Raw genomic sequence first — 271,430 nt, forward strand, 5'->3', positions numbered from 1 at the left:
TAAAGCAAAAGGTCAGGCGTACCATAAGCAGGCCTGCACTTCCAAACCTGGTAAGCCGAAGCCCAAAAGAGCCTGGGCTGCCCGTCAGCCAGCATCCAAGACCGATAAGCCTGCCGCATGACGGGGCAGGCCTCCCCCTGGGGGATCCCAGGGTGGGGGGCCGGCTTCTAGGGTATACCCAGGAATGGTTGAAGACCACTTCAGATGCCTGGGTACGGGAAGTCGTCACTCGAGGTTACGCCATAGCCTTCAAAAACCGACCTCCTCATCGATTTTTCCAGACAGACGTCCCGTCGGACCAGACAAAGGCAAACACTCTGCATTCAGTGGTACAGACCCTCCTGGATACAGGAGTCGTAGTACAAGTGCCTCTTGTTCAGAGGGGCCGGGGGTACTATTCTCTGCTGTTTCTAGTCCCAAAACCGAATGGGTCCTCCCGGCCCATTCTCAACCTCAAGGCACTGAACAAGTTTGTGAAGGTTTCCAAGTTCCGTATGTAAACCCTTCGCTCTATAATTCTGGCCTTGGAACCTGGGGACTACATGGTCTCCCTGGACATACAGGGTGCTTACCTGCATATTCCTATAGCAGTGTCACATCAACAATACCTGAGGTTCGCTATTGGCAACCTCCATTACCAATTTTGTGCGTTACCTTTTGGTTTAACAACGGCTCCGCGAGTCTTCACCAAAGTTATGGCGGTAATGACGGTCGTACTCCGCCATCAAGGGGTCAGGATATTGCCGTATCTGGACGACTTGTTAATACTGGCAAATTCCCCAGATCTTCTCCTGCGTCATCTGGATATGACGGTCCGGTTTCTACAAGCCCACGGGTGGCTCCTCAACTGGAAGAAATCCTCCATGGTCCCTGCTCAGAGCATAGTGCATCTGGGAGCGCTGTTGGACACTCACAACCAGAGGTTGTTCTTGTCTCAAGAGAAAGTCCTGAAACTTCAGGACAGGATTTGTTGCTTCCTTTCTCGTCCGCAAGTGTCGATACATTCGGCAATGCAGGTGCTGGGCCTCATGGTATCAGCATTCGACATGGTGGAGTATGCTCAATTCCATTCTCACCCCCTCCAGAAGCTGATTCTAGCCAAGTGGGACGGCCTGCCTCACCTGATCAGGTCGCAAATTATCTCTTTTACTCCGGAGGTCCGTCTGTCGCTGCTCTGGTGGCTCGAGGACCGACCATTGTGCAGAGGCCGTCCCTTCTGGATATCCAACTGGGTCCTGTTGGCGACAGATGCCAGTCTAAGAGGTTGGGGCGCGGTGCTGGAGCAGCACTCCTTGCAGGGTCGGTGGACCAAGGAGGAATCTCTCCTCTCGATCAACATTCTGGAATTGCGGGCGGTCTTCAATGCGTTGAACCTAGCCCAGCATTTGATTCAGAACCGTCCTGTTCAAGTACAGTCGGACAACGCCACCACAGTGGCTTACATAAATCATCAAGGCGGCACTCGAAGCCGTTTGGCAATGAAGGAAGCCTTACGGATTCTACGTTGGGCAGATCGCCATCTACCGGCAATATCGGCAATATTCATTCCGGGAGTCCTGAATTGGGAAGCGGACTTTCTCAGTCGTCAGGACGTGCATGCCGGCGAGTGGGGCCTCCATCCAGAAGTGTTTCAACTCCTCGTGGAAAGGTGGGGTCTTCCAGATGTGGATCTGATGGCGTCTCGACACAATCACAAGGTTCCGGTCTTCGGAGCAAGGACAAGGGATCCTCAAGCAGCATTCGTGGATGCACTGGCAGTGCCGTGGAGGTTTCAGCTGCCGTACGTGTTCCCTCCGGTGTTACTCCTGCCCAGGGTAATTCGGAAGTTCAAGCAAGAAAAAGGAAATCTGCTTCTCATAGCTCCGGCGTGGCCCAGACGGCACTGGTTCTCAGACCTGCAAGGCCTATCGTCAGAGCGTCCACTTCTACTTCCACAACGCCCAGACCTCCTCGTTCAGGGCCCCTGTGTCTACCAGGACCTAGCCCGGCTGTCTTTGACGGCGTGGCTCTTGAAGCTTCCGTCTTCAGAGCTAAGGGTTTTTCTGAAGAGGTCATTAAAACTATGTTGCGGGCCCGGAAACCGGCCTCTGCTCGGATTTACTATCGGGTCTGGCATTCCTACTTTGTTTGGTGCGCATCTAACCATTATGACGCTTCCAAGTTTAGTACAGCCAAAATTTTGGCTTTTCTACAGCAGGGCGTAGATTTAGGCCTGCGTCTGGCCTCCCTCAAGGTTCATATTTCTGCCTTGTCTGTGTGGTTTCAGAGAAAAATTGCGACTTTACCTGATGTTCATACTTTCACTCAGGGTGTGTTGCGTATCCAACCTCCCTATGTCCCGCCTGTGGCTCCTTGGGACTTGTCGGTGGTTTTGGAGGCGTTACAAGAGTCTCCATTTGAACCTCTTGGTTCAGCTGACCTTTAGTGGCTTTCCCTTAAGGTGGTGTTTCTGTTGGTTATTGCCTCTGCTAGAAGAGTGTCGGATTTGGGTGCCTTGGCTTGTAGTTCCCCATATCTGATTTTTCACCGACCCCGGGCGGTTCTTAGGACTCGTCCCGGAAATTTGCCTAAGGTGGTTTCTTCGTTCCACCTTAATCAGGAGATTGTGGTTCCAGCTTTTGTCTCTCCTGATTTGTCTCTCAAAGAGCGGTCTTTGGATGTGGTACGGGCTCTCCGTATCTATGTGAAGAGACTGCTTCTATTCGAAAGTCTGATTCTCTCTTTGTTTTGTTTGGATTTCACAAACGTGGCTGGCCTGCTCACAAGCAGACCCTGGCCAGGTGGATCAGAATGGTGATTGCGCATGCTTATGTGAAGGCTGGTCTGTCAGCTCCTGTTCACATTACGGCCCATTCTACTCGGTCTGTTGGACCTTGTTGGGCAGCCCAACGTGGTGCGACCCTTGATCAATTGTGCAAGGCGGCTACGTGGTCCTCCGGGAACACGTTCATAAGGTTCTATGCCTTCGATACTGCCGCTTACCAGGATGCTTCCTTTGGACGCCAGGTTCTTGTGCCCGCTACAGTGCGTCCCCTCCCATAAGGAACTGCTTTAGGACATCCCCATTGTCCAGACTTGTGGAGCCCAGTGTACTCCGCAGCAGAAAATTAGTTTTATGGTAAGAACTTACCCTTGTTAAAACTCTTTCTGCGAGGTACACTGGGCTCCACAAGGCGCCCACCCTGATGCACTTAGCTTCTTTGAGTTGATATATGACATTAGCCGCTGACACTTCTCTTGTCGTGAGAGTGTGGTATATGTGGCTACTAACCGTTGTCGTCTCTTTTCCTGCTACTGCATTGGGCTGGTTAACTAAACTGAGCTCCTGTGCTGGGAGGCGGGGTGATATAGGAGGCGGCGCTATGCATCTTGGGATGAACAAGGGTAAGTTCTTACCATAAAACTCATTTTCTTAAGACATAAAAAGGATAAAAAATGGAAATAGTAATTAGGTAAAAAATCGCTTAATTTCAAATGGAGGGTCATACAGGAAATTCCAACGCGTTTCATCAGTCTGACTTCATCAAGGGGAAGTGCCCATGGCAACCTATCAGCTGCTCTGTATACTTTTATAGTATGCAAATTATAAATGTTACGTCAATGCTGATTGGTTGCCATGGGCAACTTCTCCACTGGCTCACTTCTCCACTTTTATCACTGCTTAGTAAATCTCCTATACCACACACACACACACACACACACACACACACATTCCCACTAGGGTTAAATTTTGTTGGGAGCCCATGAACCTTCCAGTATATTTTTGGATTGTGGGAGGAAACCCACGCAAGTACGGGGAGAATATACAAACTCCACACAGTTAGGGCCATGTTGGAAATTTAACCCATGACCACAGTACTGTGAGGCAATAATGCTAACCACTACACCGTCCGTACTGCATTATTATGTGGTGGTCAAAATAATGGGACTCGACCGCGAGCGCGGGTGTGTGTGTGTGTGTGTGTGTGTGTGTGTGTGTGTATGTATATATATATATATATATATATATATATACATACATACACATATATATGAGTAAGATGGGTTTTGTACCTCACAAAAATGCAGAGGAAAGTGTGTAATATTATAATATTAGACCCCTGTATATAGTCCAGCAACGCTGCACAAATATTGAGATAAGTGTACAGTAAAGTGAAAAGCTTTATACTCAATTAATTCTACAGCTTTTAGTCAGTCGCTTCCAAGAGCTGATAAGAGCTGCATATTAATGAGATTATAAATGTGTTGAAAATTAAAACATTTCCCATCTCTAGCAAATAATCCCTTTATGAAGTCCTGTCAATTATGTCTATTTCTGTGTTGATCCATACTTAATTAAATACAATTCTTCTACCGTTGGAATACCGGCTCTGTATTCTCATGGTATGCTTCAATGTTTTTTTTTTGGAGAAGAGGCCTGGATTTAGGTTGTGACAATTATCTGTCCTGGGAGACACGTCTGCAGCATCACCATGGGGGTAATTCCAAGTTGATCGCAGCAGGAAATTTTTTAGCAGTTGGGCAAAACCATGTGCACTGCAGGGGAGGCAGATATAACATGTGCAGAGAGAGTTAGATTTGGGTGGGTTATTTTATTTCTGTGCAGGGTAATATTGGCTGCTTTATTTTTACACTGCAAATTAGATTGCAGATTGAACACACCACACCCAAATCTAACTCTCTCTGCACTTGTTATATCTGCCTCCCCTGCAGTGCACATGGTTTTGCCCAACTACTAAAAAAATTCCTGCTGCGATCAACTTGGAATTACCCCCCATGAACAATATTATTAATTTAATACCAGTAATTCATATAGCGCACACATAATCCGCAGCGCTGCACAGAAAATATTTGGTCATACACATCAGTCCTTGCCCCAGTGGAGCTTACAGTCTATGGGGTCTATTTACTAAGCATTGGATGAAGATAAAGTGGCTGGAGATACAGTACCAGCCAATCAGCTCCTAACTGTCATTTTTCAAACCCAGCCTGTGAAATGTCAGGAGCGGATTGGCTGGTACTTTATTTCCGTTGACTTTATCTCCATCCAAGGTTTAGTAAATAGACCCCTATATTCCCTATCACATGTACATGTACACGTACACACTCTAGTGTTTTGATAATACTGACTAGGCCAGAGTTGTACACAAGTCATCCACAGTTGCACTCCCACTATGTGCATGGAAGAAAATGTGGATATTCGGCCACTTACATCTGTGTGACTGCACCTACCCGCATACTTGCCTACCTGACCCTCTCCATGAGGGAGAAAATGCTCTGTTCCTGGACTTTCCTGGTAATGTATGATTGCCATCACCTGTGGTGAGCTAGGTAATTGATAAGAAAGGTGTTTCACCACAGGTGATGGCAATCATACATTACCAGGAGAGTCCGGGAACAGAGCATTTTCTCCCTCATGGAGAGGGTCAGGTAGGCAAGTATGACCTACCCTATACATCTGCATTGTGGAAATAGCCATTGTTATTAGCCACGTGCTCTTCCACATGCAATGTATCAGGTGCAAGAGCTCAACTCAGAATAGCCCATAATTCCAGCTATTACACCTCAGGGTGTGCCGATTTAAATTAACTTGCTTTAAATCACATGATTATTTTTTTTATTATGGGCAAAACCATGGGGGTCATTCCGAGTTGATTGCTCGCTAGCTACTTTTTGCAGTGCTGCGATCAGATAGTCGCCGCCTATAGAGGAGTGTATTTTTGCTTTGCAAGTGTGTGAACGCTTTTGCAGCCGAGCGGTACAAAAAAGTTTTGTGCAGTTTCTGAGTAGCCCATGTCGAAGTCAAAAATATTACATAGAGAGAACATCCAAACTCCAAACACATGAGTCGCTATGCTTGCGAATACGCACAGCGTGCACAGCAATATATGGTAACATACGCATTTACACAGACATGCCACAAAGATATATTCAACACATATTTCATACAGCACATAAATGAAACATATCAAGCACTAGACATTATAAGGTTTTAAATTATATAATGGAGTATAACGTCATGTATGTGTATTGTTGGAGCGGAGCAAGATGGACATGTCGTGGTTGGTGTCAAAGTAATCAGATTAATGAGTGGATTGATTTGATACTGGTGGTTAGATTGTAGCACATTGCAATGAGTAGTTATGATCAAATGTAGGAATATAAAGCCACAATTCTAGTGAACAAAAGAACATTCCAAAAGACAGCATGTGTGGCCAGGAAACCAGAGGCCAGCCCCTATGATGTCATCTTCAAGGCTTGCATATGAACTGACCAATGACTCATTATGAATGAGAAAGTTCCCTCCCTTGGACCAATAGCGGAATACGTGTTTTTCCCCAAGATACACAGTGTATAGCTGATCCCAGAGACAAGAAGTTTCTGTTTTGCTGATACTCTGCTGCTGTGAGCATTGAGGGAGAGCTAAAGATGGAGGAGATGGAGCGTAGTGAGCATGAGACAGGGAGATGATAATTGTATGCTGGCCGTGACTGTATGAATTCTTTTGTAACAATTGCTTCCTATGAAAATGTACTTTGTAACCATATATATATACTGTACATGTGATATATTGTATACATATCCGTTTAATAACAAATATATACATCAATGAGCTTTGGAACTCATACAATGTGTGCGTGTACTTGTTTTCTCTTAAGGGATGTAGTGTTTGCGACGTACAGCGCACTTTTATCGTATATGGTAATAAGATGCACCTGGCGTCCGCAACTTATATTAGCGCTGGCATTTTGGATATTTATTAGAAATAAATCTGACTCTTACACCCAGGACTTACTCAGCCGCTGCGATCACTTCAGCCTGTTCGTGTCCGGAATTGAGGTCAGACACCCGCCCTGCAAACACTTGGACACACCTGCAGTTTTCCAAACACTCCCAGAAAATGGTCAGTTGTCACCCACAAATGCCCTCTTCCTGTCAATCTCCTTGCGATCGGCTGTGCAAATGGATTCTTCGTTAAATTCATCGTTCAGCAACGTTCTGCTTTGTACCCGTACGATGCACCTGCGCATTGCGGTGCATACGCATGCACAAATGGATTCTTCGTTAAATTCATCGTTCAGCAACGTTCTGCTTTGTACCCGTACGATGCACCTGCGCATTGCGGTGCATACGCATGCACAGTTTTGCCGACTTTTGACCTGATTGCACCGCAGAAAAAAAAACCTAGCGTGCGATCAGGTCGGAATGACCCCCCATGTGCAGTTCAGGTGGAGCAGACATAACATGCAGAGAGAGTTAGATTTGGGTGGAGTGTGTTCAAACTGAAATCTAAATTATATCTGCCACACCTGCAGTGCACATGGTTTTGCCCATTAGAGAAAGAGTTTGCTGCTGCGATCAGGCCTGAATTAGGCCCTTAAATCGGAGGTTATATTTCCAATGCTCTACATGTGTGGAAAGAATTAGAGGATAATTTGAAGGAATTAGCAGCATTGCAAACGCTAGGCCGCCGCCCTCTGGGAGTGTATCTTAGCTTAGCAGAATAGCAAACGAAAGATTAGCAGAACTGCTACTAAATAATTTGATACAAATGACTCAAACCTATAAAATCCACGTGACTTAATCAATGTAGGCCTGTTTATCTTCCTGATTAACTGCGAAGATGTATAAAATATTTCATCTGATGACAATGGCCATATAAAATACGTTTATAAAATATGTGTAAATTAGCCATTTTCTCTGACGTCCTAAGTGGATGCTGGGGACTCCGTAAGGACCATGGGGAATAGCGGCTCCGCAGGAGACAGGGCACAAAAGTAAAAGCTTTAGGATCAGGTGGTGTGCACTGGCTCCTCCCCCTATGACCCTCCTCCAAGCCTCAGTTAGGTTTTTGTGCCCGGCCGAGAAGGGTGCAATCTAGGTGGCTCTCCTAAAGAGCTGCTTAGAGTAAAAGTTTTGTTAGGTTTTTTATTTTCAGTGAGTCCTGCTGGCAACAGGCTCACTGCAACGAGGGACTTAGGGGAGAAGAAGTGAACTCACCTGCGTGCAGGATGGATTGGCTTCTTAGGCTACTGGACACTAGCTCCAGAGGGACGATCACAGGTACAGCCTGGATGGGTCACCGGAGCCGCGCCGCCGACCCCCTTGCAGATGCTGAAGAGAGAAGAGGTCCAGAAATCGGCGGCTGAAGACTTCCCAGTCTTCTTAAGGTAGCGCACAGCACGGCAGCTGTGCGCCATTGCTCTCAGCACACTTCACACCAACGGTCACTGAGGGTGCAGGGCGCTGGGGGGGGCGCCCTGGGCAGCAATGAAAGTACCTATGCTGGCTAAAAATACATCACATATAGCCTCTGGGGCTATAGGGATGTATTTAACCCATGCCAGGTTGTCAGAAAAACGGGAGAAGAAGCCCGCCGAAAAGGGGGCGGGGCCTAATCTCCTCAGCACACAGCGCCATTTTCCTACACAGCTCCGCTGCTAGGAAGGCTCCCAGGCTCTCCCCTGCACTGCACTACAGAAACAGGGTTAAAACAGAGAGGGGGGGCATTTTGTGTGGCGATATTATAATATATTAAGATGCTATAAGGGAAAACACTTATATAAGGTTGTCCCTGTATAATTATAGCGTTTTGGTGTGTGCTGGCAAACTCTCCCTCTGTCTCCCCAAAGGGCTAGTGGGGTCCTGTCCTCTATCAGAGCATTCCCTGTGTGTGTGCTGTGTGTCGGTACGTGTGTGTCGACATGTATGAGGACGATGTTGGTGAGGAGGCGGAGCAATTGCCTGTAATGGTGATATCACTCTCTAGGGAGTCGACACCGAAATGGATGGCTTATTTAGGGAATTACGTGATAATGTCAACACGCTGCAAGGTCGGTTGACGACATGAGACGGCCGGCAAACCAATTAGTACCTGTCCAGGCGTCTCAAACACCGTCAGGGGCTTTAAAACGCCCATTACCTCAGTCGGTCGACACACACAGACACGGACACTGACTCCAGTGTCGACGGTGAAGAAACAAACGTATTTTCCATTAGGGCCACACGTTACATGTTAAGGGCAATGAAGGAGGTGTTACATATTTCTGATACTACAAGTACCACAAAAAAGGGTATTATGTGGGGTGTGAAAAAACTACCTGTAGTTTTTCCTGAATCAGATAAATTAAATGAAGTGCGTGATGATGCGTGGGTTTCCCCCGATAGAAAATTATTGGCGTTATACCCTTTCCCGCCAGTAGTTAGGGCGCGTTGGGAAACACCCCCTAGGGTGGATAAGGTGCTCACACGCTTATCAAAACAAGTGGCGTTACCGTCTCCAGATACGGCCGCCCTCAAGAGCCAGCTGATAGGAGGCTGGAAAATATCCTAAAAAGTATATACACACATACTGGTGTTATACTGCGACCAGCGATCGCCTCAGCCTGGATGTGCAGCGCTGGGGTGGCTTGGTCGGATTCCCTGACTGAAAATATTGATACCCTTGACAGGGACAGTATTTTATTGACTATAGAGCATTTAAAAGATGCATCTATATATGCGAGATGCACAGAGGGATATTTGCACTCTGGCATCAAGAGTAAGTGCGATGTCCATGTCTGCCAGAAGATGTTTATGGACACGACAGTGGTCAGGTGATGCAGATTCCAAACGGCACATGGAAGTATTGCCGTATAAAGGGGAGGAGTTATTTGGGGTCGGTCCATCGGACCTGGTGGCCACGGCAACAGCTGGAAAATCCACCTTTTTTACCCCAAGGCACATCTCAGCAGAAAAAGACACCGTCTTTTCAGCCTCAGTCCTTTCGTCCTCATAAGGGCAAGCGGGCAAAAGGCCAGTCATATCTGCCCAGGGGTAGAGGAAAGGGAAGAAGACTGCAGCAGGCAGCTCCTTCCCAGGAACAGAAGCCCTCCACCGCTTCTGCCAAGTCCTCAGCATGACGCTGGGGCCGTACAAGCGGACTCAGGTGCGGTGGGGGGTCGTCTCAAGAGTTTCAGCGCGCAGTGGGCTCACTCGCAAGTGGACCCCTGGATCCTACAAGTAGTATCCCAGGGGTACAGATTGGAATTCGAGACGTCTCCCCCTCGCAGGTTCCTGAAGTCTGCTTTACCAACGTCTCCCTCCGACAGGGAGGCAGTATTGGAAACAATTCACAAGCTGTATTCCCAGCAGGTGATAATCAAAGTACCCCTCCTACAACAAGGAAAGGGGTATTATTCCACACTATTTGTGGTACTGAAGCCAGACGGCTCGGTGAGACCTATTCTAAATCTGAAATCTTTGAACACTTACATACAAAGGTTCAAATCAAGATGGAGTCACTCAGAGCAGTGATAGCGAACCAGGAAGAAGGGGACTATATGGTGTCCCTGGACATCAAGGATGCTTACCTCCATGTCCCAATTTGCCCTTCTCACCAAGGGTACCTCAGGTTCGTGGTACAGAACTGTCACTATCAGTTTCAGACGCTGCCGTTTGGATTGTCCACGGCACCCCGGGTCTTTACCAAGGTAATGGCCAAAATGATGATTCTTCTTCAAAGAAAAGGCGTCTTAATTATCCCTTACTTGGACGATCTCCTGATAAGGGCAAGGTCCAGAGAACAGTTGGAGGTCGGAGTAGCACTATCTCAAGTAGTTCTATGACAGCACGGGTGGATTCTAAATATTCCAAAATCGCAGCTGATTCCGACGACACGTCTGCTGTTCCTAGGGATGATTCTGGACACAGTCCAGAAAAAGGTGTTTCTCCCGGAGGAGAAAGCCAGGGAGTTATCCGAGCTAGTTAGGAACCTCCTAGAACCAGGCCAAGTGTCAGTGCATCAATGCACAAGAGTCCTGGGAAAAATGGTGGCTTCTTACGAAGCGATTCCATTCGGCAGATTTCACGCAAGAATTTTTCAGTGGGATCTGCTGGACGAATGGTCCGGATCGCATCTTCAGATGCATCAGCGGATAATCCTGTCTCCAAGGACAAGGGTGTCTATTCTGTGGTGGCTGCAGAGTGCTCATCTACTAGAGGGCAGCAGATTCGGCATTCAGGACTGGGTCCTGGTGACCACGGATGCCAGCCTGAGAGGCTGGGGAGCAGTCACACAGGGAAGAAATTTCCAAGGAGTGTGGTCAAGTCTGGAGACTTCTCTCCACATAAATATACTGGAGCTAAGGGCAATTTACAATGCTCTGAGCCTAGGAAGACCTCTGCTTCAAAGTCAACCGGTGCTGATCCAGTCGGACAACATCACGGCAGTCGCCCACGTAAACAGACAGGGCGGCACAAGAAGCAGGAGGGCAATGGCAGCAAGGATTCTTCGCTGGGCGAAAAATCATGTGATAACACTGTCAGCGGTGTTCATTCCGGGAGTGGACAACTGGGAAGCAGACTTCCTCAGCAGGCACGACCTCCACCCGGGAGAGTGGGGACTTCATCTGGAAGTCTTCCACATGATTGTGAACCGTTGGGAAAGACCAAAGGTGGACATGATGGCGTCCCGTCTGAACAAAAAACTGGACAGGTATTGCGCCAGGTCAAGAGACCCTCAGGCAATAGCAGGGACGCTCTGGTAACACCGTGGGTGTACCAGTCGGTGTATGTGTTCCCTCCTCTGCCTCTCATACCCAAGGTACTGAGAATTATAAGACGGAGAGGAGTAAGAACTATACTCGTGGCTCCGGATTGGCCAAGAAGGACTTGGTACCCGGAACTTCAAGAGATACTAAGAAGGGACTTGCTTCAGCAAGGATCATGTCTGTTCCAAGTCTTACCGCGGCTGCGTTTGACGGCATGGCGGTTGAACGCCGGATCCTAAGGGAAAAAGGCATTCCGGAAGAGGTCATCCCTACCCTGGTCAGAGCCAGGAAGGAGGTGACCGCACAACATTATCACCACATTTGGTGAAAATATGTTGCATGGTGTGAGGCCAGGAAGGCCCCCACGGAGGAATTTCAACTCGGTCGATTCCTGCATTTCCTGCAAACAGGAGTGTCTATGGGCCTCAAATTGGGGTCCATTAAGGTTCAAATTTCGGCCCTGTCGATTTTCTTCCAGAAAGAATTGGCTTCAGTTCCTGAAGTCCAGAAGTTTGTCAAGGGAGTACTGCATATACAACCCCCTTTTGTGCCTCCTGTGGCACTGTGGGATCTCAACGTAGTTCTGGGATTCCTCAAATCACATTGGTTTAAACCGCTCAAATCTGTGGATTTGAAATATCTCACATGGAAAGTGACCATGCTGTTGGCCCTGGCCTCGGCCAGGCGAGTGTCAGAATTGGCGGCTTTGTCTCACAAAAGCCCATATCTGATTGTCCATTCGGACAGGGCAGAGCTGCGGACTCGTCCCCAGTTTCTCCCTAAGGTGGTGTCAGCGTTTCACCTGAACCAGCTTATTGTGGTACCTGCGGCTACTAGGGACTTGGAGGACTCCAAGTTGCTAGATGTTGTCAGGGCCCTGAAAATATATGTTTCCAGGACGGCTGGAGTCAGGAAAACTGACTTGCTGTTATCCTGTATGCACCCAACAAACTGGGTGCTCTTGCTTCTAAGCAGACGATTGCTAGTTGGATGTGTAGTACAATTCAGCTTGCACATTCTGTGGCAGGCCTGCCACAGCCAAAATATGTAAATGCCCATTCCACAAGGAAGGTGGGTTCATCTTGGGCGGCTGCCCGAGGGGTCTCGGCTTTACAACTTTGCCGAGCTGCTACTTGGTCAGGGGCAAACACGTTTGCAAAATTCTACAAATTTGATACCCTGGCTGAGGAGGACCTGGAGTTCTCTCATTCGGTGCTGCAGAGTCATCCGCACTCTCCCGCCCGTTTGGGAGCTTTGGTATAATCCCCATGGTCTTTACGGAGTCCCCAGCATCCACTTAGGACGTCAGAGAAAATAAGAATTTACTTACCGATAATTCTATTTCTCGTAGTCCGTAGTGGATGCTGGGCGCCCATCCCAAGTGCGGATTGTCTGCAATACTTGTACATAGTTATTGTTACAAAAATCGGGTTATTATTGTTGTGAGCCATCTTTTCAGAGGCTCCGCTGTTATCATGCTGTTAACTGGGTTCAGATCACAGGTTGTACAGTGTGATTGGTGTGGCTGGTATGAGTCTTACCCGGGATTCAAAATCCTTCCTAATTGTGTACGCTCGTCCGGGCACAGTATCCTAACTAAGGCTTGGAGGAGGGTCATAGGGGGAGGAGCCAGTGCACACCACCTGATCCTAAAGCTTTTACTTTTGTGCCCTGTCTCCTGCGGAGCCGCTATTCCCCATGGTCCTTACGGAGTCCCCAGCATCCACTACGGACTACGAGAAATAGAATTATCGGTAAGTAAATTCTTATTTTTGCATCCACTTTAACAACTTCCATATATGCTCAATGTTTACACACACGGTAAATCAATATCTATGTATCGATTTCCAAACATCACACTAAATATTATGATCTTCTAGCAGCATAATATATGAAAATGTTTGCGGTTGTGTGAAATTCAATTTTCATGTATTGTGTCCTATATGTCATGGAATGACCCAGTTGTGTAACATTTTCCATAATAAAGAAAGGGATCATTTTTGGTGCAATAGGCTATGATTAGACTATTCCCCTTGTAGAAAATATCCTAAGATAGGTGCTTAGGACATTAATAAGGTGCTCTGCAACGGGAGGTCTGTTCAGCTATTGCTGTATTCTCCAGCTACATATCACTCCTGTAAATGCTGATTTACTTACAGGACTAAAAGCAATACTTTAATACACTCAATACACTTTAAAATCGAGCCGCTGCGGCCGCTGTATTCAAACCTTAACCTACGTACTTTTTACTCAGTTAGCGTACAAAGGCCCGTACCTTGCACGCACTTTGCGTACACACGCTGCGACGGACATACAAAGTACACGCAGTGCATACACACACACCGACACGCTGAGAGCACAATGCAGCTTCACGTGTGGCTGAAATATATTTAAAACCTTAGCAGGAAAAGAGACACGACACCAATTGTATTTAAGATGTTGGGATCTGACCCACCAACATATAATTGCTGAAAGGGGGTTACAACAGATATACAATTACAATAAGAGAAAAGAGGCTACAATACAATGGTACATACATTTTGTTTCACCAGCGCCACACGGTCCGGTGCTTAGTCAATCTGCAAGATGACCTTCAGAGAGAGATTGAGTGACCGGCTAGGCAGCTTAGTTTTTATACAGCTGGTAAAAACACAATACAATGGAAACTGTAACCTCTTCATCCATAGTTCAAAGGGCTGGTCATTTACAGTACAGGAGGGGTCATAGGTTGGTTTGAATAGGTGGGCGATGTCTGTTCCAGGTGTGCTTGCAGTTGGTCTCCACTGGGTTCCTGCCGAATATCAGAGTACAGTAAACACAGTATAATATTAATATCCTGTTCCTGCGCATAACTATGCGCAGGAGCGTGCTATCTTCTGCAAACTGCTACCGGAATGTTGCCCTTAAAATACCCTACAGTTGGATACCAAACACCACCTCATAACCTAATGCTGTCCCCTCATATCCTGTAAAGGTGAATCCCTTTGTTGTTGTACCTTTTAAACAAGTATAACTTGCTGGTGTGGTGCGTGTGGACTATGTGTACATTGTGCACTATGTGGATTAAATATGAGATATGTCTTTGTGGCTTTTCCATGCGGGTACCAATGCTACCATAATTACCCATACCACGCGCTAATACGCAGGACCGAGTGAGCGGTCATGCGCAACTTGCGACTATGTGCACGCACGGCAGAACAAGTACGCGCACAGAGGCCATCTGTGTGGAGTTTGTACGTGATGTGTGTACTGTAATATTTTCCGACTTCGACACTTCGCACACATTACTGAACTTCTGGCATAATTCAGACCTGGTCGCAGCAGCAAAATCTTTCTCTAATGGGCAAAACCACTTATAACATGTGCAGAGAGAGTTAGATTTGAGTGGGTTATATTGCTTCTGTGCAGGGTAAATACTGGCTGCTTTATTTTTACACTGCAATTTAGATTTCAGTTTGAACACACCCCACCCAAATCTAACTTTCTCTGCACATGTTATATCTGCCCCACCTGCAGTGCACATGGTTTTGCCCATTAGAGAAAAATGTTGCTGCTGCGATCAGGTCTGAATTAGGCCCTAAGAAAGGAAATTTTGTGCACTAACAAACTCATAATTAGCAATACTCTAGAAACATTTAACTGTACTGAGACAATTTATACTGCAGTATAAAAATATTAAAGTTTTTTCGATCATTAGCAAATACTAGATATTCTTCTATATAGTGTAATTAAGAATAGTGTTATGTATATATTACGTGGTTTTGGACAAATTGGTGAAAATGCAATTTAAAGAAATGGTTAAGATAATTTGTTTATGCTGAATTCCGACATAATAATCTGTGCATTGTATGAAGTTACCTTTTCCTTTGCGGAAAGCATAGCCTGATGGGGACGTTGCAATTTTTGTTAAACTGTGGTTGAGCTACATTTGAATTATATTAAATCCAAGAACAGTCACGTAGAGATGTATTCAACATGCAACGGTGACCTGCAAACAGGTGACCCAGGTAATTAGTACATGGGATCCCGACATCTTCCTAATTAGCTACAACCCAACAAGTATAAGAAAACTAATAGGGGGACTCACTTGCCTCTCTGCAGGACTTGATGGAAACTTAATTGTAACCCACCATATTACTAGCATAACGAACTTGTATCATCATTAGATGCATAGCAAGCTTGGGATTTACCACACACATCTTCAGGAAAATGTGACTAATTTATAATACTGATTGAGGAGGGTAATGGGTCAATAGGAGCCAACTTGGGTATGTCTGGTGTTGGCAGAATTTGTGAAACTCACTTGGAATTCTACCATATAACAGAACTGCCTGGTGCAAACCTATATCTATATATTTTTCTTCTGAATGTGTATACCCAAATGTTTTTCTCCACATATTGTATGTGGATAAATGTAAAACATAATTCTACTGCGTATATTTTTACAGAACAAGTACTGCGGGATAATAAAAGGTATATCGGATACCATAGAACAGTAAATGTGTTGTGATGATGAGAGATGTGCAAATAGGTACCTAACCAAATATGGTTATAGGTACTACAACAACACATAAGAATATTGGTGTAGCACCGTTAGAGGGGTGTGGTATGGCTGACCGGCCGTGAGGAGACCGCCGGTCAGCATACTGATGCCGGGATCCCGGTGGGGAGGGGCGAGTGCAGCAAGGCCCTTGCGGACTCGCTGCGCTCGCAACACTACGGGCTCGGTGGCGACCTGCGGTCGCCGTCGGTTCTATTCCCACTATTATGGGTGTCATGGAAATAGTACCTGATGGTCGGCATGTTGACAGTCGGGATAGTGAGGGGGCGGGATGTTGGTGGAGGTCATGTGACCGTCAGTCTCCCGACCGCCGGTCACATGAATACCACCCGTGAGAGGCACATAAACATATGTGACATACTAATCCAGTTAATTTTCTTTATTAATATGTATACAATGTATTGTGTGAATATAGAGGCGACATGTCTTATATATTTTTGAATGCATACAAATAAAGATTAAATTTTTTTAAATAAAATAATCATTACATAAAGAGTCTTCTCTGCTGCTTGAGTGTACTATTAGATGTCACAGCCTTACCATCACTAGAGAGGCTTAGTCCCAATATTGGAAATGCCCTGATCCTCATTCCCTGTCTCCAGAGAAGCTATGATGATGTGTCCCTAAGAAAAGTTTCAGACGTTGCCCAAGAAAAAGCATGGCCATCAGTATGTTCAATAGTGTTGGCAAAGTGGTACCAAATATGTTCTAAGTGTTGCTGAAATGATTGGTTAAATAATCTACAGACAGTGGTTAAAGTGGGTTGGAACGGGGCGGAACTGCGTTTCGTCACCTCTAACTGAAGGCGGAACCAGCTCCGTCTCCGTCCGGCCACTAGCATCTGGTCCCGGCTTCAGTGCAATTTAAAGCTAGCAGCAGCCGCCCGCCTATCCTGGATCATGGGCGGACCAGCTGCCAATTAAAAGAAAGCAATGCTTTTTTTTAATAACTAAATGAGCCAATCACGGCTCGCGCACCTCCAGCCAATCAGCAGCTGCCAAGCAGCAGCTTCTCATTGGCTGGTGGTCTGCCAGCCGTGATTGGCACGCAATCGGCGCCAGATTCAAAGAGCAGCCTCTTCTTTTGATCAGAAGCCAGTCCACAGGAATGGCTGGCAGCTGCTGACAACTTCAAACTGCAATGCAGCTGAGACCCAGCCGATGCTCCCTGCTCCTCCTCCATCCCACTCCCAGAGAGACAGAGGTGTGTCTCATGGAAATGCCAGGAAGCAGGAGGTGATAAGGGGGTGAGATGGCAGAGTGAGGCACAGGAGGTAAGATGGGGGAGTGGAGCACAAGAGATTATATGGGGGACTGAGGCAGAGGAGGTGATATGGGGGAGGGAAGTAGAGGATGTCATATGGGGGGGTCAAGCACAGGGGGTGAGATGGTGGAGTGAGGCACAGGAGATGATATGGGGGACTGATGCAGAGGAGGTGATATGGGGGAGTGAGGCAGAGATGGTGGAGTGAGGCACAGGGGGTGAGATGGGGGAGTGAGACACAGTGAGTGAGATGGGGAAGTTAGGTACAGGCGGTGAGATAGGGGAATGACAGGAGCAGGGGGATGAAGTAGGAGAGTGAGGCACAGGAGTGAGAGGTGCAGGGGTTAAGATAGAAGCAGAGGCTGAAGTGGTAGCAGGGAGTGAGAGGAGCAGAGGGTGAGATGGGGGAGTGAGGCACAGCGAGTGAGATGGGGAAGTTAGGTACAGGAGGTGAGATGAGGGAGTGAGGCACAGGAGATGATATGGGGGACTGATGCAGAGGAGGTGATATGGGGGAGTGAGGCAGAGATGGTGGAGTGAGGCACAGGGGGTGAGATGGTGGAGTAAGGCACAGGAGGTGAGATGGGGAGTGAGGCACAGGAGGTGAGATAGGGGAATGAGAGGAGCCGGGGGATGAAGTGGGGGATTGAGGCACAGGAGTGAGAGGTGCAGGGGTTAAGATAGAAGCAGAGACTGAAGGGATAGCAGGGAGGGAGAGGTGTAGGGGGTAAGTATATAGGGAGTGAGAGGGTTTCCCAGGATCAAGATATGTAATGGTTAGCATTACTGCCTCACAGCACTGAGGTCATGGGTTCGATTCCCACCATGGCTCTAACTGTGCAGAGTTTGTATATTCTCCCCGTACTTGCGTGGGTTTCCTCTGGGTACTCCGGTTTCCTCCCACAATCCAAAAATATACTGGTGGGTTAATTGGCTCCCAACAAAAAAATTAACCCTAGCATGTCTGTGTGTATATGTAGTAGGTAATATAGATTGTAAGCTCCACTGGGGCAGGGACTGATGTGAATGGGCAAATATCCTCTGTACAGCGCTGTGGAATATGTGTGCGCTATATAAATAACTGGTAATAAATAATATGGACACATGAGGAGAGTGACAGACAAAGGAAACAGAATGGACACATGGAAGACATAAGAGAGGTGAGCAAAGGTTGTTTAACATATCCTGCTACATTGCGCACCACATCTAAAATTGTGTGTGTGTGTGGGTGGGGGGGGGGGGGGCATTGTGTGTGTAAGTGGCACTGCTACTGTGGGCATTGTGTGTGTAAAGGGCACTAATATGTGGGGCAATATGAATACGGTTATGCTACTGTGAGGTGTTATTTTGAATGGGGGGTACTATTGTGTGGACACACCCCTTCCTAGTGAGGCCACTCACCCTTTGACGGTAAGTTCCCCCACCTCTCCAGGACCACTTTAAGCCCTGTCTACAGAAGTCCAGGTAATCCATGCTCCCCCTCTTCTCAGCCACTTGGCACAGAATAAAGGCCATGAATGGGCAAACTAGTAGGTGCTAAATGATTTCTCTGAACAATTAAGGTAGGGATGAGCTCCTTCCACCAGGTTCTGATTTCCTGGAAATCTTGAATTTGGATCCAAAACTCACGAAATCTGACCATTCCGGGAAAATGGCATCTGTGCTTTGCTTCCAGACCTGTACTTGCTGTGAAGGACCAAGCTGATTCCATTCATCTGGTTTTTATGCTGATTTTTATTTTCTTATTAGTGTTTCTGCTTAATATTCCTGACTCGGAATGCACAAATAATGTTATTTTGTGTACAATTATTTCTGCTACTTACTTACTCAGTTTATGCCTCATTCAGCTATTGTGTTACTGAAACATACAATTAAGCTTTTCAGATCAAATTGCAAATATGTAAACACAGCTGTTGTTTATCTCATCACATACTTTTCTTTTCTGCATTTCTCAGTATGAGTGTAGTCGGAAAGGATGTTTTTTTTTTCTTGTCTCATCATTGACAGATTTAGTCAATGCATTTAATGTACAGTATATAAATATAAAATAATTCTGGTTTTAAACACCCCATTTCCGGCAACGCTGGCCTCCCCCGTCTCTCCCCCTCAAACGCCTCTGCCTGATTTCTACAATGCAATTGCTGGACCCGTTCTGTACATGCGCAGGATGAGTCCTGCACATGCGCAGTTTCCAGACCATCGAGAAAATGCGGGTTGGATCGCATAAGGGATCCAACCTGAATAAGACCCATTGGCCAAACTTAAGTGAGTGAGCTACTCAGTCTTTTTTATAGGGATTATGGAGTTAATAGACTCTGGGGTCCATTAAAAAAAAATAATAATAATTAATTGATATTTATCAATATACATTGCATCGGTTCGATGCCCTATATAGCTGTTATAAGTAGCGATTCATGTATACTCACCCTTCCGGCAAAGCGATGCGGTGTCCCGGGCTCCAGCGACGCTCTCTTCTCCGGCGGTCCCCCTCTGCAGTGCTTGGAGTCAGCTGGCGGGTCCTTCTGCGCATGCTCCGCCGGCTGACCTCTCAGAAGGCCGCAAAGGCTGATGGGAGGTCAGTTGGGCAGAGCCAGTGCCGGGTGCGGACAGAGAGCAGGGAAGCAGGAGAAGGGATGCCGCTGGAGAGGTCAGTAGAAAAGGAGAAGTCAGGAACTTCTCTTTCTCTACTGGGGGCATATGTGTATTGGCACTATTGTGGGCATATGTGTATCTGGCCCCTATTTTCATTGGCTACACCCAATGTGGCATGTGGCCACACCCATTTTTTGACACGCACCTTAGGCATGCATACACAGTACCACTAAGAATTTTTTTTTACTTGCACCACTGGCAAAGAGTGGCATCAGAACAGTGATTGGCCCAAAAGTAGATATACAGTAATGATCTTTCATTATTCTTTCTTTTTCTGTTGCAGAATTGAAGTGATGGCAGAGAATCTAAGTGAAGAACAAAGAAAGTGGATATTAAAGCAGTATCGGAAGGCTGAAAATGCAGAGAAAGTGTGCATTGCGTGGCAAGAGGCATTTGACACTGTTCCACCAACTTGTCTGACAATTTATCGTATCAGAGATAAATTTTGATACAACGGGTTTAGGGCCTAATTCAGCATGGAACGCATCTACAATGCAATCACATGCCGAAGCCCTTCTGGAGTGCGCACACAGTGACATGCGACGGCATCTCACATATGCAAACGCCTCTGCCTGATAGGCAGAGGCATTCTCAGGGTGGGAGGGAGTGTCGATGCAACATTTTTGGTGTGGCGCTGCGGCATTGGGGGGACGCGGTCCAGACAACGCAGGAGCATCCAGACTGTTTGTGGTGCGGGCCGCGGTGGCTGTGTGATGTAACATGCAGCTGCTGCGAGCCTAAACATGGCAGGTAGACATCTGCCTTCACAGCTAGGCTGCACAGGCAGGGGGTTACCATTAACATGCAAGTGCTTCACTGCTGAGCAAAGCGTTCGCATGTTAGCAGGGGGAGGGGAGGGCCTGGCATGTGGGGTGGACTTGCCCTGTTCCGGGCATCCCCCTGCATGCTAGTGTTAAGGATTGTACCAAAATCTGGATGTCCTCAAACATCTACGACAGAAAAGAATGAGATGAGAATTACCCTGACATTCATAGACAGTCCAAAAAGTCCACAAGACGTGTGTGTCAGAAGCTATATATACTGAGAACATCCTTACAACTGTTAATGTGTAAATTGAGGTTGAAACCTTTTGGAGGATGATTCAGACCATCAATTGCAATTCTGTGAGATAATGCATAACCAAAATTCTCACTAACCTAGAGTGACCATATTATCCCTTTTGCCTTGGACGCTCATGGATTACACAGATTCTGTGGCTGATTAAAACCAGCTGAAATGTAGACTTGAAGTCAGCCAGCCACAGAACCTGTGTAATCCATGAACATCCCAGGTAAAAGGGATAATCTGGTCAGTCTAACTAACCAGACCTACTTGATAAGATCATCTGGTCAGATGAAGCCTGTTTTAAGTTGTCAGGCTACTGTACATGAACAGGCATAATTGTGTGTACTGGGCAGATGCAAATCCTCTTCTGACTATCACAACTCAACTGAACCAGCCAGGTGTCACTGTGTGGGGTGGATGGTCCGGCAATGGTGCCCTGGGGTCGTTTTTTTACCAATACAACTGTGAATGTTAACAATTTCCTAAATAAACTGTGCAACATGGTGGCGCCCCAACTCACGACCAGGGCAAACTTCAACTGTTTTTTCAGCAATACGGGGCTCCTCCTCATTTTGGCTGTATGGGAATACCTTGACGACACCTTCCCACAGCGTTGGATCAGGTGACATAGCAGCATTTAATGGCCACCACGTTCACCCGACTTCAAACCAATATTTTTTTTTCCCAATATACAATACTGAATAAGAGCAATGTAATAAAAAATACAAAATGGTAATTAGGACTGCTAAATTAGAAAATGGAAAACAAAATGCAAAGGACAGCAAAACTAACCAGAAAAAGTTATTTAGTTATATCAACAGTAAAAGGTTCAAAAAAGACAATATAGGACCCTTAAAAAGTGATTTGGGCATTTTGATTATTGACGACATGGAAAAAGCAGAGAAATTGAATACATTTTTTTATGTTGGTTTTTACTAGGGAGGAACAAATGGTGGGAACCTTATATAATGCCATAATTGAGAATGCTTCATTACTTGATACTCTTTTAAGTGAAGAAGTAGTCAGTGAGAGATTAAGCAAAATTAAGACTAATAAATCTCCTGGCCCGGGTGGGCTTCACCCAAGGGTTTTAATGCTCAGAAATAGTAAGGCCTTTATACTTAATCTTCAGTGCTTCAATTACAGCTACATTGGTACTGAGGGACTGGAGTATAGCAGATATTGTACCAACATTTAAAAAGGGCAACAAAACCCATCCTGGTAACTATAGACCGGTAAGTCTGACATCTATAGTAGGGAAAATATTGTCATGATCCTGACTATTGTTCTCATACTTGGTGACTTAACTCTGCCATCTGTCCTGGATCCTGCATCTTTTCTGCTCACTGGGATAAACAGCTTGCCAGTACCATGAGTTTCCTGAGTGCTGAGTTCTCTGCCTGGAAGGTGAGCCTTAACGAGCTCCACCTGTGATGATTATCCTTTTGTGTGAATACTGAATTCAGCAAGTCTTTCTATGCTGTGCCTACACAGCAATCATTGTTGTCATACTATATGCCTCTCTGACTCCAGTGGTCACCAGATACATTGTCCACTGTGCTCTGCTCTGCTCTCTGATCACCTGACCTGGAGCTATCCAATCCTGTGCCAGCCTGAGACTCACTGAATCACCTGACTCTGTTCACCAATCACCAAGGACCAGGAAGTATAAGTAAAGAGACTTGTGTTACAGAAGCTGCCAGTTCCTTGTGTCACACAGCTCTGTGTGAGCTTAGTAGCTGAGCTCCCTAAGAGGTAACACTTTTACCTTGGTTCCTGTAAAACTCTGCTCTTTTGCTACCCAGTCTGGATTACAGTTGCGTTACCAGTTTTATCCATTATCAGTCTTGTCTTAAAGACGCAGCTGCAGTATTCTTCAGTCTCGTCATAAAGTCACAACCGCAGTGTTCTTTAGTCTCGTCTTAAAGACACAGCCGCAGTATTCTTCAGTCTCATCTTAAAGACACAGCCGCAGTATTCTTCAGTCTCGTCTTAAAGACACAGCCGCAGTATTCTTCAAGACGCCGCAATATTCTTCAGCCTCGTCTTAAAGTCACAGCTACAATCTTCAGTTCTTTTTCAGCCTTGTCTTAAAGTCACAGCCACAGTCATTGTTCTACATACAGTTGCGATTCCAGTTATACCGGTACCCAGCCCGGTTCACAGTACGGTTCTCGGTCTCACCGGTAACCAACCAGTTCTCAGTCTCACCGGTAACCAGTCTGGTTCAACGTCTTCAGCTCTCCTCTCAGTTCTGCATGACGCCAGAGAACCTATTTCTTAGTAACCTTGAGTACACAAACACCTACTCCTGTGACAGTATATCATTCTCACCAATACATTTACCATCCTGCTATCAACCACAAGTCCCTGGTGATCCAGTGGTCAGGAAACAGCTCCCTTTGCCGAGGCCTGGGTTCGATCCCTGGTCATGGGTTGCTCCTTGCTACTTAATTTCACTGATTCCCACAGACCAGCCAAATATACATATGGTCCTCCAGTTACACGCACGGACTTCATATACACGCCGGGTTCACAAAAACCACAGTCATGACAAATATTAGAAACTATATTAAGGGATAGCATTCAGGAGTACTTAGGGTCCTGCAAGATTATTTATTAGTAAAAACCAGCATGGGTTTGTGAGGGATAGGTCATGTCAAACAAACTTAGTCCGCTTCTATGATGAAGTAAGTATGAACTTAGACCAGGGAAATGCAGTGGATGTGGTATTTTTAGACTTTGCTAAAGCCTTTGACACTGTCTCTCACATGAGGTTGATACATAAACTAAGACAGCTTGGTCTTGGTCGCAAAATTTGTACCTGGGTCAAAAATTGGTTGGAAAATAGGGAACAGAGAGATGTGGTCAATGGTAAGTATTCTAACTGGGCAAAAGTATTAAGTGGTGTACCTCAAGGATATGTATTAGGGCGACTTCAATTTAACATACTTATTAATGACCTGGGAGATGGTCTTGAGAGCAAAGTGTCCATTTTCGCAGGTGACACTAAACTGTGTAGAATAATTAAATCAGATAGAGATGTTGACTGTATTCACAACAACTTAATCAAACTGGAAACTTGGGCAGCAAAGTGGAGTATGAGGTTTAATATAGAAAAATTTAAATTCATACATTTTGGGACTAAGAACAAACATGCAGTTTACAAATGGGGAAATGTTAGGGGAATCTGTAATGGAGAAAGATTTGGGTGTGCTCATTGACAATAGACTCGGTAGCAGTGCCCATTGTAAATGTGCAGTAGCAAAGGCTAATAAGAGTTTGGCTTGCATTAAACTTGGGGTTGCGTCAAAGAAGGAAAGTATAATCCTCCCATATTATACTGTAAATCTTTAGTACAGCCACATTTAGAATACTGTGTACAGTTCTGGGCACCTCACTATAAAAAAGACATACTGGAAATTGAAAAAGTTTAGAGAAGAGCAACTAAATTAATTAAGGGCATAGAGTCGTTGGACTATAATGAAAGGCTAACTAGGTTAGATATGTTTACATGACAAAAGAGGCTAAGAGGAGATATGATTAATATGTACAAATACTTTAAGGGGCAATATAGGGAATTATCAATTTGTTTTTTAAGAGATTTGTACAAAAAACTCATGGCCACCACCTAGGGTTAGAGGAGAGGGCTTTCAATACCTTGCCTAGGAAGGTGTTCTTCACTGTGAGGGCACTAAAGATTTGGAACTTTCTTTCCGGAGAAGGTTGCAATAGCTGAGTCATTAGAGAAGTTCAAGACTGGTTTAGATATACGTTTTTAGCAGAAATAGAAATCCAGTGATACAACCTTTAATAATAAAACCATACAGGTTGAATTTGATGGACATGTTGTCTTTTTTCAACCTCAACATCTATGTTTCTATATTTACTAAAGGGCCACCCTGTATTTTTGTCCCCTTTATCTTAGCCACTGTAGGCCACTGTAGGGCTAATCATGGTGTAGGATCAGTAAGTTATAAAATATTGCCCAGATTTATCAAGCCTTGGAGAGTGATAAATAGCACGGTGATAAAGTGCCAACCAATCAGCTCCTAACTGTCATTTTTCAAACACAGCCTGTAAGATGGCAGTTAGGAGTTGATTAGCAGGTACTTTATCACCGTGCTAGTTCTCACTCTACGTGGCTTGATTAATGGGCCCCTAAGTATTTAGCTTCTCCTCGTTACCATTCAGTCACTTACTTGGCTATGTCCAGGTGTAGACTTACAGTCCGTTTCTGCCTTGGCCACTATTGTTTGGTTAATGTGGCATCGCCACAATTTTCCTTCCACTTCAATCATGTACAGTACATCAAGTACTTGACCCTTCTGCCTCTCCAGCCACAAATATTAAGTATCCCCTGAATGTATGACGGAGGAACCACAGCAGAGATCTACGATGCCTGCTGCAATCCCTCTATTCCTGCCAGCAGCCGTATTCCCCATATGTTTCTATGGGGAATGCGATGATGCCCATTTTACCAATAAGCATTCTCGATATTGGCCCTGCAGCTACCACCATCTTTAGCAGCCCATTGTAGCCTGTCCTGCCAGCAATAGCTGGCAGGACAGAGGGTTCCCCAGAAACCCTGCCCGGAAGTGACCACTGTGCATTGTGGTCTGGCTGACCGTGCATGGCCAGACTCCCCAGCAGCTCACTGAGCATATCACAGATCGCATTCAATGTGCGATCATTGATAAATGGGCTCCTAAATGCTTTTATAAAATGTCCACTATGGACCCTACTTAGGTTGGATTGCAGATTCTGCTAAAATGCATAGTCCTTTCTGTCTCATGCTGGAGGCTCAGCATAGGGCAAGGCCACCCGGCATGCTGACCGTCCCGCCCAGTAGCTGCAACCACAATTTAATTGTGGTTGCAGCAACTGTGGACGACGACCCCTGCCTTCACAGCCTGGCTTTTTCCTTCGGAGCGGCTGCATGTGCTCCTAAAACGGCACTGCCCCACCCCCACTCGTAGCGACCGTCCCCGTCAGTCAGACAGAGGCGTTCGCAGCCAATCGGACTGTGCGCACTGGTGCCTACTCGTGCTAGTAGACTCCTCAGTATACTGTATGTTTCTGCACATATTACACTGAGTAAAACTGCTACTTTCTTGTCTCCCTGTACAGAACACTGGTCTACTATCCTTGTAGTCTGCATGCACCTGCTTTGATGCTGATAGTCCAGAGAAACAATGTAAGAGAATGGTTCTGTACAGACGTACTTTCTGACAAGTGTTGGCATGATACCTGTATTAATGTTGCATGCTGCTGGGAAACAGTGAAATACATTACTGAATGCATTCCAGACACTCTGTAAAATACGAGGAACAAGTACAAGATGTGACATGATTTAAATACTGTACTTTTTATACACCCACATGCATGAGCCCTTATGTTAAATGTTTTCTTCACTGGGTTCTGCCAGGCGTGGAATATCTAGTAAGTGCCCTAATCAGTGGTGCTGAGGGGGAGCGGGGTGCGGGTACAAATTACCCGGGCTGCTGGAGGGGGCCCGTGCAGTATACCTGTGCCACTGTACTGTTGCCAGCGTTCTGCGGTGCCATCTTCCTGGTGAACTCTTTGGGAAGATGGTGCCGCACTTAGAAAGCGAAGACTCTGGCATAGTGCAGTCTTTACTCTCTAGTGGCCATCATCATCTTCCCAAATATCACTGGGAAGATGGCGCCGGGCAGGGAGGAGGGACCCGCTTCCTGTTCAAGTAAGATAGGAAGCGGGTGCCCTCCCCCACGTCCGCCCCTGTGTTAAAATTGCAAACCCCTTCCCCAATGGAGCGCGCATATAATTTAATACTAACGGGCATCACCACGCCCCTTTTTAAAGCCAGGCGCCCATCCGTCCCCCTCCCATTTACTGGGCTCTCTACAGCCATGGCCCTAATATGTACTATGCTATGCAAGCCTAAATCAGATTCATTAACATACAATTTAAAAAAAAAATATTGGAGGATCATTCATACGTGTTTCATGCCATGAAGTGTTTCGAGAACAATTAAATATTGTTTCCTTAGTGGAGATTGGCAGAACCTCTATGAAACTGTCTCTTTTTAGAGAGATGCCTCCAACCAATCCATATGAAAAATGAAAAGGAGATTTCTTTTACACATTTCAAGGGTTGGCCTGGCCTGGCAATCTGTATCCATAAGTGCAGAATAGATTTACGGGTGGCCGATGAAATTGCTAACAATAAGTTTCTGACATATAAGAACAAAAAATGCTGGACTGCGCTTCTCATCCAAGTATGGACATTTATTGCACAATACAATATATATTAAAAAGCTAAGACACCGGACGGTATCACAAACCATTAAAACATAACACACAATACTAGTTAGTTCACAACGGACCTAAAAATTTCATATGCATATGTATTCAGTAAAACACCCCTTAATTTCAGCATTAATAACAAACACCCTTGGTGTATATTGCATGCATATTAGTATAAAGATTCAGCCGTATATATATATATATATATATATATATAGACATGCAGGGGTTAATAAGCTTATTAGTCTCTGGTTAAGGCTTATGATACGCTCCTCTGACTCTATGTATTGTACAACTGTCAGCTTATTTTAAAAAAACAGTGCAGGCATCCCTGCAATGTACAGCAAGTTCAATACAGTAGGAGCCCCTGTTGTTAGTGTGTTACATAGGCACAATGGTACTGGAACGCACTTCTCATTCCCCCTTAGCACTGGGGTCCACGTGCAAAACAGCCTTCTCTTCCCCGATTCTTAGATGTTGGCAGCAGGGAAAATTGGCCGGCCGGCTGGCTCGTAGCACACGTGACAGAGGGTAAACTCTTATATCGACCTCCACAGACGTGTTTCCCCGCATATAATAGTTGTCAGCGGCTTCCTCAGTGTGTAAAGTTCCTGACATCTCTGGGGACCCTGATATCTGTAGGCAAAGAAACATGAAGAGCCCACTCCACTTGGGGTGAGTGGTGCATAATTAACAAGATAGTCACATATTTTTTTAATTAAAAGCTGATCATAAGAACTGACATATAACAATTGCTTTACCTTAATGTAATTAATGTAATAAAATAAATAAAAGACAAAATAAGATATCTGTTTTGAGCATATAATGCCATCATTGAAAGAGGTTAAAAAACAGGATAATCAGATATTTCAGTATTTCTGCTACATGATTACATTGTAATATACTTTTCCAATACAGGTTGAGTCTCCCATAAACAAAATACTTGGGACCAGAAGAATTTTGGATTTCGGATATTTCCGTTTTGCAATATTTGCATACCATAAGGCGATATCTTAGGGATGGGATCCTAGTATAAACACAGAATCTATTTATGTCTCATATGCACCTTATACACACAGCCTGAAAGTAATTTTATACAATATTTGTAATTTTTTTTTTCATTCAGACCCGATCGCACGCTGCCTTTTTTCGCGGCCGTGCGATCGGGTCTCAACAGCACATGCATAAGGGCTGCAATGCGCAGGCACGCTGGCCACCGGCGTTGGCAATGGGCAGCAATGAAAAGAACAAAGAACGCGTTTGCAGTGGCGAACATAAGAAGATAGAAGATTGGCAGGAAGAGGCCATCCGGGGGTGTCAACTCACCGTTTTCTGGGAGTGTCCAGGAAAACGCAGGCATGCCCAGCCAATTCCAGGGAGGGTTCTTGACGTCAGCTACAGCAAGGATCATCGCAACGGCTTAGTAAGTCTTGAGCTGTGCAGAGACTGCACAAACTTTTTGCTTGTGCAGTTCTCTGCACAAGCGAACGCACCCCCAAAGCCATTACCCCCTCCCCCTGTAGGCGGCGATTACCTGGTCGCAGCAGTGCAAAAAATAGCCTGCATGTGACCAGGTCTGAATTAGGCCCAATGAACCATCAGAAAGCAAAGATGTCACTATCTCAGTCATGCTCATAACAGTCTGTATGCTGGGACAGGAGCGAGTTAATTCATAAAGATAGTAAATCATGATTAAATTGAGATTAAGCATACAGAATATACTGTAAGCAACCCAATAAAAAGTAATATTAAGCATATGGCTGTGACACTAGACTTTAATGCATACAGATGGTGCCTCGCTCAACTAGCCTTCTCTGCTGCACCTAGGTGCACCAAGGTTTATTAGCATAAGCCTTTTATTTATTATTCTCAGCTGCAATACAATACAGAGAGGGGATTAAGGGGGTCATTCCGACCCGATCGCACGCTGCAGTTTTTCACAGCGGTGCGATCGGGTCTGATCTGGGCATGTGCCGCGACCACAATGCGCAGGTGCGTTGCTGCCCAGCAACGGGAAACGCTGGTCAGCGTGGGTCCTTACATAGAAAGTGAAACCGATCGCAGCGGTGATCGCAAGGTGATTGACAGCAAGAAGACGTTTCTGGGTGGCAAATTACCATTTTCTGGGAGTGCCGTGGAAAACGCAGGCGTGTCCAGGCGTTTGCAGGGCGGGTGTCTGACGTCAATTCCGGGACCTGACAGGCTGAAGTGATCGCAGTGGTTGAGTAAGTTCAGAGCTACTCAGAAACTGCACAAAAACTTTTTGCACAGCTCCCCTGCACAAGCGATCGCACACTTGCTATGCTAAAAGGAGTTAGTAATATGCCAGTAATCCAGCCACTTCCCCCAGTTCTCTTTCACCTCACCCCTTTGTTTCTGCAGCTTTAGCCCTGCAGTGTCTCTCCAGCTACAGCCAGCTTATTTCTGTCTTTAGACCCAGTGTCGCTCCAGCCAGCTTCCTTCCGTATCTCCAGCTTCCTTCTCTAGCGCTAGCCAAAATACACTGTGCAAAAAAATTCCCCCGGTGTCTCTCCAGCTCCAACCAGCACCCCTTCTGTCTCACCAGCCTCCAGTCACCCCCTAACTTGCAAAGCATGCTCCAGACACACCCCTCCTGTAATCATATGACCCAGACACCTCCACCCCCAACTCAAAATAAATCCAGATTTCCCTTAAAGTCATAATATGCTACAGACACCCCCAAAGCCACAACGGGCTGGATGATAGGAGGGGCAACAGGCGGTCATCCTGGGGCCCTCATACACTGCTTTTTCAACTGGAGCAGCCCCCCTCTGGCACTCAGCTGTTCATTAGCAGCGCCCACAGAGGAAATCCTCCACCTTCAGTCAGTCTCGTGGGATGGTGAAGTGAAATCTCGTGAGACACTGACCCAGAGCTGCCTGCGTATGCTGCAAAGTTCCGGCACGCTGTCCCTGCCGAGGCTGCTTTGTGATAATGTGTGTGTGTGTGTGTGTGTGTGTTTTATAACAGTTGTACACACGGGGGGTAGTGCTCTGAGGTGTTTGGCAGCAAATTTTAGTAGTACTTTGTTGCCCCTGGGCCCCCATAAACCGTAATCCAGGCCTGCTCCAGACAATCCCAGCTAGTAATATATGTAAATATAGTAATAGACACCCACCCACCCTAACTTACATAAGATGCTTCAAAAACTACCCCCTGTCAGAACATGACCCAGGCAAAGCCCTCACCTGTCTTAGCATGCTACACACACAGACCCGCCATAACATGCTCCAGAAAATGCAGTTGATGCAGCTGTAACTGCCATGACATGCTACAGACACTTCCCCCTGTCGCTATGTCTGCCCCAGTAGTTGAGTAGTTCACTTACCTAAATGCTTCTTAAGTCCATCTGCCTTCTCTCTCCTCTCAGCTAGGGCTCCTCTGTGAACTAGGCATCATTGCTACGTCCCTCTGCTGCCAGTGCTAGGAGCTGGGTATAGCTGCTGCAGGGAAGATGTAGCGTCAAGAAGCCTCTGCAAACAGTTAGATGTCAGGTGCTGTTTCTTCACCCCACCCATGGCTATTTGGCACAGGCGGATGTACCCCTTGTGCAGAAGTTTGTTGGTGGGGCTCTCATGTGGGCACCCTTTGTAACGCCACTGCCTGAGAGTGCTGCAACCAGACCAGTATAATAGATCAGTCCCAGCTGGTAAGCAGTGTGAGCTGCCTGCTTGGTGAGCCCCTTTTCTGTCCGAGTCCGGGACTGTAGTCCCAACAGCCCCCCTGGTGGTGACCCTGCTCCCCCTACCCCCTGACAATGACACTGGCTGTATTCCTTCATGCCTAGTGTCATAATCAGTCACGTTATCTGATCCCATAATATGGTATTGCTCAAATTGTATGTTTTATCAATGCATATTCTGTAGCAAAAATGCTATTTTTAAATTGTGTTGATTGCAATTCTGTAATTAGCAATACAGGTATTTGAACTAAACCTAAAGACATTTGGTTTGATCTTTGTACCTCCCAGGTTGTAAAAACATGTGTGTGTACCATACACATTAGGGGGCCATATGTGAGCTTAAGAAAGTTTACCTATTGCTTTGTCCACAGACTTTAAGACTAAATAGGGGACAAAGTGTATTAAGACGGGCATACTCTCCTAAACCTGTTTTATGAGGTTAAGGTATCTGAGAGACATTGGTAAGGTGAATTTCCTTCCAGACAATGCCATAAAACTTCCCAGAGTATTGACAAGTTACGGGTTCCTAGCCTCCCAGCATGTCATTAAGGAACCCTGTTTGTTTGAAAGGGAAACTCTGTGTTGTAAGAACAAAAGAACTAAGGAGCTAGCTCTGTTTATCTAAAACAAGGTTGTGTGAAACAAATAATTTTGGTACTGAGTTAATCCCAAAGGTGTGGACCCGGGAGCAGCCTACTGGAAAGATAAAATGCCTGTTGGAATTTTGAAAGATGTTCATTTCTTGGAGAGCAGCCATGGGCTGGGGACGCACCATGGGGGTCATTCCTAGTTGATCGATTGCTGCCGATTTTCGCAGCCCAGCAATCAGGTAAAAAAACAGCAAAACTGCACATGCGTATGCCCCGCAATGCGCAGGCACATCGTACGGGTACAAAGCGGTTCATTGCTGAGCGATGCATTTAACGAAGAATCCATTCGCACAGCCGATCACATGGAGATTGACAGGAAGAAGGCGTTTGGGTGGCAACTGACCGTTTTCTGGGGGTGTTTGGAAAAACGCAGGTATGTCCGGGCGTTTGCAGGGCGGGTGTCTGGCGTCAATTCCAGGAACAAAAAGACTGAAATAATCGCAAGGGCTGAGTAAGTCCAGACCTACTCAGAAACTGCACAAAATGTTTTTGCTGAGCTCGGCTGTTACGAAAATAAACTCCCCTATGGGTGGCGACTATGCGTTTGCATGGCTGTTAAAAGTAGCTAGCGAGCGATCAACTCGGAATGAGGGCCCATACCTCATATTCTTGTGCAATCCCCCACAACAAAAGTTCCTAAATCCTCCATTGTAAGTGTCCTGAATTTCTGAAAGTTATTCCTTTTATTTTATTTCTGAAAGTAACTGCATTATAATCTGTATACCAATATATGTAATATCTTTTGGATTAAATACATTTAATCTAGCATATTCTCCGTGATTCTTTCTGAATCTGCCAGCCTGTGAGGCCCATGCTACATACCTATATTTAATTATGAAATAGTGATATTTGTGCGTATAATGTAAGAACTCCATTATAATCCTTTGTGGTGGCAGAGAAATTGTGTATTTAGCGATGTGTGACCGAGGTGCTCACCGTCACAACCAGCTGTTCTAGACTGCTGTATCTGAGGGGAAGGCTGGATTCGTGACACCTAGGCAGTCATTTGGTTTAGGAATTTTTGCTGTCTGCTCACATTTATTTGTGGTCATTGTTATTTGTACATTAGGGTGTTAGGCATACTTCAGAACAAAGCATAAAAAATAGCAAAAAAGTAGCAATGTTGCTACTGGAAACATGAGATGCAAGGAGCTTAAAAGCACTTATTTCGTTGTTTGCATGTAGGTTGCTTTTGCTTGTAGCCAGGGATGCTGAGATGGGCATGGGGACTGTTAATCATTACCTGGGCCCAGGTCAGTTGGAGGGACCTGGCGGGGGGGGGGGGGGGGCAGCTGCTGAGAGGGACAAAAGTTCTCCGTTCCAGCTTGCAGCGAGGCTTTGCAGTGGTGTGCATAGTATTTGTACAGGGTTTATTTTTGTTTTTAGAAATGGAGTGGCCGCGCCTCCTGGACTTGGCTGCACCTTCCCCCCCACCACCCTTCCCCCTTAGTAACACCCAGGCCCCACAGATGTCTCAAGAGCCCTGCATGTACCACATACAGTACATACTGGGCAGTTTTGCTTTATACTGAAAACTAGAACTGAGCTAAGGCGCACCCATTCCAAACTCTAAATTTGTTTGTTCATCTTAAATTGTAGTGTAACATGGTGTTTCTAAGGTGCTAATATGGGCCCAAATGTATTAAGCCTTAACAAGAGATAAAACGGAGACGATGAAGGGGCAGCTGGACAGTATTAAGCCTGGAGAAGTGATAAAGCAGTGATAAGTGCAAGGTTATAATGCACCAGCCAATCAGCTCCAATATTTAAATTGATGGTTGGACGCTGATTGGCTCGTGCTTTATCACCTTCCAGTTATCACTGGTTTATCACTGCTTTATTACTTCTCCAGGCTTAATACATCTGCCCCAAAGAGTGATAAATGACCAGCCAACCAGCTCCTAACTGTCATTTTCAAACACAGCCTGTGACATGACAGTTAGAAAGCTGATTGGCTGGTCATTTATCACTCTTTCTGTCTCATTTTGGGGTCTATTTATAAAGCAGTGAAAAAAGTGGAGAAAAGGACCAGTGGAGAAGTTGCCCATGGCAACCAATCAGCCTTGAAGGAAGCTTTTATCAAGTACTTTCTATAAAATGTAAGGGAGATGCTGATTGGTTGCCATGGGCAACTTCTCCACTAATCTGTTTCTCCACGCTTTTCACTGACACTCTAATCTCTTAAGGCTTAATACATTTGGGCCATGGTCCTCTTCTCTGTGCTCCTAGCTCTACATAAGATGGTAAATGAGCAAGCAGTGGCATACTGTAAAGGGGCGTACACATGGAGCAATAATCTAAGCAATCTGACTAGTACCTCCACAGCGATAGCGATGCGCATCGCTATCGCTGGTGCTAGATTGGCCCAATCTAGCAGGTCGCTCATTTCACCCGCTGGGTGAAATGAGCGCCCCACCCCCCCGTCTCCCCCCGCACGCTCATCACACATCGAGCTGTGCTGAGAGGTGGGAGAGATGTGTGCTGAGCGGTTCGCTCAGCACACATCTCTCCCACATCTGCCCGTGAATACGAGCCTTAACTGCTGGAACCAATGGAAATGTGTTGAGACGGAGGGAGAGTCCCTGTACAGAGAACTGGGGCTCGCAGCCTAAAGCATCAGAGGTTGGGAATCTTCATACCAGTCCTGTCTCCTGGGGATCTGGGTTGAAATTCCTCTACTAGAATGTGGCTACATAGTTAAAATTTCCCATTTATGGCATTAGGGTTGTTGTTACTACCTGTATATTACGCTTCTAGTCATGATGTCACTGATCACTAATCTTTGATTAATGGATTTATAGATTATTAGTTGCTATGGCTTCAAATTGCACCAGTGATTCTTGACACATTACCTTCTTTATCATCTGTTCTTAAAGTAATACCCCTTTCACATCGCACAAATAACCCGGTACCGACACGGCATATTGCCGTGTCGAACCGGGTCAGCGTGCGATGTGAAAGCACACTGGCCGATTTAGCGGGTCGCCTGACCCGGTAAATCAACCCGGTAAAAAAGAAGGGTTTTACCCGGGTTGATTACCGGGTCAGGTGCGGTGTGAATGGGAGCCGTGTCGATGCGACACGGCTCCCATTCACAAGATAGGGAGAGGCGGCGCTGGAGATGAGCTCATCTCCCGACGCCGCCTCCACCCCCGCCCCTGCTGCTGCTGCGCGCTCCGTTGTTATGGCAACCGACCCGGTATATTGCCGGGTCGGAAAGCCAGCAGCGGAGTGCAAATGCCGGATCCCACCCGGTAAGTACACGTTTGTCTTACCGGGTAGGATCCGGCATTTGCAGTCTGAATGCAGCATAACAATGCTGAGATATTTCTAAATAACCTCATAGCAAATGGAAGCTGCCCCATATAACACAATAGGGGGGAAATGTAATAGGGCTTGAGAATCAAAAAGTGAGAGATTTTGGTAAAATTCTCCTGTTTTTTTAAAGCGGCAATCGTTTACATGGTAAAATCAACCTGGTTTTGCCATGTAAACGATTGTCACTTTAAAAGAAAACAGGAGAATTTTACCAAAATCTCTCACTGTCTGATTCTCACACCTTATTACATTTCCCCCCTAGGTGTCTGACTTATAAAACAAAACAAAAAGACAGAAGAAAAGTTTTTGTTTCAAATTATTTATCTTTAGCTCATTTGTAGTTTAGCTATTTCATGTCAGCGCATATCATTAGGAAGTACATGTTTGTTTTTACAGAGGAGAAATATGATGAATGGTTAGGGGCACACGGCAGAGAAACTACACTGTAAACATTATTTAATGCATACAATTTGTTTATTCGTTGCATATGCAAATTGTTCAAAACATAATATAATTGCATCACCTAGGTTAAAAAATAATTCATGTATACAAGTAGAACGGGATGGTTAATATATGGTGATAGAACATTTTCTGTAGTAGGTTGCTATTGATCTATTCTAGACCCCTACTTTACTGGTGTAAAAAATCAAATATGTGGATGGAATGACCCCATGACCCCATACCCACCTGGCTTGAGGAACAGGAGCACAGGTGCTCATTTTGGACACTACTAATTTACTTTAATTCACTGTAAGAGTTAATTAAGGATCTTCCATTGACTTCCACTACCCCTTGCCCATAAGCCACTGTAAATTACCAATGCACCAATTTTGTAAGGCCAGTAAGTAACCCACCTTAATCTAGCTTTGTGCACAATGAGATAAGCCAGAATGAAGACTAAAAATACCATAAAAGGTAGAAATGTGTTAAAAACTCAATAAAAAACACTAACATTACCTTTTTATGTAACGTTAACTGAAAACATACGCATTTGTTACAATCTCCACGGATGTGTCAAATAATCATCATGTTCAACTTCTTACTAGATTTTAAATAAATTCTATGGAAGTGAGGGACGGTATATAGTCAACATATCGACATTCAAAATGTTGAAATTAAGAATGTCAGCAACTTTCAGAGGGGGGCAATTCAATATATGCAAAAGATTATTTCGGGCACAATCACCAGTAGCGCTCACTGGGCCTGATTCAGGTTGGATTGCCAATCGCGATCGAACCGCAAAAACTGCTAAAAGGCGCATGCGCCTGCATTTGCCCGCAGAAAATGCGAATGCCTCAACCTGTCAATCAGGCAGAGGCGTTCGCGGGGGGTGGCTACTCTCCGTTTCCTAGACGGAGACGGAGCGCAGCGGGGATGTGGCTACAAAACGGGCGTGACGAGGGTGTGATTGGGGCGACTGCGTGACATCTCAAAAAGATAGCGGCGGGTCTCCTGCGGGCGCAGCCAAGCTGTGCTGGCAGGAGGCAACCTTAATTTTAGCGATCAAACAGAAATTGCTTGATCAAGGGGGGGGGGGGAGCGTCGGACAGCATGCTGGGTGGCCTTGCCCTGCGATGGGCGGCCCCAGCATGTGTTCACAAGGATTGCAACTTCTGTTACTTAGCAAAATGTGCAATCAACCCTGAATCAGGCCCACTATGTGGAATAAATAATATCACCATGGATGGTTGGAACCTGTGTCCGGGTTACGGTCGTTAGGTCGCCATAACGTAGGTCGACCACTGAAAGTCGACAATGTCATTAGGTCGACATGCATTAGGTCGACATGATCGCTAGGTCGACATGTACTAGGTGAACAGGTCAAAAGGTCGGCATGAGTTTTTCACAATTTTTTTTCAGTTTTTTGGATTTTTTCATACTTAACGATCCACATGGACTACGATTGGAACGGTAATCTGTGCTGAGTGGTAGCGGAGCGAAGCACTTTGCCCGAAGCATGGCGAGCGAAGCGAGCCATGCGAGGGGACACGGTGCACTAATATGGGTTCCTCGTCACTTTACAGAGAAAACAACACCAAAAACAGTCAAAAACCTCATGTCGACCTTTTGACCTGTTGACCTAGTACATCTCTACCTAAAGCCCAATGGCAATGTCGACCTTCAGTGGTCGACCTAATGAGTGTTGACCTAAGTTGGGTCGACCCAACGACCCATAACCCTCTGTCCATCTCCAAGAAGACTTTCTCTTGCACGTGCAATATAACTTTGTATTAAAAGGTTCTTCAATTTACTAGTAGAACGTTCCATGTGGCAATATCCTCAAGTTATAATGTTATAATGACATAATGCTGACACTGCTAAATTTATATAATTCCGACATGGTTATAATGACATAATGCCGACACTGTTATGACAGGCACAATGTCTACAGCTCATGTCAGTGTTAGAGTTAGGCTGTCATTAGTGTTGGGATAGGGTTAGGGTTTTTTAAATGCACAAAAAACTCTATATCGACATTCCGACTGTCAGAACCCACAATGTCAATATTCTGAATGTCAACATTTTGCCCCACACCTGCAATAACTACTTCAGTTTTACAAAAATAAAACGATACATGCAAAGTTGAGATCTGACATTATAGGAAGATTATTTCTGACTATGGAATTTACACAGACATTCATATCTGAATTATAGTTTTCTCTTTTAAAATGTATATATGTTAGTAAGACGCCGCTGCATCCATAGACTTCACTTCTCTAGAGTGCTGTACACATGTATAGTCTACACAGTGTCGGACTGGGGCATAAAGGGCTCACCGGGGGAATGCAGTGATGGGGGCTCATGATTAGGGGTGTGGCCATCCTCCATAGGGGGTGTGGCCAGCTGCCACAGAGTCTTGGCTAACCACTAGAGAGCGCATCGACTGGGTCCCCTGATAATATATATAGTAAATACTGCTAGTGCATGATAATGTACCAGAGTAATAACGGCAATGCAATGTATATAATACACCATAGTACTGTGCAGTATAAGGTAACATATGTACAGTATAATGTATAATTCAAGTGCACAGAACCTGATCCCTAGAGGAAGAGGTGGTCCCCCATGCAGTGGGACCCAATGGGGTTTCCCCTGTCTACAAATTATTGCTGTAGATTTGGCTCAAACTTTTTTTAAAAAAATATTTCACACATATACATATATGTTGCTGCTGTTCCTATTCACCTTTGCATTATACGGGCCGATGTGTCATAATAAAATTTTTATGATGAAAAATCACAACATAAATAATTATTTTTGACTGAATATATCAAAATAATAGACGTCAGTCTATACTGCTTTAGATCTGAATGGTTATCTGTTGGTCTGCCTCGGTGTTCTGATTGGCTACAGGCTGGTTTAGTCCTGGGAATGTTCTGATTCAGTGACTGGAGTTGCAGACACATAAACATTAATATATAGGTTCTTGCACTTCAACTATACATAATAATAATAATAATAATAATAATAACAGAGTGGCTCTGCAAAAACCAGACTATGAGGATTTGGAAGGTACGGTACAGTTGTATTGGCTGATGGCTGCAGAATCTTTAGGAAAATAAAGCGTTCTGTATATGGAGCAGCGACATACAAGAGATGGGTTGAGTATATGCACTTCTAATCAAACCTGTGATTTACATAACAAAAAGCAAAATGAATACAATAAAAAATATCCTATTAATTATTTGTTCAAGAATTTCTCCCTTGCAAATCCCTCCACGCACACATGCACATTTCAGTGTCAAGATGGATTTGTCATGTGTATTCTTTATTCATAATATGAGTTGCGTTTAACACTTGCGCTGCCAGAGGGAGCTGGTCCACATTGCAAAAGCAATGTTTTGCAATACCCTATCCAGCAGCAGAAGAGTTAAGGTGGATGTCCTTTCCTGGGGTCTCCCATCTTCAGCTCAGCCCATCCATAGATATGCAGTCACACAGAGTTCTACGCTCCACCTTAAGAAGAAGTGTCTCCGTCTTAAAAAGAAAGAGAGCAGAAGATGTTATTACACATTAAAAGATTTAAAAAAAATTATTGCTGCCTATTAGAGTGTGATGTCACAGAAAAGGGTGTGTCTTATAACACAATTTAAATCAAACTGGTATGGCTAGATTAGTGAAGACCTGCTGGGACAGGGGGCGTGGTCATGCACAAACAGGGGCATGTATGCATCACAGAAGGGGCAAGGCTGCTCCCTGGGGGGGTGTCTCGCACGCAATGGGTGGACATACCTCCCCAATCACCTGCCATTCAGGATAATTAAGTCCCGATCAAGACAGTGGAACAGAGCCCTTAAATAATGACTGTCCTGCTGGAATCTGGTTGGTTGGTTGGTTGGTTGGTAAGAGACTGGCAGCTTCTTTCGACATGCCTACAAGTGCTTACAATTCAACTGACAGTTCAGAGTTGGTTATAAGAACTTGTCACTAATTTTGTCAGATAAGCTGAGTTGGAGGCACCATACCAACATTCTGATAGCTATGTTGTTTTGGGGAATTTGTTTAAATAGAAAATCAGAGAACATGGACAGTACGGGGTAGATTCAATTACCCTCGGTGTTTACTGCATGGGTGAAGCTCCATGTTTGACAGCTGGAGCTAATAGATTTTTCTGCATTTTTCCCACAGGTAACGTGAAGTAACCCATAGATTCCACGATAGGTGCCAGAATCTATTGGGGTCAATGTACATTATTCACTGTGAATACTTCCATGCAGCTCTTGAGTGTGCGAAGAGAAATCTGTGTTTAAATTCACCCTCTGGAGATGCAGCTTCTAATTGAATTGATCATGGCAGAGCAATTACTTGTATCTGCCCCTGAGTGATATTGCACTTTCTAATTGTTAAATATTAACAACCAGACTTTTCCAAAGACAAAAATTTCAGGGACAAGTCTCAAGGGCCCCGTACACTAGGACGATAATGCCCGATTTCATCCAATATCAGGCATTCGGCCCAATATATCGGATGAAATCGGGCATTTTGGAGGGGTTTCCGATCTGATGCGCGTTCCCGTGAGCATCGGATCGGATCCTCCAGATTCAATGTGCTGCACATTCAATCACGTCCGACCCCGCAGGCATGGCTGGGATCAACCAGGATCGCCCAAGATATATCGTATGCAAAAGGACAGCATACGATGTATCTTGGGCGATCTTGCCCCCCGGGAGGCTGCCGGGTTGATCGCCTGCGACATGTCAGACGGACATGTCGCAGAAGTGTATGGGGCCCTTCAGAAGTGTCTGTGTGGATTAGGGACAGCTGGTGGCTATGAAGCATGACCCATATAATCACTCTAAAAATACCTATATTTTAGCTATGTGACTGGCAATTCTGAGAGTGGAATTTTCATTGAAATTATGGACCATATTATCCCTTTTACCTAGGACACTCATGGATTACACAGGTTCTGTGGCTGGCTGACTTCAAGCCTACATTTCAGCTGGTTTTAATCAGCCCCAGAACCTGTGTAATCCATGAGTGTCTCAGGTAAAAATGGATAATATGGTCACTCTATTTTAATGCAAAACCAGTGATTTTTAAAGCTATTCCTTATTCCTAAATTCTCTAAAACACAAGTACAAACACACACACGCACACACACACACACACACACACACAAACACACTCACTCACGCACACACAGTCACGCACATACATACAAATTCCCCCAAGTTTTGTTTGTGGTTGAAAAATGAACTCATAACTGCAATGTTACCCACTGTGTTACTGTGCACCTCATAAATTATCTTGCATAAATTATCTTGTATAACATATGCATATATTAAAGTTATACACATTTTATAGCCACCCTGCAACATACAGGAACACAAAACCAGTTTTGATGGAAGTGTCATCTGCAGTGTCGCCTAGACGGGGGTATAGGGAGTACACATGTACGTGACCCAGGCTGTCTAGGAAGACCAGCACTGATGATCACACTGAACATTTACTCCTTCACTCATAAATTGGTGATCAGTTGTACCATCAATTTGCCTCCAATCCTGAAGCTTATTTACGTAGGTTGTGGTGGAATTGTAGGTCTCCAAAAAAATGGCTAAAAACGGTCAGGATAGGGGAATCAGGATTTTTAAACACGTTTAATATTCCCAATTCCCCAACCCAGCCGTAGGGGGATCGGAACATTGCAGCTATTTATTGCTGATGTATGGTGGCCATAAGCCAGTTATAGAGAAGCACTGTAATGTGTATGGTAATTCACTTAGCACTGGTACACTCCTGACTTTATATAGCATCTTTCCCTCAGGAAAATGAACAAGCCTGTAGTTCTACTTACTGCATATGCCGTAGGTCGATACTTCACTGATAGAGCCATATTCCTGCATATTTGGTGATCCTGTCAGTCTCCAGTCTGAGGGGTAAATTTACTAAGATGGGAGTTCTATATGAGATGGGCTGTTGCCCATAGCAACCAATCATATTCCAGGTATTATCTTCTAGAAGGTGCTAAATACATGAGAAGGAGAATCTGACTGGTTGCTATGGGTGACATGTACTGTAATGTACCCCTATGTGTGTCAGTGTGTATGTCTGTATCAGAGAGGGTTAAGGGGGCCCTGCATGCTTCATTTTCACTTCATGGGACCCACAATTTCTGATCACTTGCCTATAATGAAGTCATTGCTTCTACAGTAGGTATTTTCTGATAACAACAGAATTTAGATGCATGTATTGGTAATACAGCCATCAGTGGTTACAAGTGACATAACAGAAGTTATTGGCTTTATTACAAAATACAATTTCTGTTTCATTACAAAACAATCATGTATAACACATACCCGTGAGTCCAGGTTGTACGCTGTCTTTTTGAGGTCTTGTAGTGCTCTCTGCATAAATTCAAAGGCATGGCAGTCCACACACGGGCGACCTGGGAACGTAAAGTGAATTTACATTTTCATACAGGTGATTAGCGCAAATTCCACAATTTCAGTATAACATGAGCATAATAAGAGCTTTAATTCCAGTGGTAATTATCAGCAATTTTTCTTCCAGTCCATAGAATTTTTCTTATTTATTTTATTTGGGGGTGTGGGGGGTGGGGGGGTTGGCAGTCTGAATGATAGGGGTCTGTTGATCCCTAAATAAATGAGAACACAGTTATAATGTCCTGTACTAAGACAGAGATGCAAAACATGAGACGATCAATACAATATGAATTTATTTTTGGTTATTTTACACTGGCAAAGTAGGCAGACGGCGTTAGTGCCAGAATTCTGCAAACCTGCACATTCACACTGTATTCTGGGCATGCGCGGAGAGATTTCATTCAGGATATGCTGTGCTAACTGGGGTCATTCTTCTCACGTGGCCGGACAATGATAAAATATAAAACCATATAGACAGAGAAACGTGTTGGTAACAATAGTAACCTAATTTACATTTGTTTGCATATTCTAAGCACTTTTAGAATAAGTATAGAATGTGGTTGCTATAGGTTAAAGAACCATTTTCCTGTACACCAGTTTTTTTGCAAATGTTCCCCACATACCAGTTACTTATATCTTTCTTTTTGGAGCCCTACATTTTCTTCATGCCTTTCCCAATACTGATTTCTGTTCCACAACCATTTTGTTATGACCTAAATTAATTTATGTCTGTATATATATATTGAGCAAATAAGCCAACTGTATGTGTGTGTGTGTGTGTGTGTGTGTGTGCGTGCGTGCGTGCGTGCGTGTGTGTGTGTGTGTGTGTGTGTGTGTGTGTGTGTGTGTGTGTGTGTGTCACTATCAGTGGCAGAAGGGGACGTTGTGTTCGTGTATTGTCCTAATCTGAAATTAAAAATATGAATGGAGATCCACTGTGCAGGGTCGGGCTGGCCCACAAGGGCACAAGGGAAACCCCCGGTGGGCCCCACTGCCTGTGAGCCATCCCCGCCTCTAGGGATCAGGATCCCGATTGTGTACTTGAATTACACATTATACATGTTACATTATAATGCACAGGACTATGTTATATTTTGTACACTGCATTGCTGTTATTATTTTAGTACATTTTCATGCATGCACTAGTTGTATTTATTATACAGTATATACTGTATATTTATAAAGGGGCCCAGACCATGCACACTAAAATGGTTAACCAAGCCTCTGTGGTACTGGCCAAACCCCCAAGTATGGGCCCCTATCACTCCATTCCCCTGGCGGGCCCTTCATGCCTTATTCCAACTGCTGATATGTCCCAGGCTTACACAAACATGTCCTCAGATGTCCCCAACAGGGCATGTCAGGTGCATCTCCTTACAAGAGATTAGGTGGCACCATTGGTAGAGAAGAAAAAAAACACAAATCGGTAACCGATTGTGATGACCCGGCGCTGTACTAATTTAGTTATTTGTACACTAATTGTTTCTGCAGCTGAGTATAAACAACTTGCCAAGTTGTAACAATTAAAAACTGGTAAAAAGGGAGAGATAAACTCTGCGCTTGAAACAATGTATCTAAAGGAAATGTGAAGTCTGACACAGAAGATTGACTCAGTACACTTGGAATATAATAAAAAGCAACTTTATATACTGTCTGTTGAAGCAGAGAATGTGACAATTTGTAAAGATAAATATATAAAAATAAAAAGATGATTGGACAGTTTACTCACATGTACTGTCTAGATATAAACATACAGCATACAATAGATTTGTTAAAATAACATTTTCAAATGGTGATAATAAAAAATCGAAAATCACAGACACTGGCGTCCCAGTGTATTGATTGAGATTAAAGATTCCCGCAGTAATAATTAATAGTTCCACAGTCTCAGAAAAAATATAACTTTAAAGGGAATGCTGCAAACTGTATTTAGAGCTCCCGTGCTGGTTCCTGTATTAGTGTGCAAACAGGGTCCTTTTAAATGAATTAAATACACGTGGAGATGATTGTAATATTTCCCAAACAGGTGTTAGTTGGCTTAAATGAGAAGCAGCATTCATATAGTTAGAGCCGCCGTGATTGAAACTTCTGGGAACGGGTGTTAGGCCCCACAGCAAGGGTCACATGGAACTCACCCGACCAGTGTCTCTGAAGCCGTGCAGCAGTGAGGAATCCAACGTGCGGCAGTGAGCTGCGACCAGGGTTGTCGCGGATGAGCTGAGCTGCGGGCTGCGGGCCGACCAGTGTCTCTGAAGCCGTGCGGCACTGAAGAATCCAACGTGCGGCAGTGAGCTGCGACCAGGGCTGTCGCATATGAGCTGAGCTGCGGGCTGCGGGCTGCGGGCTGTGTCCTCACAGCAGGTATCACCAAATGAAATGATGTGACAGAAAGTTTCGTCTCCTAGCAACGGAGACTTCCTCAAGATCTGTCTTGAGGAAGTCTCCGTTGCTAGGAGACGAAACGCGTTGACGCCCACTTTCTGTCACATCATTTCATTTGGTGATACCTGCTGTGAGGACACAGCCCGCAGCCCGCAGCTCAGCTCATATGCGACAGCCCTGGTCGCAGCTCACTGCCGCACGTTGGATTCTTCAGTGCCGCACGGCTTCAGAGACACTGGTCGGCCCGCAGCCCGCAGCTCAGCTCATCCGCGACAACCCTGGTCGCAGCTCACTGCCGCACGTTGGATTCCTCACTGCTGCACGGCTTCAGAGACACTGGTCGGGTGAGTTCCATGTGACCCTTGCTGTGGGGCCTAACACCCGTTCCCAGAAGTTTCAATCACGGCGGCTCTAACTATATGAATGCTGCTTCTCATTTAAGCCAACTAACACCTGTTTGGGAAATATTACAATCATCTCCACGTGTATTTAATTCATTTAAAAGGACCCTGTTTGCACACTAATACAGGAACCAGCACGGGAGCTCTAAATACAGTTTGCAGCATTCCCTTTAAAGTGATATTTTTTCTGAGACTGTGGAACTATTAATTATTACTGCGGGAATCTTTAATCTCAATCAATACACTGGGACGCCAGTGTCTGTGATTTTCGATTTTTTATTATCACCATTTGAAAATGTTATTTTAACAAATCTATTGTATGCTGTATGTTTATATCTAGACAGTACATGTGAGTAAACTGTCCAATCATCTTTTTATTTTTATATATTTATCTTTACAAATTGTCACATTCTCTGCTTCAACAGACAGTATATAAAGTTGCTTTTTATTATATTCCAAGTGTACTGAGTCAATCTTCTGTGTCAGACTTCACATTTCCTTTAGATACATTGTTTCAAGCGCAGAGTTTATCTCTCCCTTGGCACCATTGGTAGCCCAAGTTGTTCCCCTGGCCCAGATTTATCAAGCCTTGGAAAGTGATAAATTGCACAGTGATATAGTATCAACCAATCAGCTCCTGTCATTTTTCAAGCACAGCCTGTGACATAGCAGTTAGGAGCTGATTGGTTGGTACTTTATCACCTTGCAATTTTTCACTTTCAAAGGCTTGATAAATATGGCCCCTGTGAGGATGCCCAGAAAGCATCCACTGCTGGGTAGGAAAGGATTTGTTCCCTATACCAGTGTTATCCAAACATTCATTTTTATTCACGCCACCCCTAGACCAGTGCCACCCGCTCTGGCTTTGCTTATCACACAGACCATAAAGTGATAAAATATGATGGCTTACTCTCTGGTGGGATTGTAGTGCCAGTCAGTTCCTCTGCTAGGACAAGCTTCATGAATGGCAGGCCCATGGTTATCATCAGGAGAAGCAGTGAGTAGATGCAGGTCGTTGTGCTTCTGTAAAACATTGTACAATGTCTTTCTATATTTTCCCTACAAAAAAACAGAATGGTTTGTCTTGTTAAACACTGAGAGCAAGAGAACAGACACAGCTGCACTATTATGGGTGCGATTAATAGCACAGTGGCTTCTCAGGTGTATGGCCAGAATATCTATTTAAATTGAGAAGGATTTAGATGTAGATGTTTCAGGATTGAACATTGGTGGTCATTCCGAGTTGATCGCTCGCTGCTGATTTTCACAGTGCAGCGATCAAGTGAAAAATCGGCAAAAATGCGCATGCGCATGGTACGCAGCGCGCATGCGCTAAGTACTTTCACACAAAACTTTGTAGATTTACACAAGCTCGAGCAACGTTTTTTCATCGCTCGAGTGATCGGAGTGTGATTGACAGGAAGTGGGTGTTTCTGGGCGGAAACTGGGCGTTTTCAGGGAGTGTGCTAAAAAACACAGGTGTGCCAGGTAAAAACGCAGGAGTGGCTGGAGAAACGGGGGAGTGGCTGGCCGAACGCAGGGCGTGTATGTGACGTCAAACCAGGAACTAAACGGACTGAGGTGATCGCAGTCTAGGAGTAGGACTGGAGCTACTCAGAAACTGCAAGGAATTATTTAGTAGCAGTTCTGCTAATATTTCGTTCGCACTTCTACTAAGCTAAGATACACTCCCAGAGGGCGGCGGCTTAGCGTGTGCAATGCTGCTAAAAGCAGCTAGCGAGCGAACAACTCGGAATGAGGGCCATTGTGTTAGCATCACCACAAAGAGACCAGGGGCAAAATTCGATTTTGGTGATTCAAGGGATTTGCCATTTGATTTCCATTCCATTTGGATTGAACAGATTTACTAAAGACCAAATCAAATGTCAAATCAATTCTATTGCCAAATTCAACTTACATCCCAACAGAAATAGAATTTCTGAAAAACATCAATGTTTTCCCATACCCACCATAGAATCCCCTTATTTATTAAAGTTCGAATTCGAACTCTAAATTGAACTCCAAATCCAACCTCAAATCCCCAAATGTTTAGAATTATGTTAAACATTCAATTTTGGCTTTTAAACACCATTCTAATGGTAGGAAATTGATAGTGATTACTTTTTAAGTACCCAAAAGCATGTAGGGCAGTGTGGAAGTAGTAATAATGGATGTCCAAGGTTATGGTATGTTGTGCACCTACCTGCACAATGCAATTCACCACTTGACTGAGATGGTATCTGGACTCCAGGTCGACACCACTTAGGTCGACACCAATTTGTCAACACACCTTAAGTTGACTCGGACAAAAGGTCTACATGAACAAGGTCAACATGGAAAAAGGTCGACATGAGTTTTTCACATTTTTAAATTTTTTTTTACTTCTTCATACTTTACGATTCACGTGGACTATGATTGGGAATAGTAACCTGTGCCGAGCGCAGCGGTAGCGGACTGAGGCACCTTGACCGAAGCATGGTGAGTGAAGCAAGCCATGCGAAGGGACGCAGTGCACTAATTGGGGTTCCCAGTCACATTACGAAGAAAACGACAAAAAAAACCTCATGTGGACCTTTTTCCATGTTGAACCTTGTCCATGTCGACATTTTGCCCGTGTCGACCTATTTATGGTGTCAACCTAAGGTGTGTTGACCAATTGGTGTCGACCTAAGTGGTGTCAACCTAATTGGTGTCTACCTTAAGTCCCAGACCCGACTGAGATAATGCTGGAGGATCAATCAGAGCACCATCAGCAGCTCATGAGTTGAATAATGTACATATTTATACTTATAGACATAATACGTATTACATCAATGTGCAATAGATAGCACCAGAGCACAATATTAGGCAATTTGGCTGGATGATATGTTGCATTTTAATATCATGAGTTTTGTAACTGGCTATCCTGGTTCGTCCCATGATCCCTACATCCTCAGCAATTCATCCCTGTCTGCAAAAATTCTTGTGGGACAAATGCCAGAGGGATGGTTGTTGTGTAAGATACTAGTATGTGATAATAAAGCAGCTAATAGTAATTGTTACTATATTGTTAGAATTTGTTCCCCTTCTACCATTTTTTTTTATTTAGGCTATGGCTGTTGCTCCTGGCTTCTGACTCCACTGTCAAATCAACAAACTCCTGATGAGCATAAGTATAAATATCCACATATAGCCACCCAACCCATGACAGAATGCACCTTTGGTTTATTTTAAAAAAAAATATTTGGAAGGCATATTATTATATAATTTGGCAAAAGTATTCGATATTGTGCTCTGCTGCTGTCTATTGCATAATTGCGCGTTAAACAAACCCCAGATTATGCAATAAACAGGGAGCAGGCAGAGGTTGTTTTTTTTTACCAACAACTATGTGTGAACAGAAAGTGAAAGGCAGCCATGAAGGCAGATTAGAGCTACGTTTATTGGCAACTATCTCAGCTGTAAGTACTATTTTGCATTCAATTTTGCTGGGGATTTTAATGGGCATTTGAGGTTAGATTTGGGAAGGGATTTCATAAATTCAACTCAAAATCCCTTTTAAACATGAATCCACATCAAATTCATAAATTAGGGATTTTTTAAGGATTTCAGAAAATCAAAAAGAATCAATTTCAATAGATTTTGAAGATTCATAAAAATTATTCCAAAAACGAATATTAGTAAATATACCCCCAGGTCAATATATTTTCTAAGTAACTTTTCGGGAGAAAATTGGAACTTAATATTTTCTCTACAACATTTCTGGCGAATAATTGGGACAGCACAAATGCATGCAAATGGGCGTTTGTTCAACTCCACAGCAGCCCCTCTGTTTGCAATGGGTCCTTATGGATAATATGTAACTATGATTTCTACAGTGCAAAATATGTATCTGGACTAAAAAAATAATAAGATTTTAAACCTATTGGTAATTCTTTTTCTCGTAGTCCGTAGAGGATGCTGGGACTCCGTAAGGACCATGGGGATAGACGGGCTCCGCAGGAGACATGGGCACTTTAAGAAAGACTTTGACTCTGGGTGTGCACTGGCTCCTCCCTCTATGCCCCTCCTCCAGACCTCAGTTAGAGAAACTGTGCCCAGAGGAGACGGACAGTACAAGGAAAGGATTTTTGTAATCCAAGGGCAAGATTCATACCAGCCACACCAATCACACAGTATAACTTGTGATACACTATCTAGTTAACAGTATGAAGAACAACATATCATCGTCCCAAAACCGATGAAACTATAACATAACCCTTATGTAAGCAAAAACTATATACAAGTCTTGCAGAAGTAGTCCGCACTTGGGACGGGTGCCCAGCATCCTCTACGGACTACGAGAAAAAGATTTACCGGTAGGTTTAAAATCTTATTTTCTCTAACATCCTAGAGGATGCTGGGACTCCGTAAGGACCAAAGCTCCCAAACGGGCGGGAGAGTGCGGATGACTCTGCAGCACCGATTGAGCAAACAGGAGGTCCTCCTCAGCCAGGGTGTCAAACTTATAGAACTTTGCAAAGGTGTTTGACCCCGACCAAGTAGCAGCTCGGCACATCTGTAGTGCCGAGACCCCTCGGGCAGCCGCCCAAGACGAGCCCACCTTCCTAGTGGAATGGGCCTTAACCGATTTCGGTAACGGCAATCCTGCCGTAGACGCGCCTGCTGAATCGTGTTACAGATCCAGCGAGCAATAGTCTGCTTTGAAGCAGGGCCGCCAACCTTGTTGGCTGTATACAGGACAAACAGTGCTTCTGTTTTTCTGATCCTAGCCGTTCTGGCCACGTAAATTTTCAAAGCCCTGACCACATCAAGGGACTCGGAATCCTCCAAGTCACGTGTAGCCACAGGCATGACAATAGGTTGGTTCATATGAAAGGATGAGACCACCTTAGGTAGGAATTGAGGACGGGTTCGCAACTCCGCTCTATCCATATGGAAAACCAGATAGGGGCTTTTATGTGATAAAGCCGCCAATTCCGAAACTCCCCTAGCCGAAGCCAAGGCTAACAATATGACCACCTTCCAAGTGAGATATTTCAACTCCACTGTTTTAAGTGGTTCAAACCAATGTGACTTAAGGAAACTTAACACCACGTTAAGGTCCCAAGGCGCCACCGGAGGTACAAAAGGAGGCTGAATATGCAGTACTCCCTTCACAAAAGTCTGTACTTCAGGTAAAGAGGCCAATTCCTTTTAAAAGAAAATGGATAAGGCCGAAATCTGAACTTTAATGGAGCCTAATTTTACACCCAAATTCACTCCAGTTTGTAGGAAGTGAAGAAAACGGCCTAGATGGAATTCTTCCGTAGGAGCATTCCTGGCCTCACACCAAGAAACATATTTTCACCATATTCGGTGATAATGTTTAGACGTCCTTCCTGGCCTTTATTAGCGTAGGAATGACCTCATCTGGAATACCTTTTTCCGCTAGGATCCGGCATTCAACCGCCATGCCGTCAAATGCAGCCGCTGTAAGTCTTGGAACAGACAGGAACCTTGTTGTAACAGGTCCTGCCTTAGAGGAAGAGGTCACAGATCTTCTGTGAGCATTTCTTGCAGATCCGGATACCAGGTCCTTCGTGGCCAATCTGGAACAATGAGAATTGTTCTCACTCCACTTTTTCTTATTATCCTCAACACCTTGGGTATGAGAGGAAGAGGAGGAAACACATATACCGACTGGAACACCCACGGTGTCACTAGGGCGTCCACAGCTACCGCCTGAGGGTCTCTTGACCTGGCGCAATACCTTTGTAGCTTTTTGTTGAGACGGGATGCCATCATGTCTATTTGGGGTAGTCCCCACCGACTTGCAATCTGCACGAAGACTTCCTGATGAAGTCCCCACTCTCCCGGATGCAGATCGTGTCTGCTGAGGAAGTCTGCTTCCCAGTTGTCCACTCCCGGAATGAACACTGCTGACAGAGCGCTTACATGATTCTCCGCCCAGCGAAGAATTCTGGTGGCTTCCGCCATTGCCACTCTGCTCCTTGTACCGCCTTGGCGGTTTACATGAGCTACTGCGGTGATGTTGTCTGACTGGATCAGAACTGGTCGATTGCGAAGTAAGATCTCCGCTTGACGTAGGGCGTTGTATATGGCCCTTAGTTCCAGGATGTTGATGTGAAGACAAGTCTCTTGACTTGACCAAAGTCCTTGGAAATTTCTTCCCTGTGTGACTGCTCCCCAACCTCGGAGGCTCGCGTCCGTGGTCACCAGGATCCAGTCCTGAATGCCGAACCTGCGGCCCTCTAGAAGGTGAGCACTGTTTAGCCACCACAGGAGAGATATTCTGGCCCTGGGGGGCAGGGTGATCCGCTGATGCAATTTGCGGATGCGACCCGGACCATTTGTCCAATAGGTCCCATTGGAAGGTCCTTGCATGGAATCTGCCGTATGGAAAGGCTTCGTATGTTGCCACCATCTTTCCCAGAACTTGAGTGCAATGATGTACTGACACTTGTTTTGGTTTCAACAGGTTCATGACTAGAGTCATGAGTTCCTGCGCTTTTTCCGTCGGAAGAAAACCCCTTTTCTGGTCTGTGTCCAGAATCATGCCCAAGAAGGGCAGACGAGTTGTAGGATTCAGCTGCGACTTTGGAATATTGAGAATCCAGCCGTGTCGCTGTAACACATTCAGTGAAAGTGATACGCTGTTCAGCAACTTCTCCCGTGATCTCGCTTTTATGAGGAGATCGTCCAAGTATGGGATAATTGTGACCCCCTGCTTGCGCTGGAAAACCATCATTTCCGCCATTACCTTGGTGAAAATTCTCGGGGCCGTGGAAAGCCCAAACGGCAATGTCTGAAATTGGTAATGACAATCCTGTACCGCAAATTTCAGGTACGCCTGATGAGGAGGATACATGGGGACATGCAGGTATGCATCCTTTGTGTCCAGAGATACCAAAAAATCTCCCCCATCTAGGCTGGCGATGACCGCCCTGAGCGATTCCATTTTGAACTTGAACCGTTTTAAGTAAAGGTTCAGGGATTTTAAATTTAAAATGGGTCTGACCGAACCGTCCAGGTTCAGAACCACAAACAGAGTTGAGTAGTACCCCTACCCTCTTTGAAGCAGGGAAACCTCTACCACCACTTGTTGAAGACACAATTTGTGAATCGCATGTAACACTATCTCCCTTTCGGTAGGGCCGATTTGAAAAACCGGCGAGGAGGCACTTCTTCGAATTTCAGCTTGTAACCCTGGGAAACTATTTCTATTGCCCATGGATCCACCTGTGAGTGGACCCAGACGTGGCTGAACAGTCGAAGACGTGCCCCCACAGGAGCGGACTCCCTCAGGGGAGCCCCAGCGTCATGCGGTGGATTTTGCAGAGGCCGGGGAGGACTTCTGTTCCTGGGAACTAGCTGTGTTATGCAGCTTTTTCCCTCTGCCCTTACCTCTGGCAAGAAAGGATGATCCACGTGCTCTCTTGCTTTTATTGGAACGAAAGGACTGCATTTGATAATAAGGCGCTTTCTTAGATTGTGAGGGAATATATGGCAAAAAATTTGATTTACCTGCCGTAGCCGTGGAGACGAGGTCCAAGAGTCCCTCTCCAAACAATTCCTCACCCTTGTAAGGCAACAACTCCATATGTCTCTTGGAGTCGTCATCACCTGTCCACTGTCGGGTCCATAAGACACGCCTAGCAGAAATAGACATAGCGTTTATCCTGGAACCCAGTAAACTAATGTCTCTTTGAGCATCCCTCATATACAAGACCGCATCTTTTATATGCCCTAGGGTCAATAAAATGGTATCCTTATCAAGAGTATATATATATGTATGAAGAACAATAGATGCAAAGGCGCACAAAGGGAGCTGCAGCGCGCAGTAGCTGAGAACCACGTGTGGGTGGGTGAGGAGGCACTGCTTACTACAAATATCTGGTAAGTGACAGTCGAGGGGGGATTTAGAGCATTTGTTATTTTCTAATATAGCAATTTTTTAGGCCCCTGCCCTCACCCTCCCTTTAACTCCCCCCTCAATGCCCCTACCCTCACCCTCCCTGTAGCTCCCCCCTCCGGTGCCCTCACCATCTCTCTAACTCCCCCTCAGCATCAATGCCATCACCCTCCCTGTAACTCCCCACTCAATGCCCCTACCCTCACCCTCCCTGTAACTCCACCCTCAATGCCCCTACCCTCACCCTCTCTGTAACTCCCCCCCCCTCAACGTCCATGCCCTCACCCTCCCTGTAACTCCCCCCTCAGTGTCCCTCACCCTCCCTGTAACTCTTCCTTCAGCATCCAAGCCCTCACTCTCCCTGTAAATCTCCCCTCAGCGCCCTTACTCTCACCCTCTCTGTAACTCCCCCTACAGTGCCGCTCCCGTCACCCTCCATGTAGCTCCCCCCTCAGTGTGCCCTCACCCTCCCTGTAACTCCCCCCTCAGCATCCATACCCTCATCCTCCCTGTAACTCCCCTCTAAGTGCCCTTGCCTTCACCCTCCCTATATCTCTCCCATCAGCATCCCTGTCCTCGCCCTCCCTGTAACTCCACCCTCAGTGTCCATGCCCTCACCCTCCCTCTAAATCCCCCGTCAGCGTCCCTGCCCTCACCCACCGCTATGTAGCTCCCCCCTCAGTGTACCCTCACCCTCCCTGCAGTGGCGGAACTAGCGAGCAGTGGGCCCAGGTGCGACAAAATGCTTTGGGCCCCCCATCCCATCCAAGTCCACCCCCTCACCCCTGGAGAGGATCTGGTGAGGGGGACCTGCTCAGGGCCAGAGAAATGGATACCTAGCAACAGTGCCGTAACTAGACATTTTAGCACTGTGTGCAAGAAACGGCATCGGAGCCCCACCCCTGTATGCAAAACAGGGGCAGTGCGCGGCGTAGGCGCGCGCAAAAATACATAGTGGCGTGGCTTCGTGGGGAAGGGGTGTGGCCACAAAATAATACCAATTCATAAAACGATGCACAGTAGTCTCCATTATTCAAATTACGCCACACAGTAGAACCACTACACCAGGTAGAGACGCTTTTACACCTTACGGCGGACAGATTCCTCTTTTTACACATTACAGCAGACAGCGTCCCCTTTTTACACATTACGGCAGACAGCGTCCCCCTTTTTACACATAACGGCAGACAGCGTGCCCTTTTTACACATAGCGGCAGACAGCATGCACTTTTTACACATAACGGCAGACAGCGTGCCCTTGTTACACATTACGGCAGACAGCGTGCCCTTGTTACACATTACGGCAGACAGCATTCCCCTTTTTACACATTGCGGCAGGCAGATTCCCCCTTTTTACACATTGCGGCAAGCAGATTCTCCCTTTTTACACATTGCAGCAGACAGCATCCCCCTTTTTACACATTGCGGCAGGCAGATTCCCCCTTTTTACACATTGCGGCAAGCAGATTCCCCCTTTTTACACATTGCGGCAAGCAGATTCCCCCTTTTTACACATTGCGGCAATCAGATTCCCCCTTTTTACACATTGCGGCAAGCAGATTCCCCCTTTTTACACATTGCGGCAGGCAGATTCCCCCTTTTTACACATTGCGGCAAGCAGATTCCCCATTTTTACACATTGCGGCAGGCAGATTCCCCCTTTTTACACATTGCGGTAGGCAGATTCCCCCTTTTTACACATTGCGGCAAGCAGATTCCCCCTTTTTACACATTGTGGCAGGCAGATTCCCCCTTTTTACACATTGTGGCAGACAGTCCCCCTTTTTGTAAAAAGAAAGAAGGATAAGAAAAGAAAGAAAGAAAGAAAGAAAGAAAGAAAGAAAGAAAGAAAGAAAGAAAGAAAGAAAGAAAGAAAGAAGAATTATTCTTACCCTCTCCGCTGGCTCACGATTCCCGGGCAGGAGAGAAGGAGGAGGAGGGAGGTGGAGGAGGGAGCTGCAGCAGCGCTGTGTTATTGGTGGAGGCGCTGCTGCTGCTGGCCCTCTGCTTCACTATAGGCTGTTCTCGGAAGACAGCCTATAGTGAAGCAGAGGGCCAGCAGCAGCAGCGCCTCAACCAGTAGTAAAGCGCTGCTGCGGCTCCCTCCTCTACCTCCCTCCTCCTCCTTCTCCCCCGTACCGCTGCTCCTCTCATCTCCTCTCAGGGCAGCTGTGTGCTGCGGGCAGCGGTTGCCCGCAGCACACAGCGGCATGTAATGAGTCAGTTTGACTCATTACATGCTTTGGGCCCCTGGACAGAGGCGGGCCCCAGTGCAACGCACTGGTTGCACCGGCGGTAGTTCCGCCTCTGCCTCACTGTAACTCCCCCCTCAGCGTCCATGCCCTCACCCTCCCTCTGAATCCCTCATCAGTGTCCATGCCCTCACCCTCCCTCTGAATCCCCCATCAGTGTCCATGCCCTCACCCTCCCTCTAAATCCCCCGTCAGCGTCCCTGCCCTCACCCACCCGCTATGTAGCTCCCCCCTCAGTGTACCCTCACCCTCCCTGTAACTCCCCCCTCAGCATCCATGCCCTCACCCTCCCTCTAAATCCCCCGTCAGCATCCCTGCTCTCACTCTCCCTGTAACTCCACCCTTGGTGCCCCTGCCCTCCAGTGGCAAACGCAGGATTTCTAGAGGGGGGTTTCCAAATGCAATCCACAATCTCCCACTCTGCAGAACATTGGAGCAAGTGTGGGAGCCTGAGGGAGCGGTAGAAGAAACTATTACCAACCCTGGAACATATACTGTATGTGCACTTTAGTCTTTTTAAACATTAGATAGTGTATAGAATACAGTATTAATAATTACCACTAAAGATGGTCTATAGTATAGACTCATGGTAAAGTGCCTCTCTCTTCTTCCTGACAGCTGCTCTCTGGCCCAGTGCACTGATATGAGCACTCAGCTCCACACACACAGCAAACTTGGTAGAAGAAGCTGCTACCACTGGGCATGTGCAGCAGCGCTACTCCATCCCTTAAACTGCATTTATGTGACAGCAGCTGTAGTAATTGTATTATATGCTATTGTTGTTATCATTTGAGCCACTGGCCAATAAGAGGTGGTTTCCGGGCAACCAGAAACCCCCCCCCCCCCCCCCCCTCCCCTGTGTTTGCCTATGCTGCCCTCACCCTCCCTGTGACTCTCAAAGTAGTGGGAGTAAGAACAGAAAAGAGGGGATAGAAAATAGTTGGGGAAAGGGATTGCCAAATAGGGGGAAACAGTGAGAAGAAATTGCCTCAGACAGTGCTGGGAATAATAGCGTAAAAAATAAATAAATAAACCCAGGCGATGCTGGACGTAAGTATATAAGGGGCACTATCATATTGAGTAATATGAATCATGAGGACTACGTGCAGTGTAATGTGAATAAGAATGTGCTACAGTGTGGCATAATTTGAATTGGAGATACTAGTGTGAGGTGATATTGCGTGTCCACACCCCTTCCTTCTGAGACCACACCCCTCTTGTGGTGCATGCTGTTCCTTTATGAGTTAAGGGAGGGAGGGTGCAATTTAATAGTTTGCAGGAGGGCGCTGAACACCCTTGCCCCGGCCCTGCTGAGAACATAACAATATTTAAATGAAATGTAGTTAAGTGAACATCACTATATCGCCGCCGGAATCCCTAGCGCTGGACTGCCCGACAGTCGGCATGCTTACTAACGGGCTACTCCCACTCGTGGGTGTCCATGACACCCATAGGACGGGAATAGAACCTGTGACGAGCCACTGAGCCCACTGCGTGGAGAGCTCAGTGAGCCACCAAGGGATTTATAGTGCTCGCCACCCCTGCCGGCATTCTGGAGATCGGGATCCCAGATTCTGTACCATGACCTTCGGGATCCCAAACGCTGGTCTCCTAAAACCAACTCATTTATATCCCAGCCTGTGAAGGTCAGTTCAGCCCCAACTTTATTTGCATTAGAAATGTATCGGGCATTGAAGAGATATAAGGGGAATGTGCATGTGAGATCCGGAGAAATTGCTCCAATGTCTATTAATTCATGTCAGGCATGATTGATGTTTTACTGTACTGCAACTGGTCTTCTAGAGATGGCTTTACAGTCCACTGCTGCATGTTATTAAACAGACTGAACTAAAATCAATTATTCTGTACAGACATAAGTATTAACTTACAATAAACCTATATCTTAATATTTTAGAAATATTGATTTTTATATTGCCCCACGGATTAATAGGTTAAACATTGGCAGCGCGCGTTAATGATTAGCGCCAATCCTCTGTGTCCTTCCACTATAAAAGACAGTTTGCGCAGCTAGCACCCACATTCCAGGGTAATTCTATCAGCATGCACGTGGACTGTATATAAGTGCCAGCCACTGTGATCCTATAGCACAGATGTGAATTGTGGGTTTCTATTCCTCAGTAGCTGATCAGTAAATTCTTCCTTCTTTGACCTAAATACACGCAGTTCTCTCCGATTACTTAATAAGTGTAAGCTCTATGGGGGTCATTCCGAGTTGTTCGCTCGTTATTTTTTTTCGCTACGGAGCGATTAGTCGCAAACTGCGCATGCGCAATGTACGCAGTGCGACTGCGCCAAGTAAATTAGCATAAAAGTTTGGTATTTTACTCACGGCGTAACAAAGTTTTTTCATCGTTCTGCTGATCGTAGTGTGATTGACAGGTGGGTGTTTCTGAGCGGAAACTGAACGTTTTCTGGGAGTGTGCGGAAAAACGCAGGCGTGTCAGGGAAAAACGCGGGAGTGTCTGGAGAAATGGGGGAGTGGCTGGCCGAACGCTGGGCGTGTGTGTGACGTCAAACCAGGAACGAAACTGACTGAACTGATCGCTATTTGTGAGTAGGTCTCGAGCTACTCAGAAACTGCTAAGAAATTTCTATTCGCAATTCTGCTAATCTTTCGTTCGCAATTCTGCTAAGCTAAGATACACTCCCAGAGGGCGGCGGCTTAGCGTGTGCAATGCTGCTAAAAGCAGCTAGCGAGCGAACAACTCGGAATCACCCCCTATGCCTTAAACTGGTTCCCATTATGCTCCTGTTTTATTACATGGGATTTCTTCCACTGGTGACCGAATGGTGGATTCTGAAATCGATTGCGGCTGAGTTCTGAGGGGAATATGTATCAGTTATCTGCTTATTTGCCGCTATGTATCAAAAACCACATGTAGGGACTCCAAAAGGTGCCCGTCTCTGCTAATGTTAGAAGTGATCGCAGTAGTGGTCCCTTCACTTGTGTTTTGTGCCTCCGCATCGCTACTGCACATACTGTATGCGGTCTGCTGTACATGCATGTGTGGCTGCCACTGCTGGGGAGGGTTCCAGAGTAACCCTCTCCAGGCAATTTCTGCAGAATGTAGCCCATAGGCCCAGATGGCGTTAGCTGAAGGGGCTTGGTAAAGCTGACACCCATAGAAACCTGTTGTAACCGGAGGGACCACAGCAGATATGGAGATTTCTGCTGATACTTAATATTTGCAAATATTGAATTATAAATCGGCCCCAATGTCCTGGTTACTAACTACATTGCACAAATGAGTTAACTACTTAATGATTACTGGAGTCAAACGTCGGGCCACACTATATGAGCCCCAGAAGGACTCTATGGTTTGGTTGGGCACTGTGGAGGCCAGGTTGGTTGTAGCTCAGACTCAGATATACTACACTAGGGCGCACTGTCTGATCTGACCTTGGGTGACCAACTTTTAAATGTCATCAATTGAGAAGAGTAGTGACCCAGGGTGCAGTAATGAGAGGTTCTTCTGGGGGAGTCAAGCGTCAGTAGAAGAATAAGGCGTTAGAGGGCCCCCGCACAGGAAACAAGAGACTCTGAAAGGTTTCCCCGTCTGTGAAACCCTTCACACATGCGCAGTAGTGAAAAATTGCTCAGTTCAGTCATAATCTGCATTGCGTATAGCTCTGAATCAGGCCCTAAGTAATAACAGACAGATAAAGAGGTAACGTACACTCTGTAGGAAGTGGGAAGATGAATGGGACCAGTGTTTGGAGGGTATGCTGGTCTCTGTAGTGCCATTTGGAGATCCCGGGGGTATCTTCAGGTGAGTTAGCTCTCATTTCGGATACATTTGCTCAGATGCCATTATCATGTGGCATTATGTTATATTACCCGGAAGGGTTGTTATTATTATTATTATTAGTAGTAGTACCTGGGGCGGGTCTGGGGTGCGGTTCCCCCTGGATTGGTGGGGCTGGGCTGCTTTGGGGTAGCACACTGCAAGATCTTATTTAGCACCCTCTTAACACATTTATTAATCCTTCTGGTCTTTCAACTACACTTTCACTAGTATATTAATTTTTGTATATAGATTTTGTTTTTCTTTATTAACACTTACTAACACTTTACCTTCTCGCATTGTGCTGCCCTGGGGTTAGCTGGCCTTTGCCGGTTTGTGGGGTTCTATACCCCGGGCCCAGACCTAGAGTTAGGAACCACCAGCATCAGAGGAGCCTTGTCGGGGCCTGGTGGCTTATCATACGTTTGCAAACTGTATGTAACTAAGAACTCTGGATTTCTATTATATGTATGTATGTATGTATATATATATATATATATATATATATATAGTCTTTCATGTCTTGGTACAGGTACAGCTCGTGTGCTGGGGGACACCAGGGGTTTATCCCTAATGTATTTCTCACTTTGTAGGAAATTAAGTGCATGAGAATAGGTGACAGATGGGCCTGACTTTGTACAGTAGCTGCATTTTTGGATACGGCTGCTCGTATATCTGAAAATACAATAATGCCTCAGGAGGCATCTTGTGTAAATAGATGCCTCTCGCCGGCTTCTATGATTCGCTGCTGCGTCCAAAGGTCCAAACCCTCAGGTTACTCAGGTTAGTCAGTGTTTTTACGCTGCTGGGGCCAGTGTAGCTGCGTCCAAGAGGCTGTGGCTACTCCTTTCCCACCACCAAACGGCCTTAGGGGGCACTGCATGCAACAACGCAGGGCCTGATCTACACATGCGCAATGATTGCCCTGCGTGTGCACTGTGCTACGTACATCGGAGATGTACACAAACCATCAGGCCCAGATATTGCATATTGGTCAAGCCAGATTGCTGTGAGAATAAGTGCTTACTGGGGCTTTGTTACCAGGGGGTCTATTTACTAAGCCATAGGGTTTTATTAATGAAGCAGTAAAAAGTGTGGAGAAGTGAGCCAGTGGAGAAGTTGCCCATGGTAACGAATCAGCATTGAAGTAACATTTATAATTTGCATACTAACTATACAATTGTACGGAGCAGCTGATTGGTTGCCATGGGCAACTTATCCATAGGCTCGCTTCTCCATTATTTTCACTGCAAAACTTTCCTAACCTGGACTACTTTCAGGGAAAAGTGAGTGAACACTGGAGATAGGGGAATGTCTTATTTTTGTACAGGGAGAAGGCACTCCACAGATTGGGAGCCGCCCAACAAAAGTCCTGTACCCGAGAATGAGAGAAGGTAATGAGTGGGAATGAGAAACGTGTACCTTAGGCCATACCTAGGGGTCTATTCATGAAGCAGTGAAAAGAGTGGAGAAACAGACCAGTGGAGAAGTTGCCCATGGCAACCAATCAGCATCTTCCTTACATTTTATAGAATGTACTTGATAAAGACTTTCTGCAAAGCTGATTGGTTGCCATGGGCAACTTCACTGGTCCTTTGTTCTACTCTTTTCACTGTTTCATGAATAGACTACTAAGGGCTCCAGTTGGAAGCTGTTTTGTGGCCAGTGAAGAGATGTACTGTATGTGAGTGCAGTTTGGTTAACATAGGCGTGCGCAGCACAATTTATTAGGGTGTGCACTGACAGAGGGGCGTGTCTAGCACCGTCTATTGGGCATGGCCAGGGCTGCCATCAGACATTATGGTGCCCGGGACTGTTAAAATAGGTAGGCCCCCTTCCCCGTGGAGTGCATGGGCAGTCATGTGAATAATATGGACGGAGCAACAACAGGGGTGGGGATTTAATTTGTGCGGCTTTAGTTGAAGTTTTAACAAAAAAATTGTCAAAAATATACAGCTGGTCTCTAACGAAATTGTCTCAAAATATTGATTGTAAGCTACACAGTGATACAAGCGTAGCTGCTCATGTTATTACTATTGTATGTTATATATTTAACATACCCTTCTGCACCCACCTCACACTGAAAGACCTCTAGGTGGGTACATACCCTACTACATCCACCTCACACTGACCTCTGGGTAGGCACATACCCTCCTGCACCCACCTCACACTGACCTCCGCCTCCGGGTGAGTACATATCCTACTGCACCCATCTCACACTGACTGACCTCCAGGTGGGTACATACCCTACTGCACCCACGTCACAATTATTGGCCTTCAGATGGGTACATACCATCCTGCACATACCTTACACTGACTGAACTACAAGCGGGTACATGCCCTCCTGCATCCACCTCACACTGACTTACCTCTGGGTAGGTAATATAATCACCAGCATTTAGATACACAGTATAAAGCAGTCCCGACATGACGTCAACCTAGGTATGGTTTCGCTGCACATAACACACCTCTGAGGTAAATAAGGCTGGACACTCAACATGGTGGCATGGAAAGGATGCTTCAGTTCCGGTAAAAACTTTTTCGTCACCTGCAGGTTGTAATAGCAACACCATCACCGCATCCTGGGCAGCCTCAGGAGCCTGATTACTGAGACCAGGGGAGAGCTGGAGCCTGAGAACAGGGTACAGAGAGTGATCCTGATACCGGGGGGGAGCAGCAGCCTGAGATGGACAGCGCAGATAGATAAACAGTGCAGGCAGCATTTAAGATCTTGTGCCCACAACGGAGCTCGCAGGCCGGCAGCCAATCAGGAGCAGCTGCTGTGCTGCTCCTGATTGGCTGCCGGTCAGGGAGTCTTGATTGGCTTGCATCCGGTGCTGTGTTTCTAGCTTCCTGCTGATGCTCCGAGTCCAGGCTGAAACTGGCGGGTGCCAAACATTGGGGGGTTCCTGTGCGCACCAGGCACCTCCCATGCGCACGCCTATGTTGTTTACTGGCTTTGTATGATAGTAGAAAATACAGTATGTTATACAGGTAGCCAATGTAGGGACAACTAATACCCCTTTCAGACTCATATAGCCGGGTCGCACCCGGGAATGTGTACACAGGTATCTTCCCAGGTGCGACCCAGCTTGAGACCCCTTTCAGACTTGCGGCCCGACCCGGCATACTGCTGGGTTGGTGACGTCACCACTGACGCTACCGGAAGCTGCGCTTGGAGATGATCATCTCCAAGCACCGCCTCCTCCTATGCAGAGAACGCAAGGGCGTAGCTACCATAGGTGCAGGGACTGCAGCTGCTATGGGGACCACCTTCCCTGTCACAGTTACATGTGTTATATACATTTTTTCGCCATTGGGTGGTACGTAGGGGTTCTTTCAGACTTTTTCCTTGGGGCCTGCAATATATCTAGGTATGCCCCTGGACTGCTCATTGTAGTGTGGTATAAAATGAACTGTAGGACATTTTAATGTTATATAATATGAACTGGGGCACTGTAATGAGGCACAATATGAACAGGGAGCACTATATATCATAATGTGTATTGGGGGTACTGTGCGGCATAATGTGTACTGGCAGCTCTGAAATTTGACATAGGGTGAACTTAAGCACTCCTGCGATTCATAAAAGAAACTAGGGCACTGCTATGGGGCATAACATTAAATAAGTCTCTACTATGGTTCAGAAAATGAACTAGACACTATTATAGGGCATAAAATGAACAACTGCTGCAGAGAAATGTCTCTCTAGAAGCATTAGGATGGGGGCCCCTTCAAAATGTAGCTATGGGGCCCACAAAGTTCTGGCTACGCCCCTGAGAGAACGTGTGCCGAGTCGCCTTGACCCGGCTTACCCGTTCACACTGCACGCATCCGAGGTCGATTCCAGCTTCCACCCAGGTCACGACCAGGGATGAAATACTGGGACGCTGGACCCGGGATATTCTTTCAGGACCCTTTCACACTGAGCAAATTCCCGGATTGATGCGCGTTCATGTGCAATAACCCGGGAAATATTTGTCAGTGTGAAAGGGGTATGCTAAAAGTAGAGACGTGAGCCAGTGCAGAAGTTGCCCATGGCAACCAATAAGCTGCTCTGTATACTTTTATAGTATGCAAATTATAAATGTTACGTCAATGCTGATTGGTTGCCATGGGCAACTTCTCCACTGGCTCACTTCTCCACTTGTATCACTGCTTAGTACATGTCCCCCTGACAGAGCTGACAGATCTTCTGGAAAAGTCCACCACTAATGTAGCACTAGGACAGGGATGATTAATATAAATATGCAAATAAAGAGGTTGATAATGCTCCTTATAAAGGCTGTGGCCTCATCCAGCTCCACTTTCTGCAATGATAGCAGCTGAAGCAATGAAATAGCATCATCATATCTGCAAACCCAAACTGTTTAACTGACAGTGCACATATGTATAATACGTAGTGTAAGGTAGAACAGTGGGAAAAATGTATATTTAAATGTCATGGCATTTACAATTTATATTTAAAGAAAAAAAATGGGACACTCGGAGTCAAAAGCCGCAATACCGCATAAATAAGCTTTAATAATCATATATAACTACCCACATGGAAATATATCTAAATGTAAGCGCAACGGAATTTGCTGCGCTATATAAGAAACTGTTAATAAATAAACAATAAATAAATATACCTAATATATATTGCATTTTTGTCAATTTAATTAGAAACAACTCTATGGCTTAATGACGGAACATTTCGCTGCTCTGCTAGCCAAACACAGACTCCTCACTCAGCAGGCACATAGCATCTAGCAAACCTCCTCATTGCTTGTGTGGAATGTTACCCACATGTGGTATGACTGAGAAAAGCACAGCGCGCCAAGTCTCCCGTACCCATTGCAGTAAATTCCTGGAGTTGGCTTTTCTGTTGCATCAATCCTGTTTCCAGCCAGACAATGCAGAAATTCACCCATTAACCCGCTCACGTCCGACAGGGCCTGAAATCCTGCCCCCCTCCTGCAACCTCAATCAAACTGACAATGTAAATATTTCCAATGTAGGCTCAAAATAACGCATGCACAATTCAGATCGCGTAACATCGTTAATTCTGTAACCTGCAAAGCCCAGTGCTGCTAATTCCAGCATCCGAGGATCCGCTCTACCCTGTAATGGCAGCTCAGATTTCATGATTGAAACTGACACTTTAATCACCCACGGGTGCATCAAGCACTTTCCAACATATATTTCTTTCAGACGCATGTTGCATTAAAATCTAATAACGTAGGCAGGTAAAGCACCATGTTATGTGACATATAAGTAGATGTGCTTCATGCAATAATTGTCAGCATGCAGAGTACCTTGTTCCCTGATTCTCTTTTGTCTTCTGGGTATGAGAAATGGCTGCTGCGATCTGCTAGCAGAAGAGCATTTGTGAGCAAGTGATTTTTTTTTGTGCAGCGAATTAGGTGATGCTTGTTGCTATGGCGATCAGTCATAGCAACAGAGCCGTCTCTGCAATGGTACTGTGAGCAGCCAGCTGACATGTGGAAGAAGGGCAAGGGGTGGTGGGTGTTTTATACTCCAGCCTAAAATATGTTACTATGGAAATTATTAAAAATAGGTGAAGTGCGTTTGATCTACCCATGTACTGTATAATGACTGTATGCAGCACAGTGTTCTGCAGCATACAAGGATTGCTAAATTTGGAAATGGGCTTTGCAGCAGAATTCAATTTAAAAAAAAATAGAACCTGCCCTCTGCTACCTTTACTACAGACGGAGTTGTTTATTTTCATTGCCCAGGGAAACGGCGACCACGGTTCTCTCTGAGCCGAACAATCCGGAAACTATGCCGTTAAAATTTCAATTTGCTGAGAAAAGAAAATATTGCGAATACACTCTGGATTGCTGAATTAAGTGGGACATTGCCACAAAACTGCTTTCTGGATACAACAGGGGTGGTCATTCCAAGTTGTTCGCTCACTAGCTGCTTTTAGCAGCATTGCAAACGCTAGGCCGCCGCCCTCTATGAGTGTATCTTAGCTTAGCAGAATAGCGAACGAACATGCCCTGCGTTCGGCCAGCCACTCCCCCGTTTCTCCAGCCACTCCCCGGTTTCTCCAGCCACTCCCGCGTTTTTCCCTGACACGCCTGCGTTTTTTAGCACACTCCCGGAAAACGTACAGTTACCACCCAGAAACGCCCCTTTCCTGTCAATCACTCACTGATTAGCAGTGTGACTGAAAAGCGCTGCGCGAACAACAACAAAACTGCTAAGTTTTAGTTAAATAACTAAGCGCATGCGCGTTGCGTACCATGCGCATGCGCATTAAGCAACAAATCGCAGCACAGCGAAAATCGGCAACGAGCGAACAACTCGGAAGGACCCCCAGTATTCAGGGCAGAGGATACATCCCAGGGCAAAGCAAATAAAACAACCCTGTCCGATGATAGAAATACAAGGCTGTAAAGCACAGACAGTATGGTGAAAAGAATAAATGATGCTTTTAGTAAGAGCTGCAGGGGGCATACACCAGCCAATTAACTGAGGGCATATAAAGATGGACGACCCCATTAGCATTAGGAGTCCAGTGGAGTACACTGCAATTTGCACTGCCCAGTTCAAATGCTAATACTGTATGATCATTTTATGTTTTAAAGACTTGTATGAATTTATGTGAGGATGGCATTTGCTTTACATGATAAAACAGGGTTCCGGTATGAATGGTCGACAATGTTAAGGTCGACACTCATTAGGTCGACCACTATTGGTCGTCATTGACATGGCCGACATGGACAAATGGTCAACACATGAAAATGGTCGACACATGAAAAGGTCTACATGGATTTATGAACTATTTTTGGGGTCATATTTTCCGTAACATGACCATGCAGGCTTCGCTCGCCATGCAGGTTACCGTTTCCAATCGCAGTCCACGTGGCTGGTAAAGTATGAAAAAGTAAAAAAATCTAATTTTTTTTTAAAAAAATTCATGTCGACCTTTTCATGTGTTGACCATTTTCATGTGCCGACCATTTTCATGTGTTGACCATTTGTCCATGTTGACCATGTCAATGTCGACCAATAGTGGTTGACCTAATGAGTATTGACCTTAGCATTGTCGACCATCTGAATGGATACCATAAAACAGGCCCCCAAACATATTGAGCCTGATTTAGTTCTGCACAGTGCAGTCATGTACCAATCTGTATATGTTTGTACTCAGCATCCTTGTTATGCTATCAGGGCTAGTCATCAGCTGAATGTCAGCTGCTTACATATCCCAGCAGCACAGCGAGGAGGCCGCTGAGTCACGTTACAGCTGTACAACATTGAGGTTTCCAAGACAAGCTTGTCCGTCCCTTAAGGTTCTGATTTTGGAATCTTATTGTAAGTGAAAGTGAATATATCAGTTTGGTTATTTAGGGGCCCATGTGTCATGAAATAGTTGCGGCTTATATTAATATTTAGTATCACCCCCTTGTATGAAGGAGGGACTGCTGGAAATATTTCTGGTATCTGCTACAGTACCGCTCCATTACCGACAGCAGCTGCAGCCCCCATAGGTTTCTATGGGGGATGACATGCTGCCATATTTACCAAGCTTGGGACTGCGATGCATTCCAGAGACTGGCCCCCACAGCTAACGCCATCTGAAGATGGAGTTAGCCCATTGTGGCCTATTGGCTGCAGATCTCATATGTAACTGGCAGTGGGTTCCTCCGGAACCGTCTCCGCCATGCATACACGCAGGGCCGTAACTAGGTGTGTGCCAATGGTGCCTTGCCCACAGCGCACATGCACTGAAGGCGCACCATCGGCAGCACCCCCCCCACCCGCACGGCCACAGCCACTGTCAGTATAGTATACTCACAACTACAGAGTCCAGCACTGCCGCTTGTCTCTCACCGCCCACTGGAGCTGCCGCCTCTGAAGGACACTGAGCTCTGCAGTGCATTCCCCCCAGCACTGCCACCTGTCTTCCGCTGCCCGCTGGAGCCGCCGCCGCCTCTGAAGGACACTGAGCTCTGCAGTGCATTCCCCCCAGCACTGCCACCTGTCTTCCGCCGCCCGCTGGAGCTGCCGCCGCCGCCTCTGGAAGGACTCTAAGCTCTGCAGTGCATTACCCCCAGCACTGCCGCCGCCGCTGGAGCCGACACCTCTGAAGGACTAAGAGCGCATCACTGCCGCGATGTGAGGTACCAGAGCCCCGCCGGCGCCTGTCTCCCGCCGCCTCTGCAGGGGACGCGGGAGCGCTGCAGCCAGCTCCCGGGTCTCTGTCTTGAAACACAGCAGATGGTTGCCAGATCGCAGGTCACAGGTGAGTATCTCTCTCTCTCTCGCTCTTGCTCTCTCTCTCGCCCTTGCTCTCTCTCACTCTCTCTCTCCCATAGAAAGGGGACATCCTGCCATAATGTGTACAAAAAAAAAAGAAAAAAGAAGGGAACTGCCTGCCATAATGTGTAAATGGGGGGACTGCCTGCATAATGTTATACAAAAAAATGGGGACTGGCTTCCTGTCATAAAGTGTAAATGGGGGTACTGCCTGCATAATGTTTTACAAAACAAAATGGGGACTGCCTGCCATAATGTGTAAATAGGGGGACTGCCTACCATAATGTATTTTTTTTTTTTTTATGGGGACTGCCTGCCATAATGTGTAACATAGGTGACTCTGCCTGCCTAATGTGTAAAAAAGGGACTTTGCTTGCCATAATGTGTAAATAGGGGGACTGCCTGCCATAATATTTTACAAAAAAAATGGGGACTGCATGCCTTAATGTGTAAATAGGATGATTACCTACCATAATGTTAAAAAAAAATGGGGACTCTGCCTGCCTAATGTGTAAAATAGGGGACTCTGCCTGCCTAATGTGTAAAAAAAAGGGACTCTGCCTGCCATAATGTGTAAAAGTGAGCTCTGTCTGCCGTAATGTATAAAATGGAGCTATGCCTGCCGTAATTTGTAAAAGGGAGCTCTGTGGCCATGCCCTTTCCATATGAAACCACGCCCCTATATTTTTGGGACGCGCCTGCGGCGCGCACTAGCCTTTATTTGTATATGGTGGGAGGGGGGGGCGCCGATGCTGTTTCTTGCACACAGCGCTAAAATGTCTGGTTACGGCACTGCATACACGGTCAGCGGTCTCCATTGAATGAGTGAAATATTCTCTGCAAAGCACTGCGCAATATGTGTACGCTTATAAGTGTTAATAAATATACTACTTAGTGTCCAGCACTGTACGGCAGAGACATGTGGTGGTCCATCTTAACGTGTGATCAGTATATATATAAGATTTACCTTTTATTCCTATACTGCGTAGTCCTGCTATCCCGCATAACATCACAGGGTTGGGAAAAGTGGATCTCTCTGGCCACATCTATATAAATTCTGTCACATAAAGCGGGTCTGCTCCGCCACTGTTATGCTGTTACAAGTGGGTGACCTGTGTAATATGTAAATACAGGCAGTAAATCATATAACTTAGTCCCATATGGCACTACATCCAATATACAAATGTGACTATACAGGTTTTGCTGGGGATAATTCCTTATCAAGAAAGAAAGGCAGAGACTATAGACAGTGATAGGAGATCAATGCGGAATATGAGGAGGGCCGTAACGACTTTCACTGGGAATATGGTAATAAGGGGAGTCTAATCTAAGGCCCATGGATTCTTCTTCAACCTAAATAACGGAATCACAATGCAATGGCAATAGATGAACATTACGTCATATTTAACAGAATGTGATAGTACTTCATTCAACAGGATGTAGTTATGTGACTGGCGGACTGGAGACCACCAGTCCCAATACCGACCACTACATTCCGCCCGCTCAAAATCCCGGCTAACAGGAACTATTCCCACTCATGGGTGTCCACGACACCCAAGACCGCAAGGGGCTTCGTTGCGCTCGCCCCCACCTCCTTCCCGCCCTGAGCAGCATATTTAGCCTCAATAACTACCTGGCAAGAGCGGACTAAGTGCCAGGGCACTGTCCGGACCCCCGCCAGTATAAATATTTTTTTATAAGTATTTTTTTTTTTTAAAGGAGCGGGTCTGAAGCGTGCCATTACGAGGGCGGAGCTTAGCCCTCACAGCACACAGCCCGGCGCCATTATCTCTACACAAGGCTGCAGAGACGCTGGTCCTTCCTCACACTGCTGTACAAGTAACAGGGTGCAAAATGGGGGGGGGGGGGGGGGGCACAGCTATTTTGCTGCATTATATGTAACTTATAAAAGCGCTGCAGGTCTGGGACATTTTCTGTGGTGTTTTCAGACTGGGATTGGGCGCTGGGGTGTGGGCTGGCATTAACTCCCTCTGTGTCTCTCTGACAGGCTTTTCTGTGGGTCTGTCCCCTATAGGCAAAGTGTGTCTGCGTATGTTGGGTGCACGTGTGTCGGCATGTCTGAGGCGGAGTGCTCGTCCCAGGAGAAGACTATGTTAGGGACACAAACGGCTGCGGGAGTGACCCTGTCTGCACCGCCGACACCTGATTGGGTAAATGTGTTGAGTGCTTTGAATGCTAATGTGGCTCTGATTAATAAGAGATTGGATAAATCTGAGTCTCAGAACCAGGCATGGAAGAAATCCATAGAGGATGTGTTGTTTCAAGTCCAGACCCCCTCGGGGTCACAAAAAACGTTAATTTGCCCAGCTGGCTGACACGGATACCGACACGGACACTGACTCAAGTGTCGACTATAGTGATGCCAGATTAGATCCAAAACTGGCAAAGAGCATTCAGTACATGATTGTGACAATAAAAGACGTATTACATATCACTGAGGACCCTACTGTTCCTGATACTAGGGTCTGTATGTATAAAGTAAAGAAACCTGAGGTAACGTTTCCTCCCTCTCATGAACTGAACATGCTTTGTGAAAAGGTTTGGGAAAATCCTGACAAAAGGTTTCAGATTCCCAAAAGGATTCCAGTGGCGTATCTGTTTCCCTCTGGGGATAGGGAAAAATGGGAGTCACCCCCCATAGTGGACAAAGCTCTATCTCGGCTGTCCAAAAAGGTGGCTCTTCCGTCCCCTGACACGGCAGCCCTAAAAAATCCTGCGGATCGTAGGCAGGAAAATACATTGAAATCCATTTATGTCACCACGGGTACGCTACTCAGACAAGCCATTGCATCTGCATGGGTGAGTAGCACTATCGAAAAATGGGCAGATAACTTGTCATCTGAAATAGATACCCTGGATAGGGATAGCGTTCTTTTGACACTAGGTTATATCAGGGATGCTGCAGTCTACCTAAAGGAAGCTGCAAGGGATATTGGCCTCTTGGAATCAAGGGCCAATGCCATGGCAGTTTCAGCTAGGAGAGCATTGTGGATTCATCAATGGAATGCTGATGCTGACTCTAAGAAAGCTATGGAGTCTCTACCGTATAAAGGTGGTGTATTGTTTGGTGATGGCCTCGCTGATTTGGTATCTACGGCTACCGCGGGTAAGTCATCATTTTTACCTTATGTGCCTGCACCACAAAAGAAACACCACTATCAGATGCAGTCCTTTCGGCCCAATAAATACAGAAAAGGCAGAGGATCTTCCTTACTTGCTAACAAAGGAAAGGGAAAAGGTAACAGATCACCGGCCGTGGCCGGCTCCCAGGAACAGAAGTCCTCTCCGGCTTCTGCCAAATCCACCGCATGACGCTGGGGCTCCTCTGCGGGAGTCCGCACCGGTGGGGGCACGTCTGAAACTCTTCAGTCAGTTCTGGGATCGGTCGGCTCTGGACCCATGGGTTTTAGAAATAGTGTCCCAGGGGTACAAACTGGAGTTTCAAGACGTTCCACCTCACGATTTTTCAAATCGGCCTTACCAGCTTCTCTTCCGGACAGGGAGGTGGTATGCGCCGCAATACAAAAATTGTGTCACAATCAAGTCATTGTCAGGGTTCCCCCGTCGCAACAGGGAGAAGGCTTTTACTCGAGCCTGTTCGTGGTCCCGAAACCAGACAACTCAGTCAGACCAATCCTGAACCTCAAATCCCTAAATTTCTACCTAAGGAAATTCAAATTCAAGATGGAATCTCTCCGGGCAGTGATTTCCAGTCTGGAGGAGGGGGATTTTATGGGGTTGGTAGACATAAAGGATGCCTACTTACATGTTCCCATTTATCCTCCACATCAGGCTTACCTGAGGTTTGCAGTTCAGAATTGTCATTACCAATTTCAGATGTTGCCGTTTGGTCTGTCCACGGCTCCGAGGATTTTCACCAAAGTAATGGCCGAAATGATGGTTCTCCTGCGCAAGCAAGAGGTCACAATTATCCCGTACTTGGACGATCTCCTGATAAAGGCAAGGTCCAAGGACCAATTACTGCAGAACATTACGCTCTCCCTGACAATTCTTCAGCAACATGGTTGGCTCCTAAACTTGCCAAAATCACAGTTGGTTCCAATGAGACGGCTGTCGTTTTTGGGAATGATTCTGGATACAGAATTACAGAGAGGTTTTCTTCCAGTAGAAAAGGCGCTGGAAATTCAGAACTTGGTCAAACAAATTCTGAAACCAGCAAAAGTATCGATCCATCAATGCACTCAGTTGCTGGGGAAGATGGTGGCGGCCTACGAGGCCATTCAGTTTGGCAGATTTCATGCCAGAGTGTTTCAGTGGGACCTGTTGGACAAATGGTCCGGGTCCCATCTGCACATGCACCGAAGAATAATCCTGTCTTCCAGGACCAGAATTTCACTCCTGTGGTGGCTGCACAGCTCTCACCTCCTAGAGGGATGCAGGTTAGGGATCTAGGACTGGATCTTAGTGACCATGGATGCGAGTCTCCGAGGCTGGGGAGCAGTCACTCAGGGGGAAAGCTTCCAGGGAAGATGGTCAAGCCAGGAAATATGTCTACACATAAACGTTCTGGAGCTAAGGGCCATTTACAATGGCCTTCTGCAAGCGGAACATCTTCTTCGCAATCGGCCTGTCTTGATTCAGTCGGACAACATAACAGCAGTAGCGTACATAAACCACCAGGGCGGAACAAAAAGCAAAGCGGCAATGGCAGAGGCCACAAAGGTGCTCCGTTGGGTGGAAAGGCATACAAGCGCTCTGTCAGCGATCTTCATTCCAGGAGTGGACAACTGGGAAGCAGACTTCCTCAGCAGACACGATCTCCATCCAGGAGAGTGGGGTCTTCATCAAGAGGTCTTTGCAGAAGTGACAAGTCTTTGGGGAATTCCTCAAATAGAAATGATGGCGTCTCGCCTCAACAAGAAACTTCAGAGATATTGTTCCAGGTCGAGAGACCCTCAAGCAATAGCAGTGGATGCCCTAGTGACACCGTGGGTGTTTCAGTCAGTGTACGTGTTTCCTCCGCTTCCACTCATTCCAAAAGTGATAAAGATCATAAGAAGAACAAAGGTTCAAGTGATCCTCATTGTTCCAGACTGGCCAAGAAGGGCTTGGTATCCGGATCTTCCGGAATTACTCATAGGAGATCCTTGGCCTCTTCCTCTGAAGGAGGATCTGTTACAGCAGGGGCCGTGCGTGTTCCAAGACTTACCGCGACTTTGTTTGACGGCTTGGAGGTTGAACGCCGGATCTTAGCCCGAACGGGTATTCCCGAGGAGGTCATCCCCACTCTTGTTCAGGCCAGGAAAGGAGTAACGTCTAAACATTACCACCGTATTTGGAGAAAATGTGTCTTGGTGTGAATCTAAGAAGGTTCCTACGGAAGAATTTCAGTTAGGATGTTTTCAGTTATGAGGGGGCGTGACACACTGCTGTCTGATCTGCCCTGATTGGATGGACTGGTTTCTGCTGACCAGCCCCTCTGCATCCGCCCATACATAACTACTTTGGTGGGGCTCGGCTGCGCGGTCCCTATATCCTCATGCTCCCCCATTCTGTGTCCTCCCCTGCTCCCCCGCTCCGTGTCCTCCCCTGCTCCTCCGGCTCACCCGCTCTATGTCCGCCCCTGCTGCCTCCGCTCCCCCGCTCCGTGTCCTCCCCGGCTCACCCGCTCTGTGTCCTCCCCTGCTGCCTCCGCTCCCGCATTCTGTGTCCTCCCCTGCTGCCTCCGCTCTGTGTCCTCCCCTGCTCCGTGATCCTCCGGCTCACCCGCTCCGTGTCCGCCCCTGCTGCCCATTCTGTGTCCTTCTTCGTGCTGCAGAAGTGGAGCGCCGATCATCATCATCAGCGCTCCTTCCCTTGTGAACTGATGCTATGGAAGGGGATGTCAGTCCTAGCTGACAGAGGAGCCAGAATAGGACAGGCTTGCAGAGGGGAAGGTATTGTGACTGTCTCTGTGGATGGGAGTGAACTTCTTTTACTGTAAGTTCAAGCCCTAAGGGAGTTGGGAGGGGGGAGGGGGGGATGGGATGGGGCAGGAGCTGAGGAAGGAAGGGGGCATTGAATATTTCTCATCACTTTTGATTGAGTGATGTCACTCTCATGTCAGTGCTGAATTCAGGGTTGTGTCCTGGTCCTGTCTCCGCTCTCTCTTGTCACCCATGTGCTGGCCCTGTCTCCCCTCTCACTTGTCCCTGTCACACTTGTCCTGTCCCCTCTATCCTGGCCCTGCCACCCCTGTCTTGTCCCCTCTATCCTGGCCCTGCCTCCCCTGTCTTGTCCCCTCTATCCTGGCCCTGCCACCCCTGTCTTGTCCCCTCTATCCTGGCCCTGCCACCCCTGTCTTGTCCCCTCTATCCTGGCCCTGTCACCCCTGTCTTGTCCCCTCTATCTTGGCCCTGCCACCCCTGTCCAGTCCCCTCTATCCTGGCCCTGCCACCCCTGTCCAGTCCCCTCTATCCTGGCCCTGCCATCCCTGTCCTGACCCGGTCACCTCTGTCCTGGTACTGTTAACCCTCTCTCCTATCCCTTTGTTCTGGCCCTGTCCCCTCTGTTCTGGTCCCCCTGTCATGGTTCTGCCTCTGTCACATCTATCTTGTCCCTGTCATGTCTGTCCTGGCCCTGTCACCACTCTATCCTGTCCCCTCTGTCCTGACCCTTTCACGATGTCCTGGTCCTGTCCCTGTCACCTCTATCTTGGATCTCTATCTTGGTCCCGTCCTTTCTGTTCTTCCCCACTCTACTGTCCCTGTCATTTCTGATTTGGCCCTGTCACTTCTGTGCGGGCCCTGTCACCCCTTTCTCCTGCCCCACCCACACCGACCAGTGCCTCCCCAGCCATTGACCTCACCGCACGTCACTGCTGTAGGCCACCTGTAAAGAACAATTTTAACAATGAACCCCGCACCGACCACCACCAGGGGTGCGGGGCATAGTACTGGGCTATCAGCCCAGTGCTGGTTACTGCTCGGGAGGGGGACCCCATGTTTATTTTTTGGGGTCCCCACTTCCGAGGAATTCCATCCCTGGGCTGACTAGCTTGGGGGGGGGGGTAGATTTATGCTATGGCAGGGGGACCCCATACCGAGTATCTCCCCTGCTATGGCATTATCCCCCCTGGCTGGTTCTGCCTGGTGCTGGTTTTACGAATAAAGGGGGGGGCTACGCTTTCCCCCCCCCCCTCTATGGGGGGGGGGATGTTAGCTGATTGTGCCTCCCCAGCCACTGACCTCACCGCACGCCACTGATATATATATATCTCTATCTATCTATCTATCTAGCAAACCCAGATGGTACGGCACTCCTAGTGGCTAATAACACACATGAAGGCGGCAGCTATAGGCAATATTTCAGTGCCTTTATTGTGGCATTTTCATCAGGTCCACAATAAAGGCACTGAAACGTTGCCTATAGCTGCCGCCTTCATGTGTGTTATTAGCCACTAGTAGTGCCGTACCATCTGAGTTTGTTGTAAATCGACTGTACAGGCACCCAGTGCTATTGCTGCTCAGTATTGGGAGAGCCGGACTAACAGGGATGTGTGTGTGTGTGTGTGTGTGTGTGTGTGTGTGTGTGTGTATGTATATATATATATATATATATATATATATCTGCAGAAAATGGCATGTCTAGGAGCTTTTAATAATGAATCCACATAATGGCATGTTGCCTGGTTGGTGTGTGTATATATATTATATATACACACATATACATACACACACAAACACACTATACTTGCAAACACACATATAGCATACATACACACAACATGCATACTCTATACACACAGCATACATATAAACACACACACATACACAGCATACATACAGTAGACACACACACACACACACACACACACACACACACACAGTAGCATACACACACATACACAAAGACACACAGGGCAATATTTACTAATATTCGTGTTTGAGTCGGTTTGTGTAGTGTATAAACTCGTTTTGTATCGGGTGCATTTTCATGCAACTTTTTGAATCCATATACGCAAAGTTACGAAGCAGTCGACTTTATGGTTTTCGTGTTTTCTGATGTCGATGCCAGTCGGGTTTTTTTTGGCGCATTTACGGCCGTCATTGTCGTTTGCATACGTGCTTTTGTTGTATTTGCTGTTTTTTTCCTAAGTTAAACGCGGCAGGGGTTTTTTTTTCCCCGCGGCCGCATTTTCACTTTCAGTTTCGATTTTTATCCCCGTTCGTGATTGGTTGTGTTTCAGATGGTAGGAGTGTCTGTGCGCAACCATATAAATACGCCCCAAACCGTCCGCACCTCGTGGGTTTAGTTAGTGGTGAGGAGGAGGGAGGTTGTGTTGTGGAGGTAGGTGAATTTGTGGTTTTAAGAGGAGTGGTGGTAGTGATTTCTGAGTGTGGTATTGTGTTTGAAAGTCGTCTTGTCATTCTTGTTGTCTTGTATTTTGTGGTTTTGTCTCATTTTTAGTCCAAGTTATTTTTCTTTATAGTCCCTTGTCAGTGTGTGTGTGTGTGTGTGTGAGTTGTGTAGTGGTAGTGGAGGAGTGTGTTGTTTGTCTTTTTTTTTCCTGTGTTAACTGTTTAGACACACAATTATGTGTGACTCAGAGGTGGAGGGTGTGAGTGAGGGGGAGGAGGTTGGTCAGGTGGAATAGGTGAGTGTTAGTGAGGTGGAGGAGGTGGAGGAGGTTGCTGCAGCAGCCTCAAGTGATAGTGACAGTCAGAGTGCTCCGCAGCCACGCACCACTACTAAGACTGGGCGGAATGTTAAGTTTAGTTTTGCAGAAAATGTGGCATTGGTGCATGAACTGATGAAGTATCAGAGGCAGATATTTGGCCCTGAGTCTGCCAAGGTGCCAACACGGAGGAAGACGGTGTTGTGGGCGAAAGTAGTTGCTGCTGTCAATAGTGAGGGGGTGGTCAAGCGGACGGAGGACACGTGCCGCAAATGGTACTATGACATAAAGCGACGTGTCAAGTCCAAAATGGCCAAGGAGGCCAAGTCGGCTCGGAAAACCGGTGGTGGACAGCCCTATATTGCAAGTTATCTGGAGTATGAGGAGCCCATGCGGAGTGTAATACCTCCAGAAGTTGTCTCTGCAACTCATGTCCGGGATTCAGATAGGCCCAGGAAGAATGGTGAGTATGTGTATTTGCATTTACATTTTTTTTTTTTTGTGTCATGTGACGTTGCATATTACTCCCATCTTCAAGTGTGTGTCAGCAAATACATTGTTTTGGTTAATGTTTTATATAAAAGCCAATGTAACATCTTACTTTATTGTATGTCATGTGTTTTTCAGACAGATATTTTGCATGTGTAGTTTGGACTTGGTGTGTCTCTGAATTGTCCTGCAATAATGTTTTCCTTTTGGGCGTTTAAAAAAAAATAAGTTGTGACTATGTTTTATATTTAAGTGATCCATGTGGAATTTTTTTTAAAAAGTGGTTGTCATGTTAGAGGCTGGAGTACTGGAAAGTGGTTTGGAAACCACTTACATGTTTAATGTCATCTTTAGATAATGTTAATTATTTAATTTTAAAAACAATATTTTTTTTTATTTTTTTTTTGCTTGTATTTGTACCGTGACACCACACTGCAGTGTAATTTTTTTATAAATTGCTGCATTTTGTTTTTGCTCATATAGTGGTAATGTGTCTTTGGAGTGCCACATCACAGAGCAAATTATATATTGCATCTGTAATATTTTTCCTTCCAATACAAAATGAAGTTGTGTGTTGTTTTTTAAACCTTTTCTTCAACTTGTGGCCTATGTCAGTGTCCTGTACATGTTTTCCTGTGTTGATGTTGACATAGTGCATATGTGTTTTGGTCATTGTTTTTTTTTTTTTTTTTTATTTCTGGTCCTTAAGTTTGTTTTAATTAAAAACCACGCATTTCTAAAAGAATAAATGTTTATAAGCATAATGGGTGGATGTATACACAATAGCATGATTTTTTTATATAATTCATTTTATACAGTGTCTGAAAAAAACAGTACTACTCGTCGGCCAGTAACTCCTATCACATCTGATGATGATGACGCTGCGGAAGCAGGTAAAGTGTCCATTGTAGTATAGGGTATGCTTGTAAAGGAATGGCCATAACAAAATTGCACTTTCATTAAAAGGTCCATCAAAAGAAGCATGGAGCAGCAGAAGTGGCACTTCTGTAAGACATCACCACAAAAAACCTGTGGCCAAAAAGAAAGCAAGGTCGTATGTCCCGGCACAAACACAGCAGGCTACCCCGCCACGAAGATTATCGTCCGTATGTTCTGTACCCCCACTCCAAATTTTGGACACACCTCCAAGACGTCATCCACACTCCCCTCATCTTGATTGTGAGTATCAAACTGAAAAAAATGTGTAAAATGTCAGAACATAATCAAAATCAGTCATAACCGCATTAAGTCAAAACACATCCAAAACTAAAATACTTGCCACAGTAAGTAAAAGCTGAAATGGAATCCAAGCTAAATGGTCTTGTCCACATCCAGTAAAGATATGTATGTCCACTTGAGCCATACAGTATGACATTGGGTGTAAGATGCTGCAACAAAAAATCATGTTGGTTTGTTTGCAAAAAGTAAGGTTGTTTTTCCAAAATTCACATGTGTGCTTGAGGTAACATTGCAAAATACATATAAAAACATTACTATGTTTGTTTGAACAAAGCTATAAGGTAACACATTATGTATTCCAATGTGTTTTTATGGTGGAGTATGTGTGAGCTACAATAAAACTAAAGTGTTTGCTTTCACAATTAAGTAACCAGACACATTTGCCTCAAACAGGCATATGTATGTATTTAAGCTATGAGTGATGATGTTGCTAGCCAGAATAGTTGAAAGCAACAGTGAATGACATGTGTTCCATGTGTAGTGATTTTTTATCATTTCACAAACATATGGATAGCTAACGGAGATTTGTTTAACATTTCAGCTTCGAGTCCTGGGAACAGCATCCCTCCGCAACAACACCAACACAGTGACATGGAGGAGACAAACATCTTAGAAATGCAGCCATTAATGCAAGGAATGAGCCCCCCAGCACCTGTGAGTACACCACCACAGCAAAGCACACCACCCCCACCACAACACAGCCCAACAACACCAGGAACACAAGGCCCTGATCAGGTGTTTTGGACTATTTGGGCTAGACAGCAGGCCACTAATGAAGATTGCCTGCATAAGCAGAAACAAATGTTTGCAAGCCTACCATCTCACCTCAGAAGAATATCAAGAAATCTGAGTAGACAAAATGAACAAACAACCAGAATAGGGAATACCATGGAACTCATGCGTACAGACATTACACAGGTCATGGGCAATTTACAGCGCATAATGGAAGAACAGGACAGACAACAGCAAAGTTATATGAGCATTTTTCAAAACAATCAAAAGATTAATGAAAGTTTATTCCGAATAGTAGACAATCAAAATGCTGCTACACGTGAACTCAATGCCACCCTCACTAACCTGAATGAAACACTCAGATGCATGCACCAACAGCAAACAAGCAGCAGTTCTGGTACGACTACTCCAAATATCACGCCAGTCTCATCACCACCAAGACGGTCCACCAGAGCACGACAACATGACAGTGCTAAAGGCAAAGGGCAGGACAAGCAGCCACCCAAAAAAACGTGAAAAAAAACAAGTTAGACATTTGTGATAAGTAACTCAAAATAGTTAGCAAGTGTTTTTGTTGCTTAAAAAATATAACACTTAGCTCCTTGCCCCTTTTTTCAACATCATTAATTATAAGTGGGCCAAAAAAAAAAAATTTTAGTACGCACATTTATTCATTAACATTTTTTTTGGTATTGGAGGAGGGAAATGTTGATGGAGCCACACATACATGTTAGCAGGAAGTAAACTGACCACTTGATTTTTTTCTAATCATTACTCTTTCTAGATTCCAATCATTCTCTTTGCCTGCAGATACAATGGTTGCCAGCCAGGCAGAATGTCTTTAGCAGGAAGTAAAATGACCACTTGATTTTTTTCTAATCATTACTCTTTCTAGATTCCAATCATTCTCTTTGCCTGCAGACAATCCAAATTACAATGTTAGTGATACATATCTTAGCTATCTTATCTATACAACATTACAAGAAGAACACAATTGAGTTGCGTAAAAAGCTTGTAATATGTTGCCTTTGTTTTGTTTGAAAAATATTGTCCAAATGAATGTCAGTATTGTTGGGACATGTTTGTGTGTGTAAAAAATTATTAAGCATGTTTTTACACATGATGCTGAAACAAACAAATATGTACTTTTACAACAAAAAACAAAAACAGTGTATATTAATGTATATGTGTGGCAAACTGTGTATTAACTTACACATCATCAAGTTTACAGCATCAAACATTAGGAAATAAATTATTCCTGATTACAGTAAGTTTGTGAGTCTTAAATATGATGGTGCATCACACATAGGGACACATGTATTCCTCAAGGCTAACATATTATATGTTGAGGAGTGTTTTTTGGGAACACAGGTTCTCAAACTCGGCCCTCAGGAACCCACACAGTGCATGTTTTGCAGGTCTCCTCACAGAATCACAAGTGACATAATTAGCTCCACCTGTGAACCTTTTAACATATGTCTGTGAGTAATTCATACACCTGTGCTTCTACTGGGTTACGAGAAAAACATGCACTGTGTGTGGTCCTGAGGGCCGAGTTTGTGAACCTGTGCATTAGGACGTAACACACAATGATAAAGTGAAATATTAAATGGATGATGTGGGCTTGTAAGAAATTAGCACTGCAAGTTTACGATCACTTATCCAGACTTAATGCATGCCACTCATAATCTGTTGTTTTGAGATTAAAAATACACACAATACACATGCGACATTTGTTTTTCATATAGCGAGGGTATGTTTGTATGTGTCAAGGAGACAGACACATTCTGAGTAATGGATTTTGGTAAAAAAGGCAAAACATCTATTTATGAATACACAACAAATGAAATAAGCAAACCAAGCTTACCTTAGAAATAGCGATTGATGATCTGTTGCCTAACCTGCCTCCCTACATCAGTACTCCAAGTATCACCAGATGTCTCTAATTCCTCTGCTTGCTGGCTGCTTTCTTCCTCCTCCTCCTCCTTCTCAACATGTGGCAGATGTTGTTGCAAACACATGTTATGAAGAAAGCAGCAGCAGAACACAATTTGAGTCACCTTGGAGGGACTATACAACAAAAGGCCACCAGACTTATCCAGACACCGAAACCTAGATTTCAGCACACCAAAACATCTTTCTATCACATTCCGCGTGGACTTATGTGCATGATTGTAATTGTGTTCAGCAGGGGTATCAGGTCGGGACAATGGAGTTAGAAGCCAAGAGAAACAGCCAAATCCTCCATCACCTAAAAGACAGATATAGTAACGTGATTCATGTTAAGATACAGCAACACATAAGTAACACACTGTGGGGCAGATGTATTAACCTGTAGAAGGCATAAGGAAGTGAAAAACCAGTGATATGTGCAAGGTAATAAAGGCAGCAGACAATCTGTTCCTAAATGTTAATTTACATATTGGAGCAGATTGGCTAGTGCCTTTATCACCTTGCACAGATCACTGGTTTCTCAATTCCTTATGCCTTTTACAGGTTAATACATCTGCACCTGTATTTGGACAAAGTATACGCAGGCCTACACATATCAAATTACATACCCAGCAGCCATCCATCTGGCATTTGTCCGTCCTCAAACTTATCAAAGAGGGATGACTGACTGAGGATGAAGGAGTCATGGCAGCCCCCAGGGTAACCAGCAACAACACTCATTATTTTGAGATTTGCATCACAAACCACCTGCACATTTGTGGAGTGTTCGAAATGGCGGTTTGTATATATGTGCTGCCTGCCCCTAGGTGGTCTCAGCTGAATGTGTGTGCAATCTATGGCTCCAAGCACATTGGGCATGCCAGCCAGCTCATAGAAATCTACCCTGACGGCATGCCACTGAGACTCCTGGGTAGGGAAGCAGATTGAGGCCTCGATGTGGGGCTGCAAAACAGCCAACACCTGTGTGAACATTTTAAAGAACAATAAACATGAGATTTTAGGACAGAATTGGCCACCGAGAAATTAAAACAAACACAAAACAGAAGAGGTCGTTAGGTATACATCACCTGTGTTAAGATTCTTGAAAATGAGGGCTGTGAGATTCCTATGACATCCCCAAACACAGCCTGAAAGCTGCCAGTAGCCATAAAGTGCAACACATCCAGGAGTTTGTGCAGGCCTGTGACAGGGCGAGAGCGTGCTGTCTCAGGGTCTAGGCCCAGTTTGACAAGGTCATACAGACGGAAAATGTTGTTACGATTTAGACGGAACATCTGTATGACCTTATCATCGGACAATGCGTTCAAGTTTAAACGCCCCCTAAAAAAACGAGGCCTGTGCAGCCTCCGCGGAACCTGTACAACCTGCTGACCATGTTCAGTTTCTTGGCCCTGGGTACTTACAGGCTAATGTCTGAGTCTGAGGAATCCCACAGCACACAAAAGATCACTGGCCCACAGTCCTGCTGCCATTTCTGAGTGTAGGTGTATTGAAATGGGTCTAACATCCTTTTATAGGCATCCTAATTCAGGTGTGAGTGAATTTTTATTTGCAACACATGTAAACACGACTGAAAAAAGCAGGTCTCATTTTTTGCCGCTTTTTTTAACGAATCGCAAAAAAATACGACCGCATTTGAGCACTCAGAGACTAACACCCAAATACGAATGAACAGTGAATTCCCGTATTCTATGAAATAACAGCCGCGTTTGACCGATGGTCTATTCATTCGTATTTCGGAACGTTGTCATTCAAACCATTACAAATAGACCAGACACTGCCGAGATTGGTGCTTAGTGAATTCCTGGATTGGGACTTAGAAAAAAAAACACAAATCGGCCAAACTCGGATTTTTAGTAAATACTGGCCACAGTATCTATATAGCCAACACACTCATACTATATACACACACACACACACACACACACACACACACACACACACACACACACACCTCTTCACATTAAGAAAAACAGCCATTATGCATCAGCCTGGAGCCACCATAACTTTCTAGAAACGCTGACGCACCTCCTCCCCCCTCGGATCACCGGCCAGCATCATTAAAGCCCCCTCTTCCCCCTCTCCGCGGCGCCCCCACCCCCTCCCCGTCACATACCTGTAGAGCGTAGATCAGTCTCTCATTAGACGATCACTCTGCACCCAGGCAGCCCGGCCCGAGAATGCCTGAGAGCCGGGGCTGTGCGCTGCAGCTCCCCTTCAGGCAGGCAGCCAGCCGGGCCCAGCACGCGTACAAGGAGCCAGCTCAGACCCGTTATTCCTGCGCTCCCGGAAACCCCCCCCCCCCTGCATGCGCGAGTGCCTGCAGAGGCAGCGGCGCGGGCGGGAGACAGGCGCCGGCGGAGGCCTGACAGCGCGTCTTGCGGGGGGGGGGGGGGGTGGAGAGGCGCTCAGGGACCAAGAGAGACGGCGCTGGACTCTTATAGCGAATGCTGCTGCCGGGCGGCCGGGCGGGGGGTGGGGGGGTGGAGGTGCTGCCTGCCGATAGTGCGCCTTCAGTGCATGTGCGCTGTGGGCAAGGCACCATTGGCACACACCTAGTTACGGCACTGTGTGGCCAAACAGAAGCAAATCTTGTCCCTCACCACACAACTGACCCTAATGATGACATATAAATGCGATCTACTTAATGTAATATTTCTTTCTAAATTTCTCAATAAGAAATTTTTGGCCTAGGGGTGCTGTGAAATTTTTTTGGATATTCTAGGGCGCTGTGATTCTAAAAAGTTTGAAAACCACTGCCTTAGGGAGTCAAATGGTCAGAAACAGGCATATATTTTATCTTGTCTTTTCCAGTTTTGTCTTTCAAAAAATGTATCAAGGTGAGATTTAAAGATTCCAGTGGGTCTAATGCATCTAAATGTTATTTGATATTAAGATAATAAGTATGTAACAACAACTCCATGGGGGGTAATTCTGAGCTGATCGCAGCAGCAAGTTTGTTAGCAGTTGGGCAAAACCATGTGCACTGCAGGGGGGGACAGATATTACATGTGCAGAGAGAGTTAGATTTGGGTGGGGTGTATTCAAACTGAAATCTAAATTGCAGTGTAAAAATAAAGCAGCCAATATTTACCCTGCACAGAAATAGAATAACTCACCCAAATATAACTCTCTCTGCACATGTTATATCTGCCCCCCCCCCTGCCCTGCAATGCACATGGTTTTCCCCAATTGCTAACAAACTTGCTGCTGCGATCAACTCAGAATTACCCCCCCCCCCCCCCCGTATCTAGAATGGAAGAATGTGCAATTTGGGTAATAGCAATGTCACGTATTGGTTTGGAAGTAATGGTTATAAGGCTTCTATTACTGTGGCAGGAGTAGGTAAAAACAATTATCCTGGTTACTTGTCATTGTCCTCTGGTGGTTGTCTCCCTAAGGGCTACAAGTCCTAGTTTCTCCTTGCGTTATATTCTCTCAGGCCTAAGAACGGAGACCTAGATTAGCACAGAAAACTGGCTGAAGAATAAGGGCCTATTTCAAAGTGCACAATTGGAGTGATTACATCTCTCAAGAATTCTCCGGCTTCATAGCTCCCCAACCTGCCTTATGTGTGAGCAGCTCCAAACAATTGCTGTAGGCCACCTATAGTGTTCATTATTACATTAAAAAACACATCTTAGAAATATATGCACAGCATCACTTTACTGCATTGGGGGTCACAGCGGGGGCACAGCGATCATCTGACCGGCTGCCCTTACCGAATCAGCGATCGCCAATCACCAAAGTACAGGTAAGTATTACAATACTTTGTTTTTTTTACACAGTGATCAGCCTTTGTGTTCATCAAACACATATGGCTGACCACAGGGGCCAGATTCGAGAACAGCCTTCACTGCCAGCAGTTATTATCTCTGGGCTCACTGCGATATTTTTTTATAATTTCATTATAGTAAATTCGGGCAGATCACATTTCCCATGTATGGGAAATGTGATCTGGATGATAAAGTAAAAAACATTGAATTTAAGGGCTTGGAGGAGAATTCTCCTCCAGTTGCCCTTTAGTTAATTCAGTTGATACAAAATTAATGTGAAAAGGGTGTGAAAACCCCATTTTTCACATTACTTTTGTATAAATAATTTTGATAAATATGCCTGTTAACAACTTAACTGATGATTTTTTTCCCCAAAAACCGCTCAGAAATTGTCAGGATTTTGTATGAGTGAATTAGGTGAAGAACATGAATTTAACCCTATCCAAAATGATTTTAGATAAAAAGAAGAAAAATAAAAGTTTATTAGAATTAAAAAAAAAAGTTTCTCAAACATCGGAACATCGGTCACAAAGATCGGTAGCATCGGAACATCGGTAACATTGCGATGTTAAGTGGTTTACACTTTCCCAGCGGCTGCTATTGTCTGCAGCCGCTGGAGGGGGGTCCTGCCGTGCTGACCAATCAGCAGTGATCGGCAGCATGGCAAACACTGGGGGAGACTCTGTGGTATCAAGTAAATGTGATGCATCACAAAGGACAGCTCTTCCAATAAGAGTTGTCCTTTGTGATATAAGGACTTCTGGGTTTATGACCCGGGAGTACTTCTATGCATGCATGGGTCACAGGGGACACTGGGAGGGAACTATTTGGAAAAAGCCCGTAGACTTCTATTAGGCCAGTGGTCAGGGAACAGGGGTAAATGACCCCAAATGGGGTAAAAATGAAATTCCTGGTGGTAATGGATGGTCGTGCTGCCGAGACACAGCCCCGTCCAGCATCGGCTGGCTCGCGATGTGACGTGCTGATGTCACACCGCGCTCCCTCCTGCCCGCCCTGCGCTCCTGGCCACCCTGTGCTGTGTTCCTGGCCGCGGTGTGACATGCTGACATCACACCGTGCTCCCTCCCGCCCGCCCGTCCTGCGCTGTACTGTCCTCCTGCCCGCAGCCCGCCAACCCACACACAGAACGTGAAGTGTTCTGTGGCTGACCGCTGACGGAATTCCGCAGGATCAGACAGTGGCCCACATAACAGTGGGAAATTCCCACTGACATTACTGAGGTGAGGATGTGACCATCTGTCTCCTAAAAGTCGTGTCCCCCTTCCCCCCTCATCCATCTTTCTTACATTCATTCTGGTGTTTTGGGGAGAAAGTGTTCATTAACCCATTCACTGCCTAAAAATAATAGGCAAAATAATAAAAAAAATAATGTCTATCTATCTATCTATCGATCTATATATATATATATATATATATACACACACACACACACACACACACAGTATCACAGAAATGCCATGTAAACAGTGCTAACTAGTATATATGCACAATAATATATGATTTCCTTCCTTTCAAATCCAGGGGATAACGTTGGCGTATCTAAATATATTTTGGGGTAAAAGGTAAAAAAGTTCCCTGAACAAACTCTGTAAAGTTTCACTTTCCAAATCTTTGTGCATATGGGAAATGCGGTCAAACCTCTTTTTCATAGTTTTGACTACATTCTCCCATTAGTACATCCTGCCCAATGAAGCACTATGGGGCATATTTACTAACTATCGGGTTGCATTGGGAGAGGAATCAGCATAAGAAAAAAATAAGTAATAATGTATAGGTCATTGGTACGGCCTCATGTGGAATACTGGGTCCAGCTCTGAAGACCATATCTCCAGAAGGATATTAATATATTAGAGACTGTACAAAGAAGGGCAACTAAAATGATGCATGGCCTACATCACAAAGGGGGTCATTCCGACCCATTCGCACACAGCGGTTTGTCGCTGCGGTGCGAACGGATGTGGAATGCATGGCGGCCGCACTGTGCACGTGCGTCATTGCCCGGCGACAGGGGTCACCAGGTTATGTCGCGAACAACGAAGAAAGCGGTCGCAGAGGCGACTGCAAGAAGATTGACAGAAAAAAGGCGTTACTGGGCGTCACCAGACCGTTGGCTGCCGTTTTCGGGGAGTGGTGAAGAAAACGCAGGCGTGTCCAGGAGAACGGAGGGCGGATTTCTGACGTCAAAGCCGGCTCCAGCATTGCTGAGACCATCGCACAGGGTAAGTATGTCCAGGGCTAGTCTTGTTCTGCATGAATTTTTTTTAGCTTAGCAGGGCTGCACAAGCGATCGCAGCCCTGCTAAGCTAAAATACACTCCCCCATGGGCGTGGACTAGTTGAACGCAGCAGCAGCAGCAAAAAGTTGCTGGCTGCGATCAACTCGAATTGACCACCAAAATATACCAAGGGTTTTAATAAGGCAAGGAGGGAAACATTCTTCAAAGGAACACGAGGACGTGCACTTAAGCTGGAGGGAGGTAGGTTCAGGGGAAACTTGAGGAAAAGTGACTTCACAAAAAGTGTAGTGGACAAGTGGAATATCCTCCCATCATAGGTGGTAGAGGTAGTAGACAATAGACAGTAGAACAATTTAAACATGCATGGGATAATAAGGATATCCTTACAAAGAAAAAAAAAGGATCAAATAGGGTTTGAGGTAACAATATGGTTAAAAATGGGCAGACTAGATGGACCAAGTGGTTCTTATCTGCCCCAAAATCCTATGTTTCTAACAACTGAAAACGGTTGTTTTCAGGAGATATCCCAAAAATAATAACTGATAAAGAGGCTGTGCAAAGCCCACTAAGGCGCGCCTTACAAATGCTCTATGCAGGTGAGGTCTATAAAGGGCATATGTTTCAATTATTAATTGTGGTAACCCCCCCCCAAAAAAAAAATAATAAATAAATAAATTGTGTGGGTTAATAAAAGTATCTCCCAAATGTATGTACCAGGGAGATCATACATTTTTTGAAGTCTCCCATTTCTGAATACAAAAGCTAGGACCCAATAATACAACAATATGCCCCTTATATGTATTCATTATCACTGGGTCAATGGCCCTCATTCCGAGTTGATCGCAGAGATGCATCGCAAACGGCCCGAAAACAAGTAAACGCGCATGCGCAAAAGCGTAAATACGCATGCGCGAGCAGAACGATACGACACTTGTGCAGAAATACAACAAAGAAAACTGCACGTAACACAGAAACGAAAACGGGGAGTGGCGAAGGCGTGACAGAGGCGCGACTTCGCATTCTGACGACATGGGCGTGAAAGTGGGCGTCTAGTGTGGGAGTATGCAACTAGCAGTAGGCGTGTTTTTCGCAAAAATGCTTTTTCGCAATGAAACTTAACATAGCAAAGCCTCGCTATCTTGCTGCAGCAGCCGAGTAGGTCTGCAGTTACTCTGCATTTGCGAACTAGTGTTACAAGTGTGTATGCACTAATTACCAGTTAATTGGAGAGCACATTCATCTGTTGTCCAATTACTTGCTAAACACTGCTCTGCTGAAGTACTTCAAACAGCAATTCTAAGCACCTATAAATCTGTCACGCTGCCAAATATGGCTTTTATTTTTGTTCAAGTTTTGTTTTTTTTAAATTATGTTAAGTGCATTCTTTAATGTTTTAAATACTACAAAATGCAAACAACTGAAATTAACCAAACTTATAAACTACATCAGCAACATCTAAACTACATAAAATGTTACCTTTGTATATCCCAAATATCAGGACCAACATAATGCAGCATACACTTAACATAAAACTTTTATATTTGTTTTGAATATCTGTCAAGGTTTAAATTTCTGTCCTGTTGCCCATAGTAATACCAAACCTGAGTTGTGTCTTTTTTTGTAATATGGCAATTAAAGTGTGTTGCAAGTCAAACCTGTTGCATTTTTCAAGATGCATTTTTGTTTTGTTTTTTAAAATTTTTTTCCTTGTTCCCCAAGTGTCTATCTGCTTTGCTAAACTTTCAAGGACTAAGATTAACATAATGCATTAACTTAAATAAAGGACACTTTTTTTTTTTAACAATAATTTATTACTACTGTAATATATTTTGAGATCAAAACAACATGGCTACAGGTGAGTATCACAGGCAAAGATGGACCAAGCAGCAAGCAGATGGCATTGACACAAATGACATAGCAGAACTCAGTACTAGGGAAACTCCAGCTTCTGACAAAATAATATTTTTTAAATAAAAAAATAATATGGTGTAAACACCCTGCCAGACAAATATATTTTGGGAACTGAGAAAGATTCATGAGCCACCACACACACACACACACACACACACACACACACACACACACACACACACACACACACACACACACAATACACAGCACACTAGGATGAGGAAGATGGCTCTGGTGTACTTGGAAAAAAGCTCACAGGCTACAAATATCTCAAAAAACAAATAATACATTTCACTAAGAGGGAGTTAGCCATTCTGGCCACACAAGCCTACACAAAAAATACATAGAGACAACATGTAAAACATGGGTGCTGCCCATCTGGAGAGACATCACTTTCTTCTTTTTTTCCTCGCCTGATGCTGTTCTTCTTGGCTTGGTCTGCAGAGCGATCTTCGTGGGCCCTGCCCAGTGGGATCTTCTTCCTGGGCAGGGGCAGGGGAGGGAGCCGATGTGGCTGGCTCTCTGCCACTGTGGGCAAGGGAGACAGCGATGGCCTGGAGCCCTTGCAAGATGTTATTTGCAAGGCTTTGGAATGAGGAGGCAAGTTGATCTTGTCCCTGCCTGATCTCTGCCAGACCTTGGCAGAGTTGAGCCACACCTTGCTCCACACTGGTTCTGTGCTCAGTGAGCCGGTCAGCTATCTGGCTTACCTCCCGGATCATCCTGTCCTGAAATGCATTTAGGCTCTCACCATACCTAGCAATTTCAAGCAGGATCTCCGGGATAGCAGAGGGTTGGGTGGGGGGGCCAGTTGGAACCTGGATAGGTGAGATTTGGGGTCCCACACTACCCGAGCCACTAGGTCCCTCCACCTCAGCCTCAGCCACATAACCCTCCTGTGACTCGACCTGATCACCCCCCTGTGCTGTGTTATGTGCAAAGCAAATAGAAGAATGTGTGGGAAAAAGAGTAGAAAAAAATAATATGAGTCTTTTGTATTTTATAAAAATTCCAAAATAAAATATGTGTGTAAACTTACCTGGCAAGTCATGTGCCGTCAGGATTTCAGGCAGGTCCGTGTCCATATGAGACACTCCTTGCCCCTCCTCATAACTCACAGAGTCCATCGCTATCGCCTCCAACTCTGTATACTTCACAGCGACAGCTGGTCCTCCACCTGTAGCCCTTGAGGCATTCCACTCCGCAGCCCTCTTGCCCTTCAGGCGGGATTTGAAGTCGGCCCAACTACATATGTTTTGAAAAATAGGGGCAAGGTAGAGTATAAATATTTTTGGTAATAATATATAGGACACATGTTCTGCTTTTGTTTGCTATACACAACATCACATGTAACTACCTTTTGATGAATACTTAGCACAGATAATGAACTGCCAAGATGCACTTACCGTCGTCTAACTTCCTGTGATGTTCGGACGATAGAGCCGACTTCATTCACAGAATGAGTGATGTCCCTCCAGATGCGTTCTTTCGTAGCAGCACCCATGTTTTTCGGTCCTCTATGTATTTTTGACATGGCCTGCGTGACCAAAACACGCAACTCCCTCTTAGTGAATGCTGGCTGCCTTTTTTTACGTCTTGAAGTAGCCTGTGAGCTTTGGTCCTGTTGCTCCTCACCATCTTCCTCGTCACTAGCAGCTTCTGTATATTGTTGTTGTGTGGCTAATGCTGAATCTCCCTCAGTTTGCCCAGTATGTGTGTCTGGAAGGGTAACCCCACTTAACTGTTGGGTATCAGAAGCTGGAATGTCTCTAGTACTGAGTCCTGCTTCTTCAGAATCCGCAGAGGCGGATTCCAGCATTCGCCGCTGCAATGCGATATGTCTTTGTGCCAATTCTGCCTGCTGCAGCTGCAAGCGGTCCATCTCTGCTGCTAAAAACTCACGAGTAGTCATGTTGGTAATTACATTTTTGTACGCACAGGTGTTTAAGTTTTTATAGCTGCGTGCGGCGTGTAAATTCACACAGGTGTAAATTATGCTAATAGTGTGCCTGATTGTACTGCTTATTTAAGAGGCTGGTTTGCAAGCTGTGTGAGTGGGTGTATGAGGAAAGTAGCTGCTGTGTTTTTTCAGAGAAGGTGCTCGTCTTTTGTTGTACTTTGCAGAGTGAGTATTTTTGCAGTGTCAAGCATACAGATGTCCGTTTATTAGCTTATAACATGTAGAGCGTAGTGCGCTTTTTTGGCGAAGTTTATTTTGTGAGTATTCCTACATTAGTCAATTTTAAAGGCAAGTATGTATGGTGGTGCAATGGAGGTGGGTTTCTGTATTTGGGAGGATATCTGTTTGTTATGTAAATGTTTTAGTATGCCATATGTTTTTTATTTCTTACCTGTCCTTTACAGTGTGTATGTTATATTTTGTAGCAAGTTTTTTTGTGCTCTTAGCCTCCTTGTGTGTCTCTTGTAGGTGACTGTTTGGATTTTGTATCCTTATATTGTTTGGGGCCAATTAGCCTTTTTCCTTGGTTGAATTTTCTGAAGGAAGTTTTTTTGCATTTATTGTGCAGGTAAGTACCCTATCCCTGTGTGTGTTTGTATTTTGTGTAATTGTCTATATGATCTCTTAGCCTCCTTGTGTGTCTCTTGTAGGTGACTGTTTGGATTTTGTATCCTTATTTTGTTTGGGGCTAATTAGCCTTTTTCCTTGGTTGAATTTTCTGAAGGAAGTTTTTTTGCATTTATTGTGCAGGTAAGTACCCTATCCCTGCGTGTCCTGGAGTATGTGTGTGTAAAAAGTGTGTATCTTATGTTTTTTTTCACATTAATGTATGTAGTAGATTTTTAATTTTGTTTTACCAAGTTATTTTTTTGATCAAAGTAGGGCTGTTCTTTGCTTTAATACCTACTAAAGGGCCACCTTTTTCAATTTTTTGGGTCTCTAATTCGAAAACTCATTTACATTATTCTTACTTAGTTGTTACAATATATTTTGTTGCTGTTATTATTATATGGGTATGTTTGTAATCTTTTAATATTTTGGAATTGTGATGTTAACGTATGTTGGAAATACTTAGCTAATTTTATTTTTTTATTTTTTTTCCAAATTTGAAATTATGACCCGTCATTTATTAATGAAGAAATGTCGTATGCTCCTGGAGTAAGTTAACACCCATACACTTTTACTTTGATTATGGCTGACAATGTGTGTTTTGAATTTACTCATTTTTAATAATATTCTTACCTTCATTTTAAGTTGGTGATGTCCAATTATGTGGCTGCTGAAGCCCTCCCACCCCAACCCACGGAACCACTCCCACCCCAACCGCTGCAAGCCCTCCAACCGCAACCGGCTCCTCATCAACCAAGGCAACGGAGGCGTGCTAGGCCACCAATTTTCCGTACCCGTGTCCTCCTTTATGGGATGCCGGATGATGTGGTTTTGCGAAGATACAGGCTGCCACCTCATCTAATCCTAGACACTCTCTCCATAATAGAGAGTGATCTTGAACATTCCATTCGGTATCCTACAGCAATACCAGCATTGACACAATTCCTTGCTGTGTTACATTTTGTTGCCACTGGGTCATACCAGCATGTTGTGGGAGATCTGGTTGGCATGTCGCAGGGCCAATTCAGTAAGGTCCTGCGGCGTGTCTGCCAGGCTTTCATCAAGCGTGTGAAGCAATTTATTGCTATGCCTTTGGATGTTGGGGCCCTAGATGTGGTGAAGCGGCAATTTGAGGAAGGTGGTAGTCGCTTCCCATATGTTATTGGGGTTGTGGATGGCACACATGTAGCAATTGTACCACCAAGACATAATGAAGAAATTTATAGAAACAGGAAACTGTTTCATTCTCTGAATGTAATGGTTGTTTGTGGGCCATCTCTCCAGATCCTGTCCCTGAATGCGAAGTTCCCGGGGAACTCCCATGATGGCTATGTAATTAGACAATCAGGGATATGGCAGAGATTAAGATCGAGGCACGGACAAGACATGTGGTTATTGGGTGAGTTGTTTTTGCATTTTTCTAACAATAATATATGATAAATAGAAGATTATAATTCAAATATTTTCTTATCATCAAACAGGAGACCGTGGATATCCTTGCACCCCCTGGCTCATGACTCCTTACGGTAAGCCCAGGCCAGGACCACAGACGGCATTTAACTCCGCGCTTACTGCCACTAGACAGCTGGTGAAGCGCACGATTGGTGTCCTTAAAGGACGCTTTCGTGTGCTCCACCGCACTGGTGGCGACATCATGTATTCGCCGGAGATGGTAAGTAAAATAGTGGTCCTGTGCGCTATACTACATAACATCGCTGTAAGGAGTCGCGTGGAGCTTCCTCAAACAGAGGAATTGCCTGATGAGGAGCCAGGGGTTGGGCGGAGATACGGTGGGGGGAGTGTTTCCCGGAGGGGCAGTGAAGTAAGGGCACGCATTGTGCAAGAATATTTCAGGTATAGTTTTTTTTTTTTTACATTTTTACGTTTGAAAAAACACTGTCTGTTTGTGTGAAGTTTGGACTGATGTCATTAAGGTAGCTATTGAAAGGTCATTGTGTAATTTTTTTGGTGTGTGTGAATATATTATTATTTGTTTATGTAAATATTATAACATGTTAACCTTACAATGTTTGTTTAAGTTTTTTTTTTTGGTAAGTTGTTAGCAAAATTTAATCTATTTTTTTTAATTAAATCCTGTTTTCATGAAATTACCAAACAACATATGATACTAAATGTTGAACACTTTGTGACTGTGCAGCTGATTGTTCATACAAATTGTGGTGAGTACACAGATTTTTGATTATTTATTATTAAAAGTGTGTGTGTGTGTGTGTGTGTGTGTGTGTGTGTGTGTGTGTGTGTGTGTGTGTGTGTGTGTGTGTGTGGAATTGTGCGAATAGGTGAGTTTATTGTCATACACTTCCGCGAATGCGTATGTCCGCTCTAGCGAACACCCCTCTACTCTTCACAGCACTGCAGCCAGCAATAAAGTTTCTTCAATGCACACATCAATAAAGTTTATTTAGATGACAGCATAGATTTTTGACCAATCACATGCCAACACACACTATAAATATATGCCCAAATATGGAAAACGCCATTGCCATGATGCGTGCAGCACCCTTCACCCGGCGGGAACTCCGCGTGCTAGTGGCGGTGATGGACCGCCGCGTAAGCTACGTAGGGCGTTTTGTCCCAAATAGGGTAAAGCGCGAGGCCTACGCGGAGGTCCACCGCCTGTTAAGGAGCCGCATCCGCAGCCGGAGGTCTATCATACAGCTGGAGAGGCGCTGGAGCGACCTGCGGAGGCGCACGCCAGATTTGTTGGCAGAGCTCCGCCAACAGATCCGGACCCTACGTGGCCGCAGTAAGTTACATTTTGGTACATGACGGATTTTACACATAACCTTTGCATACTTTCACTAAGTGACAATGTGAAAATTAGCACACTCACAATAAGCAGGAGTGTGTGTGTGTGTGTGTGTGTGTGTGTGTGTGTGTGTGTGTGTGTGTGTGTGTGTGTGTGTGTGTGTGTGTAGGGCAAGCAGTGCTGCATACCTCCCAACATGACCCTCTCCAGGAGGGACAGAATACTCTGCTTCTGGACTTGTCACTTTTTTAATAAAAAAAAGGGGTTTCTGCACAGGTGATGGCAAACATACATTAAGAGGGAAGTGACGTAGCACAACATTCTGTCCCTCCTAGAGAGGGTCATGTTGGGAGGTATGGTACTGACTGTATGTTGTTGTGCATAATTACTACACAGGCTCACAACTGAACACAATAACCTGCTCAGTGGTTTATGTAAAAAAATGTTGGTGGTTTTGAGAACTGGTGATGTTGGCTATAACAAACATTCTGAATCTAAATATTATCGGATAGAAGGTGCTGAATAAAGTTACATTATGTTCAGATTGTTTGCTAAGGACAACATCACCATTATAAACATTTTACACACTTAGTAATGTTACCCCTGTCTCTTTAACATGGGACAGAACTGAGTATTCTGAATATGCTGATGCTCTAAATGGATAAGATTACACACTAAAAATTACATATGTCATTCTAGGGCGAGCACAACGGCAAGGTGCTGCTGCTGCTGCAGGGAGGCCACAACAGGCTCAACAGCACAGAACATCCCCTTCTGGCTCACCATCCACCTCTCCTGTCCAATCACCCTCTCCTGCCTAATCCCACTCTCCAGCCACCTCACCCTCTCCTGCCCAATCCCACTCTCCTGCCCAATCCCACTCTCCAGCCACCTCACCCTCTCCTGCCCAATCCCACTCTCCTGCCCAATCACACTCTCCAGCCACCTCACCCTCTCCTGCCCAATCCCACTCTCCAGCCACCTCACCCTCTCCTGCCCAATCCCACTCTCCTGCCCAATCCCACTCTCCAGCCACCTCACCCTCTCCTGCCCAATCCCACTCTCCTGCCCAATCACACTCCCCAGCCACCTCACCCTCTCCACCCAACTCAGCCTCATTTTCACACTCACCCTCTCCAGCTCAAGCCCACTCTCTTTCCCAATCCCCCTCTCCAGCCCACAATCCCTCTCCAGCCCAAGGCAACTCTCTTTGCAAATTCCCCTCTCTGCCACCCTCCCCCTCTGTGTCCCCAAAAATATCATCACCACCCTCACCCTATAATTCAAAAACACCCTCTGAAATTACCTCCTCCTTCCATCCTCTCACCCAATTGGACCCTCCTTCCCCCATCCTGCCTCCTTCCCCCATCCAGCACCCATCCCCCATCCAGCCAACCTCCCCCATCCAGCCTCCATCCCCCAGCCAGCAACCATCCCTTTTTTAAAACATGTTTTACCTGATATTTGATGTAAGGCAGGCTTACAGGGAGTGTGGGCATGCTAGGATATGTTGTCCTTCTGAAGATGTTGATATGCAGTATGATGATGCAGGTGAAAACAGCACAAAAAAAAGTCTGCTTCACTACAGATGTGAAAGAAGACCAGTATGGGGTTACATGTACTAATTTGGGGGTGTGATTCAAGCTTGGATGTTTACCATAGCAAACAAACAATAACAACTTCTCTGTAATTTAACACCTTCTAGAAGATAAGTTTAATGTGATTGGTTGCTATGGGCAACATCACATCTTAAATATAACTCCCATCTTAGGAAATGTACATCATGGTGTGTTAAACTTTTACACATTGACAATTTAACACAAAAAACATTGCTGAGTATGCTTGTGTGTTGGTATGCTACTGTTTTGAAATTTTTACATCCATGATGTATATCATTTTATATTAAAGTGTGCTTTGTGGAATTGTGATGTAATAGGTAATGTGATTTTATTTTAAATATAATTTTTACTCTGCATTTCAGATGTTGCCATTGGAGATCCCTCAAGCCTGGCAGCCATCATTTCAAGAATGCAGGAGAATTTGGAGGCCATGTTGGCCGAAGTTAAAAATTTAAAAGAAATTGTTCAAAAAAAAATAAAAATTATTAGTTAAAAAACTGTTTAAAAAAAATTATTTAAAAAAACAAAAACAAAAAAACCTTTTTTTTTTCAAAATAAAAACAAAATTTGAACCGTTATGCGCTTGTGATGTTTTGATTGTCCAAAAATTATAGCATATTACAAATCAGAAATTGGTTAACTAACAAAAAAAAAAAAGAGAAAAAGTCTTATTTAATACATACAAATTAGGTTAGTTAGTAGCTTATTTATTTAAAAAACATGTAAGCACATACATTCACACACTAAACATCCACACCAAATTTAACTATTTACATTTTGGGCAGGCACGGCTTACACATCTCTTGCACTTCTTTAAAAATAAACATGGTAATGTCCAATTAGGCATACAAAGTGTTCTTGAGGTATTCTTTGCAGACTTAATTGGTCATGCACACAATCAATTACACTAATTTGAATTTTAATTGAGGGACGCTTGCTGAGTTTGAATTGCAAGGTGTCATCTAAATTAGTAGATAAATACCATTGCTGTGCGTTTGTTTGCACAAACCTTAGCATATTTAAGATGAATGCGTAAATCTACGATTACATCGTATTTTTGCAAAGTTGTGTGTGCGTATGCGTTGGTTTGGCAATAATGCGATGTATTTTGGCACACGCCTACCATGTGTAGTACTGCGTGCGAAATTGCAAAATTGCGATGTGGGCGGATGTTCGCAATTTTACAACATTATCGCAATTGTGCGATTAAGTTGTGCGAGCGAAAAATATTGCGAACAACTCGGAATGACCCCCAATGTTACAATGAATAGTTGCAATTGTAAATGTGTGTGTTGCTATATTGTATTCTGTATGTTGCAAAGTCCTATAGCTCTGATAACATTTCGCTGTTACCTATGTCATGATGTGGGCTTGCACTTATTATGGGCATAATTCAGAGATGTACAGAGACTCCATGGCTTATGTACATCTCCACAACCTGATTGACAAGCTGCGACCGTTTGAAGGCAGGGACGAGGAGTGGCGAGTCCAGTGTCTGCGTCTTCTGATGCAGATTTACTGGGCTCGCAAGTGGCAAGAGATGCCCATTCAAGCACGCTTAGACTTACTCAGAAGACCGATGCTGCAAACCGATGGTTGCAATGTTGATCCAATATCATGCATCTTCAGTGGCAGGCATGGGATCTGAGATGCTAGCAGGAGGCATCTTTTTCCTTCAGGCGTCTCCCGCAGTATTAGCATATTTTTGCACAGCAGCTACTGTGCTACTGAGTCCATCTCTGAATCAGGCTCTCACCTCATGATCTGGAGGAGTATGTTTGAGACAGAGTGGATCAGACCATTGTCTAGGTCAGTGATGGGGAACCTTTGGCAGCTTGCGAGCTGTTGTTGAACTACACATCCCAGCATGCACTGCTACAGTCTTAGCATGGCCAAATAGCAAAACTGTAGCAGGGCATGCTGGGATGTGTAGTCCAACAACAGCTGGAGTGTCAAAGGTTCCCCATCACTGGGGTAGATGATGGGTGTACACTAATGTAATTGGGAATATTGGAAGACATGAAGGAAGAAGAAAGCAGGGTAAAGCTATGGCAGCACCTGTAAGTGTTCATAGCACACATCTGTTCCAGCTGGAGTTCCCTGGCTGATTTAGACAGTATGGGCAAATAATAAGCAGCCTGTTCATAAGGCGTAATATATGGAAGCTGAAAGGAGTAAAATGTATGCAAATATATTTCCATGGTGTACCTGCCATTAATAGATATTATGAATGTCACAGTATGCTCAGCGCATTTACAAGTGAGATGGAAAAGGTGAATGTTGCGCATGATCACTCATTCAGATAGCTGTAAAGCAATCACTTCAAGGGATTATATTTACTGACAGTCATGAGCTTGGCTCTTTCTCATAGACTTTGTAATAAGCTAACCGTGTGCACTGCATTGTGCTTTGCAAATGCACAGTAATATTCATAGGTTAAAAGCATGCATTGAATTATAGTAATGCCTTCCTAGCATTCCTAATGTCAAGTATGTGATTTAGGCAGTATACTGTCTAGTGTCTCCTGACTAGTATAAAATGATAATTTGCAAGGAAATAGTGCTGGAAAGTACATTTCTAGTTGCTAATTTAACGTGCTTATTCAGCATCATAAATTATTATGTATAGTGTTATAAAGGACTGGGTTTACCGAGTAGGATAGAATCTGCCGGGACCCCCTGCAGGACAGAGGAGGTATAAGCACCCTCTACAGTGTATCTGTAATGCAGAGAATATATTTAGCACCCACCCTCTGTGGTGTATCTGTAATGCAGAGGATATATTTAGCACCCTCTGCGGTGTATCTGTAAAGCAGAGGATATATTTAGCACCCTCTGCGGTGTATCTGTAATGCAGAATATATATTAGCACCCTCAGGGGCGGATCCAGAAGAAAATGATAGGGGGGGCACCATGGAAGGGGCAAGCACATTTGCGTGCAGCTTCGGTGCATGTGAGGTGGCGCTTCTTATACAATGCCCACAGTTGTAGCGCTCATTATGCAATGTCCACTGTACTGGTAGTGCCCCTTATATAGACCCCATAGTAGTGGTGCCCCTTTTGCAATGCCCGTATTGCCCCCAGTAGTAATGTTGCCTGTAGTAATGCCCCCAGTCATTATGCCCCCAGTGGTAATTCCCCTGCAGTTATGACCCCAGTAGTTTACCCCCCCTTTAGTTTAGCCTCCCAGTGGTAATGCCCCCAGTAGTTTAGCCACCAGTAGTAATTCCCCCCTGTAGTTTGCCCCATTGTAGTTTAGCCCCTGTAGTTATGCCCCCTTGTAGCTTAGCCTTCAGTAGTAATGCCCCCAGTAGTTTGGCCCCTGTAGTTATCCCCCAGTAGTTTGGCCCCTGTAGTTAAGCCCCCAGTAGTTTGGCCCCCCTGTAGTTTAGCCCCCAAGTAGTAATGCCCCTGTAGTTAAGCCGCCAGTAGTAATGCCCCTGTAGTTACGCCGCCAGTAGTTACCACCTTTGTAGTTGGCCCCCAGTAATAGTCCCCCAGTAGTTTGCCCCCAGTAGATGCCACCCAGTAATAATGTCCCCCAGCAGTTTGCCCGCAGTAGATGCCCCCCAGAAATAATGTCCCTCAGCAGTTTGCCCCCAGTAGATGCCCCCCAGTAATAATGTCTTCCAGTAGTTTGCCCCCAGTAGTAATGCCCCCTAGGAGTTTGCCCCCAATAGATGACCCCCCAGTAGTAATGCCCCCAGTAGATGCCCCCCAGTAATAATGCCCCCAGTAGATGGCCCCCAGTAAAAATGTCCCCCAGTAGCTGCCCCCAATAGATGACCCCCCAGTAGTAATGCCCCCAGTAGATGCCCCCAGTAATAATGCCCCCAGTAGCTGCCCCCAATAGATGACCCCCCAGTAATAATACCCCCTACGAGTTTGCCCCAATAGATGACCCCCCAGTAGATGGCCCCCAGTAAAAATGTCCTCCAGTAGCTGCCCCCAATAGATGATTCCTCAGTAGTGATGCCCCCAGTAGATGCCCCCCAGTTATAATGCCCCCAGTAGTTTGCCCCCCCAGTAGTAATGCCCCTTGTTGATGCCCCCCCAGTAGTAATGTCCCCCGTAGTTTGCCCCCAGTAGATGCCCCTGCTGCATTAAGGAAGAAAAAAACATACTTACTGAGCCCCGTTCCCGCTTCCAGGCCGCTGCAATCCTCCTCCCTGGGCGTCCGCTCCTCAGTCAGCACTATGAGAAAGACGTCATGACTGACGTCTCTCCCATAGCGCACGCCGCACAGTGAAAGCGCCGGAAGCCGGAGCTCAGTACTGAGCTCCTGCCTCCGGCTGCCGCTGTGCAGGGAGACGGGCGCGCGCTGGCAACACAATCTCAGCGGGCGCCCGTCATCGCCCTGTGCGGCGCCGGGGTGGGGGGGGACAGAAGGCCACAAATGACAGGGGGGGGCACGGGCCCGAGTGCACCCCCCCCCCTGGATCCGCCACTGGGCACCCTCTGCGGTGTATCTGTAATCAGGGGTGTATCTTCCTATTGGCCAGGATGGCACTTGCCAGGGGCTCAGGGGGGGGGGCGCCGCCTGGCAGTGCCACCCGCGCCAGGGGGTAGAATGACATAGTAGTTCTCACTGAGTACATCCCTTAGCAGTACTCATCCACTGCCGGACTCTCAGAAGCGTATTGCACTCTGACACTCTCTGTGACTACGGTCACAATGATGGTGAATATAGCCGGGGAGCGGGGCACTTCCAGGTATGGGGAGGGGCGAGGCACCTCCTCTTCCTCATCCGCTCCCCTTCTCATTGGTCCAACGCGGTCTGTCACCAAACAGCAGCCACTACAATCAGCACCAGTCAGCAGTGCAGCATGAGCATACCTGTACATTTTCTGCGGTACCGTAGCTGCTCTGCATGGTCTATCCTGGCAGTCTGGATCACAGCTTACAAAGAGCTCTGTATGGAGAGGTATCTAGACCAGTGACTGCCTGTCCAGCTGTGTTGAGACTACAAGTCCCAGCACACCTTGTCTACTGGATTTGCTGGGACATGTAGTGCCATCACACCTAGAGAGGGGTTTTTAACTTTATGTATGTATGTGTGCATATATCCCCTCGGTGTCCCTGTCCGCATCCTCCTTGTAATTCCCCCTCAGTGTCTCTGCCCGCACCATCCCTGTAACTGCTCCCTCAGTGACCCTGGCTATACACTCCTGTAATTCCCTCTCAGTGTCCCTGCCCGCACCCTTCCCATAATTCCCTCTCAGTGTCCCTGCCCGCATCCTCCCGGTATTTCCCTCTCAGTGTCCCTACCCGCACCCTAACCGTAATTCCCCCTCAGTATCCCTGCCTGCACACTCCTCGTAATTCCCTCAGTCTCCCAGCCTGCACCCTCCCCATAATTCCATCTCAGTGGCCCTGCCCGCACCCTCCCCGTAATTCCCTCAGTCTCCCTGCCTGCACCCTCCCCATAATTCCATCTCAGTGTCCCTGCCAGCACCCTCCTCGTAATTCCTCCTCAGTGTCCCTGCCTGCACCCTCCCGGTAATTCCATCTCAGTGTCCCTGCCCGCACCCTCATCGTAATTCCTCTTCAGTGTCCCTGTCTGCACCATCCCTGTAATTATCCGTCAGTGTTCCTGACCTCAGCCTCCCTTTGACTCCCCCCTCAGTGTCCCTGCCCGCACACCCCTTTCATTCCATTTCAGTGTCTCTGTCCGCACCCTCCCCGTAATTCCATCTCAGTGTCCCTGCCCGCACCTTCCTCATAATTCCTCCTCAGTGTCCCTGTTTGCACCCTCCCTGCAACATACCTCCCAACTGTCCCGATTTTCGCGGGACAGTCCTGTTTTTTGGGGACTGTCCCGCTGTTCCACCCGCGGGCCGCAGTGTCCCGCGGTGGGGGGGGGCAGTTGTGAGGCTCTGTTTCTCGCTGCCCTGCTTAGCAGAGCAGTGGGGAATAGACACTGCGCATGCGCACAGCGTCTATTCAGGGGAGACAGGAGGAGAGGGGGCATGCCCAGCGCTCTGTGAGCTGCTGGCATGCCCCCTCTCCTGTCTCCCCTGTAATTCCCCCTTTGTGTCCCTGACCTCAGCCTCCCTGTGACTCCCCCTCTTAGTGTCCCTGCCCACACACTCCTGTAATTCCACCTCTGTGTCCCTGCCCGTACCATCCCCGTAATTCCCCCTCAGTGTCCCTGCTTGCACACTCCTGTAATTTCCCCTCAGTATTCCTGCCCATACCCTCCCTGTAATTGCCCCTAAGTGTTCATAATCTCAGCCTCCCTGTAAGCTCTCCACCTCATTGCCCCTACCCGCACCCTCCCTGTAATTCCCCCTCAGTGTCCCTGCCCACACCCTCCCTGTAATTGCCCCTAAGTGTCCCTGATCTCAGCCTCCCTGTAAGCTCTCCACCTCATTGTCCCTACCTGCACCCTCCCTGTAATTCCCGCTCAGTGTCCCTGACCTCAGCCTATCTGTAACTCCCCCCTCTGTGCCCCTGGGTGGGGGAGGTGGGGGTCGCCAGTTCACTACTTTGCCAGGGGCGCTCAGACCCCTAGATACACCCCTGTCTGTAATGCAGGGGATATGTTAGCACCCTCTGCGGTGTATCTGTAATGTAGGGGATATGTTAGCACCCTCTGCGGTGTATCTGTAATGCAGAAGAAATATTAGCACCCTCTGTGGTGTATCTGTAATGCAGAAGATATATTAGCACCCTCTGTGGTGTATCTGTAATGCAGGGGATATGTTAGCACCCTCTGCGGTGTATCTGTAATGCAGAAGATATATTAGCACCCTCTGCGGTGTATCTGTAATGCAGAAGATATATTAGCACCCTCTGTTGTGTATCTGTAATGCAGGGGATATGTTAGCACCCTCTGTGGTGTATCTGTAATGCAGGGGATATGTTAGCACCCTCTGCGGTGTATCTGTATTGCAGAAGATATATCAGCACCCTCTGTGGTGTATCTGTAATGCAGGGGATATGTTAGCACCCTCTGCGGTGTATCTGTAATGCAGAAGATATATTAGCACCCTCTGCGGTGTATCTGTAATGCAGGGAATATGTTAGCACCCACTGTGGTGTATCTGTAATGCAGAGCAGGGGCGGAACTCTGGGAGGCAGTGGAGTCGGCTACCGCCGGGCTCCTGACCTCAAGGGGGCACATCTCCTCCACTGTCTCCAGCTGCCTGACCTTGAAGATCGTTCGCTGTGAGGAGCTTTCATGTCAGTGACACGGAAGCCGCCTCCTCGTATATACAGAGAGCTGGCTGTGGCTACAGCTAGGGGGAGCTCCAGAAATCAGCTCCTGCCAGGCCCTTCCAGATGAGCTGGCCGAGTGAAGCTCTCTGTTTCTCCGTTGAGCTGATAGCAGCAGGTAGGCACTGACAGCACTTGCCTCAAGCTGCACTGTGAGGGTATGTGTAGTTGGAAGGGGGAGGGGTGCGGGGGTCTTTAATAAATGTTGGCAGCACTGTGTTTTATGTGTGCATGTTTAAGTGAGGTGTGTGGGTGTGTAAGTGAAGGAAACATGTGTTTGTTTTTGTTTGTGTGTGTGTGTTTTGCTAAGTGAAAGAGGCGTGTGTGCGTGTAAGGGAGACTCTGTGTGTGTGTGTGTGTGTGTGTGTGTGTGTGTGTGTGTGTGTGTGTGTAAGAGGCATGTGTGTGTGTGTGTGTGTGTGTGAGTGTGTGTGTGTGTAAGTGAAAGGTATGTTTGTGTGTTTAAGTGAAGGAGGCGTGTGTGAGTTTAAGTGAAGGAAGCATGTGTAAGTGAGAGGCGTGTGTGTGAGAGGCGAGTGTGTAAGTGAGGAGTGTGTGTGTTTAAGCGAAGGAGGCATGTGTGTGTTTAAGCTAAGGAGGCGTGTGTAAGTAAGAGGCATGAGTGTAAGTGAGAGGCGTGAGTGTGTTTAAGTGGAAGTGGCGTTTGTGTGTGTGTTTAAGTGAAAGAGGCGCTTGTGTGTTTTTAAGTAAAAGAGGCATTTGTGTGTGTTTAAGTGAAAGAGGAGTTTGTATGTTTTTAAGTGAAAAAAGCGTTTGTGTGTTTTTTACATATATATATCGGCACTCCACTGCGCCAAAGCATCTACATTGTGACACGCTGGTGGGTGAGGGAGTACTGTAGCATACCTCCCAACTTTTCCTTCACTGACAGAGGGGCACACGCGCTCCCGAAAAGGGGGCATGGCCTAAGAAAAGGGGCCGTGGCTTTGCGGGAGGACCCGCGATCGCGAGCCACGCCCCCGTTTTCGTCACTGAGGGGGCATGCCCAGCGCTCTGTGAGCCGCTGGCATGCCCCCTCTCCCTCTGACTCAAGTGAATAGACGCTGTGCGTCACATCATGACAGCCTGTGCACGCACACTGTGACCGGTGCGTGTGTGCAGATCCTCTGGATGCCGCCAATGCATATAAACGTGCGACTGCGTCCGGGTTTGAATAAGACCCATAGAGGGCATTACTGGCTTGTATAAGGATGGCATGATTAGGCTCTGCCGTACAGAGATGATTTATATAGTCAAAGAAGAACTAACAACTGTGATATTCAGTATGGTACAGAAATCAGGCAACCGATCTCCAGGACCAGTGGTTGTCTGACAGTTATACTCAATAGACCTGTGACTCTTCTATCAGCAAATGTGCCATTTATAACTAATTGATCATACCGTGGCCTACGGGTTCTGCTGCTAATATTTCTTACAGCAGATCTTTCCAATTTACTACTGGCTCAGCTTGCAGGACAGGCATCCAGAGATTTGTATCCTGCATATCTAAACCTGTTGCAAAAAAATTATCTCACCATTTTCTAAACCTGTTTCTAAACCATGTGAAGCCTATTAGATTAAATAAGATTTTAAATACCTACCGGTAAATCCTTCTCTCTTACGTCCTAGAGGATGCTGGGGACTCCGTAAGGACCATGGGGAATAATAGACGGGCTCCGCAGGAGACATGGGCACTAAAAAAGAACTTTAGGTATGGGTGTGCACTGGCTCCTCCCTCTATGCCCCTCCTCCAGACCTCAGTTTAATACTGTGCCCAGAGGAGACTGGGTGCATTACAGGGAGCTCTCCTGAGTTTTCCTGAAAAGAAAGTATTTGTTAGGAAAGGGGAGAGAAGCAGACCTACTTTAATGCTAGGCTCTGTTTCTTAGGCTACTGGACACCATTAGCTCCAGAGGGAACGGAACGCAGGTCTCACCCTCGCCGTTCGTCCCAGAGCCGTGCCGCCGTCCTCCTGACAGAGCCGAAAGATAGAAGCCGGCTGAATATGAGAAGAAAGAAGACTTCAAAGGCGGCAGAAGACTTCGGATCTTCACTGAGGTAACGCTGCGCGCCATTGCTCCCACACAACACACACAGCAGGCACTGTAAGGGTGCAGGGCGCAGGGGGGGGGGGGGGGGGTGCCCTGGGCATCAATTTAGACCTCCGATCTGGCTAAAATGAGTACATACAGGCTCTACACTGTATATAAGAGATCCCCCGCCAGTTTTTGAATGATTTCAGCGGGACCGAAGCCTGCCGCTGAGGGGGCAGAGCTTGTTCCTCAGCACTCACCAGCGCCATTTTCTCCACAGCACACCGCTGAGAGGAAGCTCCCCGGACTCTCCCCTGCTGAACACGGTGAAAGAGGGTTGGAAAGAGGGGGGCACATAATTTGGCGCAGATATATATAATAGCGCTATCTGGGTAAAACAATATTGTTTTTTTACCCTGGGTCAAACTGGCGCTGGGTGTGTGCTGGCATACTCTCTCTCTGTCTCTCCAAAGGGCCTTGTGGGGGAACTGTCTTCAGATAAGAGGATTCCCTGAGTGTGTGGTGTGTCGGTACGCGTGTGTCGGCATGTCTGAGGTAGAAGGCTCTCCTAGGGAGGAGGTGGAGCAAATGACTGTGGTGTCTCCGTCGGCAACACCGACACCTGACTGGTTGGATATGTGGAATGTTTTAAGTGCCAATGTAAATTTATTGCACAAAAGGTTGGACAAAGCTGAGTCCAGGGAGTGTACAGGGAGTCAAGCCCTGCCTGCCCCTATGTCGCAGGGACCTTCGGGGTCTCAAAAGCGCCCACTATCCCAAATAGTAGACACTAATACCGACACGGATTCTGACTCCAGTGTCGACTACGATGATGCAAAGTTACAGCCAAAATTGGCTAAAAGTATTCAATATATAATTATTGCAATAAAGGATGTACTGCATATCACAGATGACCCCTCTGTCCCTGACACGAGGGTACACATGTTTAAGGAAAAGAAACCTGAGAAAGAAACCTTTCCCCCATCTCATGAGCTGAACGAGTTATTTGAAAAGGCTTGGGAATCTCCAGACAAGAAACTGCAGATTCCCAAAAGTATTCTTATGGCGTATCCTTTCCCGACTAAGGACTGGATACGGTGGGAATCCTCCCCAAGGGTGGACAAAGCGTTGACACGCTTATCCAACTTTTTTGCCTTATATTTCCTCACAGCCTAGGAAAGCGCCACATTATCAGATGCAGTCCTTCTGGTCACATAGAAACAAGAGAGTACGGGGATCGTCCTTTCTTGCCAGAGGTAAGGGCAGGGGGACAAAGCTGCCAACAACAGCTAGTTCCCAGGAGCAGAAGTCCTCCCCGGCCTCTACAAAATCCTCCGCATGACGCTGGGGCTCCGCTGAGGGAGTCCACCCCAGTGGGGGCACGTATTCGACTTTTCAGCCACATCTGGGTTCACTCACAGGTGGATCCCTGGGCAATAGAAATTGTTTCCCAGGGTTACAAGCTGGAATTCGAAGAAGTGCCTCCTCGCCGCTTTTTCAAATCGGCCCTACCAGCTTCTCCCCCAGAGAGGGAGATAGTTTTAAATGCAATTCAAAAATTGTGTCTTCAACAAGTGGTGGTCAAAGTTCCCCTGCTTCAACAAGGGAAGGGGTATTACTCAACCCTGTTTGTAGTCCCGAAACCGGACGGTTCGGTCAGACCCATTTTAAATTTAAAATCCTTAAACCTGTACTTGAAAAGGTTCAAGTTCAAGATGGAATCGCTCAGAGCGGTTATCGCCAGCCTAGAAGGGGGGGATTTTATGGTATCCCTGGACATAAAGGATGCATACCTTCATGTTCCCATATATCCACCTCATCAGGCATACCTGAGATTTGCGGTATAGGATTGTCATTACCAATTTCAGACGTTGCCGTTTGGTGAAAATCCTCGGGCCGTGGAAAGCCCAAAGTAATGGCGGAAATGATGGTGCTCCTGCGCAAGCAGGGTGTCACAATTATCCCGTACTTGGACGATCTCCTCATAAAAGCGAGATCACGAGAGCAGTTGTTGAACAGCGTATCACTTTCACTGAAGGTGTTACAACAACACGGCTGGATTCTCAATATCCCGAAGTCATAGTTGGTGCCAAAGACTCGTTTGACCTTCTTAGGCATGATTCTGGATACGGACCAGAAAAGGGTTTATCTTCCGATAGAAAAGGCCCAGGAACTCATGACTCTGGTCAGGGACCTATTGAAGCCAAAAAGGGTGTCAGTGCATCACTGCACTCGAGTCCTGGGGAAGATGGTGGCGTCTTACGAGGCCATTCCCTTCGGCAGGTTCCATGAGAGGACTTTCCAATGGGACCTACTGGACAAGTGGTCCGGGTCACATCTACAGATTCATCAGATGATCACCCTGTCTCCCAGGGCCAGGGTATCTCTCCTGTGGTGGCTGCAGAGTGCTCACCTTCTAGAGGGTCGCAGGTTCGGCATTCAGGACTGGATTCTGGTAACCACGGACGCAAGCCTCCGAGGTTGGGGAGCAGTCACACAGGGAAGAATCTTCCAAGGTCTCTGGTCAAGCCAGGAGGCTTGTCTTCACATCAACGTCCTGGAGCTGAGGGCCATATACAACGCCCTTCGTCAAGCAGAGATTTTCCTTCGCGACCTACCAGTTCTGATTCAGTCAGACAACATCACCGCAGTGGCTCATGTAAACCGCCAAGGCGGCACAAAGAGCAGAGTGGCAATGGCGGAAGCCACCAGGATTCTTCGCTGGGCGGAAAATCATGTAAGCGCACTGACAGCAGTGTTCATTCCAGGTGTGGACAACTGGGAAGCAGACTTCCTCAGCAGACACGATCTACATCCAGGAGAGTGGGGACTTCATCAGGAAGTCTTCGCACAGATTGCAAGTCAGTGGGGACTTCCCCAGACAGACATGATGGCGTCCCGCCTCAACAAGAAACTACAGAGGTATTGCGCCAGGTCAAGAGACCCTCAGGCGATTGCATTGGACACCCTGGTGACACCGTGGGTGTTCCAGAGGGTCTATGTGTTTCCTCCTCCTCCTCTCATCCCCAAGGTGTTGAGAATAATAAGAAAAAGAGGAGTACAGACAATTCTCATTGTTCCAGATTGGCCGCGAAGGGCCTGGTATCCGGATCTGCAGGAAATGCTCACAGAAGATCCGTGGCCTCTTCCTCTAAGACAGGACCTGTTACAACAGGGGCCCTGTCTGTTCCAAGACTTACTGCGGCTGCGTTTGACGGCATGGCTATTGAACGCCGGATCCTAGCGGAAAAAGGCATTCCGGATGAGGTCATTCCTACTCTGATAAAGGCTAGGAAGGACATGACAGCTAAACATTATCACCGTGTATGGAGGAAGTATGTTTATTGGTGTGAGGCCAGGAATGCTCCTACAGAAGAATTCCATCTGGGCCGTTTCCTCCACTTCCTACAAACTGGAGTGAATTTGGGCCTAAAATTAGGCTCCATTAAGGTTCAGATTTCGGCCCTATCCATTTTCTTTCAGAAGGAATTGGCTTCTCTCCCAGAAGTACAGACTTTTGTGAAGAGAGTGCTGCATATTCAGCCTCCTTTTGTACCTCCAGTGGCACCTTGGGACCTTAACGTGGTGTTGCGGTTCCTTAAGTCTCACTGGTTTGAACCACTTAAAACGGTGGAATTAAAATATCTCACTTGGAAAGTGGTCATGTTGTTAGCCTTGGCTTCGGCTAGGCGAGTGTCGGAGTTGGCGGCTTTGTCTCACAAAAGCCCCTATCTGGGTTTCCATGTGGATAGAGCGGAATTGCAGACCCATCCTCAATTCTTGCCCAAGGTGGTTTCATCTTTTCATATAAACCAACCTATTGTGGTGCCTGTGGCTACGCGAGACTTGGAGGATTCCGAGTCCCTTGATGTGGTCAGGGCTTTGAAAATTTACGTGGTCAGGGCTTTGAAAATTTACGTGGCCAGAACGGCTCGGGTCAGAAAAACAGAGGCAGTATTTGTCCTGTATGCAGCCAACAAGGTTGGTGCTCCTGCTTCAAAACAGACTATTGCTCGCTGGATCTGTAACACGATTCAGCAGGCACATTCTACGGCTGGATTGCCATTACCAAAATCGGTAAAGGCCCATTCCACTAGGAAGGTGGGCTCTTCTTGGGCGGCTGCCCGAGGGGTCTCGGCATTACAGCTGTGCCGAGCTGCTACTTGGTCGGGTTCAAACACCTTTGCAAAGTTTTACAAGTTTGATACCCTGGCTGAGGAGGACCTCCTGTTTGCTCAGTCGGTGCTGCAGAGTCATCTGCACTCTCCCACCCGTTTGGGAGCTTTGGTATAATCCCCATGGTCCTTACGGAGTCCCCAGCATCCTCTAGGATGTAAGAGAAAATAAGATTTTAAACCTACCGGTAAATCTTTTTCTCCTAGTCCATAGAGGATGCTGGGCGCCCCTCCCGGTGCGGACTACATCTGCAAGACTTGTATATAGTTTTTGCTTACATAAGGGTTATGTTACAGTTAAGATCAGTCTCGGACTGATGCTGTGTTGTTTCATACTGTTAACTGGTTCGTATTTCCCAAGTTATACGGTGTGGATGGTGTGGGCTGGTGTGAATCTTGCCCTTAGATTAACAAAAATCCTTTCCTCGTACTGTCCGTCTCCTCTGGGCACAGTTTCTCTAACTGAGGTCTGGAGGAGGGGCATAGAGGGAGGAGCCAGTGCACACCCATACCTAAAGTTCTTTTTTAGTGCCCATGTCTCCTGCGGAGCCCGTCTATTCCCCATGGTCCTTACGGAGTCCCAAGCATCCTCTACGGACTAGGAGAAAAAGATTTACCGGTATGTTTAAAATCTTATTTTCTCGTAGTCCATAATGGATATTGGGTACAGAATTAGTCGTGCAAATGCATAGTCGCCGCCTATTTTAGTAGTCGCCGTGTATTTTCGCTTTGCAAGTGTGTGTGTGTACTCCTTTGCAGCCGAGCACAGCAAAAACAGTGTGTGCAGTTTCAGAGTAGCTCTGGACTTACTCAGCCCTTGCGATCACTTCAGTCTTTTTGGTGCTAGAATTGACGTCAGACACCCGCCCTGCAAACACCTGGACATGCCTGCATTTTTCCAAACACTACCAGAAAATGGTCAGTTGACACCCGTAAACGCCCTCTTTCTGTCAATCACCTTGCATTCGGCTGTGCGAATGGAATCTTCACTAAATCCATTACCCAGCATCGATCCTCTTTGTACCCCTATGACGTGCCTGTGTATTGCGGTGCATACGCATGCGCAGTTTTGCAGTTTTTTTTACCTGATCACTGCACTGCGAAAATTGGCAGCGAGTGATCAAGTCAGAATGACCCCCTAAATTTCTTCAACTGGGGGTGCTGGCTCCTCCCCTCTATGCCTTCTCCTACAGGTCAGTTATGGGTAAAATAGTGCCCGAAGGAGAAATTACATACTTGAGAGAAGGAACATAACAACAATAATGGTGGTCAGAATGTGATAGCCGAGCAGCGGCCGGTCCATCAGTCATATTAAAAAGCATTGCACACCAGGCCGTTTCATCACATAAGCAAGCAGTTTATTCACAGTTCAGACAGGGTTATCACGACAGTAACATTTAACTTCTTTTTCTTCTCTCCAGCACAATATTCATATGGGTTACATCAGGTTACATCTCCTTTCATTTGCTTCACTGGCAATAACAGCATTTACAGTGATGTGGCAGCTTTACAGTACAGTACATTCCAGCGCAGTCTCTGGGAATCAGTAGTGCAGCTTCCGCAAACTGAAATTCATTTCAGTGTGCTCTCCCCCATTCGCTAGGGGCTCTATCTAAACGGGATCTCTCATGGACACGTTACTGGGGGCCTTCCGCCAAACGTGATTTCCTATCACTCACCCAGCTCGTCCTCTCCCACAGACTCACACCTCCCGTCCTGCTTCTTGGGTACCCCTGAAGGTGAGGATCCCCTTTATTTCTTCCACTGATTGTTCATGCTGTAACTTCTCTCACACTGCAAATCTGGATATCTCTTGCTCTTCCTAGCAGTACCTACATGCTGTTCCATAATGCCAGGGACTGTGGAGTTAAAGATGCTTGTTCCACAGTCCCCAGACTGCGTTTCTCCTGGACACTAGCCTGTGCCCTCCATCTCAGTCCTCAGCTCACACTGAACTGTCCTGTGCTTTGTTCCTTTTGCTAAAATCCCCCTACACTTCCTGTCCTAACCCCCTAGATGTGGCAGGGTCTGCCAGAACTGGTTTTGGGGCCATAAAACTCCCCCACTCACTGATAAGAATTAAATGGCTTTTGGAACTTTCCAATATCTCTTGTCTACTAACATTCCAGTATGCCACAAGAATTATACACCAGCACACCAAAACATAACCAAGCCAGCAACATCTGGCAATAGTAGCAGCAACAACTGAACAGGTAACACAGAACAGAGAATCTGCAGAAAGTAACCGCACAGAGGCGGGCGCCCAATATCCCTTATGGACTATGAGAAAAGGATTTACCGGTAGGTACCGTATATACTCGAGTATATGTCGACCCGAATATAAGCCGAGGCTCCTAATTTTACCACAAAAACCTGGGAAAACTTATTGACTCGAGTATAAGCCTAGGGTGGGAAATGCAGCTCTAGCCGTACACAGCCCTCAGTGCCAGATATGCCCCCACAGTGCCAGATATGCCCTCATACTGCCAGATATGCCCCCACAGTGCCAGATATGCCCCCACAGTGCCTGATGTACCAGATATGCCCTCATGCTGCCAAATATGCCCCACAGTGCCAGATGTGCAAGATATGCCCTCATGCTGCTGCCAGATATGCCTCTCATGCTGCTGCCAGATATGCCCCTCATGCTGCTGCCAGATATGCCCCTCATGCTGCTGCCAGATATGCCCCCTCCACAAGTGCCAAATATGCTCCCCCAGGGCTGTTACTTACTCCTCCGTCGATCCCGCACTGTCTTCTGAAGGAGGGACACGGAGCGCACAGCGCGCGGCTCTCCTGTGTCCCTCCTGCATCTCCGGCGGCCGCGACGGATCTATTAAAGGAAGTGCCGGTTCGTGATCAGAGGTCACGAACGGGTACTTCCTTTAATAGACCCGCCGCTGCCGCCGGAGATGCAGGAGGGACACAGGAGAGCCGCTCGCTGTGCCCTCCGTGTCCCTCCTTCACACTGCTCTCCCTGTCACTGCACTGACTCGAGTATAAGCCGAGGTGGCTTTTTCAGCACAAAAAAAGGTGCTGAAAAAGTCGGCTTATACTCGAGTATATACGGTATTTAAAATAATATTTTCTATAGCATCCATAAGGGATATTGGGGAGAGAATTAGTATGATGGGGATGTCCCAAAGCTTACAGAACAGGCGGGAACGTGCAGAGACTGCTGCAGCACCGCCTGCCCAAACTGGGTATCCTCTTTGGCCAGGGTATCAAATTTGTAGAATTTCACAAAAGTGTTCTACCCTGACCAGGTAGCAGCTCAGCATAGTTGCAAGGCTGAGACTCCACGGGCAGCCGCCCAGGAAGACCCTACTGATCTAGTAGAGCAGGCCTTCAGAGACTTAGGAACAGGTAAGGCTGCCGACACATAGGCCTGTTGAATGGTAAGCCTAATCCAACGAGTAATGGACAGCCCTTCTTCTGCGCATCATAGAGCACGAACAAGGAATCCGTCTTCCTGACTCGAGCTGTGCGTTTGACATAGATCTTCAAAGCACGCACCAAATCCAAAGACTCTGGAGGAGCCGAAGTGTCAGAACAAGACGGAACCACAATACTGTAGGTTGATTCAGATGGAAAGCGCAGACAACCTTCGGCAGGAACTGCTGTCTAGTCCGGAGCTCCACTCTGTCCTCGTAAAAGACCAAGTAGGGACTTTTACACGATAAGACCGCCAATTCTGAGACACGTCTAGCAGAAGCCAGTGCCAACAACATCACTGTCTTCCATGTGAGGTACTTGTCTTCTACTGTCATCAGAGGCTCGAACCATGAGGACTGTAGAAACTGCAACACTACATCCAAAGCCCAGGGTGCTGTAGGCGGCACAAAGGGAGGTCGTATGTGGAGCACCCCTTGTAAGAAGGTCTGAACTTCTGTCAACACAGGCAATTTCTTCTGAAAGAAAATTGAAAGAGACGAAATCTGGACCTTAACGGAACCCAGCCTTTATCCACTCCAGCCCGCGTGAAACATAGGAAACATCCCAAGTGAAACTCCGCAGGCGGATACGTGCGTTTCTCGCACCAAGAGACGTATCTCCTCCAGATATGATGATAATGTTTTGACATCACGGGTTTTCTGGCTTGCACCATAGTGGCAATGACCTTTTTGGAAATGCCGTCAAACGAAGTCGCCATAAGTCCGGGTAGACGAACGGTCCTTGCTGAAGAAGATCCTTTCGTAGCGGCAGATGCCAAGGGTCTTCTATGGACATGTCCAGAAGAGTTGTGTACCACATCCTTCGGGGGCCAATCCGGCGCAATCAGGATTGCTTGGACTCTGTGATGTTTGATTCAGTTGGAGCACCCTTGGGATCAATGGCATCGGAGAACATAGGTAGACCAGCCGGTAAGGCCAAAAGTGACATCAGTGCATCCACTGCACTCGCCTGAGGATCCCTGGTTCGCGAGCAGTAGCAGCGAAGCTTCTTGTTGAGGTGAGACGCCATCATGTAGATCTGTGTGTATGCCCACCAGTCGACAATCTGTTGAAACACCTGAGGATGTAATCCTCACTCCCCCGGGTGGAGGTCGTGGCGACTCAGGAAGTCTGCTTCCCAGTTGTCCACTCCCGGAATGAAAATTGCTTTCCTCCCAGAGAAATATTTTTGACACTTCTTGCATGCAGGCCTTGGTTTTTCAACAAAAAAAGGGAGGGACAGAAAAAGGGAAACATATTCAAGGGGTGCACACTGGAACCTATGTGTATATGTATTTATTAAAATTTAACTTTTATTGATATATATTAATACATTTTCATATCATGGGTGAAATAATTAAAATATAGTGTGATAGAAAAGACAGAATGTGTGAATAAAAACTTTAAGATCTCCGGCTCTGATCCTAATTTTTGTGACCCTTTTTTTTTGTTTTTTTGCTACCTACTTCTGCTATATTACATATGTACTCTAGCTCGTGCTCTATCTGTTACAATTGTATCACTTTGATGGTCTGTCTCCTAATTTTGCAATATGTTACAAATGTATCACCACATAATATTTGCTTTACAGGATAGCTTATGAAATGTGTTTAGTAAATGAATATATAATCTAATAATATTTAAAAGCCACTCCTATTTTGCAGTGTATGCGGATCCTGTGTTTGTTAACGTGTCAGCGGCTATTAGATGTTCATACTATTCTCATGAACATCTAGTACATAAGGTGCCTGGAGAGACTGTCTCCGTATTCTGCCAGCTATTAGGGTGTCTCCCCACCACTGGCAGCGGAGACTCGGAGACTGCTTTCTTCTCTATCACCGCGGCCAGTGAGAATGTTGCGGCTGACACGTGTCGGAGGTGCCGGTCAGCGTCTCCGTGTAGCAGCTTGTATGCGCTCTCCGCCTCTATGAGCCGGAGACGCTGGCCCTGTAACTTCACACCTCCTTTTGTTTTATATCAATAAAAGTTACATTTTAATAAATACATATACACATAGGTTCCAGTGTGCACCCCTTGAATATGTTTCCCTTTTTCTGTCCCTCCCTTTTTTTGTTGACTATGGTAGGTCTTTGACCTGAAACATTGGGGTTGCACCTAATAAGAATGGAATACACTGTGACAATACATTTAATGTAAAAAGTAAATACAAAAAATATTCCATTCGACAAGAACCTAGAAATACAAAATAATAACTATACTATTAGCTCTTTGGATACTGGTGTGGGATTAAAATTGTGTTTTTTCGTGTAGGCCTTAGTTTTTGTCCCTCCTTGTCAATTGATGTACGCCACTGCCGTGGCGTTGTCCGACTGAACCTGGATCACCTGAGTAAAGCGGGGGCCTGAAGCAGAGCATTCTATATCGCTCGAAGTTCTAGAATGTTGATCGGGAGTAGGGCCTCTTGGGCAGACCACCTGTCCTGGAACTGTGCCCCCTGGGTGACAGCTCCCCATCCTCGTAGACTCGCGTCCGTCGTGAGGAGGGTCCAATCCTGATTGGACATCCACCTTCCATCAGATTGGAAGACTGCAACCACCACAGGAGCAAAATCCTGGCCTGGGGTGACAGCTGAATCAGTCGGTGCATCTGTAGATGTGAACTGGACCACTTGTTCAGGATGTCCAATTGGAAAGGTCTGGCATGGAACCTGTCGAATTGTATCGTCTCATACGAGGCCACCATTTTTCCCAACAACTTTATGCAAAGGTGTATGGAAACTCGAGCAGGACGGAGAACCATGCAAACCATCTCTTGGGAGTGATCTCACCTTGTCCTCTAGGAGAAACACTCTTTGAGTTATGGTATACAGTATCATACCCAGAAACAGGAGCCGTTGAGACGATTACAGATGAGACTTCTGAAGATTGAGGATCCACCAGTGGTGAGACAGAAGTTGGATAGTGCGATCTATATGAAGCAATAGAAGCTCCCTGGAACTTGATTTTATCAGGAGATCATCCAGGTAAGGTACAATGTTGACACCCTGGACTCTGAGCTGGACCATCATTTCCACCATCACCTTTGTGAACACCCTCGGAGCTGTAGACAGGCCAAAGGGCAACACCTGAAACTGGTAGTGATTGTTCAGTAGGGCGAACCGTAGATAGGCCTGATGAGGAGGTCAAATAGGGATATGCAGGTAGGCGTCCTTGATATCCAGGGACACAAGGAATTCTTTTTGTTCTAGGCCTGCGATCACCGTTCTCAAAGATTCCATCTTGAATTTGAAAACCTTCAGGTAAGGATTCAAGGACTTCAGATTCAAAATGGGTCTCACAGACCAATCTGGTTTTGGCACTACAAACAGACTGGAGTAGTATTTGTCCTTGTTGTATCAGGGGTACTGGAACAATGACCTGGGACTGGACCAACTTGTTGGTCCTGGGACTGGACCAACCAAGTAGTAGCGTAACACGCATATTTTCCAAAGCTGGCAAACCTGATTTGAAAAATTGTTGGGGAGGAACACCGTCGAACTCCAGCTTGTAACCCTGAGAGATAAGGTCCCTTACCCAGGCATCTTGGCAGGAACCGTCCCAGATGTGGCTGAAGTGACATAATCGAGCTCCCACCACGAGGTCCCCTAGGGGTGGGTGGGCACCATCATGCTGAAGTCTTAGCGGAAGCTGAACTGGTGCTCTGATCCTGAGAGCCGGCAATGGCTGGTTTCTTAGGCTTACCTCTGGAGCCTCTAGCTGCATTAGAGGCACCCCAGGCCCTAGATCGAAATCTGTAGGAACAAAAGGACTGAGTAGACAGTCCTGGGTAGGTACGTCTAGCAGGTGGAGCCCCTGAAGGGAGAAACAAGGATTTTCCTGCAGTAGCTTTGGAGATCCATGCGTCCAATATCCCTCTGAAGAGCCATTCGCCTGTGAAGGGAAGAGATTCCACATTACGTTTGGTGTCAGCGTCTGCAATCCACTGACGCAACCATATGGCTCTGCAAGCAGACACAGCCATAGCAGTTGTTCTAGCCTGTATATTGCCAATCTCTTTAAGGGAGTCACATAGGACTCTTGCCATGTCCTGAATGTGTTTTAGGAAAGTTACAGTAGTAACCTAGGTCATATCCCCTGAAAGGCCCTCATGAATTTGAGTAGAACATGTATGAATGGCATGTGTCATCCAGCAACCAGCAATGACCGGCCTTTAAGCTACACCTGCAGCAGTGTAGATAGATTGTAGAGTGGACTCTATTTTCCTATCCCCCGGATCTTTCACCGTAAAAAAGCCCTGTTAAGTCCGTATAACTTACAGGGAAATGCTATACCATACAATACGCTGGTTCGGGCCGCTGCGGCCGCTGAATGCAGATAATACCCCTACGACATGAATGCACGTTGCGTATACATGCCGACACGCTATGCGCACTATACAGGGTCACGTGTGGCGTGCTACATGACTATACCCAAACAAGAATGGTATGTGACACCAGTTGTATATATTATGTTGTGGTCAAACGCAGCAACAAATATTTACTAAAAGGGGATATAAACAGAAATACAACAATATCACAGAGAAGAAGCTACAACCAATAGTACATACGTTTGTTCGCCTGCACCTCCCCGATCCGGTCCTCAGTCAATCTAGCAAGATGACCTTCAGAGAATAGACTGAGACTGGCCAGGAGGCCTTGCTTTTACACAATGGTCCAAAACACAATACAAAGTAAACTGTAAGCTATTCTTCCACAGGTCAAGGGGCAGGTCATTTACAGTACATGAGGGGTCATAGGTTGGTTTGAATAGGTGGGCGATGCCTGGTCCAGGTGTACTTGCAGATGTCCTTCACTGGGTTCCCGCCGAATATCACGAGTACAGTAATTACAGTAAGTTATGAATATTATATTCCTGCGCATATCTATGTGCAGGAGCATGCTATAATCTGCAAACTGTGATCGGAATGTAGCCCTTGAAATACTGTACATCTGGATACCAAACACCATGTCCTAACCTAGTTCTGTCCCCTCACATCCTGTAAAGCTGGATATCTCTGTTGTTCAATTTCCTAAGTAAATGTAACTTGCTGGTGTGGTATGTGTAGACTATGTGTAAATTATGCACTATGTGGATAAAATATAGAATATGTCTTTGTGCCTTTTCCGTGTGAATGCTTATGCTACCGTATTTACTCATACCACGCGCTATGATGCAGGGCTTCACGAGCCAATGTACGCAGCGTGCGGGCATGCGCAAGCACAGCAGAACACGTGCATGCACGGAGGCCACTCTGTGTGGTGTTTGTACGTGTTGGATGTGGGTATAATATGTTCGACTTCGACAGTCCACCCTTTGGCAGTAAACAATAACTGCCACAAATTTCTAATAACACTGAAAATATTTCATATACAATATGTACAACATTCAAGCAGGCACCTTTGAACAGGAGGAAGAGTTGTAGGTGGGAAATACATGGCCTAGTGGAATAGGAAAAAGCGTGTATGTATGAGTAAATGTATCATCGTGCCGTATAAGTTCTAAGAAAGCTTCAAGGTTCTGCGAAGTATACATTTAATCCTTCTCATCCCGTATTAAGGGTCTGTACATGGGCAAACAAACATTACCGAGCTCTTTCTAGGCTAGGGCGATTAGCCCTCACCTTGTTCGACTTCTTATAATAATAAATGGGGAGCACATTTATCTGATGATACATGTGGGGAGATGTATGTGTATGCATTATGTGTGGATAACGTTTATCGACTATGTGTGTTATTAACTGAAGTTTGCAGAGATGAGGATAAGACATATAAAGGTACATTCACATAAATTAGGGTACACTGATGTCATTCCAGTTGTAGATCTCTGGGTAGATGGGAAAACAAAGAGATGGTGAAAGAAACAGACCATGAAATTAATTTACATTCCTTATCACAACACTGTTTCTATGGTTGGGTCGTATATCAAATCTGCCGCATTTACAACGCACCCGCTCCTTAGACTCATCAAATTTGTGTTATGTTTTCTTCACCGCGTCAAAATCCGAACACATCTAAATATCAGACCGATAATTATGGCAACACCCAGGATACAGAGGAGAAACTTTCCTACACTTGCAATCACATTTTGTGCCCACTCTCCTAACCCAGAGAACCATTTGAGTGGGTTCAACCATGAGGCCCACCCGGTCAGTTCATTACCCACAGCCGCTAAAGTGATTGTGTTTCCTTCTGAACTCCCACTTCAACTGCAAGATCTTGTCCATCTTTTTATCGATGATCTCCGTTGGGTCTTCGGTACTGTTCGTAATATACGTGCAGCACTTCACACCATATTGAGTCGCCAAAAAACACAATACCCACCTGTCACGTCCGTGACATAATTTAAGACAATCCTGTGCTGGACCAGTTCCTTCTTGTAGGCCTGTAGTTCCTTACCCGTATACCTGAAGGTGTCATCATATATCTCAGTGATATTATCTATCAAGTTCGCTAGCGCGTGGCTGTACCTATAATTTATGATTCCTCTGGCAGTATGGGTGATATCTAATGCAAGAAGAATCTGAATCCCGGTAGATTCATGGATCAAATTAGAGGCTGCAGGCTCTCCCCTATCTATGAGGTGTCTCTTGAAAATGTGTTCATAGTGGGTATGAGTATAAGGAGGCAAAGCGCTGCGGTGAATATCTTTCATTTTGTCATGTGCGATGGTCATGACCTCTAGTAGTACTCTGCCTATGTAACACAACCCTTCAGAGCTCGGAGTAAGCCACTTGTACGCCTTCCTTCCACATATGAAATAGACGTCATCTGGAAGAACATAGGGGACAAAATGCATCAAGATCATGTCACAAATTACTTTCATGAAGAAACCGGTCCCCAGCTCTTCCATCTGTTTGATACAAGTATCTGGCTGGATGATGTGCGCACAATATCCCTGTGACACCTTTCCAGCCCACATGGTTTTGATCCCACGTGTATACCTGTATCGGAAGTACCTCCCACTTGTGGTTATCCTAAGTACAAGCTCAGAGTTGATGGGTTTTTTATCAGCTCTGTGTGAAAAGGTCATTGTCTGATTGTTCCATGTCACTTCCCAATTTCCTGGTTTCCGGAAATTGGACACGTTAAAACTAGTGATGAGCGGGTTCAGATCCTCGGGATCCGAACCCACCCGAACTTCACCCATTTTACACGGGTCCGAGGCAGACTCGGATCCTCCCACCTTGCTCGGTTAACCCGAGCGCGCCCGACCGTCATCATCCTGCGGTCGGATTCTCGCGAGATCCGTTTTCTATATAAGGAGCCGCGCGTCGCCGCCATTTTTCACTCGTGCATTGGAGATGATCGTGAGAGGACGTGGCTGGCATCCTCTCAGTTTCTTTGTTCAGTGGGCTGCAAATATCTGTGCTCAGTGTGCTGCAAATATCTGTGCTCAGTGTGCTGCAAATATCTGTGCTAAGTGTGCTGCAAGTGCAAATATCTACGTTCTCTGCCTGAAAAACGCTCCATATCTGTGCTCAGTGTGCTGCAAATATCTGTGCTCAGTGTGCTAATTGCTTTATTGTGGGGACTGGGGACCAGCAGTATTATATAGTAGGAGGACAGTGCAGAGTTTTGCTAACCAGTGACCACCAGTATATATAATATATAGCAGTACTGTACAGTAGGCCACTGCTCTACCTACCTCTGTGTCGTCAAGTATACTATCCATCCATACCTGTGGTGCATTTCAGTTTTGCACAGTTTGCTGACCACCAGTATATATAATATAAAGCAGTACGGTACAGTAGGCCACTGCTCTACCTACCTCTGTGTCGTCAAGTATACTATCCATCCATACCTGTGGTGCATTTCAGTTTTGCACAGTTTGCTGACCACCAGTATATATAATATATAGCAGTACGGTACAGTAGGCCACTGCTCTACCTACCTCTGTGTCGTCAAGTATACTATCCATCCATACCTGTGGTGCATTTCAGTTTTGCACAGTTTGCTGACCACCAGTATATATAATATATAGCAGTACGGTACAGTAGGCCACTGCTCTACCTACCTCTGTGTCGTCAAGTATACTATCCATCCATACCTACATAAGGGTGGGTGGGAGGGCCCAAGGACAATTCCATCTTGCACCTCTTTTTTCTTTCATGTTTCTTTGCAGCATGTGCTGTTTGGGGACTATTTTTTTGAAGTGCCATCCTGTCTGACACTGCAGTGCCACTCCTAGATGGGCCAGGTGTTTGTGTCGGCCACTTGGGTCGCTTAGCTTAGTCACACAGCTACCTCATTACGCTTCTTTTTTTCTTTGCATCATGTGCTGTTTGGGGACTATTTTTTTAATCTGCCATCCTGTCTGACACTGCAGTGCCACTCCTAGATGGGCCAGGTGTTTGTGTCGGCCACTTGGGTCGCTTAGCTTAGTCACACAGCTACCTCATTGCGCCTCTTTTTTTCTTTGCATCATGTGCTGTTTGGGGACTATTTTTTTAATCTGCCATCCTGTCTGACACTGCAGTGCCACTCCTAGATGGGCCAGGTGTTTGTGTCGGCCACTTGGGTCGCTTAGCTAAGTCACACAGCTACCTCATTGCGCCTCTTTTTTTCTTTGCATCATGTGCTGTTTGGGGACTATGTTTTTTAATCTGCCATCCTGTCTGACACTGCAGTGCCACTCCTAGATGGGCCAGGTGTTTGTGTCGGCCACTTGGGTCGCTTAGCTTAGTCACACAGCTACCTCATTGCGCCTCTTTTTTTCTTTGCATCATGTGCTGTTTGGGGACTATTTTTTTAATCTGCCATCCTGTCTGACACTGCAGTGCCACTCCTAGATGGGCCAGGTGTTTGTGTCGGCCACTTGGGTCGCTTAGCTAAGTCACACAGCTACCTCATTGCGCCTCTTTTTTTTCTTTGCGTCATGTGCTGTTTGGGGACTATGTTTTTTAATCTGCCATCCTGTCTGACACTGCAGTGCCACTCCTAGATGGGCCAGGTGTTTGTGTCGGCCTCTTGGGTCGCTTAGCTTAGTCACACAGCTACCTCATGGCGCCTCTTTTTTTCTTTGCATCCTGTGCTGTTTGGGGACTATTTTTTTGAAGTACCATCCTGTCTGACACTGCAGTGCCACTCCTAGATGGGCCAGGTGTTTGTGTCGGCCACTTGGGTCGCTTAGCTTAGTCATCCAGCGACCTCGGTGCAAATTTTAGGACTAAAAATAATATTGTGAGGTGTGAGGTGTACAGAATAGACTGGAAATGAGTGTAAATTATGGTTATTGAGGTTAATAATACTATAGTATAAAAATGACCCCCAAATTCTATGATTTAAGCTGTTTTTGAGGGTTTTTTGTAAAAAAAACACCCGAATCCAAAACACACCCGAATCCGACAAAAAATTTTCAGGGAGGTTTTGCCAAAACGCGTCTGAATCCAAAACATGGCCGCGGAACCGAATCCAAAACCAAAGCACAAAACCCAAAAAATTTCCGGTGCACATCACTAGTTAAAACACAGTAGTGACCTATCTACGTGGTACTGGTGGAGCTTCAAGCTAGGGGGCCTAAATATATTGAATTTTCTGTCCACCGGTCTACCCCCATGTAATTCGAGTACCTCATTCACTGTTAAGGGGTATGGCAATAATCCCGATTTACTCTGTCCTTGAGGTACTTTTGAGCACACCCAGCATTCCTTTTGGTTTAAGACCGTACCCACTAATGAGTGGTAATCATTCAAAGGATGTCCGTCAATATTGATATTATTGTTTGACTGACATCTCTGGATGCACCCATCTTCGACTATTTAATCGCAGTACTTACATATGCAGTATTAATCAGACAATAACCCTTCACATTGCCTCCGAGCTCCGTGACTACCAGATCTCTTACTGATACCAGCTTTGACCAAATTGATGGACTGATCCTGGGGTCCTACGAATTCATCCTCTCCATCAGAACCCTTTCCAGATCCTTGCTCGACTTCTCGGGAGCAAGGATCTGGAATGGGTTCTGATGGAAAATAGAATCACGAGAAAAAGACGGAACACAGTCTCTTGATGTGGATCCATTTCGGTAAGGAAAAAAAAGAAGGGAGGAGAAAAAAATGAAGAGGGGGGGGTGTTTGGATAGAAAAAAAATAAATAAGACAACCAACCGTACTTGATTTTGCTGTCCACCACGCTCAGGTGCCGTTCAACAGTCCTGCCTCTCAGCTTTCCCGGAACAGATTATCGAGTGATATGAGGTTCTCTTCACCTTTTTCTTTCTCACGAGTTTTCTCCGGGTCAGCTACCTTCTTGCAGTGGGACGAGTGGACCCAAGTTTCTCTCTCGGCAACCTTCAGTGCTGTCGTGCTGGTCAACAAAACTTGATACGGTCCTTCCCACCTGTCTATGAGGCAACCTGAGCGTAGAAAATTTAGAATCATCACATAGTCCCCAGGTTCAATGTCAAGACAATTACTGTTTGGTAGGTGAGGAATGGGCAGTTTCAGATTCCTTTGCTGGTTTCTCAGTTGATGGCTTATCCTAACCAAATATTGCAGTCATTTCATTACTGCACTTCAGATCATCCTGGGGGTCTATCATTACATGGGGCTGTCATCCAAAAAGAATTTCAAAGGGTGATAGGTTAAGTGGTGACCTGGGAGTGGTTCTGATGCTGTACAACACTAGTGGCAGTGCTTCTGGCCACAAAAGTCCAGTTTCAGCCATAACTTTGCTCAGCTTGTCCTTAATAGTGCTATTCATTCTCTCCACCTTCGCACTGGCCTGTGGCAGGCAGGGAGTATGTAGCTTACTATTAATACCCATAAGGTTGCACATGACCTGAAAGACTTCACCTGTAAAATGGGTACCCCTATCACTTTCAATTTAGGGATACCATATCTACACACAAATTCTTGTACAATTTTCTTAGCAGTGAATACAGCAGTATATGTGGTGGCGGGGAATGCCTCTACCCAGTTCGAAAAGACATTAGTACATACCAAAACATACTTTAAATTCTTACAGGGTGGTAGCTGTATGAAGTCAATTTGTATTACCTGGAAAGGTCCATCTGTAGGAGGGATATGGAATGGCTCTGTCGGTATTGTCTTACCAATATTCTTCCTCAAGCAAGCAAGACATGTCATTGCTTTCTTGCTCGCCTGAGAAGAGAACCCCGGTGCACTCCAGTAGGCTCTTACCAATTTGCACATACCTTCCTTGCCCAGATGAGTCAGACCATGTGCCACTTCAGCTAGGCTTTGGAGATATGCCCTGGGGCCACTGGCTTACCTTGTCCATCTCTCCAGAGTCCTAAGGACTCCTGACCATATCCCTTCACCTTCCAGACTGCCTTCTCCTGTAGGGAACACAAATTTTGCATTTCAATTAATTGTTGCATGTTTACCATGTTGAATGTCATCAGTTGTGTGGTGTTAATTTGTGTGGCAGTGCTTGCTGCTGATTTTGCAGCTTCGTCCGCTCGGCTGTTACCAAGTGAGATTGGGTCTTTGTTGTAAGTGTGTGCTTTACACTTGATAACAGCCACTCTGTCAGGTTTCTGTAGGGCTGTCAGAAGCCTCTTAATGTGTGACGCATGTGCTACAGGTGTGCCAGCTGCCGTCATGATATTTCTGAGGTGCCACAGGGCCCCGAAATCATGCACCACTCCAAAGGCGTATCTAGAGTCCATGTATATATTAGCTGACTTACCCTTTGCCAACACACATGCTCTGGTCAGTGCTACCAGCTCAGCAACTTGCGCTGAGTGAGGTGGACCAAGGGGTTCAGCTTCTATGATACCTTCATCATCTACAACCGCGTATCCGGTGCACAGGTCTCCTGAGTCCGTTTGTCTGTGGCAACTACCGTCAGTGTAGAAGGTAGTCTATGCCTTCCAGTGGATTGTCACTGATGTGTGGTCTCACAGTGAAAGTCTGGTTCAAGTATTCCATACAATCATGCGTATTAGTGTCTGCACTAAATCCTCCTTCACCATCATTCTCATCCTCCACCCTTTGTGCATGACAAGGCACACTCGGCAAGTAAATTGCAGGATTTAGTGTGCTGCACCACTTTATGGTGATGTTTACAGGGGCCATAAGTGATAGTTCCCACTTTGTAAACCGAGCAGATGAGACATGTCTGGTTTGGGTTGAGTTTAGCAAGGCTGATACTGCATGAGGTGTATGGATTGTCAGGTCGTGTCCTAACACTACGTCTTCATTTTTACTTACCAACAAAGCTATGGCTGCAACACTTTGTAGGCAAGTGGGGAGAGACCGTGCTACAGTGTCCAATTGTGCACTGTAGTAGGCTACTGGTCTACTGGCATCACCATGTTTCTGGGTTAGGACTCCTGCCGTGCATCCAGCACTTTCGGTACCATACAACTCAAAAGGTTTCTCGTAATCTGGCATCCCCAATGCTGGTACTTGTGACAAACGCTCTTTTAGTCTCTCAAACGCCAGTTTGGACTCTTCTGTATGAGAGACCTATTTTGGTTTGTTTGAAGAGACCATTTCTCTCAGTGGTATTGCCAGAATAGAGAACCCCGGAATCCAGTTTCGACAATACCCGGACATTCCTAGAAAAGTGCGAATTTGTTGCTGGGTTTGCGGCAGAGTCATGTCACGGATGGCCTGTATTCTGTCTGTAATCAGGTGTCTGAGTACTTGCGTCAAGCAGTGTCCCAAGTATTTAACCTTAGTCCGGCACAACTGCAACTTATCCTTAGAAACCTTGTGTCCTGTCTGGGAGAGATGAAACAGAAGCTGTTTAGTGTCTGCCAGGGACAACTCGAATGAGTCAGAGCATAACAACAAGTCATCAACATATTGTATCAGCACAGACCCATTCTCAGGTTAAAAGGATTGCAAACAGTCATATAGGGCCTGGGAGAAAATACTTGGGCTGTCAATGAAACCTTAGGGGAGACAGGTCCAGGTGTACTGTATTCCCCTGTAGGTGAAAGCGAAAAGGTACTGACTGTCGGGGTGAAGAGGGACAGAAAAGAAAGCAGAACAGAGGTCAATCACAGTGAAGTACTTAGAGGTAGAGGGAATTTGCATGAGGATGACAGCTGAATTGGGCACTACGGGGAATTGGCTCTCGACTATTTTGTTTATCCCCCTTAGATCCTGCACTAGCCTGTAACCCCTCCCCCCACTCTTTTTCACAGGGAAGATGGGACTGTTGGCTGTGCTTGACGTCCTGACAAGGATGTCATGCTGTAGCAACCGTTCTATGATAGGGTATACTTCTAATTCCACCTCTGGTTTCAGAGGGTACTGGGGGATTTTTGGAGCTATCCTGCCATATTTTATTTGCACTACTACTGGGGCTACATTCGCCATCAATCCAGTGTCCTGTCCATCTTTGGTCCATAGGGAACCTGGTATTTGTGAGATCATTTCCTCTACCTGTGATGGACATGTGTCTAGAACGGTAGAGTGTAACATTAGATATCTAAAAACACACCCTCAGGGGTACAATATATGACACACCGCATCTTACACAACAAATCTCTGCCAAGTAGATTAGTCGGAGCCTATGCAGCTACCAGGAAAGAATGTTTGGTATGCAGGGCCCTATCGTAATCTTTGCAGGTCTACTCAAAGGGTATTGCTGCACTTTTCCCGTTACTCCCATTAGCGAAATCGTTTTGCCCATGGTCATTATACCTGCTGTGGAGTTTAGTACCAATCTGGCTACCCCTGTATCTACAAGAATAGGTTGTATGATACCAGCTACCTTGACCATGACCTCAGGTTCATCTTTGAGGCTACTGGTCAACCTCACTGGCTGTAGGATACAGGTGTGACCCCTTTCCTATTGTCTGTATGTTTGGTTTTCCTGGAGGGTGTTGGCAGCTACCATATGTAAGCGACTTAGCTGGGATGAATTGGAGGCCTGCCCATCCTTCCTTGAGGGAAATCTATGTGTTTCCCCTCTATGAGGCTCAAAATCCCTTCTATATGTCCCTTGGTCCCGTCTGTGTTGGGTAGTTCTGGGTACATGGCTCGTATCTAGAGGCTTGTGGTCTGTTCTGTCTACATTCCCTGGAGAAATGTTCCTTTCTCCCACAAGTGTAACATCTACTTACGTTCCTTCTTGGTTCTTAAAACACCTGTGGGGTGGGTTGTGTAGGTTGGACTTCCAGAGCCTGTATTCTTACCATCATCAACCTATCCCCCAGCTGTTCCCGGTGTTTCATGATATTTTTGCCGTGTTCGATGGCAGATTCTCTTAGTGCGCCTATGGTAACCCCTCTCCAGTTAGGCAAATAAGTCTGTACTCTGACCTTCAATGCCTCTTTGAGTCCATCCACTAACACAGAGACAGCAACCTCCCTGTGGTGGGCATCATTCCTTATGTCTTCTATCCCAGTATATTTAGCCCTATCTTGTAAGGCTCTATGGAAATATTCGGATGCCAGTTCACTTTCCTTTTGTTTGATAGTGAAAATTTTACTCCATTTTTCAATTGTGGGGAAATACAATCCTAGTTGTATGGTAATCTGCCTTACGTTCTCCTGATTGTATTCATCAGTTAGAAGACCGTCTGCCTCTATCTTACAATCTGTGATGAATTTCTGGGGGTCAATATTTGAGGGTAGGCACCAGGGCCGGTGCTAGGGTGTTCAGCGCCCTCCCACACTTTATAAAGGGCCAGCGTGTGCTGGAAAAAGGGGTGTGTTCTCACAAGGAATGGGCATGGCCACACAAAGTACCCCCATTTCAATTAACGCCACACAGTAGCACAATCGTATTCACATTACACAGCAAGTAGTAGTGCCGCTTATACACATAATGCCCATAGATAGTAGTAGCGCCCTGTATACATAATGGCCATAGTAGCAGCCAGGAGCAGATTGGGAACAAAAAGCGGCCCTGGAAAAATTTGTACTAGTGGCCCCACATGGGCAGCACCAGAGGTGTAAGGTCTAGCCATGGGCCATGGCAGCAGCACCCTCCCCCCAAGACTTTCCAGATAGTGGGCATGTCCAGCATCAAGGAGGAAGTTAAAAAGAAATTGAATTAAATTTTATGAGCACATTATATGATACACCTTCAGAATTTAGGAAACTATATCATTCTGTAGAAAGATATATTTTCTTGCTTATTACACCAACCGTATCCCAATCACTATTCACTCAATCTTATATGTCAGCCAAGCAGGCAGAGAGAGCATGCACTAGATCATCTGCAATCACAGGCTAAGTGGCAAAGTAATTTTCATATATGCAAATTATTTTGCATCTTATTCCTTATGTCTATAAAAAGGACCACATGTCCTCAAACAAAGCAGGCCCCGCGGGTGCGTCGGCCCACCGGAAATCTTCCCTGTAAACCCTATGGCCAATCCGCCTCTGGTAGCAGCGCCCTTCATACATAATGCCCATAGTAGTAGCGCCACTTATACGTAACACCGATAGTATTAGCGCCCCTTATTTGTAATGCCTATTGTATTAGTGCTTCTTATGCATAATGTCCATAGTAGTAGCGCCGTTTAAACATAATGCCCACAATAGTAGCACCGCTTATATGTAATGCACATCTTTTACATAATGTTCATATTAGTGCCGCTTTTACATAATGCCCATAGTAGCAGTGCTGCTTTTACGTAATGTCCATAGCAGTAGCGCCACTTATACGTAATGCACATAGTAGCAGTGGCGCTTTTATGTAATGCACATAGTAGTAGTACCGCTTATATGTAATGCCCATAGTGGTAGTGATGCTTATATGTAATGCCCATAGTGGTAGTGCTGCTTATACGTAATGCCCATAGCAGTAGTGCCGCTTATACGTAATGCGCATAGTAGTAGTGACGCTTATATGTAATGCTCATAGTAGTGACGCTTATATGTAATGCCCATAGTGATAGTGACGCTTATATGTAATGCCCATAGTAGTAGTGACGCTTATATGTAATGCCCATAGTGGTAGTGATGCTTATATGTAATGCCCATAGTGGTAGTGACGCATATATGTAATGCCCATAGTGGTAGTGACACTTATATGTAATGCCCATAGAAATGGCACTTATACAAACAACCCCCCCACACACACACACACGTATATACACACACACACATATATACACACACACCCATATATATACACACACACACACTCTCTCTCTCTCTCTTTCCCTTCGCTTACCTAACAGTCTGGCTGGCCACAGCAGCAGCAGCCTGGTCCCGCGTAGCTACACCCCCCATTCCCGTGTAGCCACGCCCCCTTTTTGGTCCGGACCAACCCCGCTGTCACAGGTGAGGGGGAGAGGAGGCTCCAAGCTGCCAGTGCTGCTGCCTGTCATATAGTGTGACAGGCAAAGCAGCTGGCAGCAGCAGCAGGGGGGGACAGGCAAAGCAGGAGCTGGGATGCAGAGCAGAGACAGCGCCTCTCCTGGACTGGCGCCTACCTGCTCTGCATCCCTTTGCTGAGCGGGTAGCGTGGGGCCGGGTAGGCACGCTCTTAACACTGTCCACCAATCTTTGTTTGTAGGTTCATGGGCATTACCCAGATCCTTGATAAATTTCTGGCATCCAGCTAAATCTTACCTGGGATCAGGGAATTCTGAAATGATTGACCGCAGTTCTGACCTGGACCACGGGCAATACATTGCAATATTCCTGATGGGGGTTACTCCCTGGTTATCAGTTCTTCCATTGGGAACTGCTATTACCCGGACTGGATTTAACCCAACCACATCACTTTTGTTTGCCTCCGTGCGTGAAGCGACTGTCTCTGCATAATGAACAGTCCCATACTTACCAGTGGATATGATCTCACCTGTCCCTCCAGTGGAAGACACCGCAACTGCCTTTACTGGTTGGGCCGTGCCCACCTGAGTCTCCTGCATGGTGGCTGATTGGGAGAGAGCTGAGATCAGGCTGGGCTCGTCATACTCCTCCGAACTACAACCTTTGAGGAACTTAAAACAGGATACAATCGGCATGGGTTAGGGTTAATACAATTTGCAAGTGTTTCCCTGCCATTCCCTGGTATGCTATTGGTTGTAGCAGCCTTCTCTCCATCAACATATGTTTCTTGGATTTTATCAGACATATCCTATTTCTAATGTTTTGCAATACCTCTGGTTCAAAACTACCAACCCTAGGAAATGATGCCCTGTCCTCAACAGTCATACGTATCCATGCGTCACAAAAAGCCTCCTTGTAGGGACCATACTTCCTACTCATAATATACCGAGCGCACCCTCTTGGTCTTTGCTCCTCAGCCTGAACCCTAGCTCCAGAATACCCCTCGCGTGCCCATTTGGCTCCCATTGTGGGCTTTTTCACCACACACCAAAATGGCCCATACGAGGCGAGGGTGAAAAGTCCTTAACGAGCGCTTTTCACCCGCTCCTGCCTCCGCTGGCCAGTACCACGGCTCTCTTCTGTAGTGACCCCCATGTACCCAGACTAGGCCCCTAGCAGACCCCTCAGCACTGGAATTATTGAAGCATTAACAGAATCAATACAACACCTGTTCAGTGGAGGTTAAAAGTCAGTTGGAATATTTTCCTGAGAGTCAGCGAAAAATTCCTTTACTTTACACAAATCACATCTGCGTATGCTTACACAGCGCGTATGATAACGCAATTGCGCAAAATCACGCAAATAGTTTCATGTTGCACCGCATATCACACTCACAGTTGCGCGGTCCAATCGCACGGCTTATTGGTACTTGTTATCTATACACCCTGCAATCACGGGAGTCGAATTCACCACCTGCGCTCCACAGCCGCAGCGTGACTACAACCCTTTGGTCAGCCTTTAATCAATACAATACACAATCTATCACGTTCCTCTGCACATTTTTCCTGTAATAATAAACACACACTACGTGCCTCAATACCAATAAAAACGTAAGGTAGCCAACCTTCACGCCACCGAGCCTCTGCTAACTCAGTGCCTTCACCGACGAGATCCCACTTTGTCCTGGTTCAATCCATTCACACTTGCTTTCAACACCCCCACACTTTTAGGTTTTCTGTACAGAAAAAAAATTGTTCCAGAGGTACTACACTTATAATAAGAATTTTCAGTAATCTGTCTAAAATCGGATAATTACTTGTTAATGTGCGACTATAATCCTTTATCCCACCTTTAAAATGAAAACCTAACTTCTATTATGCAGCTTACCTCCGCTGCGTATGTGCGCACTCATGTTTCTCTAGTGCCAAGTGCGTACCCGTGCGTCGCTATATACACACATCCAAGTACTCTTGTCTATGGCACGTGTATATATGTTCCCTTTGGGCACCGGAAGTCCCCTGCTGGAGAGTTTCCGCTTGCGTGCTACCCAAACTTTTAGGCAGAAACGGAGCTTCACTAACAAAATGCAAATATTTTGCGATTAGTACACAACACACTTGTTCCTTACACTCGCTGGAAGTCGCCCACAAAGGTAATCCTCCTATGAGTGCTTACCTAAACCTTTAGGCCAGAACTGCATTTTGTGTTTTTACAAATCCCCACTAAACAAATACCATAAATATATAACAAATTACTTATCCGATTTTATGCAGATCTAAAAATGACTATTACAACCTATGGCAACAATTTGAGAGTATATGCAAAGTATCTGTATGCTTGTGTGTGTTTTCTTGCCAAAATTACACGCACAGAAAATAAAGGCTTTTTCCCTTTTGTCCCTCGGTTCGCACCAGCACCTCTAAGACTACACAGGACAGATGTGGTCTAGCAACATCAGATAGTTTTAAACACAATAAAAAATGACTTAAGACGCGTCTCCACCCTTTGTTGGTAGACCAAAGTCTGTTAGGCCCTGCAAGCCGTGAGTATGTGGTGAAGCGGACGAGCCTGCAACTGTTAAGTCCGTATAACTTACAGGGAAATGCTATACCATACAATATACTGGTTCAGGACGCTGCGGCCGCTGAATGCAGATAATACCCCTACGACGTGAATGCACATTGCGTATACACGCCGACACACTATGCGCACTATACAGCGACACGTGTGGCATGATACACGACTATACCCAAACAAGAATGGAATGCGACACCAGTTGTATATGTTATGTTGTGGTCCAACACAGCAACAAATATCTACTAAAAGGGGATATATGTCTCACTGAAGAAGCACATGCGAAACAGCTGTCTGGGGCATCAGGCGGACGTCTAGCTGTTTTGACAGACGGACGCCGCACTTTCAGTGCAGTACCAGGATCACATACTTCCACACCAGTTATTGACAGGTATCTCGGTTCCATCTCGAGTAACTTATTGCGGGACCACATGACGAGTGATCTAGTCCTGCAATGCCATTTGGTATCAGGATTATTACCATCATTAGGGTCCTAATTTTGTCACTTGGCTATCTTTTTTCAAGCACTACGGGGCGCATGGGAGTGTAACGCTCACACTGCATCAATGTTTTTACAATGCAGTGCAGCAGCATACTCAGTAATTACATAGTGCTACTATTTACCCTCCTTTAACTAAAATCCCCCTTCCCCCCCCTCCCCACCCCCTCTTTTCTCTTATAATTTCTTGCTCTCTCATTATTAAATACGACACGTAGGATTCAGTGGCGCACACAGGGGGGGTTTCCGAGTACCTGGAAACCCCCCCTGATGACACCAAAAAATGTTTTGAGACGGAGACACAGCTGTCTCCGTCTCAACAAAAGCAAAAGCAGCGATCGCGATCGCGGACAGAGCTGCAGCAAGAGCAGAGAGCTATGCAGCTCTCTGCTTAGAGAATGTCCCGGGTGCCGGGCGAGCTGCTGGCTGCGCATGCTCAGCCACAGCAGCTCCCTCCGTCCTCACTCTGCCTCACGCTGCCATGGCCGCCCCTCTGTATGTAAGTTTGAAATCATTGTTTAAGTGTGTTTTTGTATGATATGAATGCATGCATGTATGTATGTATGTATGTGTGTATGTGGGTTTGTGTGTGTGCTTGTATGTACAGTATGTATGTATGTATGTATGTGTGTGTGTTTACATGTGTGAGTGTATGTATGTGTGTTTACATGTGTGAGTTTGTGAATATATATATATATATATATATATATATATATATAAAAATGTGAGATATATAAAAAAACGGTAATCCTCCTTGGGTCCTGTGATAGGACCTCTATTGAAGAAAAATAGGCGGCACTCCAGGGACTTAAATAAAGTCAAACTGTATTCAAAAAATAAATTTCATGGTGCAAAAAACAACGTTTCAAGGCTCTACGGCCTTTTCATCTGGTTATGCATTATAGGTGAAATCAATAAACAAAATACCTCTGTTTTTTTTCACCTCACCTATAATGCATAACCTGATGGAAAGGCTGTAGAGCCTTGAAACGTTGTTTTTTGATCCATGAAATTATTATTTTTTAATACAGTTTGACTTTATTTAAGTCCTCGGAGTGCCACCTATTTTTCTTCAATAGAGGTCCTATCACAGGACTCAAGGAGGATTACCAGATATATTAATTTCAGGAGGCCACCCTGGCATCTTTGCTTTTTATCATCCAGAGTGCCAGACGACCACACAAATATATATATATATATGGTACACAATTGGGGGGAGGGGGTTTAGCGACCAATGGTGTCTAGGGCTATCTGGCAGTGACTGCATACCAAGTTAAGGAATCTTTTATTATTTATTCATTTTAACTGGTATTATATTGTATGTGTGTATCCGTTTTATCCCATTTTTTAGAAAAAGATTTGTTGTTTTAAATTTATACGTGAATAAATTGTATTTTATATTTTTAATTATTCACCTAAAGTGTGAGTTCTTTTAGACACCATTGGTCGCTAAACCCCCTCCCCCCAATTGTGTACCAAATTTACGATACAGGGAACCGCCATCCCTGTTTGGGGGTAAGCAGACGCCCTTTTAAATTCTTAGGGAGTGTCAGATCTATTTGTTTGGTATAAATCACATTCAGGATAAGTAAACGTTGGTGAACACACGTGGCGCAATAATTTCTTTCTATATATATATATATATATATATATATATATCTGCAAATGATGAATGGCACGTCAGAATCAGATAAAATGTACGGAAGCAGGATGGCACTCATAGAGACTAGTAAACCATAGAAAATCAGCACAGAACACTGTAGCTGTATGTCAACGTTTCAGAGTTAGACTCTTTTAAAGGAGTCTAACTCTGAAACGTTGACAAACAGCTTCAGCGTCCTGTGCTGATTTTCTATGGTTTACCAGTCTCAACGAGTGCCGTCCTGCCTCCGTACGTACATATATATGTATGTATGTATGTTTGTGTGTGTGTATATATCTATATATTTGTTGCATGCTCATTTGCTGTATAATGCATGCCACACAGTGAACAGCAGCTGCTTCACTGCACTGTTAACAGGAGTGCCTTTTTCTCTTCCCTGCAATCCTCTGCTATTTCTCTTACCAGTTTCGATATGTAACAAATTTATTGATACAATTTGGTTTTGAGATCTCTCCCTGTCAAACTATACTATGTTACAAATGAATGGAGACAATTTGGCTTGTGATTATAAGAAAAATACTAAGCATCCTATTTTGTATACACACTTTAAGAATTACAACTGATGTGCAATAGTGAGCTTCTTGTAATTGATAGACTCACTAGAAAGCTATTATGCTATTAATGAATGTTTTTCTATATTGCACTGGATATACAGTATTTGCACTGAGATAACATTGACATAAATTCCGTTTGTACTAAATACTCATGATATATAAATGAGATGATAAGATTACGTGTGGTATAGGGAGTTTTTCAAGTGGTGTGGTTGTTACAACTACATGAGCAATTGAGACCTTACCAACCCCTATATATATTTTTTGTCACTTATCCAACTACCCAATAGCCCATACAGATCTGTGTATGCGGACTGGGGGATGGCGGCTGCTATCTAGGGTGTTTATCATATTCATATTCTCTGTGGTGCGGACTGCTAGCCAGCCCGTTCAAAACTTGTTTACACCTAGTCAGCTTTATTATATGTTATATCATCCTCAAATCCGTGTACAACACAGGTTGTGGTTTTGGACACATTTTGGTTGCAACATACATAATTATTGACATCTCTGAATCTGGACCAACTTGTTGCTGCTATTCAATTTTCCACATTTATGTGGTGCCATTTAAACACGCTATATGGAATTGCGGGTATGGTTTAGGAACTAATTCTATCTATTATATAATCTATCTCGTATGCCGATATTATTAGGCATAGGAGATATTCAACCTACTGCACTCGCCTTTCACACGTTATCATAATACTTTTCACACGGAAATACGGATGTGAATTGGTTTTGAAAATATATGTTCATGTTTGTGTTTTGTTTGTTTTGTGGCATCATATTTTAAAGATGAATTAAAGGTTATATTTTAAATTATACTGTTCAATGAGTGCCCCCCCAAAAACGAGAGTTCTTTTTTTCTTTTGCTCTTAAAAGGGGATATACACAGAAATACAACAATATCACAGAGAAGAAGCTACAACCAATAGTACATAAGTTTGTTCGCCTGCGCCTCCCGGATCCGGTCCTTAGTCAATCTTAGCAAGATGACCTTCAGAGAATAGACTGAGACCGGCCAGGAGGCTTGGCTTTTATACAATGGTCCAAAACACAATACAAAGGAAACTGTAAGCTCTTCTTCCATAGGTCAAGGGGCAGGTCATTTACTGTACATGAGGGGTCATAGGTTGGTTTGACTAGGTGGGCGATGCCTGGTCCAGGTGTACTTGCAGATGTTCTTCACTGGGTTCCTGCCGAATATCACGAGTACAGTAATTACAGTAAGTTATGAATATTGTATTCCTATGCATATCTATGCGCAGGAGCATGCTATAATCTGCAAACTGCGATCGGAATGTAGCCCTTGAAATACTGTACATCTGGATACCAAACACCATGTCCTAACCTAGTTCTGTCCCCTCACATCCTGTAAAGCTGGTTATCTCTGTTGTTCTATTACCTAAGTAAATGTAATTTGCTGGTGTGGTGTGTGTAGACTATGTGTAAATTATGCACTATGTGGATAAAATATAGAATGTCTTTGTGGCTACCGTATTTACTCATACCACGCGCTAATATGCAGGGCTTCACGAGCCAATGCACGCAGCGTGCGGGCATGCGCACGCACGGCAGAACACGTGCACGCACGGAGGCCACTCTGTGTGGTGTTTGCACGTGTTGGATGTGGGTATAATATTTTCGATGTCGACAGCCCGGAGCAGGGAGCACCACCTTTTTAGAAAGGCGAGAGATGGAGACATCCACTGCTGGAGATTCTTCCCAGAATGTCCTGCCTTCAGGGGCAAAAGGGAAGGTATTTATAAACCTCTTGGACACCTGATATTTTTTATCTGGATTTTTCCAGGCTAATTTAAATAAATCATCTAATTCTTTAGAATCAGGAAATGTGACATTCAGTTTGTCTTGTGGGAGGAAAAATGACTATGAGTAGTAGCATCCTCCAGGGGGAGCTTTAACACATCCCGTATAGCTAATATAAGGGGTTCAATACCCTGTATAGTCGTGGAGTCCCCGCATATGGGGTCCACATCATCCTGTATATCATTAGTATCTGATAGGAGTGCAGGTAAATAATGCTTTTTGTGCACCTGCAGTGGACAGGGGGGATGTTTTGCAGCTAGATTTGCCACTGCTTGTTGCAGTTTCTGAGTTTTATTGGCATTTGCAGTGAGTTGAGATGACATACCAGACATCATAGTTTTGATAGCCCCCAGCCAGGAGGGCTCTGGACTGTCCCCCACATTGTTATCAGCATTTTGTGATGACTGACTACACTGATCACATGATATTGAGCCAGATGAGCTAGGGGAAAATCTAGAATTACACATACTGCATAACTTCTGTTTTACCATTGTGAAGAAAAACAGGTACAATACACATAAAACAAAGCCTGAAATACAATACAAGCCTGCCCTATTGCATGTGAGAGGAGACACAGGAGAGAGGACACCAGTGCACCCAGCGCTGCACAGCCCCAGTGAGGCTGTCAGCGTTTCAGATAAACATATAAACAGTGAGTCTGTCTAATGAAAAATCCCTGAGGGATGATATTTGTGCACAATATAGTGGCTCTCCCCCTCTACACTCTGTACCAGTGATCCAGCGTGGGACTGTTATGGAGGAGCTGTGTGAGGCTGCTGCTGCTTATGCAGAGGAAGGTGCCAAATGGTGCTGAACCCGCTCTGATGTAGCTCCGCCCCCCGCTATGGCGCCGGAGCTACTGTGTAATCTTTATATTGGTCAGGCCCCTAAGTGTTTGTAGCCTCACATAAATGTTTGGTACAATTGTATTAAGCCAGTCTCACACAGGAGTCAAAGCAAGTCCCCCCCAGGAGGGACCCGTATGCCTCACCCGCGCTTCTGCTGCAGAGTGAACCAGGGGACCCCCCTAGCGGGGTCCCCGGTGTGTACTCACCACCAATGGTCATCTTCAGGCAGCGTTAGGGGTGTGCAGCATGCTGCAACATCCAAGGCGCCATGCCCCGCTGAACAAAGAGCCCCTAAGGACGGTGGTCCTGCAGCGGGGAAGCGGCTCTGCACCTCAAGAGGACGGTGACCAACCCCCCCCCCCCCCCCCCTAACTCACACGGTGCAGGTATGCTGTTGCCCAATCAGCATACTGAAAGAAATAAAAGTTTAAAAGAAATTGAAGAAAAACTCTGGAGCTTGCAGAGTGTGCATCCTCTCCTGAGGGCACTTTTTCTAAACGGACCTGTAGGAGGAGGCATAGAGGTGAGGAGCCAGCACACCCAGTTGAAGACATTTAAAGTGCACTCGCTCCTTTGTACCCATCTATACCCCATCGTACTAATTCTGTCCCAAATATCCCTTACGGATGCTAGAGAAATATAGATAATAGCTGGAGTGTACCTGTTACCAGTGTCATATCGATCTCATCCCGACGGTAAAGACATTTACTTGCCTTTTATTGTTAGAGGTGTAAATGCTGTAAAACGTCATGTGGAATCATGTACTAACATATCACAGGTATTTATTGGGACTATTGTCTTGCAAGAACCTCCTGGTTGTTGTTGCTTTTTAAAAAATAGGTGTAAGTAAGTACATAGGGCCAGATTCTGATTTGGAAGTAAAGCAAAATAAAAGCAAGTGACTATGCACCTAGGAATAAACCATGCTGCAATGTGGGAGGCAGTTGTAACGTATGCAGAGAGATTTATATTTGGATGGGGTGTGTCCTAGATGAAAACTAAATTGCAGTGTAAAAATAAAAATGTCTATCTGTGGGCTACATGCAAAAGCAGCCAGTATTTTCCCTGCACAGAAAAATATTATAATGATACAATTTATCATCAACACCAAAAACACAAAGAGGGGTATCCAATTACCCGCGATAGTGCTGCAGGCACGAAAAATGGGTGTTCTTCACTTTTTTTCTCACCCTATCCAATTAGGGCCCTCATTCCGAGTTGATCGGTCGCAAGGCGAATTTAGCAGAGTTACACACGCTTAGTCTACGCCTACTGGGAGTGTATCTTAGCATCTTAAAAGTGCGAACGAAGTTTACGCAATATTGCGAACAAAAAAAACGTAGCAGTTTTAGAGTAGCTCCAGACTTACTCTGCCTGTGCGATCAGTTCAGTGCTTGTCGTTCCTGGTTTGACGTCACAAACACTCCCAGCGTTCGCCCAGACACTCCCCCGTTTCTCCGGCCACTCCTGCGTTTTTTCCGGAAACGGTAGCGTTTTCAGCCACACGCCCTTAAAACGCCGTGTTTCCGCCCAGTAACACCCATTTCCTGTCAATCACACTACGTTCGCCGGTGCGAACAAAAACCCGTGAGTAAAAATCCTTTCTTCATAGCAGAATTACTTAGCGCAGTCGCAGTGCGAACATTGCACATGCGCTCTAAGCTGATTTTCACTGCGATGCGAAAAAAAAGAACGAGCGAACGACTCGGAATGAGGGCCTAGGTCCTGCATAAAACACCCATTTTTCCTGCGAAAATACATAGGTCCCGCAAAAAGCTGCAGACCTATGTATTTTCGTGGCAATTCTCACGGGTCTAAGGGGCACTTATCGCACATTATGCATAATCCCCTATAAGTGTCGGCGTTGGGGATAAGCTTCAGTTTATCGGGGCTAATTGGATAGCCTCTGGCGAACCAATTAGTCACGGTAAATTACCGCAGCTGATTGGATACCACCCAAAAAATTTGACAATTACATTTCTTTGTACAAGGCACATTAGTACAGTAAACAGAAATCGAATCACAGTGGTACAAACATGTTTAGGAAAAAAATTAAAACATTATTTAAAAAAACACAAACTAAGTTAGTACATTCTCACCATTTACTGAATGCACAGCAGATGGAAAGAAACTATCATACAATCGCCCGGTACATGCCGTCATTGCCCTAAACCTCCTTTGAGACAGTAATTAAAAAAAAAAAAACCTATATGAAAGATGACTGGAGTCGGATAAAATGTTCCTCCTTTTTTTTTAAGCTCATACAGGCCCTACACACTGGCCGATATTACTGAAAGATATGAACATCATAATGAACATGATACCATTCATATCTTTCAGTGTGGAGGAACCAACGATGAACGATATGCGGCCCCGCGCTCGTTCATCGTTGGTGCCTCATCGCTTGTGCATGCAGGCCAATATGGACTGCTATGGAGCCAGGTGACAGGGGGAGTGAAGAAACTTTACTCCCCCCGTCACCTCCACCCTGCTCGGCGACGGGTCATGCAGTTTGTAGGGCCCTTTAGTTTATAGATCTCATGAATTGTTGACAGCTGCACACCAATGATTATACTGGCCGTCTGGACCGGGTGGTCTTCAGTATGCCGGCTGTTGGGATCCCGGCGCACAGTATACCGGCGCCGGGATCCCGACAGCCGGCATGCCGACACTTATTCTCCCTCCTGGGGGTCCACGACCCCCTGGAGGGAGAATAAAATAGCGTGGTGAGCGCAGCGCAGCGTGGCGAGCGCAGCGAGCCCGCAAGGGGCTCATTTGCGCTCGCCACACTGTCGGTATGCCGGTGGTCGGGCTCCCGGCGCCGGTATGCTGGTCGCCGGGAGCCCGACTGCCGGCATACCATACTACACCCGTCTGGACCAGGTGCTCTAACACACCCTACTGACTAGCAGTGCAGTTTCTATACCAGACAATGATGTCATAGGATAAGACACTCTCAACTGAGCTTCTGTAAAAATGAACAAGAGTGGCTCTGCTCACACCTGCAGCCCTCAGATGCCGCATAAAGAAGAAGAGGTATTGATGGACTTTTCTGGTTATTGCTATTGTCTTTACAGGCCATGTCAGATTTGAAGAGACCAGAATACCTAAAAATTTAAAAACAATGTACAATCTCAACATCTAGGCTGTTTATAGGCACTGACAGTTTTGGATACTTACATCCAGTGCCGGCGCTAGCCGCTCAGCAAAGGGATGCAGTGCAGGGAGGCGCCAAACTGAAGAGGCGCTCAGCCTCTCCCTGCTCTGCATCCCTGCTGCTGCCAGCTGCCGCTGCACCTGTCACACTAGATGACAGGTAGCGGCGCTGGCAGCGTGCAGAGCGGCTCCCTCCCCCTCCTCCCCAGTGAGTGTATACAGTGTGCTGCCTCAGCCCTCACACAGCGCCGCTAACATTCCCGATCTGCTTAGAAAGTTGGGGGCGTGGCCTAATCGCGGGAGCCGTGACCACGCACCTTTAGGGTTTTTATTTTTATGTCTTTGCAGCACAGAGCAGGGTGGGTGCAGTGCCTGATCCCTGAGCCCCTCAGCCAGGGTCAATTCGAGGGGGGAGTGTGATCACACCATACTTGCCTACCCTCCCGGAATGGCCGGGAGGCTCCCGAAAATCGGGTGACCCTCCCGGCCCCCCGGAAAGGTGGGCAAGCCTCCCGCTTTCCCCCTCGGCTGCCCGCAGCAGAGAACAAGTGGGCGGCCCGAGGGGGTCCGATGACGCGATTCACGCTGAATCGCGTCATTGTAGCTCCGCCCCCGCTATGCAGCACCTTGTTTCTCGGCACAGCACAGCGGGGGGTGGAGTCACGATGACGCAACCCTGATGAAACGCCCCCCGGACCGCCCATCCTGCTGCCGGCCACGCCTCCGTACCGCACATCCTGCTGCCGGCCACGCCCCCATACACCTACAACGCTGCCTCCTCTCGGAGGAGGAGGCAGCAAAGTAGGTAAGTATGGATCACACTCCCCCCACCCACCCATACAGGAACAAACAGTGGATCAGCAATAGCAGTAGCAGCAGCCTCTGCCCCACTGCAGCACAGCACACTGCAGCATGTGCTGTGCTGCCAAGATGAGAGCTGTTGCTGCTGCTGCCCAGTAAGGTGGGAGTGTAGCGGAGCAGGGCCCCCTCCGGGCCCCTCCATCAGTCACAGGCCCAATTAATTAGTACCCGCTCCCTCCCCCTCGTCACTGACATCATAAAGAGCCACTGGAGTAACAGAGCCTGCGAGAAACCGGAGGAGAAGGGAGAGGAAGAGCAGCGCCCGAGCCGGGACCTCCTGCAGGTAACGGGGCCGCACTGTGGAGGGAATGAAGGCTGTACCTGGCATAGGGGGTCATACAGAGATGAACGCAGATCGCTGTATACGCAGCCAGATCTGCGTTCATCTCTGCACATGCTCAGGGCTGCCCAGCACAAAGCAAGGCTGCCCAGGATGTGTAGCGCCGCCTCCCGATGCATCCGCAATTACATTGCGGACGCATCTGATGTAAGCTTGACCCCTGGATGCGCTGTCAGCAGCCTTTTTTTTCCCAGACACTACTGTGCGGTGTAATGTGACTGACGGACACTACTGTGCGGTGTAATGTGACTGACGGACACTACTGTGCGGTGTAATGTGACTGACGGACACTACTGTGCAGTGTAATGTGACTGACGGACACTACTGTGCGGTGTAATGTGACTGACGGACACTACTGTGCGGTGTAATGTGACTGACGGACACTACTGTGCAGTGTAATGTGACTGACGGACACCACAGTGCAGTGTAATGTGACTGACTGACACTACTGTGTGGTGTAATGTGACTGACGGACACTACTGTGCGGTGTAATGTGACTGACTGACACTACTGTGCGGTGTAATGTGACTGACGGACACTACTGTGCGGTGTAATGTGACTAACGGACAAATGTGACTGACGGACACTACTGTGCAGTGTAATGTGACTGACGGACACTACTGTGCAGTGTAATGTGACTGACGGACCCTACTGTGCAGTGTAATGTGACTAACGGACAAATGTGACTGACGGACACTACTGTGATGTGTAATGTGACTAACGGACAAATGTTACTGACGGACACTACTGTGCAGTGTAATGTGACTAACGGACAAATGTGACTGACGGACACTACTGTGCAGTGCAATGTGACTAGTGAACACTACTGTGCAGTGTAATGTGTCTAAAGGACATACTATGTGATGTAATGTGACTAGCGAACACTACTGTGCGGTGTAATGTGACTAGCGAACACTACCGTGCAGTGTAATGTGACTAATGGACACTACTATGAGGTGTAATGTGACTAGCGAACACTACTGTGCAGTGTAATGTGTCTAAAGGACATACTATGTGATGTAATGTGACTAGCGAACACTACTGTGCGGTGTAATGTGACTAGCGAACACTACTGTGCAGTGTAATGTGACTAATGGACACTACTATGAGGTGTAATGTGACTAACGGACACTACTGTGTGGTATAATGTGACTGACGGAAACTACTGTGCAGTGTAATGTGAATTGGTACTATTCTGTGGCCCCTATATTTTTGGCCCTTTCCCCTGCTGGGGGAAGTGGCATGTGTAAAAGGGTGCTCTGCCTGGCGCAAAATGTAAAAGGGTGCTCTACCTGGAATAATGTGTGACTGGCTCTACCTGGTGCAATATGTAAAAGAGGGCTGTATCTGGCATAATGTATATAAGGGGCACTACCTGGCGTAATGTATATAAGTGGTACTACTGTGCAGTGTAATGTGAATTGGTACTTTTCTGTGGCCCCTATATTTTTGGTGCTTCCCCCTGCTGGGGGAAGTGGCATGTGTAAAAGGGTGCTCTACCTGGTGCAAAGTGTAAAAGGGTGCTCTACCTGGAATAATGTGTGACTGGCTCTACCTGGTGCAATATGTAAAAGAGGGCTGTATCTGGCATAATGTATATAAGGGGCACTACCTGGCGTAATGTATATAAGTGGTACTACTGTGCAGTGTAATGTGAATTGGTACTTTTCTGTGGCCCCTATATTTTTGGTGCTTCCCCCTGCTGGGGGAAGTGGCATGTGTAAAAGGGTGCTCTACCTGGCGCAAAGTGTAAAAGGGTGCTCTACCTGGAATAATGTGTGACTGGCTCTACCTGGTGCAATATGTAAAAGAGGGCTGTATCTGGCATAATGTATATAAGGGGCACTACCTGGCATAATGTATATAAGTGGTACTACTGTGTGGTGTAATTTTGAATAATGTTGACTACTGTGCGTAATAATTATTTTACGCCCCTATATTTTATGTAATTTTTTTATGACCCTATATTTATGGATCTTGAGGGGGGGGCACCAAAATGTCTAGTTACAGCTCTGAGGATGAGATCGGTCACATTTGTATTTGTAGAAAGGCGCAAAATTGATAGTTTGCAGGAGGGCGCCGAACACCCTAGCACCGGCCCTGCTTACATCCCTCTAAAATCAACCACCAGTTCTTTAGTGTTTCCTACATTCAGTAATATGTGATTTGCTTCACTGCAAGCCATCAATTTCGTCATTTCAGTTCTGTAGTTTGTTTCATTGTCATCACTGATTAGCACAACGACTGCAATTTCAGCAAATTTTATGTTTTTAACCGAGCCAGAAGTTGACACGCAGTCGTGGGTAAAGGGCGAATACAACAAGGAGCTAAGAACACAGCCCTGCCACAGCCGCAGCCACAGGCAAGTGTGCCTTCAGTGTGGCCGCAGCCACAGGCAAGTGTGCCTTCAGCCTCCACCACCTGTGTTACAGAACCAACAGTACTTAAGAAGGGCGCAACCAGTAGCGCCATATTGTGCCAGTAAGACCCATAGAAAGACAGCTAAAACCAGGACTGAATTTTATTGCAAGTTCAGGAAAAAGTGTTCAAGGGCTGAGTTTAAATACAAGGATAAGAGACATTTTGCTGTTAAAGGACAGAATTTGTGCAACGCAGACAGATAGTTATTGCTGGAAGGACTGAGATAATTATGCAAGAGTTAATCAAGCACTGCAACTGAAAGAGACTGAGTTTGTTCCACACAAAAGCCCCCTCATTGTGACATACTTGTTGTTGTCTGGAGACATTGCGGTTCCTTCACTATATACATCCTCTTTGCAATAAAGAACTGAGTAGTACTGACATTTTCCCATCCCAGGATCCCCTCAATAACTGTGTACCCATTCCACCTTGACATGCTGTGGCGCAGCAGACTTAAATAAGAGCTCCAATGATAATTGCCAGTGAAAATATCCGTTACCTTGGCAAGGGAAAGGTAGAAAGTCAGCATTTAGGATTACTGAATGCATTGTCATTATTATTCTTATCATCACATTGTAGAGTGGAATGCTATATAATTTCATGATTCCAATAATTTTATGTTAATTTTGTGATTGTGAAAATTGTTTCTCATCCTGATTCCAATTATTCCTCATCTGTAATTCTAATTGACTGTCTTTTGCATAGTAGATGATCTTTGTGGTATGAACTGTACAGAATTGTATATTCCAGTTATTACTGTATGCCAAAGTCTTATTTTTTGTGATTTACAACCAAAGTAATGTCCTTTACCTAATCAATTATCCCAAATCCAGAGTTCATTGCAGAACAATAAAAAAATTTCCTGTTGGAATTGAAGACTATCTCCTGATTCGTATCAATCTCTCTTACCTCTCTGAGCATGTTACTATGAGACAAGGTACAGGAAACAACACTTCAGGGGAAAGGTCTGTCACATAGCCACCCAACACCTGTTATATCTCTCTCAACCACTTACACAGACCCTGCTAACCCCGGGGGTGTTACATCTGCACATATTTATTATTATTTACTTATTTTTTAACTCTTATTTATATAGTGCCCGTGTATTCCATTGCGCTTTACAATTGGGAACAAATAGTAATAAAACAAGACTGGGTAATAACAGCAGACAGATTAAGAGGACCCTGCTCGAAAGCTTACAGTCTATAGGGAAAAAAGAATAGATATACAAAGATAAGTGCCACATATTACATATTGTTCCATCCAGAATGCACAGGTTCTAGTTGAGCTGTATGATCCACTCACACAGCAATCTTGGGTTCAAGGGAATGTGTGAGTGTTGAAAGAGAGCACATGTAAGTTTTGTGTGAACTATGTAGAGGGGAGGTTATTAGGTAGAATTGCTTATGGAGGTTATATGGATGGTTCAGGAATCTGACAAGCTGCATAAAGAGGTGAGTTTTCAAGGAACACAAGCAGGTTTGGAGGCTAAGGGAAATTCCTGTAGTGTGGGGGATGAGCATGAGTAGGAGAACAGAAATAAGTTTTATTAAAGACCCAACCATCTAGAAGTGTAATTTTGTTAATATTTATATAAAAGGGTGCTGCCACATACACAATAAATATGTGTTTCTTGAAACAAATAAAATAAAGGAAACATATTTCACTATCGTGGTGCACTTTCACAAGTCTAGAATAAGATTACCATAGTTCTAGTTGAAGGACAAGGGCATAATAGTGTAATAGATCCTCCATAATGCCTGTTTCAGAGGCGCACACAATTTTGAGGTTGGATGCAGTGAAGCAATTTTTTACCACTGTGGATGTGCCAAAGCTGCACTATGCACACACAGAGGATTTAGGGACTAATTTAGATTGGACCGCTGCAGTGATCGCAGTCTGAATCCCTATGTGGAGTGTGCTCACGCAGTGGGCACCCCGGGAGCCCAGTGAGATGCTAACAGCATCCTTGGGCTGCGATCGCCACTGCCTGATTGACAGACAGAGGCGGTCGTGGAGCATGTCAATTAGAATGCCATTGGCGGGGCACAGTCCAGACAACACAGGCATGTCTGGACCGTTGGGGGGTGGGGGCAGGACGCGGTGGCTACATGATGTCACACGCAGCCACTGTGACCTGGGACACGGTGAGTAGCGGCCTGCCAGCGCGCAGGAGCTGAGCTGGCAGGGATCTGCCCGCCAGGTGCAAAAGCTTCGCCACTGTGCAATGCTTCTGTACATGTGCTGGGCGTCCCCCCGCATGTCAGAGTAAGTGATCGTAGATGTTCTAAATTTTATCTTCGATCAGATCTGAATTCCCCCCCTAGTAACAAAGTGAGTGACAGGTAGTCAGCATTTTGGGGGAGGTGACGGTGGTGATTATAAAAACACAGGTGTATCTGGACTGTTTTCTGGAATGCCCTAATCAGCCACTGTGCATTAGTTTGCAGCAATGGAGGCCCCAGCTCCTTAGGTGAGACGCTCATTCTGAGACAGTATAACATTGCTCAAAGGTCTGATGGTGCGTCCCACTTATGCGAGTAGCGGCAGAGGGTGTCTCTATGCAGAGGACAACGGCTGATTCATTAGCATATTTCTGCAAGTCCCCTGTGAACAAATTGCAGCTGTGCATGCAACTGCGTGCACTTCTGGGTCAAGCCCATAGTGCCAAGAAATAGGTCTGATGTACATATAAGATCAGAAATATGCTATGAGATTGTTATATAGTCCAAGAATCAAATGTCCTAGGTATAGGTCTGATAGTAACAGGGCAGCCATCGGGGGGTGGGGAAGGGGGGGGGGAAGGCAACCAGGACTGCAGCGCCAGGCCCAGGCAGAGATGGGTCCCGCCCCATCTCCAACACAGTATAGATGGATAAATCCTTCTATTACTGTGGTATGGGGTCCAGGGCCAGGCAGAACATTAATGATTAAAGTTTTATTTTGAACTTTTTTTTAGATCTGGTGAACGTGACATCATGACGTCACGCGCCACACAGCGGAGCCAGCCGCACCACAAACAGGTCAGCCACCGGCAGAAGACACCGGAGAAGGCAAGTGTGGGGACCGGATGGAGACACATGGGTAAATTTACCGGTATCCAGTCTCTAGGTCGACCAGACTTTGGTCGACAGTCATTAGGTCGACTACTATTGGTCGACATGCTTTAGGTCGACAGGGTTTCTAGGCCGACATGTTCTAGGTTGACATGACAAAAGTCGACATGAGTTTTTCACAACTTGTTTCATTTTTTTAACTTTTCATGCTTTACGATCCACGTGGACTACAATTGGGAACAGTAACCTGTGCAGAGCGCAGCAGTACTGGAGCGAGGCACCTTGCCCGAAGCATGGCAAACGAAGCGAGCCATGCGAGAGGACGCGGTGCACTAACTGGGGTTTCCGGTCACTGAACTCCCTGCACCTACAATACCCCGCCCAGTCACAATGCTGATCACCCCATCACAAAATACAAGGTAAGCTTCAAATAATAACTCTCCAGCTTGGAATTCTCTAACTTTCTATGCAAGGGCAGATTGCTCAATAAATAGAGTGTCCGACTGCAATGCCATTGGTCAGCGGGTTTGAATCCCAGGCACATCAGCATTCTGCAATGTAATAAAAAACCGTGCCACTGAACCACAAAGAGCTATCAAGTCAAGTCAATCATGAATGCTGTATAGGTATTGTCACAACTGAGGGCCTGAGCTGACGGGAGGCAGCATCAGTTGTAGGGGCTGAGATGTACCGGAACCTGGGAGGTTGTATCAGACCCCTGGACATGTAAGTAACATGAATAATAACTGCCCGAAGGCGTGACCACGACAACTTGGATAAAAGTCAATGATGTTTATTATGACAACTCCGCAACACAGCAGCAGTAAAAGAAAACGTAAAAGTCAGCAAAGAATAAATACAGTTCCTGGGTACTACAGGATGGCAGGAGCCACAGGGCACTGGTAGTGTGAGATAGTTCTTATGATCTTCTAGATGGAAAGTCCTTACCAGGCCCGACTGTAGCAATGGAGATAACCCAGGATTGTGCCAGCTGGTGTTCCAGGAAAAGCTGGGTTGCTGAAGATAAAACAGCTGCTGTGGATACTGGCTGGAACCAGACTGTTGTTAGCACGGAGTGGATACTGGCTGGAACCAGTTAAATAATAAATGAACTTGGGAGCGATGAAATATGAACTGAAATGTAGAACTTGAGAGCGGAGAAATAATAATACCGGTGGAGAGTGGTAAAGTGTAGAAAGGACACCGGCCCTTTAAGGGAAGCTGTACTCTGCTGGAAGCTGAGCTGGGAGCAGGTAATGTTGTAGCTGGAAACAGATGAATCCACAATGGATTGGAGAGTCAGGCTACACCGCAGGTGGAATGCTGGTGCGGGTCTCTATGGTGGAAGTCTTGAGACAGGAGCTGGAACCTGGAAGACAATCACAGGAGAGAGACAAACAGGAACTAGGTTTGACAACCAAAGCACTGACGCCTTCCTTGCTCAGGCACAGTGTATTTATACCTGCAGCAAGGAAGGGATTGGCTAGGCAATTATGCAGATTAACAATACTGACAACAGATTGGAGGAAATGATCAGCTGACAGAATCCAAGATGGCTGCGCCCATGCAGACACTTGGAGGGAAGTTTGGTTTGTAATCCATGTGGTAATGAAAACAGTAATGGCGGCGCCGGCCACTGGAGACAGGAGACGCCAGGCTGACAAGTGCACATCCAACCACGCGGACACAGCGGAGGCCGCGGCTGACGTAATCGCCACTCTGACACTCTGCATGCAGAAGCTCAGGGACGGCGGCGGAGGCCGCGGGAGACGCCATGCCAGATGTAATATGGCGCTTACTGTGACAGCGTCCCAGAGTGACAGGAGAGGATACAGGAATGTACACATCAGGATAACAGATGGAATCCGGTCCTGGAGCGCTGAGCCAGCCTTAGGAGGCATCTGATGGGTAAGAAATGGCGTCCAGATACCCGGATCGTGACAGCACCCCCCCCCTTTAGGAGTGGCCCCAGGACACTTCTTTGGCTTTTGAGGAAACTTGGAATGGAATCTCCGGACCAAGGCAGGAGCATGGACATCAGAAGCATTGGTCCATGAACGTTCCTCAGGACCATAACCTTTCCAGTCAATAAGATATTGTAGTTGACCGTAACGGTGACGTGAGTCCAGGATCTTGGCCACTTCATACTCAACGCCTCGTTGAGTTTGGACTTTCGGAGTTGGAGGAAGTGAGGAATGAAACCGATTCAAGATCAGCGGTTTCAACAGGGAAACATGGAATGTCCTGGGTATTTTTAAGAAGGGAGGCAACTGGAGTCTGTAAGCAACAGGATTGATGACTTGTTCAATCTTGAAAGGACCGATATAGCGAGGTGCAAACTTCATACTGGGAACTCTTAACCTCAAATTCTTTGTGGATAACCATACCCGATCACCCACCTTGAGAGCAGGAACTGCTCGACGCTTCTTATCCGCAAACTTCTTGTACCTGAACGATGCCTTGAGCAGAGCTGATCGTACGCTCTTCCAGATATTGGAAAACTGATGCAAGGTGATATCCACTGCGGGAACAGAAGTTGCTGGAAGCGGTTGGAACTCAGGGACTTTAGGGTGGAATCCAAAGTTAGTGAAGAATGGTGTTGAAGCAGATGAAGAATGATACTGGTTGTTATGACAGAACTCGGCCCAGGGAAGTAATTGAACCCAGTCATCTTGAGAGGAGGACACATAGATGCGGAGGAAGGCCTCCAAGTCCTGATTCACCCTCTCGGTTTGACCATTGGTCTGAGGATGGTAAGCCGTGGAAAACTTTAGCTTGACTTGGAGGACTTGACATAAACTTCGCCAGAATTTGGCTGTGAATTGAACTCCTCGATCTGAGATAATTTCTTCAGGAAGACCGTGGAGTCGGAAGATCTCTTGTATGAATACTTGAGCCAACTTGGAAGCTGACGGAAGACCGGTGAGAGGAATGAAGTGTGCCATCTTGGTGAACCGGTCAACTACCACCCAGATGGTATTGAACTTGTTGCACATGGGTAAGTCTGTAATGAAATCCATCGACAAGTGGGTCCATGGTCGACGGGGAACGGATAGTGGAACCAGTTGCCCCGCAGGCGACTGGCGGGATACTTTATGTTGGGCACACTTTGGGCAAGATGCAATAAACTCCAAGACGTCCTTTTTCAGAGTTGGCCACCAATAGGACCTAGAGATAAACTCCAGGGTTTTTTGGATACCTGTATGTCCGGCAAAACGGGAAGCATGGGCCCAATGCATGAGCTTCTTCCTTAGCATCGGCTTCACAAAACTTTTCCCTGATGGGGGCGTAGAGTCCATCCCTACCGTGGAGAATGCCAACGGATTTATAATAGGATGCTTGTCTGAAGACTCTGACTCATTTTCTTGCTCCCATGAGCGGGAAAGGGCATCGGCCTTGCGATTCTGAGAGCCCGGACAGAACTGGAGTTTAAAGTCGAACCTGGAAAAGAAAAGTGCCCATCTGGCCTGACGAGGGTTGAGACATTGTGCGCCCTTCAGGTATAAAAGGTTCTTGTGGTCTGTAAGTATGGTGATTGAATGAGAAGCTCCCTCCAACAGATACCTCCACTCTTCTAGAGCGAGCTTGATGGCTAGCAACTCCTGGTCGCCAATGGCATAGTTGCGCTCAGCTGGGGAGAACTTCCGGGAGAAGAAACTGCAAGGGTGTAAATGGCCATCTTTAGCCCTCTGAGATAACACCGCTCCTACTCCAACGGAGGAGGCATCCACCTCTAAGATGAAAGGAGAGTCAATGTCAGGCTGTTTCAGAACAGGCGCAGAGATGAACCTTTGTTTTAAAAGATGAAATGCTTGCATGGCTTCTTCAGACCACTTGGACGGGTTAGCACCCTTCTTAGTGAAAGCAATAATAGGCGCCACAATGGTGGAAAAGTCTCGTATAAACTTTCGGTAATAGTTGGCGAACCCTAAGAACCTCTGGACCCCTTTGAGGGTTAAGGGTATCGGCCAATTTTGGATTGCTTGTAGTTTCTCAGGATCCATCTCTAGTCCGGAACCGGACACAATGTACCCTAGAAACGGAATGGACTTGACTTCAAAGACGCATTTTTCTAATTTGCAATAGAGATGATTGACACGGAGACGGGACAGAACCTCTTTAACCCAAAAACGATGTTCCTCTAAATCGTTGGCAAAAATGAGGATATCGTCTAGATAGACCACGACATGACGGTATAGAATGTCTCTGAAGATCTCATTGACAAAATGCTGGAAGACAGCTGGAGCATTGCTCAATCCGAAGGGCATGACGAGGTACTCATAATGTCCGTCACGGGTGTTAAAGGCGGTCTTCCACTCGTCACCCTCACGGATCCGGATGAGATTGTATGCACCTCGCAAGTCCAGCTTTGTAAAGATGGTAGCTCCGCTAACTCTGTCAAAGAGCTCAGTAATCAGGGGTAAAGGATAACGGTTCTTGATGGTAATGTCGTTCAAACCTCTGTAGTCGATGCACGGCCGCAGACCACCATCTTTCTTTTTTACAAAAAAGAAGCCTGCGCCGGCTGGAGAAGAAGAAGGTCGAATGAACCCCTTTGCTAGGTTCTCTTTAATATATTCCTCCATAGAATGCGTCTCAGGCAGAGACAACGGATAAGTTCGGCCTCGAGGTGGAACCTTCCCTGGAACGAGATCAATCGGACAGTCCCATTCTCTATGAGGAGGAAGGATATCAGCAGAAGCTTTACTGAACACATCCGTGAAATCTTGATATGGAGGAGGTGGAACATCAGACGACCTGGGGGAGGAAGAACAGACAGGCAATACTTTAAACAAACATGTCTCAGCACAGGAGGAACCCCATGCCAGGATTTGCGTAGTCGTCCAATCAATTGTAGGATTGTGAAGACGGAGCCATGGAAGGCCCAGGACCACAGGATGTGTGGCTCTTGGAATCACTAAAAAAGAAATAAGTTCGGAATGAAGAACTCCCACTCTCAGACGAACTGGTAGAGTCCTTAAAGAAATAACTGCATCAAAAATTTTGCTGCCATCCACGGCAGTTAAAGAAATGGACGAAGGAAGTCTCTCGGTGGGTAGGGACCACCGTTTAACATAGGCTTCGGTAATAAAGTTCCCAGCTGCTCCGGAATCAAGGAGGGCAATGACGTTCCGGTAACGTTGAGCAACTTGAAGCGAGACTGGGAGATTACAATCTTGAGGAGATGGAGAGGAGATCATTACTCCTAGCCGGCCCTCTTCTTGGCGAGCTAGGATTTGGAGTTTCCCGGACGTTTGGGACAGGCATTAATGGTGTGAGACGGAGCTGCACAATAGAGACAGAGAAACTCGGAGAGACGTCTTCGGCGCTCAGCAGGAGTTAAACGGGAACGGCCAAGTTGCATGGGCTCATCTTTAGATGGTGACAGTTGACGAGGAGGAGGAGCAGAAGATTTTGGAGCAGATGATCTTCCACGCTCAGTTGCTCTCTCTCTGAAACGTAAATCAACTTTCGTGCAGAGTGAGATTAGCTCATCTAACTTAGAGGGTAAGTCTCTGGTAGCTAACTCATCTTTAATACGCTCAGATAAGCCATGCCAGAATGCAGCATACAGGGCCTCGTCGTTCCATGCCAGTTCGGATGCCAGGATCTGGAACTGTATCAGATATTGTCCTACAGTACGTGACCCCTGGCGTAAACGGAGAATCTCGGATGAAGCTGAGGTTACCCGGCCTGGCTCGTCGAAGATGCGCCTGAATGTTGACACGAAGGCAGTGTAGGAAGATAGCAGGGTGTCGGACCTCTCCCATAACGGTGATGCCCAATCAAGGGCTGAGCCACTGAGAAGAGAAATAATGTAGGCAATTTTTGTACGGTCACTGGGAAAATTGCCAGGTTGTAGCTCAAACTGAATCTCACACTGGTTGAGAAATCCCCTGCAGAATCTTGGAGATCCGTCAAATTTTGCTGGCGTTGGAAGATGAAGACGTGGAGCAGAAATGGGTAAGGTGGGTGGGGTTATAGCTGGAGTCACTGTGGTTGACGCACCAGACGCGCCTGATCCACGGAGAGTTGTCTGAATCCCATCCAGCCGAGTAGAGAGATCCTGGAGACAGCGGATGATGTGGCCCTGTGCAGCCTCCTGATGTTCTAGTCGGGCTGCCAGTTCTTGCATCGGCCTGGCCGCTTGATCCTGGTCTCCGGCTGGATTCATTAGGTCAGTGCTTACTGTCACAACTGAGGGCCTGAGCTGACGGGAGGCAGCCTCAGTTGTAGGGGCTGAGATGTACCGGAACCTGGGAGGTTGTATCAGACCCCTGGACATGTAAGTAACATGAATAATAACTGCCCGAAGGCGTGACCACGACAACTTGGATAAAAGTCAGTGATGTTTATTATGACAACTCCGCAACACAGCAGCAGTAAAAGAAAACGTAAAAGTCAGCAAAGAATAAATACAGTTCCTGGGTACTACAGGATGGCAGGAGCCACAGGGCACTGGTAGTGTGAGATAGTTCTTATGATCTTCTAGATGGAAAGTCCTTACCAGGCCCGACTGTAGCAATGGAGATAACCCAGGATTGTGCCAGCTGGTGTTCCAGGAAAAGCTGGGTTGCTGAAGATAAAACAGCTGCTGTGGATACTGGCTGGAACCAGACTGTTGTTAGCACGGAGTGGATACTGGCTGGAACCAGTTAAATAATAAATGAACTTGGGAGCGATGAAATATGAACTGAAATGTAGAACTTGAGAGCGGAGAAATAATAATACCGGTGGAGAGTGGTAAAGTGTAGAAAGGACACCGGCCCTTTAAGGGAAGCTGTACTCTGCTGGAAGCTGAGCTGGGAGCAGGTAATGTTGTAGCTGGAAACAGATGAATCCACAATGGATTGGAGAGTCAGGCTACACCGCAGGTGGAATGCTGGTGCGGGTCTCTATGGTGGAAGTCTTGAGACAGGAGCTGGAACCTGGAAGACAATCACAGGAGAGAGACAAACAGGAACTAGGTTTGACAACCAAAGCACTGACGCCTTCCTTGCTCAGGCACAGTGTATTTATACCTGCAGCAAGGAAGGGATTGGCTAGGCAATTATGCAGATTAACAATACTGACAACAGATTGGAGGAAATGATCAGCTGACAGAATCCAAGATGGCTGCGCCCATGCAGACACTTGGAGGGAAGTTTGGTTTGTAATCCATGTGGTAATGAAAACAGTAATGGCGGCGCCGGCCACTGGAGACAGGAGACGCCAGGCTGACAAGTGCACATCCAACCACGCGGACACAGCGGAGGCCGCGGCTGACGTAATCGCCACTCTGACACTCTGCATGCAGAAGCTCAGGGACGGCGGCGGAGGCCGCGGGAGACGCCATGCCAGATGTAATATGGCGCTTACTGTGACAGCGTCCCAGAGTGACAGGAGAGGATACAGGAATGTACACATCAGGATAACAGATGGAATCCGGTCCTGGAGCGCTGAGCCAGCCTTAGGAGGCATCTGATGGGTAAGAAATGGCGTCCAGATACCCGGATCGTGACAGGTATTAGCGACAGAAGGGGTGGTCAGGAGATTCAAAAAGGGGGGAAGCTGCAAGTGAAAGTAATTAAATTGACAAATGCCACCAACAGTGCCCCCTACCTTGCAGCGCTATGTGCTGTGCACACTCCGCAGACACCTAGTTACGGCCCTGTGTTGCTCATAGCAACCAATCAGATTCTACTTAGCATTTATCTAGCTGCTTCTAGTAGATAATAGATAGAATCTGATTGGCTGCTATAGGCAACATCACCAGTCTTAAAAACTCCCACCTTAGTATATTTACCCTATAGAAGGATACTCTGGCTTGAGCCACAGAACAGGGCTTGGCTGGAGACACAGAAGGTGAGCTGACTGGTGAGACAGAAAGGGAGCTGGCTGGAGAACCAAGTATAGATGTAATCCTGGGATATGGGGATGTTCATGATCTCAAACTGCTTTGTAATATCAAAAAAAGAAAACAAAATACACATATAGTAGTAAAATAGTATTCAGATGAGCACAATACTTAGCTAATACATGGATTCATACAGTAGGTCCAGTTTTCCACCCTTACACCTCCTGGTGTCCTTGTCTTTACCTGGTGGTATCCATGGTAATCTCACAAATGACTATCTCTAGCATTCAATCCATTTTTCATTGGCCAACAGTGTCCGGTAGTTGAGTGTTTATTAATCATTTTGCAAAACATTAACACAAATGTCCAATGTTTTATGAGACTTGTTAATGTCTATACAACATCCAGGGGTTAAACATACAATGTTATTAGTGTAAAGTGTGATATGAGCGCGTGTAACATGTCTCTTTATTTTACTATACTAAATCAAGAGTGGAGGCTTGATGGATGGGTCATTTAGGAGAAAAATGGAAGGTCAGCAAATCTTAGCCTTCTAAGTAACTGGGTATTGATCTTCCCCACGGCAGAAGATTATATTAAACAATAGCTTAGTAGTTAAATGCCTTATTCGCTGGAATAATTTATGAGAGAAAACAACAATAGAAGGAGCCATTTAATAATTGTCTTTGTCATGTAACAGATTACACATAAATGCCTCCTCACTAGAGCTGCTTTCGTCATTCAATATTCCATTACATTCTCCCTTTACTATATACTATATACTGAACATTAAATTATAATACTGTCTCTTACAGGGGCATAAGTTCATCCCAGTCGTTCGGAGGCAAGTTGGAGTACGGTGACCCACCTTAAGAAAAAGTGTAAACAAATATGCTGTATATATATATACATATATATATATATATATATATATATCATCTATCTATATATATATATACATATATATTTATATATATATACTAGGGGATTCATCGCGCCCTACAGGCGCTCTTCACACCGTTGTAAGGGGCTACACCCCCTTAACCCTTGCACGCCCTTGTGGCGTGCAATATTTGTATTATATGGAGTATTACCTCCAATCATAATTGTGTTAGTGGTTAAATATTGCACGGACAAAGGGCCTGCGGTGGTTAAGGGGTCGTAGCCCCTTGAACAGCGCATGCAGGGCCTGATGAATCACCTAGTAGGTGCTGTGGTTGGGGGAGTGGCGGGAGCGGGGGAGACACGGATGGGGCAAGGGGTGCGGGGCTGCAGCGGGTGGGGGAGGGGTGGTTGCGGGGATGGCGTGGGTGGGGGAGGGGTGGGTGCCGCAGGTGGGGATCCGGAGCCACCGCGGGTGCGGGGTTCCACGGATGGGGGAGGAGCGGGTGTGGTGGTACGGCGGGTGGGGGAGGGGCGGGTGCAGGGGTGCTGCAGATGGGGTCTGGAGCCACCACGGGTGGTGGAGGGGGGGGTGTGGGGGTGCCGCGGATGGGACCCGGAGGTACTGCAAGTGGGGGAGGGTAATGCTTCTCCTCATGGTAGCAGCTAAGCTGCTGTCCTCCCCTTGGCAGTGGCTCTCCCGGAGACTCGCACAGTAGCCAAGCAGCCAGTCACTATTGTTAGTATCGCTGTCCCAACGCGTTGCATTATGTCAAAGTCGAAAAATATTGCAGTACACACATCACGTACAAACTACACACAGATGGCCTCCCTGCGTGCACTTGTTCTGTCGTGCGTGCGCATATCCGCAATTTGCGTATGGACGCTCCCGCGGTCCTGCGCATTAGCGCGTGGTATGAGTATTTACGGTAGAGTTTGTGAACGCACGGAAGGCTATCAAAACACATTACATATTTAATCCAAATAGTGCACAATGGGGGTAATTCCAAGTTGATCGCAGCAGGAATTTTTTTAGCAGTTGGGCAAAACCATGTGCACTGCAGGGGGGCAGATATAACATTTGCAGAGAGAGTTAGATTTGGGTGGGTTATTTTGTTTCTGTGCAGGATAAGTACTGGCTGCTTTACTTTTACACTGCAATTTAGATTGCAGATTTAACTCACCACACCCAAATCTATCTCTCTCTGCACATGTTATATCTGCCTCCCCTGCAGTGCACATTGTTTTGCCCAACTGCTAAAAAAATTCCTGCTGCGATCAACTCACAATTACCCCCAATGTACACATAGTCCCCCTGCACCACATCAGAAAGTAACAACAGTTTAAATGGTAACAGAACAAAGGGATTCACCTTTACAGAATAGGAGGGGACAGAACAAGGTCATAAGGTGGTGTTTGGTATCCAGCTGAAGGGTATTTTAAGGGTAACATTCTGGTGTTGGTTTGAGAAAGATCGCATGTTCCTGCGGATAGTTAAGTGCAAGAGCAGAATATAAATATAAACTGTATTTACTGTACATTATGTATGCGGCGGGAATCCAGAGGAGACCACCCACAAGAGCAGTTGGGAAAGACATCGCCTACCTATTCAAACCGACCTATGACCTCTCCTGTACTGTAAATGTGCATTCCTGTGTCCAATGGACAAAGAGATTACAGTATCTATTGTATTGCTTTTTGGAAGAATTGTATAAAGAGAGCTGCTGCAGGCCTGGTCTGACACAAGACTCACAAAGTTATCTATCAGATGACCGAGGACCGGGCCGGGAAGCGCAAGCGAATCTACTCACGTAGGTACCATTGAATGTAGCCATTTACTCTGTTATATTATATTGTATTGTATTGTTTGTATTGTAACCCCCCTTTTAGCAATAATCCACTGTGGTGTCGGAACCCAGCGGTAAAATCACAATTGGTGTCGTGTCTTCATTGCCCTGCTAAGGTTTAAAGCGTATTTTCATTGCATTGCATAACTGTTCAGGGTTTGTGGTGTATCTCTGGGTGTGTACGCACTGTGAGTACTTTGTACCGTCAGCGCGGTGTTTGTACGCGAAGTCCATACGCAGTACGGGACTTTGTACGCTAATAGCGTACAAAGTGCGCAGAGTGTGTGTTAAGTACAGCGGCCGCAGCGGCTCCATGGAAAAGTGTATTTAAGGTGTGTTTAAGGTATAGCTTTCTTTCCTAAGGATATTTCAGCATTTTCAATTGGGGGCTCTCCGGTTTTCCACATACTTACTACCTAACAGGTCACAGCAGACTCAATCTATCAGCAAAAGGGTGGACAGAAAGTATCCTACGTATCCTTTTCTTGGTCGATGGATGCTGAAAACCCTGCTTGATTGCTGATTAGATGGCGTCTGCTCTGTATGGTTTGTAGAGATGCTGGTAGAACCCGTAAGGTAAACAGGAAAAAATAAGAATTTACTTACCGATAATTCTATTTCTCATAGTCCGTAGTGGATGCTGGGACTTCCGTAAGGACCATGGGGAATAGCGGCTCCGCAGGAGACTGGGCACAAAAAGTAAAAGCTTTAGACTAGCTGGTGTGCACTGGCTCCTCCCCCTATGACCCTCCTCCAAGCCTCAGTTAAGATACTGTGCCCGGACGAGCGTACATAATAAGGAAGGATCTTGAATCCCGGGTAAGACTCATACCAGCCACACCAATCACACCGTACAACTCGTGATCTGAACCCAGTTAACAGTATGATAACCGTAGGAGCCTCTGAAAAGATGGCTCACAACAATAAACAACCCGATTTTTTTGTAACAATAACTATATACAAGTATTGCAGACAATCCGCACTTGGGATGGGCGCCCAGCATCCACTACGGACTATGAGAAATAGAATTATCGGTAAGTAAATTCTTATTTTCTCTGACGTCCTAGTGGATGCTGGGACTTCCGAAAGGACCATGGGGATTATACCAAAGCTCCCAAACGGGCGGGAGAGTGCGGATGACTCTGCAGCACCGAATGAGAGAACTCCAGGTCCTCCTCAGCCAGGGTATCAAATTTGTAGAATTTAGCAAACGTGTTTGCCCCTGACCAAGTAGCTGCTCGGCAAAGTTGTAAAGCCGAGACCCCTCGGGCAGCCGCCCAAGATGAGCCCACCTTCCTTGTGGAATGGGCTTTTACAGATTTTGGCTGTGGCAGGCCTGCCACAGAATGTGCAAGTTGAATTGTACTACAAATCCAACGAGCAATCGTCTGCTTAGAAGCAGGAGCACCCAGCTTGTTGGGTGCATACAGTATAAACAGCGAGTCAGATTTTCTGACTCCAGCCGTCCTGGAAACATATATTTTCAGGGCCCTGACTACGTCCAGCAACTTGGAGTCCTCCAAGTCCCTAGTAGCCACAGGTACCACAATAGGTTGATTCATGTGAAACGCTGAAACCACCTTAGGGAGAAATTGAGGACGAGTCCTCAATTCCGCCCTATCCGAATGAAATATCAGGTAAGGGCTTTTATAGGATAAAGCCGCCAATTCTGATACGCGCCTGGCTGAAGCCAGGGCCAACAGCATTACCACTTTCCATGTGAGATATTTCAAATCCACTGTGGCAAGTGGTTCAAACCAATGTGATTTTAGGAACCCTAAAACTACATTGAGATCCCAAGGTGCCACTGGAGGCACAAAAGGAGGCTGTATATGCAGTACCCCTTTGACAACCGTCTGAACTTCAGGCACTGAAGCCAGTTCTTTCTGGAAGAAGATCGACAGGGCCGAAATTCGAACCTTAATGGATCCTAATTTTAGGCCCATAGACAATCCTGCTTGCAGGAAATGTAGGAAACGACCCAGTTGAAATTCCTCCGTAGGGGCCTTCTTGGCCTCACACCACGCAACATATTTTCGCCAAATGCGATGATAATGTTTTGCAGTTACATCCTTCCTAGCCTTGATCAGGGTAGGGATGACTTCATCTGGAATGCCTTTTTCCTTCAGGATCCGGCATTCAACCGCCATGCCGTCAAACGCAGCCGCGGTAAGTCTTGGAACAGACAAGGTCCCTGCTGGAGCAGGTCCTTCCTTAGAGGTAGAGGCCACGGGTCCTCCGTGAGCATCTCTTGCAGCTCCGGGTACCAAGTTCTTCTTGGCCAATCCGGAGCCACGAGTATCGTTCTTACTCCTCTCCTTCTTATGATTCTCAGTACTTTTGGTATGAGAGGAAGAGGAGGGAACACATATACCGACTGGAACACCCACGGAGTTACCAGAGCGTCCACCGCTATTGCCTGAGGGTCCCTTGACCTGGCGCAATATCTGTCCAGTTTCTTGTTGAGACGGGACGCCATCATGTCCACCTTTGGTTTTTCCCAACGGTTTACAATCACTTGGAAGACTTCTGGATGAAGTCCCCACTCCCCCGGGTGGAGGTCGTGTCTGCTGAGGAAGTCTGCTTCCCAGTTGTCCACTCCCGGAATGAACACTGCTGACAGTGCTATCACATGATTTTCCGCCCAGCGGAGAATCATTGCAGCTTCTGCCATTGCCCTCCTGCTTCTTGTGCCGCCCTGTCTGTTTACGTGGGCGACAGCCGTGATGTTGTCCGACTGGATCAATACCGGTTGACCCTGAAGCAGAGGCCTTGCTTGACTTAGGGCATTGTAAATGGCCCTTAGCTCTAGGATATTTATGTTAAGAGACGTTTCCATGCTTGACCACAAGCCCTGGAAATTTCTTCCCTGTGTGACTGCTCCCCAGCCTCTCAGGCTGGCATCCGTGGTTACCAGCATCCAATCCTGAATGCCGAATCTGCGGCCCTCTAGAAGATGAGCCTTCTGTAACCACCACAGGAGAGATACCCTTGTCCTTGGAGATAGGGTTATCCGCTGATGCATCTGAAGATGCGATCCGGACCATTTGTCCAGCAGATCCCACTGAAAAGTTCTTGCATGGAATCTTCCGAATGGAATCGCTTCGTAAGAAGCCACCATTTTTCCCAGGACTCTCGTGCATTGATGCACTGACACTTGTCCTGGTTTTAGGAGGTTCCTGACTAGCTTGGATAACTCCCTGGCCTTCTCCTCCGGGAGAAACACCTTTTTCTGGACTGTGTCCAGAATCATCCCTAGGAACAGTAGACGTGTTGTTGGAATCAGCTGTGATTTTGGGATATTTAGAATCCACCCGTGCTGACGTAGCACTACCTGAGATAGTGCTACTCCGACCTCTAACTGTTCCCTGGACCTTGCCCTTATCAGGAGATCGTCCAAGTAAGGGATAATTAATATGCCTTTTCTTCGAAGAAGAATCATCATTTCGGCCATTACCTTGGTAAAGACCCGTGGTGCCGTGGACAATCCAAACGGCAGCGTCTGAAACTGATAATGACAGTTTTGTATCACAAACCTGAGGTACCCTTGGTGAGAAGGGTAGATTGGGACATGGAGATAAGCATCCTTGATGTCTAGAGATACCATATAGTCCCCTTCTTCCAGGTTCGCTATCACTGCTCTGAGTGACTCCATCTTGAATTTGAACCTTTTTATGTAAGTGTTCAAAGATTTTAGATTTAAAATTGGTCTCACCGAGCCGTCCGGCTTCGGTACCACAAACAGCGTGGAATAATACCCCTTTCCCTGTTGTAGGAGGGGTACCTTGATTATCACCTGCTGGGAATACAGCTTGTGAATAGCTTCCAATACTGCCTCCCTGTCGGAGGGAGACGTTGGTAGAGCAGACTTCAGGAACCGGCGAGGGGGAGACGTCTCGAATTCCAATTTGTACCCCTGTGATACTACCTGCAGGATCCAGGGGTCCACTTGCGAGTGAGCCCACTGCGCGCTGAAATTCTTGAGACGGCCCCCCACCGTGCCCGAGTCTGCTTGCAGAGCCCCAGCGTCATGCTGAGGACTTGGCAGAAGCGGGGGAGGGCTTCTGCTCCTGGGAAGAGGCTGCATGGTGCAGTCTTTTTCCCCTTCCTCTGCCCCGGGGCAGGAACGAGCGGCCTTTTTCCCTCTTTCCCTTATAGGGACGAAAGGACTGGGTTTGAAAAGACGGTGTCTTTTTCTGCTGAGAGGTGACCTGGGGTAAAAAGGTGGATTTTCCAGCCGTTGCTGTGGCCACCAGGTCCGATAGACCGACCCCAAATAACTCCTCCCCTTTATACGGCAATACTTCCATATGTCGTTTGGAATCCGCATCACCTGACCACTGTCGCGTCCATAACGTTCTTCTGGCAGAAATGGACATCGCACTTACTCTAGATGCCAGGGTGCAAATATCCCTCTGTGCATCTCGCATATATAGTAATGTATCCTTTAAATGCTCTATAGTTAATAATATACTGTCCCTATCCAGGGTATCAATATTTTCAGTCAGGGAATCCGACCAAGCCACTCCAGCGCTGCACATCCAGGCTGAGGCGATCGCTGGTCGCAGTATAACACCGGTATGTGTGTATATACCTTTTAAGATATTTTCCAGCCTTCTATCAGCTGGTTCCTTGAGAGCGGCCGTATCAGGAGACGGTAACGTCACTTGTTTTGATAAGCGTGTGAGCGCCTTATCTACCCTAGGGGGTGTTTCCCAACGTGCCCTAACCTCTGGCGGGAAAGGGTATAGTGCCAATAATTTATTAGAAATCAGCAGTTTTTATCGGGGGAAACCCACGCTTTATCACACACCTCATTTAATTCATCTGACTCAGGAAAAACCACTGGTAGTTTTTTCACACCCCACATAATACCCTTTTTTGTGGTACTTGTAGTGTCAGAAATGTTCAATGGCTCCTTCATTGCCGTGATCATGTAACGTGTGGCCCTACTGGACATTACGTTTGTCTCGTCACCGTCGACACTGGATTCAGTATCCGTGTCAGGGTCTGTGTCGACCATCTGAGGTAACGGGCGTTTTAGCGCCCCTGACGGTGTCTGAGACGCCTGAACAGGCACTAATTGATTTGTCGGCTGTCTCATGTCGTCAACAGTTTTTTGCAAAGTGCTGACATTGTCACGTAATTCTTTCATTACTACCATCCAGTCAGGTGTCGACTCCCTAGGGGGTGACATCACTAACACAGGCAATTGCTCTGCTTCCACATCATTTTCCTCCTCATACATGTCGACACAATCGTACCGACACCCAGCACACACACAGGGAATGCTCTGATAGAGGACAGGACCCCACTAGCCCTTTGGGGAGACAGAGGGAGAGTTTGCCAGCACACACCAGAGCGCTATATATATACAGGGATAACCTTATATAAGTGTTACTCCCTGTTATAGCTGCTGTATTTATATATTAGCTGCCAATAGTGCCCCCTTCTCTGTTTTACCCTGTTTCTGTAGTGCAGGACTGCAGGGGAGAGTCAGGGAGCCGTCCTTCCAGCGGAGCTGTGAAAGAAAATGGCGCTTGTGTGCTGAGGAGAAAGGCTCCGCCCCCTTCACGGCGGCCTTTTCTCCCGCTTTTTTCAGGAAACTGGCAGGGGATAAATGCATCCATATAGCCCAGGAGCTATATGTGATGCATTTTTTTTAGCCATATAAGGTTTTTATATCGTTTTTATTGCGTCTCAGGGCGCTCCCCCCCAGCGCCCTGCACCCTCAGTGACCGGAGTGTGAAGTGTGCTGAGAGCAATGGCGCACAGCTGCAGTGCTGTGCGCTACCTTATTTGAAGACAGGAACGTCTTCTGCCGCCGCTTTCTCCGGACCTCTTCGCTCTTCTGGCTCTGTAAGGGGGCCGGCGGCGCGGCTCCGGGACCCATCCAGGCTGAACCTGTGATCGTCCCTCTGGAGCTAATGTCCAGTAGCCAAGAAGCCCAATCCACTCTGCAGTCAGGTGAGTTCGCTTCTTCTCCCCTTAGTCCCACGATGCAGTGAGCCTGTTGCCAGCAGGACTCACTGAAAATAAAAAACCTATTTAAACTTTTACTTCTAAGCAGCTCAGGAGAGCCACCTAGCTTGCACCCTTCTCGTTCGGGCACAAAAATCTAACTGAGGCTTGGAGGAGGGTCATAGGGGGAGGAGCCAGTGCACACCAGCTAGTCTAAAGCTTTTACTTTTTGTGCCCAGTCTCCTGCGGAGCCGCTATTCCCCATGGTCCTTACGGAAGTCCCAGCATCCACTAGGACGTCAGAGAAAAGCTATTTAAAATCTGTGAATTTCTTTTTGGCGCCAAAACCGTACACAGCACCCATACTCTTTGCATACTCTCTCACATTGTTGCCATAACATTCAGATTGCTAGATTCATTTAGACTTGTGTGAAACCAGAGATATTTGTTACTATATAGTAAAAAAAAAAAAAATATTTAAGGAAGTAAGCGTAAAGCACAAACACAGTCTGGCCTAGTTGTAAAGGTTTATACAGAAAGAAACTGTGTTGTGTTTAGTAAGCAATAGTAGTTTTATTGCTCACATTTATAGAAGTTGTGTGATCTGTTTTATTGCATACGCACATTGGTATACGTGGTACGGAACGTGAGGACAGCGTACAAAAACGTGCACGTAGCGCAAGGCCGCACACATGGCATAGAGGTACGCACGGTTGCGTAATTACGCAAGCTTGCGTAGGGTTGTGTGCGCATAATAAAACCACACGATAGGTACGTTTAGTTTAAAGGTGGGACAGTAGCCACACTACAATAGCACCAAACCACCCGGTTTCTAAAGAAATTTAGTATAAAAACAAAATTTTGTATAAATAATTTTTTTAAATTGCCTCTGGGGGTAAAGCTGCCAACTTGAATGAATCCTAATTTTTTGTACAGAAAAATAAAGTGTATTTGAGTGAGCGAATGCAGGAGTGAGTGGATACTGAACCCAGGAACTGAAGTGGTCTAGGTGGTCTAAGCTAGGTGGTCTAGGTGGACACACTGGGTTAGTAGAGGCCCGGTGGCGTAGGTTTCGCAACCCTGCGTTATTAACTAGGTGGTCTTAGTGGACTGAGTGGTATCCCAACAACTCTTAGTGGTCTGAAGTGGTCTAGGCTAGGTGGTCTACAGCAATCGTAGGGCATATAGATAACTAGTATCTATAGGCTGTGCTATTGCATCACATGTCCGTTTGTTCTGCACAGCGCAACGTGATATTATTGTGTCATATGCGCTGTGGAAGAGCATACGCAGACGTGATTGTATAGACAAAGGGGTTTTTCTTTGATAACTTCGGGAAATCTCCCTGGTGGGCTTCACTGGAAAGGGTGAAAGATAGTTATCTAATTTCTCTGTTTTTCACCCTACAAACAATTCCAGTTGAAAGATACCGAAAAGGAAATTTTCACTGCCTCTCTCAGGAAAATAGTCCAAACAGAACTTCCACCGAAAGAAATTACGGTGTAAGGTCTGATAGGAGCCCTAAGTTGGGTACATTGCGATCCGCTACCAACAGTGTATCGTTGTACTGGCCAGCATGGGCGAGAGCGAGTGGAAGGCGCTCGGGTATTTATATTGAGTATTTTGGTGTTTGTGGGAATTTTTTTAAAATTATTAGAAGAGACCCACAAATATGGGAGCCAGTTGCTCAAATAAGAGACGTTTAGACAGGGTTCAGGCAGAATTGTGGCCAAAAGGCTCAGCAAGGTTTATCATGTGTGAAAAATATGGTTCACACACAGAAGTTTTATGCAATGAGTGGGTATGTATGACTAACAATGATAGGGTACCATTCCCTAGAGTGGGCAGCTTTGAACCAGAGGTATTACAGAACTTAAGGTTAAGGATATGTCTGATAAAATCCAAGAAACAAAGGATTAAACATACAGACTGTTTAAATTTATGGCAACAGGAGGGGGATATGCAAAGGGAATTAGCTTGCGCAGAAGGTTCCAAACCTAGCAGGAAAACAATGGCGACCGCACCACCACCACCATATATTGTTGGGGAGAAAATGGCTACAGGCAATGATACATTGGTACAGAATAGGAGTGTAATTGCAAAATGTACTAACGCTAACCCTTGCCAGTTGTACCCTGTTTTAAATTTTCCCCAGGACTGCGAGCAAGAAGATGAGCCCAGCACGATATCGGCACTCTCTCTAGCAGCCACCATACAAGACACTGAGGAGGGCACGGCCCAACCAACAAGAGCAGTAGTCAGGCCCCCTAGTGGAGGGATAAGTGAGGTCGTGTCCACAGGTAAGTACGGTACCATACATTATGCAGAGACAATAGCACCTCACATTGCAGAGTCAAATCAAAATGATGTAATTGAATTAAATCCTGTCAGGGTGATCGCAGTCCCCAATGGGAAGACTGACGCTCAGGGAGTAACTCCCGTCAGGAACATTGCCATGCATTGTCCCTGGTCCCACCAGAATTAAGGTCAATTATGTCAGAATTTCCCGATCCCAGAAAAGATCTAGTCGCATGCCAGAGGTTCATTAAAGAGTTAGGTAACGCCACCGAACCCACAAACAAAGTTTGGCGAACAGTGCTACGGGTATGTTTACCCTCCAATATTGACCCCGCGAAATTTATAACTGATTGCAACTTAGACGCAGAAGTACCTCTCACTGATGAGTACACTCAGGAGAATGTACGACAAATCAATCTGCAATTAGGAATATATTTCCCTACTGTTGTCAAATGGAATAAAATCTTTTCCATAAGACAAAAGGAAGGTGAAACGGCATCCGAATATTTCCATCGAGCACTGCAGGAAATGGCTAGATACACTGGGACGAGGACATTAGAGACAATGTACATCATGGGGAGGTAGCTGTTTCAGTATTAATGGACGGGTTGAAGGAGGCACTCAGAACAAGGGTACAGACCTCTCTACCAAACTGGAGCGGTATCTCGGTGGCTGCATTGAGAGAGTCCGCTATCGAGCATGATAGGAACATCATTAAACACAGGGAGTCACAGGGGGAAAAACTGATGACGGTAAGTATACAGGCCCTTACGGCAAAACCCCATCAGCCGAAAACCCGGACCCCTGCTGTTTGGGACAGACCTAGAACATGTTACATTTGTAGGAAGGAAGGGCATTTTGCCAAAGACTGTAAGAGTAGTAGAGCGCATAGCCAAGATAGACCCCTAGACAGAGAATACGAACCACACTACTACTCACATAATTGGGATCAGAGACCACATAGGAGAAGTTACGAGCCACATGCAGGGGAAACAAGGAGGTACCCACCAAGGAGAGATGGGCAGACCTCCGGAAATTCTCAGCTACCTCCCCCACATATCGTAGCTGCCAATGTGCTGCGGGAGGGTCTCACCACACAATAGGGGTTGGGCCACACCTGTAGTCTGCAGCCAGTGAAGTTGATTGCTAGCCTTGGTAGTGAACCTGATGTCACGGTTGATGTAGCTGGTGTACCATTACCTTTTCTTGTAGATACAGGGGCGGCCAGGTCAGTGCTAAATTCGACTGTAGGTATAAAAACCACAGGTAAAACAATTTCGGCAATGGGAGTAACAGGAACGGTGCAACACTACCCTTTGAGTAGACCGGCAGAGATTACGATAGGGCCCCTGCAGACCAAACACTCTTTTTTGCTGGCTGCATCGGCTCCGACTAATCTGCTCGGCAGAGATTTATTGTGTAAAATGCGGTGTGTCATAAACTGTACTCCTGAGGGTGTCTTCTTGGATATACCCGAGAATCACGTTCAAGAAGTGCAATATGTATTAGACACCCCTCAAAGGCTAATGTCGCACTCTGCTGTTATAGACAAGTGTCCATCAAAGGTAGAGGAAATGATCTCGCAAATACCGGGTTCCCTTTGGACCAAAGATGGACAAGACACTGGATTGATGGCGAATGTAGCTCCAGTAGTAGTGCAAGTAAAAGATGGTAGGATAGCTCCAAAAATCCCTCAGTATCCTCTGAAGCCAGAGGTAGAATTAGGAGTGTACCCCGTCATAGAGCGGTTGCTACAACAGGGCATCCTAGTCAGGACGTCCAGCACTGCCAATAGTCCCATCATCCTTGTGAAAAAGAGTGGGGGGAGGGGTTACCGGCTAGTGCAGGATCTAAGGGGGATAAACAAGATAGTTGAGAGCCAATTCCCTGTAGTGCCCAATCCAGCTGTCATCCTCATGCAAATTCCCCCTACTGCGAAATTTTTCACTGTAATTGACCTCTGTTTTGCTTTCTTTTCTGTTCCTCTGCACCCTGACAGCCAATACCTCTTTGCCTTTGCATACAGAGGAGTACAGTACACCTGGACTCGTCTCCCCAAAGGCTTCATTGACAGCCTGAGTATTTTCTCCCAGGCCTTGCATGACTGTTTACAATCCTTTCAACCTGAGAGTGGATCAGTGCTAATACAGTATGTTGATGACTTATTGTTGTGTTCTGATTCACTCGAATCGTCCTTGAAAGACACGAAACAGCTTCTGTTTCATCTTTCCCAAACGGGACACAAGGTTTCAAAGGATAAGTTGCAGTTGTGTCAGACCAGGGTAAAATATTTGGGACATTGTGTTAGGATTCTGTTCAGTATGTATCTGGTGTCAGCTGATCCATATGTGTTCTGTTCCTTTGGCTCTGTGTAAATGCAGCTCAGCAGGTGCACAGGGTTTGTAATTAGAGTTAACACTCCCAGCCTGGCCTTGTTCATTGGTTAGTGTGGCTGTTAAAGGCTAGCTAGCTGAATTCTCAGACGCCGGTGATATTATACTACTTTCCTGCCTGAACTACCTGCATTGCCTGGTGTCTTCGTCCTAGCTCCTGTTCATGCCGAGAAGCCTGATTTTCCAGTTCATGTTATCCTGCCACAACCATTCTTGCCAGCTCATGTTCATGCCAGAACTATTTAGTTAAGTATCATGGACTTTCACTGTGCTCTGTGGATTCTCTAGTATTCACTACTTGTGTTACATGTTACTATGGACTTCCTCTATGCCTGCATGCTGTTATGCTTTATTATACAAATCCTGCAATCAGTTCCGTGGATTATATTACTCTGATTCCTTATTCAACTGTCTCATTACTCTGCTGCAATTCTCAGTCTGCAAACCCATTTACTCTTAGCTCATATTGTACCCTGGATTGTTACTGTGATTCCTCTGCCATACCTCATTATACCACTGCTATAATAAATACTTAGTATTCCTGCACTTCTGTGGACATTCATTTCCTGCAACAGTGATTGTTATACATTCTAGTCCTGTAATCAAGTCCTGGCTCTTAGCTGTTATATTACTCACCTGCTGTCCATAATCAGTGTAAAGTGTGCTGCTGCACATTTTAGTATTAAAGGGAGAGTCCATAGTCTGCTAATCTTTAATTCTGCTACAACGTGCTCAAGTTATTACTGTATTCCCCAGTCAAGTCTGGTTAACCATTTCTATGTCACACTGCATCTGCCTGCACCTCCAGTAGTAATTCTCTCCTTGTAACTCACCTGCCAAACATTAGAGGCAGGTGAATCGTAACATTATCACCGGCCATAAAACACACTACTGGAGTAGTATGCTCAGAATGGACCCAGTCGTTTCAAGTCCAGTCCAGATCTCAGCCGGTCAGACTCATGTTGCAGATCCAGTTCCGGGTCTTCTTAGCAAGCTGCAGAACTTTGAGAGTACACAGACACTGCTGTTACAAGCCTTTTTAGGAATATCTTCTCGTATGGATCTGCTGCAGCAGCAGAGTATTCCAACCTCTCAAAGTGTCCTGGAGGCAGTTAATCCTTGCCATAATCAGCCTGGTGAGGACAATATTGTTGGTACATTTTCTTGCAACTGTTCCAGGTCCTCTCTGTCCCATGGTGGAGTGAATCCTGAGCGACTGAGTAATTTGTTCGTGAAAATTGAGCAGTTACAAACGTTTTTTACTGGTATAACTCAATTGATACCAGAAATTTTTGGGAGTTTTCTGGACCTTTTCAAAGCTTACTCTCAGGTTTCTGAGACCAATGTGACTACAGACTCTTGCTTCCCCACTACTGAAATTCCCTCGTCAGGTTGGGGTGAAGGGAGATTTCGGAGTTACCTGCGACCCAGGCTTTCTGAAGCTGAACGCCAGCGGCGTATGGAGAATGGTCTCTGTCTCTATTGTGGGAGTGCTGAACACCTGATTAAAGACTGTTCATTATGCAGGTTCAGAAATAGTGATAAACTTCAGCCTTCCAGGGTTCAAGCTGATAAATCACTCAATGTTCTTGCAGACCCTATTTCTCCCAAAAGGGTTGCCCAAAAGAAAAATCTTATTTACAATTGGAGTCCTGTGACGAGGGGCTCAGAACTTAAATTTGGGAACCAGCAGGAGACTATTAAGTCTCTTATCAGCAGTGAGGTGTTCACCGCCTGTGCCCCAGGAGGGGTCTCGAGTGGCTGTGCCCCAGGAGGGGTCTCGAGTGGCTGTGCCCCAGGAGGGGTCTCGAGTGGCTGTGCCCCAGGAGGGGTCTCGAGTGGCTGTGCCCCAGGAGGGGACTCGTGTGCCAAAGCCCCAGGAGGGGACTCGTGTGCCAAAGCCCCAGGAGGGGACTCGTGTGCCAAAGCCCCAGGAGGGGACTCGTGTGCCAAAGCCCCAGGAGGGGTTCTTACTGCCCTTGCCTCACGGCATGAGGACCCGTCTGCCCTTGCCTCACGGCATGAGGACCCGTCTGCCCTTGCCTCACGGCATGAGGACCCGTCTGCCCTTGCCTCACGGCATGAGGACCCGTCTGCCCTTGCCTCACGGCATGAGGACCCGTCTGCCCTTGCCTCACGGCATGAGGAGCCGTCTGCCCTTGCCTCACGGCATGAGGACCCGTCTGCCCTTGCCTCACGGCATGAGGACGCTGTTTTCCCTTCCATCGGGCAAGCGAGGACTGCCGTGTCAACGGTCAGTCCAAATGTTGTCTTGTCTTTCAGGGTCACTCAGTCATCCAAGTCCGCCTTGCCAGAGGTCCGAGAGGTGTCCGCCTTGCCAGAGGTCCGAGAGGTGTCCGCCTTGCCAGAGGTCCGAGAGGTGTCCGCCTTGCCAGAGGTCCGAGAGGTGCCCGCCTTGCCAGAGGTCATGCCAAGGCCTGTCCAGCCCCAGGAGGGGGTTCTGCCTGTCCAGCCCCAGGAGGGGGTTCTGCCTGTCCAGATTCCAGAAAGGGTAGTTGATGGCCTCTCACCAAAAGGGTCATCAAACCCTGAAGTCCCAGGATGGGTTCCAGTTTTTGTGTCCAGCTCTGAAGCCCTAGAAAGGGCATCTGATTCTAGTTCTAGTGTTAAACATTGTGCCTCAGAGTTGATTTCCAGTGTGAACACAGCTTTCTCAGACTGTATCCAAAATGCCTCCAAACACTATCATGTCGCATCTGTTAGCTTTTGTTCCAAGAAAGATCTCCATTGTAATACTCCAGGGAATATTGTCTTTGCAGGAGATCTTGCCCAATTCCGTGCCCTGGCTCATCAGTATCTCGTATACATCGAATCAGACTCGTCAATCAGCATCACTCCTGCCAATGCAGTTAATTATTTCCTCAGATCCTTCAGAGGGGAAGCTTTGGACTGGGCCAAATCCTTCATCAAGTCCAAAAATCCATTGCTCACTGATCTTCCTGCCTTCATTAAAGCGGTACAACAAAGATTCACCCCAAAATCAGACTGTTCAAAGTTGTCCATAGATTCAAATTCTGTCGTATCTATTTCCAGTCAAAGTCTACCTGTTCCGGTCAGTAAAGTTAAGTTAACTGCTTCTGCTAATGAATCTCCATGTCTTGCTGATCCTAAAGAGAAATTTCCTGCCCTACCGGTTCCCGGGAAGAACCTTAAGTTTCGTAAGTCTCAAGTAGAGGCTTCATCTCCTGTTGGTCCTGAGAAAGTTCTTCCTTCTGTCAAGCCTAAAATGAAAGTCCAGTCTGTTGGTCCTGCTAAAGACTCTCATTCTGTTGATCCTGACCAAGACCCAGACCCTATTATCTTTAATGGGAAGTTGGAGCAATTTCGAGATCTGTTACTTCACGTTCGGGAATTGGGTCCATGCCTTTCCTCTGATGCTGAGGTAATTCTATTCTTGGGCATGGCCTTCAAGGGGGAGGCTCTGAAATGGCTTAAACCACTCATCTCTTCCAATGATCCTGTTCTTCAAGACTTGAAAGCCTTCAGTAATGCTGTTACTAAAAGATTTAGTGGTCCTGAAATAGATTTTTCTGAATGTTCTGGGAGTCCTGCCTTGTCCACGAAAGAACCTTCTATTACTGAAGTCGGATCACCTTTGAGGAACCAGCGCACAAATGACTTTTCATCTCACAAAAACTGCAGGCTTCCTAAATCTTCTCCAAAACAACAAACCAAGTACATAACTTCTGGCTATATGTCATTCTCCTCCCCGTACAATTGGTCTTCTGAAAATTCCTGTCATTTGAACTCATCATCTGCTCAGTCTGTCAAGTTTTTATCTCCTGCTAAGAAAGCTGTGGTTTTGCCTTGTGACGTTGACTCCAATTCGGATTATGACTCAGTAGCTGAAGAAGCTTTGTTACTGGAGTCACCTGTAAGCTATGACAATGTCTTCATGCTTCCAGTGGTAAAACCAAAACGGTCCCGTAAGAAGAAGCATCGTCGGAGATCTTGAATTTATGATTTATCTCTAAGACTTTTTGTTTCCCTTAGTCCTGTTCGGGTGTCCGGAGTCCACCCTGAAGGATTCTGTTCAGTATGTATCTGGTGTCAGCTGATCCATATGTGTTCTGTTCCTTTGGCTCTGTGTACATGCAGCTCAGCAGGTGCACAGGGTTTGTAATTAGAGTTAACACTCCCAGCCTGGCCTTGTTCATTGGTTAGTGTGGCTGTTAAAGGCCAGCTAGCTGAGTTCTCAGACGCCGGTGATATTATACTACTTTCCTGCCTGAACTACCTGCATTGCCTGGTGTCTTCGTCCTAGCTCCTGTTCATGCCGAGAAGCCTGATTTTTCCAGTTCATGTTATCCTGCCACAACCATTCTTGCCAGCTCATGTTCATGCCAGAACTATTTAGTTAAGTATCATGGACTTTCACTGTGCTCTGTGGATTCTCTAGTATTCACTACTTGTGTTACATGTTACTATGGACTTCCTCTATGCCTGCATGCTGTTATGCTTTATTATACAAATCCTGCAATCAGTTCCGTGGATTATATTACTCTGATTCCTTATTCAACTGTCTCATTACTCTGCTGCAATTCTCAGTCTGCAAACCCATTTACTCTTAGCTCATATTGTATCCTGGATTATTACTGTGATTCCTCTGCCATACCTCATTATACCACTGCTATAATAAATACTTAGTATTCCTGCACTTCTGTGGACATTCATTTCCTGCAACAGTGATTGTTATACATTCTAGTCCTGTAATCAAGTCCTGGCTCTTAGCTGTTCTATTACTCACCTGCTGTCCATAATCAGTGTAAAGTGTGCTGCTGCACATTTCAGTATTAAAGGGAGAGTCCATAGTCTGCTAATCTTTAATTCTGCTACAACGTGCTCAAGTTATTACTGTATTCCCCAGTCAAGTCTGGTTAACCATTTCTATGTCACACTGCATCTGCCTGCACCTCCAGTAGTAATTCTCTCCTTGTAACTCACCTGCCAAACATTAGAGGCAGGTGAATCGTAACACATTGCTTGACGCAAGGACTTAGACACCTCACCGCTGATAGAATACAGGCGATTCGCGATATGACTCTACCACAAACGCAGCAACAGATCCGCACTTTCCTTGGAATGTGTGGGTACTGTCGAAACTGGATTCCAGGGTTCTCTATACAGGCTTTACCTTTGCAAGAAATGGTCTCTTCAAACAAACCAGAACGGGTCTCGCACACAGATGAGTCCGAACTGGCATTTGAGAGACTCAAACAGTGCCTATCACAGGCACCTGCATTAGGTATGCCAGATTATGGGAAGCCCTTTGAATTATACGGTACAGAAAGTGCAGGGTGCGCGGCAGGAGTTTTAACCCAGAGACATGGTGATGCCAGCAGGCCGGTAGCTTACTACAGTGCACAGTTGGACACTGTAGCGTGGTCTCTCCCCACATGCTTGCGAAGTGTTGCAGCGATAGCTTTGCTAGTAAGTAAAAGCGAGGACGTAGTGTTAGGACACAACCTGACCATCCATACACCTCATGCAGTATCAGCCTTACTGAACTCCGCCCAAACCAGACATGTCTCATCTGCTCGGTTTACAAAGTGGGAATTATCACTGATGGCCCCTGTAAACATCACCATTTACCATTAAGAGATGCAGCTCACTAAATCCTGCAACTTACTTGCCAAGTGTGCCTGGACAGGCACAAAGGTTGGAGGATGAGAATGATGGTGAAGGAGGATTTGGTGCAGACACTGATACGCATGATTGTATGGAATACCTGAATCAGACTTTCACAGCGAGACCTGACATCAGTGACAACCCACTGGAAGGGGTAGACTTTACCTTTTACACTGACGGTAGTTGCCACAGACAGACGGACTCGGGAGACCTGTGCACTGGATACGCAGTTGTAGATGACGGAGGTATCATAGAAGCTGAACCCCTGGGCCCACTGCACTCAGCACAAGTTGCTGAGTTGGTCACCCTAACCAGAGCATGTGAATTGGCCAAGGATAAGTCAGCTAATATATACACAGATTCTAGGTATGCCTTTGGAGTGGTGCATGATTTCGGGGCCCTATGGCGCCTCAGAAATTTCATGACAGCAGCTGGCACACCTATAGCGCATGCGTCCCACATAAAAAGACTTCTAACAGCGATACAGGAACCAGACAGAGTGGCTGTTATCAAGTGCAAAGCACATACTTACAACCAAGACCCAATTTCACTTGGTAACAGCCGGGCAGACGAAGCTGCTAAATCAGCAGCCAGCACCCCCATACAAACGAACATCACATCACTGATGGCATTTAACACGATCAATACACAACAATTAATTGAAATTAATTGAAATGCAAGATTTGTGTTCTCTACAGGAAAAGGCAATCTGGAGGTCGAAGGGATATGGCCAGGAATCCTCTGGACTGTGGACAGGTGGACAAGGTAAGCCAGTAGCCCCCAGAGCATATCTTCCAAGCTTAGCTGAGGCGGCACACGGTCTGACTCATCTGGGTAAAGAGGGTATGTGTAAACTGGCGGGAGCCTACTGGTGTGCGCCAGGATTCTCTTCTCATGCAGGTAAGAGAGCAATGACATGTTTTACTTGCTTGAGGAAGAATATTGGAAAGTCAATACCAACAGAGCCATCCCATATCCCTCCGACAGACGGCCCTTTTCAGGTAATACAAATCGATTTCATACAGTTACCACCCTGCAGGAATTTAAAATATGTGTTAGTTTGTATTGACATATTTCCAAATTGGGTAGAAGCGTTCCCTGCTGCCACAAATACTGCTACGTTCACTGCAAAGAAAATTGTGAAGGAATTTGTGTGTAGATATGGTATCCCTAGAATAATTGAAAGTGATAGGGGTACCCATTTTACAGGTGAAGTCTTTCAGGTCATGTGCAAACTGATGGGAATTAATAGCAAGCTGCATACTCCGTACCGTCCACAGGGAAAGTTGAGAGGCAGGACTGTTGAAGGGCATCTGAGCACAGAGAGTAACAAGAGATAGAACGGTTGTCGTATCACTTTCTTTTTTTCACCTCCCCCTACATTTTTTCCTTTCTTTTCTCCTTCTTATTTTCCTCCTTTCCCCTAACGAAATGGATCGATCACAAGAGACTGCGTTTCGGGTTCTGTTAGTAATTCTGGTTTTGATAAGGACAGTATGTTTTGGTGAGGGTCCCAGAGAGGTCGAGCAGGGATCTGGAATGGGTTCTGATGGCAAGTACGAATTTGTAGGATCTCAGTATCAGCACATCATTTTGGTAAAAGCTGGCATCAGTAAGCGCTCTGGTAGTCAAGGAGCTCGGAGGCACTGTGAGGGGTTATTGTCTGATGAATATTGCATTTGTAGGAATTGTGAGAATATAGTTGAGGATGGGTGCATCCAGAGATGTCAGTCCAACCTTAATATTGACATGGACCTTCATCCGTTGAGTGATTACCACTCACTAGTGGGTAAGGTCTTAAACCAGACAGAATGCTGGGTGTGCTCACAGGTACCTCAAGGTCAGAGCAAGTCAGGATTAGTACCGTACCCTTTAGCAATAGATGAGGTACTCGAATTACGGGGTGGGAGACCGGTGGACAAGAAATTCAATATTTCTAGGCCCCCTAGTTTGAAGCTCCACCAGTATCATGTAGACAGATCCTTATTATGTTTCAATATTTCCAATTACCGAAAACCGGGAAATTGGGAAGGGACGTGGAATAACCAATGACCTTTTCACACAGAGCTGATAGGATACCCATAGACTCTGAACTTGTACGCCAAATAGCCAACAGTGGGAGGTATTTCAGGTATGGGTATACTCGTGGAAGCAAGACCATGTGGGTTGGAAAAGTATTGCCAGGGTACTGTGCTCATATCATCCAGCCCGATACTTGTACTGAGCAGATGGGAGAACTAGGGATTAGTTTCTTCACTTGGAAAGTTTGTAATATGGTGATGTTATATTTTGTCCCCTATGTTCTCCCAGATGATGCCTATTTCATATGTGGGAAGAAGGCGTACAAGTGGCTTGCCCCGAGCTCAGAGGGATTGTGTTATCTTGGGAGAGTACTGCCAGAGGTCATGACCATAACCCATGATAAGATGAAAGACATTCACCGCAGTGCTCAGGCTCCTTATACTCATACTCACTATGAACACATCGTCAAGAGACACCTCATAGATAGGACGGAGCACGCAGCCTCTGATTTGATCCACGAATCCACCGGGATTCAATTCCTTCTCGCATTAGACATCACCCATACTGCCAGAGGAATTATAAATTATAGGTATATCCATGCGCTAGCGAACTTGATAGATAATATCACTGAGATGTATGACGACACCTTCAGGTATACGGGAAGGGAGTTACAAGCTTACAAGAAGGAACTGATTCAGCACAGGATGGTCCTAAATTATATCACAACCGTGACGGGTGGGTACTGTGTTACTCTAGCAACTCAATATAGGGTGAAGTGCTGTACGTATATTACGAACAGTACTGACGACCCAACGGAGATTATCGATCAAAAGATGGACGATATCTTGCAGTTGAAGTGGGAGTTCAGGAGGAAACACAACCTTACCTTGGCGACTGTGAGTAATGAACTGACCGGCTGGGTCTCATGGTTGAACCCACGAAATTGGTTCTCAGGTTTAGGAGAGTGGGCTCAAAATGTTATTATGAGTGTAGGGAAGTTTCTCCTTTGTATCCTGGGAGTCGTCATAATTATTGGTTTGATATTTAGGTGTGTTCGAAGTCTGGCGCGGCGCAAGCACGGCACAAAGTTGATGAGTCTAAGGAGCAAGGGCGCTGTTATAGCAGCAGATTTAATTTATGACCCATCCATAGAGACCGTGTTATGATAAGGATTGCAAATGAATTTCATGGCCTGTTTCTTTCACCCGTTTTTCTTTTGTTTCTCCCTCTGCCCAGATACATCCATCCGGAAAAGACATCAGCCCTACCCAAAATGTTTATGTGAATGTATTTTAGATATGTGTCTTATCTTCATCTCTGCAACCTCCAGTTAATGGAACACATAGTCAACAGGTGATATCCACATACTAGCACTCACATATGTTCCCCCTCCATGTATCATCAAATAAATGTGCACCATTTGTTGGAACAAGACGAAAAGAGCTCGGTAGTGTTTGTTTGCCCATTTACAGACCCTTAGTACGGGATGAGAAGGATTTAATGTATACTTCGCAATACCTCGAAGCTTATTTAGAACATATACGGCACGATGATACATGCACCTCAGACATGGATTCATACATACATGCTTTTTACTATCCCACTAGGTCATACATTTCCCACCTACAACTCTCTCCGATCATCAAAGCTTCTGTAGATATTGTATAGATATTTTTCTGTTTAGTGATTAGATAGTGGCAGTTATTGGTGACTGCCAAAGGGTGGACTGTCAAAGTCGAAAAATATTGCAGTACACACATCACGTACAAACTACACACAGATGGCCTCCCTGCGTGCACTTGTTCTGTCGTGCGTGCACATATCCGCAATTTGCGTATGGTCGCTCCCGCGGCCCTGCGCATTAGCGCGTGGTATGAGTATTTACGGTAGAGTTTGTGAACGCACGGAAGGCTATCAAAACACATTACATATTTAATCCAAATAGTGCACAATGTACACATAGTATCCCGGCACCACATCAGAAAGTAACAACAGTTTAAATGGTAACAGAACAAAGGGATTCACCTTTACATCATAGGAGGGGACAGAACAAGGTCATAAGGTGGTGTTTGGTATCCAGCTGAAGGGTATTTTAAGGGTAACATTCCGGTGTTGGTTTGAGAAAGATCGCATGTTCCTGCGGATAGTTATGTGTAGGAGCAGAATATAGATATAAACTGTATTTACTGTACATTATGTATGCGGCGGGAATCCAGAGGAGACCACCCACAAGAGCAGTTGGGAAAGACATCGCCTACCTATTCAAACCGACCTATGACCTCTCCTGTACTGTAAATGTGCATTCCTGTGTCCAATGGACAAAGAGATTACAGTATCTTTTGTATTGCTTTTTGGAAGAATTGTATAAAGAGAGCTGCTGCAGGCCTGGTCTGACACAAGACTCACAAAGTTATCTATCAGATGACCGAGGACCGGGCCGGGAAGCGCAAGCGAATCTACTCACGTAGGTACCATTGAATGTAGCCATTTACTCTGTTATATTATATTGTATTGTTTGTATTGTAACCCCCCTTTTAGCAATAATCCACTGTGGTGTCGGAACTCAGCGGTAAAATCACAATTGGTGTCGTGTCTTCATTGCCCTGCTAAGGTTTAAAGCGTATTTTCATTGCATTGCATAACTGTTCAGGGTTTGTGGTGTATCTCTGGGTGTGTACGCGATGTGAGTACTTTGTACCGTCAGCGCGGCGTTTGTACGCCAAGTCCGTACGCAGTACGGGACTTTGTACGCTAATAGCGTACAAAGTGCGCAGAGTGTGTGTTAAGTACAGCGGCCGCAGCGGCTCCATGGTAAAGTGTATTTAATGTGTGTTTAAGGTATGGCTTTCTTTCCTAAGGATATTTCAGCATTATCAATTACATGGAAGAAGATGGACTCAATAAACTACAGTTCTCCTCGACACTCCCAGAAAACGGTGAGTTGACACCCCCGGACGGCCTTTTCCTGTCATTCTTCCTGCGTTCGCCGCTGCAAACGCTTTCTTCATTGTTTTCATCGCTGCCTTGCGCCGGCCGACACCAGCCAGCGAAGCGCCTGCGCATTGCTGCCCCCACGCTTGCGCTCTTCAGACCCGATCGCACTGCTGCAAAAAAATGCAGCATGCAATTGGGTCTAAATGACCCCCCATGTTTCCCTCCTGAACTTTGTTAAAACCCTTGATATAATTGAAAATTTCTATCATGTCCCCCCTTTCCCTTCTCTCCTCCATACTATACATCAGGGGTCTTCAACCCGTGGCCCGCGGGCCACAGGTGGCCCGCTGCTATGGTTTCCATGGCCCGCCGACGCGCCCGCCCGCAGCGCACATATGAACACAAAAAAAAAAAAAATGTTTTTTTCCCTTTCCCGGAGTCATGTGACTCCCCCGCACTGTCACTGGTTGCCTGTGAAGAAGGGGAGTAGCTCCTCTTAGGCTGGTCAGTGGTCTGGTCACCCTTACTGTGTCTCCCTCCCTGTGTCTCCCTCCGCCTGCAGTGTTGAATAGGTGGGTGAGAGCGGCGGGGACCCGGCTGGGGGGGGTGCGGCAAGTTACCATTGAGAGCAGGGGGCAGTGCGGGAACCCGGCGGGCGGGAGCGGAGGGGGTGCGGCAGCATGTATGCAGCCTGAGCATGGCTGTGTGCGGCGGGGACCCGGCGCGGGGGGGGGGGGGGGGGGGCTGCGGCAGGAGAATAAAAGTGTATAAGTGTTGAGGGCAGGGGGCAGTGCAGGAACCCGGCGTGCGGGAGCGGCGGGGACGGGGGTGCGGCAGCCTGAGCATGGCAGTGAATAAATTAGTATTGAGGGCAGGGGGCGTGGCGGGGGACCCAGCAGGGGGTGTATTAAGTATTAAGAGCAGAGATGGCAGGGAGCATGCTTTGACAATGCTGCTGTCTGTCTGTGATGGGGAGGAGGGAGGGTATGATAGCACCTATGTCTTGACATAGGCGCTATCATACCCTCCCTCCCCCCATCACAGACAGACAGCAGCAATATTGTGAAAGCATGCCCACATTATACCCACCAGTCCAGTGATACTGCCGTATGAGTCCAGTTCAGTGCTTACAGACCAACATCTTGAGAATACTCTGCGCATAGCGACTTCTAACATTGATGCCAACATCGACAAGCTGGCCAAGCAAAAACAATGCCAAGTTTCCCACTGATATGAACTTATTATAATAACAAAGGTAAAGTAGACCATGTTTCATTCATTCAATTACAATAATTATCTTTTGAAGTCTTTTTTATGGTCTTATGAGTCTAGAAAAGGTCTCATTACAATCATAAATTAAAATTTAGATTCTAAATACCGCAGTATAGCTTAGTGGCCCTCGGCTTCGTTTCATTTTTTTATGTGGCCCACACTGTCTTAAAGGTTGAAGACCCCTGCTATACATGTTAAGATCTTTTAGCTTTTCCGGTGATGTAGGCCATGTACCATTTTAGCTGCCCTTTGTACACTCTTTAAGCTATTTATATCCTTCTGGACATATGGTCTCCAGAACTGGACACAGTACAGATGCCCCTTCAGGGCTTGGAGCCTGGAGGCAGGCGTCTCCATTGCCTCATGGAGTTACACCCCTGCTCTCTTGCCGCATTATGTTTGAGATGAATAATTTAATACTTTATCAAATACATGCTCATGGTTATCAGCTACGGAGGCAGGAATACAGCTGAGGACAGGCACAGACTGGGGCTGTATAACAAACCTGGCCACGAGTCATGGGGCCCTGGCCTCACAGCATGCCCCTCTCTCTATGCTGGACAGCCAAGTAGAGTGCTAGGAGGCTGAGCAGCTCAGCCAGCCCCGGTCTCTCTGAATGGCCGGACCGGCCCATCATCCCTTCTGGCATTTGCCAAAAGTGCAGGGTGGCCAGCCTGGCCCTGGCTGAGCTACAAACACAAGACAATATCAGTTACGCCTATGAAAGACAAGACATGAAGGAGTGAGCAGATTTCATCAGGCATTGGATATGGGGGGTCATTCCGAGTTGATCGCTAGCTGCCGTTGTTCGCAACGCAGCAATCAGGCTAAAAATCGGCATTTCTGCGCATGCGTATTCACCGCAATGCACAGGCGCATCGTACGGGTACAATTAGCAGCGTGGGTTTACACAGAGTCTAACGAAGATTCCAGTCATACGGCTGAACGCAGGAAGATTGACATGAAGTGGGCGTTTCTGGGTGTCAACTGACCGTTTTCAGGGAATGCTTAGAAAAACGCAGGCATGGCTGGAAAAACGCAGGCATGGCTGGAAAAACGCAGGCGTGGCTGGGCGAACGCTGGGCAGGTGTGTGATGTCAAAAGCCGTCGAAGAGTAACTACAGGGCTGGTCTTGTTTTGCACACAAAAAATTTGCAGGTGCTCTGCTGCACAAGCATTCGCACTTCTGCAAATACACTCCCCAGTGGGCGGCGACAATGCATTTGCACGGCTGCTAAAAACTGCTAGCGAGCAAACAACTCGGAATGACCCCCATGATTCAAACAGCAACAGGAAACCAGATACAATGCTGATGTTTTTGCAGTAGAGCAATTGTGTGCTACTGCGCATGACAAATTATTCTGTTAACCTTTACGGAACGTGTGTTACCATGAGTGTATGCACAAATGCACTATTGCACACGGGATAGCTGGTAACGGAGCATGAGAGGCACAGCAATGGGCATTCCTGGATGGTGGCCATGGGGAGTGCAAAAAAAATCTGCCACATGGGCGGTCTGTATTCTCACTCAGGCACATAGCTGCTGTGTGACCATGTTGTCATGATGATGGGACTATATTATGTGAAGGCCTGGAGCTGGAGCTCCATCCACCCCCATTGCTAATCTGGCCCTGGTCCAGAGTGTTTAGATGTTCCCAGATGTTATTTGTCTGCTGAACAGGTTCAAACTTACCAACATTGTCCTCACCTTGTCATCCTCCCCAAAAGCATCACCTCTTGCTTATTGGAGTACCGTTGTCTTATCACCAATCTCCCTTACCAGTGAAGGGTTAACCCCCATAAAGCAAGACCATCCTGCTACACCTGCAAACACAATCTATTTTACCCAGTGACAAGATAACCTGAATTGGGAGATGCTCACTTGCAAACTAACGTCTAAGAGCACTGCTCCAGTCCCCTTCTCTCCATACATGACCACACTACACTGTACACAGGCCTTAGGCCTACCCCTTTGTAAAGTGAAGCAAGCCGTTGCAGCCAATCTCCTTGGCTTCCACCATGGATTGTCAGATTGGTCCATCACATGGTCATGATGGTGAAAGAGGTAGGGACTGAGATACTCTGGTGGCCTTGACCATCTATCACACTTTGAGGATTGGCTGGCTGCTGTCCCCATTTCTATTTTGACCACAAAGAGCGATGTAAAGCCAATCTCCTCTTCTTACTAACACTGGAGCTTCCTTTATGTCAGACATTCTGACAATAATTTTTCCACATCCAAACAGTACAAAATACTTATTTAGAGACTGCCACTTGGAACTGCCCTGTGTGCATTACCCCACTATGGGGATATCCTATTAGGCCCGGTAAAACATCGGGTGCGAAAAAGTTATGGGTGTAAATTCTTTTGGTCCATATGCTGCAACCCTCATTCAGTTAGTCCCACTCTCTTACATAGAGGTGAAGAATTCTGAAGAAGGATTGTAGGATGTCCCCTTTATGTAGCACAGAGTTAATTTAAGGATTTGGTTAAGTAGTTTGGGATGGACTTTGGCTACAGGGTAGTGATTGTATCAGATTTAGGGTAAAAATTTAAAATTTGTTTTAGAGGTACATGCTATAGGTGCGATTAGGAACCGACGTGATTTTAGTAATTAAGTAACTTATTACATATACACTTTAGGGTGCATTTCGGGTCAAGACTGGCTGGATGGAGCTATCCAAATATTCACCAAGGAGAAGATGTATCAAACATCTGAGAGAGATTAAGAGGCGAAGTTGCCCAAAGCAACCAATGAGCTTCTAATTGTCATTAATCTAGCATGGACTATGAAATACTAGAAGCTGATAACAATCCACATTATCTCTTTCCAAGGATTGATACATCTCCCCTCAAATCCCTAACCCTAAATTTTTTCTAAACACTTGCTTTCAAAGTAAAACCTTAAACTCATGCCTACAGGCCTCCACTTTAGGGGTGTTCACTAAACTGCAAGTTTATAGAAGTGAGATGTTGCTCATAGCAACCAATCAGATTCTACTTATGCTTTATCTAGCGCCTTAAAAAAGATAATAGCTAGAATCGAATTGGTTGCTATGGGCAACATCTCCACTTCTGTAAACCTGTACTCAACTTGAGCTGAGAGTCATTTTCCTGGACCACGGTTTGATGATTTTGGTCTGCCATCTCTCTTCTCTAAAAGCAACTGCTTCATCCAAGGCATTTGTCAGATCTCTGATAGCCTCCCACTTCCTGCTGTAGTACATTCCAGCCTCTGGGAGATTTATCAAAGCTTGGAGAGAGGTAAAGTCAGGGCCGGTTCAGGGGCTTTTTGCGTCCCGGGCTGCAATAGGGGGCGTGGCTTCATACAGGGGGCGTGGTCAGTTACGCCCCCTGTACAGTAGTAGCGCCGCTGAAATGATGTGCGGTGCGCGATGACGTCATCGCGCACCGCACAGCAAAGGTCCTCTCCACGAAGAAAAACTAGACGCTACTTTTCTGTGCGGTGCGCGATGACGTCAACGCGCACCGCACATCATTACAGAAAAGGTCCTCTCCACGAAGGGAAACTTCACAGCGGGCAGCCCACGAACTAGTTTCCCTTCACAGCGGGCAGCGGCAGCGGGGGGCACAGCAGCAGCGGATCTTGCCGTGGTGCGGCGCCCTCCGGATGGCGCCGGCGCCCTCCAGAAGGCGGCGCCCCGGGCAAAAGTCCTGCTTGCCCGTGGCAAGATCTGCTACTGGGTAAAGTACCAACCAATCAGCTTCAAACTGCCATGTTACAGGCTGTGTTAACAAAATGACAGGAGCTGATTGGCTGTTATGTTATCTCTCTCCAAGCTTTGATAAATCTCTTGCTTGCTGTAGTTGGCAGCATTGTTACAATATTTTTTTTTTTCAAAAGAGAAAGTTCACCATAAAAGCAGTGAACAAAGAACACTATATAATGTAAGAAGCATGTGTGAATACAGAATATTGTTTGTTAAATGGTATCATATAATGGTATGCGGTCAATAGATCTACAGTGTTTAGTTAGACAGTCAATAGGTCCACAACATATTGTCGACATGCATTAAGACGACATAGGGGGTCATGCCGAGTTGATCGCACGCTGCAAATTTTTGCTGCCTGTGCAATCAGATAGACGCCGCCTATGGGGGAGGGTTTTTTTGCATAGCAAGGGTGCGATCGCTTGTGCAGCTGAGCTATGCAAAAACATTTTGTGCAGTTTCTAGAAGAGTAGCTTCTGACTTACCCACTGCGATCACTTCAGTCTGTCAGGTCCCGGAATTGACGTCATACACCCGCCCTGCAAACGCCTTGACACGCCTGCGTTCGCCTCACCACTCCTCGAAAACGGTCAGTTGACACCCAGATCCGCCTTCTGCCTGCCAATCTTCTAGCGTTCGCTGCTGTGAACACTTCTGTCGTTGCTCTGGTCAAGACTGGCGACGGCCGTTGCCGGGCAACGACGTGCATGCGCATTGGGGCCTGCGCGCAGCCAAAGTTCAGACCTGTTCGCACGGCTGTGAAAAAAAACAGTTTGTGAATGGGTCGAAATTACCCCCATGGTGAAAGGATTGACATGGTCATTAGGTCGACCTACGAAAGGTCGACAGTGCTTATGGTTGACAGGTTCAAACGGTCGACAGGTTGAAATGGTCAACACGCATATGGTCAACATGAGGTTTGTTTTTTTCACTTTTATCAACTTTTTCATACTTTACCATCCATGTGGACTACTATTGGGAATAGTAAACTGTGCTAAGTAAGCACAGCAGTAGCAGAATGAGGCACCTTGCCATGCAAAGGGACGCAGTGCACTAACTGGTACTCCACATGCACAGACGGTGAAAACAACACCAAAAAATGTTATTGAACTTTTCCTATGTCAACCATTTTCCATGTCGGCCTTTTCATGTGTCTGCCTTTTGTACCTCTTTTCTGCTGTCGACCTTTCATAGATCGACCTAATGACCATGTCGACCTTTTCACTGTTGATCATATGGTGTTGACCTAATGATTGTAGAGCTTCAAGCTCTTACAGTAGACCTATTGATCAGTAACCCATCACAGGGCCGTAACTACGTGTGTGCCAAGTGGGCTTGGCACACAGCGCAGTTGCCCTGAGGGCGCACGGCCAGCGGCATGTAATGAGTCAAATTGACTCATTACATGCCGCTTCTGAAGTCCGCGCCGTGCGCCGCAGCCGCGCTGGAGGAGAGAGAAGCGCCGGAGGCAGCTGAGAAGGAGGAGGAGGGAGGGGGGACTGGAGCCGCAGCAGCGCTATTTCATTGGTAGTAAGCGCCGCTGCAGTATCCCCCTCTCCTTCCGTATTGGCTGCCCGGCGCTGCTGTGGATGCTGGGATGCGGTTCCTCCATCCCAGCATCCACAGCAGCGCCGGGCAACCAATACGGAAGGAGAGGGGGATGCTGCAGCGGCGCTTACTACCAATGAAATAGCGCTGCTGCGGCTCCAGTCCCCCTCCCTCCTCCTCCTTGTCCTATGCCTGCACACTGCACAGAGGGAGATGCCAGCACGAGGAGCCTGTCAGCGGGGAGAAGGTAAGTATATCCCTCTCTCTCTCTCTCTGGGGGACACCGTCTTCCATAATGTGTAAAAAGGGGGACTGGCTACCGCAATGTGTAATAAGGGGTCCTGGCTGCCGCAATGTGTAAAAAGGGGTCATGGCTGCCGCAATGTGTAAAAAGGGGTCCTGGCTGCCGCAATGTGTAAAAAGGGGGCCTGGCTGCTGCAATGTGTAAAAAGGGGTCCTGGCTGCCGCAATGTGTAAAAAGGGGTCCTGGCTGCCGCAATGTGTAAAAAGGGGGCATGGCTGCTGCAATGTGTAAAAATGGGGACTGGCTGCCGCAATGTGTAAAAAGGGGGACTGGCTGCTGCAATGTGTAAAAAGGGGTCCTGGCTGCCGCAATGTGTAAAAAGGGGGCCTGGCTGCCGCAATGTGTAAAAAGGGGGCCTGGCTGCCGCAATGTGTATAAAGGGCTACTGGCTGCCGCAATGTGTAAAAAGGGGGACTGGCTGCCGCAATGTGTAAAAAGGGGTCCTGGCTGCCGCAATGTGTAAAAAGGGGGCCTGGCTGCCGAAATGTGTAAAAAGGGGGACTGGCTGCCGCAATGTGTAAAAAGGGGGCCTGGCTGCCGCAATGTGTAAAAAGGGGGACTGTCTGCTGTAATGTGTAAAAAGGGGGACGCTGTCTGCTGTAATGTATAAAAGGGGCTCTACCTGGTGTAGTGGCGCTACTGTGCAGCGTAATTTGAATAATGGAGACTACTGTGCACCGTAGTATGAATTGCTATTATTTTGTGGCCACGCCCCTTCCCCATGAAGCCACGCCCCTATATATTTTTCACGCGCCTACGGCGCGCACTGCCCCTATCTTGCATGGGGGGGGGGCGCCAATGTCGTTTCTTGCACACAGCGCTAAAATGCCTAGTTACGGCACTGACCCATCATATTGTCTACAAAGATAGAAAGAGCAGTATTGGCATCAATATGAGCTGAGACTGTACATAGTCATTTGACACATATATTTGTTTAATTCTAATTGATAGCTAATCAAAGCAGAATCAAACATCACACAAAATCTGTTATAATGCTTGTAAACATTCTTTGAACAGAAAAGCACCCAAAAATAGACTGAGTTAGATTAATGAAAGAGAAAGAAGAAGCACCTGGTAGAAGATGGGATGGAACATGCAGGGTCGTTTCTGGGGGCGGGACAGTCGTGCAATTGCCCAGGGTGCTGGCCGCAGCCAGTGTGTGCAGTATTCTATGCGGTCTGGTCGGCCGCATAGAATACTGTGAAAATGTTCAACCCAAAATGGAATGTCTAGAAAAGTGTGCAAGCCGTGCGCTGCAGTCCATTTCCTGAGTAAAGTAAGCACGGCATTGTGTAGTGCTGGCGTAGCATGACAATGCAAGTGCACCCCCACACACATACACACATTTAACTACACCACGTCCCACCCCTCTGCTACTTCTGGGAGGGTCAGCCCACAAAAAATCAGTAATTATGGTTTTAATACCATCTGTGGTTGAGCAGAGACGGTTAACTTAAATCAATATTACTGATGTACTAATTAAATGAAATGTGCTTAAGCATGACTATCCTTAAAACCTGGCCTGTTATGGTGCCTGGAAAGCAGAGTTTGGAAAACACTGGCTTAAACAGAAAATGAAATGTCTTTAAAAGCAAATAGCGTGCCAACCCCACTCTTAAAAGGAGCTGTCCAGCGCCGCATACTAATGTCTTTTGGCTCCACCAGGGACCCGTCCAAAGCCTTTAGCGTCTGTCACAACTCCCATTTAGGGAGGCGCTGGCGGGACCTGTCGGCCATCTTTAATTTGGGCAATTACAGAATGGAGTCGAGGTCGAGCGGTGTGCTTCACTTCCACAATAGCCCTCATCCAACGCCCGCACCCTGGTAGCAGCCGCTCGCCTCAAGCGTGAGACTTCGTGACTGAAGACGCCATGGCCAGCGACGTCGCTACAACCGGGCCCGCCGCCAGGCATCGCGAGAACTGGCGCTGCCCCCGTCCTCCCGGCCTGCTACTGCAGCAGCAGCGGGGGGTCCTTGCGCGACCTGTTTAGCTGTCTTCATAAAATGCCTGCTCGCGATGTTTCCTTTTTCCCAAGATGGCGTCGATGCGGGAGAGCGACACCGGCCTGTGGCTGCACAACAAGCTGGGCTCCGCCGACGAGCTGTGGGCGCCTCCGAGCATCGCCTCGCTGCTCACCGCCTCCGTCATCGACAACGTCCGCTTGTGTTTCCACAACCTGTCCTCCGCCGTCAAGCTGAAGCTGCTGCTGGGGATACTGCACCTGCCTCGCCGCACCGTGGACGAGGTGAGCGCCCCCTGCCCAGCCCCAGAGCCTCCCTCTCCGCCGGGTGCACTCTGCAGACTGTGCAGCACTACAAGTCTCGGCAATACGTGCCACACAGGGGGGTGGGAGTCTCCTGCTGCCCCACAGAGAGACACAGTTCGCAGGGACTTGTAGTTCCATCCTTTGCGATGTATGAGATGGTTCTGCAAGTCCTAGCTTTGCAGGTTTTAAGGATTTCCATGGTTGAGCAGAGATGGTTAAAGCAAAGTGACTGAGGTGCTAAGTCACATGTGCTCAAGCTTGCATATCCTTAAAACCTGGACTGTTACTGTGCCATGATTGCAGAGTTTGAGAAATGTTATGACTTAGGGTGCCAAACTCTATCTCCTGTAGATCTGTCCAAATATTAATGTAGCAGGTATTGGGTTTGTGTGCCGCCCGTATAGGGGGCAATTCAGATAAAGTCTACGGCAGTGTTGACATCACAGATGTTCCCCTCACGCCTCTGTGGGGTATGAGGGAACGCCTGCAGGAGCAAAATTCTGTTCCAAATCTATGTATTGCGTCCGTTGCTTTTGTGTAAGCAGAAATCCAACTTAATTAGTGCCATGGGTCTAGTTGAGATGGTAAAAGGCATCTCCAAAGTGCCAGACACAATGTCGGTTGAATAGCTCTGGGCACTGTTCCCGGGAGTTGCTGGAAATTTCATCCCCAGCCCCCTAGAGAACATGTAAACTCCAGAGATTGGGGCCATAGCTGGGAAATCATGGTCTTGATGCTGTCATGCAGAGACGTTATCCGCTACACCTGTATATGTCATATGTTCTTGGCTGGAATTCAGTATGCCAGCTGTTGGGATCCCTGCGCTCAGTATACCGGCGCCGGGATCCCAACCGCCGGTACACCGACAACTATTCTCCCTCTTGGGGGTCCTCAACCCACCTGGAGGGAGAATAAATAGCGTAGTGCGCCACTGAGCCCGCAAGGTGTTTGTGTTTGCCCAGCTGGCGGTCGGAATCCCGGCGCTGGTATGCTGGCTGTCGGGGTCGTAGCCACCGGCATACCGTACTACACCCTGTGTTCTCCCTGTGTCTGCATAGTCTAAAGCAGTGGTTCTCAAACTCTGTCCTCAGGACCCCACACAGTGCATGTTTTGCAGGTAAACCAGCAAGTGCACAGGTGTATTAATTACTTACTGACACATTTCTAAAGGTCCACAGATGGCGCTAATTATTTCACTTGTGATTCTGTGAGGAGACCTGCAAAACATGCACCGTGTGGGGTCCTGAGGACCGAGTTTGAGAACCTGTGGTCTAAAGAAATAGGTTTGTTTGTTTCCACCCAATTTGCACTGATGTTAGTGTCTGTCTGTGACACAAACGTCTATCCACCGATGTGCTCTAATAATCTGACTGTGCGGGGCTGGTTAGGGGTATTAAAATAAACCATAATAATATTTGTAAATAAATCCTGTCCTGACTGCAGCCAGGCATGAACTTGCGTGTGCTGTGGGACAGTGCAGCTGCAGTGGTGCTTTTCTTGCACATTAAGTTTTGACTATTCTCAGAGCCATTTCATGCCACATGCAAAGTAGTTTGCGGAAATCAGAGGAAGTTGCTGAGTTTCTATCAGTTCATGATAAGTTCTCGAAAGATGTTGGTTCTTCTGTTTTTATTGTATAAAGGTGCTATCAGGTTTCAGAACTACTGTGAATGGCAGGGTTATTTATGTCTGCGGGTTAAGTATGAATGTCAGTATACCTGCAACGGCATCCCGGCTGGCAGCGGTGCGAGCGCAAAGAGTCCCTTTTACGGGCTCGCTGCACTCTACACAGGTTCTGTTCCCACTCTATGGGTGTTGTGGACACCCACGAGTGGTAATAGCCACCGTGAGCTGGGATTCCGGTCGTCGGTGTTGTCAGGATTCTGGCGTCTATATCTTGACTGCCGCCACATTACCTGCATCCCATTTGTTCTGTGTAAAACCGCTATTTTAACATTTTTAAATACAGCTTATTCCTTATTCATATTTGCACTATGTTTATTTTACATTTGTTGCCTTTTTAATATATATTGCATTTATTAGATACTTAGGATTGTGATATGTGTTCTGTTCATTCAGCTGCAGCTCGCTAAGTACAGGTCTTTCGTGTACCAAAGTAAAAGCGTACATGCATGCATGCATGGGAGTGCCAGTTTATTGGGGGGTTATTTGTTTTATGCGCAGCATTAATGAATGGTTTCCCAATGTACAATTGTTTCTCTGTTTAGGCGTGAATGCCGCAAGTGCACTGATTTCTGTTGGCAGGCTTCTCAGGTGGCGAGTAGAAATGTGTGAAAAGTCCGTGGTTTGGGCGCCCAGACTACTGTTTAAGAATGCTAGCAGGGACTTCTGACTGTTTAGCTGCTGTATGGGGATAAACTGGGTCTATTTGGGTGCGACAAGTGGGATCATGAGCACCCAAAAACAACTCAATTGCTCCTTGGGGAACCTATTTAATTAGCGCTGCGTGTAAAACAATTGAATCACCCCCCACCCATAATGGTCACTTTTTGCAGACCTACTGTTATATACTTTCATTTTGCATAGTACAGTTGATGGGCACAATATTGGGTCTCCTACTGGCTCATTACCCAGCAAAAGATTCACTAATAAGCATGTAGCACAGCCCTATCCTTTACCCAATCCAAAATGCCCGAACCTAGGTCAAATATCTTACCCTAAAATACGTTTGTTTAGCTTTTTAAACTAAAGCCAGGTACACAATAGACGATGCGTGTACCCTGCCGATTGGATGGTCAATGTAACGATGCATCGGCTGTCCCGTACACACTGATATACCGCATGATAGCATTCATATCTGCACTCCCTGCATCCTGTCGTTTGCTGGGTAGTTCTGTCATGCGTACAGCGCGCCTAGCAGGACGACCCACGGGAGCTCGGGGCAGTGGGTACGCACTAGACAGTGTGTGCGATATGTCGGTCCGGTCCCGCCGATATGTGGTGTGGTATCCAACTTAAATCTTCAAAGTGGCTTTAGCACTTAATAAAACGTATTCACATACAACATCCCCTGAATGAGGGAACATGCAACACCTATAACCATAAGTCAGTCCGCGTATCAGTGTGCAGACACAGATCAGTCCTAAACACTCCTAACAGTAAGGTATTGATCAGTCTCCTCTTGTTCATGTCTAGCATACAGACATCACTGGCAATGAGCCTCCTGATCTCATAATTACCTTTTGCAGTCATCCCTACTTGACAGTCCAGCTGGAATCCTAATTCCTCGTAAGTCTCTTGCAGCTCTCTTGTATTGCTGTTTATGCCCCCTCCTGTTCTCGTGAGCTTGGGTTCTGGGTATCAGGGCAGCCGTTCTACTTAGCTTCCCAACTAGTGATCTTTCTGGGGTGGTTTAGATCTCGGACTCTGACTAGTCGTCCCGGATACCCTGCGGAAAGCAGCGTCCTCATGTCTGGGTGTGCAAATAGAAGACGGACACTGTCCAACAAAGGGGCATAATCGCAGAATATAGGGGAGAGCGGTGGTCTCCTCTCTAGGAGTTAACCTAGGAGTCTTCTGGTGCTAGTGGCGGAACTAGCGAGCGGTGGGCCCATGTGCGAGAAAATGCTTTGCCCCCCCCCCCTCCCAAATCCCGTCAAAGTCCACCCCCTCACCCCTGGAGAGGGTCTGGTGAGGGGGACCTGCTTAGGGCCAGAGAAATGGATACTTAGCAACAGTGCCGTAATTAGACATTTTAGCGCTGTGTGCAAGAAACGGGAACATGCAAAACAGGGACAGTGTGCGCTGTAGTCGTGCGCAAAAAAATAGGGGCGTGGGGAAGGGGTGTGGCCACAAAATACCAATTCGTATAACTGTGCACAGTAGTCTCAATTATTCAAATTACGCCGCACGGTAGCACCACTACACCAGGTAGAGCCCCTTTTGCACATTACGGCAGACAGCGTGCCCTTTTTTGCACATTACAGCAAACAGCGTGCCCTTTTTTTGCACATTACAGCAAGCAGCGCGCCCTTTTTTTGCACATTACGGCAGGCAGCGCGCCCTTTTTTTGCACATTACGGCAGGCAGCGTGCCCTTTTTTTGCACATTACGGCAGGCAGCGTGCCCTTTTTTTTGCACATTACGGCAGGCAGCGTGCCCTTTTTTTTGCACATTACGGCAGGCAGCGTGCCCTTTTTTTTGCACATTACGGCAGGCAGCGTGCCCTTTGTTTTGCACATTACGGCAGGCAGCGTGCCCTTTTTTTTGCACATTACGGCAGGCAGCGTGCCCTTTGTTTTGCACATTACGGCAGGCAGCGTGCCCTTTTTTTTGCACATTACGGCAGAGTAGATGATAGATAGATAGAATAGATATACTTGCTGTTTCCGCTGGCTCAGGTTCCTCGGTGCAGCTTCTTCTGGCAGATCCCGGGCAGGGGAGAAGGAGGAGGGGGACTCGGGAGCCGCAGCAGCAGCTGTCCCTGTCCTTCACCATAGGATGTGCTTCCTATGGTGAAGGAGAGGGCCAGCAGCGCCTCCAGCAATGACACAGCGCTGCTGCAGCTCCCTCCTCCCCCCCCCCCCGTAAACGGTGCGCTCTCCCCTCCTCGGCGGCATGTAATGAGTCAGTTTGACTCATTACATGCCGCTCTGGCTTTGGGCCCCTGGACAGTGGCGGGCCCCATTGCAAGGCACTGCCTGCACTGGCGGTAGTTCCGCCACTGTCTGGTGCTATATGAAACGCTGAGCTGACCAGCCCTTCCAGCTTGCGCTTTAGCAAGCTAACTACAAAGTCCTGTTAACTGGAGCAGTTGTGACTGCTGTACTGGGTCCATACATTTCTTGCTGAAGCAAAGTACCCACAGTGGCTATTGCACCTTCATAGACTACAAATAGAATTAAACAGCGTTATGAATTGAAATGCACAGTAGGTGACTTTTAAAAATTCAATGGAAATTCTGAGCTGCAGGCTTAGTAATTTCATGCAAGAAAGAACCTTTAATCCTGACACCACCTTGATGTCTGGAGGGTTCCCATTCGCTTACATTCTTTTGCCAATGATGGTAGTTCCAGGGATGATGATGTGCATTCTGCAAGGATATAACATGATTGTGGATCTTGCATCCTAGCAAAGTGTGTGACAACTCTGATGCAGTGTAACTTGCTGTGCAGCTGTAATGGGGGCTTGTCCTAAAGATTTCCATGTAATTGTAAATCAGCTGGTGAGAATTCATGTTTTAGCATTTAAATCAATTTAAAGTAGCTGTAACGATACATCAAGTCTAAAATGTTGCCCTTCTAAATGTAAATATGCCCTCCTCACTGATTTAGTTGCAGGGTGCTAGAATGCTCACTAGGGGAATGTCTCCTCCTCAGGGGAAGAACCCAGATATTGTGTGGCCATACAGCGGGAGATATCTCCATCTATGGCCACGATCTGACAGACCCTTCATCTGACTATGCCCAGAATTAGTGATGGAACGCCTGATGGGGTCTTTATACATTGTAATATTCAATATACCCCACAGATTAGGTTATTTCCATATTGACACCTGTAGTTATTTAAACCCATTTTCAGGTTTTTCGCACTTAAGCCACGCATGTGACCAGCATTTAATTTTGTCTTCTGTTTCCAAAGAAGCGTTGTCCTTTAGGGACATAAGCGTGTTACTTGCTATTGCACCAGCCAGTGATGAAATTAGTAAAGTCTAAATATTATTCAACAAACCACAGCAGGTACTACAATTATGATATTACTGTAGGTTGATCTTGACATTGAAATATTTCTGATTTTTTCTTTTGTCCGAATCTGATATCGGTTTGTTCGGCCATTCACAGTGTAAGGTTGGATAGTTTTTCTCAGATGGTTTCTGGTGGCTGGAGTGTAATTACGTTGTTGGTAATCCGGCATCCTTTAGGTCTGTCTGTTTCCCCCACAGAGGCAGGGGAGTGCAGTAGTTACATCTGGTAACAAATCGATAGTAAGGGGGTGATTCAGTTGTTCTGGCAGTGCTACTTAGTGGGCAGCCACACAGAGAAATTCACTTGTTGCTCAGGTGTGAATTCTGCATGAGAACACCCTTCTGTACTCTGCCACCTGAAGTGGCGAGCAGACAGACTCCATTGCTTGGGCGCCAAACCAGCACTTTATACAGGTTTAGCCACCTGCTGTTTGGGCACTACAAGCATAATAATTTATGGGTGCCTGAAGCAATTCAATTGCTACATCAGGTGCCTATTCATTATCGTGGCACATAAAACAATTTCATTCCCCCCTAGATTCCAGTGGACCCCAGGATGCAGCATTGTCTAGCCATCCAGACCTTTTTGGCTTTAGTCAATAAATATTTAGGGATCGTTTCCCCCGGGGGCTGCCACTAGTGGGCACACAACGAAGCAATTCAATTGTTGGTCCGTTCGGGTACAAGTGCTGCATGAGAACACATTTCTGCTCACTGCCTCTGGAAGTGTCAAGCAGGAATGTGCAAAAAGTCCAAGGTTTGTGCACCATGACACAGACTGTGGGCTAATTGGGTGCAACAAGTGAGATAATTAATGGACGCCCATTAATTAGTGCCGTCCATGGAACTTTTGAATCTTCCCTCTTAATGTTTCTTGATGATCAAGATAAATTCTAGTGGAGAAATTCAAATGTATTTTGTGGCCTGCAGCCACTCGATGGCGCTCAACACAGCTATTCAAATGTGGCTCCGTTCGGCTGCTGGTGGCGTCTACATTTCAGCTCGCACCTGCTGGTGGTGGTGGTCTGAAATGTGTGAAAAGGGATCCATTTTGCTTGCCCCCCCCCCCCAATATGTTGTGAATATAGTAGAACTGGGATTCAATAATTACCAGTGCTGGCTGATTCAGTCAGCGGAGCTGCAATGAAAAGTCTACAATAATAGTCACCCTCAGAGGTCTAATGCGCTGAGAAACCCATTGATTATTATGCAGAATCAATAGGTTCTGGCACATAATGAAAAGTCAGTTTTATTGACTAGCTTCGGGCGTGAAACCTGGAGCTATTCCATGCGCACCAATCCCAGCTGTAGATTGGATTCTCCCCTTAGGTAGAATATTATAGAACAGACGTTCTGGAACTCCGTTCTAGGGACTCCAAACACGTCACATTTTCCCGGTCACCTAGCAGGAGCACAGGTGTAGCCATTACTCGCTAATACTTTTTATTTACTTATGTTTTTAAGATCCACTGGTAGGGATGATAATTTCACTTGTGTTTCTGTGGTAAGACCTGGAAGACATGACCTGTTTGCTGTCCATAGGACTGAGCTTTGAGAACCTGTGTTATAGAAGCATGAGTTATACGTGAAGTTGTTGAGCTGGGCATAAGGACAGCTACGTAGAAATCTGTGGAATAGGTTATGTAACTTACAATCTGATGTTGTGATGTCACTAGTACTGCTGTAATTGAATCTGTTTCTGAACTTATATTTATCGGTTCTCTTTGTGCGTTTTGAATGCTTATTTGTCTCTGGATGTCTAAACGTGTAGATTATAAATTACGCTCCAGACTGATGTTAATACTTGCTGTAAAGTGTTTCATACGTCTACTTGTGCTGGCCTCCTAGTAACCTGACACGTACAAAACGTTTTTGTTTTACAGATGAAGATGGCACTGACTGAAATCATCCAACTGGCCACGCTGGACTCTGACCCCTGGATTTTAATGGTAGCTGACATCTTAAAATCCTTCCCCGACACTGGCTCCTTAAACCTTGACCTCGAGGAGCAGAATCCTAATGTACAGGATATTTTGGGAGAGCTCAGAGAAAAAGGTGGGGTCACCTCAACATTATTTTCTGCTTTATGTTGTGACATCCGCCGTCCTTTCACCATCCTGTAACTTTCCTGTCTTTCACTAAACCAGTGGGTGAATGTGAGGCCTCCTCTATGCTGCCCTTGGAATGCCAGTACCTGAACAAGAACGCCCTCACCATGCTGGCAGGACCACTGACGCCCCCAGTCAAGCATTTCCAGCTGAAACGGAAGCCAAAAAGTGCCACGCTCAGAGCAGAACTTCTACAGAAATGTAAGTTTGTGCCACGGCCTCGGGAGAGGCAGGTGGAGATATGTCCACATATAAATATACTGCGGAAAATAGTGATTTGCAGGTGGCACTGTGTAGTTATAATATGGGTCGCTTATCTCGCATACTGTGCTTGTTGTGCTAACTGATTGGTAAAAGCACTGATCTTCACTAATATTGGGGCAGATGTATTAAGAGTGGAGAAGTGATAAAGTGGACCATGTGGTACAGGGGGAGCTGGTGGAGCCTGTTGGGTGTTTTTTATTTTTTTTCTCTACTTGTTTACTACAGTAATCCTAAAGAGGTACAACTGCATATCACACTTCATGAGACCAAGTGCTATTTGATCTAGTCGTTTGTAATACTTTTTTTATTTTATTTCCAAAGCCACAGAAACTGCCCAGCAGCTGAAGAAGACGGCTGGGGTGCCATTTCATGCGAAAGGAAGAGGTCTGGTCAAAAAAGTGGACACCACAAGTAAGATGATTTCCGTTTGGTTTTGGGCATGCAGCATATAGGACAGGGGTAGCCAACCCTGGTCCTCGAGGGCTACCAACAGTGCATGTTTTCCAGGTCTCCTCACAGAATCAGAAGTTAAGTGATTAGCTCCACCTGTGGATCTTTTAAAATGTCAGTGAGTAATGACTGCACCTGTGCACCTGCTGGGTGAGCTGGAAAACGTGAACTGTTGGTAGCTCTCGAGGACCAGGGTTGGCTACCACTGATAGGAGATGCCGATGGGACCTAGTATTTGCTTAGTCCAGATTGGCTGGAAACTGCATCCTGTTGTATGTCCATCCTGTTCTGTGAAATAGACTATTTGGAGCTATAGGCACTAATTATATTGCTCTTAATTAGACACACATGGCCTGACATTAGGTGAAGCTAAGAAAAATACATATCTGCCAGTATTATTTATGAACCTATGGCAATGCTATGTATATGTCGGGGATCTGCAGGCTAAGAATATAAGTTGACTTAATGTTTGCAGTGGATCATGTGGGAAGCTGAAACTATAGCTGAAGAGAGAACACACCAGTCTTCTGGTTGCTGTGATACATGTTACTCGTATACATGTACACATGCTCCTGTCTGAACGTGATTACTCACATACTTAGGGGGCGACATGAGATCAGAGGGCGATATTCATTTGTTTTGTTTTAACGTGCTGATCACACCCAGACAGACCGGGATTAGCTGCATAAAATGGCTAAACCTGACCAGTGTCGGGTGCAACGTGGCAAGTGCTGTTTGGGTGCCCAAACGTGTCACTTTTCACACATTGTAGCTCGCCACCTCAGGGGACTGCGAGCTAAAATGTCTAATCATGCCCAAACGGAGCAACAATTAAATTGCTCTGTTGGGCGCCATCTAGTGGCGGCAGCGGTGAAAGCAATTGAATCCCCCTTCTTAGAGTCCTATATTAGGACCCAAAAATCATGGCGGCTCTCTTGAGCGATGGAGTCATCCCTTACTTTGGTGATCTGTTAATCAAGGTGGAACACTCTACGCTTCCATGGGTGACACATTTGATGGGTCTATTCATGTAGCGGTGAAAACGAGCATCTCCCTTCTATTTTATAGAATGTACTTGATAAAGGCTTCCTTCAAAGCTGATTAGTTGCCATGGGTAGATTCTCCACTGGTCCTTTTCGCCACTCTTTTTCACTGCTTCATGAATAGACCCCTAAAGGCCAGTACTGACTGGAGAGGTGTGCTGAGCGATCTTAATACAGACCACTCGGCACACATCTCACCCATCTCACCCCCCCCCCCCCCCCCCCTGGTGACATACACACGGACAGATCAGTGTTTAAAATCTAAGCAATCAAGTCAGATTGCTTAGATTTTAAACACTGATCTGTCCATGTGTACCCCCCTTTAGTCTCCATTCTCACTGGTGACTTATCAATTTCTAAAAATCCAGACATGGAGAAATAGAGTTGTACAGAACTGCTTATCTGTAAAGTACTAACATGTCCTAATCTGCTAAAATGGCTTGTTTATTAGCCACAACTAGAATTATGGGTAACTTGAAAAAGGTTTGACCTTTTACTGTTCAGTTTCCGCCAGAATTGCTGGCGTTATTGGACAAAGTAAGCCTATATATTTTTTCTATAGCTCCAACGTATTAAGCAGCACCTTACAGAGCATGTTCTTCATATCGGTCCCTGCCCAAGTGGAGCCTGCACTCTTGATTCTCTCTGACGTACACGAACATTAACTAGTGTGTTTTTGGGGAGTCCAGATGAAAAGGAGAAACCCATGTGACCATAGGGAAAACATACAAATTCTGTACTGATAGTACCCTGGCCAGAATAGAATTACTGTTCCCCACCCAGCCATTGTGAAGATCCTAAACCGCAACACTGATTCCAAACTTCCTCCTACTGTGCAGATTAGTATGTAACATTTTGGAGGAGAAGCCTGCATTGTGTTGGTCTTTGGGAATGTTTACATTGTAAAACAAATGAAGGTGCGATCAGGCTTTGGTATGTGAAATAGCTCTGTACTCCCTTCCATGTAGCTAAGTGTGATGTAGGCTTTGTATACATCCTTTTACCTGATCACGTCATCCAGGCACATAATGGAATTCACACTTAAAGGGATGGATGATCTGTATTTGTAGCTCTATATCTATAACCCACGTCTAAAGGGTGGTACACACAGAGAGATCAGTGTTTAAAATCTAAGCAATCTAACTAGATTGCTTAGATTCTAAGCACGGATCTGTCGTGTGTATGCGCGATAGCGATGTGCTGTCCCGCGCATCGCTATCGCCGGTGCTAGATTGAGCCTGCATGCAGGCTCAATCTAGCGGGTCGCTCACTTCAGCGCTTTGTGAAGTGAGCGTTCCCCCTCGCTCAGCACACCACGCTGTGCTGAGTGGTCTGTGTTAAGATCGCTCAGCACACATCTCTCCCTTCAGTACTGGCCTTAAGAAGACACTGTAATGTAACCACTTTTATCTTTTCTACTTTCTCCATTACAGCTCCTCTGAAAGGTATTCCAAAGCAGGCGCCCTTTAGGAGCCCTACAACCCCGAGTGTATTTAGTCCAACTACCAACAGAACTCCGCCTATTGCGCCCTCCAGGACACCCCTCGGCAGGGAGAGAGGAGTGAAGGTAGGCGATTGTCGCTATTTGTCTGGCATACAGCTAATGAGCTGTGGGCAGGCTGGTCCTATACAAATAAACAGTACAAAGCTTAAGGTGTGGACACGGAGCGATATGGCTCAGCGATTTTGGACTATATAGTCAAAATCGCTTTGAAAGTTAGTGCATATAGCTCCGTGTGTATGCACCATTACTGTGCTTATGTGTAAATATTTTGTTTGCAGTACTTGCAAATATCGGATTTGAACATGATGGGAGCTGGGAGAGAAGCAAAGAGAAGAAGGAAGACTGTCGGTGAGTCCGGCTTATTTGTTGTGTGTTTATTTTTCCCTTCAATTCACCTGAATAACTTGTGTAACTTCATTTTTCAGTATCCACTTTTAGGCCAGTTCTATAAAACGTGAATATTTAATGGACTGATATAAAATAAAATAAAGAAAAAAATAAAATCTAATACATAAACACTGAGGACAGATGGAAGTAAAAAAAAAAAGAAAGAAAAAGGAACGGTGCCTGGACAAACCATGCTGCACTGCAGGTGGGGGAGATGTAATGTGCGGAGTTAGATTTGAGAGGGGTGTATGTAAACTCCAATATAAATTGCAATGTAAAGATAAAGCTGTCCAGCATCTGTGGGCTACATGCAAAAGCAGCCAGGATTTACCCTGCATGCAGATACCCGTGTTTGAACCTCTTGCATTGTTACATGGTTTGTCCCCAACTCAGAATAAGCTCCAGTGTGTGTGTGTGTGTGTGTGTGTGTGTGTGTGTGTGTGTGTTTTTTTAATCTTTGCATTTGTGTCTTGTATGTGGCTATTGGGTGGTACAGGTCTAACAATATTATAGGTGCTCGCTAGTTTCTGTGCATTGCTAGTTCTTCTGTATTTTTATTGCTCATTTCTCTGACGTCCTAGTGGATGCTGGGAACTCAGTAAGGACCATGGGAAATAGACGGGCTCCGCAGGAGACTGGGCACTCTAAGAAAGAATTAGGACTACTGGTGTGCACTGGCTCCTCCCTCTATGCCCCTCCTCCAGACCTCAGTTAGAATCTGTGCCCGGCTCGAGCTGGTTGCACACTAGGGGCTCTCCTGAGCTCTTAGTAAAGAAAGTATTTGTTAGGTTTTTTTATTTTCAGTGAGATCTGCTGGCAACAGACTCACTGCTACGAGGGACTTAGGGGAGAGAAGCGAACCTACCTGCTCGCAGCTAGCTTGGGCTTCTAGGCTACTGGACACCATTAGCTCCAGAGGGATCGAACACAGGCCCAGCCTCGGTCGTCCGGAGCCGCGCCGCCGTTCCCCTTGCAGAGCCAGAAGACTGAAGATTCCGAGGAGAAAATCGGCGGCTGAAGACTCAGGTCTTCATCAAGGTAGCGCACAGCACTGCAGCTGTGCGCCATTGCTCCCCATGCACACCACATACTCCGGTCACTGATGGGTGTAGGGCGCTGGGGGGGGGGGGGGGGCGCCCTGGGGGGGGGGGGCGCCCTGGGCTGCAATTAGATTACCTTAAAAATGGCAAAAAACACATAATATAGCCTAATAAACTATATATGTGTAAAAATCCCCTGCCATAATAATAAAAGAGCGGGAGAAGTCCGCCGTGAAAGGGGCAGGGCTATCTCCCTCAGCACACTGGCGCCATTTTCTCTTCACAGTTCCGCTGGAAGACAGCTCCCCAGGCTCTCCCCTGCAGTTTCCAGGCTCAATAGGGTAAAAAAGAGAGGGGGGGGGCACTAAATTTAGGCGCAATACTGTGTATTATAGCTGCTATAGGGAAAATCACTTTGTGTAGTGTAAATCCCTGTGTTATATAGCGCTGTGGTGTGTGCTGGCATACTCTCTCTCGGTCTCCCCAAAGGACTTGGTGGGGTCCTGTCCTCAGTCAGAGCATTCCCTGTGTCTGTGCGGTGTGTCGGTACGGCTGTGTCGACATGTTTGATGAGGAGGCTTATGTGGAGTCGGAGCAGGTGCCAATAAATGTGATGTCACCCCCTGCGGGGTCGACACCAGAGTGGATGGATATGTGGAAGGTATTAACTGACAGTGTCAACTCCTTACATAAAAGGTTTGATGACATAACAGCTGTGGGATAGCCGGCTTCTCAGCCAGTGCCTGCCCAGGCGTCTCAAAGGCCACCAGGGGCTCAAAAACGTCCGCTACCTCAGATGGCAGACACAGATGTCGACACGGAGTCTGACTCCAGTGTCGGCGACGACGAGACTAATGTACATTCCACTAAGGCTATCTGTTGCATGATTACGGCAATGAAAAATGTGTTGCACATTTCTGACATTAACCCAGGTACCACAAAAAAGGGTATTATGTTTGGGGAGAAAAAGAAACCAGTGGTTTTTCCCCCTTCAGATGAGTTAAATGAAGTGTGTGAAGAAGCGTGGGCATCCCCCTGATAAAAAATTGGTGATTTCTAAAAAGTTACTAATGGTGTACCCCTTCCCGCCAGAGGACAGGGTACGTTGGGAGACATCCCCGAGGGTGGATAAAGCGCTCACACGCTTGTCAAAAAAGGTGGCACTACCGTCTCAGGATACGGCCGCCTTAAAGGAGCCTGCGGATAGAAAGCAGGAGGCTATCCTGAAGTCTGTATATACACACTCGGGTACTATACTGAGACCTGCTATTGCTTCAGCATGGATGTGCAGTGCGGCAGCAGCGTGGTCTGATTCCCTGTCTGATAATATTGATTCCCTTGACAGGGACACTATATTGCTAACCATAGAGCATATTAAAGACGTAGTCTTATACATGAGGGATATTTGCCGGCTGGCATCTAGAATAAATGCAATGTCCATTTCTGCCAGGAGAGTATTATGGACTCTGCAGTGGACAGGTGATGCGGATTCTAAAAGGCACATGGAGGTTTTGCCTTACAAGGGTGAGGAATTGTTTGGGGATGGTCTCTCGGACCTCGTTTCCACAGCGACAGCTGGGAAGTCGACATTTTTACCCCAGGTTCCCTCACAGCCAAAGAAAGCACCGTATTATCCGGTACAGTCCTTTCGGCCCAGAAAGGCAAGCGGGTTAAAGGCGCGTCCTTTCTGCCCAGAGGCAGGGGTAGAGGGAAAAAGCTGCACCATACAGCCAGTTCCCAAGAACAGAAATCCTCCCCTGCTTCCACTAAATCCACCGCATGACGCTGGGGCTCCACTGGTGGAGCCAGGTGCGGTGGGGGCCCGTCTCCGGAACTTCAGCGACCGGTGGGTTCGCTCACAGGTGGATCCCTGGGTTGTACAAGTGGTATCTCAGGGATACAAGCTGGAATTCGAGACGTCTCCCCCTCGCCGTTACCTCAAATCAGCCTTGCCAGCTACTCCCCCGGACAGTTCCCCTCCTTCAACAGGGACGGGGTTACTATTCCACGATGTTTGTGGTACCGAAACCAGACGGTTCGGTGAGACCCATTCTAAATTTAAAATCCTTGAACACTTATATAAGAAGGTTCAAGTTCAAAATGGAATCGCTCAGGGCGGTTATTGCAAGCCTGGAAAAAGGGGATTACATGGTATCACTGGACATCAAGGATGCGTACCTGCATGTCCCCATTTACCCACCTCACCAGGTGTACCTCCGTTTTGTGGTACAAGACTGCCATTACCAATTCCAGACGTTGCCGTTTGGTCTGTCCATGGCACCGAGGGTATTTACCAAGGTAATGGCCGAAATGATGATACTCCTTCGAAAGAAGGGAGTTATAATTATCCCATACTTGGACGATCTCCTTATAAAGGCGAGGTCCAGGGAGCAGTTGTTGGTCGGAGTAGCGCTATCTCAGGAAGTGCTACAACAGCACGGCTGGATTCTGAAATTCCAAAGTCGCAGCTGGTTCCTACGACGCGTCTGCTGTTCCTGGGTATGATTCTGGACACAGAACAGAAGAAGGTGTTTCTCCCGGAGGAGAAGGCCAAGGAGTTGTCATCTCTGGTCAGAGACCTCCTGAAACCAAAACAGGTGTCGGTGCATCACTGCACGCGAGTCCTGGGAAAGATGGTAGCTTCTTACGAAGCAATTCCATTCGGCAGGTTCCATGCAAGGATCTTTCAGTGGGATCTGTTAGACAGATGCATCGGCTTATTACCCTGTCCCCGAGGGCCAGGGTGTCTCTGCTGTGGTGGCTGCAGAGTGCTCATCTTCTAGAGGGCCGCAGATTCGGCATACAGGACTGGGTCCTGGTGACCACGGATGCAAGCCTCCGAGGTTGGGGGGGCAGTCACGCAGGGAAGAAACTTCCAAGGACAATGGTCGAGTCAGGAGGCTTCCCTACACATAAATATTCTGGAACTAAGGGACATTTACAATGCCCTAAGTCAGGCAAGACCCCTGCTTCAAAACCAGCCGGTGCTGATTCAGTCAGACAACATCACGGCGGTCGCCCATGTAAACCGACAGGGCGGCACAAGAAGCAGGATGGCAGAAGCCACAAGGATTCTCAGATGGGCGGAAAATCACGTGATAGCACTGTCAGCAGTGTTCATTCCGGGAGTGGACAACTGGGAAGCAGACTTCCTCAGCAGGCACGACCTCCACCCGGGAGAGTGGGGACTTCATCCAGAAGTCTTACAACTGATTGTAAACCGTTGGGAAAGGCCACAGGTGGACATGATGGCGTCCCGCCTAAACAAAAAGCTAAAAAGATATTGCACCAGGTCAAGGGACCCTCAGGCGATAGCTGTGGACGCTCTAGTGACACTGTGGGTGTACCAGTCGGTTTATGTGTTCCCTCCTCTTCCTCTCATACCAAAGGTGCTGAGGATAATAAGAAAGAGAGGAGTAAGAACTATACTCATCGTTCCGGATTGGCCAAGAAGGACTTGGTACCCGGAACTACAAGAAATGATCTCAGAGGACCCTTGGCCTCTGCCTCTCAGACTGGACCTGCTGCAGGAGGGGCCCTGTCTGTTCCAAGACTTACCGCGGCTGCGTTTGACGGCATGGTTGTTGAACGCCGGATCCTGATGGAAAAGGGCATTCCGGTTGAAGTCATTCCTACGCTGATAAAGGCTAGGAAAGAGGTGACCGCAAAGCATTATCACCGCATATGGTGAAAATATGTTGCTTGGTGTGAGGCTATGAAGGCCCCCACAGAAGAATTTCAGCTGGGTCGATTTCTGCACTTCCTACAGTCAGGAGTGACTATGGGCCTAAAATTGGGATCCATTAAAGTCCAGATTTCGGCCCTGTCTATTTTCTATCAAAAAGAACTGGCTTCACTGCCTGAAATTCAGACGTTTGTTAAGGGAGTGCTGCATATTCAGCCCCCTTTTGTGCCCCCAGTGGCACCTTGGGATCTCAACGTTGTGTTGGATTTCCTAAAATCACATTGGTTTGAGCCACTTCAGACCGTGGAGTTGAAATATCTCGCGTGGAAAGTGGTCATGCTTTTGGCCTTGGCTTCGGCTAGGCGTGTGTCAGAATTGGCGGCTTTGTCTTGTAAAAGCCCCTATCTGATCTTCCATATGGATAGAGCAGAATTGAGGACTCGTCCCCAATTTCTCCCTAAGGTGGTATCCGCGTTTCATTCGAACCAACCTATTGTGGTGCCTGCGGCTACTAGGGACTTGGAAGATTCCAAGTTGCTGGACGTAGTCCGGGCCCTGAAAATTTATGTTTCCAGGACGGCTAGAGTCAGAAAGACTGACTCGCTGTTTATCCTGCATGCACCCAACAAGTTGGGTGCTCCTGCTTCTAAGCAGACTATTGCTCGCTGGATCTGCTCCACGATTCAACTTGCACATTCTGTGGCTGGACTGCCGCATCCTAAATCAGTCAAAGCCCATTCCACAAGGAAGGTGGGCTCTTCTTGGGCGGCTGCCCGAGGGGTCTCGGCTTATCAACTTTGCCGAGCTGCTACCTGGTCGGGATCAAACACGTTTGCAAAATTCTACAAGTTTGATACCCTGGCTGAGGAGGACCTTGAGTTTGCTCATTCGGTGCTGCAGAGTCATCCGCACTCTCCCGCCCGTTTGGGAGCTTTGGTATAATCCCCATGGTCCTTACGGAGTTCCCAGCATCCACTAGGATGTCAGAGAAAATAAGAATTTACTCACCGGTAATTCTATTTCTCGTAGTCCGTAGTGGATGCTGGGCGCCCATCCCAAGTGCGGATTGTCTGCAATACTTGTATATAGTTATTGTCTAACTAAAGGGTTATTGTTATGAGCCATCTGTTCGTGAGGCTCAGTTGTTGTTCATACTGTTAACTGGGTATAGTATCACGAGTTGTACGGTGTGGCTGGTATGAGTCTTACCCGGGATTCCAAATCCTTTCCTTGTGTCAGCTCTTCCGGGCACAGTTTCCCTAACTGAGGTCTGGAGGAGGAGCCAGTGCACACCAGTAGTCCTAATTCTTTCTTAGAGTGCCCAGTCTCCTGCGGAGCCCGTCTATTCCCCATGGTCCTTACGGAGTTGCCAGCATCCACTACGGACTACGAGAAATAGAATTACCGGTGAGTAAATTCTTATTTTCACTATAACTCCATTTCAGATTTAAGGGTTTAAATGGGGAGATGTACTAAGCCTTGGAGAGAGATAAAGTACCAGCCAGTCAGCTCCTAAATTCCACGTTACAGGCGGTGTTTGAAAAATTACTGTTAGGGGCTGATCTGTTGGCAGTTTACCTCTCTCCAAGACTTGGTACATTTGCCCCTATGGGCGATATTGTATTGTGGCACGCACCGGCAGCCACTAGATGGTGCCCAATGGTGCAATTACAGGACGGCAGCCAATGCTCCCAAATGTATTTCAGCTCGCCCCCCCTGGGGGGACAAGCTGAAATGCGCGAAAACTGAAAGGCACTTTTTGCGATAGCGCCCAGCACTTTGGTCGGGTTTAGATGCTTTATGCGGCTAAACCTGACCTCTCGGTGCAATCAGCGTGAAAATCCCCCACAATTGAATAGCACCCCGCAATATACCGTCACTTTAGACAGGAGGTCGGGTGCGCAAAACAGTTTCCCTATGTGTCTCGCATGTGAGTTAAGCTCAGAGTAAATAGGTCTGCTCACTGATCTGATGAGTCATATGGACCCATGGACAGAAAGGTATCCGTTCAGATGGTCGACCATGTTATGGTCGACAGTCATTAGGTCGACAACTATTGGTCGACATTGACATGGTCGACACATGAAAAGGTCAACATGAGTTTTTGTACTTTTTTTTTTATTTTTCTTTTGGGGAACTTTTCCATACTTTAAGATCCACGTGGACTACGATTGGAACGGTAATCTGTGCCGAGCGAAGCGGTAGCGGAGCGAAGGCACCATGCGAGGGGACGCGGTGCACTAATTGGGGTTCCCAGTCACTTTACACACAAAACGACACCAAAAAAAGTTAAACTCATGTCGACCTTTTCATGTGTCGACCATGTGTCCATGTCGACCATGTCAATGTCGACCAATAGTGGTCGACCTAATGACCGTCGACCATAACATGGTTGACCATTCAAACCGGAACCAGACAGAAAGCACAGCATTCGTGCTCTACTACATATAATCATCATGCAGAGGGTACAAACGCTGTTTTTTCAGAGATCCATCCCTATGACCTGAGACATTCTTACATGGTTTGCAGTGGTTTGGCGATACAACCAGCCAGACGAGACATGCACAGACTGGTTTAATTTACATCCTTCGCAAAATGGATGTGTAAACCTGTATCACATGCATTTCTGTGGACTAGACACTACTAAGAAAGTAAAACTGAGGATATTGTCCATCCATTGGGGGACATGGGAACTATGGGGTATAGAGGTTTGGGCAGATTAACAGACTCCCACTGAAGTCTTAAGCTCTGCCTCCTCTATATTCCTTAGGGGGGAGCCGGTTTATGATGTCAAGCTCCAGAGGAATAGACCGTTTGGTGGGCTATGCATTTTTGTATACAAAGTCATTGTTTCAAGCAAAGGTAGTATCTACATTCCATTTAAATCCGGTAATAGCTACACTTAAAATAAGTTTAGAATGAACTTCCAAGGTAGAAGATCCTCTCTCATTTTAGACGTTGTCAAGGCTGTTAAATTTATATATTTAGCACTGCTAGTTCTCACAAGATCGGTGAGTATATCCTTGTCCTAGAAGATGCCTAAATGAAATTAACTAGATGGGTTGTGGTTGGCAGGTAGTCCACAGCGTATTTCAAGGGTGGTCTGGGAGCTAGAGTCCTCCTGCATCCACTGTTTTACACTGGCTGTATAAAATGGCTGCTTGAAACCGAAAATTTCTCTTTTTTTAAACCTTATTTTCTGCAGCGGGGTACACTGGTATTCCACAGGGAATAACACTGGTGTAGAGTTGGATCTTGATCCGAGGCACCAACATGCTAAAGCTTTGTCTGTTCCCAGAATGCATTGCACCGCCTCCTCTATGACACCGCCTCCAGGCACTGGTGCTCAGTTTGTAAGTTGATGCCTGCAGTGCAGGCAGCGAACAGGTGAGGCTGCGCTAGGCAGCCCTGAAAAGAGCTTTTTAAGAAGACTTCAAGGACCGCAGCACTATTTAGGTCGGTCTGACATTCTGTGCTGCGGCTCCATCACCTCCCCCAGCAGCGCTGCATACTCCCACGCCCTGGTTCCCGGGTACTTGCAGAGAGGCGTACCGGACTTCAGGCACACACCGCTGACGCTCTCCTGGATCGCGTGGCTGCGCATCAGTGAGGAGGTAAGAGGGTCCCCCAGGTGGGACCCGCCAGTAAATTGTGATCCGGTCGGGCGTGGACCCTGTACTGCACAGGGACCCCACTATATCCACCAGGGCAAGGGAGCACAGGTCTGATCTACTAAAATCTGTTTGTTATAGGCTCCACAGTACCTGGTGGTGAGGTCCAGCATAGGGGCAAAGGTGCTGACCTGTCGCCCCTCCCCCAGCTCCAGGCGCAATCTACTGCTGGTGTTCCCGCCCTGGAGCTGCATTTCACTCTCCCTCACTCCCTGACTGAGATTTTGGCGCCATCTTCACTTCTAGCTGGGCTGAACTCCGGGACTGCAGGGCTCTGTCTCCTCTGTAAAGCCGCCTGCCTCATCAGCGCTGTGCTTTTACAAACACTTACGTATTCTGCATGTCATTTTAGACTGTGTTAGTTAAGAACAAGTGTACTGCTATCTGAATATTTGGTACAAGTATTCTGTGATATACATCCAGTATCTACTGTGCATTGTTATATCTATACTCATACATGGTAATATGCAAATTGTGATCCGAGGCACCAACAGGCTAAAGCTTTTAGACTGTCCCAGGATGCACTGCGGGGCCTCATCTGTATCACCCCGCCTCCAGGCACTGGAGCACAGTTTTAAAGTTGGTGCCTGCATCAGGCAGGTCACTAAACAGGGGAGCTGCGCTGCAACTCTGAAGAAAAACGAGTTTTATGGTAAGAACTTACCCTTGTTAAAACGCTTTCTGCGATGTACACTTGGCTCCACAAGTCTGGACAATGGGGGTGTAGAGTAGGATCTTGATCCGAGGCACCAACAGGCTCAAAGCTTTGACTGTTCCCCGAATGCACAGCGCCGCCTCCTATATCACCCCGCCTCCCAGCACAGGAGCTCAGTTTAGTTAACCAGCCCAATGCAGTAGCAGGAAAAGAGACGACAATGGTTAGTAGCCATATACACCACACTCTCACGACAAGAGAAGTGTCAGCGGCTAATGCCAGATCAACCCAAAGAAGCTAAGTGCGTCAGGGTGGGCGCCTTGTGGAGCCCAGTGTACCTCACAGAAAGCGTTTTAACAAGGGTAAGTTTTTACCATAAAACTCATTTTCTGCTGCGGGGTACACTGGGCTCCACAAATCTGGACAATGGGGATGTCCTAAAGCAGTTCCTTATGGGAGGGGACGCACTGTAGCGGGCACAAGAACCCGGCGTCCAAATTAAGCATCCTGGGAAGCGGCAGTATCGAAGGCGTGGAACCTTATGAACGTGTTCCCAGAGGACCACGTAGCCGCCTTGCACAATTGTTCAAGGGTCGCACCACGTTGGGCCGCCCAAGAAGGTCCAACAGACCAAGTAGAATGGGCCGTAATATGAACAGGAGCTGACAGACCAGCCTTCACATAAGCATGTGCAATCACCATTCTAATCCACCTGGCCAGGGTCTGCCTGTGAGCAGGTCAGCGACGTGTTTGAAATCCAAACAAAACAAAGAGAGAATCAGACTTTCGAATAGAAGGAGTTCTCTTCACATAGATACGGAGAGCCCGTACAACATCCAAAGACCTCTCTTTGGGAGACAAATCAGGAGAGACAAAAGCTGGAACCACAATCTCCTGATTAAGGTGAAACGAAGAAACCAACTTAGGTAAATATCCGGGACGAGTCCTAAGAACCGCCCGGTCACGGTGAAAAATCAGATATGGGGAACTACAAGACAAGGCACCCAAATCTGACACTCTTCTAGCATAGGCAATAGCCAGCAAGAACACCACCTTAAGGGAAAGCCACTTAAGGTCAACTGAACCAAGAGGTTCAAATGGAGGCTCCTTAAACGCCTCCAAAACCACCGACAAGTCCAAAGGAGCCACAGGCGGGACATAGGGAGGTTGGATACGCAACACACCCTGAGTGAAAGTATGAACATCAGGTAAAGTCGCAATTTTTCTCTGAAACCACACCGACAAGGCAGCAATATGAACCTTGAGGGAGGCCAGACGCAGGCCTAAATCTAGGCCCTGCTGTAGAAAAGCCAAAAATTTGGCTGTACTAAACTTGGAAACGTCATAATGGTTAGATGCGCACCAAACAAAGTAGGAATGCCAGACCAGATGGTAAATCCGAGCAGAGGCCGGTTTCCGGGCCCGCAACATAGTTCTAATGACCTCTTCAGAAAAACCCTTAGCTCTTAAGACGGAAGCTTCAAGAGCCACGCCGTCAAAGACAGCCGGGCTAGGTCCTGGTAGACACATGGGCCCTGAACGAGGAGGTCTGGGCATTGTGGAAGTAGAAGTGGACGCTCTGACGATAGGCCTTGCAGGTCTGAGAACCAGTGCCGTCTGGGCCACGCCGGAGCTATGAGAAGCAGATTTCCTTTTTCTTGCTTGAACTTCCGAATTACCCTGGGCAGGAGTGACACCGGAGGGAACACGTACGGCAGCCGAAACCTCCACCGCACTGCCAGCGCATCCACGAATGCTGCTTGAGGATCCCTTGTCCTTGCTCCGAAGACCGGAACCTTGTGATTGTGTCGAGACGCCATCGGATCCACATCTGGAAGACCCCACCTTTCCACTAGGAGTTGAAACACTTCTGGATGGAGGCTCCACTCGCCGGCATGCACGTCCTGACGACTGAGAGTCTGCTTCCCAATTCAGGACTCCCGGAATGAATATTGCCGGTAGATGGCATTCTGCCCAACGTAGAATCCGTGAGGCTTCCTTCATTGCCAAACTGCTTCGAGTGCCGCCTTGATGATTTATGCAAGCCACTGTGGTGGCGTTGTCCGACTGTACTTGAACAGGACAGTTCTGAATCAAATGCTGGGCTAGGTTCAACGCATTGAAGACCGCCCGCAATTCCAGAATGTTGATCGAGAGGAGAGATTCCGCCTTGGTCCACCGACCCTGCAAGGAGTGCTGCTCCAGCACCGCGCCCCAACCTCTTAGACTGGCATCTGTCGTCAACAGGACCCAGTTGGATATCCAGAAGGGACGGCCTCTGCACAATTGTCGGTCCTGGAGCCACCAGAGCAGCGACAGACGGACCTCCGGAGTCAGAGATAATTTGAGACCTGATCCGGTGAGGCAGGCCGTCCCACTTGTTTAGAATCTGCTTCTAGAGGGGGCGAGAAAGGAATTGAGCATACTCCACCATGTCGAATGCTGATACCATGAGGCCCAGCACCTGCATTGCCGAATGTATCGACACTTGCGGACGAGAAAGGAAGCAACGAATCCTGTCCTGAAGTTTCAGGACTTTCTCCTGAGACAAGAACAACCTCTGGTTGTGAGTGTCCAACAGCGCTCCCAGATGCACCATGCTCCGAGCAGGGACCAGGGAGGATTTCTTCCAGTTGATGAGCCACCCGTGGGCTTGTAGAAACCGGACCGTCATATCCAGATGACGCAGGAGAAGATCTGGGGAATTTGCCAGGATTAACAAGTCGTCCAGATACGGCAGTATCCTGACCCCTTGACGGCGGAGTACCACCGTCATCACCGCCATAACTTTGGTGAAGACTCGCGGAGCCGTTGTTAAACCAAAAGGTAACGCCCGAAACTGGTAATGGAGGTTGCCAATAGCGAACCTCAGGTATTGTTGATGCGACACTGCTATAGGAATATGCAGGTAATAATCCTGTATGTCCAGGGAGACCATGTAGTTCCAAGGCCAGAACTATAGAGCGAAGGGTTTCCATACGGAACTTGGAAACCTTCACAAACTTGTTCAGTGCCTTGAGGTTGAGAATGGGCCGGGAGGATCTGCAGAATTAACTTAATAGCCTCCAAAAGATCAGGAACATCCACATGTGAACTACCCTCCCCATCAGCCGTATCTGAGTCAGAACCTGTGGGGTCAGTGTATGTGCTGTCTTCATCAGACGAGATGTCAGTGACAGCAGTGAATTGTGAGGAAACGAGCGCTCGCTTAGAGGACCTCTCGATGGTCAGACTTTTTAGTAGTCTGGGACTGGTTCAACAATTGAGCAGGTAAATCGTCCGCCCACGGCGGGTTAGCTGCAGGGACCACATACGGTTGTACCGGCATTGGGGATCCCATAGGGGGTGTTAGTTTATGAACTAGCGTATGCAGAAGCGTGGAAAAAGCGGCCCACGGAGGGTCAGTATGTGCCTCCGTTGCCACAGTCCCACAGGCTGTGGGTTCTGGTTCTGGGGGCTCCTTACCCCCCGTAAGGAGCCCCCAGAACCAGAACCCACAGCCTGTGGCTTCAGCAACACCAGCAGTGTGTTCCGCCCCAGAACCATTACCCTCAGAAGCAGACATGATATAACTTGCAGTATGAGGTAACACAGTACAATTATTAGCAGCACTATATCCCTAAACCCAAACCCCTGCGTAGTGTAGTCAGCACCAGCAGAGATAAAGGAGAGATATGGTGACCAAATCACAGAGAAAAATACGTAATACAGTATATCTTTGTGAAAATCCTATATTAAATAACACCTGACTCACCAAGCCCCCTCAGGTTATAGAATATAGGGATAGCAAGTTAAGTGAAAGACACGAGATGGCCACCACTCCGCTATCAATGCACACACAAATAGTTTGTACAATGCAGAGGTTATTACAGACAATAATACTGCACTGGACTAGCTTACACAGCTATATAGTCAATAGATATAACACTACACAGTAAGAAACTGGACGTATATCACAGGGTAATTGTACCTATAAACCCCTGACTAAATGCACTCTTTCTCTGACATCCTAGTGGATGCTGGGTACTCCGTAAGGACCATGGGGAATAGACTGGCTCCGCAGGAGACTGGGCACTCCTTTAAAGAAAAGATTAGGTACTACATCTGGTGTGCACTGGCTCCTCCCTCTATGCCCCTCCTCCCAGACCTCAGTTAGAATCTGTGCCCGGCCTGAGCTGGATGCACTTAGTGGGCTCTCCTGAGTTCACTATAAAGAAAAGTATTTGTTAGGTTTTTTATTTTCAGTGAGATCTGCTGGCAACAGACTCACTGCTACGTGGGACTAAGGGGAGAGAAGCGAACCTACCTGCTTGCAGCTAGCTTGGGCTTCTTAGGCTACTGGACACCATTAGCTCCAGAGGGATCGAACACAGGCCCAGTCCTCGGTCGTCGAGCCAGAAGAACCGAAGAAAAGTTTAAAATCGGCGGCTGAAGACTCCGGTCTTCATTAAGGTAGCGCACAGCACTGCAGCTGTGCGCCATTGCTCCCTCTGCACACCACACACTCCGGTCACTGATGGGTGCAGGGCGCTGGGGGGGGGCACCCTGGGCAGCGATTAGAGTACCTTCCATGGCTAAATAGCACATAATACAGCTAATAAACTGTACATGTGCATAATCCCCCGCCATAAAGCATATAAAAAAGCGGGAGAAGTCCGCCGAGAAAGGGGCGGGGCTATCTTCCTCAGCACACGGGCGCCATTTTCTCTTCACAGCTCCGCTGGAAGGCAGCTCCCAAGGCTCTCCCCTGCAGTTTCCAGGCTTCAAGGGTAAAAAAGAGGGGGGGCACTAAATTTAGGCGCAAACTGTGTATAATAAGCTGCTATAGGGAAAAATCACTCACTTTAGTGTAAATCCCTGGTTATATAGCGCTGTGGTGTGTGCTGGCATACTCTCTCTCTGTCTCCCCAAAGGACTTTGTGGGGTCCTGTCCTCAGTAAGAGCATTCCCTGTGTGTGTGTGTGCGGTGTGTCGGTACGGCTGTGTCGACATGTTTGATGAGGACGCTTACGTGGAGGCGGAGCAGGAGCCGATAAGTGTGATGTCGCCCCCTGCGGGGCCGACACCAGAGTGGATGGATATGTGGGAGGTATTAACCGACAGTGTCAACTCTTTGCATCAAAGGTTTGATGACGTAACAGCTTTGGGACAGCTGGCATCTCAGCCCGCGCCTGCCCAAGCGTCTCAGAGGCCATCAGGGGCTCAAACGCCCGCTACCTCAGATGGCAGACACAGATGTCGACACGGAGTATGACTCCAGTGTCGACGAGGATGAGACAAATGTACAATCCACAAGGGCCATCCGATGCATGATTACGGCAATGAAAAATGTGTTGCACATTTCAGACATTAACCCGGTTACCACAAAAAAGGGTATTATGTTTGGGGAGAAAAAGCAGCCAGTGACTTTTCCCCCATCTGGTGAGTTAAATGAATTGTGTGAAGAAGCGTGGGGTTCCCCAGATAAGAAACTAGTAATTTCTAAGCGGTTACTAATGGCGTATCCTTTCCCGCCAACGGATAGGTTACTCTGGGAGACATCCCCTAAGGTGGACAAGGCGCTCGCACGCTTATCAAAAAAGGTGGCACTGCCTTCTCAGGATACGGCCGCCTTTGAAGGAGCCTGCAGATAGAAAGCAGGAGGCTATCCTGAAGTCTGTGTATACACACTCAGGTACTATACTGAGACCTGCTATTGCTTCAGCATGGATGTGTAGTGCTGCAGCAGCAGCAGCGTGGTCAGATTCCCTGTCTGATAACATTGATTCCCTGGACAGGGACACTATATTGCTAACCATAGAGCATATTAAAGACGTAGTCTTATATATGAGAGATGCACAGAGGGACATTTGCCGGCTGGCATCTAGAATTCATGCAATGTCCATTTCTGCTCGGAGAGTATTATGGACTCGGCAGTGGACAGGTGATGCTGACTCTAAAAGGCACATGGAAATTTTGCCTTATAAGGGTGAGGAATTGTTTGGGGACGGTCTTTCGGACCTCGTATCCACAGCAACAGCTGGGAAGTCGACTTTTTTTTTACCTCAGGTTCCCTAACAGCCTAAGAAAGCACCGTATTATCAAGTACAGTCCTTTCGGCCTCAGAAAGGCAAGCGGGTTAGAGGCGCGTCCTTTCTGCCCAGAGGCAGGGGTAGAGGGAAAAAGCTGCACCATACAGCCAGTACCCAAGAACAAAAATCCTCCCCTGCTTCCACTAAGTCCACCGCATGACGCTGGGGCTCCACATGTGGAGCCAGGTGCGGTGGGGGCCCGTCTCCAGAACTTCAGCGACCAGTGGGTTCGCTCACAGGTGGACTTCTGGGTTCTACAAGTGGTATCTCAGGGATACAAGCTGGAGTTCGAGACGTCTCCCCCTCGCCGTTACCTCAAATCAGCCTTGCCAGCTACTCCCCAGGACAGGGAGGTAGTACTGGCGGCAATTCACAAGCTGTACCTCCAGCAGGTGATAATCAAAGTTCCCCTCCTTCAACAGGGACGGGGTTACTATTCCACAATGTTTGTGGTACCGAAACCAGACGGTTCGGTGAGACCCATTCTAAATTTGAAATCCTTGAACACTTAGATAAGGAAGTTCAAGTTCAAAATGGAATCGCTCAGGGCGGTTATTGCAAGCCTGGAAGAGGGGGATTACATGGTATCACTGGACATCAAGGATGCTTACCTACATGTCCCCATTTACCCACCTCACCAGGTGTACCTCCGTTTTGTGGTACAGGACTGCCATTACCAATTCCAGACGTTACCGTTTGGTCTGTCCACGGCACCGAGGGTATTTACCAAAGTAATGGCCGAAATGATGATACTCCTTCGAAAGAAGGGAGTTATAATTATCCCATACTTGGACGATCTCCTTATAAAGGCGAGGTCCAGGGAGCAGTTGTTGGTCGGAGTAGCACTATCTCAGGAAGTGCTACAACAGCATGGCTGGATTCTGAATATCCCAAAGTCGCAGCTGGTTCCTACGACGCGTCTGCAGTTCCTGGGTATGATTCTGTACACAGAACAGAAGAAGATTTTTCTCCCGGAGGAGAAGGCCAAGGAGTTGTCATCTCTGGTCAGAGACCTCCTGAAACCAAAACAGGTGTCTGTGCATCACTGCGCGCGAGTCCTGGGAAAGATGGTAGCTTCTTACGAGGCAATTCCATTCGGCAGGTTCCAAGCAAGGATCTCTCAGTGGGATCTATTAGACAAGTGGTCCGGATCGCATCTTCAGATGCATCGGCTTATTACCCTGTCCCCGAGGGCCAGGGTGTCTCTGCTGTGGTGGCTGCAGAGTGCTCATCTTCTCGAGGGCCGCAGATTCGGCATACAGGACTGGGTCCTGGTGACCACGGATGCAAGCCTCCGAGGTTGGGGGGCAGTCACTCAGGGAAGAAACTTCCAAGGACAATGGTCGAGTCAGGAGGCTTCCCTACACATAAATATTCTGCAACTAAGGGCCATTTACAATGCCCTAAGTCAGGCAAAACCCCTGCTTCAAACCAGCCGGTGCTGATTCAGTCAGACAACATCACGGCGGTCGCCCATGTAAACCGACAGGGCGGCACAAGAAGCAGGATGGCGATGGCTGAAGCCACAAGGATTCTCCGATGGGCGGAAAATCACGTGATAGCACTGTCAGCAGTGTTCATTCCGGGAGTGGACAACTGGGAAGCAGACTTCCTCAGCAGGCACGACCTCCACCCAGGAGAGTGGGGACTTCATCCAGAAGTCTTCCAGCTGATTGTAAATTGTTGGGAAAGGCCACAGGTGGACATGATGTCGTCCCGCCTCAACAAAAAGCTAAAAAGATATTGCGCCAGGTCAAGGGACCCTCAGGCGATAGCTGTGGACGCTCTAGTGACACCGTGGGTGTACCAGTCGGTTTGTGTTCCTCCCTCTTCCTCTCATACCAAAGGTACTGAGGATAATAAGAAAGAGAGGAGTAAGAACTATACTCATCGTTCCGGATTGGCCAAGAAGGACTTGGTACCCGGAACTACAAGAAATGATCTCCGAGGACCCTTGGCCTCTGCCTCTCAGACAGGACCTGCTACAGCAGGGGCCCTGTCTGTTCCAAGACTTACCGCGGCTGCGTTTGACGGCATGGCGGTTGAACGCCGGATCCTGATGGAAAAGGGCATTCCGGTTGAAGTCATTCCTACGCTGATAAAAGCTAGGAAGGATGTGACTGCAAAACATTATCACCGCATATACGTTGTGTTGGAATTCCTAAAATCGCATTGGTTTGAGCCACTTCAGACCGTGGAGTTGAAATATCTCACGTGGAAAGTGGTCATGCTTTTGGCCTTGGCTTCGGCTAGGCGTGTGTCAGAATTGGCGGCTTTGTCCTGTAAAAGCCCCTATCTGAGTTTCCTCAGATTGAACGGGCACATAGGATAGGGATAGAGCGGGATGATGCAGACTCCCGACCAAGACCAGTGATAGCCCGCTATTTTGATTTTAGAACCAAAGAGCTGATCTTGAGAACATATAAAAAACAGGGTCAATTGGCCATTAATGGGCACCGTATTTTGATATTCCAAGATTTTTCACTGGCAGTAACTCAGAAGCGCAAGGCTTTTTCACCAGTTTGTAAATTTTTGGTGGAATCGCAAAAACTGTTCGTGCTTCTCTATCCTGCCAAACTAAGAGTCACGGATAATGGGCGTACCATAACATTTGATGACCCTGATGATGCTCGCAAGCACTATCTGTCCTCTACTGCTCCTTTGAGCTCACCAGCACCCTCTTCCACGAAATCACTCAACCGGTGAGGTGAAGTAATGCAGCCCTATCATATAACCTCAAATATACTCTAAAATTTTGATATTATACCCTACTATTTGTCAACATCCCTAGGTCTATCATTATGCCTCTTACATATGTTCTCTATTAGGTTTGAGAGGAGGTGATGGGTTGGCTCTAGTGACCTCACTGGAGCTACCCAGGTTAATTCTTGATTTAGGCATTTTTGGAAAAGTTAATCTACCATTGATCTTATGCTGTTATTTTTGTAGTTGCTTTTCCATGACATGTCATTACTACATCTTATTCTGTAGTATATTCCCCTCTAAAGTGATTCTTTTTTTTTTTTTATCCGTGTTGTCACACAGTTTGTCGCCACACAGATGTTTGTTGTTTTTTTTTTTGTTCATTCTATGTCACAAGAAAAGTTCTGGTCGGCCTCGGTGGTCCCACCGAGGTCCAAGTTTCTCTATGGTTTGGAAAATGTTTGAAAATTATATTGAAGCATGTTTTTGTTAATGTTCTTTTACACTATACATTCAGAATCACAATTTTACATACCCTTTTTTCCTATGTTCCTATGTGCATGGTTTGGGGTCTGAAGATCATGGTAAAATCCAGGGGGTTGCTTCCCACTCGCTGGGATGGGAAGTCCACTCATTGCTTTTTGAAATCACTAGCTAGCAGTTGGAACAAAACTGGGATTGGATAATGTCATAGTGCACACTCTTTACCCTATTCGTCTCTCTGTACCTCACTTAATTGCGTTTCATGGAATACTGGAGGACTTAATTCTCCTATCAAACGTAAAAAAGTGATCACACATTTAAAACGACTTGACCCGGACATCATTCTTTTACAGGAGACACATTGGAAGATTGGGGATGTCTCATCCCTCAGGGCTAATTGGATTGGTGACTGCTTCTCGGCCTCCTATACCAATAAAACTAGAGGGGTTGCCATTCTTTTTGCACGTCGCCTTTCCTATACGATTCTAAATACAGTATTAGATCCTAAAGGGAGATATATCTTGATTGATGTTAAGATTGGTGATACCCCGTACACGATTTTGAACATATATGCCCCAAATACCCAGGTATCGGACTTTTTAAATCAACTTGTTCTTTTATTACAACAACGTGAAACTTTCTCCCTTATAATTGGCGGAGACTTTAACACTGTTAAAGATCCAGTGTTGGATAAATCTCCTGTACCTTCTTCTTTGCACTCCCCTTCTTGGACAGCTCTTAATACATTCATGTTGAAATTACAACTAACTGATGTGTGGAGATTATTCCACCCTTCTGATAGGTCCTTTACTTTCCATTCTGGTGTTCACCATTCAGTCTCTCGAATAGATTATTTTTTGATTGCAAATAGTTTGATAACGGAGGTATGTTCTGCCAACATAGCGGATATAGTCATTTCTGATCATGCCCCTATCGAGTTCTCCTTTAAATTACCAATTATGGGGCCCTTACATCGTTCATGGAAATTCCCAGCATATCTTTTTCATTCAGAACATTTCCGTAATTACTTAGAGACACTGGCTAGATTATGTAGACAATAATATAGCCCATTGGGATGACCCTATTTTATTTTGGGAGGCATCTAAATCCGTAATGAGAGGTCATATTATCTCGTATGTGTCCCAACGTAATAAGTCACAGAAAAAACAATGACACTCTCTATACAACCTTACATAACACTTTCTCCCTCTATGTTAGCAATCCTTCGGAAGAAAAATTCACTGCATATCATCAAGCTAAATCTCTACTGGATAATTTTTTGATGACCCAAGCACAAATGCGCATAGATTTTACAAAAAATAGATATTATAGATGGGGTACGCAACCGGGACGCTTACTGGCCTCTTTGACCAAAACGTATAAACGAAAAAACCATATAGTCTCCATAAAAAAAGACACCTCCTCCCCCTTGATACGGACTTCCGATATTTCAAAGGCTTTTCATGAATATTATAGTAAGTTATATACGGCTGACCCTCTGGTCTCTGAATCCCTAGAGACTATTATACGAGAAGCTAAATTACCTAGTTTAACGTCCGAACAAAGGGAATTCTTGGATTCTGATATAACTGAAGAGGAAATTAGTTTGGCAATCTCTTCCCTACACACATGTAAAACACCTGGACCTGATGGTTTTTCTGGTGAATACTTTAAACTTTTAAAACTAGACATTACTCCTACTTTTTTTGAACTCTATCGCAATATACACAAATCTTGTCCAGTCTACCCTTCTTTTAATAATGCATTCACCACTTTAATTCCGAAACCTGGTAGGGATCCAACATTGCTTGGATCTTATCGCCCCATCACCTTGTTGAACGTAGATTTTAAACTTCTCTCTAAAATATTCTCAACTAGACTACAATCTTTCTCCTCTTCCCTCTTTACGTCACATCAACTGGGATTCATACGTAGCAGACATTCTGTTAAAGGTATCCGTACGGCCATAGCTTCAATCGTAGCAGCTAATAATAATCCTACTATTCCTAATATGCTCCTGAGCCTGGATGCTCAAAAAGCATTCGATACGGTGTCTTGGCCTTTCTTATTCAAAATACTCTCAACTAGGGAATTTGGCTCTCACTTTATTAATTTAATAACTTTCTTTTATAATTCTCCTGCTACCTCTCTTTTGATAAATGGTATAAGAACTGATCCAATCCTAATGTCCCCGAGGTACCCGTCAAGGTTGCCCTCTTTCTCCATTATTTAATTTATCTCTAGATCCCCTACTCAGGATTATAGATTCTTGGCCTGTATTACAGGGCATACAGGTTGGGACCTCCGAAATAAAAATTACAGCCTTCGCTGACGATGTCCTAATCCACATATCAAATCCTAAACGCTCTCTACGGCCCCTCTTGGGTTTGATTGACAGGATAGGACTTGCTTCTGGATTTCTTGTTCATTTTGAAAAATCACAGGCTTTTTATTTAAAACATGGATTTCACCGTCCAAAATGGGCTGGACAATTACCTCTGAAGTGGGAAAAATCGAGACTCCCATACCTGGGTATTTTTCTTCCTAAAAACATTTCTAAGTTGTACGATATCAACATCAAAAAAACAATCTCGCAGATCAAGGAGGGGATTGAGGGACTGAGACATCTACAACTCTCTTTCTTGGGCAGAGCTAATATAATTCGTATGATCTATTTTCCAAAACTTTTATACCCATTACAGGTTCTTCCTATATTATTATCCCGAACAGATTTATTACAGTTAACTTCCCTTTTCAGAAAATTTATCTGGAACAAAAAACGGGCACGAATTGGATTGATAAAGCTCTGTCAACCCAAATCTTAACGGAGGAATTAACTTTCCTGACATTTTAACATATAGTTATGCTGCCCACATCTGCTACATTAAGGATTGGTTACATGGCGAGCAAACATATACTGATACATTCTTGGAACAACATTTCATTCCTACACTATCATTAGCTTTTTTACACATTACGGATGCAGAAATGCCTTTAGATCTGACCAACAATCCTCTTCTCCTTACTACTAGGAAAGTGTGGTTGATGTTACGACATTAATATAAAATTCATCAATACTTTTCCATACATCTCCCTTTTTTTGCAGAATCCAAATTTCCAAAATGGTACGGCCACCTACCCATTCTCTCGGTGGAAATTAGGACTTTGTAGAATAGGTCAATTGATTAATTCTGACTCACACAAACCGCTCTCATACTCAGAGGCCGTGACTAAATTTACATTTCTTGGTCCTCACGACCTTGCGTTTCTCCAAGCTCAACATTATGCTAGTCAGATTTCTAACCTAATCCCGGCGGGTGATTGGGGCAACCCTCTGGATAACATGTTGTTAAAATCACCCCTATGTAAATGGGCTATTTCCTCTTATTATAATAGTCTTAGAACCTTAATGGAACACTCTTCCCTCAAAACTGGTATTGCCAATTGGTTGGAACATTTCCCATCCCTTACTGTGGAGATTCTGTTAAAAAGGTTACAAACCTCAATTGCCACATTTCCAGCGGCTAAATATGCTGAAATGTACCTTTAATATTTTTCATCGTTCATATATTTAGCCACATAGGGGTTATATAATAGGCCTTTTAGATAATCCTTGTTGCCCTAAATGCGGACAACAACCTGCTGACCTTTTCCACTGTTTTTGGGCGTGTCCCTCCCTTAGACAATTTTGGGTAATGGTGTGGCGTTTTGCTTCTCACCACTTGGTAAACTATATTCCCCATACGCCTGAATGGGCAATCTTTGGTCTATTACCACCAAATACTCGCGCACCCAAAGCAGTTAAGAAATTATTATTGGCAATATCATCTGCAGCCCGTAAATCAATTTTACACATGTGGATACAAAGCTCGGTACCAACTTTAGATATGTTTAAAGATAAACTTTTTTTTATTTTTCACATGGATTGGTTGGCGGCTTCTCTCCAAAAAGAATCCCATACTGAAATTTTCTCTGACGTCCTAGTGGATGCTGGGACTCCGTCAGGACCATGGGGAATAGCGGCTCCGCAGGAGACAGGGCACAAAATTTAAAAGTTTGACCACTAGGTGGTGTGTACTGGCTCCTCCCCCTATGACCCTCCTCCAAGCCTCAGTTAGGTTTTTGTGCCCGTCCGAGCAGGGTGCAATCTAGGTGGCTCTCATAAAGAGCTGCCTAGAGTAAAAGTTTTGATAGGTTTCTTATTTTCAGTGAGTCCTGCTGGCAACAGGCTCACTGCAACGAGGGACCTAGGGGAGAAGGAGTGAACTCACCTGCGTGCAGGATGGATTTGCTTCTTAGGCTACTGGACACTAGCTCCAGAGGGACGATCACAGGTACAGCCTGGATGGGTCACCGGAGCCGCGCCGCCGACCCCCTTGCAGATGCCGAAGTAAGAAGAGGTCCAGAAACCGGCGGCTGAAGGCTTTTCAGTCTTCATGAGGTAGCGCACAGCACTGCAGCTGTGCGCCATTGCGCTCAGGCACACTTCACACCAGCGGTCACTGAGGGCAGCAATGAGATTACCTTTCTGGCTAAAAAGAATACATCACATATAGTCCCTGAGGCTATATGGATGTATTTCACCCCTGCCAGGTCTCAGAAAAACCGGGAGAAGAGCCCGCCGGAATAGGGGGCGGGGCCTATCTCCTCAGCACACAGCGCCATTTTCCTACACAGCTCCGCTGCTAGGAAGGCTCCCAGGCTCTCCCCTGCACTGCACTACAGAAACAGGGTAAAAAACAGAGAGGGGGGGCATTTTTTGGCGATATTATATATATTTAAGCAGCTATAAGGAAACAACACTTATATAAGGTTGTTCCTATATAATTATAGCGCTTTGGTGTGTGCTGGCAAACTCTCCCTCTGTCTCCCCAAAGGGCTAGTGGGGTCCTGTCTTCTATCAGAGCATTCCCTGTGTGTCTGCTGTGTCGGTACGTGTGTGTCGACATGTATGAGGACGATGTTGGTGTGGAGGCGGAGCAATTGCCGGTAATGGTGATGTCACCCCCTAGGGAGTCGACACCGGAATGGATGGCTTTGTTTATGGAATTACGTGATAATGTCAGCACGCTGCAAAAGTCGGTTGACGACATGAGACGGCCGACAAACCAATTAGCACCTGTACAGGCGTCTCAAACACCGTCAGGGGCTGTAAAACGCCCTTTGCCTCAGTCGGTCGACACAGACCCAGACACGGACACCGAATCTAGTGTCGACGGTGAAGAAACGAACGTATTTTCCAGTAGGGCCACACGTTATATGATCACGGCAATGAAGGAGGCTTTGCATATCTCTGATACTGCAAGTACCACAGAAAGGGGTATTATGTGGGGTCTGAACTACCTGTAGTTTTTCCTGAATCAGAGGAATTGAATGACGTGTGTGATGAAGCGTGGGTTACCCCTGATAAAAAAACTGCTAATTTCAAAGAAGTTATTGGCATTATACCCTTTCCCGCCAGAGGTTAGGGCGCGCTGGGAAACACCCCCTAGGGTGGACAAGGCGCTCACACGTTTATCCAAACAAGTGGCGTTACCGTCTCCTGATACGGCCGCCCTCAAGGATCCAGCTGATAGGAGGCTGGAAAATACTCTAAAAAGTATATACACACATACTGGTGTTATACTGCGACCAGCAATCGCCTCAGCCTGGATGTGCAGTGCTGGGGTGGCTTGGTCGGAGTCCCTGACTGAAAATATTGATACCCTGGATAGGGACAGTATTTTATTGACTATAGAGCAATTAAAGGATGCATTCCTTTATATGCGAGATGCACAGAGAGATATCTGCACTCTGGCATCAAGAGTAAGTGCGATGTCCATATCTGCCAGAAGAAGTCTATGGACACGACAGTGGTCAGGCGATGCGGATTCCAAACGGCATATGGAAGTATTACCGTATAAAGGGGAGGAATTATTTGGGGTCGGTCTATCGGATTTGGTAGCCACGGCAACAGCCGGGAAGTCCACCTTTTTACCTCAAGTCCCCTCCCAACAGAAAAAGACGCAGTCCTTTCGTTCCTATAAGAACAAGCGAGCAAAAGGACATTCATATTTGCCCCGAGGCAAAGGAAAGGGTAAGAGACTGCACCAAGCAGCCCCTTCCCAGGAGCAGAAGTCCTCCCCGGCTTCTGCAAAGGCCTCAGCATGACGCTGGGACCTTACAAGCGGACTCAGGGGCGGTGGGGGGTCGCCTCAAGAATTTCAGTGCACAGTGGGCTCACTCGCAGGTGGACCCCTGGATCCTGCAGGTAGTATCTCAGGGTTACAGGTTGGAATTCGAGAAGTCTCCCCCTCGCCGGTTCCTAAAGTCTGTTTTGCCAACGTCTCCCTCCGACAGGGCGACGGTATTGGAAGCCATTCACAAGCTGTATTCTCAGCAGGTGATAGTCAAGGTACCCCTTCTACAACAGGGAAAGGGGTATTACTCCACGCTATTTGTGGTACCGAAGCCGGACGGCTCGGTAAGACCTATTTTAAATCTGAAATCTCTGAACCTGTACATACAAAAATTCAAGTTCAAGATGGAGTCACTCAGAGCAGTGATAGCGAATCTGGAAGAAGGGGATTTTATGGTGTCCTTGGACATCAAGGATGCTTACCTTCATGTCCCAATTTGCCCTTCACACCAAGGGTTCCTCAGGTTCGTGGTACAAAACTGTCATTATCAGTTTCAGACGCTGCCGTTTGGATTGTCCACGGCACCCAGGGTCTTTACCAAGGTGATGGCCGAAATGATGATCCTTCTTCGAAGAGAAGGCGTATTAATTATCCCTTACTTGGACGATCTCCTGATAAGGGCAAGATCCAGAGAACAGCTGGAGGTCGGAGTAGCACTAACTCAAGTAGTGCTCCAACAGCACGGGTGGATTCTGAATTTTCCAAAATCCCAACTGATCCCGACGACACGTCTGCTATTCCTAGGGATGATTCTGGACACTGTTCAGAAAAAGGTATTTCTTCCAGAGGAGAAAGCCAGGGAGTTATCCGAACTAGTCAGGAACCTCCTAAAACCAGGGACAGTGTCTGTGCATCAATGCACAAGAGTCCTGGGAAAAATGGTGGCTTCTTACGAAGCGATTCCATTCGGCAGATTCCATGCACGAATTTTTCAGTGGGATCTGCTAGACAAATGGTCCGGATCGCATCTGCAGATGCATCAGCGGATAAAATTGTCGACAAGGACAAGGGTCTCTCTGCTATGGTGGTTGCAGAGTGCTCATCTGTTGGAGGGCCGCAGATTCGGCATACAGAACTGGGTCCTAGTGACCACGGATGCCAGCCTGAGAGGCTGGGGAGCGGTCACACAAGGAAGAAACTTCCAGGGCGTGTGGTCAAGCCTGGAAACGTCTCTTCACATAAATATACTGGAACTAAGAGCAATCTACAATGCTCTAAGCCTGGCAAAACCTCTGCTTCAGGGTCAGCCGGTGTTGATCCAGTCGGACAACATCACGGCAGTCGCCCACGTAAACAGACAGGGCGGCACAAGAAGCAGGAGGGCAATGGCAGAAGCTGCAAGGATTCTTCGCTGGGCGGAAAATCATGTGATAGCACTGTCGGCAGTGTTCATTCCGGGAGTGGACAACTGGGAAGCAGACTTCCTCAGCAGACACGATCTTCACCCGGGAGAGTGGGGACTTCATCCAGAAGTCTTCCACATGATTGTGGTCCATTGGGAAAGACCAATGGTGGACATGATGGCGTCCCGCCTCAACAAAAAACTGGACAGGTTTTGCGCCAGGTCAAGAGATCCTCGGGCAATAGCTGTGGACGCTCTGGTAACACCATGGGTGTACCAGTCAGTGTATGTGTTCCCTCCTCTGCCTCTCATACCCAAGGTACTGAGAATTATACGGCAAAGGGGAGTAAGAACGATACTAGTGGCTCCGGACTGGCCAAGAAGGACTTGGTACCCGGAACTTCAGGAGATGCTCACGGAAGATCCGTGGCCTCTACCTCTAAGAAGGGATCTGCTTCAGCAGGGACCGTGTCTATTCCAAGACTTACCGCGGCTGCGTTTGACGGCATGGCGGTTGAACGCCGGATCCTAAAGGAAAAAGGCATTCCGGAAGAGGTCATCCCTACCCTGGTCAAAGCCAGGAAGGAGGTGACTGCACAACATTATCACCGCATTTGGAGAAAATATGTTGCATGGTGTGAGGCCAGGAAGGCCCCGACAGAGGAATTTCAACTGGGTCGATTCCTACATTTCCTGCAAACAGGATTATCTATGGGCCTCAAATTAGGGTCCATTAAGGTTCAAATTTCAGCCCTGTCAATTTTCTTTCAGAAAGAATTGGCTTCAGTTCCTGAAGTCCAGACTTTTGTAAAAGGAGTACTACATATACAGCCCCCGGTTGTGCCCCCAGTGGCACCGTGGGATCTCAATGTAGTTTTGGATTTTCTCAAATCCCATTGGTTTGAGCCACTCAAATCAGTAGATTTGAAATATCTTACATGGAAAGTAACCATGCTCTGGCTTCAGCCAGGAGAGTGTCAGAATTGGCGGCTTTGTCGTATAAAAGCCCATATCTGATTTTCCATTCGGACAGGGCAGAATTGAGGACGCGTCCTCATTTTCTGCCTAAGGTGGTATCAGCGTTTCACCTGAACCAGCCTATTGTGGTGCCTGCGGCTACTAGCGATTTGGAGGATTCCAAGTTGCTGGACGTTGTCAGAGCATTGAAAATATATATTTCAAGGACGGCTGGAGTCAGAAAATCTGACTCGCTGTTTATACTATATGCACCCAACAAGATGGGTGCTCCTGCTTCTAAGCAGACGATTGCTCGTTGGATTTGTAGCACAATTCAACTGGCACATTCTGTGGCAGGCCTGCCACAGCCTAAATCTGTCAATGCCCACTCCACAAGGAAGGTGGGCTCATCTTGGGCGGCTGCCCGAGGGGTCTCGGCATTACAACTCTGCCGAGCAGCTACGTGGTCAGGGGAGAACACGTTTGTAAAATTCTACAAATTTGATACCCTGGCTAAGGAGGACCTGGAGTTCTCTCATTCGGTGCTGCAGAGTCATCCGCACTCTCCCGCCCGTTTGGGAGCTTTGGTATAATCCCCATGGTCCTGACGGAGTCCCAGCATCCACTAGGACGTCAGAGAAAATAAGATTTTACTTACCGATAAATCTATTTCTCATAGTCCGTAGTGGATGCTGGGCGCCCATCCCAAGTGCGGATTGTCTGCAATACTTGTACATAGTTATTGTTACAAAAAAATCGGGTTGTTTATTGTTGTGAGCCATCTTTTCAGAGGCTCCTACGTTATCATACTGTTAACTGGGTTCAGATCACAAGTTGTACGGTGTGATTGGTGTGGCTGGTATGAGTCTTACCCGGGATTCAAAATCCTTCCTTATTGTGTACGCTCGTCCGGGCACAGTATCCTAACTGAGGCTTGGAGGAGGGTCATAGGGGGAGGAGCCAGTACACACCAGCTAGTGGTCAAACTTTTAAATTTTGTGCCCTGTCTCCTGCGGAGCCGCTATTCCCCATGGTCCTGACGGAGTCCCAGCATCCACTACGGACTATGAGAAATAGAATTATCGGTAAGTAAAATCTTATTTTTTTTGCTACTTGGAAGAGTTTTATTGAGGTTCTCCCTATACCCACTAAAGAAGCCATTATTAAATGCTTCCGTAACACCATATGGTATGAAACCCGAATCTTTCTTCGGGATCCTCCTATTTCCATTTGACGATGTTAATTGAATAGCCATGATCTCTGACCCATTTTCTTTTCTTTTTTTTTTTTTCTCTCACCATGTATATATTTCTTTATGTATCTTCTTTTTCTTCATGTATTATACTGCACATTCTGATGTAATTTACTACTTTTAATGGAATCACACTCATACAAATGTATTTGTTGTAATATTTTTTTTTATTGCTTCAATAAAAAAGGATTTAAAAAAAAAAAAAAAAAAAAAAGCCCCTATCTGATCTTCCATATGGACAGGGCAGAATTGAGGACTCGTCCCCAATTTCTCCCTAAGGTGGTATCAGCGTTTTATTTGAACCAACCTATTGTGGTGCCTGCAGCTACTCGGGACTTGGAGGCTTCCAAGTTGATGGATGTAGTCCGGGCCCTGAAAATCTGTTTCCAGGACGGCTAGAGTAAGAAAAACTGACTCGCTGTTTATCCTGCATGCACCCAACAAGCTGGGTGCTCCTGCTTCTAAGCAGACTATGGCTCGCTGGATCTGTAGCACAATTCAGCTTGCACATTCTGCGGCTGGACTGCCGCATCCTAAATCAGTCAAAGCCCATTCCACGAGGAAGTTGGGCTCTTCTTGGGCGGCTGCCCGAGGGGTCTCTGCTTTACAACTTTGCCGAGCTGCTACCTGGTCGGGATCAAACACGTTTGCAAAATTCTCCAAGTTTGATACCCTGGCTGAGGAGGACCTTGAGTTTGCTCATTCGGTGCTGCAGAGTCATCCGCACTCTCCCGCCCGTTTGGGAGCTTTGGTATAATCCCCATGGTCCTTACGGAGTACCCAGCATCCACTAGGACGTCAGAGAAAATAAGATTTTACTCACCAGTAAATCTATTTCTCGTAGTCCGTAGTGGATGCTGGGCGCCCGTCCCAAGTGCGGAATTCTGTAATACTTGTATATAGTTATTGCTTAACTATAGGGTTTTTTGTTCTGAGCCATCAGTTTAATGAGGCTCAGTTGTTCATACTGTTAACTGGGTATAGTTATCACGAGTTGTACGGTGTGATTGGTGTGGCTGGTATGAGTCTTACCCTGGATTCCAAATCCTTTCCTTGTAATGTCAGCTCTTCCGGGCACAGTTTCCCTAACTGAGGTCTGGAGGAGGGGCATAGAGGGAGGAGCCAGTGCACACCAGATGTAGTACCTAATCTTTTCTTTAAAGAAGTGCCCAGTCTCCTGCGGAGCCCGTCTATTCCCCATGGTCCTTACGGAGTACCCAGCATCCACTACGGACTACGAGAAATAGATTTACCGGTGAGTAAAATTTTATTTTCTTACTAACACTGACTAAAAAGGCAGGTAGAATACTTAAGTGTCATGTAAAGGCACAGCGCTGACAACCAGGTGGCTTTACATAGGAGGATTTGCCCAAGCAGTCCCAGGAACAGTGAGCTGAGGAGTAATGGTGCCACAGACACTGACAGGGAGTGAGGAAAAGACAGAGATGCAGCTCCAGGGCGGGAACACTTGCTGGAAATGGTGGGCTGGGGGAGGGGCTTCAGTTCTAAGCCTTATCCCCTTGCTGGCAAAACCACCGGGTACTGTGGGCGATATTAAAATCCTTTTTAAGAGAGAACCTGACCTGCGCCCATGCCCTGGTGATCTAGTGGGATCGCCTGTGTCCACCGCCAGCGCGCGCGGCCCACCTCCCACTGACCACGCCGGATCGCGATAAAGACCGGGTCCCGCGAGTGGGACCCACTTACCACCTCCCGAAGTGAGGCCACGCGATCCTGGAGAGCCCCAGCCGTGTGTGTCTAACATGAAGAAAACCGGAGCCTCCGCTGTAGGTACCCGGCAACCAGGGCTCGGGTGTACAGCGCCGCTGGGGAGAGCTGGAGCTGCAGCAGTGAATGTCACAAGACATTTACCACCGCTGCTGCCCTTGAAGTCTTCACTTTTTACCTCATAAAAAGCTTTTCTCAGGGCTGTTTGAAGCAGCCCCTCTGTTAAGTGCCTGCTTACTGCAGCACCAACTAACAAACTGAGCTCCTGTGCCGGGAGGCGGGGTGATATAGGAGGCGGCGCTGTGCATTCTGGGAACAGTCAAAGCTTTGAGCCTGTTGGTGCCTCGGATCAAGATCCTTCTCTACACCCCCATTGTCTAGACTTGTGGAGCCCAGTGTACCCCGCAGCAGAAAAGCTTATTAGAAGACTTCAAGGGCCGCAGCACTTCATATGTCATACTAACATACTGTGCTGCGGCTCCATCACCTCCCCAACGGCGTCGCATACTCCCGTTGGCCTGATTCCTGGGTACAATTAACGGTAGATACTGATGAGGATGGGGAGTATACTGACCCGTCAGACACTGATGCAGTACCTTCTGACGAGGAATCTACACCGCAAGTTAATGTTGCTGAACTAGTAGACGCTATTAAGCGGATTCTACAGCTAGGTGATGCAGAATAACCCACTATTGCATCTAAGAAACCTGATACTTTTAAAACACAGAAGGTAGCTAAAGTAGCTTTTCCGCATTCTGACTTCTTGGTAGAAGTACGTCGGGAACCCTGGACATCCCCAGGAAAGAAATTCTCTCTATCCAAAAAGAGGTTAGCTCGCTTCCCTATCCCTACCGAGCTGAGTACCGAATGGGAAACTTCACCTCCGGTGGATTCCCGTGTCACACGTCTAGTGGTGTCCTCTACTCTGCCTGTCACCTTACCTGAAGGAAACGACGGGTAAGCATGTGGAGGGATGCTTGAAGTGTATTTACTCACTCACTTACAGGTGCTGTACATAGACCCACTATGGCAGCCTCTTGGGCTGCGAAAGGAATTGAAGCATGGGTTCAGGCAATTGAGAATGAGCTGAGTCAGGATTTTTCTGACACTGACTGACAATATCTGTCTTATATTACCACAGCCTCCCACTATAGGCGGCCTCTAATGCAGGTGTAATGGCGGCCAAGGCATCTACTACGTCTATCCTGGCTCGTCGAATTATGTGGTTGAGGTCCTGGAAGGTGGACCTGGACTCCCAAAAGACCTTGGAGGTGCACCCTTTTAAAGGAGACATCCTATTTGGGGAGTATCTGAACAAGATTGTAACTGACTTGGCTACTGCCAAGACTTCGTGTCTCCCAAATATTAATCGTTCTGCTCCGAAGGCTAAGATTACCACCTTTCGTTCCTTTCGACCTCCAGGGAAGACAAATGGTCAATTGTATCCGCGATGGGCTTGTACTTCCAAAACCACTAAGCCTAAATCTAAACAATCCTGGGCCGCCTGTCGGCCTGCTTCCAAACAAGACAAGCCTTACTGCACGACGGGGCGGGCCTCCCCCTGGGGGACCCTAGGGTGGGAGGCCGACTTCTGCCGTTCGCCCAGGCCTGGTTACAGACCACTTCGGATGCCTGGGTGCGGGAAGATGTCTCACGGGTTTTGCAATCTTTCAAGAGACGTCCCCCCTCCCAGTTTTGCTCAACGGTTATCCCTGCGGATCCATTAAAAGCGCAAGCTCTATACTTGGTTGTACAATCCCTCCTGGATACAGGAATGGTAGTGCCAGTACCTCTGTCCCAGAGAGGCAAGGGATACTATTAAATCCTGTTTCTAGTTCTGAAGCCAAATGGGTCCTTCTGGCCTATATTCAACCTCAAATCATTGAACAAATTTGTGAGTGTCCAAATTCTGTGTGGAAACTCTGCGCTCTATTGTACTGGCCATGGAACCCGTGGTATATATGACTATATGGTATCCCTGGACATACAGGATGCTTACCTGCATATGCCTATTGCCATGTCTCATCAGCAGTATCTGCGGTTTGCTATTGGCAATCTACATTATCAATTCCAGGCCCTGCCATTTGGATTGACCACGGCCCCTCGGATATTCACCAAGGTAATAGCAGTGATGACGGCTCATCTCCGTCGTAGAGGAATCAGGATCCTGCTGTATCTGGACAACTTGCTGATTCTGGCGAACTCCCAAGAGGTTCTCCTCAGTCATCTGCAACTGACCGTCCAATTCCTACAATCCCACGGGTGGCTCATCAACTGGAAAAAGTCCTCGCTGGTCCCTGCTCGGAGCATGGTGCACCTGGAGGCGCTGCTGGACCCACACAGCCAGAGATTGTTTCTGTCTCCAGAGAAAGTCCTGAAACTTCAGGACAGGATCAGATACTTCCTCTCTGGCCCAAGAGTGTTGTTACACTCGGCGATGCAAGTACTAGGCCTCAAGGTGTCTGCTTTCGACATGGTAGAGTACGCTTAATTTCACTCACCCTCTGCAGAGGTTAATCCTTTCCAAATGGGACGGCCTGCCTCATCAGATCAGATCTCAAATGATCTCTCAAGGGATCGTCAAGCAGCGTTCGTGGACACACTGGCAATTCCATTGAACTTTCTGCTGCCCTACGTGTTCCCTCCAGTGTCACTCCTGCCTAGGGTTCTACGGAAGTTCAAGCAAGAGAGTAATATTACTTCTAGTCGCTCCAGCATGGTCCAGACTGCTTTGGTTCTCAGACCTGCAGGGTTTATCGATAGAGCGTCTTCTTCTACTTCCTCCAAGCCCAGTCTTCCTCGTTCAGGGCCCTTGTGTCTATCCGGACCTGGCCAGACTGGCTTTGACGGCGTGGCTCTTGAAGCTTCACTCCTAAGGGCCAATTGATTCATCCATGGCAGTTGCGCAAACTATGTTGAAGGCCTGCATACTGGCTTCTGCACCAACTTATTACAGGGTCTGGAACTCTTACTTCATATGGTGTACTGCTAAGAATTATGATGCCTATTCGTTCAGTACTTCTAGGCTTTTGGCTTTTCTGCAATAAGGCCTAGATTTAGGCCTTCGTCTGGCCTCCCTCAAGGTTCATATATTTGCCCTGTCGGTGTGGTTTCAGAGAAATTACATCTATTCCTGACGTTCATACTTTCACTTAGGGAGGTTGAATTCGTAAAACACCCTATGTCCCTCCTGTGGCTCCATGGGATTTGTCTGTCTTAAATGCCCTACAAGAGTCTCCATTTGAACCTCTTTAGTCTGTGGATCTTAAATGTTTTACACTTAAGGTCGTGTTTTTACTGGCTATTGCCCTTGCTAGGAGGGTGTCTGACTTAGGCGCTTTGTCCTGTGAAATGTGCCGAGGGAGCCAGGCACATCTGGCTGAGCTCCAGCCTTCTTTTTAATGTACTTTTTTTTGTTTTCTCATTTCTTAACTTTTTTTTTTTCTTTCTTTTGACTACAAACTCAGGAATGTGGTCCGTATGATATCCTGGCGATCAGCAGACAGACGCTGGAATCCCGACAGTCAGAATACTGGCGACGAGCGCAGCCACTTTCGGGTGTGGGCCTGGTGCACACTAATTTATTCCCCATTGGGTGGTGGAGTGGACCACCACCCAAGTGGGGATTCCGGTCCCGACCACCGGCATTTAGTCGGGTGTTGGGATTCCGGCGTTGTTCCTGACCTGCAGAATCCCGTTGTCCTCCTAAGAAGCGGATGTAGAAGGAGGAACGGGAACTAGGAGAGGTATCGGCGACAAAGGACTTGTCTCCTCAGGATGCTGCTCAGGGGGTAGAACCCCCTCATTTAGTCAGTTTGTCAGAAGCTTGATCAGCTATCAGAGGCCTGGAAGAACCCAGATAAACGTTTCTAGATGCCGGAACGTTTTCACTCTGTTTATCCCTTTCCTGCGTCTATGGCGGGAAAAATGGGAAAATCCACCGCCGGTGGATTCTTCTTTTTCCGGATGGTCCAGAAAGACTGCAATGCCTGTCTCGGGAGCCACGTCTCTGAAGTATCCATCATACCATAAATTAGAGACTACTCCAAAATCTGTGAATATGGTCGCAGGACTGTTCCTCGTAATGGAACTGGTCAGTTCCTGGGTGAACTGAGCCAGCAAGTTAGTCAAGGACCTGCAATTGGGTGTTCCAAGGGATGCACTAATTGTCCTAGAGGAACACGTTGGGGCAGAGATTCCCAAACGCGGTCCTCAAGGCACCCCAACAGCCCAGGATTTAGGTATATCCATGGCTCAGCACAGATGGTTAAATCAAAGTAACTGAGGTGCTAATTAAGTCACCTGTGGCCAAGCATGGATACATTTAAAACCTCTACCGTTGTGGTGCCTTGAGGACCGCGTTTGGCAACCTCTGCATTAGGGAATCGGTAATTTATCTGGGACACAGGTTCTCAAACTCGGTCCTCAGGACCCCACACAGTGCATGTTTTGCAGGTCTCCTCACAGAATCACAAGTGAAATAATTAGCTCCACCTGTGGACCTTTTTAAAATGTGTCTGTGAGTAATTAATACACCTGTGCACCTGCTGGGTTACCTGCAAAACATGCACTGTGTGCGGTCCTGAGGGCAGGGTTTGAGAACCTATGATCTAGGAGATGCTTCTAGATACATTGGACAGGTCAGTTCTAGGATATTTGCTATTGCAGACGGAGAGCTCTTTGGCTGTGCTCCTGGCATGCAGACACTGAGTCTAAGAGGGCAGTAGAAGCACTTCTGTTTCTGGGAGAGATCCTTTTTTGGCCCTGAATTGGACAAGTGGCTATATCAGGCACTGGAGGAAAGTCCACATTCCTACCCATGCCTGCTCCGCAGCCTAGACTGTCCTATACGGTGCCCTCTTTCTTCTGTTCCTTTTGAGCACTGCAGTCCTTTCACATCACAGCGAGATGGTTTGCTGTTCAGACTAGGGGGGATAAGAGACCGTGGTAGACAACATGCCTCTGTCAGTCACCGGGAGCCAAAACCAGCAGAAAATACTCTGGCATAACGGGCTCTCTCCCCACCTGGGTCTTCCACAGTGGGGGCTCGTCTTCAGATTTCCAGGAAGACTGGTTTGACTTGTACAACGACGTGGCTTGCAATCTAGATAGATTTTGAAGTTTCTCCACTAGTTTTGGTTCTTCACAACAAGCTTGCTAGCAACAGAGGACAAGCGGGTGTAAGCCAGTCCCTGGTGAACTCTGTAGTATTGATGTTGGTGCCGCTCCACCAGAGGCGTCAGGGGTACTATTCAAATCTGTTTGTAGTTCCGAAACCAGATGGATTGGTAACACCCATCCTAAACCTAAAATCCCTAAATTGTGTTTTTTTTTTTTTTTTTTGGCCTACTACCGATTCAAATGGAATCCATCAACTGTTATTGCAAGCCTAGAACCCAAGGATTTTCTGGTATCTCTGGACATAACGGATGCGTACCTTCACATCCCGATATAGGAACCTTTATCAGGCGTTTCTGAGGTTTGTGGTACGGCAGGATTTGCACCCAAACTGTTTACCAAGATCATGTACGTCATGGTTGCACACATCAGCTCTTTAGAGGTCACGATTATCCCGTACCTGGATGACTTTCTCATTAAAGCTCTGTCCAAAGCTCTTCTCCAGGAACATGCATTTCTCACATTCAAGATCTTAGTACATCACAGTGGGATAATCAACTTCAAGGAATCCAACTTTTTGCCATCCCACAGTCTCCAGTTTCTAGGAATGATCCTGGATACGATTGCGCAGAATGTTTTTCTTCTGGACGACAAGGCTCATAGCATACGACTCATGGTTCAGAGAGTCCTCAGGGCGAAGCTGGTCTTGGTGCACTTGTGTATTCATCTATTGGACTAGATCAGAGGTTCCCAAACGTGTTCCTCCAAGGCACCCCAACGGTCCTGTTTTTAAATGTATCCATGCTTGGCCACAGGTGATTTAATTAGCACCTTTAGTCAATTTGATTTAGCCATCTGTGCTGAACCAAGGATATACCTAAAACCTAGACTGTTGTGGTGCCTTGAGGACCACGTTTCGGAACCTCTGGACTAGATGGTTGCGGCCATCGAGTCTCTACAGTTCGGTTGGTTTCATTCCCGACCTTTCCAACTGGACCTCTTGAACCAATGGTCGGGATCTCATCTGCAACGCCACAGAATGGTACGTCTAACACCACGGAACAGACCTTTTGGCCTCAAACAAACAATTACTGCAGGCAGGAGATTCGGACTGTTGGTTTAGAATATCCTGACGACCGATGCCAGTCTCAGCGGCTGGGGCGCAGTGGTACTGGACTTTGAATCTGAGGGTTGTTGGTCGGACCAAGAAAAAGGTACTGCCAATAACTGTGTTTGAACTGAGGGCAATCTACAATGCTCTACTGGAAGCCGCCCACTTACTCCACTTGAAAGCAGTATGAGTACAGTCGGACAACGCGACAGCTGTCTCTTAAGTCAACAGACAGGATGGAACCCGAAGTCGCATGGCCATGCGAGAAGTAGCACGGATTCGGAGGTGGGCCGAGCTCCATGCAGTGATATCTTGGCCATGTTCATCTCGGGAGTAGACAGCTGGGAGGCCGATTATCTCAGTCGCCAGGACAGTCACCCAGGAGAATGGGCTCTTCACCCAGACATGTTCAGAGCACTCGTTCGGCAATGGGGTTGCCCACAAGTGGACCTCATGGTGTCCCAAACAAATCACTAACTTCTACTGTATATGTCCAGAACACGGGATCTGGAGGCCGAGGTAGTGGACGCTCCAATGGTTCCCTAGCCATACGACCTGGTTTACCTGGTTCCGCTTCTTCCTATTGTGCTCAAGCGGATCAGCCATGGTGCTCCTGATGGCGTCAGATTAGCCTTGTAGTTCCTGTTACTTGGATCTGCGCATGCTTTTCGCAGACTATCCATGGCCACTACCTCTACACCCAGATCTATTACAACAGAGGCTGTTCATTCACCCCAATTTACAGAGGCTGTCTTTAACGGGTAGCTGCTGAGGCTGCCATCCTGAAGCGTTGGGGTATACCAAAATGGTCATTCCCTCCATGTTACAGGCATGTAAACCTGTTATGGCTGCACACTACCATCGCATTTGGTGTTCATTTGTGGCCTGGTGTGAGCGTTTCAGTTTTCCAATAGGGTCTTTTTGTCTGTCCCGTCTCTTGCTGTTTGTTCAAGCAGAAATGGAGACGGGACTTCGTTTAGTATCTTAGTGTCCGCCTTATCGATCTTTTTCCTGCATAGGTTTGCACTCCTACTGGAAGTGCAGACTTTCCTACTACAACCACCATTTGTCCCACCTACGGCTCCTTTGGACTTAAACCTCATGCTTGACTTCCTGCAGTCTTCCTTCTTTGAGCCGCTGGAGGATATGGACCTCAAATTTCTTTCCTGGAAAACGGTCCATCTATTTGTCTTTGCCTCGGTTTGGGAAGTGTCTGAGTTGAGTGCTTGGTCGTACAAACCGCCATATCGGATCTTTCATGTGAATAGGGCGGAATGCAGAATACGGTTGACCTTCCTTCCGAAGGTAGTGTCTGCTTTTCAGATGAACCAACCTACTGTGATTCCTATTTTACTGGACGATTCTGGGACATCTCCTACCTTGGATGTGGTTCAGGCATTAAAGAGTAATGTGGCTCGGACAGCATCTTTGCGCAGGTCGGATGCTCTTTTCATTCTTTATGTGCACCTCGCAGAAGGTGGCCAGCTAACAAGTAGACCTTGACTCTGTGGATTAGGCTAGCCATCTGTCACGCTTATCTGAGCAATGCTCGCCGCCAACCACTTGCTTCAATTTTTCCGCACTCCACATGTTCTGTGGGTACGTCTTGAGCAGCAAGTCGTGGAGCTTATACGATGCAGCTTTGCCGTTCGGCCACTTGGTCCAGGATACATTCTTTTGTTTAACTTTACAAGTTTGATATGTTTGCGGCTTCTAGCTTTGGCCGTTATTGTCTTGCAGGTTCCTCAGCACTCTCTTGTGCCCAGGGGGGAAACTTTGGGACGTCCCCGGTGTCTTCAGCCTCCAGTGTCCCTTAGTAGATGAAAGAGAGAATAGGATTTTGGTACTTACCGATAAATCTCCCTCTGATTCCCCAGGGGACACTGGACGCCTGCCCAGCACCTGCCTTAGTCATTGTTCCAGTTTGGTATTGTTGGGGGGGAGAGGTGTGTTCCTCTCTGTTTTTCTTTATCTTCCTCCTCTCTCTCAATCTCCCCTCAGCTCAGTTTCTTTAACTCAATGGCTGATGGGGGGGGATAGAGGGGGGAGGAGTTTCCCACTCTTGTTAAGATTCTTAAAGTGCCAGCTCCCAATAGTCACCCGTCTATAACTGCCTCCAGTGTCCCCTGTGGAATCGGAGAAAGGGATTTATCGGTAAGCACCAAAATCCTATTTCCTGATGTTTTTTTTGTTTTTTGTTTCCTGTATAATTTCACATACAGTTTACTTGGCCATATTCTACTCCTGGTCTCTTGCATGATTTTAAAGTTTTGGTAAGGAGCACTCTAGGGAGTCCCATTTCTAAGTGATAACTTTGCTGCTTTTGTTTTTCATTTTCAGAAACGGACACTGTAGAAAAGCCTCCAAAAGAAGAGACCATTGTGGAGAGTGCAACCCCTGATTATGCTGCTGGACTTGTCTCTACACAAGTATGTTCTAGTCTGTTACATTTTGCTATGGCATTTTCAGTAACTGAGATGCAAAATAATCTGTATCTTAGCATAGATCCATCGCTGACATGCTACTCTTATTTACATTGGACAGGGTTTTGTTAGCTTTCTAGAATCCCCAATCTTCACATTCAAAAGTTTTAATAAATCCGGTTATGCACAATCTTAGTATTTGGAATTTAAAGCTTGCATGCGGTTGTACTACACCTGTTAAACTTCTGTTTTAGGAGGCTCTACAACACTTAACACTGCAGGCCGTTCCTTATGTGTGGCGCTGGCATTGCTAATAAAACATGACTTTGGATATCTGTAGCTCTTGCAGTCTCCTTGTGTCTAAAACATCCTGTTACCCTCTACTATAGTGCAACTGTCTGTTTTCTCTTCCTAATGGTAAAATGTTTTTTTGCTCCATGTTCAGTGTGCCAAGTTCATGCAAAATGAGAGTGCCCTTCCATCTACAAGTTATTTGCCAGCGACCCCCAGTGTGGTGCCATCCTCCTCCTACATACCAGCGTCTGAGACTCCACAAGGTAAGATCATGTCCTTCATAGTGATACCAGTACAGCAATATAACCATGTGGGTTGTGTGCTTTAGTAGCCCAGGTTAGAAGTTGTTCCAAATAGGATCCAGGGTAAAACTCACAAGCTGCTTGGGTAATGTATAAAGGCCTGTAAAGTGACGTGAATGTGTAAGTCACATTTTAAGCAAATAATGTTAATACTTCTTGCCTTGTCTGGAGTTACTGTCTGTATCATCATTATATTGTTGAGTTTGACATAAATGCTCAATTGATAGTCCCCCTTGAAACAGTAATGGTAATTTTATCCAGTAATAGGGAAATGCTGAATTCAGCTGGTACCTTGCATTCTGATATGACCTTATTAGAGGTTGAATGCTTCTATGCCGTTCTGTTACTTGTAGATTTTATGTACATCCTGTGCCCTCATTATTTTTTTTCTTTCTTTGCTCTGTTTAGCAGGGTCAGTTCGGGAAGCTTTACAAACGGTGAGACAAGCAGAGGAGCCCACTACGCCCAACAACTCTCTCCCTACCCAGTTTAAACAACGGACGCCAATGTATCATAGTAATACCAATGCTCCGCCCACCACTCCAACTCCTCCAGCTATCCCAGCCTCTCCGCTGACCCCAACAACACAAGCTCCTCAGATCACCCCTCAAACGCAGCCTTCGAACAAGAAACAGTTTAAGCTTACAGTAAGTTAATACATTTCAGTTACAGTAGAACTGTTTCCAGTGTCCAAAATGCTAGCAGTATAAGCCAAGGTGAACAAGAAATAAAATGAGCATGATTATACAGAACATCGATGGAGGAAGGAGTCCATACTTAAATATAGTGCTGCATAGTTTAGGAACGGAATTTTAGCAAGGACTAGACCATGACCTACAGGCACAAATTGTGTGGGGAACGGACGTACTCTCATAAGACAGGCATGTAGGTGAAACGGCAGCAGCTAATGGTCACCCGCAGAAACAAGCACCCAAAAAAAAAGTCTGAAAAGACTTTGGTAAGGATGGCCCCTTATAAATGAGCCGTTCACACTAGATTTGGGTGTCTTTGTGCTCTTTGTTGTATGATGATGATGATGTCAGGTATCCGTTTATTACGGCTCTATTGCTGGGAAGGGAATCTGGGCATTTCCAGTGACTTCCAACCAAACTTCTAACTGCATTGAGAATTTGAATGTAGAGTTTATCTAATTCTTTCAGTGGAGACCAGAGAAAGAAGGACTAGGGCCCATAGATTGGAACCTTTAGTAATGTCACTGATACGTCTGTCTACTCTGTCCCCTATCACAGTCTCTGTTCAGAATCTGTTCAATAAATCCATCGAACTTAATGGGAACAAAGTCCCACGTTTTAGTACACTTTGTAGGAGTTCTGTTTGACAAGGAAGGAAATTGTGGTGTCTGAAAACCTTTCCTTCACAACAGATCACTTGTACACCTTCCTATTGGTCTCTCGTCTCTGGACAGCGGCCTGTTAGTTGTAACCAATGTATTGTAAAGCAGGGAATTAAAGTCCTTTGAGGCACACAGACTTGAGGGCAGTCAGGGGCCCCACTTACATCGCTTTTAGGAAGGGAAGCCACGTATATATTCAAAGGTTATAACTTTGGAAAATTATTTTTTTTGCAAGGTAGCCAGTAAGGGGGTGCATTGACCGAATTCTAGGGTTCTCTATAATCCTCATGCCTCTTCTGAACCAAAGTATGGCACACACTGACCTGGAGTGACATCCGGATTAGTCCAAAGAGTTGTAACTAAGGAAAGGTTGGGAACTAGTCCCAAAAATTATCTACATTGATCGGAAATATGCTATATGAAAGCCGGGAAGGTGTGCACACGCACCATAGAAGGCCGGCGTTCTAGTCTACTGGTGTCGCCAAAGACACTATTTTACAGGAGGCGGCGTCGAGGCGTTTCCATGTTAGGGCATGATAATCTGCAGTCCAGGCTGCAGGCTTTGTTAGGCGAAAGCCTCTTCCATTGTTGTAGGTAGACTGAAGATGTAGTTGCACCGGAGTGTATCTTGGTACTTTGACTTGGAGTATCTGGAAGAGCCAAGGCAACAGATTCATTCTTAGTACAACTATCCTAACAAGCAACTATTTAATTTACTTCTGCCACCTCAGCAGATCCAATTTTGTTGACTTAATGATTCTGGAGAATGTTTCTACATGCAGATAATTGTAACAAGCATTTATATTAACCGGCAAGTATTTAAATATATTTATTTGCAAAGGACTCGGTGGTCCACGAGGTAGATGGTTGGAAGTGGAAAGTATGTGGACTCTGTTTTAGAGTAGTTAATATTATAACCTGAGTTGTCCTCATAAACGGCAAAAATTTGGGCTAGGTTTGGATTAGACTTCCTTCCACTGCAACGGATACCTGGGGACAATCCAGTGACAAAGGGTCACCTGTGTCTGCTGCCAATAATAGTGGTCATATGCTGTGTACGGAGACTCTGGCTGACTGTGGTGCGTAGCAGTGTGTGGTGGTAGACCATGGCTCACTGGGCAGCTATACAGTTCCTCAAGGGTAAGGCTGATTACACACTGCTGACACATTGGTGGACTCACCATTGTTCTAACAGTGGCTGCTTACCAATTGACAGATCAGTGTCTCAGGACACCCAGCTGGGACATGCACACCTGCAGCAAGTGTACGGGCGTTCAGCGGACCACCCATATACAGCCAGATATGCCGATGTATCGGCCATCGGCTGTGCTGCACAGTCGCTGTGATGTCATTCGGACAAACTGGGTGTTCCTACCAACAAGCTCCCAATATATTGGAAAAAGATTTGGAGGTACTCATTGATAATAGGCTTAATAACCGTATACAATGTCAAAGCACAGTAAAGAAGGTAAGTAAGATGCTAGCGTGCATAAAACGGGGAATTGGGACGAGGATGTTATCCTGCCGCTGTACAAATCATTGGTACGTCCGCACCTGGAATATTGTGTTCAGTTTTGGGCACCACGATATAAAAGATATCGGTGAACTCGAAAGGGTTCAAAGGCGAGCTACTAAATTGATTAAAGGGCTAGAGGGACTGGAGTACGAGGAATGGCTTACTAAGTTGAATATGTATACACTGGAAAAGAGGCGTCTAAGAGGAGACATTATTAATATCTTCAAGTATGTAAAGGGGCATTACAAAGAGTTATCAGAGGAATTATATATTAAAAGAACTGTTTGGGACACGTGGGCACTTGCTGAGGCTGGAGGAGAGAAAAATCCGTACGCAGCGGAGGAAAGGGTTCTTTACTGTTAAAGCAATAAGGATTTGGAATTACCTGCCAGGGAAGGTGGTAAAGGATTGGATGAATTTCTGATTGAAAAGGATATCCAAGGTTATAACGTTTAAAATACTGACGTTGATAATCCGGGTGTAACATGATTTATAGTTAACTAGTCATAAAACATTACTTCAGCAGGTACATTATAATCAACTAAACCTAATACAGAATACAGGTTGAACACGATGGGCATTTTGCCTCTATTCAACCTCAATTCCAATGTTACTATATATCGTCCGTTTGCTTTAACATCTGCTATATTGCCCAGTATGTACCCAACTTTAGAAATCTGGGCTTTGTTCCTTAGGGATAGTGGGATTTCATAGGAAACACTTGAGTATTTTGGTATTTCTGAAATAAGTACTTTTTGGGTTTGTTTTTCTTCCCAATTTTATTGCTTGGGATTGTAAAACTTGTATGTCGCCTTACCTCTGTCTGCCAATGCCCTGTCTTGTTTTCTTACTATGATTTCAGTATAAAGTGCATCAGAATACTCCGGTCAGTAATAAAAATAAATAATAAAATTGTGCAATCAATGGACAATCTGTGTTATAGATTACTACAGATGTTCCCAAACGCAGTTCTCAAGGCATTCTAACGGTCCAGGTTTTAAGGATAACTGTGCTTATGCACAGGTTTAATCAGTCAATTTGATTTATCAATCTGTGCTCAGATATGGATATACTTAAAACATGCACTATTAGGGTGCCTTGTGGAATGACTTTGGGAACCTCTGTTACTATGTAATACTTATTAGGTTTATTACTGCTTTAAATAAATTTCTTTCTTTTGGGGTGTTCTTGCTTATCCATTTGCTTATATACAGTTAGTGTTACTGGATGAACATATGACATTTGTCGATGCAAGTAATGAAATAAATTATAATCCATATTTACAGGAGGAACAGGTGTTTGCTGCAAAAGAAATGTTTAAGACTGCAAACAAGGTTACGAAGCCAGAGAAGGCGCTAATACTGGGTTTTATGGGTGGTATAAGAGGTAGGTTACAGTGCTGGAAAAATGTTGGGTTTTATGGGTGGTATAAGGTAGGTTACAGTGCTGGAAAAATGTTGGGTTTTATGGGTGGTATAAGGTAGGTTACATTGCTGTAAATGTTGGGTTTTATGGGTGGTATAAGGTAGGTTACATTGCTGTATATGTTGGGTTTTATGGGTGGTATAAGGTAGGTTACAGTGCTGGAAATGTTGGGTTTTATGGGTGGTATAAGGTAGGTTACAGTGCTGGAAATGTTTGGTTTTATGGGTGGTATAAGGTAGGTTACAGTGCTGGAAATGTTGGGTTTTATGGGTGGTATAAGGTAGGTTACAGTGCTGGAAATGTTGGGTTTTATGGGTGGTATAAGGTAGGTTACAGTGCTGGAAATGTTGGGTTTTATGGGTGGTATAAGGTAGGTTACAGTGCTGGAAATGTTGGGTTTTATGGGTGGTATAAGGTAGGTTACAGTGCTGGAAATGTTGGGTTTTTTGGGTGGTTATAAGGTAGGTTACAGTGCTGGAAATGTTGGGTTTTTTGGGTGGTTATAAGAGGTAGGTCACAGTGCTGGAAATGTTGGGTTTTTTGGGTGGTTATAAGAGGTAGGTCACAGTGCTGGAAATGTTGGGTTTTTTGGGTGGTTATAAGAGGTAGGTCACAGTGCTGGAAATGTTGGGTTTTATGTACTGTGTAAGAGGTAGGTTACAGTGTTGGAATTGTGTTCTCTTGGAAACAAGAGAACTATTGCACATTTTTCTTTTCCTGTCCTGATGAATGAAATCACTATGGTGGGACATACATCACTGGCCTGATTCAGACGCCCAGTCCCTATCGCAACGCGCTCATTTCTTTGTGTCTTATTGTGCAATATAGAAACGCTATCTCGGCAAAGTGTGTTTGATGTCATTAATGTAATGTCATTTTCTATTATCTTTGCAGAAAACCCTTGCCCAGAACAGGGTGACATTATCCAGATTAAACTTCGCGAGGACACAGAAGTAATACAGAAGGGAGATGGTACAGGCAGCACCACAATGATTGTCGATACAGTTTTTGAAATGAACTATACCACTGGCAAATGGACCAAGCTAAAAAAATACAAGCCTTTAACCAATGTCTCATAGGGGGATTCCAGGCAGTAAACTGCGGACCAAAGCCAGACTTGCAAGTTGGGTTCAACACAAAACGGTCGCCGTCCAGCTGAGTCTTCCCTCTGCCGCGGCTGGAATCCGGAGGGAAGGGGGGGGGGGGGGGGGGGGGGTCTGTTTTCAATGGTTATATCACCTGAATAAAACGCACTTGACCTATTCCTACAAACTCAACCGTGTCTGATAATGGAAAGCTGGCCAGTTTTATAGCGTCAAAACCAATTTTAAAATGTGTTCTACAATCCGGATGCAGATTCTCCCACTTGAAACAGTATATAGTTTTTTCTTTTGTACTTTACAGTGAACTTATACCTCCTGTCTATCCAGACTCTAGCAATCAAAATGGTTGCATAAATATTCAGCATTATGGGGTTTTCTATTTTTAATTTGGAGCAATTCAATGACATTCAAGAGGTGCAATGAAAGTATTGAACATATGCAGCAAGGTCATGGGTCAAGCTTACTGGAGTTGCCTGTAACTGGACCCTTTAAAATCTCCTTTTTTCTTTTTTCCCCCTGTGTGAGCCTCTATGCTGGCCATCAGGGGCTGACAGCTGCTGTACAGAATAAGTACAATCACAGGGGCCTAGTCTTTTAATGATGTCTGGGATATAAGATGTGGAATTCAAGATTGAGAATTTGAAATTCAAAATGTACCATTTACACCCATTTATAGAGCATACCCTGCAGCGAATTACAATTGGACCATCATTTACTAGGTAGACCAGATGTGACTGCAGTTTTGAAAAAAAATATTTTTATTTATTTAACAAAATTGAAAATATTTTAACAAAGTCCCATGTTGTAGCAGACACCAACCAATTCTTGTGAACGCAACAAGTTTCTTCAATTAAGGCTTCGTTCACTAGGGACCAGTATAATCACTGAGGCCCAGTATGATAGAAATGTCACGGGTTCCTAGCACGTTGATAAGGCCGCATTATGAAGATAGAGTTCCTGCTTGTACTGGGTATGAGGTAAATGTACCTTTTTTAAGATGTTCATCTTTAATTTAAACATGGACCACTCCTCTTAAACTGCATTTTAGCTGCTGTAAAGTAAGAGGGGACTAATGGGTCACTTGAGGGGTTGTTTTAGGAACTAGCCACAGTTTCTGCATTTAATCAGCTGCCACAATAGAACTTTTTTTTTTTTCTCTCTCTCTAAATATAGAATTATGCAGTGAAACTGGAATCACTTTCCATAGCAGCGAGTGACCACAAAGTATTTACAGCATTATATATATTTTTTTTAATATTCAAATTGTTCCGGTATTGCTTAGACAAACCATACTTCGCTACAGCGGTTTTCATATGGATATTTGGCATATACCTCATACCTAACGCACTATTAACAGGCACTGCAGAGGCGGGCAACATGCTGCCATACAATGTACTAGAGGTTTCTAGTGCTGCTGGCTCCTGACCATTTTGCTGAACTGTGTAGTAACAATTAGAAATACAAGGACGAGATGGAGTTGCCTATTACAGGAGGTTAAAAAGTAGGACTTGTAAACACTGCGGTCCCTCACTCTATTGCTGGATCACTATTTATGTTCTCTCATCCAACAGCCGGTTCTGAAACTACTGCAAAAGGCTTCGTCGTTTGGACTCCTTTGGAGTTGTTCTAAAATCCAAAGCTTTCATAAATAGTTTTGTTTTGTAAAATTGATAGCATAGCTGATGTTTTCTATTATTTTTTAATACAGTTGTACAAGTCTGCCATCCGCTGCTCGTGTTTGGTGTGTATAATAAAAGTTTAGATTTTCTAAGAATTTATTTATTCCTGCTGTATTGTTGTCTTCTATCCTAAAATGTGTTTTGTTGCATCTGCTAAGTGGTGACTTTAATGCAAGAAGTACAGTGCCGTAGGTGGGTAGGAATATCACAATAGACCTCCCTAGTAGGTTGCAATTATCTTAGTGCCTACTGCATTTGTGACGGATAACCTGATTACTAGAACACTGTGCTATGTAACATGAGGGGTTACCATACACCTAAAAATGTATTGTCCAATCTGGCTGGTTAGAATGAAAATCTGGTAATGGGAGCAAATGACAATTGATCATTTGCTCCAAAATGCCAGAAACTGATAAAAATAGTCAATCAGAGAGAATGGTTATATCTATTTTATTTAACCAATTTGTCAGTTTAGCTGCATTTCGGTGCAAATGGTCAATTTCATTTGCTCCCATACATTACCAGATTTTCACTCCAACCAGCCAGATTGGACAATAAATCTTTAGGTGTATGGCCAAATTTACATGTGGTGATTTGCAGATGAATTGCCAGGGACCAACCTCTCAACTGTACCTCCACTGGGTGTTAGGAAATGTAAAGCCACATCTAAACCCAGTGTAATCGGTCTGTGTGCCAAAGTAGTTTAAGAAATCAATATTGATTTATTTATATAGCGCTCTCTCTCCAATAGACTCCAGGTGCCTAATGTATACATAGCATAATATAGTACAGAACAGCTTTTCATAAAATACAGAAGCATGTAGATACTAAAGGGACATTATGGGAATACTTGAGTAAACGGGAAAGTCTTGAGTCTATTTTTTGAAGGATTCTGCAGTTGGGGCCTCTCGCACTGTGCTGGGAAGTGAGTTCCATAGAGTCGGAGCCGCATGACTAAAAGCTCGACCCCCAGATGAATTACGGGAGATTCTAGGTACTGCTAAAATAAGAATTTACTCACCGGTAATTCTATTTCTCGTAGTCCGTAGTGGATGCTGGGAACTCCGAAAGGACAATGGGGAATAGCGGGCTCCGAAGGAGGCTGGGCACTCTAGAAAGATTTAGGACTACCTGGTGTGCACTGGCTCCTCCCACTATGACCCTCCTCCAAGCCTCAGTTAGGACACTGTGCCCGGACGAGCGTACACAATAAGGAAGGATTTTGAATCCCGGGTAAGACTCATACCAGCCACACCAATCACACCGTACAACTCGTGATATGAATCCCAGTTAACAGTATGAAACAACTGAGCCTCTCAACGGATGGCTCAACAATAACCCGATTTAGTTAACAATAACTATGTACAAGTATTGCAGATAAACCGCACTTGGGATGGGCGCCCAGCATCCACTACGGACTACGAGAAATAGAATTACCGGTGAGTAAATTCTTATTTTCTCTAACGTCCTAGTGGATGCTGGGAACTCCGAAAGGACCATGGGGATTATACCAAAGCTCCCAAACGGGCGGGAGAGTGCGGATGACTCTGCAGCACCGAATGAGAGAACTCCAGGTCCTCCTCAGCCAGGGTATCAAATTTGTAGAATTTTGCAAACGTGTTTGCCCCTGACCAAGTAGCTGCTCGGCAAAGTTATAAAGCCGAGACCCCTCGGGCAGCCGCCCAAGATGAGCCCACCTTCTTAGTGGAATGGGCATTTACAGATTTTGGCTGTGGCAGGCCTGCCACAGAATGAGCAAGCTGAATTGTACTACAAATCCAGCGAGCAATAGTCTGCTTAGAAGCAGGAGCACCCAGCTTGTTGGGTGCATACAGGATAAACAGCGAGTCAGATTTTCTGACTCCAGCCGTCCTGGAAACATATATTTTCAGGGCCCTGACGACGTCTAGCAACTTGGAGTCCTCCAAGTCCCTAGTAGCCGCAGGCACCACAATAGGCTGGTTCAGGTGAAACGCTGACACCACCTTTGGGAGAAATTGGGGACGAGTCCTCAATTCTGCCCTATCCATATGGAAAATCAGATAAGGGCTTTTACATGATAAAGCCGCCAATTCTGACACACGCCTGGCTGAAGCCAAAGCCAATAACATGACCACTTTCCACGTGAGATATTTCAGATCCACGGTTTTTAGTGGCTCAAACCAATGTGATTTTAAGAAACTCAACATCATGTTGAGATCCCAAGGTGCCACAGGAGGCACAAATGGGGGCTGAATATGCAGCACTCCTTTCACAAATGTCTGAACTTCAGGTACTGAAGCTAGTTCTTTTTGAAAGAAAATCGACAGAGCCGAGATCTGTACTTTAATGGAGCCTAGTTTTAGGCCCATATTAACTCCTGCTTGCAGGAAATGCAGAAATCGACCTAGTTGAAATTCCTCTGTTGGGGCCTTTTCGGCCTCACACCATGCAACATACTTCCGCCATATGTGGTGATAATGATTTGCTGTAACCTCTTTTCTAGCTTTAATAAGCGTAGGAATGACTTCCTCCGGAATGCCCTTTTCCTTCAGGATCCGGCGTTCAACCGCCATGCCGTCAAACGCAGCCGCGGTAAGTCTTGGAACAGACAGGGCCCCTGCTGTAGCAGGTCTTGTCTGAGCGGCAGAGACCACGGGTCCTCTGAGATCATCTCTTGAAGTTCCGGGTACCACGCTCTTCTTGGCCATTCCGGAACCACGAGAATTGTGTTTACACCTCGCTTTCTTATTATTCTCAATACCTTTGGTATGAGAGGTAGAGGAGGGAACACATAAACTGACTGGTACACCCACGGTGTCACTAGAGCGTCCACAGCTATCGCCCGAGGGTCTCTTGACCTGGCGCAATACCTCTCTAGTTTTTTGTTTAGGCGGGACGCCATCATGTCCACCTGTGGACGACCCCACTGATTTACAATCATTTGGAAGACTTCTGGATGAAGTCCCCACTCTCCCGGGTGGAGGTCGTGCCTGCTGAGAGTCTGCTTCCCAGTTGTCCACTCCCGGGATGAACACTGCTGACAGTGCTAGTACATGATTTTCCGCCCATCAGAGAATCCTTGTGGCTTCTGCCATTGCCATCCTGCTTCTTGTGCCGCCCTGTCGATTCACATGGGCGACTGCCGTGATGTTGTCTGACTGGATCAGCACCGGCTGGTGTAGGAGCAGGGATTTTGCTTGACTTAGGGCATTGTAAATGGCCCTTAGTTCCAGAATATTTATGTGAAGGGAAGTCTCCTGACTTGACCATAGTCCTTGGAAGTTTCTTCCCTTTGTGACTGCCCCCCAGCCTCGTAGGCTGGCATCCGTGGTCACCAGGACCCAGTCCTGTATGCCGAATCTGCGGCCCTCCAAAAGATGAGCACTCTGCAGCCACCACAGAAGACACCCTGGTTCTTGGGGACAGGGTTATCAGGCGATGCATCTGAAGATGCGATCCGGACCACTTGTCCAACAGGTCCCACTGAAAAATCCTGGCATGGAACCTGCCGAATGGAATTGCTTCGTAAGAAGCTACCATCTTTCCCAGGACCCACGTGCAGTGATGCACCGATACCTGTTTTGGTTTTAGGAAGTCTCTGACTAGAGAAGACAACTCCCTGGCTTTCTCCTCCGGGAGAAACACTTTTTTCTGGACTGTGTCCAGAATCATTCCCAGGAACATTAGACGTGTCGTCGGGACCAGCTGTGACTTTGGGATATTCAGAATCCAGCCGTGCTGGCGCAGCACTTCCTGAGATAGTGCTACTCCCACTAACAACTGTTCCTTGGATCATGCCTTTATTAGGAGATCGTCCAAGTATGGTATATTTAAAACTCCCTTTTTTCGAAGGAGTATCATCATTTCCGCCATAACCTTGGTAAATACCCTCGGTGCCGTGGAGAGTCCAAACGGCAGCGTCTGGAATTGGTAATGGCAATCCTGTACCACAAATCTGAGGTACTCCTGGTGAGGATGGTAAATGGGGACATGCAGGTAAGCATCCTTGATGTCCAGGGATACCATGTAATCCCCCTCCTCCAGGCTTGCAATAACCGCCCTGAGCGATTCCATCTTGAACTTGAATTTTTTTATGTATATGTTCAAGGATTTCAAATTTAAAATGGGTCTCACCGAACCGTCCGGTTTCGGCACCACAAATAGTGTGGAATAGTAACCCCGGCCTTGTTGAAGTAGGGGTACCTTGATTATCACCTGCTGGGAATACAGCTTGTGAATCGCTGCTAGCACCACCTCCCTGTCTGAGGGAGCAATCGGCAAGGCAGATTTTAGGAACCGGTGGGGTGGAGCCGCCTCGAATTCTAGCTTGTACCCCTGAGATACTATTTGAAGGATCCAGGGATCCACCTGTGAGCGAGCCCACTGATCGCTGAAATTCATGAGGCGGGCCCCCACCGTACCTGGCTCCGCCTGTGGAGCCCCACCGTCATGCGGCGGACTTGGAAGAGGAAGCAGGGGAGGACTTTTGCTCCTGGGAACCTGCTGTTTGTTGCAGCCTTTTTCCTCTGCCTCTAGAGAGAAAAGACCCTCCTTTTCCCCCGCTTGTTTTTCTGGGTCCGAAAGGACTGAACCTGATAAAATGGTGCCTTCTTAGGCTGTGAGGGGACATGGGGTAAAAATGCTGACTTCCCAGACGTTGCTGTGGAAACTAGGTCGGAGAGACCATCCCCAAATAATTCCTCCCCCTTATAAGGCAAAACTTCCATGTGCCTTTTGGAATCTGCATCTCCAGTCCACTGGTGAGTCCATAAGCATCTCCTAGCAGAGATGGACAATGCACTTATTTTAGATGCCAGCCGGCAGACTTCCCTCTGTGCATCTCTCATATATAAGACTGAGTCTTTGATATGGTCAATTGTTAGCAGAATCGTGTCTCTGTCTAGTGTCAATATTTTCTGACAGTTTATCCGACCACGCAGCGGCAGCACTGCACATCCATGCTGACGCAATAGCTGGTCTAAGTATAATGCCTGAGTGTGTATATACAGACTTCAGGATCGCCTTAAGGGCGGCCGTATCCTGAGACGGTAGTGCCACCTTTTTAGACAAACGTGTGAGCGCTTTATCCACTCTAGGAGGTGTTTCCCAACGTAACCTATCCTCTGGCGGGAAAGGGAATGCCATTAGTACCTTCTTAGGAATTACCAATTTCTTATCAGGGGAAGCCCACGCTTCTTCACACACTTCATTTAATTCATCTGACGGGGGGAAAAACTACAGGTAGTTTTTTCTCCCCAAACATAATACCCTTTTTTGTGGTACCTGGATGTAAATCAGAGATATTTAACACCTCTTTCATTGCCTCAATCATGCAGTGAATGGCCTTAATGGGCATTAAATTTGACTCCTCGTCGTCGACACTGGTGTCCGTATCCGTGTCGACATCTACTTGTGCCATCTGAGATAGCGGGCGTTTCAGAGCCCCTGAAGACTTTTGAGACACCTGGACAGGCACGAGCTGAGAACTCGGCTGTCCCGCAGTCGGCATTCAAATTTCTTATGTAATGAGTCTATACGTGCACTCATTTCCTTCCATAAGCACATCCACTCAGGTGTCTGCCCCCCCAGGGGGTGACATCCCTTCTAAAGGCATCTGCTCCGCCTCCACCTCATTATCCTCATCAAACATGTCGACACAGCCGTACCGACACACTCCACACACACACAGGGAATGCTCAATATAGAGGACAGGACCCACAAAAGCCCTTTGGGGGGACAGAGTGAGAGTATGCCAGCACACACCAGAGCGCTATATAAGGCAGGGACTAACTGAGTTATGTCCCTTATAGCTGCTTTTTAATATAAACTATATACTGCGCCAAAATAAATGCCCCCCCTCTCTCTTTTTTTTTTTACCCTTTTCTGTAGAGTAGTCTGCAGGGGAGAGCCAGGGAGCTTCCTTCCAGCGGAACTGTGAGGGAAAAATGGCGCCCAGTGTGCTGAGGGAGATAGCTCCGCCCCTTTTCCGCGGCCTATTCTCCCGCTTTTTTATGGAATCTGGCAGGGGTATTTACCTCATATATAGCCCCTGGGGCTATATATTGAGGTATTTTTGCCAGCCAAGGTGTTTTTATTGCTGCCTCAGGGCGCCCCCCCCCAGCGCCCTGCACCCTCAGTGACTGGAGTGTGAAGTATGAGAGGAGCAATGGCGCACAGCTGCAGTGCTGTGCGCTACCTTGGTGAAGACTGATGTCTTCATGCCGCCGATTTTCCGGACCATCTTTCTTCTAAGAGCTCAGGAGAGCCCCTAGTGTGCATCCAACCTCGGCCGGGCACAAAATATAACTAAGGCTTGGAGGAGGGTCATAGTGGGAGGAGCCAGTGCACACCAGGTAGTCCTAAATCTTTCTAGAGTGCCCAGCCTCCTTCGGAGCCCGCTATTCCCCATGGTCCTTTCGGAGTTCCCAGCATCCACTAGGACGTTAGAGAAAAGTCCTTCATCTATAGATCGCAGTAATCGAGTGGGGCAGTATGGTACCAGATGCTGCTTCAGGTACCTTGGGCCTTGGTCATGTAGTACTTTGAAACTCGGTAAGACGATCTTGACTATGATTTGCCACGTATGGGTGTTATGTGGCTAGAATGGGGCTGGTTGGTTAACAGCCTGGCAGCTGTGTTTTGCACCAGTTGTAAGCAGTGCAATTCTCTTGCTGGGAGACCAAGGTAGAGGGCAATACAGTAGTCGAATTGAGATGATACAAATATTGGTGCTAAATTATATTTCTCTGACGTCCTAGTGGATGCTGGGTACTCCGTAAGGACCATGGGGAATAGACGGGCTCCGCAGGAGACTGGGCACTCTAAAGAAAAGATTAGGTACTATCTGGTGTGCACTGGCTCCTCCCTCTATGCCCCTCCTCCAGACCTCAGTTAGAATCTGTGCCCGGCCAGAGCTGGGTGCTCCTAGTGGGCTCTCCTGAGCTTACTAGTAAAGAGTATTTATTAGGTTTTTTATTTTCAGTGAGCTTCTGCTGGCAACAGACTCACTGCTACGTGGGACTAAGGGGAGAGAAGCAAACCTACCTGCTTGCAGCTAGCTTGTGCTTCTTAGGCTACTGGACACCATTAGCTCCAGAGGGTTCGAACACAGGCACCTGTCCTCGATCGTCCGTTCCCGGAGCCGCGCCGCCTTCCCCCTCACAGAGCCAGAAGAACAGAAGCTGGAAGACGACGAAATCGGCGGCAGAAGACTCCTGTCTTCATTTAAGGTAGCGCACAGCACCGCAGCTGTGCGCCATTGCTCCCAGCACATTTACACACTCCGGTCACTGCAGGGTGCAGGGCGCTGGGGGGGGGGCGCCCTGGGCAGCAATTTGAAGTACCTTTTGGCAATAAAAATACATATATACAGTCTGGCACTGTATATATGTAAAAAAAAAACGCCATTTTTTTACACAGAAAGCGGGACAGAAGCCTGCCACTGAGGGGGCGGGGCCTTCTTCCTCAGCACACCAACGCCATTTTCTCTTCACAGCTCCGCTGGAAGCAGCTCCCCAGGCTCTCCCCTGCAGTATCCAGGTACAAGAAGGGTAAAAAAGAGAGGGGGGGCACATAAATTTAGGCGCAAATAAAACATATAAGGCAGCTATTGGGTAATCACTTATTATAAGTGAAAATCCCTGTTATATAGCGCTGTGGTGTGTGCTGGCATACTCTCTCTCTGTCTCCCCAAAGGACTTTGTGGGGTCCTGTCCTCAGTCTGAGCATTCCCTGTGTGTATGCGGTGTGTCGGTACGGCTGTGTCGACATGTTTGATGAGGGTTACGTGGAGGCGGAGCAAGGGCAGATAAGTGTGGTGTCGGGGCCGACACCTGATTGGATGGATATGTGGAAGGTCTTAAACAACAATGTAAGCTCCTTAAGGGCCCTACACACTGGCCGATTTTTTGAAAGATATGAACGATCTCGTTCATAAATGAACGAGATCTCGTTCATAAATGAACGAGAACTCGTTCATATCTTTCAGTGTGGAGACTCCTGCGATGAACGATGCGCGGCCCCGCGCTCGTTCATCGCTGGTCTCCCGTCGGCTGTGCATGCAGGCCAATATGGACGATCTCGTCCATATTTGCCTGCACTTCAATGCAGCCGCGTGACGGGGGGAGTGAAGAAACTTCACTCCCCCCGTCACTGCCCCCCCCCCCCCCGCCGCCGCCGGGCAGCTCGTCGGCCGTATCCGCCGTCGGGCAGCTCGGCGGCGGGTCGGCCAGTGAGTAGGGCCCTTGACATAAAAGGTTTGATGACGCTGCAGCATTGGGACAGCCAGGGTCTCAGCCCGCGCCTGCCCAGCCGACTCAGAAACAGTCAGGGGCTCATAAACGCCCTCTATCTCAGATGGTTGACACAGATGTCGACACGGAGTCCGACTCAAGTGTCGACGATGATGAGGCACATTTACAGTCTAAAATGACCAAGGCCATCCGATACATGATTATTGCAATGAAAGAAGTATTACACATTTCTGAGATTAACCCTGTTAATACCAAGAGGGTTTGTATGTTTGGGGAGAAAAAGCAGCCAGTGACTTTTCCCCCATATGATGAATTATGTGAAGAAGCGTGGAGTTCCCCTGATAAGAAACTAGTGATTTCTAAGAGGTTACTGATGGCGTACCCTTTCCCGCCAACGGACAGGTTACGTTGGGAAACATCCCCTAGGGTGGACAAGGCGCTGACACGCTTATCTAAAAAGGTGGCCCTGCCGTCTCGGGATACGGCCGCCCTAATGGAGCCTGCGGATAGAAAGCAGGAAGCTATCCTGAAGTCAGTGTATACACACTCTGGTACTCTACTGAGACCTGCTATTGCTTCAGCCTGGATGTGTAGTGCTGTAGCAGCATGGACAGATACTCTGTCAGACGACATAGATTCCCTCGACAGGGATACTGTTTTGCTAACCCTGGGCCATATAAAAGACGTCGTCTTATATATGCAGGATGCTCAGAGGGACATTTGCCTGCTGGGCTCTAGAATTAATGCTATGTCCATTTCTGCCAGGAGGGTCTTATGGACTCGGCAATGGACAGGAGATGCTGATTCTAAAAAACACATGGAGGTTTTGCCTTATAAGGGTGAGGAATTGTTTGGGGACAGTCTATCGGACCTCGTGTCCACAGCGACAGCTGGAAAGTCGACTTTCTTGCCTCAGGTTTCCTCACAGCCTAAGAAAGCACCGTATTATCAAATGCAGTCCTTTCGTTCTCAGAAAGGCAAGAGGGTCAGGGGCGCATCCTTTCTTGCCAGAGGCAGGGGTAGAGGTAAGAAGCTGCACCATGCAGCCAGTTCCCAGGAACAAAAGTCCTCCCCTGCTTCCACTAAGTCCACCGCATGACGTTGGGGCTCCACAGGCGGAGCCAGGTGCGGTGGGGGCGCGTCTCCGAAACTTCAGCAACCAGTGGGTTCGCTCACAGGTGGATCTCTGGGCTGTACAAATTGTATCTCAGGGATACAAGCTGGAATTAGAAGCGACTCCCCCCCGCCGTTACTTCAAATCAGCCTTGCCAGCTTCCCCCATGGAAAGGGAGGTAGTGCTGGCGGCAATTCACAAGCTGTACCTCCAGCAAGTGATTATCAGGGTCCCCCTCCTTCAACAGGGAAGGGGTTACTATTCCACAATGTTTGTGGTACCGAAACCGGACGGTTCGGTGAGACCCATTCTGAATTTAAAATCCTTGAACACTTATATAAAGAAATTCAAGTTCAAAATGGAATCGCTCAGAGCGGTTATTGCAAGCCTGGAAGAGGGGGATTTTATGGTGTCGCTGGACATCAAGGATGCTTACTTGCATGTCCCCATTTACCCACTTCACCAGGAGTACCTCAGGTTTGTGGTACAGGACTGTCATTATCAGTTCCAGACGTTGCCGTTTGGCTTGTCCACGGCACCGAGGATATTTACCAAGGTAATGGCCGAAATGATGATACTCCTTCGGAAGAAGGGAGTTATAGTTATCCCGTACTTGGACGATCTCCTCATAAAGGCGAGGTCCAGAGAGCAGTTGTTGATCAGCGTAGCACTCTCTCAGGAAGTGTTGCAACAGCACGGCTGGATTCTGAATGTTCCAAAGTCGCAGCTGATTCCTACGACGCGTCTGCTTTTCCTGGGCATGATTCTGGACACAGAACAGAAGAAGGTGTTTCTCCCGGTGGAGAAGGCCCAGGAATTAGCATCTCTGGTCAGGGACCTCCTGAAACCAAAACAGGTATCGGTGCATCACTGCACGCGAGTCCTGGGAAAGATGGTGGCTTCATACGAAGCCATTCCCATCGGCAGGTTCCATGCAAGGATCTTTCAGTAGGATCTGTTGGACAAGTGGTCCGGATCGCATCTCCAGATGCATCGGCTGATCACCCTGTCCCCAAGGGCCAGGGTGTCTCTTCTGTGGTGGCTGCAAGAGCCCCTGCTTCGAAACCGGCCAGTGCTGATTCAGTCAGACAACATCACGTCGGTCGCCCATGTAAACCGCCAGGGCGGCACAAGAAGCAGGATGGCAATGGCGGAAGCCACAAAGATTTTTCGGTGGGCGGAGAATCACGTGCAAGCACTGTCAGCAGTGTTCATTCCGGGAGTGGACAACTGGGAAGCAGACTTCCTCAGCAGACACGACCTCCACCCGGGAGAGTGGGGACTTCATCAAGAAGTCTTCACACAGATTGCAAAGCGATGGGAACTGCCACAGGTGGACATGATGGCGTCCCGCCTCAACAAAAAGCTTAAAAGATATTGCGCCAGGTCACGGGACCCTCAGGCGATATAGCTGTGGACGCCCTAGTGACACCGTGGGTGTACCAGTCGGTATATGTGTTTCCTCCTCTTCCTCTCATACCCAAAGTACTGAGAATAGTAAGAAAGAGAGGAATAAGAACAATATTGTTCCGGATTGGCCAAGAAGGACTTGGTACCCGGAACTGCAAGAAATGCGCACAGAGGACCCATGGCTTCTGCCTCTCAGACAGGACCTGCTGCAACAAGGGCCCTGTCTGTTCCAAGACTTACCGCGGCTGCATTTTTGACGGCATGGTGGTTGAACGCCGGATCCTAGCGGAAAAAGGCATTCCGGATGAAGTTATTCCTACGCTGATAAAGGCTAGGAAGGACGTGACAGCAAAGCATTATCACGGTATATGGCGAAAATATGTTGCTTGGTGTGAGGCCAGGAATGCCCCTACGGAGGAATTCCAGCTGGGCCGTTTCCTTCACTTCCTACAGTCAGGGGTGACTATGGGCCTAAAATTGGGGTCCATAAAGGTCCAGATTTCGGCCCTATCCATTTTCTTTCAAAAAGAACTGGCTTCACTGCCTGAGGTTCAGACGTTTGTTAAGGGAGTGCTGCATATTCAACCCCCTTTTGTGCCACCAGTGGCACCCTGGGTCTCTTTTCGTTGTGTTGGATTTCCTGAAATCCCACTGGTTTGAGCCACTTAAGACCGTGGAACTAAAGTATCTCACGTGGAAAGTGGTCATGCTGTTGGCCTTAGCATCGGCTAGGCGTGTGTCAGAATTGGCGGCTTTGTCATGTAAAAGCCCATATCTGATCTTCCATATGGACAGGGCAGAATTGAGGACTCGTCCCCAATTTCTCCCAAAGGTGGTATCATCGTTTCATTTGAACCAACCTATTGTGGTGCCTGCGGCTACTCGGGACTTGGAGGACTCCAAGTTGCTGGACGTAGTCAGGGCTTTGAAAATATATGTTTCCAGAACGGCTGGAGTCAGGAAGACTGACTCGCTGTTTATCCTGCATGCACCCAACAAGCTGGGTGCTCCTGCTTCAAAGCAAACTATTGCTCGCGGGATCTGTAGCACGATTCAGCTGGCTCATTCTGCGGCTGGATTGCCGCTTCCAAAATCAGTAAAAGCCCATTCCACAAGGAAGGTGGGCTCTTCTTGGGCGGCTGCCCGAGGGGGTCTCGGCTTACAGCTTTGCCGAGCGGCTACTTGGTCGGGTTCAAACACTTTTGCAAAGTTCTACAAGTTTGATACCCTGGCTGAGGAGGACCTTGTGTTTGCTCATTCGGTGCTGCAGAGTCATCCGCACTCTCCCGCCTGTTTGGGAGCTTTGGTATAATCCCCATGGTCCTTACGGCGTTCCCAGCATCCACTAGGACGTCAGAGAAAATAAGAATTTACTCACCGGTAATTCTATTTCTCGTAGTCCGTAGTGGATGCTGGGCGCCCGTCCCAAGTGCGGACTTTCTGCAATACGTGTATATAGTTATTGCTTAAATAAGGGTTATTGTTATGAGCCATCCGTTGAGTGAGGCTCAGTTGTTGTTCATACTGTTAACTGGGTAAGGTTATCACAAGTTGTACGGTGTGGCTGGTATGAGTCTTACCCTGGATTCCAAAAATCCTTTCCTTGTAATGTCAGCTCTTCCGGGCACAGTTTCCCTAACTGAGGTCTGGAGGAGGGGCATAGAGGGAGGAGCCAGTGCACATAAGATAGTACCTAATCTTTCTTTTAGAGTGCCCAGTCTCCTGCGGAGCCCGTCTATTCCCCATGGTCCTTACGGAGTTCCCAGCATCCACTACGGACTACGAGAAATAGAATTACCGGTGAGTAAATTCTGAGAGAGAGAGAGAGAGAGAGAGACCTCGATACCTCCCAATGGAGGCACTCGGCAAAAATAACTGACAACACCACTGCCGGTACAGTCAACGTTTCAGGGACCTCTCCCTTTTATCAAGACACAACCAGCACTAATACAAGTAGAAATATATATACAAAATGATATCTTACCCAACACCAATCAATGAGCAAAATCCGCTCTCCCCACACGCCGGTGCGTGACTCCACAGCTGTCACTAATGCCGCTGAGATCAGCGTCCGGGTGGGGGGGTGCGGCCCTCGCCTGCTGAGTCTAGGTTGCCTGGCAACATTCCCCACACCACTCCCCAGCCAACCGCCGCAGCCTAATGCCGCTGACCTCACTCGCGCGTCACTTCCCCCGTGGGTGCGGCTCGACTGAGCGGCATCTGACTGGCCCATCGCCGCGAGGGGTTGCCAAGCAACCGCTCTAAACAGGAAAATGCACAGATCCCAGATCACACCAAATGTGTACATAATAAGCACATCGTGAAAACAAAACAACATAAAAACAAACCTGACTATGTGGGCTTAAAGGTATTCTGCTCGTCCTCCCTCACTGACGGTGGGGAATGACCAGACGAAATGGAGAATGTACTATACGGACTAAGTACATGGAACCAACATAATTCTAAAATGCTTATATGAAGCTGCCAATACTGGTGCAGCCCCAAGTGACAACTGGACTCACAAGTCTCTCTAGTAGTGTACTATTGTAGGTGAAACGGCACTACATATCTCTAATAACTGGCTAGAAGAATCAAAAAACTAACCAACCCAGCCTCTCTGTAAAAAAATTTTTTTACAAAAAGCAACTGAAGCTTAATGCTTCATTAAGACCATGGGGATGCACCGTCTGCAATTTGTGTATCCACCAAGCCTCTTTCTGTAACAAGATTTTACCCCTGTTGCCCCCCCTCACTCTATCAGGGATGTGGTCAACAATTTTGTAGCGGATGGTCGCCAGGGAATGGTGGCAATTCTTGAAATGTCTTGCCACTGTCTGATCGCTACCTTTCCCTTCTACTGCCGCCCGAATGCTGGATCTGTATGGGTGTTATGTGGCTAGAATGGGGCTGGTTGGTTAACAGCCTGGCAGCTGTGTTTTGCACCAGCTGTAAGCAGTGCAATTCTTTTGCTGGGAGACCAAGGTAGAGGGCAGTACAGTAGTCGAATCGAGATGATACAGATACAAATGTTGGTGCTAAATAAATATATATATATATATATATATATATATATATGCAAACACAAGCGGCACTCTCCACTAAAATGTTCTTAGAACTCTTTAATCACATCACCTCTCATACATGGCAGAGAGAATATTCATTAATTTACATATTTTGCAATATTATCTCAGCAATACAGATTTTTTCACTTATGAGTGTGGTTTTTATACACCTCACGGTGTGTGTGTAACACACACTGTGAGGTGTATAAAAATCAAAGGCACCATAACTATGGACTGTTATGGATATTTGTTGTAAAATGGCAACAGAGATCACATGTTACTTGAGTGGATACTGAGGACTTTTTGTTCCGGATGAGTATAAGCTTTGCTTTACAAGGCAGATCAATCATGTTGTTGCTATATGACGTGTAAAAGCCATATTATATCCAATGTAACTTATATGTGAAAAAATCTGTATTGCTGAGATAATATTGCAAAATATGTAAATCAATGAATAATCTCTCTGCCATGTATGAGAGGTGATGTGATTAAAGAGTACTAAGAACATTTTAGTGGAGCGTGCGGCTTGTGTTTGCTCTTATCTATCCCTGTATTTAGCAGGGAAATAAGGATGCACCCCACAGGTTGTGTTAGAATTAGGAGTGTGCAAACGTGTTATATATATATATATATATATATATATATTTTTTTTTTTTTATTTTTTTTTTCAATATAAAAGCGCTGCAGGTCTGGGGCATTCCTTAGTGTTTCAGAACCGGTGATTAGGCGCTGGGTTGTGGGCTGGCAATCTTCCTCTGTCTCTCTGACAGACTTTACTGTGGGTCTGTCCCCTATATGCCCGGTGTGTCGGTGGGTGTTTGGTACACGTGTGTCGGCATATCTGAGGCTGAGTGCTCCTCCCAAAAACAGCTGTGGGAGTGACCCTGTCGGCACCGCCGTCTCCTGATGGTACTTGTTGACACGTCGGTGGCTGTATCTTTTTCCCAAGAGAAAACGATATTAGGGACACAGACGTGTGTGGGTGGCCATGTAGGCACCACCAATATCTGACTGGGTAATAAATGTGCATATCAGAAAGGGGATATATATATATATGTATGTGTGTGTGTGTATATATATATATATACATATATATGTGATTGCAAGAGAATGCCGCGCCACTTGTGATAACACAAACTCTCAATTGGAAAAAAAACTCCCAGTTATTTGGGCGTCAGCTGCCCCCTAAGGAAACGGCAATGGTATGTTGCCGCAAAACAAAGGATAGGGATACCGGATAGGGGTATGAGCGACCTGAGGTGTTTTTATGTTGCCAAGTGTAATAAATATAATAAAAAGATATATAAGAATTATAAAAATATAAAATATCAATTTATTTCACAACATTAGCAATGAATTTGAAATGCAATGTAAATGAGAGAGACTATTTTTTGTAAAAATTAATTAAAAATTAAAAAAGAGAGAGTGCTTTGCATAAAATATGGTTCTAAAAAAGACAGTTCTTTTAAAAAGGGAATGGACATATGTTAGATCCTCAATTTAAAGTGCAAATAGCCTGTGCAAATAAGCTCATTTAAAAAGTGGAGTAATAGCATATAATCTTAACTGATATAGCAGGAGGTCTCTGGGTGAAGGCCCAACGCGTTTCGTCTCCAAGACTTCTTCATGGGGTAAGTGACAAGGTAAGGTTGAACTCCTATATATACCCCCTAATTGGGAGTTAATTGAAGACATCATATCCTGTCTAGGTTCATACATATTCATTAGAAAGTTTCTACTTGTTGTGGCATAGTTATAGTCCTTACTGGTAGCCGCCGTTATTAAGTGCAGCATAGCATAGACACTGTATATTAGTAAAAAATGAATTTTGGGCATCAGAGCAGATGATCCCGGACCGGCGCGGTACTTCCGCCACATTTCCGGTGTATGACGGCGCGCATGCGCATACGAACTGCTCATACTGCACTTAATAACGGCGGCTACCAGTAAGGACTATAACTATGCCACAACAAATTAGGGGGGTATATATAGGAGTTCAACCTTACCTTGTCACTTACCCCATGAAGAAGTCTTGGAGACGAAACGCGTTGGGCCTTCACCAGAGACCTCCTGCTATATCAGTTAAGATTATATGCTATTACTCCACTTTTAAATGAGCTAATTTGCACAGGCTATTTGCACTTTAATTGAGGATCTAACATATGTCCATTCCCTTTTTAAAAGAACTGTCTTTTTTAGAACCATATTTTATGCAAAGCACTCTCTCTTTTTAATTTTTAATTAATTTTTACAAAAAATTGTCTCTCTCATTTACATTGCATTTCAAATTCATTCCTAATGTTGTGAAATAAATTGATATTTTATATTTTTATAGTTCTTATATATCTTTTTATTATATTTATTACACTTGGCAACATAAAAACACCTCAGGTCGCTCATACCCCTATCCGACACACACACACACACACACACACACACACACACACACACACACACCCACCACCACCCACCCACCCACCCACCACTCACCACTCACCACTCACCACTCACCATAAGCCTTTTTTTATTAGTAGCATCAGAAAATCAGCATAGGGTATCAACGTTCGGTCCATGTGGGGACCTTTGTCAAGATCACAAGCCAGTGTGAGTAACCCACTTTTATACCCATATAGCCCTCACCTTCATTAGGTAACAAGAAACACCTGTGTTATAATCAAAAAATATATATACAAAAAGCGCTGAATATATCAGCACAGACAACACTTATTATAACAAAACAACATATATAGACATGTATAACATGTACAACATAATAATGTATAATAATAATATATATTATATTTATATATATATATATATTATATATATATATATATATATAGTATAATGTATATAATAATGTATAACATGTACAACATATATATATATATACACCACAATTATATTAAAATCAATGTGTAAAAACTCACAGTAATATACTCAGGCAGCACAGCAGCGTGGTTTGCGTTCCACTGCGCCGTACTTCCTGTATTTGGAACGCATCTTCCGGTCACATGACCGGAAGTGCATGATACTACAGAGTAAAGCATCAAGAAAGCGTCCCCATGGCAACCCGATCTTTCTAATACATATAGACACTTCAATGCCACAATATTAGTCTTCCAATGCCAGAAGTACATACATAGATGCCTATAATAGCCAGTGATGTAACATTATATATCATATTATAATATTCAGCTAGCATAGTAGTATACTGTGAGTACACAATGAATGGAGTGCATCATACACCAGATATCCGCATGCGTCAATGTACAGATAATCCTCCCAGGAGAAAAAAGAAAATACATATATATAAGCGTACAGTATTTGAGCGCATACATGTGTGCGTGCACACAAGTGCGCACACACCCCCACCAGCACGCACAGGGATACATATATATATAATATATATATATAAATTAAGATTTAATTCAGACTACAAAACATATCCAATTAATTTAATTCAATCCCAACTGATGAGGCAGGACACAGACCATAATCCAGACCACAGACAAAAAAGCAAAAAATAAATAATAAAAAATAAAAAAATATAAAAATAAAGAATAACTTAAGCAAAACTAATCCATCGCATTAATCCAAAAAGATGCCATAATGTATGCCCTCATTCAGACCACGGGGCCGTATCGTGTCTAGTTGGTGGATCCACATTGCTTCACGTCGGAGTAGTAACTTAGCTCTGTCCCCACCCCTAATAAGGGGTGCAACACGGTCAATTATCATGCACTTTAATGATGCCAGAGTATGGTGAGCCTCATAGAAATGCCTCGCAACTGGTTTATCAGAGTGTCCATCAGTCAATGCAGTCCTGATAGACAAACGGTGATTCGCCATCCTTTCACGAAATGGCCTGATGGTTTTCCCCACATACATCAGGGAACATGGACATACCAGTGTATAAATCACGAAGTCTGAGGTACAGCTCACCCTGTGACGGATTTTAATTCTACGTCCAGTGTGTGGATGATGGAAATATTCACCTGATGTTATACTTCTGCATGTCGTGCAGTTTATACATCCGGTTCTCTGTGATCTAAGCCATGATTCATGCCCAGATGTCGGTAACCTAATAGGTTGCATCAGTATATCCTTTAAGTTTCGTCCCCTTTTGAAGCTGAATAAAGGCTTATCTGGTAAGTGTTTGGAGAGTGCCGGGTCACTCTTAACCATCGGCCAAAGGTCCTTCACGGCATGCCTTATGGGGGGCCCAGCAGTGTCAAATGTTGTAGTAACCACAAATGGAGTTTGTGCTTTTTGTCTCCTCCTCATATTACCATTGGCAAAGATGTCTAAAGCTCTATGTAAGCATCTATTGATAACTTGTTGGCTATATCCCCGCATGGAGAACCTTTGTTTCATTTCTTCCAATTGTGCCTGTGAACTCTCAGGTTCAGAGTTATTCCGCAGCACCCGAAGGAATTGTGAAACTGGTAAACTTTGTTTGAGAGAACCAGGATGGTAACTCCCAAAATGTAAAAGCGTATTACGGTCTGTAGTCTTCCTATATAGCCTGTATCCATACCCCATCTCAGTGGCATAGACAGTCACATCTAGAAAATTGACCTCCTCCTGCTATATGTCATAGTAAACCTCACAGGTGATTCCAGGTTATTCAAATGATCAACCATCTTCAGAAGGGCAGTCTCACTGCCTGACCAAATAAAGAAAACATTGTCGATAAAACGACGATAGAAGCCGATACTATCCCCAAACAGCGGAGGATGTGCGTGTTTCGTAGGCGTCCATATACAGATTTGCGTAAGCCGATGCTATATTGCTACCCATCGCTGTCCCCGCCATCTGGAGATAGTATCGGCCTCCAAACTGAAAATAATTGCATGTCAATGTAAGTTCCAAAAGTTCAATCAGAAACTCAATAGGTGGTGGAGTGGTATGTAGACGAGCTAACGCCCGCCTAACCACCGCCACACCCTCATGATGAGGTATAATCGTATATAACGAGGTAACATCCATCGTTACCAAGTTCTTATGCTGTGATGTAGGGTAAGGTGTTGACCATTCTCAAGAAATCACCCGTGTCCTGTAAATAACTTAAGTATCTTTACACAAACTGTAAAAAACTATCAAGATATTGTGCAATGGAGGAAAACAACAAATTACGAGCCGATATTATCGGACGGCCCGGTGGTTTAACCAAAGTCTTGTGAATCTTGGGTAACAGGTAAAGAACAGGGCAAATGGGAAATTCTGTCTTGAGAAAGGCCAACACCTCCTCACTGATCCAACGATTCATCAGTCCCAGTATCTAGGACAGTGTCTAATCGTTTTTTGAAAGCATCAGCCTGATCTCCACTTAACAATTTGTAAGTGTTAGTATCCGCTAATTGCCTAAGAGCCTCCTCATCATAATCCCTAGTGTTCAACACCACTACTGCGTCCCCCTTATCCGCAGGGCGTATAGTGAGCGAACTGTTCTCTCTGAGATCCTTAAGGGCCTGCCTCTCAAGGGGATTCAAGTTATATCTCATATGCTTTTGTCTCTTGAGTGAACTCTGAACATTAACGTCTAGAAGCCTGATAAATGTTTTTATACTGGAATTCTGTGAGGGGGGATCGTAAACACTTCTTTTCTTAAACGGCATAGTTGCACGATCCATTCTCCCTGCACCTGGAACTTTTCAGTAAGCCTGAGTTTCCGACCTAATTTAAATCTGTCAACTGACCACTGAAATTGATCAAATTTAGGAGTCGGTATAAAACTGAGCCCCTTCGAGAGTAAACTCGTTTCTGGTTCAGTTAGGGTATATGATGACAAATTTATTACCGATTCTTCTGATTCTTCACTTTTTTCTTTTTTTCTTTTGAATTTGCCCCGCCGGAGGTGGGGCCTTCTGCGTTTAAAGGTAAATCACTAATCTTAGATCTAGTATTCGCTCTAGGCAACGGGGGTTTAGAGCTTGTTGTGAATCTGAAGATTCCCTTTCTGAAGAGGAATAGCTGTCAAACTGAGACTGGTTATAACGATATCTATTAGTTTTTAAACCTAGAGGAGAAAGAATTTTCACTTCCCGTAAGCCATCTATAAACACGATGATCCTTATAATCACGCTCTACCTTAACCAGTTTGGCTCTCTTGAACGTCACCAGTTCCTTGTGATATTTATCTACCTGCTCCTTAAGCTTGCTTAGCCACTGGTGTGAGGTATCAGTTTGAAAAACCTCAGTTGTCTGAGTGCGTGATGTAGCTATATCAGCCCTTACTTTCTTAAGATCAGCCCCAACCTCTTCGATGACAAGTAGGAGAAGGTCAAAGGAGCATTTGTTTAGGACAGTGCACCATCTGCTGCAAAAGGCTGGATTACTTCTCCCAATTGTGGGAATATTCTTTATACGAAAGCCTCTTGGCAGTTGTTTTTACGATAATAATCGGAAAGAAACTGCCCATGCAGCAGCAGGTCCACTTCCTTCTTTTGTAAGTTAAGCAATTTATGATACAGGTCAAGTGCACTTTCAGCTGGTAGACGTTCAAAATCACCAAACTCGGAGAGAACCCGATTAGCGTCATCATCAGTCAAAGCCAGCAACTCATGTTCAGCTGAAAATAGCAACTCAGCAGACACTAAACTCTCCATATAATCAAAGTACCAGAACTGCAGAAAAAAAGCGTGCAAACCACGCCACTACTAATGATCTATTAGACTGTCTATGCCACTGATTAGAAAAAATTTGAAAAATGGAAAAATCATAAAAAATACAAACGCAAAAACATGGAAAAAGCAATAAAAAAAACTTAGGAAAATTACTTAAATCATAAGTCTGTGTTTCTCTGTCCACATCCACAGTGAGCTATTCATCTGGAATCTCACCATAGTCCATCCATCAAAGTATAGGAACAATTGCACTTAAAAGGTCAATCCTTTCAGCTTGGTGCCAGACCATAGGTGGCAAAGCACTTGCGACCATATATATTCTCGTACAGTCCACACTCTAGCCTTTTGTATCAATTGCTGGGGTAGCATCCATATGGGCATGTGTCACCAGGACCAGTCCATTCAAATATAGAGAGAAATATCAGGAGCACTCACCAGTCTTCATAAGCCTTTTTTTATTAGTAGCATCAAAAAATCAGCATAGGGGTAACCCACTTTTATACCCATATAGCCCTCCCCTTCATTAGGTAACAAGAAACACCTGTGTTATAATCAAAAATATATATACAAAAAGCGCTGAATATATCAGCACAGACAACACTTATCCGATAATATCGGCTCGTAATTCGTTGTTTTCCTCCATTGCACAATATCTTGATAGTTTTTTACAGGTTTGTGTTAAAGATACCTTGAGTTATTTACAGGACACGGGTGATTTCTTGAGAATGGTCAACACCTTACCAACATCACAGCATAAGATCTTGGTAACGATGGATGTTACCTCGTTATATACGATTATACCTCATAATGAGGGTGTGGCGGTGGTTAGGCGGGCGTTAGCTCGTCTACATACCACTCCACCACCTATTGAGTTTCTGATTGAACTTTTGGAACTTACATTGACATGCAATTATTTTCAGTTTGGAGGCCGATACTATCTCCAGACGGCGGGGACAGCAATGGGTAGCAATATAGCACCAGCATACGCAAATCTGTATATGGACGCCTGCGAAAAACACGCACATCCTCCCGCTGTTTGGGGATAGTATCTGCTTCTATCGACGATGTTTTCTTTATTTGGTCAGGCAGTGAGACTGCCCTTCTGAAGATGGTTGATCATTTGAATAACCTGGAATCACCTGTGAGGTTTACTATGACATACAGCAGGGAGGAGGTCCATTTTCTAGATGTGACTGTCTATGCTACTGAGATGGGGTATGGATACAGGCTATATAGGAAGACTACAGACCGTAATACGCTTTTACATTTTGGGAGTTACCATCCTGGTTCTCTCAAACAAAGTCTTCCAGTTTCACAATTCCTTTGGGTGCTGCGGAATAACTCTGAACCTGAGAGTTCACAGGCACAATTGGAAGAAATGAAACAAAGGTTCTCCATGCGGGGATATAGCCAACAAGTTATCAATAGATGCTTACATAGAGCTTTAGACATCTTTGCCAATGGTAATATGAGGAGGAGACAAAAAGCACAAACTCCATTTGTGGTTACTACGACATTTGACACTGCTGGGCCCACCATAAGGCATGCCGTGAAGGACCTTTGGCCGATGGTTAAGAGTGACCCGGCACTCTCCAAACACTTACCAGATAAGCCTTTATTCAGCTTCAAAAGGGGACGAAACTTAAAGGATATACTGATGCAACCTATTAGGTTACCGACATCTGGGCATGAATCATGGCTTAGATCACAGAGAACCAGAGCCGGATTAAGGCTCTGGGGGGCCCGGGGCACTTCAGAGAGCGAGGCCCCTAATTAAAAGGCAGGCAGCTGAGATATATATATATATATATATATATATATATATATATATGTGATATATATGATATATATATATAAATATAAACACACACGTATACTAAACATACATACACATATAAATGCAAATACATATATACACACACACGCATATACAGTATGTTTACATATACTGTATATGCACACACAGATATATACACAGATACAGATATACAGATATACAGATATATATATATATATATATATATATATATACATATACATACTAACAAACATTTATGCACATATGTATAGACAGACACAAACGTGATGTGAGCCATAATAATACAGCCAGACAGCCTTACTTTTACTGGCAGGCTGCTGTAGCATAGGAGACAGGAGAGTGAGTGTTCGTTCCTCTCCTTCTCCTCCAAACACCGCTCCGTACCAGCTGCCATTCCCTACACTACAGCCTGCGCGCTCAGACGGTGACTGAGCCGCAGGCTGTTACATTACACACTATTGGACAGCTGAGCCGTCGCTCAGCTGTCCTGTACTGATAGGCGGCGCCGGTGCCATGGCTCAGGTGTTAGGTTGCCAGGGCAACCAAACGGGAGCTGGGAATGCAGCGCAGCGCTGCAGATCGGTAAGAGCTCCGATCTGTGGCGGGGGCCCGGGGTACATACCCCCCGGGCCCCCCCCCCTTAATCCGGCTCTGCAGAGAACCGGATGCTTCCGTTGTATAAACTGCACGACATGCAGAAGTATGACATCAGGTGAATATTTCTATCATCCACAAACTGGACGTAGAATTAAAATCCGTCACAGAGTGAGCTGTACCTCAGACTTCGTGATTTATACACTGGTATGTCCATGTTCCCTGATGTATGTGGGGAAAACCATCAGGCCATTTCGTGAAAGGATGGCGGATGACCGTTTGTCTATCAGGACTGCATTGACTGATGGACACTCTGATAAACCAGTTGCGAGGCATTTCTATGAGGCTCACCATACTCTGGCATCATTAAAGTGCATGATAATTGACCGTGTTGCACCCCTTATTAGGGGTGGGGACAGAGCTAAGTTACTACTCCGACGTGAAGCAATGTGGATCCACCAACTAGACACGATACGGCCCTGTGGTCTGAATGAGGGCATACATTATGGCATCTTTTTGGATTAATGCGATGGATTTGTTTTTGCTTAAGTTTTTGCTTAAGTTTTTCTTTATTTTTATATTTTATTTATTTTTTATTTTTTATTTTTTGCTTTTTGGTCTGTGGTCTGGATTATGGTCTGTGTCCTGCCCCATCAGTTGGGATTGAATTAAATTAATTGGGATATATGTTTTGTAGTCTGAATTAAATATTAATTTATATATATATATATGTATTCCTGTGCGTGCTGGTGGGGGTGTGTGTATGTGTGTGTGCGCACTTGTGTGCACGCACACATGTATGCGCTCAAATACTGTACGCTTATATATATGTATTTTCTTTTTTCTCCTGGGAGGATTATCTGTACATTGACGCATGCGGATATCTGGTGTATGATGCACTCCATTCATTGTGTACTCACAGTATGCTACTATGCTAGCTGAATACAGTGACGTGCGGTGAGGTTAGTGGCTGGTGAGGCACTACAGCCATAATGCCCGCCGAATCCTGCCGATGACCCCTACCGCCACTGAGCCAATGCCCGCTACTGCCCTTGAGCCGATGCCCGCTGCCACCGCCAATGGCTTATAAACTTGCCCACAATCAACTGACCCAGCCCTCCGCCACTAATTTGCATCTCAGTCCGATGCCGCCAATGCCCGCTGCCTGCCTGCTCCTCATACTTGAGATATATTGTAAATTTTTATAGAATTTTTTTTTGGTGTTTGGGAAGGGAGTGGGAGGAGAACATAAATGCAATTCTGTTGTCCAGGGCTTCCATTAACTTAATAGAGAAGTGGCTGAATGGGTTAAAAAAAATTAAAAAAATTGTGTGGGGTCCCCCCTCCTAAGTATAACCAGCCTCGGGCTCTTTGAGCCAGTCCTGGTTGTTTAAATACTAGGAAAAAAATTGGACAGGGGTTCCCCATATTTAGACAACCAGCACCGGGCTCTTAGTCCGGTCCTGGTTCCAAAGATACGGGGGACAAAAGACGTAGGGGTCCCCCGTATTTTTAAAACCAGCACCGGGCTCCACTAGCCAGGGACATAATGCCACAGCCGGGGGACACACTTATGTAGGTCCCTGCGGCCGTGGCATTACCCCCCCAACTAGTCACCCCTGGCCGGGGTTCCCTGGAGGAGTGGGGACCCCTTAGATGAAGAGGTCCCCCCCTCCAAGCACCCAAGGGCCAGGGGTGAAGCCCAAGGCTGTCCCCCCCATCCGTGGGCGGTGGATGGGAGGCTGATAGCCATAAGAGTGTTAAAAAAAATATTGTTTTTTGTTGTGGAACTATAAGGCCCAGCAAGCCTCCCCTGCTTGCTGGTACTTGGAGAACCTCAAGTACCAGCATGCAGGGAAATAATGGGCCCGCTGGTACCTGTAGTTCTACAACAACAAAAAATACCCAAATAAAAACACAACACAGACACCGTGACAGTAAAAATTTATTACATCACACTTACACACTCACACATACTTACCTACATCCCACGCCGGTCACGTCCACTTGTCCAGTAGAATCCAATAGGGCCGATACCTGTAAAAATGAGAGACAGATTACTTACCTACATCCCACGCCGGTCACGTCCACTTGTCCAGTAGAATCCAATAGGGCCGATACCTGTAAAAATGAGAGACAGATTACTTACCTACATCCCACGCCGGTCACGTCCACTTGTCCAGTAGAATCCAATAGGGCCGATACCTGTAAAAATGAGAGACAGATTACTTACCTACATCCCACGCCGGTCACGTCCACTTGTCCAGTAGAATCCAATAGGGCCGATACCTGTAAAAATGAGAGACAGATTACTTACCTACATCCCACGCCGGTCACGTCCACTTGTCCAGTAGACTCCAATAGGGCCGATACCTGTAAAAATGAGAGACAGATTACTTACCTACATCCCACGCCGGTCACGTCCACTTGTCCAGTAGAATCCAATAGGGCCGATACCTGTAAAAATGAGAGACAGATTACTTACCTACATCCCACGCCGGTCACGTCCACTTGTCCAGTAGAATCCAATAGGGCCGATACCTGTAAAAATGAGAGACAGATTACTTACTTACATCCCACGCCGGTCACGTCCACTTGTCCAGTAGAATCCAATAGGGCGGATACCTGTAAAAATGAGAGACAGATTACTTACCTACATCCCACGCCGGTCACGTCCACTTGTCCAGTAGAATCCAATAGGGCCGATACCTGTAAAAATGAGAGACAGATTACTTACCTACATCCCACGCCGGTCACGTCCACTTGTCCAGTAGAATCCAATAGGGCCGATACCTGTAAAAATGAGAGACAGATTACTTACCTACATCCCACGCCGGTCACGTCCACTTGTCCAGTAGAATCCAATAGGGCCGATACCTGTAAAAAAATTAACATTAAACTTCAATCCACAGGAGGGGGGAAAAGAGGAGAGAGAGAGAGAGAGAGAGAGAGAGACTCTATACTAACCTGCTGCTGGATGTGAGTGGGAGGAGGTCGGGGTTGAGCCGCAAACCGCTGCTGACAGTGGGAGGACGAAGGGAGAGACGGGGGGAGGACGGGGCGGACGGAGCCAGCCGAAGCCAATAGAGAAGGACGGGGGAGAACCGTACACCGCTGCTGTCAGCGGGAGGAGGACGGGGGAGACCGGAGAGCCGCAAACAGCGCTGACAGCGGGAGGGCGGTAGAGGACGGAGGAGGACGAAGGGAGAGATGGGCCGGACGGAGTCAGCCGAGGATGGACGGGGGGAGAGCCGCACACCGCTGCTGTCAGCGGGAGGAGGACGGGGGGGGAGAGCCGCACACCCGCAGGAGGACGGGGGGGGGGGAGAGCCGCACACCGCTGCTGTCAGCGGGAGGAGGACGGGGGGGGAGAGCCGCACACCGCTGCTGTCAGCGGGAGGAGGACGGGGAGAGCCGCACACACACAATGCTGGGACCCACCGCGTCTGGGTGATTGGACAAGCGGATCCAGCACTGGATCCACTGTCCAATCACAAGTGCCTCGCTGACATGGGGGTGGTGTCCCTGTCAGCGAGGCACTTTTTTCAGTGCCGCTTTTACGCTTATTTTGAATGGGCTTTTAAAGCCCAGTGCTTGTCCCCGCCCCCCGCTCTGTTCCGTCTGCATTGTGTTTGGGAGGCACTGCTATCAGTGCCTCCCAAACACATATAAGCACAGAAAATTATTAGAATTAAATAAAGAACATACTTATGACACAGAATATGTGTCATAAGTATCTTCTTTATATTATTTTAATAATTAATCACAGGGGAGGCACTGCCTCCCCTGCCTCCCCTGACTGCACGTCCCTGGCTGAATATTATAATATGATATATAATATTACATCACTGGCTATTATAGGCATCTATGTATGTACTTCTGGCATTGGAAGACTAATATTGTGGCATTGAAGTGTCCTATATGTATTAGAAAGATCGGGTTGCCATGGGGACGCTTTCTTGATGCTTTACTCTGCAGTATCATGCACGTCCGGTCATGTGACCGGAAAATGCGTTCCAAATACAGGAAGTACGGCGCAGTGGAACGCAAACCACGCTGCTGTGCTGCCTGAGTATATTACTGTGAGTTTTTACACATTGATCTTAATATAACTGTGATGTATGTCTATATATGTTGTTTTGTTATGATAAGTGTTGTCTGTGCTGATATATTCAGCGCTTTTTGTATATATATTTTTGATTATAACACAGGTGTTTCTTGTTACCTAATGAAGGGGAGGGCTATATGGGTATAAAAGTGGGTTACTCACACTGGCTTGTGATCTTGACAAAGGTCCCCACATGGGACCGAAACGTTGATACC

General features: G+C 46.3%; 2 protein-coding genes and 1 long non-coding RNA gene across 6 annotated transcripts; 1 reads left to right on the top strand and 2 right to left on the bottom strand.

Moving 5' to 3' along the window:
* Positions 1-27,326: 27,326 nt before the first annotated feature.
* LOC135003103 (uncharacterized) lies at positions 27,327-31,127 on the bottom strand. 2 transcript variants are annotated; one of them, XR_010204268.1, is made up of 2 exons: positions 30,709-31,127; positions 27,327-28,028 (listed from the first exon to the last, which is right to left on the bottom strand). It is a non-coding gene; the product is annotated as an uncharacterized LOC135003103 (long non-coding RNA). The 2 variants fall into 2 exon arrangements; XR_010204227.1 differs by lacking the exon at positions 30,709-31,127 and adding an exon at positions 30,569-30,689.
* Positions 31,128-35,333: 4,206 nt separating this feature from the next.
* On the bottom strand, positions 35,334-185,821 carry LOC134928790 (NELL2-interacting cell ontogeny regulator 1-like). 2 transcript variants are annotated; one of them, XM_063924792.1, is made up of 5 exons: positions 185,499-185,821; positions 183,061-183,331; positions 45,611-45,759; positions 41,831-41,919; positions 35,334-39,008 (listed from the first exon to the last, which is right to left on the bottom strand). In XM_063924792.1, the coding sequence occupies exons 3-5, from the start codon at positions 45,732-45,734 to the stop codon at positions 38,937-38,939; spliced, it is 285 nt and encodes a 94-aa protein (XP_063780862.1). In that variant the 5' UTR covers positions 45,735-45,759; positions 183,061-183,331; positions 185,499-185,821; the 3' UTR covers positions 35,334-38,936. The 2 variants fall into 2 exon arrangements, with proteins under 2 accessions (XP_063780862.1, XP_063780857.1); XM_063924787.1 differs by lacking the exons at positions 183,061-183,331; positions 185,499-185,821 and adding an exon at positions 63,950-64,050.
* Positions 185,822-186,157: 336 nt separating this feature from the next.
* Positions 186,158-242,667, top strand: NELFA (negative elongation factor complex member A). Of its 2 annotated transcripts, none has more exons than XM_063924779.1 (11): positions 186,158-186,673; positions 194,282-194,453; positions 194,546-194,707; positions 195,092-195,181; positions 197,697-197,830; positions 198,046-198,115; positions 236,490-236,578; positions 237,018-237,129; positions 237,580-237,815; positions 241,325-241,424; positions 242,358-242,667. In XM_063924779.1, exons 1-11 carry the CDS (start codon positions 186,464-186,466, stop codon positions 242,540-242,542), a joined length of 1,560 nt encoding a protein of 519 aa, XP_063780849.1. In that variant the 5' UTR covers positions 186,158-186,463; the 3' UTR covers positions 242,543-242,667. The 2 variants fall into 2 exon arrangements, with proteins under 2 accessions (XP_063780849.1, XP_063780847.1); XM_063924777.1 differs by having other exon boundaries at positions 186,162-186,673; positions 237,577-237,815.
* Positions 242,668-271,430: the final 28,763 nt, after the last annotated feature.

This window comes from Pseudophryne corroboree, chromosome 1, assembly GCF_028390025.1.
Source record: "Pseudophryne corroboree isolate aPseCor3 chromosome 1, aPseCor3.hap2, whole genome shotgun sequence".
Taxonomy (NCBI): Eukaryota; Metazoa; Chordata; class Amphibia; order Anura; family Myobatrachidae; genus Pseudophryne; species Pseudophryne corroboree.

Excerpts from the sequence above, each read along its gene's own strand:
- NELFA (XM_063924777.1), top strand. The coding sequence starts at position 186,464 with ATGGCGTCGATGCGGGAGAGCGACACCGGCCTGTGGCTGCACAACAAG. Across the intron at positions 198,116-236,489 it reads GAGAAGAAGGAAGACTGTCG|AAACGGACACTGTAGAAAAG; the intron begins GTGAGTCCGGCT and ends TTTCATTTTCAG. Across the intron at positions 237,130-237,576 it reads AGCGTCTGAGACTCCACAAG|CAGGGTCAGTTCGGGAAGCT; the intron begins GTAAGATCATGT and ends TGCTCTGTTTAG.
- LOC134928790 (XM_063924792.1), bottom strand. The coding sequence starts at position 45,734 with ATGTTTTACAGAAGCACAACGACCTGCATCTACTCACTGCTTCTCCTG. Across the intron at positions 41,920-45,610 it reads CACTACAATCCCACCAGAGA|GTCGCCCGTGTGTGGACTGC; the intron begins GTAAGCCATCAT and ends TTACGTTCCCAG. Across the intron at positions 39,009-41,830 it reads CGTACAACCTGGACTCACGG|ACGGAGACACTTCTTCTTAA; the intron begins GTATGTGTTATA and ends TTTCTTTTTAAG.